Genomic DNA, 257798 nt, shown 5'->3' on the forward strand with positions numbered 1-257798 from the left:
AATGACATTAAAATGACCCAATGTCGAAACTATAAACTACTGGAGCTAACAGTGGAAGTATTTTGTCAAGTAAATGTCAAGTATTGCTGTTTGACTTTAAAATTTGAAATACTGCATGGTATGCTGGGATCCCTACAGAATACCAGGGTACCCTGGCACTCAGTTTGAGAACCATAGTGTGCTGCCTGAGTAGCTCTCAGTTGGTTAGAGCATCATCCTGATATGCAAGGTGGCAGGTTCCATTCCTAGTCAAGGCACATACAAGGAGCAACCAACAAATGCATAAATAAGTGAAACAACAAAATCAGTGTTTCTCTCTCCCTCCCTCTTTTTCTAAAATCAACAAACACATTCTCAGGCAAAGATTATAAAAAACAAAAAACCATGGCTATGATGATTTAAAAGTGAGTGATTCTCATTTTTTCCCTGAATGAGTACTCAAGATAATTTCTTCCAAAGTGCTACTACTGTAAGGTCCAATGTAACCCGACCCCTACCACCCTGAAGATGCCCCTAAAACTAAGCCCCACAGAAGATTCTTTTAAATGACCACAGCACTGCGTAGAGTCTCCACAGGCCTGTCCAGATTCTGACCTATTCCTACAGAGGACATCTTGGATAGATCTAAAACTCCCTTGGAAGAAGAGCAGTTAACTATTTCAAATGAAATAAATTAGAAATTATACTATTTAAAAAGTAGCCCATTAACTTAGAAATTGTCCTGCTATTAGGCAAACACCGGCAGACGCTATTAAATACTAAGAAAATAAAAGCCACAATACAATCATTGCACATTTATAAGAATTCTTGATGACTTTCCTACCCCTCTGTATTTCATATCTGATTTTCACATTCAGTTGTCAAAGAGATAAGATAGATTGAAATTATACAACACAACTCTACCTGGATTTGTGAGTATACTCAAATATTGTTTGTTGTAGAAATAGGCTGTTAACTATAGATGTAAATATTCCAACTAAGAACATAAGTTCTGATTAATATCCTGCTTAAAATGCAGTTAATAATAAGTATAATTGGATATTATATATCACGAGTAACAGTCTAGACTAGGCCATCAATAAATGTATAGAATATTTTTGATTATGACAAGGAAAAGTTAAATGCCAAAATCAAAGGAGAGAACAGAGTCGAGTAAAAGTTTTCCAAAGCATTTTATTCACCAGGCAGTCATACCCAAGATGCTAGAGGAAACGTCCGTGTCTGCTAAGTTCTTGTTGGCAGCAATGAGGGGGCAGAACTTTTTTACGCATTATTCTGTCCAGTCTCACAGTTGGAAGCAACCTTTGATTTGTCAGATGCTTCATAAGCTTGGATAATAAGCCTTAGGTGAGTGATTATTTTTTTGTCAGCTGTTTTCACGTTAAATCCCAACATCTTCATTATAGTTTCTCGAAAGTCGACACGCTACAAAGGGCCACCACAATAAACAAGACATGTCATTAGTTTTGGTCACCTACTTACTGTGTATAATGAAAGTGGGATGAGAAATTTAGTCTTATTAAACATTTATTTGTGAAATGTAACATTCTGTATTTAAATATTTTAAGCTAGAAACATGGTCTCTTCTATTACAAGAAATCTTCATTTACATTTTTCTTTTAAGATTTTTTTTCTTATTTTTACACTTTTATAAACTACACCTAATTTTATTGCTGCTTGTTTTTCATCTATAAGGTAATTTCTTTTTGAACTTCTGATTTGCTGTGTGATAATAGTAGTCTCCTAAATACATCTCTCTCCACCCATCATTCTAAAATCATAGTGATCAGCAAGGAAAGCAGATAAAAACATCCATAAATCATGCCTCAAACATAATACAAAATACCAGACTTCAGTATGCATGTAAGTGGAGAAATGAATACCCCATGCCAGCAGAGGTAGCCCCAGAGCGCATGCTGGAGTACGCAGCTGGTTTCCACTGGTGTCCCAGAAATGAATGGGACAATGCCTAAAGGGGGAGATACCACACTAAGAAAAAGCCTGAGACCTGGTGGATCAGAACACTGGCAAATGGGGAAGGAAAAGAAAGGGACGTAGAAGAAAATAGAAATGCAGTATCTCCTAAACTGTTCTGGTGATGAAAATATGCTCCCCAAAACACAGCCATGCAGAGCAGGGGAAACATGTTTGACATAACTCCTGATGTGAATTAAATATCAATTGGACAAAGATTTCCAAACACAGGGTAAAAAAACACACCTTTCTAAATGTAGTATTTCAGAATGGAAACAGACAAAAAAAAAAAGATGTCTAGGATGCCTCATGGATAAGGAAGATGTGATGATTCAACTCAGGAAAGAATAAGACAAAATCTCCTCAGAAATAAAGAGTAAACCACAGAGTGTCCAAAGGAGAAGAGATCTAACTAAAAACATAAGGGACACTGAGAAGAATAAAAACAATCAGGAATGTGAATATACAGAAGTTAAAAAAGAGAAAAAATGATATCATACTTGATTTTTTAAGACTCAAGATAATTGGTTAAAGTTACATATTTCTCCCTTGCTGGTGTGGCTCAGTGGATTGAGTGTCGGCCTGCAAACCAAAGGGTTGCTGGTTCCGTCCCCAGTCAGGGCACATGCCTGGGTTGCGGGCCAGGTCTCCAGCAGGAGGCGTGTGAGAGGCAACCACACATTGATGTATCTCTCTTTCTCCCTTCCCCTCCCTCTAAAAATAAATAAATATTTTTTTAATGTTACATATTTCTTAAGCAATTAATATATGGAGGTATGACATATAGTCCTACAACAGCCCCAAATTATCAGGCCTTTAAGAATTCTCCTAAAATACCTGCTTTATGAATATAGTGAAAAATCTAAGCAAGTTTAGAAGCACTAGTGACCCAGCCCCATACACATGGTTTCTCCTGAACTTCCATTCTGTCAAATCCCTGCCTTCCCTGTCTTTGGTTAGAGGACGTGTACACAAACCTAATCTAAACTAATCAGAGGGTGTGTACACAAACCTGTGCTAAATAAACATATATCTCATCTCTCATTGCTGTGAACCAAGGATAAGCACTCGATCTAAGCTGAGCTTTTACAGGCCCTTTCTTGGGATTCTCTCTCTCATCACAGAAACAATAACGGTAAAACACTGTGGTTTACAGTTAGAGAGACAAGCTGTCACACAGAGAGGTGCCAAGAAGAGCCGGTGAGAAAGGCCTTATAAGTACCCGTGTGCTCGACCTAGGGCTCAGGCGCATCCCTGCCCACCCAGAGCTCTGGTTGTTTAACTCCCTTTGACTCCGTAAGCCAATAAATTCCCTTTTGCCTAAATTGCAGTGTTTATCACTTCAACTTAAAGAATCTTGATATAGTAATGATAATGATAATAGTAATAAATGTTTAAAAACCTCCTGTGGTCGTCCTGATACGTCTTCAAGTGTGCTCTTTGCTGTGCAGAGCTCAGGAGTCACGGCATCCACCATCTGACGGGCCTTATCTTTGTCCCAGCTTGCCTCTTGCTTGGCCGAGTCCAGTGGAGTTTTCAAGTTACCTGTTTTCATAACTGCCTTCCCTCTCATTGCTTCAACTTTTATTAAAGATTGCCTGAGCTTCTGAAGTGTTTTGTCCTGTGAGGGTAGAAGGTTAAGGTTGGGAAAGAGAAAGATGACTGATTAGATCTCCTAATAACAGGCAGGCATGATGAATGACAACTCATGCTTCTATTCTTTTTTTTTTTTAAGGAGGTAGATACATGGAAAAGGAAGAAAATTCCAGTTTTTGAATTAAGAGGTCATTTCTCCACCACCATACTCATCAATAACCAACAGTCATCAGACACTTTTATAAACTAGGCACTTGGGTTTTACAGAGGTTTTACAAGTGTTCCGTGCCCTTGAAAGGTTTACAGTCTGTGCTGATTAAATTCAGAAACAGAGAAAATAAGTGGCTCTGTAGTAAGAGAAATATTGCTGATAAAAAAGTTGATTGAAAAGTATTTAGTGTACCTGTGGTTTAAGACAAAAAAATGTACGTCTGAAATACTACAACTGAAGCTTGAAATAGTGAAGGTCAAAGAGGAGCCCAGCAAAATGACTAAAACATTATAATATACTCTTACTCCGATAAGAGAAACAAGACTAAAACAAAAAATGAGGGATCTAGAAGTTACCTTTGAGGAGTGGCAAGGGGAATACCCGGGGACACCCATGGGATTGATAATAGTCTCTTTTTTAAGATTAATGGTAGATTTGCAGGCATCAAATTTTATTATTATATATGTTTTAATGGTATATATATTCTTTTGTATGTATGCACAATAATTTTAATGTTAATTTTTAAAAGTTCAATGAGAAACATGTAGCTAAAACAGTAACAAACCAAAGCTTAAGCAAATTTTTAAAAGCCTAACTTCCTTTACTTACTTTAAGGATATTTACTCTTGTTAGCTGGGTTTTCATATTTTTATTTGACAATTTCAAATCACTGAGCTGTTTCTGAAGTTCCTGAATTTCTCCCTCTAATCTTTGAGTGGTTGCAATCTGCAAATTCTGCTTAATATTCAATAATGTTTGTTGCTTGTTGTCTTTTTCTAGCTGTTTAAACATCTTGCCGTTCCCATCTATTATGGAATTCTTAGGCCTGGAGTTTTCCTTTGAAGAAATCAACAGTATTGAAATGAAGAAGTTGTGTTTTATGATGGTATTCTACATTAGCATACCAAATCTACTCTCGTCTGATAAATTGCAGACTTAACAATGCTTATGCAGGTAAAATACTTTTTCAACATAAATATGCAGCATTAAAATTACCTGGAAAATAAAATACGATGATCAAAGTGAGGGCTCAGTGCTAACAAGGTACAGTTAAGTAGACAATTTAATTAACACCAGGTGGTAGCACAGACTAACTTAACTGTTCTAGGAATGAAATGTAAAGAAATAACCCAATATTTAGATAAGGTTCATGCACCGAGATATTTACAATATTATTCATACCATGAAAAAATAAAAATAATGCAAACATCAAAAAAGATTAAATGACGTAATTTCCTATAGATTCCCTAGAAATCAAGTTTTCAAAAATTTCTACTAAGAGAAAATATTAATGATATAGTTAAATGGAAGAAGATGGAAAAAAAACTGTGTCTATAAGAATTATATTAAAATATACATGAACCCTGGCTGGTGTAGCTCAGTGGATTGAGCACGGGCTGGGAACCAAAGTGTCCCAGGTTCGATTCCCAGCCAGGGTACATGCCTGGGTTGCAGGCCATAAACCCCAGCAACCACATATTGATGTCTCTCTCTCTCTCCCTCCCTTCCCTCTCTAAAAATAAATCAAATCTAAAAAAAATTAAAAAATAAAATAAAAATAAAATATACATGGAAAATAATCAGAAGGAGATATACCTATATGTTAACATTATCTCAAAGTGGTAGAATTACTGGTAATTTAAATTGTATTCTTTCTACCCTTCTGTAATTTACAAAGTCACTACCAGAAAAAAAAAAGGGGGGTGTGAATTTTAAAAAGATACCATATATTTTCATTATATATACATAAAAAACTAGTAAAATGTATATTTTAAAAAACCATTGTTTTTACAGAAAGATAAAATAAATGCTCCAGGAAAGCCTCATTAAAGAGGAAAGAAAGTGAAAACATGATATAAGGAAGAAAAAACATACAGAATGCACAGATGTAGAAAATACATCAAAAATTCTAAAAGAATATTTTTTAACTCAGTGACAATTGAGAATCTAAAAGAAATACATTTTTCTTAAGAAACAATATAACAACATACAATCATGTCCAGAAAACCCAAGAACTCTAGTAAAGAAAACTTGGACTTAAGTGAATTCAGTAAGGTAGTAAATATTTAATAAAAATACAAGCATATCAAAGGCTTTCATCTATGTTAGTAAAAACTATTTCAAATAGAAATGGGAAAATACACTGTTCACAATGAGCAGAAAATTTATGAGAACTAGGAACAAACTTTTCAAGAAAGACATATGAGGGACTTAAAGGACACATATGAAGAACATATAAAATCCTATTGGAGGACATAAAATAATAGGTCATGTACCAAATTATCAAAAATTATCAGACTAAAATTATAAATATTTAAATTATAGATATCTAAAAAAGGGGTATACAAGTATATTAATAAATTCAATTTAAGCAGACATTTTGAAATAGAGAATCAAAAATATATTTTTAATTTGTCCAAAGTCATACCATTACAAAGTTGAGTAAAATGTAAACAGTACTTACAAACTATCACTTTGACAAGTATAAAATTTACATGGAATAGTTCACCAGATACAATGTAATTATTAACTTTATTTTTGTCCTGTTGTTCCTTTAAATGTATTGTGTGGGCATAATTCTTTGTTTGCCACTAAATGAAATTTCGGGCAAGGCCATGTGTTTCCTGATCACTTTTAGTTTTAACGTAAAAATTATAACCTAACTTTTATTCAAAGTTATGGCTAGTCAGGAGATTAGGAATGACATGAACAGATTAAGACATTATAAAGACAACCAAGTTGAAATACTGGATATGACAAAAATAGTAATTGAAATAAACAACACAGATGAGATAAATAGAGTGGATAAAAACTCAACAAATTGAGTTGGAGATCAGATTAAGAAACTCGGAGAAGGCAGCAGGAAAGGATAAAAATATATAAACTATTTTTTTAAAAAGCAAAGTGTATGCGGGTTCTCCAGAGAGGCAATACTAACAGGGAGGTGTGTATGCGTGCATGCATGACAGGGAGAAATTTGGCTGACAATTGTGAGGTCTGGCAAGTCCAAAATCCATAAGGCAGGCCCAGGGAACAGTTGATATTGTGGCTCAAACCCAAAGGTAGTTTGTAGGTAGAACCTCTCTCTTCCTCAGGGGTCCTCAGTCTTTTCAAAGCCTTCAGCTGATAGGAGGAAGCCCACCCACATTATGGAAGGTATATGCTTTACTCAAAGTCCTCTGGTGTAAATGTTAATCTGATCTAAAATGCAACATCTAGACTAGTGTTTGAACAAATATCTGGAAACCAAGCCTAGCCAACCTGACACACAAAATTAATCGTTACACAAAAAAATAAAGGATAGAATTAAAATCCAACCTTCAGATATTAGTCATAGAAGAAGTAAGTATAGAAAAGATGAATGGGTGAAAAAAGAAATCAAAAGGAAATAAATGGATGGGGAAAAACACTGAAATAAAGGATGAAATTGACAGGTGAAAGACTTAGATTAAAAACTTCATTAAGTGCCAAACAACAGAGATAAGAAAAAAACCCATACACCTAAGCACATTATAACCAAATTTAAGAACATCAAAGCAAACGAGAGAACTCAAATAGCTCCCTGAAAGACCATCTTGTGAATACATACATATATACATACATACATACAAGCTTCCTGAGAGAAAGAGTAGATCGTCTACAAAGGAGTAAGAATCACATTGATAGACATCACAACAATAACACAGGATCCAAGAAGATAGTTTTAAAGAATTTAATGAAGGAACTTTGAGCCTAGAAGTTTATTTACGTCCAGTCAAACTGTCATTAAAATATGAGGGTATAATAAAAATGTCATCATGCACATATGGCGCCTGACAAAGACCCAACTGTTAAAAACTCTTGTAGAAATGCTCAAATAAGGAGAAATGTCCAGGAGGATGCTTCAAAAGATATGCAACTGAGGGTAATCAAACACCTTGTTCAAGTTTAGTGGTTATCTAAAAATAATTAGAATCAAGTAAAAGAAAACAGAGAGGTATGTTCAAACAACCCAGAAATTTAAAATTTAGAGAATAACAATATAACTAGGGACTGAGGTGAGAGAGCAAACAGGAATGATGTTCTTGTAAATATTAGGTAAATAAGAGTGTTGTTCTTAACTAAAGAATGCCAGCATCACTGTGCTTGCTTCGGCAGCACATATACTAAAAAAAAAAACAACAAAACACCAGCATCAGAATAAAAACAGATTATATAACTTTAAAAGCAGCAGGAAAAAAATTAATCTGTATAAAAGAAACCTGGAAAATAGAGCCCCTCAAAAAACAGGAAAGTAAAGTATATGAAAATTATTAAGTAAGTTAACCAACAATGTCCTAATCATAATTGCAATTAATGTACATGCATTAAATTCATCAAATGGATACCCTCCAACTGTATTTTAAAAAAATACAACCAGCCCTGGCTGGCATAGATCAGTGGATTGAGTGCGGGCTGCGAACCAGTGTCGCAGGTTCGATTCCCAGTCAGGGTACATGCCTGGGTTGCAGGCCATGACCCCCAGCAACCCCACATTGATGTTTCTCTCTCTCTCTATCTCCCTCCTTTCCCTCTCTAAAAATAAATAAATAAAATCTTAAAAAAAAAATAGAACCATACACTGTGTTTTATCATAGAGAAAAAGAGAAAAATACAAAGATAAAAAGATATATCACATTTGGGCAAACATAAACCAAAATAAAATTGTGTTAGTAACCACAACTTCTGAAAATGGAGAATTTAAAGCAATATTTTATGAAGGAAAAAAATGTTTTATAGTGCTATAAAAAAAAAAGACAGCAAAGAGATCCCCATAAGTGCATATGCTCCAGTAGGCCATAAAGCAGAAATGGACAGAACTGTAGGGACTAATGGATGAATCAAAAATTATCCTTGGAGAATTAAGCATACTTTTTCCAGAATTAAGGAAACAGAAACAACCAGAGATACTGACAATCTGAACCATACGAATAACACACTTGGGCATTAGCTAACAATGGAAATGTATGCCCAAAAAACAGAGAACACATTTTTTTATGAGCACACCTGGAACAATTACAAAAGTATACAGATGCTGAATTATAATGTTGTATACCTGAAAATTATATAATGTTATTAACCAGTTTTACCCAACAAATTAATGTAAATATATATTTAATATATACATGATGCTGAGTACAATCAGATTTTTAATACAATACCACTTACACAAATTTAAAATATATGCACAAAAATCACATTTAAAAGAACATCCATCTATAAACAAAAAGACACACATTAAATACATAAAATTGATTTTCTTTGGGGTGGACATGGGGAAGAAACTAGCAGTAAAAGATGAATTCATCATTGGACTCTGTGGAGGACATTGTTGATACCACTTCATTAAGTGCTGGAAGTTTTTCAAACTGAGCATTCAATACATACTGAATAAGTGAGTGAATAAATGAATGAAATGAGAGACTAAATGAGCAAGTGAGTGAGTGAGATTACATTTTGGGCCATAGCAATTATAGAAATAATATAACATAGGCATGAGTATGATGAGCAATTCTGAGGATAAGTAGTGAAATCGAATAAAAATCTTCTGAAAATAAATTATATTGCATCCTAGCTATTTTCATGCCAGTTTTAGGACCGATTTCTTCCTTACAGGTTTAAAGAAGCAGAAGGTAATGGCCTATAAAATAATTACTGAGGGTATCACCCATGGCTCCTTCTAATATCCATCTCATCTAACTGACACAGTGCCTGAAATTCCACCTTCAGAGAGTCATTCCTTTGAGCTCATTTTCCTCTAACCCACCTTTCAAAAGTACATTAAGGAATACATTAATAAATGCCCTCCCAGTAACTATCAAATATGTATAAAATGAGAAATAGAAAATATGAAGTGAGGATAGGATTTTTGATTAAATCACAAGGGTTTTGAGCAAAATTTCCTCTCTTTCCCAATATTTAAAGCTTTAAACATTAACAGCTTTAAACATCAGATAATATAACAAAATATGATCATTTTCACTGTCAGACGCCTTATACTTCATGAATTCTTACTTTATTCCTGCCCAAGTCTAATCTCTCTTGAAAAAAGTCATTAATAGCAATTTTTCCTTCCAGACGTTTCAAGGGTCTTTTTTGTTCCCCGCACTTCTCTTCAGGTTGGGACGATTCTTCACGGTGATGATGCACCTGCTCCAGCTGCTTAGTGAGTATCTGAATTTCCTGCTGAAGGCCTTCGGTTCTCTGTAAAGGAAAAAATGAGATGGAACTCCCTGACGATCTATGATTTCTATTTCGTCTCCATACTGTGTAAGTTCTACTCTACTGGTACCATGGCAACATTAAATTACTAAATAGATGCTGGTTTCAAAAAATAGAAAGGTTTGATATATAAATACAGGACATTTTAGTTAGTACTGAGTAATAAAGTTATATAATGAATTTAAGAAAACAGTGTAAAAAATTTGGAACTCTACAATAAACCACTGTTTAGCAGGTTTTACTAACACATTGAATTTAAGCAATATCTATCTTCCTCTGAATTGTAGGGTAAAGAGTCGTGAAATTCTACTGAAGTGATTTGAACACAACAGAGAGATATAATTATTGAAACCTGCTTGTTCAATCTTTTGATAGACTTGACTAGTAAATTCAAATAAACAACTGATTTGACAACTTATTTACTGCGCCCACTAAACTGTTTGCTCATGAGGGAAACATTATCTTCACCCTCCCGCTATTCTTAAGCTAGCATCAATTGAACTTACACATAACTGTGCTAAGCGTTTATCATGTATTAACCCATTTCATTCTTACAGCCACTCTGAGATGGGAACTATGCTCCCCAACCCACTCCTGCCAAATTGTACAAAGGAGACTGAGGCAGAGAGTGGGTGAGTAAACCTCCAGTAGCACACAGCTGGCAATGGCAGAGCTGGGATTCATACAGGAGCTCAGTGCTTTTTGGTAATAATGGACATCCTCTTCTCTCTTATTATGGTAATAATACAATCAATATTGAAGTGTACAGCCACAGAGTTCACTGAATTGGCTAATATCACAGTCCACATCTTAAAAGAAACAAATTTAAAGGAGTGACTTGTCTGTTAACACACTTACAGACTTCCAGGACTGCTCATTGGCACCGATTTCCTGAATCCTCTCTTTCACGGCTTCCTCCGTGGCTGGGACGGGGGCAACGCTATCGCTCAGGAGAGTAGCCAACTGACCGAGGAATTTCTGAGAGTGGGATTGCGCAGTTTTAGCTTCCCAGCTGGACGAATATGGAGGTCTGTCTAAATTATGTTTTTGTTTTTCCGTATGGATCAAATCCTGTTGACATTTATCCCAAATTTTCTGCCCATCTTTTGGTCCCTCGGAGTGAAAAATGTTGTCGTCTCTCTCACAGTTCTTGACCAGGATAGCTTTACCTTTATCCTAAATATGCGAACACACATGTTAAACTTCCCATTTGGGATTCAGAATGGAAATACATATATCCTTTCTTTTGGAATAAAGACATAGCCATAATATAAAACTTCAGGAAAAGGCCCTCAAAAGAAAGTAGGAGTTATAGAGTCCTGAGACAGACAAGGTTGTACTCAAAAGAGCAAACTAGAACAACAAGAGGAATTCAAACGATGACATGGAGAAACTGTTTCGAGAACACAGGAAATTTAGCTTAAAGGAGCAGCTAACCAAACAGCCCCACTTTGTGAGGATACACTCTTTACAGAAAATTTTGAGCTGTAAAAGTATGTAATGTAAAAGTACGTAAAAGTATGAATGGAGTTATATCCCCAACCTTTCCCTTGTGCTCCTGTAGTCATCCTGCTTCCACTGCAAGTTGTCAGGGGAAAACCAGAAGTTAAGGCTGTGCCCCCACCCCAGCCACCCTCCGACAGGACGATTCTCCCTTCGTAAGTTCTAGCCTTCTTGCCACTGTCAACTCTGGGAGCTGAGTAAACAAGTTTAGTTCCTGGGCTTTTTGCCATGTGAAATTGGGAAATAGAAGGAGAACTAGAATTGTTGAAATAATGATGAGTTTGTCTCACTAAAAGACTGGAAAAAGAGGCAAAATAAAATAGCAATGGAAGAAAAGGTCAGAGCTGCATGGACTCTGGTTTGGGAGAGTTTTCAGAGATGTGGCAGATCAGTGAGTGCAGTGAAAGAAAATGGAAAGTGTTACCGTACATTACTGAGGTAGGCAATTAAAAATTGAAGTTATTTTAAAGTACTTTGAGAGCAGTTCTGATTTTTAATGGAACCCCTCACGTTAATGGATTTTGCTTTATATTCAGATTTTATAACAAATTATTATAGTCTAAGAATTTCAAAATAAGCTTTCACCAGTTCTTTGACAATTGCCAGTCTCCCATCATCCTCCAGCACTCTTCTAGAAGATCTTCCACTGACCCCGTGAACTGTTGTTTACAAGTGATCGGGCTCATCTCCTTCTGCTTAACCCGACCCTGTCACAGTTCTCTATTTCAGTGCCCAGCGTAGATGACCCGGCAATGTAGCTTTAAAATTACTTGCCTCTATTTCAATAATTTTCACCTATACCCCTCTCCATTGAATCCTTACACCCAGACCTAAAAACCCAGATTTTGTCAGGCACAGGAAGGAACCCATGCCAGATTTAAAACTTCAGTATTTTACTCTCTGACCGCCACTTCTCCCAGCTCCTCCCAGCTCCAGTCACTCTAACCTTTCCCTCAGAAGCCCAGAGACCTTCAGATCCTCCTCACACTTTCTCCCTCTGCCCCCTCAGAAAGCCTTCCAGTCAGCCCTGCTGCACTACCTCCTTTCACCCTCCTCAGCAAGAGGACCCGCAAAGCACTCAAAGTTGCCAATTATCTTCTGCAGTAAATGAAAACCCTGTTTCTTCCAAAAATAATCAGAATTTATTCTCACCTTTATCATGAAACTACCAGCGGTATCTTCTTGTCCTTTTGTATTCATATAAGGGGTGAGTTCATTAGCACCTGCTAATTTTTTCTCCAAAAGTTTTGTTTTTTGCTCTGCCTTTTCCTTTTCAACCAGATGTAATCTGTGTAAGGTAACAGTAGGTAACAATATCATGAAACCAATTCAATATTCAAACTTCAATTAAAAATACTGAAACAAATATTCCCTATTTAATATATACTGGGTTGGCCAAAAAGTTCATTTGTTGGTTTCCATAAGATGGTCCTAGTAGTGCTTTGCTGTCTTGAACTTCATTTGAAACAATTTTGGTAGATTGATTGGAACAGCTTTCACATCAGCATGTATTTAAAAAAACATCAAAATTGTTGATTTTTTTGTGTAGCCATTTTAATATTGAAGATGGAAGAAAATATGCAACATTTTCAGCATATTATGCTTTATTATTTCAAGGAAGGTAAAAATGCAACTCAAATGCAAAAAAGATTTGTGCAGTGTATGGAGAAGGTGCTGTGACTGACTGAATGTGTCAAAAGTGGTTTGTGAAGTTTCATGCTGAAGATTTCTCACTGGACGATGCTCTACGGTCAGGCAGACCAGCTGAAGTTGACAGTGATCAAATTGAAACGTTAATTGAGAACAATCAACATTATACCATGAAGGAGATAGCCAACATACTCAAAATATCCATATAATAAAGTTATTGATGAAAATGAAAAAATGTGTCCTTTATTTTATGGACAAAATGAAACTGGCTTTTTGGCCAACCCAATATTAAACATGTGTATCAAGTAAAAATGTAACTATTTCTAAGAAGAGACTAGAAATGGCAGATAAATGGAGAGAAAAACAACCCAATTTAAGCCCTGTAGTAGTTCCCCTGGGGGAGGTCAATTTGAATCCATCCTTTTCAAGGGGGAATCTGAGTGTATCTGACAGCCACTATTGGTAACAGCGTGATGACTGGGAGGTTCCACAAGCACTCCTACTTTAATAACACCTTAATGGGCTCTTCTACTGGGATTTGAAGAGGGGAAAGGAACTAGAAAGAATGACATAACAACGGAGAATAGCATGTGTGATAATTTTATTTATTATCAAATATACAAACAGCAAATTATTTGGTTCTTGTTTCGATTATCAATTGCTAGGTATTGGTAATATTTTCTACCCTGTAGCTAAGTTCCAGTTTCAGCCCATCTTCCATAATTTTTATGTCATTTTCTATCTAAGAATTACATCATACAGAATTAATGAATTTGAGTTAGGTCACCAGAAGTTATCTGAATTATATAAAGAAAATTTTTAATTCAAAAATTTATATTAGAGACATGTAGGACACACTCAACAGGTCTAACATACCTGTAATTGTAGGCCTAGAATGAGAACAGAGATAGAATGGGACAGAAATAATATTTGGAAAAAAATTTCCAAGAATTTTTCAAACCTGATGAAAGACATCAGTTGATAGATTCAATAAGTTCTTCAAATCCTAAGCAGGACAGATACAAAGAAAGCCACACCAAGACACATCATAGTCAAATTATTACCAATTAAAAGCAGTCAGAGAAGAAAACACATACTACCTTCAGAGATGCAACAATAATACTGATGACTGAGTTTTCAAAAGAAGCTATACAAGTCAGAAGATAAATGAATGACATCTTGGAGGGCTGAGAGTAAAAGTACTGATATGTCAGAATTCTATACACAATAAAAAAATACCCTTCAAAACAATGAGGATGAGATAAACATCATTTCCAAAGGGAAAAAAATGGAAAAGTTGTCAGAAGAACTGCACTATAAGAAACACTACAGGCAATTTCTCAGGATGAACAAAAATGATCCTTGGTGACTGTACAGAATTGTAGAAAAGAATGCAATGCACCAGAAAGGAAAAATAGAAATGTATACTGACAGTTAATAAAAATAATAACAATATCTTATGGGATTTATAAATATGAAAAGTTAAAATATAACAATAGTATGGGATACTATCAGACACTGCACAGGGGGTGGAGCTGGGAGGGGAAGAAATCCTACTCTCCTTCTTGCTGGTCTTTGATTTTAACTAATTTCTCAGGCTGAGTAGAGATTTGTTTCCTTACTTAGTTTCAAGCTCATATATATATATATTTAAGTGATTTGGGAAATGCAAGAAAAATTTCAACCTGCCAATATACATCTAACCAATGTAGAATAGAAACAGTCTACACCACTATTCCTGCTTATTTGAATGCAAGTGATTTTTATATTGTATGGGCTTCTTAATTACTAGTAGTATTATAAGAGGGAAAATTAATGACTTCATTTCTCCTCTTATCAACCAAGGGCTCACAATCAAATATCTCCTCTCTCTGTATACCAACTTAATAACCACGTGTGAAAGAATAACAAATTGTATAAAGGGCAAAACCACACAATCATCCCAATAGATGCAGAAAAAACAGTTTACAAAATCCAACACACTTTCAAGATAAAAACACTCAACAAACTAGAAATAGAAGGAAATTTCCTCAACCTGATAAAGGATCTTTACAAAAGACTCAAAACTACCATCATATTGTACTTACTGTACTTACTGGAGAAAGACTGAAAGTTTTCTCCCTAAGATCAAGAACAAAAGAAGGATGTCTGTTTCTTACCACTTCCATACAACATGGTACTGGAGGTTTGAGCTAAGGCAATTAGTCAAGAAAAATAAACTAAAGCATCAAGATTAGAAAGGAAGAAGTAAATCTTTTTGTGAATGAGATGACCTTGTATAAAGAAGTTCCTAAGGAATACACACACACACACACACACACACACAACTATTAGAGCTAACAAGTATAGCACAGCTACAGGACACAGGGTCAATATACAAAAATCAATTACATTTCTATTCACTAAAGTGAGTAATTTGAAGTAAAATTAAGGAAGCAGTTCCATTTCCAATGCATAAAAAAGAATAACATACTTATCATTAAATTTAACAAAAGAAAGGTAAGACATGTACACTGAGAACTATAAAATATTATTGAAATTAAAGAGAACCTAAATAGTAGAAAGATGACCTATGTTCACGGACTGAAAGACTTAGTATTAAGATGGTAATACTCCTCAAATTGATCTATAAGTTCAACAAATTCCTATCAAAATCCCAGTTGACTATTTTCGCAGAAATTGACAATTTTAAAATTCACACAGAAAAGCAGGGGGCCCACATAGCTGAAACAAATTTGAAAAATAGGAAAAAGTTGGAGGACTCACGCTTCAAAACTTACTACAAAGCTACAGTAATCAAGAGAGTATGGTACTGGCATAGGACAGACATATAGAGCAATGGAATAGAACTGAGAATCTAGAATTAAACCCACAGCCCTGGCTGGTGTGTTCAGTGGATTGAGTGCTGCCTGCGATCCAAAGGGTTGCCAGTTTGATTCCCAGTCATGGCACATGCCTGCATTTTGGGCCAGGACCCCAGTACAGAGCACATGAGAGGCAACCACACATTGATGTTTCTCTTCCTCTCTTTCTCCCTTTCCCCTCTCTCTAAAAATAAATAAATAAATAAAATCTTTAAAAAAATAAACCCACATATAGTCAATTGATTTATTTTGCAAGATTGTCAAGACAACTCAATGGAAGAAAAAATAGTCTTTTTAACAAGTAGGGCTGGCAGAGCTAAATTAGTCAAGATGGGCCAAAGACATAAATTTAAGCACTAAAACTGTACCTCTTAAAAGGAAACACGTGTAAATATTCACAACCCTAGATTAGGCAGTTGTTTCTTAGGTATGACATCAAAGACATGAGTGACAAAAAGAGATAAACTTAATCAAACTTTTAAAATTTTGTGCTTCAAAGGACACCATTAAGAAAATTGAGCCCTGGCTGGTGTGGCTCAATGGATTGAGTGCTGGCCTGTGAACCAAAGGGTTGCCAGTCTGATTCCCAGTCAGGGTATATGCCCGGGTTGTGGGCCAGGTCTCCAGTAGGGGGCATGTGAGAGGCAACCACACATTATTGTGTCTCTCCCTCTCTTTAAAAAAAAAATTTAAAAATCCACAGATGGGACAAAAATATGTGCAATTCATGTATCTGATAAGGTTATGGTATCCAGAATATACAAAGAACACTTACAACTCAATGATAAAAAACCAACAACAACAAAAAAACAATTTAAAAGTGGGTAAAGGCCTGCCTGGTGTGACTCAGTGGATTGAGTGCCAGCCTGAGAACCAAAGGGTTGCTGGGTTGGATTCCAAGTCAGGGCACATGCCTGGGTTGTGAACTGGGTCCCCAGTAAGGGGTGCTCAAGAAGCAACCACACATTGATGTTTCTCTCCCTCTCTTTCTCCCTCCCTTGACTTCTCTTAAAATAAATAAAATCTTTAAAAAAATAAAAATGGGTAAAAGATCTGAATAGATATTTCTACAAAGAAGATACACAAGTAGCCAATACACACATGAAAGGATGGTCAACATCTTTAGTCATACACATGCAAATTAAAAAGCACAATGAGATATGACTTCATATTCACTAGAATGGCTATAATGAAAAAGATTAATAATAAGATGGGTTGGTGAGAATATGGAGAAATTGAAATCTTCATACATTGCTGGTAGTAATTAAAAATGATGCAGCTGTCCAAGAAAACAGCCTGGAAGTAGCTTCAAAAAGTTAAATGTCCCTGGCTGGCATAGTTCAATGGATTGAGCATGGGCTGTGAACCAAAGTGTCGCAGGTTCGATTCCCAGTCAGGGTACATGCCTAGGTTGCAGGCCATAACCCCCAGCAACTGCACATTGATGTTTCTCTCTCTCTATCTCCCTCCCTTCCCTCTCTAAAAATAAATAAATAAAATCTTTAAAAATATATATTAAAAAAAGTTAAATGTAGAAATTACTTTATGATTCAGCAATCCTATTCCTAAGGCATATACCTAAGAGAAATGAAATACATAGTCATATAAAAACTCATACAAAGAATGTTCGTAGCAGCATTATCCATAAAGCACACCCTCCAAAAGGAAACAACCCAATGTCCTCAACTGATGAATGGATAAACAAAATGTGGTATATCCATATAATGGAATATTACTCAGCAATGAAAAGTACCAATTCAGGCTGCAACATGAATGGATCTTGAGAACATTGTGCTAAGTGAAAGAAGTTAGATACAGAACCATATATTATATAATTGAATTCATATGAGATACTCAGAAAAGGCAAGTCCATAGAGAAAAAATGTAGATTGGTGGTCGTCAGAGACTGGAGGGGGTGGAATAGGGAGTAACTGGAATGGGCATAGGGTTTATTTAGGATGTAATAAGAATGTTCTGGAATTAGATAATGGTGATGGTTGCACAACCTGTGAATATACTGAAAACTGATGAATTGTATACTTTAAGGGGGTGAGTTTTAATGGTATGTAAATACCTCAATAAAAATGCTTTTTAAAATATAATAATTTTGAGCCAGGCATTATGTGAAATTCTTCTATATTTAAATTCTCTGATCAACTAGGAACATGGACATCATTCACGACTTGTAAGTTAAAACAAACGACGCCTGAAAACAAACTAGAAAACTCCTGGCCCTCGGAGCCCAGCGCTGCCGCCTTGTCTTCCCTCTCGCGGCTCTGGCTGGATGCCAGCGTGGAGACAGTGCCGCACGCAGAACGCTTGCAAGGATGTCCTGCTGGCCGGTGCTCTGGCCGGGGCTTCTGGGAGCCGGGATCCTGTGCTTTGCTCTGAAGACTGTAGCAAAGAAGCTTGCTGAGGACCGCCTTCAGGCACAAAGTGACGAATGACTGCCTCCAGGTCTCAAGAAATTATTTTTCTCTAATCAAATAACTTTTAGATATTTTAAACCTTTCTAAAATTCTACAGGAATTGATGAGTTTTTATTCAAATAAGGAAACTCAGTGAAGGAGTAGACTTTTAAATAATAATGGCCTGGTTTGTTTGAAGTGCTTTTACACTTAAGAGAAACAAAATTCTTACCACCAAATATATCAAAATGCATCTTCTTCATAAGTAAATTACTATGTATCTATACCTGGAATATTATGTGTTTTATTCATTGGACGCTTACATTTTGGGAAGGAAAATATTTTTGTTCATTAAAAAATCAATTTTTTGTAATTTGTTTGTCCTAAGACTTTTACACAAAAAAATTTGTTCTTTTCTCATGAATTTATAATTTCTAAATAAAGATAAGCCAGTGTAAACTTGGGAGAAGAATAGGCTTTATTAATCAAATTATGTCTCGATTTTTCTCACTGATATTGTTTTATTTTGAACATTAAACATGGAAGCTCTTAGCAGACTTGTTTGAAAAGATTAATGTTGTGTTATGAAACAGATTTTATTTTTGTCTTCTTAAGCTCCTCTACTTTATACTTGTGGTTGTACTTTAAAAATTATTTTGTCTTTAAAAATATGTTCAACATATGACTGACTAACAATGATTAAAACAAAGTAACGTAGGGGAAAGAAAGAAAATTCCCCACCTCAGACGGTTTTCTAGTTCCATGATTCTTTCATTTAGATCCCAGTTGACTCTTTCGAGACTGTGAACATTGATGCTTTTCAAAGATTTAATTCTGGTTAGAGAAGCAATAAGCTCTTCTAGGTCCTTGATATCATTTTTCAGGGACATTATCTGGAACGACTGTTTCACATTATTTTCTTTATAACTTTCTAGTTCACTCTTCATCTCTTGCACGGAAGTTTCTTTTATTAAAAGTTTGTTTTGAAGATTTCTCAGCTAAGGAAAAAGGGAAAGTGTTACTTAAAATCATTTATAATTTTGGTTTTAGAAAATTCTTGATTTTAAATCATTATGGGTATTTAAGTTACACATTACCATACAATAAAACGAAAGCTTTCGAATCTAACAGTATATTCCAATGTTAAATATATATTAAAAATTATATCAGATTGACACATATGGCTTGGAATAAGTGACTTTATTCTCATCAACATTAAACTTGTTTAGGTCTCATTACAAGAGTCAATTATACCAACAACAAATTTTAGAATTCCTAGCAGAAAAGAAGTACTTGATGCTTTGGCCATAGCTGTTTTGTTTTATGGTGTGTGGCAAAAGAGGGTGCATGCACAGGGCCCTCTTCTAAAGAGCAAACTATGTTTGTATCACTTGGTTTCTGGACTTATTTGTGCTGATTTGAGATATAGGTAGAGGAGAGTCAGCAGAAAGAGTGAATTTTAAATTGATCATAAAGGAAATAAAGGAACTAAAACAAATAAAGGAAAGAAGAGCTCAGAAAGTTAGGAAGAGAAGCAAGAGTGATGGCTTGTGAAAGCGGAAGCAAAACAGGCGAGCCACCAAAGGCCACTGCTACAAGGAATTAAAAAGGATCGAAAGGGCAGAGGGCGCAGCTGCTGTGAGGTGATTTTATTATATTTAGGTAACATTTTTAAAACTCTGTTCTTCTATCTGATAAGTGAAGGGAATTCACTAGATTAAAAAACTGAGGTATTTTTAGTACTTCTCTCATGGCAGAATCTCAACAAATATTGAGTTGTAACTATTCCTATCAAATAGATCCCAACTTCTGGGAATCACGACAGTTGTGAAAACCCTGAAGCACTATCTTCATTATTTTAACCAGTTAAGTGAGGGGTTCTCTGAACTGCAGTGGTTACCATTCATCTAAGGTACCATAAAAATAATGAATGCCCCCTGGAGTTGTGCAATGTAGTTGTCCTATTCCCCTGTGCTATGACATAAGTGCTGTGTTTTAGTTAGTTTTTAGTTATCCTATTGTTAGGTTATTGCTAAGATAATACTTCGTAAAAAATACCTAAAGCAGCATAAGTCTCAGACTCACACAATATTGACTTCTAGATCTAGTTTAATTTTAACGACCAAACCTTGTCAACTAGTCTTCCACAGCACTTGCTGGTTCTATTTGTTACTCCCTCCATTTGAACAGTGATTTGCAAAATCTCAGATTTTAAGACACTGCTGTATTTTTTTATGCCAATAAACCCAAATTTTGAATAGTTTGGTTGGATTTGGATGTAATGAACCAGAAATACATTCAGGACTTAGCTAAATCTAGAAACCCCCAAAATGAGATATAACCTGTTGAAGAAAACTGTCAACAAAGGACATATCTAGAATAAACAATTCCAAACTCTCAGAAAACATGCAATTAGAACATGGGCAAAAGACTTTATCAGAAAGAATATATGGATGGCAAATAAGCACATAAAAATATGTTTACCGCCATCAGCCATTACGGATATGCAAATTAAAGCCACAATGACATATTATTACAAATGTATTAGCTATCTAAAATACAAAATAGTGCCCTGGCTGGTGTGGCTCAGTGGACTGAATGCAAGCCTGTGAACCAAAAGGTTGCTGGTTTGATTCCCAGTCAGGGCACATGCCTGGGTTGTGGGCCAGGTCCCCAGTGGGGTGCATGCAAAAGGCAACCACACACTGATGTTACTCTTCCTCTCTTTCTTCCTTCCATCCCCTCTGCCTAAAAGTAAATAAATAAAATATTTTTTAAAAATTAAAAAAAATAAAATACAAAATAGTGACACCACCAAATGCTGACAAGAATGAGGAGAAACTGAGTCACTCACACATTCCTGATAGGAATGTAAAATGGCACAGCCACTCTGGAAAATTCTTTAGCAGTTTCTTAAAAACTAAACATGCAATGACTTTCTGACCCAGCTATGGCACTTTCAGGGACTTATTCCAGAGAAATGAAAAGTTATGTTCACACAAAGACCTATACATGAATGCCCATAGAACCTTTATCTGTAATAGCCAAAAAACTGGAAGCAACCCAGATATTTGTCAACAGGTGAATGGTTAAACAAACTGTGGTACTTACATACCATGGACTCAGCAATAAAAAGAACCAAACTGTTAATACATGCAACAAATTGAATAAATCTCCAATAAATTATGCTGAGTGAAAAAGCCAATCCCAAAAGATTACATATATATGATTCTATTTATATAACATTTTAACAACAGCTTTATTGAGATATAATTCATAAAGTTACCCATTTAAACTACACAGTTGCATGGTTTTTAGTATATTCAAAGAGTTGTGTGGCCACATTGAACTGTTTTATTTTTCATTTTTAAAAATTGAGATATAATTCACGTACCATAAAATTTACCCTTCAAAGCATACAATTCAGTAGTTTTTAGTGTATTCACAGGTTGTGCAACCATCACTACGATCTAATTCCAGAACTTTTTCATTATCCCCCAAAGAACCCAACGCCCACTAGTACTTACTCCCCATCATCCCTCTCCCTCTCAGCCCCTGGCAACCACTCAGCTACTCTCTGTCTCCATGGATTTGCCTATTCTAGACATTTTAATGAACAAAATACAATATGTTGTTTTTGTAATTGGTTTATTTTTACTTAGCATAATGTTTTCTAGGTTCATTCATGTTGTAGCATGAATCACTACTTCATTCCTTTTTATGGCTGACTAAAATGCTACTATATAGACATACACATTTACTTAGTCACTCATTAGTTGATGGACATTTGAGTTGTTCCCACTTTTCGGCTCTATGAATAATGCTACTATGAATATTCATTTATATGTTTTTATGTGAATATACATTTCAATTTTCTTGTGTTAACTACCTAGGAGTGGGATTGTTGGGTCATATGGTAACACTATGTTTATTTTTTTGAGTATGCAACATTTTGAAATGACATTTTAGGATAGGAGGAGAGATTAGTGGTTGCCAGGCGTTAAGGGTGGGAAGGAAGTGGATGTGGATATACAATGGCAACAAGAGGATCTTACTGGTGTTGAAATTAACTGTTCAGTGTCTTGACTAATTGTTTAGAACATAACACATAAAGGAATACAAGCAACTGGGAAAAATCTGAATAAGATTGGTGGATTATATTCTGTCAATGTTAACATTCAGGCTGTTACATTATACTATAGTTTTGCAAAATTTGACTATTGGAAGAAACTGGGCAAAGTATATAATGGAGCTCTCATTTCTTTCTTTCTTTTTAAAGATTTTATTTATTTTTAGAGAGGGAAGGGAAGGAGAAAGAGAGAGAGAGAAACATCAATGTGCGGTTGCTGGGGGTCATGGCCGGCAACCCAGGCATGTACCCTGACTGGTAATTGAACCTGTGACACTTTGGTTCACAGCCCGAGCTCAATCCACTGAGCTATGCCAGCCAGGGCTAAGGATCTCTCATTTCTTAAAACCACACATGAATGTACAATGATCTGAATTAAAATTAATAATAACTGGTTCTGATAAATATTTTCCTTTAGCTGCAAAATTTATATTGCATGCATCCATCCCCTTCAGAGGTGCCTGTGCCTCCCAGGTTTCTGCTATATTTGCCTTATTACTATATTAAGAGAAGAAAAACATCTCACCTGCACAAACACAGTCATATTGCCCTCACAAAAGCTATCATGAAAATCAAATTTAGAAGTACTGGTAAAATACATTAAATTGATCTTAAATGTAAGACACCAGGCCTTTTTATACATATTATCAGTAATATTTTTTACAAGTTAACTCATTTATTATTACAGCAGCCCATCTAGCACTGTGCAAGATTTTTAGCTCAATATCATATTGCCTAAACTAGACAACACAATCACCAACTGAATAGTTTAATATTTATCCCTTCTATAGCTGGCTTTTCTTAGATATAGCTCTCCTGCACCTGTTTCTCCATTACTGGGAAGAAACATGTGATAATTATTTTTGTATATTCCACAAAGAGATAAAGTTAATTACAACAAAAAATGTTCCATCAGTGAAGAGAAAAACTGCCTTATCAAGACAACTGTGTTTCTGCAGGATTAAATAATAGGTTATTGGGAAAGAAAAAGATGGCTCATGCTGAAGGTATTGTGCTAAAGTCACTAGTCTTTATTTTTATCCTCACATTTTTTTCCCATTTTTTTTGGAGCGAGAGTAACGAAGAAAGGAAAACAGCAATGTTACAGAGAAACATCAATTGGTTGCTTCCCGTGTGCACAAAGACTAGGGATCAAACCTACACCTAAGTATGTGTCTTGACGGGGAATCAAACCCACAACCATCTGGTTATGGGACAACGCTCCAACCAACTGAGCCACACCTGCCAGGCCACTGATCTTAAAAAACAAACAAAAAACCCAACAAACCTTCAACACAAGGAAACCATGCAATAACTATCACTAATTTTTCTTAAATTCAGGGAACATCAATATGAACTAGAGAATACTTTCTAATATATGTAGTAGTTAAAACCAAATCAAAATGAGAACTTTGTAGAAATTTTTAGATACTTGTTTTTACAAATAGATTTAAATATTTATAATTACCAAATGATTTATGCACATATAGAGAATTGCTTTTAAAGGTACTTTAAGCCTTGGATGGTGTGGCTCAGTCAGTAGGAACATTGTCCTACAAAGACATTTAAATTTAACCTCTACCTACCTCTCTATGCTAAAAGAGGGAAAATATTAGCATAAACAAAACTGAAATTATACAAGGTCTGTCTGGAAAAAGTCCAGCCATTGATAATATAACAAGAATGGTTTGAGCAACATCAGTGTAACCTGGTAGCCAAGGAGAGTGGACTGGAATGCACATGTATGAACAATGACGACTTCACTGTACTAGTCAGTGGGGGTGGTAGACACCATTGAGTGAGCACATGTACTGTGTGGCCTTCACATTCAAAATGACTTAGCGAGGAGAGCAAAGAATCTGCATCAAATTTTGCAGTAAGCTTAAACATTCTTCTGTGGAAACCATTCAGGTGATTCAGAAGCCTTTTGAGAATGAAGCAATGAGTACAGCACAAATAAAAGTGTGGCACAAATGCTTCAAAGATGGTCGAGAATCTGTTGAAAGTGATCCATATTCTACAAGGCCTACAACAAGCACAACACCTGAGAGTGTTGAGCTCAACCCCCCACAGCCCGGATTTGGCACCCTGCAACTTCTGGCTTTTCCTGAAAGTAAAATAATCTTTGAAAGGGAAGAGATTTCAGACCATCAATGAGATTCAAGAAAATACAATGGGGCAGCTGATAGTGATGCAACATAGGATTTTGCAGTGTTTTAAACCGTGGAAGAGATGCTGGGAGCACTGTGTAAGGTCCCAGGGTGCCTACTTTGAAAGGGACTAAGGTATCATTGTCCTACGTACAATGTTTCTTGTATCTTGTACTTTATTCAATAAATGTCTCTATTTTTCAAGTACATGGCTGGATACTTTCTGAACAGATCTTGTATATTTACCCATATATCTATATCAATATTTATATCTGTTTAAATGAGACCTGGGATCAGGCTATCTATTGGTAGATGAGATAGCAGAAAAGAACTTTAATAAGGTCGTGGGCAGAAAAGAGGCCCCAAGGAATAAAGCCACTGTCACAGGTTGAGTTGTGTCTCTTCAAAATTCGTATGTTTAAGTCCTAAGCCCCTGAACCTCAGAAAGTGACCGGGTTTGAGGGTAGTGTCTTTAAAGAGGTAATTAAGTTAAGAAATCTTTAGGATGGGCCCTAATTCAACATGATGATGTTTTCATAAGAACAGGAAGTTTGGCAACAGACAGTTTCAGAGGGAAGACCATGTGAAGACACAAAAAATAAATGGGCATCTAACATGCCAAGAAAAGAGGGCTCAGAAGAAACCAACCTTTTCAACACACACGTGTACATGGTAATTATGTGAGGTGATGGAAGTATTAATTAATCCTACTGCAGCAATCATAATATATACATATATCAACTCATCACATTGTATACCTTAAGTTTATACAATGTTGTATGTCAATTATATGACAATAAAGTCAGAAAAAACATTTTTAAAAGAGAAGAAAGCAGCACTGGCTGGCATAGCTCAGTGGATTGAGCGCGGGCTGCGAACCAAAGTGTTGCAGGTTCAATTACCAGTCAGGGTACATGCCTGGGTTGCAGGTCATGACCCCCAGCAACCGCACATTGATGTTTCTCTCTTTCTCCCTCCCTTCCCTCTCTAAAAATAAATAAATAAAATCTTAAAAGAAAAATAATAAGAAGAAAGCAATCCTGTTGACTCGTCTTGGACATTCAACCTTCAGAACTGTGAGAAAATAAATTTCTGTTGTTTAAGCCACCCAGTCTGCTGTACTCTGTTATGTCAGCCCTAGGAAACTAATTCAGATATAACAGATAGCTCCTTATTCGGTGTGTTGGTCAGTGACCCACATGTAAACGTGCAGAAGATTTAATTAAAGGTACCCACAGAGGCAGCACAGACATAAGCGGCCATACCACAGCACCTTCAACACTGCCAGTGGTCTTCGGGCCTCCAACCACGTTTCCCTACAAAACTGTCTCTTGCAACAAATATCCTGAGGCACTTGGGCTCGACTAAAAAATTCTTACAAGCACTCTCTAGTTCATCACAGGGAATAAAAGTCAAAGCATTTCCTACAAATGTGGTTTCTTTCTTTTTCGTCTGTTGGTGTTACTCAGATATCGCATCGAGTATTCAATAAGATTAGTGGGTATTTGCCATTTGGTGCTATATTGAAAATGGGAACTCATACTTTCCATTAAAAATGCTTAATATATGTAACTTATTATTACATAAATTTTGAGTATGGCAATGAGCAATGGTCTAAAATCCTAGGATTGGGCTGTGGCTAGTGTAGCTCAGTGGATTGAGCGCAGACTATGGATCAAAAAGTCGCTGGTTTGATTCCCACTCAGGGCATATACCTGGGTTGCAGGCCAGGTTCCCAGTGGAGGCCAAGTGAGAGGCAAACCCATATTGATGTCTCTCTCTCTTTCTCCCTCCCTTCCCCTCTCTCTAAAAATAAAATACATAAAATCTTAAAAAAAAAAACACAAATAAAATCCTAGCATTTGGCAGTCAACTTAATAGCGCTTAACTATGTATGATCTTCAAAGGGATTTCTCTGGCAAAAGACAGATTCAGGTCTAAATGCTCCTCAGTAACAAGAGAATTCAATATTGAGAAAAAAGCAAAACTGAATTGAGATGATACTTGGAACCCTTTATCAGAATTCCCCCCCTACTTTTATAGAGGATAAACTTTCCCATAGTGTTTTATTTTACAGTAATCCATATACCTCAGCTAAAAGATTCTTGTTTTTCACCAATAAACCATCAAGGTCAGGATGGACTGGGTCAGCCACTCTTTTGTTGTACATAATTGGGTTCCTGGTGGAAACCACTTCAAGAGGTGGATCAAAACAAGCCTGCAAAGGGAAATGGCAGATAAACTAAACATGTACTCTGTAGGTCAAGCCCCACAATGTTCTAGCCCACACAAACACAAATAAGTAGCTCTAAATAGAATACAGCTTTAAAACATTCATTTTAAGGTGCTATCTTAACATAATAGGTCTCAGGAAAATAGCAAGTAATATGTTGACTTAAAAGGCTGTTTTACATCTTTTTAAAAGAATTCTTACTTGACAACTTATTTAAAACATGAGCCGTGAGTAAATGCAGCACATTTAAATAGACATTACTTCTCAGAGTACAGAAATCAGGAAGACAAACATAAAATATTTGGGGAAAATTTAATTTGCATATAATAAAACATTTATTAAAAGTTGAACTATTGGGAGGTCGTTGATGAAAGATTTACCACTAATTGCTTTATTTTTGGCTACAAAGTAATTCTTATATATTATTATCATCAAACAAAATTGATTTTTTACAAAACCTTATTTCAGCCCTGGCCAGTGTGGCTCAGTTGGCTGGAGTGTCATCCCATGAGCCAAAAGGTCGTGGGTTTGATTCCTGGTCAGGGTACATGCCTAGGTTGTGAATTCAGTCCCAGTCGGGGCATGTATGGTGAAGACAAAAAAAAACACCCCAATTTCAGTAAATCAAATTCAATTTGTTTCTTCCACACCTGAGGGTAAAATTAGGGGTGTTTACCTGTATTACAGTATCTCCCCCTATTGTCAAGAGGGTGTACAATATTCTACGTTGTAATTAGTATAACTTTTGTTAAGAACAAAATGTATATGATTCAAATGAAACAAATAAAAAGGATTAACCTAAATCTCTAAGCAGTGTATGAGTATATCACATGGTATTTAACAGACTAGAGAAAAAAATATTTTTCTACAGTTATCAGGTTTTAGAATGTTATGCCTACCAAGATAATAGTAACAAAGACTTGCACAAGAGAATACAAAATGACCATATAAATGTTTAAAGAAATAAAACAGAACTTTGAAAATATGAGTAAGTCAAAGGAGTAAGTTCATTTCTAATGAACATATTAGAATACCAAATAAGACTTCTAGAAACAGTAAGTGTAAACATTTTAATTTAAAAGTTGAATTGACACCTTAAAATCTAAAGAATAAGTGAATCTTAAAGGTAAGTATGAAGTCCTGGCAGGATACTCAGTTGGTTAGAGAAGCCTTGTCCCCATGTGCCAAGGTTGCAGGTTTGATCCCCAGGCAGGGTACATACAAGAAGTAAACCAATGAATGTATCAAGTGGAACGACAAATCAATGTTTCTCTCTCTCTCCTCCTTCCTCTAAAATCAGTAAATAAAAATTAAGAGATAAAGATAAATATGAAGAAATTATCAAGAAGACAACACTCGGAAAAAAATAAATGATGAATGTGAGAGAGCGTTGAAGACACAAAATAAGAAGTCTATCATATATTTAATTGGAGTCCAAGAAGGCTATGATTTAGACAATGGGGTGGAGGCAATATGTGAATAAAGAATGCCTGAGAACTGTGCAGAATTGTTAAAAGATACCAATATAAGTGGGCTAGCAAATCCCAAGAAGAGTAAAAAAAAAAAAGTATTATTTACCTACACACTCATAATGAAATTGCAGTTTAGATGTCTAAAAAGCAGATGATACAAAGGGCAGACAATTAAAAGACTGGCAATTTGACTGGTGAATGACTTCTCAACAGTAACACAGAAGCTAGAAAACAAGAGAATGATATCTATAAACATACTAAGAAAAACAGATCATATTTCATTGACTCTAAGACCACAAATTTTCATATCTCTGCAATTGGGGTACATCTAAAAGCTGATGCAACTTCATATTGTGGATAGTTTAGCTAGAAACTTTTAAATTTCATAATGGTGCATTAAAAAATAGTATTTCTTCAAATTAAGGAAATATGGTAACTGTCAACTATAACTTTATACTGAAATTATGGTTTTAGATTAAGAGTAGAATGAAGATATTATAGACAAACAAAAACTGAATTTACCACCAATGCGCCCTCATTTAAGAAAATTTTAGTCCTGGCTGGGTAGCTCAGTTGGTTAGATTGTTAAAAAAAATTAAAAAGGAAAAGAAAATTCTAAAGAATATATTTCTTATAGAAAGAAAATGGACTGACAAAGTCTGATATATTAGAAAGAATAGACAACAAAATTAATAGTAAATATGTGGGTATATTTAATTAAGCATTACTTAATTTTAAGAATCTGATTTATAGGGTTGAAAATAAGGGACAGAACCAATGCAGAATATAAACAAACAAACAAACATAAAATTGAGGGGAGAAAAGCAGTGTAAAGCACTATAAAATTTGCAGATTTCTCAGGAGTAACAAAGATTTCAGTTAAGTTAGTTTTTATGTTAAAATGATTGATATAACAACTAAATAGCTATATACCATGTAACTTCTAAGCTATTAGAAAAGGAAAAAATGGAATGAGAAAAATAAAACAAATACAACACAACAAACCAAAAACATAATCAGTTTTTAGCATGATGGGGTGGGGAAAGAAATAGAAAAGGAATGGGACAAATATAATATGATGGGAGAAATACATACAATAACCAGTAATGTCAATACATGCAAATGAATTAACCTTTCCAGTTAAAAGCAAGGATTATCACTATTATTTGAAAAAGAAAAAAACTGAACACAATATGGTACATTCATATAATAGAAATGGAAATAATGGAAAATACTACAAAATAATAGAAATTATTGAGTAATACCAACACAAATATCACTAAGCAAAAACCATCAAGTCATAAAAGAATAAAAACAGAATAGTTCAAATTCATATAGACTTTTTTGTATTATGATCTTTTTTCTATTCATATAAACTTGATGCATTATTATAGAACTATATGTGTGAAACTTAATTTTATTAACCAATATCACTCCAATAAATTTAATAAATAAAAAACACCTCTTTCCTTGATTCCTGCAAGAAATCTCTCTCCACCTAACTCTTAAAGTATATGATCTATACTTTTCTTTTGATTGTTATCTCTTTCATTATGTAATGAATCTTATCATTCCTACTTCATTAAAGGTACCTAAGAGCAGGATCTATTTCTGATGTATCTCTATCATCCTATACTAGGTGCAAAAACTACAGATTAAATAAAGAACCCAACAAGAAAAAAAATAAAAAAACTTCTTAATAAAAAGTTAACTTATATAGGTGATAGTACTGTTCTCCCAAACCTTATAAAAATACAATTAAAATGTATAAAGAGACTAAAGCAAAAATATAGACATATGACATAATTATTGTGATTTTTAGGTTTGTGCATTACCAGTCTTTTTTATGCACTCATAAGATTTATCAAGACTTTAAGTTAGAAAGATAAAGTCTGCTATGCTTCTCATAGTAGAAATGAATTTTTACCATATTAAACCCAAGAGATTTGGAAGCACAATTCCAAATCCAAGGCCAATTCCCAGAAGAAACCTGAATTGTCCACTACGAACGGCTTCCCTGCAGTTTGCGGTAGAATGTTCGCACATCAGAGACGCTGTTGCTAGGGGACTGCATCACAGAGGTCCGCAGGAAAAAAAAAAGGGGGCCTCTTCAAGTGATACAGTGAGACCTGTGGGTCTTTACTAAATGAAAACACAAAGTGGTTTCATTAAGCATTAGTGAACTTAAGAACTCTTAAGAAAGTGATCCCACTGAAAGTATACATTCTGGCAAATGTGAAACTCATATTTTGGGTCTGAAAGGCTAATATCCTATTTCAGGAAACTACTTTTATGGCAGAGAAAGTATGTCCCTATTATGCATTCCTAATACCAGAATCATTAGGATTATACTTCAAAAATCATCTAATCTAGTAGTTGTCAACTCTGCCCGCAGGTGTTGAATATATCAGAATCCAAAAAATACTGATATCCTGACCCTATCCCAAGTTCTGACTTAATTGGTGTACGATGGAGCCTAGGCATAAATATTTTTAAAAAACTACACAGGCGTGACTTTAGGGTTGAGAATTGTCCCATCTTTATCATTTATAGATGATACAAATGAGACAGGCAGATATTAAGTGACAGTCATAGGAATGAAAGAACCTAAACCAGAACAAGACAGGAATTTTCTTATACAGGATCCATTCTGGTAAAACAAAACAAAACAACACAACCCACACAAACCAGCAAACAAGTATTAAATAAAGGCATTTTAGATAGTGTTAAGTGCTGTGAAGACAATGTGACAATTACGAGGAGGCAACTTTTCGTAAGAATTTTGTAATAAATTGTGATAGGAATTTTGTAATAAATACGTGTATTAAAATCATCACGGTGTACACCTGCAACTTACATACACGTCAATAAGTCAGAAAGCTGGGGGTCGGGGGTCATTAAGAGACCCGAACAATTTATCTCTGAGTTGTATTGAATGACTGCAACCTAATTGGTAAAGCCCCGCCACTCGAAGAGCCAATGCTCACAAACACCCGCGCTGCCTGGGGTCCCCCAAGCCTGCTCCCCAGTCTCCTGTACTCCGCCCCCGCCCCCCCCCACTGCCACGCACACCCTACGGGGAGACCAGGTCCTCCCAGGCAGGTCCCTGGTCATCTAGTTTACGTTAGGTGTGGCCGACCGTGGGGCTCCCGCGCCCGCGAAACTTCTCCCGCGAAACCGCCCCTCCGCCTCCGCCTCTGCGCCGGATAGGCTGGAACAGAGACCCAACCCCTCTTAAGCGGGTTCCCCGCCCCACAACTAGGCGCGCTCTGAAACGACTTCTTCCGCCAGCCAGTCATTTTAGTCTACCACCGAGTTTAGTTTCACGCCGCATTCCAGTGCCCCCACCTCTCACGTCTTCTCACTTTAAAGAAAATACGTTCTTCCGGATTGCGCACGCGCATCCCTGTTCCGGGGTGGAGGGGGCGAGTGCGGTGGGGGCGCAGGCGCAGAAGCAAGCTCTCCGCAGGCTGTCTTGCTAACCACGTGGGTCGAGCTGTCCCGCGCAACAGTAAAGAGAGGCGAACCTCGATCTTGGCGGTATCCATCGTGGGCAGCGGACTAGTAAAGGTCATGGCACCGGCGGCAATCTTGAACGGGAAGGAGGTCTCCACGTAAGCACCTGTAGTTGTTAGTGCGTGTTGGGCTGAAGGCAAGGGCTCTGCGCAGGTTCTGCAGGTCGTCAATGGACATTTTTTTTGTTTGTTTTGAGGGAGGGAGACTTGTAGAGCAAAATCAGAACAGCCCCGTGGGTAGGGACGACATTGTCCAAAGCTCCTGACATCTGAAGACCTGTAGCCAAAGAAACGGGCTCTGGGCACAAGCTGCATTTGCTGGTGGCTGTGCCCGCTGTCTGCGGTGCTTCAGGGACATGATCTCTTACCAGGCCTGTGGTCCTAAAAGTGCAGCTGCTGAAGATTTTGCCAGAAGAGAGAGTCAGAACTCAGTTTACCTCCTTCCCTTGTAATTTGGAGGCGAAAAGACAGATGAGCTGGGTGACCGCGGGTCTCCTTTTCCCACTACACCAGAGTCATCATTTGCCAAGAAGGGCCCAATTCTCTCTTCAACTTAATGCTCCTCTAACAGCCATCTCCTTGACTTGGTCCCAGATTTACTTTCTAATTTGACAATATTTCATATTCCATTTGACCTCTGCCTGTTTTACTCCTACAGGAAATTTAAATGCCTAACTAGTGGATATGATTGCCAGACTTATTCCCAGGAAGTAACTCCCCTCTGCTTTTTATCTAGGAGGTGACTGGTGGGGAAAGGTGAGAGTAGAAGAGAAGAATGTACAGGGTGGGGCAAAAATATGTTTACACCTATTCCTATAAAAAGTAATACAATAAATAATAATACAGGAATAAGTGGTTGTGTACTTGCAACTGTAAACCTATTTTTGCTATACCCTTCTGCAGGTTGCTCTTGGGACCTTGAACCTCACCAGTTATTTTGTAACTGCTATAGTTGGCAACAGTAATTATCCTATGAACTCCTAATTTTGTAAGAGGTTTTTGAGTCATTGGTGGTGTAACCCACCTAGGGCAAAATAATTGTTTCCTGGAAGGAAAAGAAAGTGACATATAAATTAGATTGTGGTAACTCATTCACATTAGTGAGGAGGAACCTCAAGCTTTTATACTAGAACTCACAATACTTATATCTGATTGCTTTCCAACATGTAGTTTGTTGAATTACCTTGTTTTTGTTTGACCTTCACTTTGTGTTTGTTTATATTCAAACCTACTCACCTTACTAGTGTTTTCTTTTTTTAATTGTTGACACTATTACAACATGGCCCTCATTTTCCCCTCTCTTTGCCCTCCTCTACCCAACCCCTGCCCCCCTTCCCCAGCCTTCACCACGTTGTCCGTTTCCATGGGCTACATATATATGTTTTTGGCTAATCTCTTCTGAGTGGATAACAAAGCTTTGGTACCTTTATACTACATGACTGTGAGAAAACCTCACACCCTTTACAACAGCATGCATGGATAGACCTGGAAATTATTATGCTAAGTGAAATAAGCCAATCAGAGAAAGACAAATACCATATGATCTCACTTATATGTATAATCTAATGAGCAAAACTAGTGGCTTTTTCTTGATGAAAGCTTCCTTTTGGAAAGACTGGGTTGTGAAGAAATAATTTAGTTTTACTTCTTGGCAGCCTACTGAAAATAGGTGCATATGTTTCGATTGAGTGGAAGCAAGTTAAATATGTTTGTAAGCTCCATAAGGCAAATACCTGCATTGTTTTGTTTGCATCTATTTCTGTAAACAGCTATAACCCTTCTTTCAGTACATATTAGTTGTGGGGCTTAAAGCAAATTATATATCCATTCCTGTGCCCACATTTCCTCAAATGTAAAATAAAGTTATTATCTAGGCCATTGAGTTGTTTGGAGAATTAAATGAGTTATTAACCGAAGAGCATTTATAGTTGTTCCTGGCACATAAGTGTTTGATATGTATAAGCTGTATTAATGATTCAGTAATCACAGCTGACCCTTGAGCAATAAGTGTTTGAAATGTGCAGGTCTACTTATATAGAGAGAGTTTTTTCAATAAAGATATGGTCAGCTCTCTGTGTTCCCTGAGTTTTGCATCCCTGGACTCAACCAATTACAGATTGAAAACAGTATTTCCAATCTGCAGTTGGAGACTGCAGGTGCAGAGGGCTGACTGTGCTGTTCTAGGCCATTACATGTAAGGCACTTGAGCATCCTCGGATTTTGAAAGCCACATGGGGAGCGAGGGATCCTAGAACCAATTCCCCTTGGATACTGAGAGACTACTGTAGTTAGATTTGGGGGGAGTCAGAAGTTATACTTGTATATATGACAGTGTGGGAGGCAGTACCCCAAACCCTCCTGTCGTTCAAGGGCAACCATAGTTAATTTATATGTGGATAATTGATTTATTATCTTTGACAGTGATAACTGCCTTGAGATCTATTTCAATGGCTCTCAACATTAGCTGTACATTAAAAATCTCTTAACGGACCTGTTTTTTATTAATTCCTTTTATTTTGTTTTCAAAAACCTGTGTAACTAGCACCAGATAAGAAATAACATTGACACCCATCTCTCTCTCATCCAGTCCCCACCCCTTAAAGGTAATCACTATACCGACTTCTAGTGTCACCTGTTTTTGAACTTTATAGAAATGACATCACACAGTATACAGTCTTCTGTGGCAACATGGTGTTTCTGTGATGATTCCACATTGCATGTAGTTGTAGTCAGTTTACTCTCATGGCTGTATTGGGTTCTATATGAATGTGCTGCTACTCACCCATGACGTTTGGATTCCTAGTTTTTGTGATTATGAATAGTCTTGCTATGGGCATTCTTTTACATATCTCTTGGTTGAACATATAATGCACATGTTTCTGTTAGTTCCATATCTAAGAGTAGAATTGTGGAGTAATAGGACATACGTGTTATTAGCTTTAATAGAAATTGCGTCTTTTCCGTTGTAGTTTTACTAACTGGCACTCATTAGGAGCTTTTGAAAAGTATCAATGCTTGGTACCCACACCAGACTGATTTAATTGGAATTGCTAGCAATACCCCATTGGACTCAGTATTTTAAAAACCTTATGAAAGCTCATTCTATAACACTAATGCACCTTGAAGGTTGAGAATGACTTATATAAAGCCTTAACTCTAAGTCCAGTGCTCATCATTGAAGAACAGTATGGCAGTGATTTGGCCAAAGGTATTGAAAGCATTTTCTGGAGAAGACTGTTTCAGGTACTGGAAAGGTGTCTCCCAGCATGCTCGGAGTTAACGAACATAGCTAACCTTTTACCGAGCCCTGTGGTTGAGTGATCAGTTCCTCCTAACAGTTTATAAAGGAGCATTTAGACTAAGGCCTCTTTGTGCTTACAGAAGATTTTTCTTTAATATACTTATGAAATGGCTCTTTCAGAAACTGCCACAACTTGGCACCTCAACTTTCATGGAGAGCTTGACTTAGGGAGCCGGTTGTGCTTGCAGTTCCTCAGAGAGGGGGAGCTCTGCAGGGGGGAGACAGCCCACCTGGCTCATGGGGTAGTGCAGTCCCCAGCTCCTTGTGCTGAGGCTGCAGCAGGCAGCTGACTCTAGGGGAAGCCTAAACAGGAATGTGCTTTTTACACCTTGAGTAGGTTGGGCTACAGGTGGAGGCTGTGGGCAGGGTGTCCCCACCTTTCCTCTTTTGCCGGGCCAAGGATATTCTTTTCTTCCTTTTTTTTTTTTAGTTTAGGAGTATTTTATTTATTTTTTAATTGTATTTTTCCCATTGCCCTCTATACCTTCTCCAAGGATATTCTTGAGGACAGGTAAGGGAACTTCTTAAGTTGCAGCCAGGGATCCTGGAATCTGGGGAAGGGGTCCCTCATTTCCAAGTTTGCAGGTCAGCTTCCTGGCTTGCCACCAATCGTTGAGTCTTGGGGACAGATTTGCATGTATTCAAGTGCCCTAGGCAGTTTCTTCCCTGATACAGTGTTTGAATTGTAAAATTTCTTCCTTGAAGGGAGGAAAGGTAGGCGGGTCAGGAGTTCCACAGTCAGAGTTTCTCCAAAATCAGATCTACTCCCCATATCCCATCCTGCAATTAAGGAGTAGTTGAAGAAAGAAATGTGATGGTATTTGGCCATAGGTTACTAGGCTGGTTAATGGCAGAGGCTCAGCGAGGTCCGAGGTCTTCACAGGGTGCCTGGTGTTTACTTTGTTTTGGGCACTTACCACTTTGCCACAATTAAAGGACTTTCATAAACTGATCTTTTTCCTTTACAGCATTCTTCTCACTGCCTTGCTTCCCACTCTGCTAGAAGGCCATCCTTAACCTTTGTTTACTTGCATTGTGCTCCCTGGTAGCTAAGACTAGACAAAGTTCATCACTCTTGATTCCTTCTCTGAGAATATGAGAATGCTGGATCTAGTTGTCAGATTGTCCTCCTCTGGGAGAACTATCCCTGTTCCTCCCTAAAGCAGAGTTCCAAGGTTGCAGCCTGAATTGGATAATTAAGGGAGGTCTGAGAATCAGAGTCAAGTACAAGTGTGTGTCTTTTTTGGATGCTCACTTACTGAACAGGTATCTGTGTGCCTCCTGCATGCCAAGCACTCTTCAAAGCCATGAGACTGTACCAGTGAACAAAACATCCCACATCCATACCCTCATGTAGCTTGTATGCCAATGGGTAGAGATAGACAGTGAAAAAGGCAAAAGAGGCTGTGAGGGGGTGGGAAGTATGAAAGAGAAAACCAGAGTAGAGAAGAGGGACAGAGATTTCTGGGACGTTGGAGTTGCAGCTTTAAATATGGGAGCAAAGCTCATACTCATTGCAAATAAGCGATTTGCAGGCAAAGATTTGAAGGTCGGGTCATGAGCCTGTCAATGTAATGGGGAAGAGGATTCTTGACCTGAAACACAGCCTGTGCCATGAACTGTGACCTCATTAATTATTAAGCCACTGTTTTGGGGTCAACAGTGATGACCCCAAGTGATGACCAAACAGTGATGGCTCTGGGAAGCCGATTCTGAGTGGAGCAATTGAGTGAGGTGAATTGACACGGATGGTGAGAGCCCACCCTGGTTTAAGGGCGGCGTCTCTAGTGAGATTATGCAAAGGGGTGTACATCAGACAGTGTTAGAAAAACGACTCTGATTTGGTTTTTAAACTAGAAACTGCAGTGCTTACGAGTGTACTTTTCATAGTGAGGCCTCCTAAATTTTGTGTGATTTGTTTTACCTTCCCTTCTCTTTGCTACAATTGAGTCTGCCCTCTCCTCTCCGTTGATGGCATTTTTCTTCAGTCTTTTATCTGGAAGGACCAGCTGTAAAGAAACAGATGGTTTGCTGCGGGAAGGCCACTGAGAGAAGGTGCTCAGAGTTTTTGTGGGTTGAGCGGAGCAGGTTGGACCTGTTTGTGAGCTTCCTGTGGGTGGGATCCCCAGAGCCAGACACAGTGCTGCTCCCTCCTCCGTGGACCACTGGGTGACTTAGTTTAGCTTTTTGCGCCTTAGTTTCCTCACGTGTATGTTGGAGTAGCATGGCACCTAATTCATAAGGTTGTTAAAATTGAATGAGTTATTACTTGTAAAGCATTTAGCACAGCCCATGGCACGTAGAAGATTTTAATAAACAGGTGCTTGGAAAATACTTGTTGGATAAACGTGTGGTATTTGTGTTTATCGCAGGCTGTGTCTTTGGTAGCGGATTTATAATCTTGAACCTTAGAATTAGAATTCATCCTACTGATCAAAGATAAAAATGAACCCATGGCTATATGTTTTGCTGCAGGGCCAGAACTATTTTCATATAAAGAATTTGCTCATCACAGTGAAGGGCTACTGAGTGTTGCTAAGCTTTTTATTTTGTTCTATAGACGAAATACCTGTAGGCCTTTTTGTGCTTAAAAAGATTTGCCTGTGATGAGCTCCAAAGTGCAGGCCTTTCAGAAGTGACATGGAACCTTGGATGTCAAAGTTGGCTTCACTTGGGGAACCTGCACAGGAGAGCTGCTGGGAGTTCTTGAGAGGTGGGACCTTCTGCTAGGTCTTAAAGAGGCCGCCCAGCCAGGCTGTTGGGAGTGCTTTAGCTGGGGTGTGGCAGAGCCCAGAGCTGGGAGCCATCTACTGTGGCTGTAGCACCAGCCGAAATCCTAACTAAAAATATGGTCTGAGAATAAATGTCTTTGTCCATCAGGAGGGTAGGGATCAAGCAGTTTGGGATTTGGACGGTGGGCCTTTGAGCGGGGATGTGTGGTCCTCTATGTTATCCCCATTTGCATGAAGAATCCTCTGGAAGAAAGGAAGTCCGACTGGCCTGTCCTGGAGGAGCCTCTCTGGAGCGTAGGGAAAAGGCTCCCCTTTCCCCGGATTGACTCTGGGCCTTGTGTGGCCCTGAGCAGTATAGTCAGCCTTACTTTCCTCTTTCACCATGTGGGGATGATAGTAACAGTGTTGACCTCCTGATGTTGCCAAGAGGATTAATTGCGTATTAAGGTCTGTGAATGAGCCTGTGTGCTCCTGTGTTTAGGACTGTATCCTCTGACGTTGGATCCGTAGCACAAAAAGCCCTCAGCGCCCCTGCACTGTGCAGTTGCCCCCCTTTGGTAATTTCCCAAAAGGTAGCTCCCAGCGCTCCGTAAATCTTCGACCTTACAGGAGTGGGTGGTTAGCAGTCAGGATTCCTCAGCCACCCAGACCACACCTCCCTCCGCTGTGCAGTTAATGAAACTGTAGCCAGAAGTAAAGTGCCTTGAACAAGAATTACAAGGCTAGTTAGTGGTAGAGACTTGACACTGTAGTTTCCTTCCTCACAAGGACTTGTCGCTTGCTTGCTAAAGGTAATTTCAAAGTGTGATCCACTGAGTTTGGCTCTCCCTGTTAGGAGATGAATGAACCAACTGGAAAGTCATTTTCAAGGTTATAGTCCAGTTTTGACTGGTTGGGGTCAGGCCAAACCTTCCTGCTTTGTTAGCTCAGCGTTTTGTTTTGTTTTTTTCCTTGATGAAAAGTTCTTCCCCTCAACCTGAGCAGGTGAGGTACAGCCTTGGGTTTGCAGGTGCTGCATGAGTATCAGGAAATAGAGAACGTTTTTGTGAAGGTTTTTTTCAGAGCCTGCCATGAATTTATCTTCACTGCCTTGTATGACTTCACATGATAAGTGATCTTTCATTTGGATTTTGGTGCCGAAGTAATAGTTCCTACTTATTTAGTAAGCAGCCTTTTAGACCTAAGCCCCTTCTGCCCAAGATTTTCCTTTACTTGCTTCTAAAAGCAAGAAAGACCAGGCCTTTGTGAGGCTTTTCTCAGATGAGAGCTCTTGGCCTGCTCTTTCCTTCCAAGTGGAGATCCCCAGTCTTCCACATTCTTTCCCTTTCCCCTTGGGTGGTGATCCAGGGGCCTGCTTGGGGCTTGGGGCCATATGCTGCCCCGGTGGCCAAATCTGTGGTTAGGTGGTCCTGAAATGGCGAGGCTCATTCTGGTGTTGGGCCCTCACTGACAGGTGCTCATCCTTGAGAACACCTGTGTTTCATTTTCTTCCTGTCAGCTGAAGGGCATCAAATGATGGCCTAGAGGCCAAATCTAGTTATATGTTTTGTTGGGTTTACAGATTTGTTTTTTTAAATCCTTACCCGAGGACATTACCATTGATTTTAGAAAGAGAGGAAGGGGCAGAGAGAGAAAGAAGGAAATATCGATGTGAATGAGAAACATCCATCGGTTGCCTCCCGTACACACCCTGACCAGGGACCACTGGTCAAACTCACAACCTTTTTGTGTATGGGATGACGCCATAACCAACTGAGACACCCGGCCAGGACAATTATAATAATTAGTATTTTACATATTTTATACTTAAACTTAAGGAAAGTACTGATACTAGTTTTGATTATTCTGCATACTGATATAGTAGCTTTTGCTATTTTATTACATATCAGTGAAAGTAACCCATTTAACAGGAAAGTAATTTAGACTTTTAATTTGACTTTGCTGAATAGGGATGTGAAATACAGGTATTTCTTGGAACACCCGGTGATCTCAGTTGTTTTTACAAGAAACTGCATGTTAAGTTTTGCAGAAAATGTGAAATATTTTAATAGTATAAAAGCTATAATGAACAAATCAAATAAAACAACAAATGAACCAAATGAAAATAAAGCACATAAAATAAGACATTTCTATTGTACTGCATTGTTAAAATCTCGTGACAATAATCTCCACCTTGAGGGTGGAAAACAAGACATTTGTGTTCTTGTTGAAGGTGAACGTTCCTGGTTTTTCCCTGATTGCTTACCGAAGGCGTGCTCTGTGGACCTCGTGAGAATCACTGGGGATTACTCCAGGATTCAGTGTTTGTTCACTCAGGCAGAGCTTTATTTCCGTGTGGCTTTCTCAGCCATGCAGCTAGCCATCCTTTACTGCCTTCTTTTTCTACCTGTAGCTTCTGTTCAGATGTCCTTGTTAAGTTATATTTTAGGAATGCTTTTTTTTCTCTGTTACAAAACGTTCAGATTTTGAAAATGAGCCGTCATGTTAAACAGAATGAGTTGGAGTTTATAATAAGTTATATTTTAGGAATGCTTTTTTTTCTCTGTTACAAAACGTTCAGATTTTGAAAATGAGCCGTCATGTTAAACAGAATGAGTTGGAGTCCAGAATGTACTGGACTTTCAGGAATAATTGTGCAAGCCTTTGGGCAAAAGAGATTTGGGCGGCTGTCGAGGAGGGTTCGGGGTCCTCTGACTAGGACTCTTTGGAGGAGCTGTGATTCCACGCAGATGGGCACCTTTGACTTTGAGTAAGCAGGCTCTTTCCTAAACAGCTGTGTTTAGGAAATGCGAACTTGGAGAAAACAGATAATAATGGACTCTTGTCCATATAGATTCCAACACATACTGACAGGTTGAGATAAATGGTTCCCACTTTGACTTTTGCCCCATAGAAAAGATACCCCCCAACTTGTGTTTTATGGGCCAATAGCAGGGTTTCTCAACCTTGGGCACTTAATAACATTTGGGCTGGAATTCTTTGTTGTGAGGGGGTGTGTCCTGTGCATGGTAAGATACTGAGTTGCAGCCCTGCCATCTGGCCACTAGATGCCGGTAGTAACTTTGTTAAAACTGCATTGGTGTCTGTTCATATTGAATCCACTGTGACTATTTTACTGTCTGTCATGACCAGAGAAATTTTAATGATTTATTTGTCTTACTGCATTCATTGGCAGGCACTCTGATCCTGATGTCTCCTGCATTGAGCCCAAGATATGTTGTCTTCCCTTAGGTTTTAGAGAATGTTGATGGAGACGTGTGATTTCGGCACGTGCAGTTCTATTCAGGGCTCAGGGCTGTTTCTCCAAGTGCCTATTTCTGCCTCGCTTTGTCCCCAGAATCTTCACCAGGATGGTGTGTAGCTCATGGGCTGCAGATAGAAATGGGAGGCATCTGCAATTCAAGGGCATTTCTGTTAATTTAGGAGGTTTCACAATGATTAGGAAGTTCTTTTATTATAGCATTTGAGTTTTCTTACAGTAATGAACTATAAAAATTAAGGCACTTTCCACCATTTAATTTATCACAGCTCTGTGACCCCAACGTGAATGAAGACAGACGAGGGAATGCTAACTTTTCTCTCCATGGTCCTATTTTGTAGTTTCTTCAGCCATACCTGAGATTTGGCTTTCTTTATTCCAATTTTCATTTTAGGATTCTTCAGTTACTGGCCCACCCAGAAAATGACTTTTTTTTAAGGGACTTATGGAGACCTAATTAACAACTGTCTTGTGTGTATGTGGTTGTTTTGCGCACGCGCGTGTATGTGTGTGTGTGTGTGCGCGCGCACGTGGGTTCTCACCAGAGCTGAAAACTTTCCACTTGTTGCTTGAGAGTTCTGGGCTGTCTAGTTAGTTCTTGCTGATTGTGGTTTATGTGCATTTTTAAGTGCCTCATTGCTATTCTGGTCATGTCTCATAACAAGACCTAAATGTTAGCTTTTACATAAATCTTTCTAGTTGGAAGAATATCCCTACTAATGCAGCTTCGAAAACAATCCTGCTTCTTAGAAGGAGAAGTTTAAAGAAGTCAGTATAACTGATCTCAAGCTTTAACCTTTTTTAGAAAAAGAAATTGCAAACCGAGACCCATTTACATTTTTCCATACAAAATACAGAACATTTTGTTCTTTGATCTCCTCCTGGGCTGACACATTTTCCACCTATACCACCTTGTAGCACTGGGTTCCTGCAGCTTGCTACCTGCTGGGTATAAGTATTATTGTTAATTTTCCCTAGACTTTCTTCTTCAGTTCTCAAATGCTTATTCTAGAATTTGTGTAAGATTTGATAAATAAATGTATGTCTCAGCATGGATCCTGCTCTTTGCCTTAAAATATTTGTAGTCGTCAGTCTTTCCAGCTGCATTTCACAACCCCAACCCCTCAGAGTCATCTGTATGTAGCTCTGGCGTTTTCTCTGTGATTCAGGTTCATATGTCTAGAATCCAGCCGCTTCTTGCCAGCCCACATTGGTACCATAATCCACACTACCATCACCCAGGCCTGGATTTTTGCGATTGCTGTGACATCTGACTGGTGTCCCTGATTCTCACCTTTCCCTCTACCGTCTGCAGAATAGTTACTCACCAACCAGCATAACCCTTTAAAAATGTAAGTCTGATCATGTCAGCCCTGTTCAAAAGCTTCTAAAGGCTTCTCATCGCTTTCAGGTTCAGACAGTCTGCCTGACCTCATTCTCCTGCCCAGGGCTGTTCTTTCCACTAGTAATTGGGTTGGCCCTAGGAAAGCCACATGCCTGCTTAGAGCTTCTGTCTACAACTGCGAACGAGAAGAAGAACGTTTCTTTTCCCTTGCCCACCTCTCAGGGTTATTGAGAGGCTCACACGCGTTCATCTGTTTTCACTGTTGGTTCTTGTTATTGTGCTAAGAATGGTTGGGGTCTGTTTTGTTTTTCCCTCATGGATTTTGTTTGGGTCAGGGAGGGTTAAGGAGACCAGGTAGAAATCTTTGCCCAGCACTTTGTGTGAATATAATGGCTGGAGGAAGAAGAGAGTGGAGTTGGAAACTTGGTCCCTGGGAGGGGCTTTCTGCCACTACCCCGCCACCACACCTGATTGTCATGCAGGAGAACCAGTTAAAGCTGGAATTGCTGATGAAATTCAGCATCAGTAGAGTGAAAACCTGGCAGCTCCCACTATTTCTTGTTCTTTTGTGTCAAAGCAGAATTTTGTGGCCTCTGTTCAGGTCAAACCCCAGTAAAAGGACATCCAATGGTCTATTAAATCTTCTTTTGACCTCTATTATTGTATAGGATATTGACTTATAAAATAGTCACTGGCTAGAAATAAAATTTTGAAGTCTTAGTCTTTTTTTTAAAGATTTTATTTATTTAGGGAGGGGAAGGAAGGGAGAAAGAGAGAGAAACATCAGTGTGTGGTTGCTTCTCACATGGCCTGCCCTAGGGACCTGGCCTGCAACCCAGGCATATGCCCTGACTGGGAATCGAACCTGCAACCCTTTGGTTTGCAGCCCACGCTCAATCCACTGAGCTACGCCAGCCAGAGCTGAGGTCTTAGGCTTAGGTATGATTTCTTATATCATCCAACATTCTTAACATTTACTAGGCTAATCCAAATCATCTATTTCTTTTGACTCCTATTCCTTTTTATGCCAGTTTGTAAAGTGTGGTGAAGTGGAGAAGGGAGTAACCAAATGAATGAGTGAGGTCATGCTTGCAAGTGTCCATGTGTACAGTATTTGTATGTCAAGTGTGGTAAAGGTGAAGAAAGGCAAATGAAAAACTAATCCTTCGAAAGAGACAGATCCCGTTCGTGTTCGTGACTGAGTCATAACTGGGCAAGGACTATTCTGAATATTTATTTATGGATATAATTAGTAAACTTGATATCCTGTTGTATTGTTGAGAAATTATAATGATAAGTTGATTTATCATTGTTTTACAACAGCTTATACTTTTAACCTTGTGTTAAATTCTTTTGTAAGTTAGAATATAATTTGTAAATTTATAATGAATTTGGAGTGGGATTTATTATCATTCAGCCTTATGTGGATACCCTATGATTATCATACTAGGATAGGATGAGTGGGTGTGAGCTCAAGTTCCTTCCTGCAAAATGTTTTCTCATATTGCACTTGGAGAGTGGAAACGATCAAAAATGAGGATTAGCAGCCTCCTGGAAGTGTGGGGCCAAGTTTTCATTTGTTCACTGTATGACTTCAAATGCCATCAGCTAACAGGTTTTAAAGTAACTACCCCCATGCGCACTGGCCCAGACAGTGTCGGTGGGGGTTAGAAAAGGTCCTTGTCTGCCTGAAGCCTGTAACATGGACGGGCAATAGTACGTGTTATACCAGATAATGACTGTTCAGTGGAGGTGTTTTTAATTTAAGAGAAATATATCTAATAACCCACATCACTTTTTGTGCTTGAAACATTGTGTTGACCACAACCTTTCCATTTTCCCTAGGCAAATAAGGCAGCGACTGAAGAACCAGGTCACTGAGATAAAGGAGCGAGTACCTGGTTTCACACCAGGCCTGGCAATATTACAGGTATTATGATAGTGTATTTCCACTAATACCCGCCTTACCCATCCTCTCAGTAGCACTTAAGACAACAAGCAGTTCAGTCTCTTCCCATCATTTATTTATTTATTTATTTATTTATTTATTTATTTATTTATTTTGGTTTCTGTGAAACCTCACACCTTTGCAGTTTTTCCTTGCAGGTTCCTCTTCAGCTCAGCTTCTGAATGTTGGCTTATCCTGGTCCCTCTTCTATTCCCTGTGGGTGTTCTTCCCCTAGTCCAGTGCCTCTTGAAGTTTTTGTCTTAGGATCCATTCATGCTTTAAAAAATGTAAGGCCTTAAGGAGATATTGTTCATATGGATTTATCCATTGATATTTACTGCATTAGAAATTAAAACTAAGACACTTAAAAATATTTATACATGTAAAAGTGCCAGTAGTAAAATTGTTATGTTAACATAAGTAACACTTTTATGAGAAAATAACTTTTAGATAAGAAAATTGAATGAGAAGAGGGATGAAAGCAGCTGGATCCCCGTCTGCATCTGCACTCAGTCTCTTGCTGTGCGCTAGTGTGGTGTAATACATGGAGAAAATCTGGCCTCATACAGATGTATAGTTGTAAAAGGGAAGGCTTTTTAATTTTTTTTTCATTTATTGGTTTGAGAGAAAGAGAAACTTCCATTCATTGTTCCATTTATTGATGCATTCATTGGTCAATTCTTGTATGTGCCCTGAACAGGTATCAAACCCACAAACTTGGCTTATTGGGATGATACTCTTATCAACAGAGCTACCCAGCCAGGGCTTTTAAAAAGTCTTTCCAGCTCTGTTCTGTGTGACTCAGTTGGTTGGAGTGTTGTCCTGCAGTCATAGGGCCTTGGGTTCGATTCCCAGTCAGGGCATGTGTGGTCCCCAGTCCAGGTGTGTATGGAGACAGCCAGTTAGTGCGGTGCTTCTCTCTTGCACTGATGTTCCTCTCTCTCCTGTCTTCTCTCCCCTCCTCTCTTTAAAGAAGAAAAGAAAAAGAAAAAATGTCCTTGGGTAAGGATTAAAAAAATAGTCTTTCCAGATAATTGTGAATATTTTTTTGAATGCTACACCAGCACTCAATGTAAGTTTTTAAAGGTTAGTCGCAGTGTGGAATCTAAAACTGTATCTTTGAACTTTCATACTTTGTTGCCTCAGAATCTGTGTTGCAGTTTGAAAGGATATGTACCCACGCGTGGTTTTTTATGTCCTTCATTCCTCATTTGGAAAATAATGGTTCACTGAATTATGCAGATCTTCCAAATGTTAATATATTTTATGATGTGGTATAAAAAATCATAATCGTTAATATTACCAACATACTCTTCAAAAAAGACTTTAATTTTTGAGACGTGTTCAAGCACACAGGAGTGGATTAAAAATTCTGATTTTTGCTCGAAAACTCAAATTTTATTAGTGGCAATAAATACAGTTAGTTATTTTACTTGAAGAGCCGGCTAACTTTCCACTGTTGAGAAAATATTGCCAGATAGTCAAAGCTGAATAATATTGTTTGTCAGTTGTTCTTTCAAATAAAGATGGTGCTGCACACTTAAAAATGCAGCTAGCTCAGCTTGCAAGGCAAAAGAGCGCAACTGCTTTTTTCTGGTGACAGCCAGCATACTTTTGCATGCAGCGGAAGTGCTTCCCAGTTCCTTACACACAATGTTAAAAAGACACATACTCAGGGGTCGGGGTTTAATAACATGAGCGGTGTTCACTGCTTCACCCAGGGCTCTTCTAAGTGAAACCGTCATCTGTTTTTACTGAGCGTGTACGGCAGTGAAGGGTACCCTCGGGAGGAGTATGATTTGATACCATTGTCTTGATTCCTACCAAGTCACCAGCAGTCTCACTCATTCACTATTACTTTTATGGCCTAATATAAATGTGCATACAGTGAAAAAAGGCAAATGACATAGTATTATCATAAAAGGTTTGGCACTTACAGATCTAATTAAAGGGTCGTGATGTTCTCACAAGGCCATTGTCCTGGACCAGTGATTTTCAGCCTTTTTCACTGCGGTACATGTCAACCACTAAAATTCTGTAGCACCCCCAAAAATATATTTTTTACTGATCTGACAAAAAATAGGTGTAATTTTGATTCATTCACACTGGATGGCTATTTTGTTGGCTGTTGTCATTTTTTTATTTGACAATCTGAGGGAAAAGAGGTCACTGCCCCTAACTAATAGTCACGTGTTACGTGTTTTGAAAATTCTTGCAGCACACCGGTTGAAAATCGCAGCCCTAGGCAGTTTTATCTGGCCCCAAATGTCAGCCGTAGGCCAATAACTTATACACCCTGGATCTCCTCTGAGTTCTAGACTCTGGGTTTCTGGGACATCGCTTTATTTCCCTTCCTTTGCTAATCTTTTTTGCCTGTTTCTCATCCTTGTGAGGAATAGGGATCTCCTTGTTCCTTCTTCACCACACCCAAAACATCTGAAGGCCTCCGGGTGCAGCCCTTGGCCCACTTTTTCAGCTTACTCTTCTCTGAGTGAGCTCACTCAGTCTCACGGCTGCATGGAAGACTACATCCTGATTTAGACTTCTGTCCACATTTTCTCCCCTGAGTTCCAGACTCATCCAGGAGGAGGCCTTCAGTAAGTATCTGTAGCACGGACAAATGTACAAAGAATGTTTTGAAGGGTTGATCTAGATGACAGTAAACTGATTGCTTTCATTTGAAATTCCCTTCAGAAATACCCGTTTCCTCACTTCCCATTTCCCTCTGTATGTGCGTCTCCACTTATACCATTTAACCCCTTGCGAAGTTTCTGTCTTATGTTCATTAAGAATTTCAGAACGAATGGTACTTAAACATTTTCCCCCATTTCTGTAAATTATTTTGAGGCCTTGGCTGAGAAGAAAAACACAGAAGGCCTGTCATTCTGCCTGGTGTGTCCCTTCCTATGGTGGGTTTTCCTTTTTTTTCCCCTTTTTTTCTTTTTCTTTTTTTTTTTTTTTGCAAATCACTAAGAATCAAAGGTATGTGTTGTGGGTATACACTTGGTACACGTGGGGGACCAGTAATTTCTCAGCTTCTTCTTGTGAATTGTTTGTTGTAGAAAGTGAATGTCATAGACAAGAAATCTGAAACCTTTCCTTAGCAACACTGGGAATTTTTCCCCGTTTCAAAGATTGATTTCTAAACTTGTATTTTAAATGTATCGATTGCAAGTGTTTTTGTTTACATAAACGGTATTCTACAGCTTTGACCCCTATGTCCTTGCCAAAAGAACAGTAGTAGACTATATTTTATCTTGCGCTTTAGCACCAGAGTCAACATCTTTCTATGACACAAGGCTTACACACGCTGTGTTGTAGTTGTTGACCTTAAACAAATAGACGGCTAGGTATTTCTCCAGCAAAATGGGGTTATCCAGGAACAACAAACAGTTGTAACGCAGGACATGCAGTCTAATGGTGAACCACGTGCAAGTCCAGCGATACAGAGGAGAGAGGAAGCTCTTTTATGGACTCGGGAGGGGCTGTTGTAAAGGAAGAGTCCGTTGGAGGAAACTGGAAGTTCAGGGGGTAGTGACTTTTCATTGGCTGAGCTGTCACTGGACCAGGAGGAGTCTTTTCTCCTTCCTGCTGAGGCAGTGAAGCAGTGCCACGTCCGGTCCCGTGGCAGAGACACAGCACTCTCTTCCTGTTGGGGTCAGTGGTGTGCTTTGAGTGACAGGCAGGAGCGCCCTCTCTTCTAGCTTCCCAGCTCCATTTCAAATGAGGTTTCTGTTTATTTTCACACACCACATCCCTGCTGCCTTGGACCTCATGTTTTCCATCCTGTTGACCTGGCACCACCATCTTTCCACCTGAGGTCAGCTCTAGGATCTCTCCCTCTCCACACCTGCTCAGGGACTCTGCCTGTGAGCTCCTGGAATCTGTCCCCGCCTTCTGATTTGTGCTGCTCCCACCCCCTGGGGCCACTGCAGTCTCAGCTTACCGGTTTCTGGCTTCTGATCTGAATGCTTCTAGTCTGTCCTTTTAACTGTTACTGTCGCCCTCCCTCACCAAAATGCAAATCTGATCACCGTCCATCCAGCCTCACCCTTACAGAAGGAATGACAGTACTGCATATATAGTGTCTACTATAGTTCAAATGATTTGTATACATTTCTAGTTCTAATCTCTGTACTACCTGTACAGGTTGGGACCTCTTATCATCACAGTAACAGATGCACAAAGCTCTTGGGTAGCTTGTCCAAAGCCATGGTCAAGAAGGGACTGAGTCTGGCCTATAAACTCAGGTCTTTCTCTAAAAACCGTTCGCTTTTTGCCTTTGTTTTTCTAATTTCTTGGTGTTGCAGTCAAGGGTATTCGTGATCTGGCTGGGGAAATACTTAGCTAAAAGTTGGAATTTTTAAAAAACACAGTGGACTGTTAACTTCCCAAATAACTGAATATTTGAAAGAAATTAAGACTTTCCATTATAAGAGATAGAAATGAGGCTGTGTTTCCATTCCCTTAGCATATGAAATACTCTAATTATTAATAATATAATAACTAACATTTGCTCCCTGCCAGGAACTATTCAGAGTGCTTTGTGTGTGGTAACTCATTCAATTTTCACAAAGAAGCATGGACAAAACAATAAAAGGAACTAAGTCAACTGGCCTGAATATCTACAAAAGGCTCCTGATGCAGAAAGAATTAACGAATAGACCAATACCCACATTATTGTATGCTACAAAAGAGGGATCGATAAACTGTCCCATGTCCAAATGCTGCCCAGGTTTTAAAGGGTTAAAAAAGAAGCCAAATGTGTGGCAGTGTATGGCCTGAAAAATCTAAAATATATACCATCTGGCTCCTTACAGAAACAGTTTGCAGACTCCCGGTGCTAAAAAAAAAATTGTTCCTGGCCTGGCTGGTGTGGCTGTGGAATGAGCACTGGCCTGCTAACCAGAGAGTCTCCAGTTTGATTTCCAGTCAGGGCACATAACTGGGTTGCGGGCCAGGTCCCCAGTAGGGGGTGCACAAGAGGCAACCACACATTAATGTTTCTGTCTCTTTCTTTCTCCCTTCACCTCTGTCTAAAATAAATAAATAACTAAAATCTTTTAGAAAATTGTTCCTAACTTGTTCTGGGAAAGGACCTCTTTTGGATGATGTTATTCACCTCTTTCTAGAAAAATTCACATTCTGATAAAATGCTTAAGTGATTTTCTTGATAAAGTCTAATGGATTTAAGATGTGTTCTGGGAAACCAGCCTTCCACCCACCTACTTGACTGTCAGTCAAGAATCTGTTCTTCTACTAAACATTCTTTTTGCATCTAGTCTAGCAATGATTGTATAACCATTTTCCTCTGTAAAGTGCACATCCTGAGAGTGAGTCTTTGAATTGGCTCCTCAGAGGTCTTTTCCTTTGCATTGGGATAATGAAACTTTGACATATGCTCATAACTATAACTGTTAAGCTTTCTTTTTAAAACCGGTGAAAGTTTTGAAGTTTGGAAAAATTCTTCCCAAAACACGCAGACAGAAAACAGTTTCTATAAAGGAACAACAGCAAAAGACTTCAGACTTCTGTAACACTCAGTGCCAGCGACTACATCTCTGAAAGAAAATGTTGTCACTCCAAATTCAGCCAAGTGGGTCCTTTAAGTGCAAAGAAGCAGAAAAATATTTTCAGATACACAAAGACTCAGAAAAAAAATGCCTACATACCTTTCATGGAAAGTGACCTATTGTTGCATTTCAGCTACCCGAGAGATGAATGAAAATAAACTGTAGAAGAGAGAAATTGTAATTTTAAAAAGACTGGCAGTGAGTGATAAAACCATTTAAACTCAGAGTTAAATCTGAGTAACTAATTATAGTTATAAATAGGACTGTCTTTCCTACTTTGATCTCAAAGTCTCAGAGTGCCTTAAATCCAGTAACTGAATCAATGAATGTTGGATGCTAGGGCCAAAGAAGAAACATGGGGGGCACTAAAATTCTAGGAAAACCCCTGCAGGAAGCGACTAATGTGATGCACTTAGGTTCAAATAGTCCAATAAAAAAATTCCTTAATGGACTTGGACTTACCTCCCCAGAGATGAAATTCACATTAACATTGACAAAACTGAGATCTATATAAAGGATAGCCGAAGCTAAGAGTAAGGCCACCTTCCATGGGCCAAGCAGGAGCTCCCAGTAGTAGCATCAACATGACATGGACTGGAAATACTCTATACCAAGGCCAGCTTCTGTCTCTGCCATTGTCCTACTAAAAGGCACCAGGCATCAGTATCGAGGGACCAACCATTTTTCATTCTGCAGTTTTGGGAGAAGCCAAATTTGTGAGCATATCACCCTGAGTCTATTTCAGCCTTGGAAAGGACAGGTGTCAGCCACTGGAATGTGGAAAACCATTTGCAAAATAAACTTTTACAGATAAACGGTTACAGTGAAAAACTATGAATGTGTTCAAGATTAAGTAAATAGAGGGGACATGATGAGACGAGGCACAGGGTGATTCAAAGGATCGGGCTTCCGCTCTGTCCTGAGGGCAGCAGACTGCCCTTCGCCTTGCGTGGGTGTCTACTCTGTGTGAGCTGGAATGAGGGCCACCCTCGCTGGTTTCTCTTCTCTGTGTGGTGGTGCGCGCTTTCTGCTGCCCCTGGGAGTGGGGGAGAGAGGTCAGAAGGTGCCCTCTGGGTGTGCTTGTCCCAGCTCTGCTGTTTCTCCTGTGCTGTTTCTCTTGCCTGATGATGTTTCCTCAGGCCCGTGGATCTGGCACGCCAGCTCAGTGGCGAGCAGAATCTCCACGTGTTCCAGACAGGCCTGCGGCACCCTTGCCTGATTTCCAAGGCAGATACAGGCAGCCTCCTGCTTTTTCTTTTCTTTTGGCTTTTTCAGTGGGAACCAGGTGGGACTTGTTTGGGGAGGGATCCCTAATGCCACCTATGTGCGCACCTCCCTCCACTCTGCCCCGATGTTCTCCTTGTTCTCCTGTTAAAGTTCTCTGCCACGAGAATCTCATGATTAAACCTTTCTTTTATCAAAATAAAATTTTAGAAACTTTTCTGTACACCTTGCCTTTCCCTAATCGTCTGATTTGCATGTATTTATTATTCTAGGTTGGCGACAGAGATGATTCCAATCTTTATATAAATGTGAAGCTGAAGGCTGCAGAGGAGGTAAAGGCTAGAACAGCCGTGTTGTCCCCCTCCCCCCCGCCACCCCCCAGCTCCTGCCTGCTACCTCTCGCCCTTTGTGCCCTTCCCATAAAGACTTCTATCACCCTCATCGGACTTCAGTTTCGCAAGTCAGAACTGAGTGACTTAGAGCTTCGGCCTCTGGTTTACCCCTGACTGTCTTCTAATCAGTGATCTGTTTACTTCCCAAAGAGCAGGAATAGTGGACAGGAAATGGCTTGTGCAGTGATGACAGTTAACAAGTAGATGATGAGTGGGTCAGAATGGGACTAATTCTTCAGAATGTAGGGTGAAATGGTTACTAACACCACGTGGTTGGTTTTAGTCATAGCTGTGAAAGAAAGGGGCCCATGTCTCAAGTTCTCTTGCCAAACACCTGTTTTAAATGTTCATTTTTGCAGATTGGGATCAAAGCCACTCACATTAAGTTGCCAAGAACTGCCACAGAATCTGAGGTGAGCTTTTAGGAACTGAGTGTTAAGAGGGCAGCTGAAGGCTTCCCTCTCTGGTTTTTGGTTTAATGGGACTTGAGGGATTGATACATTCAGCATACAAAAGGCCTCCCAGTAATTGTTTCTTCACAGACTCTACCTGCAGAAAATCTCTGAAAACACCTACAGAGTAAATGGTGCCGCACTGGGGCGTGAGCATTTGCTACCCAGAGTGCAATGGCAGCATCATTTGTTTGCATGTCACCTGCAGTGTTTACTAAAAAGTGATCCTCGGCCTGTAGTTACATGCATGTTATAAACCTAGTGTGTGTGCCATTTAGATGATGAGAAAGCACAGGCAGAGTCAGCATCTGTGATTAAAGTCAGAACTGTGGTCCGTATAGGTAGGGGGGTTATCTGAAGGGGCAGGAGGGAGAAAGAGCTTTCTGAGGTCATGGAGACGTTCCCCGTATGCACTGGCCGACAGGGTAGCCGCTGGCCCCGTGTAGCCATTGAAGTGAAGTAAAATTTAAAATTCAGTTCCTTGGTTATATTGGCCATGTTTCAAGTATTCTGTAGCCACTATTGCTTTCTAAGTTGTAAGGTGTAGAGCATTTCTGTCATCACAGAAATCTCGATTTGGATGATGGTAACATGGGTATTACTGCTGAAGTCCTTATTTCTTTGATGGGTTTCTGATCAGACCCCTGAAGATGACATTCTGTGTTAAAAGAGAGTTGCTCTTGGGGTCCAGGGGAGGTGAGTTCTGAGAGGACGGCAGTTGAACTCTTGGAGGGAAATGGGACAGCTTCTCTTTGACTTGAAAAGTGTTTCTCTGTGGCATACAGACTGCATGTGGTATTGTTTTCAGGTGTTAAAGCACATCTCATCTTTGAATGAAGACTTCACCGTACATGGATTCATAGTGCAGCTGCCTTTAGATTCAGAAAATCCCATTAACACTGAAGCAGTGGTCAATGCTATTTCACCGGAGAAGGATGTGGACGGGTGAGTGTGGCTAGACTCTACATCACATGGCACGGTTCCAATGATAATTCACTGCTGTGTCCAGAACACACCACGTTTGCTGCTGAAGGATAAAGACACCTAATTTACCTCTACCTCCCCCTTCTTTGCCTTTACTGTTTTAGATTGACTAACATCAGCGCTGGAAAACTTGCTAGAGGTGACCTAAATGGCTGTTTCATCCCTTGTACACCTAAAGGATGCTTGGAACTCATCAAAGGGACAGGTAAAAACCAAAAACAAAAACAAAGCACCATTTCGTAGAGCCGGACCTTGACGTGTGGAGATACAGAGGAGCTACACTGTGGGCTCTGCATAGCTGAACTTGATTGGCAAAAGCGACCTTTCTGCCAGGGGCTTTATGTAAATGCTCACTGAATTTTCTCAACAAGCCTATGAAATAGTACTCTAATTGTCCAGAAGGCTCCAAACAATTGAGTAATTTGTCCAAGAGGCAGCAGAGCTCAAAGTTATTTGAGTTCGAAGCAAAATTTTGTGTGTGTGAAAGAATAGCCTATATGGTAGTAAGAACTGAGACCGTATGTAAGGGTGCAAAGTGAAAAGTCCCCCCCTCCCCAGTGGGCACCTAGAACTAACTACTGTGGAAACAGTAGATCTAGAACTAGACAGATGGCTGGAAACAGTCTCTTAGCAATTAATTGGCTGTATTATCTTATTACCTAGTCAGCATCTTGGTATTTTAATTTCATCACAAATGCTTTTAGCAGAGCTTTTTTTTTTTTAACAAGGAAGTTTGTCCTGTTTAGAGGAAGTGGATGAGAAGTTTCAAGTGGAAAATGTTGGCCATTGCAAAAGAAAATTTTCTGTGGTTGGCAAGAAAAGGTCAAGCTACAAGCCTTGGGACAGCTAGTCGTCCCTTAACTAAATTTATGTTCTACGGCATACTTAACAGTTTGTTGCTACTGGATAAAAACAAATCCCATGAGCCTCAGCAGCTGCAGGTTCCCATTTCCGTTTACTGATAGTGACACTGCCATTTGCGCTAATGCAGCTTCGAGTCCTTTGCTGAATTCTAAAAAGTGTAGTAAGGTACCTTTTAAACACTTCAGACTTTGAGGGCTTTGCTTCTAGATGTTTATGATGTTAACATTACACAGAAGCTTATTTTGGGGAGATAAAATTAATGGTTTGTAAGAGGCACACTTTAAGTACCAACTGCCTTACACAAGAGTCCACTTCAGCCACGGCTAGGAAGAGGGGCTCAGGCAGAGCCCTCGAGACTTTCTTTCGGCTTTTTTCCTAGTTCATTCTCATACTCCACTTGGTGGTCCCAAGCAGCTCCAGCCTTGTTCCGTCCTTGTGCCTCACGGTCGTGGGGTTGGGTCTCACTGGCCTGGATGAAATATGATCACTACTTGTCCACTATTGGGTGCGGACTGAAACCATCTCTGTTAAATAGAGTATGTCTGTCACAAAGAGGACGTTGGCGTAGTGCCACAAGAATGGATGCTGAGTAGGCAAAAAGAAAGCCTTCTACTGCAGTTAAAATTCCCCTGTATCACTTCCCAGCAAAAGACCCTATGGTCAGGCTCTAAGCCAAAAGAGAAATTTAGGTGAGGAACTTCATAAATAAGCTTAGCAGAGTTCGAAAGAATCACTGATAGTAACCTAATTCCCCCTGACTACCCCCACCCCATTCCAGGCCCCCTATTTGTTATAACTGCTTTTCCCATGTAATTTATTCTGATGTCTTCTTCCATATGGCTGTTTATTAGCTGTTATGTCAGGATTTCATTTTTTCTCTGAGTGTAGGTTTTCTTCCCACTCCTCTGTCGCTGACTCAATGGTTCTTGGCTTCAGCTGCTCTCAAAAACCCACAGCAAGAAGGACACATGTTCAAGCACCAATTTGTAGCTAAAACCCTAGAGCTGAGAATATTATTTCCCAAGAAAGAGTGTTTTTAGGAAGACTTGTTTTTGATGCTCAGAATATGTTTTTGTGCACTTGTTCTGAATTGCCCCACTTGGGTGGCATGCGAAGGAGGGCAGCCCCCCCCCCCCCCCCCCCCCCCCCCCCCCCCCAGTTTTCTGATGCATACTGGCTTTTCTCTCAGGGGTGCAGATTGCCGGGAGGCACGCTGTGGTGGTCGGGCGCAGCAAAATAGTCGGTGCCCCCATGCATGACCTGCTCCTGTGGAACCATGCCACAGTGACCACCTGCCACTCCAAGACTGCCAACCTGGATGAGGAGGTAGGGCATCCACAGTGGAGCGGAAGGTGATCTGTGTGTGTGCGTGCATGCACACCTGTGTGGTGGGTTCTCACTCGACGGGAATGGCTAACATTTAAGTGCCAGAAACTGCTAACGCCCTTTACCTCATTATCTCATTTAACCACTATAATAACTCTATGATTCCTGGTTCATTTCACAAGATGAAGAAACAAATTCACATAAAAAACTTGCCCAAGGTTATACAGATTTTGTTCTGACTATATTCTTCCTACACCAGTCCCCCATATGGTAGAGAGGGATTAGCAGAGTAAACACTGGGATTGACCCCTGGCCGCCAGATCCCAAATTGATAACAAGGGTGACCTCAGATAAAGGTGCTCCACAGGCGGATGTGGACAGAGGTCCTATGACATCTGTCACCGCTTGTTCTCGTACATACACGTCCCTGTTGACAGTGCAGTCTGTTAAATGTGGGGAGAGGGTGGAGAGAGGCCCAGCACCTTCTCTTGTAATCGTCCCCAGTCAGTGCCCTGCGGAAGGCAGTAGCTCCCATACTCTGTAGGAGAGGGAGCAGTCTCTGGATGTTTTGCCATTCAGGGACATCTCCCCAGGCCGTGGCTGCAAGGTTGCGCTCCTCCCTGTCCTGCAAGTTCTCATCAAGTTTCTGTTTGGTAAAACACCTTGTGAAAGGGGAGCTTTCGAACAGGAGTGAGCATAGCATATGAAGAGCTGTCAGTGAGTGGCCTGCAGAAAATAGCTGATGACAGTGCAGAGTTCATGCAGGGATGGGAGGGGTGTCCTTTCCACGTTTAGATTTTTCACATGTCACTGTTTAGTTTCTGAAGTCAGAACCCTGTTTCCATAGGTGAGTAAAGGTGACATCCTGGTGGTCGCAACTGGTCAGCCTGAGATGGTGAAAGGGGAGTGGATCAAACCCGGGGCAATCGTCATCGACTGTGGAATCAATTACGTCCCAGGTGGGTGTCGCTGGGCGAGGAAGGTGGTTTCTGGCGGAGGGCTGGGCAGAGGAGGATGCCTAGGTCATCCGCTGAAGCCTAAGTGAGAACCCTTGTCCTGTTGACAACGTGAGGTGCTCAGGTTCCCTGTGACTGGCCTGTCCGTGGGTGCTCGCAATTAGTAGGCGCCGTAGCCACCACTGCACTGTGCTGCTCCTGAAATGACATTGTCCAGGGAGAGGGCCGGAGAGGGGGCAAGAGAGAGGCCTCCCTGTGTCTTTAATGTACAGATTACCCCTTATTTTAACAAAGGATGGACGGGTTTTAAAATAAGTGTCATCTTTGCAAAGTGCTGTGAGACTTCAGGAGAGGGGGCTCATTCTGCCGAGAGTCCGCTGCAGGGCTTTACAGAGAGAGCGTTTGACGTGCTCTTTTTCTCAGCAGAGAGGATCACGCCAGCCTTAGAGCCATGTCCACAGCTGTCCTTGGCCTCCTCCCCCCTAATTCATGCCTCACTCCCATTTTCGTTTTTGATATCACCAGTCTGCCTTCCCACAGTCTGGAATCTTTTTTCCTTCCCAACTATTCCCTCTGTTGGGTTTATTTTTAAATATTAGGATTTTCCCTCTCTCCTGTGTCCTCAGTCAGTGTCACTATGGAGTGTCACTCCTTCAGCCAGATGGACTGCTGTGAATTCCTCCCAGGTCTGACCCCCACTCAGATGTAGCTGTCTGCCTTTGCCATATTCACCTTGACACGGGCCCATGACCTTCTCTCATGTTATTTGTCTCTTTCCTTCGCCCTGCACTAGTTTCAGCCACCTCTGCAGCCCTCTTTCTCACATGCAGTTTGCGAATGCCTGTCTTAAATTGTTGTAAGCAGACCACGTGCCTTCCCACACATGCCTCATTTGTCCTTTGCATCATGTATGACTGCATCTTTAGGGGAGCAGGCTGTTCTTTCTTCATGAAGTTTGCAGACACAAATTTGGAAGGACACTACGGGGAATACTAGTATACACATCTCATAGACTCGAGAAGAAACCATCTTTAATTGAAGGACTGTCTGTCTGCATCCGGCACCACCGCAGGCCTTGGGCTACACAAAATTTCATCCATTCAGCTGTGATCTTCACTTTCAACCACTTCCTCCCCACCTCCTCTCTGTCTGAAATGCTCCTTCTTCCTTTCAAACCTTGTCTAATTCCCCCTCAACGAGGGATGAGCTCTCCTTTTAAAAATCCTCTCCTTCCCTCCACCCCACCCCCCGCCGCCCCGAGTAACTTGGTGTTTCCTGTATCACGTGTATCTTCATGTGTGTCTCATACTTGGTGGCCTGTGCTCCCCTCCATTGTTCATCAGCCTCGGGGTGGCCGTCTCCACTGTGCCATGTCCGGTGTATGCTTTCCAACTGCTTGCGCTCATGTCTGTTCAGTTGTTGAAGGGAGTTACAGCAAGAAAAATCTTTTTTTCTCCCTTCCCATCTCAAGTTTGAAATACAGACACCGAGCTGCCAGGAATGCTAGTCACTGTCAAGCCTTCACTGTTTTTAACCTGCCTCCCACTCTCCCTACCGTGCTTTTAAGGCAGTAGCGCATAATTGAGCCCTCGTTTTTTCTGTAGTGTAATTATCTAATGGTGATTAAAAAGAAGTGCTCACCTACAACTCCTTACTTTTGAGTACTTGCAATATGACATTCAAGCTCATTCTGTTTAAAACCTTGTATCGTCTGTATATTTCACTTTGGGCATTTTTGGGGTGGGGGGGCAGATTTGAGGGAGATGAAGAGACACTTGGGTGGGGAACTTAAGTCTTACGGATAGGTATGAAATGTTGACTTAAATATGAAACTTACCATCCTGTTCCCATTTATTCCTCATGGAGATGGTAAAATGTGGTAAGATCAATGTACTATCTCCCTTTCTGGTCAGCTGTGTTTTTGCTGATCCTGGGCATGTGAGTGAATGAGTAACTGTTAGTAAGGTTGGATTTCGTTGTCCCCCGGACGGCAGAGTCACTGAGCTGTAGACCACGGGTGGCTGGAGGATCTAGGGCCTGTTCTCTGCCTCCTGAAGGACCGTGTTCCCACAGCTGGGCCACTGCTTGGCTCGTATTTTGGTTGTTTAAATCATTTGCATGGTCCACTCAGGGAAAACATTGTAAGTCACTTGCCAAAAAAGAATGAATTAAAGTGTGTACTTCTTTATTTTTATTTTTTTTCCAAAAAAGGAGTATTTTTAAGTTTCAAGTGCAGAGCAGAACGAATTGGCCAGAGAAGCATGTCAAAGTGTTCTTCCTGCTTGGTTTACTGAGATAATTTGAGAAGGGCTAGATTGACAGTAAATTTTATTTGGAGGGGTTATAAAAAAGGGACAGATTCCCCACCCTATCCCGGTGCAGTCTCAACTTATCCAGCACAGTGGCCTTTACAGCGGGCTCTGTTATCAGGGGTCCCCAAATTAAATGCGAAGGAGTCGAGTCTCAGCTAGATCCTCAGTTGAATTTTGCACCTATAATTCCCAATGAAAAAGGAATTCTAGGCCTAAGGTATTTAACCAAGATGTTTTTTGGTTACTAAAGCTGTACACTTACTTAGATTGGGAAGTGGCCACTTTTTCCACTGACCACATCATACTTTCCACGAGACACTGCACACCCATCGGAGAGCACTCCAGTCAGCCCGATGGCGTTCGGCGGAGCGGCGCTCTGAGCCCACCCAGGGCAGCACTTCTGTGCAGTCAGTTGCTGTGCCTCCCACCTGCTGAGAAACGTGGAGAAAGTGACTAACGTGAACACATAGAATGAGGTCCTGGGACATTTGGAGTTAACTTCAGCATTAGGCTATTAAAACCTGTACAAAAGGCAAACCCTTAACAGTATTTCCTTGGTGTTTTGAAATGACTTTAGTGGTTATGAGAGGAAATGTTCTGCCAGAGCTGCTGCTTTATAATATTCTAGAAACCTGAAAACTACCTGAGGGGTTTTTGTTTGTCAGCTCCTTGTAGTATGTGTAGAAACTATTGTTTACAGTAGGAAGAGAAACTTAAGTTTGGAGAATGACTTTTCAGTTTCAAGAATATGCACATGTTCTCACTTGGTTCTCAGCAAATGTGTGAAATAGGTAGTAGTAATCCATTGTTGCACCTTTAGAGTCCTGATCGGAAGAAGCTCACAGGGGCTGAGGACCAGCAGTTAGTGGAAGAGCTGATCCTCCAGCCTAGGCCTCTTAATTCTGGCCTTTTGGCTACAGTCAACCTTCAGTTAACATGGGCTGTAGGTTCTTAGAAACTGGTTTTTAAGTGAAACAATGTTTAATGAAACCAATTTTACTGCAGGCTAATTGATATAAGCAAGAATTAAGTTTTTGTGGCATATTTTTGGCCACACAAAAAAATCACCAAACTTCTAAATAAAGACTGAAACACTTTAAATATTAAACATCAAAATAAATATGAGCTATATGTACATTTAAGAAAGATAAATAAAAACGAGTGAGATCATTATTTTCCAACCCGCTTCTTCAAGTTCAGGGGCACGGGTGGCGGGAGCCTAGTCCTGCAGCTTGGGGTGCAAGTGGGGAACCAGCCCCGGCCAGGACCCCTTACATCACAGGGCACGTCACCCACACCCACACTCAGAGGGAGACGATTTAGACACACCAGTCCGCCTCACGTGCACGTCTTTCTTTGGGATGTGGGAGGAAACCGGAGCAAATCCACACAGACACTGGGAGAATGTGCAGACCCCCCCCCCACAAACAGTGGCCCCAACAAGGAATAAGGTTTTTTTTTTTCGTCCGTTATAAAAAAATGACATTCCATGAGATGATGTTATTTGGGGACCTGCTGTACTCTGATGCATCCTCTCTTGGTTGTGGAGATGTGATCTGAGAGGATGGTGAAATGGCTAAGGTCCGACGAGATCCTGCCTGAGAAGCCTTCGAGCTGCCAGGTCCGGCCTAGTCCCCCGGCCCCTCCCGGAAGTGCTCTGAAACCTAGTGGAGATGATTTTTGTGTGAGTGAGCAATGATGCATCACTGGGTTTTGTTCCCTTGAACAGCTATTCTTTGCTTGTAAGAATTGTAGTTATTCTTGTATCTTTTTTAGGGAAGTGTAATTATATTCTTTTCCTTTCACATACATTTAAGTAGCTGCTCCTCTTTGGAACTAGATGTTGAATTGTTCCTCCATCTCATGCATGGAGCTTACAAAATGCTGGCAGTTGCTGTAGAAACGGTATCTGGCAGCTGTGACATAGTTGAAGCTTTGTGCACCCAAAAAATTCCTTTGTAGGGCTCAGCAAATTAACATTTTAAAAGGAGCTCATTATAAATTGGGTAGTTGGCTTTAAGAGTAAAAGAGAGTTGGTATTTTGTTTGCCACCTGACAGACTACAAAAGGATTCTTCTGCTTTTGAAAAACCATTGAAATACCTTGTGAATTTTTGCAGGTAAGATAAGTTTATCCCTAGGAAATAGCGAACACCTGTCATCCCATAGCTTTTAAGTAAAGTAGGCACTTGAGCCAGATGGGACTACACACCCTAAACTTACTTAGTTTTTGGAACAAGGGGTTGTAGTTAATCACTTAATTTAGAAATAAACACCAGGATTACAATTCTGAGACTTTCTTCTGATTTGTCCCCCCGCCTTGACCAGATGACACTAAACCGAATGGGAAGAAGATTGTGGGCGATGTGGCATACAGCGAGGCAAAGGAGAGGGCGGCCTTCATCACTCCTGTTCCTGGAGGCGTTGGGCCCATGACCGTGGCCATGCTAATGCAGGTGCGTTTGACTAAAAGTTTCTTATTTGTTCTAGGAAATGGATAGAATCCAAGTTACTGCTTTTCTTCCCAAATAGAAATGTCATAAAACCTGCTCAGAAGCTAAGTAAGGATATGAATCTGTTGAAGAAAAAAAAGGTAGGGGAAGAAGAGAGAAATAGAGTCTGTCATATTAGCAGAGGAAAGTGGGGAAGGCACGATTCTCATTTAGTTTGGAATGTAACTTCAGGAAGAGAAGAGTGCAAGCACTTTTTGACCCACACTAGCTGACACGGGGAAAGGCAAGCAGCCCAGGGCGTTTTAGGTGCCTATCGATGCTTGCCTGGAATTGAAGCACATTCATAGGTGGACCACAAAGCTGTTCCTTTTGTGATTGAACTTGATTGACTGGGGATTCGTAATTGAGGTGGAGGTTAAAATAATCATCTGCATTCCATTTCTGTCATTTTGTTTAGAGCACAGTAGAGAGTGCAAAGCGTTTCCTGGAGAAATTTAAGCCAGGAAAGTGGCCGATTCAGTATACCAAGCTTAACCTCAAGACACCTGTTCCTAGGTAAAAATAAAATTTTACAGGTTTCCAACATTGTGGGTTGTTGGTTTGTAGCCATGGCGACACATACACCCCTTCTGAAAGTACTGTCGGTGGTTGGGGGTGGGGCATTACTAGGGTTGGATTAATTAATTCCATGAATAAAGATCGATTCACCTTTTCTATATTTCCTTTAAGTGACATTGACATATCGCGATCCCACAAGCCAAAGTCCATTGGTAACTTGGCTCAAGAAATTGGTCTGCTCTCTGAAGAGGTGGAACTGTACGGGGAAACAAAGGCCAAAGTTCTGCTGTCGGTGCTGAAACGCCTGAAGCTACAGCCCGATGGGAAATATGTGGTGGTGACTGGGTGTGTTTTTTATTCATTTGCCAATCAAATCTTAATATTAATCTTGATTATTATAAGCATTTGCACTTAGCATATATATGTGAAGGTTCCTTTACTTTGGTTTTAGCATTTTCACAGGTATTTTTATCTGCTTTGGTCTGTACAGCCACCCTGTGAGGTCAGAGCAGAATATAACCTTCAGAGATGAGAAAATTTTTCAAGTTAGTAGAAGAGTTGGGTCCTAAAACCTGGTCTTCGTGTGGAATTGCTATTTTTTTTTAAACCCCAAGTTCATTAATTCTTTTGCTCTATTGAGCATTCTATTTTTTAAAGATTTTATTTATCTATTTTTAGAGAGAGGGGAAGGAAGGGAGAAAGAGAGGGAGAGAAATGATGTGAGAGAGAAACATCAATCAGCTGCCTCTCGCGCATACCCCAACCAGGACCGAACTCAAACTCGCAACCTAGGCATGTGCCCTGAAGGGGAACTGAGCCAGTGACCTTTCTCTTTGCTGGATGACGTCCACCCAACCGAGTCACCAGTCATGGCAAGCATTCATTTTTATTGCTTGGCCTGACATACGTATAAAAGCTAGTTTTTCCAGACTAAATAGAGACATTTAAAGCATAGCAGTGTCTTTCAGTAGTCTACAAGATAAAGTATATATGCTCCTTACAGTGAGAAGTACAAAAGCACAGCAATGTTTTTTAATTTAAAGTTGGGAGGAAATTATAATTAAGACTCCAAAGATCCTTTTCAGGTCTTTTGTCTTATTCAAATTAAGAATCATTCTCTAGGATCTGTGAGGTCTGCCTTAGTGATTCACATCAGTTTAATTCCCCTGAATGTAATTTTGCCTCTTTTGCTTTCATCTGGAAGAATAACTCCCACTCCCCTGGGAGAAGGGAAGAGCACGACCACAATCGGGCTGGTGCAAGCCCTCGGAGCCCACCTCCATCAGAACGTCTTTGCGTGTGTGCGGCAGCCTTCCCAGGGCCCCACCTTTGGGATAAAAGGTATCAGTGGGACCGGACTTGGGTGGCCAGAATACACCTGCCTCTCCTTCAGGCTTCCCCGGGCTTTCTTGATGCATGAATGCTTATGGGGTCTTCAGCTTATTTAGGTGCTAGGAATGTCTTCCTCATACTCGCTGTCATGGTGCTTTTGGTGAAGGCTTTCCTCGAGTCACGTCAGCTCCTGCTGTCACTATTTGACACTGCACAGGAATTCCTCAGATGGGTACCCTGTAGGCAGAGGTACTTATGTATGACTAACAGCCAGCTGTCTCCGCAACAACAAAGGTAATCATAGCTACCAGTCATGGTGCTGACTTTCTAGAGACGCAGGCAAACCCTGCAGATACTGTGCCCTATGGGAATAATAAGGCCCCCCCTTGTTGAGTATGTGCCTTATGCCAAGTTTTGTGCTAAGCAGCTGATACATATTATTTCATTTTCTAAGATAAGATAGTATCCCCATTTTACAATAGCAGCAACTGGGACTTCAGAGACAGCTAGGTCAGAGGCACTGTTCTTAAGTCCCAGAGTGGGCCCCGTGTCTGGTGCAAGCTCTGGAGCAGCACCGTCAACGCAGGGTTTCACCTGGTGCGTAAAAATGCGAGGTCAGTCATTGAACTTCGCCTTCAGTGTTGGACAGCTGCAGTACTGCAGATGTTCTTTTAATTAAAATTATCTTTTATTAATTGTAATAGCTTCTTAGAGTTCGCTTTCTCATTTGCTTAGTGGTGGGGTATCCCATATTCTGCTTGTTCTGATGTTGACTATAAAAGTTAACTCAGGTACACCTTTGCCCTTCCGCCTGTCGTTTTGATCTGTTTAGTAAGTGTGCTTAGTTCTGCTTTTGAGCTTAAATCCCTTTCCATGTCAGAACGAACCTTTTTTCCTTGTTCTGCTTATTGAACCCAGTATTCTCCTTTTCTTCATGTCACAAATTGCCCCATTTTTCATTGCGTGGTCCCTGCCTCATCAAAAATAAAAAAATCCGTATCTCCAAAACCTGGATGTTTTTTTACTGGCTTTTGGTTAATAATCCAAATACGCCGGCAAAAATCTAGCAGTTAATCTTTTTTTCGAACCTGTGTCTCCTATTTAGGAAGAATCACAGTCCCTGCATTAGTGTTCGGTGTGTGTGTTCTAGCTATTGCTTTTTTTAAATGCCAGAGTAGTGCTTATGAGAGTGGGAAATCGAACGGGCTTGCCTTTATGTAACCGTCGTCTGGGTCTTTTCACAGATGTCAGGCACCAGGGGGACCTGTTTCCAAAGATAAAGAGTCGGTGTGTGCGTGCTCGTGGTTTGTCAGTTAGCTCGGATCTCAGCCAAGAGGCTACTCAGCACGAGAAAGATCCGGTGTTTTAGCCTGGTAGAAAAATAAAAAATAAAAACACTGACCAGATCTGTCCAAATAGATGTAAAAAGTAGATAAATAATATGCATAGCAGTTACAAAAATCGATTTGATTTCCTCTGTGGAGAAGCATGCCTAACTCGAGCCTCACCCTTGACCTGTCCTTTAGGTGGCGCTGCTGGTGGAGGCTACTCACAGGTCATTCCTATGGAAGAGGTAAAGTGTCCCAGGGTTTGGTTGAGTCAGACCCTTTATTATAATTTGTCCTCTGAGAAATTAATCTTTTTGTAGAGATCTTAATGGACAAATGACTCACTTTCCAACAGAAATGACACTTTTTTGGGAAAGGGAAAAACATCTTTTTTTTCTTAAGATTTTATTTGTTTATTTTTAGAGGGGAAGGGAGGGAGATAGAGAGAGAGAGAGAAACATCAATGTGCGGTTGCTGGGGGTTATGGCCTGCAACCCAGGCATGTACCCTGGCTGGGAATCGAACTTGGGACACTTTGGTTCCCAGTCCGCGCTCAATCCACTGAGCTACGCCAGCCAGGGCGGAAAAACATCTTAATTTGCAAAGTTTTAAGACAGCTTAGTTTCCTGATGAAAAGGACTTCAAAGTCTGGTTTTCAGGGGGGAATTAATAATTTTAAGCAAGCACTCAGGTGAAGCATGAGATTGGGAGAAACCAACATGGAGGAAATTCAGAGTAATAACTGTAGAAATGTGAGCAAAGTACAGACATAGGGTTGGGTTGCTCCACTGCACCCCTTGCTCGCTGTTTAAGGGACATCAGCGTGCCCTCAGTGACTCGGTGTTGCTGTTGATGCCAGCGGTGTAGTGTCTGTGGTTACTGGACTGTCACTTAGGGGAAACCACAACTTCGTCTGAAGACAGTAGTTTATGTTTCACGACCTGCCTGTGTGGGCCGTGTGTCCTCTAGCTGTGCCGCCATCGGCTGTCCGTTGGCTTTCACATAGGGATTGATCTGGCTGCAGTAGATTGAATGTGGGGAAGTTAGAGGACTGAGGTGTCTTCTGCTCTTTTGTAGTTTAATCTGCACCTCACAGGTGACATCCACGCCATCACTGCAGCTAATAACCTCGTGGCTGCCGCCATTGATGCCCGGATATTCCACGAACTGACCCAGACTGACCAGGTATGGCGCCAACACCCCATGAGCACTTTTGAAAGGGTTCAAGCACCTGAATTAATGTTGTTCCCTCGGATGCAGCTGGTGCAGGGAGCAAGGCAGAGGGTTTCCCTTCATTTAAAAGCCCTTCTGTTCCTTTTCTTCAAGGCTCTCTTTAATCGTTTGGTACCAGCAGTAAATGGGGTGAGAAAGTTCTCTGATATCCAGATCCGAAGGTTACGGGTAAGCTTTCCCCTCTTCTTTTTTGATACGGTGTGCAACTGAGTAATTGATAAGAGGTAAAAAAAAAAAAACTCTCCGTGGAGTAGCCTATTTTGGATAGTTACATCCAAACCATAGCCTTAAGGTCATAATACACATAACAAAGATTGGTGGTAGGGGTTATTTCTCATTTATATGTAAATTGTCACTGGTTAGTCTTGAAATAAACAAAGCACTGGCCACCTGCCCTCAGCTGCGAAGACTGCAGGGACTGCCGCTTCCTCCCGTGACGTTTGCATCTCTGCTCTTCCCAGCGCTGGCACCTTAAGCAGGAATGGTTACTTCTCTATTTAACCTGAGTTTCTACTAAAAATATATAGTCATTAAATGTGCACTATTCCAATCAGATAGCCAGAAATCTCACTCCTAGGTTCATTTGTCCTAGAGAAATATGAACTTGTGTTCATACAAAAACATGAAAGGTTTTAGAGGCTCTATTAACTGCATTCCTTGTGTGTATATCAACAACTGTTAGTCTCACTTTAGTTTTAGTTTTTACAACTTGATAATCTGATGCTGTAAGAATAATACAGGAATCCCCCCTTACCCAAATGCATTGTTTACAATCTGGTCTCCTTTACAATTCTGTCACTATTTATATATGTGCGTTATTTCTAGACTTGAGAAAAAGTAACTATTACACAATGTGATATTCCTTAGCTTCTTTTGTTTATACATCCCTCCCCCCAATCCTATGTATCAGGCAAGGCAACTATTACCCTATTTATAAAAGAGCTGTGTTCTCTGAGGCAGCAAAGTACCATGGGAAGAGCCAGCAACTTCTGATCTTGCCTTTGTTGATGGAACTTCCTGTCACATGTGAGGAGGCGCCGAACTAAATATTAAATAGTCCTTTAAAAAGCTTTAGGATTGGGAATCTGGGAATTTATTTAAGGCCACAGCACCCCTCACCAGGTTGCACCTAGATCCGCAGTCTCCTGTGTCCTGGGTCCCCAAGCATCTTCTGTTGCATGGTGTTACTGAAGTCTGCCTCCCGGCGCTCAGGCAAGAGTGGGTTGGCAACAGCAGATTCTCAGCCTAGTGACTCCCGTACACAATGTCCTATGCTAGGAATGTGAGGCTATTTGACAAGCCAGTGAGCTCCAGCCCTGAAAACACGTCTGAGGCTTTAAAACAAAGTCCCCGTAGCACAAGGACTGAACTGTGGAAGGAGGACGGCTTGCTGGAACCCACTCAGACCTACCAAGTGGTGGAAGGAGATTACATTTTATAAGCATTTTCCATTTCAGGGTGTGACCCATGTACACACTGTAAATAAAGGAAACTGCCAAGTTCCATGAAGGGGAAGAGACAACCCCTTTTTGTGCCTTTTGAAACAGTAAGAAGGCTGTAAAAGTGTAGTGCTACATAAAAAACATGTTCAAGTGAGATTTAATATTGATTTATGCTTATTTTTGTCCTTTCTAATATTTCATTTGAATTGGGCTTCTCAATTGTCTGATGGAAAAGGCTTTGCACCTTGTTTTTCCTTTCAGTAAGTTTGGGTTTGGTGAATTAGGTACAACATTTCTAGGCTTAGGGAAATGGGCCTAAACAGCTGTAGGGACAGATGTGTTGGTAATACCTTTGTACATGTGTAAGTAGGAAATAAAGGTTTCACGAAAGGGATCATAGTTTTTCCCTTCTGAATTAAACATGGTTTGTTTTCTATGGTGGGGGGGGCCCTTGCCGGAGATAGGGAATCAAAAATTTTTTTAAATTTATTATGCTTTTGTTTGTATTGTCTTGTTTTATATTCTAATTTTACTACCTCTTCAGAGACTAGGCATTGAAAAGACCGACCCTACCACACTGTCAGATGAAGAGATAAACAGATTTGCTAGACTGGATATTGATCCGGAATCCATAACCTGGCAGAGAGGTACCAGAGCCGCATACCTGTCCCCTTTATTTTGGCTGTACTGCGCTCCACGCCCTCTGTGAGAGTGGTTAAAATGTGGGGTCTGGAAGCTGTGTATTGCTATTTTCATGGTTAAGGCATGACCAGGATAGTGAGTTACTCATATTTCTGGCCACCTCCATCAGCCCTGTCCTTATTAGCTGTAATCAAACTACCTTTTGGTTGGGTTAATTGGGCATTTGCTGGCTATTCTGTGTTGATTGGAGTGAGGGTGGTTTCTCAGAAGCTCATGCATATGCCAAAAATAACATTTTGCAAGTTTTCTGTTTAATCAGTTTCTGATTCATGTTGCCCTTTATTCTCAGAACTCTTGTCTGGCATAAGTGACTTGATTTTTCTTGTAGCTCTCCAACTTGCCTACTCATTTTTGCCTCATTTTATTAAACTGTCCTGTAACAAAGCAGGTAGTCTTCAAGGTTTCTTGACAGTTGAGTGTGTGAGCTGCCTGGCTTCACTGCCATATGTTGCTTTTCTGTACACACAACCAGCCCAGCTCAGAGTTTTATTTCGTACCAGGTACATCCATCTACCCTGTGTCACTGCTGAGAAAGAATTTTCAGCGAGTCAGGCAGAATGCAACTAAGAGCTAGTTTATTGACTGTATTTGTGATTTTCATTGGCTCAGTAACTGTTGCTGACTAATGGCATTTTTAAGATGACTCTCTTAATATATAACACCATAATGATAATTCTCTCCCTTTGCTTCAGTGGTGTTAGGCAGATGGTATGATACTTTATGAGGAATAAACTAAAGATCTATTTTGAAAATTTAGTATCCCATTCACTTTTCCTTCACTTTAATATCTAATTTATGTTTTTTAAGAAAGCAAAAGCAGACTAAAGGAAAAATGGATCATACCCACTGACTGGCTGTTTTATACAGACAAATGAGGTATAAGGAACTTGATATATAGTTTTTGAAAAATAAGGGTAGACTTCAGCAGAACATTACATCCTTCACTTAATCGAGTGGAGTGTGTGAGCGTCTGCTAAACAAGACACCGCTTTGGGTGTTTCTTCATCTTCATGGAAAATAATTTGGCATGTTATCAAGTGCGTTAAGAATACCTCTCCTCTTTGATCCATTTAGAGTCTTACCAATGTGTTCATTTTGTGTTTTGTTATTCTTGGCACTTCATGCAAAAACAAAATTGGAAATACACTAACATGTCAACAATAATTAGTCCTGGGAGGCAGGAGGAAGATTAGTTGAGCTTTGCTGTGTTTCCAAGGGCATACAGTTGGATAAGTATTCTGCCTCTGGGATGGAAATGATTTCTTCTCAGTGTGCTGAAGGAAACAGCAGGTCTGTCTCCCAGCATGCTTTGGAAGGTGCTTGCCCTGCCCTGCGTTTCTCAGGACGGGGTAAGGTCAGTGAGTCATCCCGCAGAACGACAGCACAGACCCCTGCCTTTGACAAAGGGCATGCTGTTTTCCTGTGAGATCGAAGAAGTTGTAGATTTCTAGCTGTGTGAATTCTCCAGACAGAATAAAACCAAGCCAGTTCAAATGTCTTTCAAAATAATTCCTGTACATCTACGATATGTGAACATCATTTCTTAATTTGAACTCACAGCCTAGGTTTGCCATCAGTTTTGAAATCAGTTATTCATAGACGGACATTAAGTCAGACTTGCTGCCTTGAGAGTGGGCCGGTTCCTTTACCTTCATGGCCCTTTTACTAAACATTGTTCTGCCCTCTCCCTTCTGCTGTAGTGCTGGACACCAACGATCGATTCCTGAGGAAGATCACAATTGGACAGGCTCCAACAGAGAAAGGGCACACACGGACGGTAACTACTTGTTCCGTTTTAAATCCATTAGCTCAGATGAACCAAATCCTTGCTCCTTCTGTCCTCCTCCCTCCGCTCCCACCCGGCCGATCTGCCAGGTGTTGTTCTGCCTTCTGCCTTTTAAAATGGAAGTGCGTGGGCGTGTGGTATCGCGCACTCCTGACAGCTTTTGCAATAAATCCCATGTGTCACCTGTGTGCTTTTCCCTCGGCATTTTTTCCTGGAGGTGGAGAGCCCCAAGTGAATACCTTTGCACACGATAGAAATGCTTCTTTTCTGTGGCCTTTTTGTAGTATGACTCTTCAGTGTAAGAGCTTCCGTGGTGTTGCCCCGTATGTATGGGAACCTTCACTGCAGGATTACAAGCTGCTTTCACTAGGGTTGTTGGCCTCCTGGAATATTTATTTTTAAAATTGGACTACTCTAGGTCTTGGAATAGTTAATCACAAATTATTTTCACCAAGTTTATTGCGTACTACTGTTATTTTATCCATTTCACTTTTGCACTACACTGTTCTTGTGTAACGAAGCCTGCCCTGCTGTGTCTTTCTCCTTCCATCAGGCCCAGTTTGATATCTCTGTGGCCAGTGAAATCATGGCCGTCCTGGCTCTGACCAGTTCCCTGGAAGACATGAGAGAGAGACTGAGCAAAATGGTGGTGGCCTCCAGCAAGAGAGGGGAGCCCATCAGCACTGAAGATCTGGTGGGTGCCCGGCGCTGTGGGCCTGTGACACACCCGTGTCTGTTGTCCTAGGGTCTCTCAGCGGTTCCTGATCACAAAACTTATGCTGCAGTTTAATAAATGTAATATGATTTCGTTGCTGACAGGGTAATTATGAAATTCATAAAATGTACTTCATAGTGAGTGATAGGTAGTGTGCTCCACTAATAGACCACTGGTTTCTGATGGTTTAAACAACGTCTTCAACCTATGGATATTCCTGAAAGTGGGGACCTGACGTCAGTTTGCAGAGGACATCAGGAGTCTCGGTGAGGCCCTCAGTAGCTGAGCTTGAAGTCGCACCCTGGCCTGTCCCCAGGACCGGCCTCCCTGCACAGAGGCCTCTAGTCACGAGGCGTGTTGGCCACCACCTTATCCACACTGATAACCGCATTGGGAATAACTCATCAGCTAGTTATCTGATGGTCCCACTAGGCTAGTTCTCTACTTCTGATTTATTTCTGAACTGTCCACAATAACATGAGGTTTGAAATGAGATGACCTTATAGATTAGTTTTCTTATTATTTTATTTATTTATTTAAAGATTTTACTTTTATTTTCAGAGAGAAGAGAAGGGAGGGAGAAAGAGAGGGGGAGAAACATCATTCGCTTGCCTCTCTCACACCCCCAACTGGGGACCTGGCTGGCAACCCAGGCATGTGCCCTGACTGGGAATCAAACCAGCGACCTTTCAATTCACAGGCCGGCACTCAATCCACTGAGCCACACCAACAGGGCTAGATTAATTTTTAATGGTCTGTTTGTGTTGGTACACACCATAATGGTTGACCTGTGATTAAGTGAGCAGTATATCAGGTGAATTCAGAAAAGGGGGAAACATTAATATCCTGTTTGGACAGTTAATATGTGTAAAAACAAATTATTTTACATTTTCACACCCAAAGCAGAAACTTATTGAAATTGAATATAACTGGCCCTAGACCAGTGTGGCTCAGTTGGCTGGGCATCAGCCCTCAAAGCAGAGGGTTGCCAGTTTGATTCCTGTCAAGGGCATGTGCCTGGGTTGTAGGTTGGGTCCCCAGTCAGGGCACATGCAAGAGGCAACCAATCCATGTTTCTTTCTCATGTCAATGTTTCTCTCCCTTTCTCCCTCCCTTCCCCTTTCACTAAAAATAAATAAATAAAATCTTCCCAAAAAATCTAATATAACTGGGATCCATAGTTTTATTGTACTTTGTTACCAGTTTGTTCAGCTCTGGTTGCAGGGCTTTGGAAGGGGACCTGTATATAAGAGTTTGTATTGAATTCCTGGGTAAATGTTTAGTTTCTGCTTCGGGAAACACGTACTGAATTTGGTTTGTGGCCATTTCTGCACAGACACCAAATTTACAAATAATTTAGCACTCAAAGAAATAGCATTTTTGCACTATAAACCAGTCTAAAATGGATTGCCCTCATCCATGCATGTTCTCAAGAGTTACATGTTTTTTTCAAAAATTATGTGTGAATGTTGTTTTTATTCTAGCTGTTCTTTCTACTTAAAATAGCTGGTAACTTCAGAGTATATCCAGAAAAAATAAATAAATGAATAAATGCATGGTCTAGTTCAGATGAAAGTACTAATTGGTCCGAGATGGCTAAAAAAGGAAGATCTGAGGGTGTTGAAGTTTTGTTTTAAAAGGCTGGTTTTTTGCTGGTAGGAACCCACACTTCATGCCTTTGTCTTACAGGGGGTGAGTGGTGCACTGACCGTGCTCATGAAAGATGCAATCAAGCCCAACCTCATGCAGACATTAGAGGTGAGCCGAGTGGTTACTGTCTTTCTGGGTCAGTTTTCTGTGTTCACACTCTTTTGGGGGGAGTCAAGACCTTTTCTAGTTGCTCATCTCTCTGTTCTCATTCTTTCTCATAGTTGTAGTTAGGGCATTACTGTCATAAAAGAGGCAGCTTCATATTTACCCCTTTCAGATATCTTTCTCTTCTTTGTGTTTGAATTCCAACTGACAATGATCCCATTTTGAAGCAGGGTTGGCAGGCTCGCTCACGCTGCCTTGATTCCCACAGGGCACTCCAGTGTTTGTTCACGCTGGGCCGTTCGCTAATATCGCGCATGGGAATTCCTCCATCATTGCGGACCGGATTGCGCTCAAGCTTGTTGGCCCCGAAGGATTTGTAGGTGAGTGCTTTTGCACAGTCACTGAATAGATGGTATGTTTTTTAACATCAGAGGAACGGGGGTGGCATTTTTACAGTTGCTTTTTTTCTTACTTACAGTGACTGAAGCAGGATTCGGAGCCGACATCGGAATGGAAAAGTTTTTTAATATCAAATGCCGGTACTCTGGTCTCCGCCCTCACGTGGTGGTGCTCGTTGCCACTGTCAGAGCTCTCAAAATGCACGGAGGCGGCCCCACGGTGAGCGGCAAGAGTAGGAAGAGTCTGATCATCAGGAATGTTCTGGAGGCTAAAGGGAAGCTGGATGACATGTGCCCATTTCTTATTAAGTCACTGTTATTCTCAGGATTAATAGGGTGCCTTCGGCCAGGGATGTTCAGGAAGCCCTTGTGCTAGCTGCCTTTTCACGCATAGGCACTCCCAGCTCTCGGCATTTTAAGAGGGCTGAAATTAGCTTCGTGGCCTGCCTTGCTGAGGAAAACATCTGATAACATCTAAATCCCTCCAAGGACATGTGCTTGCTATACCCACAAAAAACTCCTTATGTTCAGACTGTTCTTGTAAAATCTCAGTCCCATTTTCCCTCTGAACAGTGACACTGGCAGCCAGCCAACCAAACCATTGAGTTGAGACAGGTCAGTCCCTTCTGGACAGGTGCGTGCTGGGTGGGACCACTGACACCCTGGAGTAGGAGGGAGGGACAGTGGTGGAGAAGCTCAGCACTGCCTGTGGGTACAGTTCAGACTGGTTATTTTCAACTCCAACCTGAACTTTGTGTTTTCCTGAATCCCTATTGGTTAGAAATTTCACTTGTTATACTGTTATCTTTGCACCTTTTCTTCAGTGCCTGCATGTGAAGACGTGGTGCCAATCAGCATTCTGAAATTACTTGAAAAAGTATTCAATTCCTACCCTGTAACTTGAGAAATCAGACCTCACTCACCTACAGAACAAAATCACTGTTTCTTAGTGTAGTGATCAGTATAGCAGTTCCCAAGTATTTTGGTCTCAGACCTCCTTTATGCTCTTAAAAATTACTGAGGGCCAGAAAGAACTTTTATTTAGGTGGGTTATATCTTTTGACATTTATTATGTTAGGAATTAAAACTGAATTGCATATTAACATAAATCACTTTTTTAAATGAAAAGTTACTATATATTTTTTAAAAGATTTTATTTATTTTTTTTAGAGAGGGAAGGGAGGGAGATAGAGAAAGAGAGAAAAACATCAATGTGCGGTTGCTGGGGGTCATGGCCTGCAACCCAGGCATGTACCCTGGCTGGGAATTGAACCTGCGACACTTTGGTTCGCAGCCCGCGCTCAATCCACTGAGCTACACTAGCCAGGGCGAAAAGTTACTATATTTTTCAAAACAAAATTTAGGCATTGTACATTTTTCAGATCTCTTCAGGATCTAGCTTAACTGCAGACTGCTGGGTTCTCATCTGCATTTGATCCCTTGTAGTAGGTGATGTCACATAATTTTTGGAGAAGTCCATTGTATACTCAATGAGAGAGTAAGAATGAAAAAGAATGTTAGAATTACTATGGAAACAGTCTTGACCTTGTGGGTCCCAGGAAAGGATTCGGTCCCCAGGCCTCGCTGTGAGAACCAGTGCCATAACACACCCTCAGCACACCTCTCCGGTCTTACTATTGTCCTGAGGTACCCAAAGCACTCCTAACCTGGACACGTACTCCCCTCAACGGTGCAGGAGGACTCCCTTTTCCTTCACGATCACCACTTCTCTCTTGCACCCCCTCACTCACTCTCACAACTTTGCACCTCCTTTTCCCTTGATCTCATGGTCTAAAAAGTAATGCCGGGCACTGAACCTGGGCAGCACCAAGAGGAGGTTATGCACACACATCTCTCTGCCAAGGAGTCAGACCTGCTGCTCCCATTACCTTGTGGAGCTACGTGTAAGGCCCAGAACGAGGTGGCTCAGGTCACCTCATGGCCACTTTTGGAGTGGAGCACCATAGTCTCTCTGAGGAATGGGAGCAGACCAAGCTGAAAAACCGAAGGCTTCTTAATCACTGTCCATTGCCCATAGTAGGGTTTCTGGCATCAGCACCTTCACCCCCATGCTCATGCCTGTGAGTGCCGCAGAGCCAAGCCACCAGGTCCCTCTGTAAGAGTGAACCTCACTGCTGAAGTATTTTTATCTTAAATACACTGTGATCGAGGCAGAGAATCCTGGTGGTGGTTCCCTGCTCTTTGTGGTGCGCATGCATCGCAGTTTGGCTGTGCCGAGGCGTGGGTTGGCTCGGCAGACCACCATGATCCTGTTGCAGAGCTTGCCACAGACTCCATTGGTGGACACGTCAAGGTGGCCTTTGCAGAGCTGACACAGATGCCTTTTTCCCTGTGCTCACCTTTACCTCCACCCCCCACTGCTGTGCACATCCCTCACCGAGGTCATTGCCCCTGCCCCCTGCCTTCATAGGTCTGTCCTTTCTCACCACAAAGGTCCCCACTCTCCCCAAAGCAGTCATTTTCATTCTATGCTACAGGATTATTCATACGCCCTAAATCCTTACGGCAGGAAACGACTTTTAGTGCTGTATATCCCCCAGGCATGCCACTTGCGGCCTTTAAACTGTGGCAGATGCCATTTTACGCTGGTATTTATTTGTAAATAGAAAATGTCTGACTTTGCTTCCTTTCCTTCCAGGTAACTGCTGGACTGCCTCTTCCCAAGGCTTACATAGAAGAGGTAACTTCAGTCATTTCTAATTGCTCGACCTAGAAAGTACCACATTCTGCATCAGCATATCTCAGCCCAGCTCATTTGGGGACAAGTGCGGGTATCCCTGTGACCCAGGGTTGCTTTGGGAACAGGATGCTAAAAGGCCTGCAGTGTGCTGAACACGGGAATTAGACAAAATAGGGAAGAAGTGCCTCATAAGACAGAATTGCCCCACATAGGGCATCAGTAAAACCATTGCCCTAGAGCAGTGGTGGTTTCTCAACTGGGAGCTGTTTTGCCCCCAGGGGACATTTGACATGACATTTTTGACCATTATAACTCATGGGGAATGCCACTGAAATTTAGTGGGTAAAGACCCGGATGCTGCTGAACACCCTGCAGTGCACAGGATAACCCCCCACCGCCACTACAAGCAGTTATTTGGCCCAAATGTTGGTAGCGCTGAGGTTGAGAAACCCTGCTCCAGACCAATGGAAGTTTCCTGGTCTTCCCTGTGTTAGCTGGTTGATTCCCAAATGCTATTCAAATCAGAAGCAAATATAGGGACCTTTTAAAAAAAATTTTAAAGTTGTTATTTAGAGAGAGAAGAAGGGAGGCAAAGAGACATCAGTTTGTTCCATTTACGCATTTGTTGGTTGATTCCTGTGCGTGCCCTGAATGGGGATTGAACCCGCATCTTTGGCGTATCGGGACCTTTTTTTGAAACGTCTTTTCCTCTGTAGGTTTAAATTCAGATTAAAGGGCCAAGATATAGTCAGCATCCTTATTATTTTTCTAAGCAAAGTTTTCATAAGCTGACTTGGTTTTTGGTATCAGGCAGGAGCTCAAAGAATTCTGAGCTTGAACCTTTTCATATTTATATTATTTACCATCAAAGAAACATCTCTAGAGTCAGTTTGGGGTGGTTATGAGAGAGGCCTTCAAATGAGATCATAAGGTCAGCTGCTGTCACTAATTCAATTTTCCTGCCTTTTTTCGGAATCTCCGAAATTGCCAAGCAATACAGAGTCACTGTTTAGGCCCCAAGTGAAGTATTTCAAAGCAGCTAGAAGAGAATCGTCCGTGCCTTGAGGCTGCCCACACTCTGAGTTATGATCTGCCTTTTATGGCCGTTTGTCTGATTCACGCGTAGGAGAGGAGTTCAGTTCTGGCCCTGCTGCCACCCCGCCGCCTTCCCTGCGTCTGATTAGAATGACTGCCTCTAACCGGCCCAGCTGGCAGCTTCATTTGAGAAATTCTAACTTATTTAAAACTGTTCTCAATCAGTCTTACCTATTAATTGGTTTTCATGTGACTAGAGGCAGAGAATTAGCAGTACTTTTAAGAATATCAGCTAAATCCTAATCTCAGTTTTCAGTTATCAAAGGAAAAACATATATCGTGTTTATAAGGATCTCAGATGTTTTCTACCTTTAACTTACCTAATTTTTTCTGCTGTTTCATGGAATCCACAAACCAAGAGCTACCACTACTCGGTTTCGCTCATGATCCAGTATATATAGTTTTATATACAACTATATTTTTATATTTTAAATATTTAATGTATTTTAAACTTATATTAGTTACACACCCTTTGTTTAAAATTTTATTCTTAATAGCACATGATTTGAGTCTTTTTAACAGTTTGGTGCCTATTTCTCAACATTTAAGAAAACCTTATGAATATATACATGTATTTTTGTATTTGTCCAAAAATGGAATTAGGTTCTCCTTAGCTTTGCTACTAAATACATCTTTGACAGGTTCCATGTAATACAGATTCTTTGCCTTTTCATAGCATCTGCAGGATACATATTTACTGAGCGTGTATATCACAGATCCTCTCTGGAAGCATGTCTGTGTTGTTTTCAGTTTTTCAGTGCTGCAAGCAATGTTGCATTAAACATATTTCAAAGTCTGTTTCCTTAATTTCTTCCTTTAAAGTATGTACTACTTGGTTCTTACAGATGGCATCCACCCTGTTTTCTGTTGTCCCCAGTCAAGGTTCATGGTCGAATTCATTAAAACCTTTGAAGCATCACTGATTACTTCATGGTTTCCGACAGTACCTATAGCAGCTGTGTAATGAATGCCAGGCACTGAGCTAGCCTCCGTCTTCTGATGGAAGGGTCTGTGCACCGCTGAGTTAGCTTGTACCATGGTATCGTATGAGTACATAAAATCTATAAACACAGGGATTACACCTATAATGTATTTAAGGCCATCTGATTCCCTTTAAACAGCAAGCATGCTGTGAAGATCTGGTGTGATGACAGCAAAGACGCCAGCTCTCATGTGCTCAGGACACAGGCACAGTCCACTCCAGTGTCATACATGGCGGGGCTGGCACGGGGTCGCAGGCTCCGCAGCGCACTCAGTGGTACGGAGGGCACAGGCGATCTGCTCCCTCTCATCTCAGCTCGTGCTGGCAGTGAGCGGCTCTGGCTTGAGGAGACAGGTCCCTTTTAAGAAGACCCTGGAACTGTTTTCAGCTGTGCTCTCTCCGACCTCACAGAGGGACCAACACTGGCACTATTGTTTTTACAGAACCTGGAGCTGGTTGAAAAAGGCTTCAGTAACTTGAAGAAACAAATTGAAAATGCCAGAATGTTTGGAGTTCCAGTAGTGGTGGCCGTGAATGCATTCAAGTAAGTGCCAAGTGTCAGAGTCCGGGGGGACTGTGGAAATGGGCAGAAAACATATCCTGCAGCTTTTAGCTTTATTTGAATTCAGTTACTCCTGTTGGTTGTAAGTCTGTGCTTGGGGGCCATTCGGGGAGCCTGCGACACGGTGGACACCACAGATGGCACAGGGGACTCGTCACCTCACCCGCTGAGGGTCCACCGTGAGGTTTGGCTCCTGTGGGTCCCCTTCCTCTCCACCAGGTGAAGTGGGTCACACACAGACCTGAAGTTATTTAAATGTTCCTTTTGGTCTGCAGTGGCCTTTTGAGCTGACAGGGCCAGAGCCCTACAAAGTTTCCTTATTTCCCTGGGCCTGGTGGGGTGTTGTCTTGACAAAGAGTCGAATGTATTGAGCTGGAACTGTTCCTGCAGGAGAGAACTTGCGTGGGTTGTTTACATACTGTAATGCTGATTTTGGTCTTGTTATAATGGCCCAACCACAGCAGAATGGGAAGCAAAATTGTTTAAAAAACAAGTATTTATTGATTCCCATGATGTGCCTGTAATGTTCTGAGTGCTTTGCATGTATTCATCTAAGCCTCGTGACATTCCAAGTGAAATAAGTGCTGTGATTATTCCCATTTTACCCATGTGGAAGTCCAGGCCAAAAGTCACCTTGCTCGTAAATTGTGGAGCTGGGACGCAAACCCAAGCAACGTTACTTGATTAGTGTCCATTTATCAGCAGGTAGTTCACATGGGTTTTAATGGCAAAAAAAAGAGAGACTCCGTCCTCTCCAGGCATTGTCTGTGCTTTAACATGAAGTTCTGCCTTTACAGGACAGATACAGAGACGGAGCTGGACCTCGTCAGCCACCTTGCCAAAGAACATGGGGCTTTTGATGCTGTGAAATGTACTCACTGGGCAGAAGGGGGCAAGGGCGCCCTAGCCCTGGCACAGGCTGTCCAGAGAGCAGCTCAAGCACCCAGCAGCTTCCGGCTCCTCTATGACCTCAAGGTGGGTTCTTTGCTGTATGCAAAAGAATGATGAAAGCACAGTGAGGTTTCTGCGCGGCGCCTCTATTGAGAGCCTGTGTTTAACAGCTTCAGCCCCGTGGGTCTGATTCCCACAAGGGTGAGTTATGTGACCACAGCCCGGGCCCTCAACTCCAGACGGCTTTCTTACCAACATGTGTTGCTGCCTACTTGCAGAGTCGGGGCCCAGACAAGAACACCCCAGGAGGTTGACTCACATCCTAACTCTTGGAGAAGCTCACAGTATAGTACCTTTGCTGGCAGGGGAAAGGGTCATTTATTGAACCAAGGGTGTAATTCACTACAGCTTTAACCCAAGGCACCACTCATATTAGGGCAAATCGGCAAGGGTCTACATCATGCTCAGATAAGCTTTCCAGCTGCTTCCCAGTAAGAGGGGGAGTAGTGTGCTCCTGAGCTCACTTCTTGGTACAGGGCTGCCTCCAGTTCAGAGAAGCCCTCAGGTGCAAAACCACGCACCCCAGTGGGTTTTAGCACCTTTTCCATCGCCGAGTAACCACATGATGCCTGGCCCTAGCAGAAGCCCTGCTTATTCTGCATACAATAAAGTATAAAGTTCAGAGAAAGGTGGTTTCAATTTCAGGGTCGTGTTTTGTTTTCATTTCTCTGTGTATTTCAGGATGTGATTGGGCATGAAGTAGTGTGCCCACAGCTGGGGACTTCTTTAGGAACATGGGTGGATGTGGTAGCTAATGCTGCTTGTATTCTCTAGGCTGGTTCTTGGCTTGGTTTTTAAAAGGTAATCATAGACTTTCAAAAGTAACCATAGAGAGGTAGAAGGAAGAAACCCTGTTACTCTTGACTTTTAACATGCTTTGGTTTCCCGTTGCCCCTCGCAGATATAACACTCTGACCGTTAGTTCACGCTTCCCCATTGATGCGGATGTTTTCCCTTGGAGCTTGAGTTTTACAGACTGGTTCGAAAATTTGTTTGCCAGTGATCTTTTAGGAAAGACCATGAACACAAATTTGCACACAGATGCAAAGCGATTATAGGTGCCCTCTCTAAGTCCCTACCCACAGTGCTTACTGTTAGGAACCCCAGGCCTTGCAGGTGAGCAAGAGACCTGGTCCGAGTGGGGTGATGGGGACTTCTCTACAAGCCATTTCTGCTTGGAGCTGTGCTCTGCTCTGACACTGCTCAGACAGGGGGCTGCCACTATTTGTCTTATTCAGCATCTTTTGGTCTTAAATCACCCTTCAACAAAGTACTTTTGCTTCAGAAGTTCAGAACATGCATGCCTTGGTACTTACAGAGCCCAATTATAAGGTGCATGGGAAAGTAATCTCTGGTGCATCCTTATAAGCCATAACTGAATAGTCACTTTATTCATATCCTTGATGCAAAGCCCTTTCCTAAATTATCACTGTTTAGTTCAAAAGGGAATTTTATTCTTACAGATAATTATTCCTTTCAAAAAACAAAACTCACCCAATGTATTCTCTCATTCTTAGTTGCTAGGGAGTATAGAGTCAGATACATTGTTTATTTTTAGGAATTTGCTCATCCAAGTTAGCTGTGAGCAGCTCCTTCCCCTTTCCTTCAGGCAGCTTTTCCCTGTGCCGTTTGCTGTGAACCCTGGGCTCCGCAGCACGGGGAAGCCAGGCCCCCGGAGGATGCACCCCGTGCAGCGGAGCGCCCCCCACCCCCCGGTGGACCTCTGGCCTCCGTCCACTGCACTATTTGCTTCAGGTGCCACAGAGGCCACGTCCCTTCACACCACTCCCACTACATGTTGATCATAGAAGTCACCAGATTGTTTTTTTTTTTCCTAATTAACAGCAATTAGCAATCAATATGTTGTGTTAAGGATAGCATCTGCCTCTTATGTACAAACCGGGAGTTGTGTGGATGGATATTGCTTGTCCTGTTTCACGACAGTATCCCAGGTCTGCTTCGATAGGAGACTGCTCTCCAGTCCTAGAACACTACTTTTCACTTAGGAAGGAATGATTATTCTTAGGTAATCAGCAGTATTGTTTGTGATGTATCTAGTGAGATCTTAAATACACACATAGTGACTTTACCTCTGTGGGACATTTTCCAGTTATAAAATCTGGGGCTTGGTATTAAAAGGAAATGTTTCTAACCCAATAAACCTCAAGCCATTTGCATATCTGTATATGTATATAAAACCATCTTCTGGGCCTTTTGGAGACCAAGTCCTAGTCAAAGTCTCGCACTCTCTTGCCTGCCTTTTAGCTTCCAGTTGAAGATAAAATCAGGATCATCGCACAGAAGATCTACGGGGCAGACGACATTGAGTTGCTCCCGGGAGCTCAGCACAAGGCGGAGGTCTACACAAAGCAGGTAGGTGTCCACTGGCTTTGTTCTTTCAGCTGTTGGTAAAGCAGGCCTTGGGGTCAGGAGTCCCAGTGTTCTCCCAGCCCAGCCGAGCACCCTCTGCTTTACTTCCCCTGGGCAGCAGCCTTTTCTCCTCTGAACTAGTGAGTTTGGAGTAGATGGTCCACTCCCAAGTTCTTTATCTCCGTGGGTGGTGTATCGGTGTGCGAAAAAGCCATGGGGAAACACGGAATGTCTCACTAAAGTATTGAGAGTCTGTCTTGGGTTGTATTGTCATGTCTGCTCCAAACCATCACTTTTAATTGGTTATATAGATGAAAATAAAACATTTACTTTTGGAATCGGTATAAGTATTCCCTTATTGAACAGATTCTTTTTCTTTTTTTAATCTACAGTAACTAAGTCAGAGGGCATGGGGGTGGGGAGGGGCTGTAAGGGGAGTGTGGATGTTTCAAACAAGTTGAAGATTGTACACCATCGTAATGCCCAGATGTTCTGTGTTGCAGTGTCAGCTTCTCATTTGTCCGCTTCTGTTCCCTTCTCTCCCCAGGGCTTTGGGAATCTGCCCATCTGCATGGCCAAAACACACCTGTCCTTGTCTCACAATCCAGAACAAAAAGGTGTGCCCACCGGCTTCGTCCTGCCCATCCGTGACATCCGTGCCAGTGTTGGGGCAGGTTTCCTGTATCCCCTGGTGGGAACGGTGAGTGAGTGCTGCAAGCAGAGAGGGGTGCTTCTCATGCTTAACTGAATGTGAAGGCATCAAGCAGATGTCAAATGAGCAGAGTTCATTGCTGAGGAGAAAGCTGGAGTTGGGCCTGTTAGGACTAACCTTCTTGCATGGACCATCTTGGTGTCAGTTCAAGGATGGCGCCATGATTGCTTGTACTGAAAAATGAAAAACAGTTCTTGCAGTGCAGCCTTGATTGAACCGAGAATGGGCCTAATCAATAGGCCGTGACAGTACTTGTGTAGAATCACAACTGACATTTACTGGGAATGTTTCACAGGTTAAGCTGGTCCTCCCAGCGGCCCTGTGAGATGGGGACAGAGGCTCTGAGCCTCCTGGGTCTCCTTGCTGAGCCTAGAGCTTATGCCTGAAATGCGGGCAATTCAGTTTCTGAGTAAAGAATTTCCCCCTTAAAATGTGAATGAACCTTGTAGGTGTGAAAGGTGAGGTTACTTATTTACACTTCAAGGTGAATTATCAAATGCCTTCTAATCTTGTGGATTTTATGCAGATTAAAGGAGGGAAATTGCAAAGAGGGAGGTAGAGGGAAAGCTTAAGGATATAACTACAGGTTGAACCTACTGGGTCCCAGGGTTAGCGCTGATCCTGTCCCCAAGTTTCCCCCTTCGTCCACTCGTATCCTTTATCTGCAGATTGTACTTACCTGCAGACAAGATTGGAATACTGAGCTAACTTAATTTGCAATGAAAAAGAAACCAGCAGATCTCCTTTTGGAGCTATATTATTCTTTTAACGTAGTAAGAACGCGGTAGGAGGTGGCATTGTGGAGTTGGAAGTTTGTAACATTAAAGCCAAATCCTGTTTTCACCTCTGCTGATGTTGGCCTTGGGCTCGTTCTTAAAGATGTGACCCATTTCCTCTCAGCTCTCAGTGTGGGGCCCCATTATCACTTACCCAGGGTGGTCAGACAAGTGCCTGCAGACCAGTGCTCCCTCAGCCTCTTCAGAGAGCAGGAGGTTTAGCTTTGTTACGATGCCCATCAGTCCTTGGGGTTTGTAGAAATTCCCGTTTAATGGGAACAATAAAGTGTTTACCAGCCCCTTGAATGTTGCAGAAACATCTTCTGGAGAAATTGTTAGCAGCTGCCAGCTGAAAGCAGTAGCTTCAGTCTGAATTGACACTTGTGACAGCATGTGCAGAGGGGTGCCTCGACCTGTGAAAGCCACACTGAAAGTGGTCAGGCCCGTAGTTGGGAGAGAAACACACCCTGCCCAGCTCGAGACTCTGTCCTCTAGAACAAACTCCTGCACTAGAAGCCAGCTCGAACCAAGACATTTTTGCACATAACCTAAATGGCTTAACAGTCACTGTTGTTGTTTTTTTAACCCTCACCTGATGAGGATATGTTTATTTTTTTAAATATTTTATTTATTTATTTTTAGAGAGGGGAAGGGAAGGAGAAAGAGAGGGAGAGAAACATCAATGTGTGGTTGCCTCTCACTCGCCCCCTACTAGGAGCCTGGCCTGCAACCCAGGCATGTGCCCTGACCGGTAATCAAACCAGCTACCTTTTGGTTTGCAGGCCAGTGCTCAATCCACTGAGCCACACCAGCCAGGGCAGGATATGTTTATTGATTTTTAGAGGACGGGAGAGAGGGTGTAGGGGCGGAGGTGGACATCAGTGTCAGAAAACATCAATCAGCTGCCTCCTGTATGCACCTCAACTGGGGATCGAGCCCGCAACCTAGGTATGTGCCCTGACCTGGGATTGAATGCACAACCTTTTGGTGTATGGGATGATGCTCCAGCCAGCTTAGCCACCTGGCCAGGAAAAACGGTCACTATTCTTTTCTTCACGTAAGAGAGAGGGGAAGGAGCGGGGGAGACATCAATGTGTGCTAGAAACACCGATCAGTTGCCTCTTGCTCGCCCCCAACCGTGTGCCTGGCCTGCAACCCAGGCATGCGCCCCAACAGGCTGTCAAACCAGTGACCTTTTGGTTCGCAGGATGACGCCCAGCCCACGGAGCCACACCAGTCAAGGCAGCAGCCACTATTCTTAACACCTCCTAATTGCAACTGCAGACTGAACAAGACTCAGGATATGAGTGTTTTATGTATTAATTCAAGGTGTGAGGGCTTTTTTCCAGAGTGTTATTTCATATGTGTGTGTACACATAATCTTTATATTATTTAAAAATTTTCTGATTATCAACATGACTAATGTTTTGGGGGGAATCCTCTTTGGATAAGAACATAAATATTGAGAATCCTAATGACTGTTTTGAGGACCGTCGTTAGCATCTTTTGCCAACGTGCTCATGCATGCATGTCCACATCACTGGACACGAGTCCTTGTCTTTGTACTGTCACCTTCAGGCTTTTTGCTAGCTCTGAGGACTCATCCTCTCCTTCCCCTCCTTTCTCCACACCCAGCAGTGGCTTATTTCCTACAGAATTTGAGAATAGAGGCTGGCGTCAGGTCCGTATAGTGTGGCACTCACTGGTCAGAAGATGTTTCATGTTACAAAAAGTAACTCATCCTTTTCTATGACACTTTTATAGTTAAGTTGTAGAAGTTCAGCTTACACTTTTTCTTGTCTGGATCTGATTTGGAACTTGTATGTATTCGTTATATAGGACATTGTTACAGATAAAATGTACTGAATTTTCACTCATAAACCTTAGGAATTCTTGTCTAAGTAGATACTTGTCAAAGCCAACTCTTTAGAAAAGAAGCAAGTGCAGATACAAGCCATAAGCACTACAGGTTCAGTTTTAGGAGCCCAGTTTGGACCAGTAAGAATAGTGATTGTAAAACCACCTACATTACGTAGGAAATGCCTTGGCCCAAGTTGAAGGACTAATTTCTGGTGTTGTGTTGCTGAAGCAGAAATGATGTATCTCTGCCAGACTAATTAAAACGATATTAAGCAGCAGACAAGCCCCGTGCCCCCATTCGTGCCCCCATTCACTCTTGTGAAATGAGGGCTGCGGAAGTGAGCACTGTCTCCTTAGCCTCCTCCTCGGCACCTGCTCCTTTTTGTTGCAAATGTCAGTGCGGAAGGTGACAGTGAAGCTTGGCATTTGATTTGCTGACGGATATGAGGGTTTCTCTTTGAGGTCATTACAGGAGCAGTGACTTTGTTTTTAATGTATCAGCAAGAGGAGTGCCATTTTAACAACTGTAAAATAATACTCTGTCTCTGTTTCTACCTGAGGGAAACATGGGGGAAAAAGGTCACTTTATTCTTAATGCTGTTTCCCATCTCCCAGATGAGCACAATGCCTGGACTCCCTACCCGGCCCTGTTTCTACGACATTGACTTGGACCCTAAAACCGAACAGGTGAATGGCCTCTTCTAAACAGGTGAGTTGTTTCTGGTGAGAGTTTTGCCTTTTTCTTTATGAAGCATATTTATGAATTATTGGACTCCAGCTAAAGTGACGCCGTTTCAGGCAGTGATGAAAGTTGGCAGTAACCAATGAATGAAGCATTTGTATTTCAACACATTTTTGGAGGAAGGGCACACGGCTCATCACAGGTTGGCAGTGAGGGGAGAGTGCCGCCGTCTCGGGAACTGAGGAGGGACCACAGCGGGAGTGAGGCCTCCCCGCTGGAGCCCAGGAGGCTCCGGGTCCCGCGTGATGGCACACGGGAGGACGGGAGCAGCTGAGGTCGGTGTACTCCGAATAGACCGTCTGCAGGTGGGAGTTCAGTGAACGTCCTAGAAAGTAGGGAAGAGGAGGAAACAGCCAGAATAGGAGTTCTTGGGTCTTACATGAAAGGCCCCAAGTGCTTGGCACAATGGCTGAGCCATTTCTAGACATACCCAGTTGAAATTTCAAAAACATCAATGATGAAAATCCTAAAGATCCTTCTCTAGAGAATTGCTTGTCTAAGAAGAAACAAGAATTAGACTGAATCAGCCTGTCTTATCAGCAATAAGAGCCTTTTTAGACAATGAAGGAATACCCTCCAAGTTCACAGGAAAGGACGACTCACCGCCTGTATTTACAGGCCGAACTTATCCAGGTGCTTTCAGACACATACGGGTTCCCCACCCCACATCTCTTCCTAGGAAGTGGGGGAGTGGTATACTCCAGCAAAATGGGGAATAAACCAAGAAAAGGGAAGACGTGGCTGCATGATTTCACTTGCATGTGGAATCTAATGAAGAAAGTAAACTAACAAAATAGATAGACTCATAGATGGAGAACAGACTGACAGCTGGCTGTCAGAGGGGAGGGTGTTTGTGGGGCTGGGTGGAAATGTTGAAGGATTAAGCAAAAACAAAGAAAAACAACTCAGACACAGACGACAGTGTGGTGGTTTCCAGAGGGAAGGAGGTCGGGGAGCAGACGAAGGGATGGGAAGAACACACGGTGGGGGAAGGAGACTGGACGCGGGTGGTGGACACACAGCGTGGTACACAGGTGATACGTTGTAGAACGGTACACCCGGAATCTGTAACACACAATTTTATTGACCAATGTCACCCCCATACATTGAATTTAAAAAATAATGAAGACGGGGACACAAAACAAGTCTCAATAAATTTAAGAAGACTGAAATCATATCAAACATCTTCTCTGACCACAATGCTATGAAACTGAAAGTCAATCACAAGAACACTGGAAAACACACCAAGACATGGAAGCTAAATAACATGTTACTTTAAAAAATAATAAACACTGAAAAAAGAAGCCATGGTTCCCAGGAACCCGGATCCTGATCTAGACAGTGATGGAGGGGCACCCTGACAGCTGCGGGTGACCTAGGGTCAGAAGTCCATGTGAAATAGGAGGAGGGAGGACTGAGAAAAACTAGAAAGAGCTAGAAAAGACAAGGGTATCAAAGGGTAACAGTGCCACACAAAAGCTCTCACGTTGTTGAAGAAAGTATAAAGGTCCAGGTGGCCGCAAACTGTAGTCATCGTCTAAGCAGCTGCAAGGATGGCTGCTCCCAGAAGCAACTCTGCTTACATAGGAGAGAGACCATGTGCTTGGTGCGGGGGCAGGACACGGTTCCTTAAAGAGGGCAGGTGTGATGCTGTAAAGGCCGTCCTGGCCCATGCCTGGCCTGGAACAGTAGTCACACTGCCATAACGTCAATGCCGTGCGTGTTTCCAAGTCTGTGGGGCAGCCCTGGGAGGGTTGTGGGGAAGGATGGAGATGTTAACAGCTTTGGCAACGCGAGAGGTTGACGGTGTGGCGTGGAAGGGAAGAGGAAACGTTTCAGCCAGTAGAGAAAACATTCCTGTTTCTTTTTCCTTTCAGGTTGTCCATCTTCCAGAACCTGATTTGAAAGTTAGGCCAGTATGTATTCAGCCTACTCTCAGGGGTGTCGGGAAGTCAAGAGAAATCAGCCTCCGCCCCGAAGATCTTCTGAAAGTAGTGGGAATTTCTCTGGAAGCCTCTCCTTTGGTCTTCATACCTATCATGTCTAAATTAACATAAATCATGCACATACCTATTTACTGAAATCTGACAGAATAAAAGAAAGTAATTTTGCCATCGTGGTGTATAAATATAAACTATAGCGTTAACAGGGTGCTGCAGTATCTCTGCCCTCCTGTGTGAGCCCGTTTGCCCAGCACATCCCTGGGACTAAGGAAGCGAGTCGCACTGTGTGCTCTGCGGTGCTGTTTTGTTCAAACGGGGAAACGGTGCACGCTTTGGAAGGCACACCAGGAGAAGCAGGGGATGCAGAGTGTACATTTTTACCATAGCCTTTCTAGTCTGTTTTTTTTTTTTAACCCTGGTAAAATATTGCTCAGACAGTGACATTTTCCTGAACTTCTTGGAATTTCCGTTTCCATCACAGCTTTATTTTACAGTCCTCAAGGAAGGCCGGGCATAGAGCGCTAACGGTAGGTTAGCCCTTTTTGCTCTATTGGTTCAGCAAATATTGAACTTTTCCATGTGCCTGGGCTCTGCTGTTCCCCACAGAATATTTTTTTGCTCCAGTAATCTTCCTTCTTGCCTTTTTGTCTTCTGTCTCTTCTCCCATTCCCCCCACCCCCAATTGTCTTCCTGCATTGGATCCTTCCAGTAGATGTTGCATCCTCACTGGTGCTGGCAGAGCCGTATTTCTCCTGGGGTCCTTGGTTGTCTTACTTTCAGTCCCCTCGGTTCACATCAGGGTTGTAACATGATGTGTTACAATACAAATAAACACTGGTGGGGGCATGCGGCAGTGGGGCTCTGAGTGCAGAGCCCCAGCTCCCCCGCGCGTTGTCTGTACTGCCTGGCCCAGCGCCCTCAGGTGGTGTCAGTTCCTGCTCCGAAGCATCATTCAGGCCCTGTCTGCACAGGGCTCTCTGTTTCTGATTTCCTTTTTTTTTTTTCCTATGTCCTATAAAACCTCATTTGGGATGGGACTTGCTGGGAATTCAGTTTGTAAACTGTCTGTTGTCAGACATGATGACTTAAAGATCATCTTAGCCCTAGTTGGCGAGGCTGGGTGGGTTGAGTGCCAGCCTGCAAACCAAAGGGTCGCTGGTTCAATCCCCAGTTGGAGCACATGCCTGGGTTGCAGGCCAGGTCCCCAGCAGGGGGTATGGAAGAGGCAACTGCACACTGATGTTTCCTCCCTCCCTTCCCCTCTCTCTAAAACAAACAAAATCTTTTTAAAGAAAGTTCATCTTAAAGTTTTTAAGCTTCCTCGTATCACCAAAAGCCATGTGATTTTAAATCCTTAATGTTGATAGGAATGATAAACATAATTTGTGAGAGAGGAAATTTATAAGCCAAAGATTATAAAAGCTCTAATGCAATAAATAATGCAAATGTTTTTACCAGGTATTGCTTGGAATGAGTGGACCATTACCAATGCAAGAAACTCCTAAGTAGCAGTACAGTATGTCTTTAGTAAAAATTCAAATGTTACAACTTGCTTTTTTCTTAAAGGTTTTAATTTATTTTTGGAGAGAGGGTAAGGGAAGGAGAAAGGGAGAGAAATGTCAGTGTGAGAAAGAAACATTGATTGGTTTCCTATCACACATGCCCCAACTGGGGACTGAACCTGCAACCCAGGCATGTGCCCTGACCAGGAATTGAACCAGTGACCTTTTGCTTTGGGAACAATGCTTAAGTAAACCACTCTAGTCAGGGCACAACTTGTTTTTTTCACTGGGCAATATATCTTAGAGATCTTACAGTACCAGCAGTTTGAGATTCATCTTGTTTCTTATGGCTGTGTAGTATTTAAACAGTCCTATCAACGAACACTTCCTTTGGGGGGTTTTGCTATTCTAAAGGATGTAGCAGTGAATAGTCCCATACCATATGTATCTTTGCTACTTGTGTCAAAGCATCTATAGGATAAATTCCTAGAGATTGAATTGCTCAAAGAACAACTTCTAGCTTTAAAGTGAGAGCTGACCTTTGGTTTGAAATGTATGGAGATAAATTATACTGGAACAAATCTGTAAATTAGGTTATATCTCCATTTTACAAAAAGGTAAACTTCAGAATTCCACTGCTGCTATCTGCCAGGTGAACTGACGGTCATCTGCCCCGAAAGGCTTTGCTCTTCGCCGTCATTCTGCCTCTCAGAGCTCTTCCTGGAAGACAGCCCCTGCCAGCCTGTGCGGAAATGGACGTGACCCATGGAAAGCTGTGCCCATTTCACGTCCCTTCTGAAGGACAGGATAATGAAAAGTGGAAGAAGCAGAGGGACGGAATACAGAGGCTAGGAAGGCTGCCAAGCAATTATTGGTGGCACAGGTTTGTGGAACTGGTTCTTTAATCCATGATAAAGAAGAGGTGTGATAAGCATAAAGAACAAAAAACAACTGCTGGCTAAGTGAAGACCTGCATTCAAAACCTACAGGAGAATTAGTGCTTGGGATACACATTAGTGTGTGTTGCCAGAGAAGGTCTAGTGCCTTGACCTGGGGGCTAAGGGTCCTTGCAGATCACTGACTTCCCTGTGCCCATTCTTACCCTTCCCTGGATTGCTAATGCCTTCCCTCCCCACGTTTGGACTATTGCTGACAAACAGATGGCACCTTCTCTGATCCGCACCTCGGAAGCCGTTGCCGTGCACTGAAGATGTGTATACACTCACTTTTAAGAGAGACAGCACTCGTGCTGTTCAGTGAAGTAAAACAAGAGCAGAATTACTGAGCAGAATGTCCTGGCTGGTGTGGCCCTGGAGGTGCCTAGGAGCAGATCCAACTGCCAGAGAACTGGAGCCACAGGTTCACTGAATGGTGTACCAAGGGAGAAGGGTGGAGACTTTTTCGCAGAAGATCTCTAAAATGTGCGAATTGTCACCAGAGAGTTGTAAACTATTTTGGGTAGCTATAGATCCAGGCTGTAGGTGGACAGGAACAGGATGGGAGAAATGCTATGATCAGTAGAGATCAGAGAAATGTGTAAGCTCCTTTATTGGCACACTGTACCAAGTGATGTGAACAAGATAAGCTGTAGGTAGGATAACTTCTCATCAGATTGCAGAGATATTTATAGCCTGTTTCTCTTTATATAATGAAAAGCTACCAGTGGAATAACAGACAATGATAAGGGTAATAGCTCCCTAACTGTCACTTATGTGAGTTCAGAGATGACAGATTTCTTTCCTGCATGAGGTACAGGATACATTTTTTAAAACTAAAACTAAAATACGGCATCAGATTCTAGTCATCTAAAGAAAAACCACGGCGTGGTATTTTATTTATAGTACCATATCCGTCAGTGTGTGTGTGTGTGTGTGTGTGTGTGTGTGTGTGTGGTAGAGGTCAGGGATGAGTTATTTAATAAACCTGAAGGAAATCTGCCCTTCAAATACAAAATTCACTTCTTTCCTCAAGTCATCCTTCAGTTCCCTTTCATTAATCTTTCTTCTTTTTTAAAAAAGCAAGTGGAGTGAGATCTACAAGTCATCAAGGTGACCTTTATTGTTTTAACCTGTCCCTCATTTCATTTCCAGCTGTTTTCTAGTAAGAGAGCTGGGCTACCCTGTCTCACCTTATTTTTCCCTGCAATTGTTGCAGACTCCCAGATCTAGTAGATTTGAGAAAACTTGCTTCTTAGTGGGTAAGAGCATCTCAGTTGCTTATGGGTGGTGTGGATTCCTTTAGGTTTGTTTAAAGTTCAAAACTGGAAATAAACAGGGTTAGCAACCCATCTGGGATATAAAAGACATTTCCAAAGACTGGTGTTACCTAAATGAACAAAGAAATTAAATTCTTGATTGCAACTAAGCTAAATGCATGTGGGTTTTCTTGTTTTATAGTTCTTGACTCTTTTATCTGTGAATTTAAGATCTTGACAACTTGGATTCAACTTTGCTGTTGTGTTCTAATAGTTCTTCCCTTAAAAATCTCAGTTAAAGCTATAGTATAGAATCTTATAAAGGGAAAAATATATTGCCGGAAAAAAACATCCAAAACTGGGTAGCTGAGATTTATGCTCCCAAAGGTCATGATCCTATGGGAAGGAGTTAAGTACAGCTGCTGTTCAGTCGTTCCTCCCCACACAGTAGTGGGTTCTTGGTCCGATGGTGTGCCTGGGAAGGGCAGGAGGAGGAGGCAGGACCTCGCAGCAGGGGTTCCCAGGAATGCCCTCCTAGGGAATCATCAAACCCAAAGCAAGTTGCCCTAAGCTCTTGCAGCAACACCTCCCATAGGTGTTAATGAAAATAATGTGTACAAATAAGTGTGTGTGCTTTTCACTACGGTTTGCAACTTGTTTAAAGATTCAGAAAATGTATGAAAATGCACAGCCTAGCCAGTCAGGCAGGAAGTAGATGCTGCCTGCGCCCTGTGTGCTCTGATCAGGACTGGAATTGTAAGGAAATCCTCTCCACACACCCTCCCCCTCCCTTCCCACCGCCGCACCCCACTCCGTTTGAGAGGGACAAGGTTAAAGCAGGCATCGGAATATCCTGAAGGGAAATATGGGTAACTTGTGAGCTACCTCAACTTACTCTTGGAAGAATGTAAGGTACACAGCACGGGTGGGGCTGGGTCCTGTGCTCTTCTGAGCTGATGCGCACGCAGGTCGCATCACCTCTACCTGCCCCCTAGAAAGGGGAGGCCAGGGTCTGGCGCCTGGGCCTCTGGTGGCCTGTTTGACAAGGAGCCATGACAACCTCCGCACACCCAGCCTCACTCCTGGGAAAGTTTTTTGTTGTTCCAATTCGTATATGTCATTTTATCTCCAAACAAATGAGGTGCCACGCTGCAGTTTTGAATCCTACTTTTAAAATATGGTATCGCTGTGCCTTTAAATAGGTTGGGGTGGGGGCGGGGTTATAATGGGAGTGCCTATAATTTAAAACAGGATTTTGCTTCCTCGCATCTCAGAAAATGGGCTCACCACCCAGGTTCCCTTCCCGTCTGCTGGCTCTCTTGGTGGCCCCCACGTCCTTGCCCGGATGTGGTGGCGCCCAGGCTAGGTGCTGCGAGGTCCGCTCGCACGTGGCTGGGTAGACTGCTGGCAGTAAACCAGGTGGACCTGCGGGTGCCCGCTCCTAACCCAACGCCCCCAGCCCGCAGCCCTGGCTCCGCCCCGGCTTGCTGCTCAGCGCGCATTGGTGCCGCTGGCTGTCAGTCCCTGCGCTCTGGGGAGGGGGCGCCGCCAGGCTGCGGTCCTTCTGCAGAGGGCTGCTCGCCTAGGGCGCGATCGTGGCTCCCCGGCTGCCTGGGCGCCGAGCCCCGCCAGCGCCCCCCTTCCCTACTGGGCAGCAAGGACCCCCAACCAAGGATCCCAGCACCCTCGGTAAGTGAAGGAGGGCGAGGTGGTTGCGGGAGAAGAGGGTGCGAACCAGTGTCTGGTCCACCGACTGCATGGCTGAGTAGGCAAGAGGTGCACCCTGGACCCCCAGAATCTGCGCCCCTCCGCACCCCAGAGGTGGCTGATACAAGAATCGGAAGGTCATTTGTCCGTAGGAATCTCCAGCCAGCGCAACCTTCATCAGCTCTGCCTACCTGCCCCCTTAGCCTTACAGCTCATCCTGGAAGCATGGATTGCAGTAGATCCCCGCCCCCCTCCTTCTTTGCCCTTTACTTGTGGGGAAATGTGATTTTGGGTCCCTGGCATTATAATTGTGCAGATAGCTTGATGCTGGGTTATCTTTTGCACGCCCCCGGCACTTTCCTTTTTGAGTAGTTTATCCTGCGCTCTAGCTCCTGCCATAAGGCGCATCCAGCCAGAATGCAAGACGCCTTCCTCCAGGAGGAAGCTTCGTGGTCCACGTCCGATGCTGGAGAGAACCACTGCTTTCCCCAGGAAGCGGCGGCTCTTGGCCTCGGTGCTTCTCCGCTCAGAGGGAAATGGGAAGGGGTATTTCCTACAGCGTCAGACTTGCAGTTCTATTAGTAAACGACAACAGGGACTTTATAATTCCTGAGGCGATAAAACTACACCTGCAGTTTAAGGACGAATCATTCGCAATCTAACATTCTGCAAAGTTTTAATGTTTATAGACTGCATGCTCCCCATTGCAGTTAGGTTTTTGATTGGGTTTTTATTTCTCATGTGTGACAAGTCATTCAAATAGGCTTTTCAAGCAGCTGTCCATATTAGTTTCTAATGATACATTCCTACACATGATCTGATTTCAATATTTCTGTCAGTTATACATCCTCTGGTTAATAAAAGTTTCCAGGAGCTGAGCACTGACAAGAGGTGAGAGGACTTAAAGAAAGGTCTAATCAGCTGTAATTCAAGTACTTATGGAAGCATTATGTGAGGAGGGACACTATAAAATGTTCATATTGTAGCTCCATTATTGTTACAGGATGACTTTGTCTTTCTGTCAGAGGCATGGAGTATGTAACACCCAATCTAAGGGAATACTTAGATCATAGAAAATCATAACTGATTTTCAGAATTCCAGTGTTGTACGTGGTTCATAGAATCAAGAACTACCCAAATAAACCTTCAACAGTGAAGGATTTACATAAAAACAGTCCAAGGAATGAGCCCTTTTGCTTATTTAAGACATTCATCCACTAAAGTTCATAGGATTTTTGTTAGAGGATCACCTCACATCTCTGTTCACTGGTACCATCATGCCATTTTGTGGATTAATTTTTAAATATGCCTTTCTAATATAACTAGTCAGTTTGCTGGTTGTACAGCTTACCATTTACATTTGGTTTTTAAACTAGCTCCAGAACCAAGAAAATACAATATAAGGAGTTTCAAAAGCTTAATTTTAAAATAGCAAGAACTCAGTCTAATCTTAATTCAATTATGAGTTGATGGGCTATATAAATGGTTAAATAACCATTAAACTTTTATCTTAATTTTGACTAGTGGATCTAGTACAGATTAACATCTTTAAACAATTCATTTTTCTGATGAAACTCTTTCAGAACATGGGCTTTGGAAACAATCTTGGGTTGAATCAGCTCTGCTACCTATCAGCTGTGTAATCTCCGGCCAGCTGCTTAACCGATCTAGGCCTGTTTCTTCATCTGTAGGCGGTGATACCACCGCCTGCTCCTTCTGTGATGTGGGGAGGATTACAGGCGAATGTGAAAGTGCTCAGCACTTCCTAATACACAAAAGTTGCTCAATAAATGTCAGCTATTACTATCTTTCACTCTTACTGATCTTCATTATGGAAACTGTTTGAAGAGCAAGTACTTAGAAAAAATGTAAACATACGACCAAATGTAAGAGTGGAAAATTACAAGTAATGTTAAATTTCCCCAGTGTATGTATGAAAAGTAGCACCTCCCTGAGGGAACTGCCATTTTTAGAACAGAAACCTTATGGCATAATGGAAAGAATGCTATAGAGTTGAAGTCTGCAGTTCTAACTCTGGCTATGGCCTTACCTAACTGTATGGTTTTCAACAGGCTATCTGCCCATTCTGGCGCTCCATTTCTTCATAAGACTGGACTTGACTCATCTCAAATATTCTCTAAGATACTCTGCAGCTTCAGAATTCTTTATTGTGTGTAATAAAAAAATCACACTAGCTTATCCCTACCCTTCATTGTTCATTGATTGACTGATTTTAGAGGGAGATGAAGGGAGGGAGAAAGAAACATTGATTTGTTGTTCCACTCACTTACACGTTAATTGGTTGATTCTTGTATGTGCTCTGACTGAGGATCAAACCTGCAACCTTAGTGTTGTTGCAGGATGAAATACTGGCCAAGACTATTTTTCACTGTTTTTTGTTACCTTGTACTTCAGTCATAAACAATTCATAAAGATAGCACAACCAAAGAATTGATAAAATTGTCAGATATGCAAAAATAATCCAAAATGAAGTTTTAACAAAGGAGGAGAGCAAAATATATTCACAGTGAAATCTTTTTGATGAGGCAAAAGTTAACTCCAATTTTTATTCTTCAGTCATTTTCAGCAAGTTTTCTTGTGGGAAACATACCTGGTAGAGTCATTTACATTCAACTGGAATCATTTCTATAGAAAACAGTAGGCTGACAGTGAAATAAAACACCACTCTCTTTTCTCTCATCAGGTTGATCTTTAAATAAAACAAGCCTCTCAAGTAAAGGGCTTTCATGAAGAAATTAAAGAGAGAAATTACAATTAATGGAGAAACGAGGCGACTGCATACTGAAGAAACCACCTCAAACACCTGTATGCAATAAAACGAGAGGAGTGAATACATCTAGAAGAAATTTTGCTGAGCAAAATATTTTTGCCCAGCTTTTTGTCCTAAACGGCTGCTAAAGAAGAGAGAATATCGTCTGCTGGTGAAGGAGTGTAATGTAAAAATGGAGACCCGAGCTTCTGAGATTCAAGTAGAAAGCAAGGAAGAGAAGCGATCAGAAGTTAGTCCTCAGGAGGAGAAGCAGGAGGGAAAATCATCAACACTTTGCTTCAAAAGAAGAAAGAAATCAGCCAGAGCGAGGAAGCCCAAAGCTAGCTCTGCAGCTGGTGATGTGGCAACAAAATGTCCTGCAGAAGCAGGAGCTCCTGATCAACCACAGCCCCCAGGGGGGACCTGGGCCTCAATCAAACGCCTTGTAACACGCAGGAAAAGGTCTGATTCTTCAAAGCAGCAGAAGCCCCGTGAGGCCAAAGTACAACCTGAAATCAATACTGAGGATGCTGCTCTTCCTAAAAAAAAGGCAAAATCCAGACTTAAGATTCCCTGCATAAAATTCTCAAAAGGGGAAAAAAGAAGTAATCATTCCAAAATTATAGAAGATGCAGACTGCAGCATCAAAGTTCAGGAAGAGGCTGAAAGATTGGATACAAAAGCTCCAACCCAATCAGATGACCAGGCAACAAAGACCCCGTTGACACAGGACGTATGTGGAGATGCCTCACAGAAAGGAGGTGATGAGGTCTGTGAATCCGAAGTGAGCAACAGCAGAACTTCTCCTGGAGAGGAGGTGATTTCGGTAGAACTTGGGTTAGATACAGGGCACTTGGCTATTCAAACAGGAACTCTGATCCCTGAAAAAGATACTGAAACGACTGAGGAAAAAGAAAGTATCCCGTCCCAGCAAACAAGCCCACCTGAAACTTCAGAAACAGAACATCAGCTACCGGTGGTTTCTGAGGCTCCCCCCTCACCTGCAATCCCAGAGCAACAAACTGTGGAAGAAGACAGAAACGGTACCCTAGAAAGTGGACCAAACTGGAAAGACCATGAAAGTGGAGAGATTGTAGCTGAAGAGATGGAGCCAAAAGATACTGAACTGAGCCAGGAATCAGATGTTAAAGAAATGGAGATCAGTGCAGAGAAACCCAAAACAGAAGAAAGTAAAAGAATGGAGCCAATTGCTATTATTATTACAGACACTGAAATTAGTGAATTTGATGTTAAGAAATCTAAAAATGTCCCTAAGCAATTCTTAATTTCAATTGAAAATGAGGAAGTAGGGGATTTTGCTGAGTGTGGTTTTGAGGGTAGAACTTCAGAACAATATGAAACACTCTTAATAGAAACCGCTTCTTCTCTTGTCAAGAACGCCATCCAGTTGTCTATAGAACAGCTGGTTAATGAAATGGCCTCCGATGACAATAAGATAAACAATCTTCTACAGTGACTCAATTTCCAAATCATGGGAGGGGGAAAAAAGGTTTAATGATGAATTGTTTTACATATCTGTGGCATTTCTTATTTAGTAACAAATGAGAGGTTTTCATCTCTGGAATTTAAAGGTGTAATCTCAGCCCAGAAGCGCTGAAGAATTAATCAAGTTTATAAAACCCTGCCTACCACTAAAATGCAGTCACTTTTGGATGGAGAAGGTCAGTACATTTGCAAGGCCAAGTGAGTTGCTAAATACAGGGAATTGCTAAAATGGCATGTGGGGATAGGGGTGCCTGAGGGAAGGAAGATGTGTTTACTGAGCACTTACAAAATGCCATAGTCTCTTAAATGTCCTTTGACGTCACAAAGCCTCGTTTCCTTTTGCTAATTCAACTCTGTGTATAGGTTAACACTGCATTCTGCTTTCAAAAACATTTGAGTTACAGTGCACATTTATGTTGTTTAAAGTGGTAAATAAGGTGAGCTTTTTGGTGTGAATGTGTGCAGAATATGTCTAGTTGAATTAAACATGAGTGGTTTTTTAGTCTTGCTCAAGGCCTTTTAAAAAAAAGCTGTTCACAAATGACTTCAAACGGGCAAATAATTACCAAGTGCAAAGCTGTAGGAACAGGGAGTACGTTTTTGTTCTCCATCTTCTGCCCCAAACAGACTTGTACAAATCCATTTCTGCATGGGACCATCTGATGAAAAGATAAAAACAAAACAACAGCAAAACAAGAAGAGTGGAATATTATTTTCCACCCAGGAGAAGGCCAACTTCCCAGGTAACAAGCTCTCACGGACAGCATGGATTCGTGTTGCAGGATTACTCCTTTGAAGTCCATACTCAGCAACTCTCCTTGGAGTGGGGAGAGTGGGTTTGGAGCCAGCCTGGCAGTAAAAGTCCTGGGGAATCATCATAATGTAGTAAAAATATTGAAATATTTGGTGACATTGAAATGATCTGGTAACATTCTTGGTCAAGAATGAACCAAGCGAATAGAAAGTAAAGTTACTGCTTAAGCACATTATTTTAAATGCCAGAGTTCTCTCATTGTGCCTATGTATTGAGAGACACCAGTAAAAAAATTTTACATGGATATTGAAATTTTTTCACCAGTTTTTTAATTCATTATAGCTAATCCCTTACCAACAACAACAAAACTTACAAGAAAGAGAAGGGCTTATTTGCATTTTATTTAATTATTTAAATCATTGATCTCATGAATGAATGCCATGGTTTTTTTTTTAAGTGATTCTATTTCAATCTTTTCTTGTGGCCACAGTACTGTAAATATACTTCCTTACCTCCCGGGAGGGGCTTCACACTGTGCAGTCCCATACTGTCTAAACTGAGTGACGGTGTTACTCTGAAAGCAGATAAATAATGAAGAGCTTTTACTGGAGTTGTGAAGTATTTGGTAAGAATATTGGTCCATTCTTAAAGAAAAGACTGTAACATTAGATGACTTGAAATGATCTGGTGACATCTTGAATTATTTATGGATTGCATATAGAAAGTATGTGCTAATTTGTCCTATAACATCTTGGTTTCTTTCTGGAAGTACATACTTGAGAGCTCTGGCAGAAAAATCTAATCTGACTCTGGAACTGAACAATGGATATTATCAGCAAGATTCTTTGCTGAAGTGCAAAAGTACTCCCCTACCTTCATGCTTATAAACTTGGGGGGGGGGCCCACCCAAATCCTTCAATTTGGCAAGATAAAAAGCAAATCTTTCAAAACACATGACCTCCCCTCCCCCAGTTTTTTTACTTGTATAACTTTAAACATTAAAAAAAAAAAAAGACTGCCGAGTCAGCCTCCCTAATAATAATCTTTTAAATTCACTACATGGTGCTAATGAACTTGGATAAGTACCAGCAAATATATATTTTAAAGTGAACAATTTTAAAAACCTGATTAAAGTTGGTGCATTTTACATTGTTTGAAGAACCCTGCCTTCATTTACTGAAGGCTCAAGCCAATATACTCACATTGTAAGTTTTTAATCTCATGAATGAGCAAAAAGTACAGCACTTACCAGTTATTGAAAATATGTTGAAAGGTTTAGGCATATTTATTTGGGAGTTTTAAAGACAGATACTAGGTTAATATGTGTAATTAATTTTTTTTTGTTAAGAAAGTAACATTTTATCTAGTCCTGTGTCTCTACATACACACCCACCACACACTGTGGTTTGATATATATTTTTGATTAGAATGTATGATACGTAGTGGATTGTTTTTGTGATGAGAATACTCTACTTGCATTCATTCTTAAGTGGTTTCTCCTCAATCTTTTCTACTAAAAGTATCTGGTGAATTAAGTAAGTAGGATTCTAGTTTGAAAAAAGAATCCAGACATTAATTGGTTTCAATCTGATTAGGTATATCTTCCATGTGGATTAAATCCTACTACAGTGAATTCTATAATGACCCAAATTGTTTTGTTTTTATAGAAATAACTAAGAATCGGACAACTTACAAATGACTCTTAAGATTTTTTATTATAATGGAACTTTAAACAATTTGATTTTATATGTAAGACATTAAATGAATATAAATAGGTTCTTATTGAATTCACAACCCTTTGACAATATTAAATTGATCATTTAGAAGGCAATTGAATAATGGAACATTAATTTTCATTTAAATTTGCTGTGGTGTAAACATTGCGTTTAGTAAAAATTAATTAGTGGGGAATCAGTTTCTCTTCGAACCCAGAAGTTTACAAGGCTGGTTGGTTTATCAGACATTTGGTCAGTTTTTCAGCATATTGTCTTCCCCTTTTGAGAATCAAGTATTATTCACTTTGCTTTATTCACTCAACCCAGAGAATATGAAAATCCTCCTCTATTTTATGTAACATTATTCACTTAACATTTTCTCAAAGTACTTTATAGGATATAAAAATAGTACCTGGTAACATTTAGGCAAAAGTAGCAGAAACAAAAGAACTTTCAAACAGAAGTTATGCCACCTCCTCCACTTCAAACAATACGATAATAAGCATGTGGCACAAATGGAGCTCTTCAGAAAGATCTGTCTGCATAATTTTCTTTCAAGGTAATCTATTTGACAATACAAAATCTGTGATGATCTTAATTGGACTACTATTCAATGGAGTCTTAGGAACTCTGATTTATGGCCAAGAGATGGTGTTTCTTTGTAAGTACGCGTGAGCAGCCTTCCTGCTGAAGGCTTTTACAGATAAGGGTCATAAGATGGCATGCAATCCTGAGTTAGCTTCATAAATGTATAACTTCAAGTTGCCTTATTTTTTTATAATTAAGAGCTATTTTTTTCAGGATTGGTAATGGAATTTTAAAAATAATTGTTAAGCTTTCAAACCCCATTGTTTGAAAAGATCCTTTTAATGTCAACTTGATTCAATTAGGTAAAGTCTTTCTAATTTCATCTGACACTTAATACATCAGGGGTTGACTTTTCTGACCGTCATTTAAGGTTTAGAATTTGTTAGGTTCAAATTCTGGTGATGTTTAATTGTATAACATGAAGTTTCTTATTTTACAGAATTCAAACTTTCAATGTATAGTACATTTTGTGGTACACTTTTGAAAAGAATTTTTGTTATGATCCCTATTTAGTTATAAACACTTAACAGAAGGAAGCTACATAAAATTTAGATGTTCTGATTAAATTCAGTTTGATTCAACATGTGTTGGGTGTAACATATGCCAAACACTCTGATACGGGGGACAGGCTCCCTGCCCTCCGAGATCTCAACCAAGGGAGTGGCACCGCCGGGCCCCGGGACAGGGGTGAAGGCAGAGAGAGCCATGGGTAATGTGGCATCGCAAGCGCTATGAAGGGGACAATAAGGAAAAAACAGTTTTATCTGGTATGGGGAGGTGGTCATACAAATACAGTTGCAGTCCGAAAGCATTCAGTTTCTAAATAGTTAAATGGTATATTCTTTCTGGTTTGTGAAGAAAAACAGCCTGCATACTGTTATATATATTTATAGTAGTTCTTTGTGCAGTGTTAAGTGGATGAGCTGTTATGAAAAGTAAAAATTCCATTTTGTATTTCTATGTCACTGTGGGTCAGATGCTAATAATATTCAAGACAAACTCTAGAAAAAAGGCTTCAACCTGAACAGATGTATTGACTATTAATACAGACTTAATGTGATACTGGCTCATGTTTATTTTATTTATCCAAATCTTTTCATAGAAATGTGGTACATTACTTTCATTTCTTAAAACTGTAAAGACCACACTGATGAACTACTGAGGCAACACCACAGAAGAGTTCTCCTCTGCTGACTGGGTGTGCGGCCAACTTCACCGCATCGGGCCGAAAAGAGCCCACTTTCAGCAAAGAGAAACAAACACCTAGACCTTGAACTCCACTTCACTGAACTAATTCCATGTAAAGGGTGATTCTGCCTTTGATGCCTTCTATGAACTGGACAGAAGTGCACTTGTTTCCATGATCTCTCGCTATTCTCATTGTTTCTACAGTGTATTAAACTATACATTATTAATAATCTTTATGGTTTTCTAAATAACCAAGCAACCTTGATGTGAAAACGCTTAAATTATTCAGGTGATGCCTGCTAAAGCTGAGTGTTTCCAAAGTTCTGTTTATTAAGACACTGACTTTATTCCCCTCATGTTGATGGCCCAGTTCTTTCTTCAATTCAGCACAGCCCAGTGATGATAATTGGACTCTATGAAGTAGTGTTCTTTTGAGTCACTGGACCAATTTGAAGTTGATAGAGTCTTAAAAGTGCTAAAACTAAACCTCACTCCAAAGCAAAATGTTTTATTAATGTACAAACACTGTACATAAGGTATTTAATATTTCACATTTAGTAGACTTTTTAATTGAATCACTTCTTTCTAGTATAAAGGATGCAATACCTTTTACTAGAGGTAAAACTTGTCCTTGCAGGCGATTCTAATTTCCTTTTAGATCTACCTCTAATGCTGGAGTCTGGAGCCCCCAGCCCCTTTGTGGGTTTCCACTCCTTTTTCTCCCTGAAAGTTTGAGACCTCCAGGGGGTAAGATCCCGAGCTTCGGAAACAGAGTGACTATAGGCGTGTTTGTATAGGAGCCCACGACACAACCAAGAAAACCCTGAGCAAAGCTGGGCTCGGCACCATGAACAAGTAAGGAAACCTAAGTGAGGGGAGGATGGTGCTGTGGCCCCAAGCCTGGAAACCGCCAAACTTAGCATTGTCTCTGTAAACCCCAAGCTATCCTATCAGCAACAGTGTCAGTGTCCAGTAGTTTCTGTACATTTGCAAGGCAAGATACATTTCTCCATGACTCGTCAGGTGGCTAGGCTCAACTAGGACTTTTGGTCTTGGTCTTTCTGGCAGGAGCTAAACCTGTCATGTACTTTTCACAGCTATACTTGCAGCCATAAGCCTCAGGCCTTCCACTTCTGCACTCCTCGGAGATGGGAGCACAGGTTGACATAAAAGCAGATGCAGCCATTTGTACACTTGTGCTCAAAACTTTTATTCCCAAATCTCTACTTTGACATCTGTACCTTTAGGTCACAGGAAGCCTGGTCAGTATGGCTACAGGTGGGTCTCTGGACCACATCTGTGGTCCATTACAGTCATAACACAGCTACAGGCAATGCATGATCAAATCAAATATCCTCATGTATGAATTACAATGAGGATGTTTCATTTGCAGCATAAAAACAGTCAGAATATTCTGTTTACACAGGTCATCCAAAACCAGAGGATTTTCATCCTCCAGGTCAGAATGCTCGGACGAGTCCTGGCACTGTATAAGTCTGTGGTACAGCATACAACATGCCATGTGATCGGTCACTGCTTAATTTAGGGGAAAAAAATCAACCTGTTCTTCTGATCTTTTATTGAGATATACCACTAACAGTTTTATCAATAATTTCGTGGGTTTCAGAGTGAAATTGCTTAGGATTATTTTCAGTTTTATGGACTTACTCTATACTCTCAATGTCTGGCCAATGTGCTTTTTTCTGACCTGGAAGATTGAATTGTGAATGATAATCAACATGACTCATTAAGCTCTATGGCCGTTCCACATTTATCTGGGTGGTCTTTTTTTCTCCACTTAAGATATAATTTACACACATATAAAATCTACCCCTTTTAGTGCAGAGGTCTAAATTTTGACAAATACTGTGTACACAGTTGTGTCACCTAGAGAGTATTTTTTATTGATTTCATTGTTCTTTATACACCTATGTGTTTTGGCTTAATATAATTGCCTGGATACATCAGTGAAAACTGCTACTTCCTGCAGAAATTCAAAATAAGGGCTTCTTAAACCCAACACTTAAACCAGGATAAGGAAAGGCAGGGATGCTGTGCACAGCTCTGCAAATTCTGCACCACCCAACTCCAGGAGAGGCATTCGTTTCATAGTGGTGCCCCCTAGCGTTTATTGTGCATAATAGGCTTGGCCATACGTGGTAGCTCTGAACACAACCATCAATTTTGAGAGATCTGCAAAAACTGTAGTGTTAACACTGACACAGGAGATGTCAAAAAAAAGTCCTCCATTTATATACCCTTCCTCCCACACTTTAAAATATTGTGATAGTCCTGGCTGGTGTGACTCAGTGGGTTGAGCCCCTGCCTGCACACTGAAGGGTTGACAGTTCAATTCCTGATCAGGGCACACACCTGAGTTGCCGGCCAGGTCCCTGGGTCGGGGGCATGTGGAAGGCAACTGATCCATGTTTCTCTTGCACATCGATGTTTCTCTCCCTTGCTGTCTCCCTCCTTTCTCCTCTAAAAAATAAAATCTTTAAAAAACATATTGTGATAAAGAGAGAGGACAGGAGCCCTGACTGCTATGGCTCAGCTGGTTGGACGTCATCCTGCAAAGGGAAAGGTCACTGATTCCTGGTCAGGGCACATGCCTGGATTGCGGTTTGGCCTCCAGCCAGAGTGTGTGGGAGAGGCAACTGATTGATGTTTCTCACCCTATATTTCTCCCTCCCTTCTCCTCTCTAAAAATTAAATTAAAATCTTTTTTAAAAGAGGACAAGAACAACTGTGCTCACAGCACCACACTTTGCACATGCAAAAAAGGCCAGCATGAGAGATGTGAATTGGTCCAGTAAAGACTGTTGAGACTCACTCCACTGGAACCTTTGGCCAGCATTTTGAAACCTTTCCCCTTACCTTTGCAAGTTTTATATCCTTTTTCTAAAGAACTACCATATATTATTTAAATTTTCCTCCCTACAAGGCACTTACTACCCCTTACCCAAACAAAAAATTATTAATACTTTCCCTAGATGTGGTTTGGACTAAGCACCATATTGCTTCCGCTACAGAAAAATGTGGCAGAGCTAAATTCACAAGATCTTGTTCCCTGCTTGGTCCACAAAGACCTTGCATGGACCTTCCTGAAGCTCAGTAACAACATCACCGGACCAGGGCTGACAGCTACAGCTGGCAAAGGATGCCTCCTTCGCAGGTTCCCTTCCTGCAGAAGCCACTCCCCCAGTCCCGGGAGAGCGGGGACCAGTTCAGCTGTGCAGAGAACCCCTCCCTGAGCACTGCTATTCCTTCAGATTTCTGACATGAAAGGACACATTTTTAATAGCTTAAGGGAAGGTACTTTATTTCCATTATTTTGATACAATATCACCAAGTTGTTTCATTAAAAAGTTTCAACATTGTATAAATGCTGGAAGAGAATTTATCTGAAAGGAAGTGGGCTCATTCTCCAAGTTGGCTAACCAGCTGTAAACTAAATTTAAGGTAAGTATTTGGTGATTAGGTACAAAGTCCTAGGATGACAATAATATTGAGGGTAGAAATGATGTGGATGGACAAGAGAGGGCAGAGTATATTCACTCAAAATTGGAAGGCCAGGAGAATTGGAAGCAAAAGAACTCTATTAAAGAACATTTCACCTTACTCAGAGATTGGAACTGATTGAAAGGAAGTGAGGGAAGAAAGGAATAAAGAATACCTGTGTAGAAAGTCAGTTGCTGAACTGTAGCTGAAAAAGTAAGTTCCATAAAATATACAGGTTATTAAAATAACTCACAGGTTATGGGTGTGAAGAAACAAGAGGTAATCTTTCAGCTGGAACCACCATCTTCCATTAATTCGCCAAAAAGACTAACACAAAGGGAAAGAGAGGCACCTGCTCTATGTTCTTCACGCCTTTTAGAAAACATGGTTCCTTTGGCCTTATACATGAGGATCTACAAGCAAGATGATACTGTAGACATCCAGGGAATGGGCGCTGCTCAAAAAGGAATGCCCACAAATGTTACCAGGGCTAAACTGCAAGAGTCTACAGTGTCACCCAGCATGTGGTGGACATTGCTGTAAACAAACAAGTTAAGGGCAAGATTCTTGACAAGAGAATTAATGTACATACTGAACATATTAAGCACTCAAAGACCTGAGAGAGCTTCCCGAAACAAGTGAAAGAAAATGATCAGAAAAAGAAGGAGGCCACAGAGAAAGGCACCTGGGTTCAAGTGAAGCACCAGCCCGCTCCACCCGGAAAAGCGCACTGTGGGAACCAATGGAAGGGAGCCTGAGCTGCTGGATCCTGTGAGTTCCCTGTGAGTTCACGGTGTGACAAGTGTAAAAAAATAAAAATTAAAAAAGATCTCTCTACCGGAAGAAGGGAGAGGAGGAGGAAAGAGAAAGAGGAGGAGGAAGAGGAAGGAGGAAGAAGGTGGAAAGAAGGAAGGAGAAAGAAGGAGGAAGGAAGGAGAAGGAAGAAGTTGAAGAAAGGAGAAGGGAGGAAGGAGAAAAGGAGGATGAAGAAGGGAGAAGGCAGTAGGAAGATGAGGAAGAGAAGGAAAAAGAGGAGAAGAAAGAGGAAGACAGAAAGAAAAGAAAAGAAAGAAAAGAGAAGAGAAGAGAAGAAAGAAAAGAAAAAAAGGAAAGAAGAGAAAAGAAAGCAAGCTAAGAAACAAGGGAGTATTTATTTACCTGAATGTCCCCGGATTTCTTTCTTGATCAGGTACAGCACTGAAAACTGAGTCTGATGCCTGATTAGAAAAGGAAATGTGATTGGGACTAGAATTCCAAGGTCTAACTGTTAAAGGCTCACAAGAATCCCCAGAAATGCTCAATATAACAGTCACAATAAATGTGGTATTTTTTAAAAGGTATCTGCTGCATCTCAATCAAAGAGGAGTGTCAAGATATTGTAGCATCTAAGATATCATGGAATTCTAGGAAAACCCTCATTAGTCTGATTCTACAAAGTACAGCAAGATCCAGATGTAGCTGAGTGCTAAATAAATAGTGAGTGAAACAGCGATGCCAAATTTGAACCTAAGGTAAAATAGATTCTTAAAAAGTACATTAGTGCCACCTTTTGGCCAGATTAAAAATTTACACAAATTACAACCTACAATCATACTTTAATTTCACAGAGACCTTGTTAGAGACACAACTGTTTAATGCAAACATTACATGAATACATCTAAAACTGTCCTGCCCTGGCCCATGTGGCTCAGTTGGTTGGAGTGTCATCCTGTACCCCAAAAGATTGGGGCTTTGATTCTTGGTCAGGGTATATACCTAGTGTGGATTCTATCCCCAGTTGGGGCACATATGGGAGGCAATCAATTGATGTTTCTCTTTCTAAAATCAACATATTTTTTAAAGCTGTCTTGTTTCTTAATACATGCTTGATTTTTTTTAAACATATTATTTATTTATTTCTAGAGAGGGAAGGGAGGGAGATAGAGAGAGAGAGAGAAACATCAATGTGCGGTTGCTGGAGGTCATGGCCTGCAACCCAGGCATGTGCCCTGACTGGGAATTGAACCTGCGACACTTTGGTTCGCAGCCTGCGCTCAATCCACTGAGCTATGCCAGCCAGGCATCCTTGATTTTTTAATAGTCACACTTTAAAAAATGTTTTTTTAAAAAAACATATTTTATTTATTTATTTTTAGAGAGGGAAGGGAGGGAGGGGGGAGAGAGAGAGAGAAAGAGAGAAACATCAATGTGCGGTTGCTGGGGGTCATGGCCTGCAACCCAGGAATGTACCCTGGCTGGGAATCGAACCTGGGACACTTTGGTTCCCAGCCCGTGCTCAATCCACTGAGCTACGCCAGCCAGGTCTAAAAAATGTTTTAAAGGCTGAGATAAAGAATAATATTTACAAACAGAATTTAATTCTGATCTAATAAGTCTCATATGCAGTAAGAACTGTATTAACTTCAAAGATGAATGAGACAGAAATCCCAGAATTTCTCTTGGCAACCATCACAAAACTTATTTTAAGCTTTTAGACCAGGATTAGTCAGCCGTAGCACTACTGACATTTTGGGCCAGGCAACTCTTTGTTGTGGGGGCTTATCCTCTGCTTTGTGAGATGTTTATCAGCAAACTTGGCCTCTACCCACAAGATGCCAGTAGCAACCTTGCCCCCACCCCCACCCAGTCTGACAACCAAAAACATCTCCACACTGCCAGATGTCCCCACGGTGAGGGGGACCACCCTTGTGGTGGTTAAGATTTGTGTTAACTTGACCATGGAGTATACACATGCATGCACATTCACTCACTCGCATCCTGTCAGGTTGTCTCTGGAGAACCCTAACACATCCTGGTTGAGAAACACTGTTGCAGATTATGTTACCAGTGGAGAAACAGCAGGGAATAGGGGAGGGGAAAAAAGAAGCAAAGCAAGAAACTTCTGGGAAATGACTAGATACTACCTTTCTTTCCAGAGATAGTAGTTGGACTGTGGCTGATAAGAACTGGGCTCGCTAGTACAATGCACATCCGGCATGTTTCCTGGCACAGCGATTACTTACCTCGACACTAGGAAGGCATCTGGCACACACTAATGTAAAGTAAGAACACATTCTATAAGCTGAGCTAATAAAATGCTTATGGTCAAATTGCATTAATTTATTTGTCATGATAAAATACATGAAATCCACTATTTTCATTGCATACAAAACTCTAAAAGAATGTTTCTGAAGCAAATTCACAGTACATTAGGTGAAAGAGTTTAACCATACAATATATTATTGATTTCAGTCTCCTATATTTTGCTGTGTGTTACTCGTAGTTTGAAAATTTCTTCAGTGGGCCTTTTATATTGTACAAGTTTTTGAAATCCAAGTTTCTTTGAAAGTATTTTAAGTCAATATGTAATCTAATCTGACTAAATGATTTTATTTGGCACAAAAGAGAAGAGTTGATGATAGTTTGTGTCTATTGCACAGGAGCAACATCTACTAAGTCATCAAGTGCAGCAAGGATACATACAGAAGCACAAGGGATTCTTCAAGGTCTTGAAGACAAAAGTCACAGTGTGTGATTCCTTGTATTTAAGACGTCCAGGTTTGAGGCTGTGTAATGGCACCAGTTTTCAAAACATCCAACCACACAAGCACAGAATTACAGCAGCGAGTAATCATTTACAGATTTCACTCTAGGAATTTACAAATTAATTATAATAAAATTCCATAGAGATACATTTAGTTTAAAACATACAAAGTCACAGATACATTATGAAAACTTCTCATTTGGCCTATTCTTACCTCAATCACTACAGAAAGTCAATATTTATCAACGATATGAGGTACAACATCAAGAACGTGCCTGTGCAAATAAACATTACACATTTTTTCAGGTTCTTTTTCCATGATTAATATGTATTTCCTTCAGTTTTAAATGAAGCCTTTCCATTACTACTTAAACAGAACATAATTAATTACTATGTTATAATCCCCACTCCATTTCTTTTCCCCATCTACTTTTTAGATGACCTACATCAAAGAAATAAAAACATTTCTACCATTGCTTTTCTTCCTTTTCCTAGGTGTAAATAATATGTTTGGAAGAACTTTCAGTAAAGCTGAAATTGGCAAGGTTTTATTCCCCAAAATGCAAAAGAACTAATGGTGAAGTCTAAAGAAAAAGTCTAATGATTAAACTATAGTAGAATGAGACTTCTGTCAACACAGTTTTTCCTAGAGTATTTGTAAAAAATAAGAATTTTATCAATTAATCATTGAGTATTAAATAGTATATGACTGCTTCTGGGTTGGAATACTGAAGTTAATAGATTTAGCTATAGAATACATATAGTTTTCTTTATATGATTGATTCTTATCAATAACATTAAAAGCTTAACACAGTTTTAATACAAATCCTCACAACACCCCTGTGAGGTAGGGATTGCTTATACCCACTTTATAGATGGGAAATCAGAAAATCAGAGCAAGAAATAATAATCTCAAGAGATAAGTACAGATCAGGACATTTTGGTTTTCTTATAAGGCAGACTGAACTTACCAGATACTGATATGCTAATAAAGACAAACACTGAAATCGTCTGTTTTTCTCCAGGCAACAACTATGTAGAGGATCCGCAAAGAAGGGCAAGTTCCAAGCTAATCCAAGGGGCAAATGTCTGTGTAGTATTTGCCTGATACACTAATTAAGGTGCATATAGCACTTCCAGTTTTTAGAGTTTGGTAATAATTATTCAAGCCATTCTGTATGGCTAAGGTAATTAGCTCCATTTTAAAAGCAGATGATTAGTCAAAACTAAAGAGTTAAGCTGAAAGAACATTTTTTATACAGAGTAGATTTAGTAAAAAATCATGTCTTAAAAAAATATACTTAGGGCACAGTGTTAGTCATCACAGTTATTTTTCAAATATGCCTGCTGAATGAATGGAAAAAAATAAAATAGGTCAGTCCCTAACACCACTATTCACTGGTCTCCAGAACCCAGCTTTGGGGATTTTTTTATACTGATATAAAACGGAGTTAACATTTTGCCACTTCCTAAAACAGAGAGAATATCATGAAGACTAAGGAAAGAACATTTGTTTTGAATTCCTAATATTAAAAACAAGACTAAAAGTACAGTTAACCACTATTTTATGTACACCCAACAAATGCAGATATATTTCTGCTTTAAATTAACGTTATCAGTCATGGCCAATTAACCACAGGCAAACTCCTACCATTTACCCAGACCTGGCCCCGGACCCCTGCCCTACCCCACAACTCTTATGGACCCGTAATCACACCCTTTAGCTACAAACTTCTTGTGTCAAGCACCAAAGACTGAGCAAGGAGTAAAGAATAGAGAAAAGTCAGAAAAATTAAGAGACATGATAAAAATGAGAAAAGTAAAATTTTACTTGAAGATGGCTGGGGCACATATCTTGAAAAGCCTAAAATACATGAAAATAAAGGTTACTATTTGCACTCATCCTATGAGATGAGATATTTGAGGGCAGTATCAGTTAGAATAATTGCTTAAATGGTTTAAGATTAGATGAAATTCTGACCCCAAAGAGCAACACATTTATTTTAACCATTCCCAATACAATCAATCCTACAGCGATTGCTAGAGTTTGCTCTCAGCTCGTATCAATCTTGACCCCAGGAGGCTTTACTCACTTGTCTAAGGTGGAAACGCCACTGCTTTAGACAGTGAATGCCCAATGGTTTTCTTCCTCCAACCCTCAAGAAACACTGACCACTTCATAATTCAGCTAACCTCGATCTACCCTCTGCACCCTTAGAATGAGCTGATCGCTCTTTGAGCTCCCTCCTCACTGAGCTCTCATGTTGTCAGAGAACTCTGAAGTTGTCAGGAAATGTCCTCAGAGTGTGCAGTCATGAAGGAGCTGAAAGCATTTTTCCAAGCCATGCAAACCAAATTCATCCTAGTTATTAAAATGTCTGTGAGGCTTAGTATTTAACAGACGGCATGCAAAAAAGATGAGGCTGTTTTGAAGCCTCTCTTTTGTTATTCTTGACTATCTAGTATTAGATACTTAAACATTTCAGAAACAATTTAGACCTATCCTTTGTGATGAGGTTTGATCAGCTCTTTCCCAGCTGCATAAAGCAGGAGAATATACCACTGAGTGCATCAATTTTAATTCTTCTGGGGTTTTAGTTTTATAAGTTCCACCACTATAAAAGGGAGTTAAAAGTTTATGCATAGAGTAAAATCTATCATAGATTTCAAACAGAGTTCTAGGACATTGACTCTATCTACTCCACTTGTTTTATGACCAAAAAAAGTGAAAACTGTCACTGAAAAATTGTTTTTACACATGATTGTTAGAAGATTAATTTTAACTTAGGCAGCCTAGAAATCCTCTGACACTGAGGGTATAAAGATAATCATGTATTTTAACATTTTCCCTTTTAAACCCATGTAACCTTCCGGTCATAAAAGGAAAAAAGAACCTGAAATTGTTCTTAAGATGTCTAGAAAACACATTAGGTTAAGGTGACAGCACTGGGGGGTCCAGTCACTGCAGATCCGTCCGAATCTCTGTGTCCCTGTGTCCCTGTGTGCTCACCTGTGTGCACGTATCTTCAGGTTACTCTCTTTAGGATTGTTTATGTCTGACTCCTCTCCTTTTCTCTCTTTGTAACTAAAATATGTTTTATTAAAAATGAGGTATGCTCACAATGTCAAAAGATAAATAAATGCTATGTAAGATGTTGCAGAGCTAAACATAATTTTAAAACTACTCGTGATTTGGTACAGCTATGTTTAAAACAAATCTTAATATATTATAATACAGTTATGCATTAAAATAACTACTAATTTCCTATGTGGCAGAAAATGTTTACATAATTCTCATACAAGCTTATTCCTGCAAAACATCAGTCAAAAGTGATAGTCTAAAATATTCTTTAAAAAATAGTTCATTTACTTCCTATTAATTTGATTTTACTGATTCTACAACCTGGATTAACTTAAAAATTCTATAAACAACTATCAACTCTAAAGTCCCATATTATTACATTGATTTCTGATTTCTAAGTTCTGAATTAATTTATGAAAAGTTCACAGCCCTAACTGAAGTTTATTTTAATAGCTATGAATTAATATCTCACAATAAGGAGACCTAATAAATACAATGTTAAAACTATGGATAAATGGTAAAGGAAAGAAGTCAGTAGAACTTGAGGAGGAGAATAATTTATGAGTAAAAAAATATGAATTTGTCAGAATGGATATGAAAATTCTGAAGGAGAAACTGCTACTCAACCAGGATAGTGTCCACGTTTTCTTGTGTGAGCTCTGAATCTAAGGCACAAGACGAGTCTAACTGCTCCTGTGACAGGCGGGAACTTTTCAGGGGGACATCCGACCAGCCATCACAACACGGCTGGAATCTCTGGGCTAACACATTTCCAAACCTTTGGCATCGGTTATGTCTGAAAGATTTACCTTTGTGTGAATACATGTGTTCCAGCAATTGGCTCTTTCGGAGAAATTTATGACCACAGATGGTACAGCTGATTTTTCTTTTCCTTGAAAAAGAAAAATTACAGTTTAATTCTACTGGCTCTGTGTCTTTGGAGATCAAAGACACCTGACTGATCTGCAGAGGCTCTGTGGTCCCACGGTTTGCGTGGTCAGGCTGTTGCTCATTCTCCTTGACGATGAAGGAGCTGAGCCTGCGGCATTCAAGAGTGCCGCTGTTTTCATTAAGTGGATGCACTTCACCAAGGTCATTACTTTCCAGAATGGAAGCAGGGACACCAAATGGCAGGGATCCAGACACATGGGTATGGAGATGTTGCCTTAGGTTACCACGGGAATCAAAACGTTCTCCACAGTAATGGCATAAGTGAATTTTGATACTACTTTCGGTGAAAGCTGGGCCTGTCATCTCTGACGAGGATGAGGAATGGCTCTGGGGGATCACAGATTCTGGGTCACATCTTTCCTGCTTGATGGACACAGGGGGCTTCTGGTGTTCCTCCAAGGCCTTGGTGGCAGGATGGGCCCTCTGCTGGTCAGCAGTGCCATCATCCAGCCCAATAGCAAGAGAAAGTTGTAACTGTGGGTGTTCACCCTGGACAGCAGCTCTGTTTCCACTGTTACTGGAAGGAGCTTCTTTGACCTCCAGCCCTTGCTTGACAGCTGCTTTGTGGGTTGTTGAGATTTGAATGCCATACAAATTTGAGGACTGCACAGTCTCTGGTGAGAACACTTGATTCATTTCAGTTGCAATGTGAGAAAGGTAGTCAGCGTGAAGAAATCGAATCCCTTCCTCCAAACGGCTGTGATCCACAATCTGTTTGGGTCCTTTCCCCGTGTACATGATGTGCAACAAATAGCTGAATATGTCAGGTTGGATGTCAGTTGGTTGTATTTTTATGCACTCACTGTTAAAAACAAAAAATAGACCCACACAAAATGAAACAACCTAGTTGGCCTTTTAGTTAACAGTATATAGTCTCAGGCTAAAGCAAAATTTTTCTAAGAAGTTCAAACGTAGCAATCTGCCTTGATGAAACAAAGTAACAAAAACTTAAACTTTCACTGTATACCAGTTTTATGGCTCAGCAACAAGTCTTCATGTATCCAATCTACATCTAAAGTTAGGAAACAGATATTCTCATTTGTTCAACAGTTATGTAGTGATTCCTAAGTGATATTAGCTGCCAGAGAGTAGAAAAATCATGAATAAAATAGGTATCCCGTTCTTATGGAACATAACAACCTACTAAGTATACAGCCAAAAGAACCAAACCAGAGACTCAAACAAATACCCATATACCAATTTCAGTACAGCATTCTTCATATTAGCCAAAAGGGAGGAACAACCCCAGTGTCCATCAACAGATGGACAGATAAACACGACACAGCATATACACACAGTGGAATATTATTCAGTCACAAAACAGAATGAAGTTCTGATACATGCTATCATATGAATGAACCTTGAAAACAGTATGCTAAGTGAAATAAACCAGACACAAGAGGGCAAGCTGTGTATGCCACTTATAAAAAATAACAAAACAAACAAGAGAGCAAAACAGAACCAGAGACACTGAAGTAAGAACAAACTGAGAGTAACCAGAGGGGGGTGGGGAGGGAAATAACAGTGGAAAGAAGGGGAAGGGTCATCAGAAATGTGTATAAAGGGCCCACAGACAAAGCCAAAGTAGGGTAGGATTGAGGTGAGGGTGGGTGGGGCAGGGACAAGTAGTGGTGGGAAAATAGAAACAACTATATTTGAATATTAATGAAAATGATTTTAAAAAGAGAAATATATAGAATAGACAAACTCATAAAGATAGAAAGTAGTTTAGAGGTTACTGGGAGTTTGTTGGAGCGGCGGTGGTGGTGGTGGTGAGGAGTTATTACTTAATAGGTACGGTTTCTGGGTGATGAAAAGTTTTAGAAATAAATAGTGGTGATGGCTGTACAACAGTGTGAATGTAATTAATGCCAATTAATTGTACAATTAAAAGTGGTTAAAATGACAAATTTTATATTATGTATATTTTATCACAATAAACATATTAAAATTTAAAAGTGTGTATTGAAATTGGTAATATTTAGAATTTAAATTACGTTAACCTTATTTTGTCTTCCAAACTATATTAACATATCTACTGTTCAAATCACAAATGAATATGGGGATGATGTTGAAAAGCTTTAAAATAAGTCCCAAGCCCATTTTTTTATGTATGAATCTAGATATCAGATAATAGATGGAAATGACCGTGTAACAAGAAATCAGGAAACGCCCCTGAACATTTAGGAGAAAGACAATCTGAAGGAAGCACTGGACGTCAGGGAACAATGAAATCAGCCAGCAGACGCCCCTGCAGCAGAAGTCTGTGTGAATGCACCAGAAAGCACTGAGGGTCAGTATGCAGACAACCTGTTTCTTGAGTCCTGTTATCTTGGGATTCTCTCTTGGGCTTCACTCTTAGCTCTGATCCACCTACTTCCATGGTCTGTGGCAGGTGTTTTTTATATCAGCACAGAGTTCTGTTAACTAAGGATTTTCAGTTGCTCAACAGATACGACATGGCAGGTTGCCACCTTTGTATTTCCTGGATTTAGCATGGTGCCAGTCCACAACAGGCACTGAACCAATTCGTGGCTCTCAGACAAGACTGATGTGAAGGCAGTGTTTCTAGTTTCTACATTGACACAGGTCAGAGAGAAAACTCTGACATGGCAGAAAAGGCTTTCCATGACCTGTCCCCCACTCTGTTCTCTCCACTTTGTGCCATACATTCCAATCATTCTGATCTAGCCTGGTTCATATCTGCATGTTTTCATGCATGTTTTCCTCTACCTTCAGTGAACTTTCTTGCATTACTCTTCAACATCTGAAAAACAACTCCTGATCCTTCAAGATCCAGGACCTCTGTAATACCTGTTCCAACCTTCTCAAAATAAGGCTGCTGACACTTCACTTTACCTTGTGCAATACTTATCACACTAATTATTATTTTTTAAAAGATTTTTATTTATTTAGTTTTAGAGAGGGGAGAAGGGAAGGAGAAAGAGAGGGAGAGAAATATCAATGTGTGGTTGCCTCTCATGTGCCCCATACTGGGGACCTGGCCCACAGCCCAGGCATGCGCCCTGACTGGGAATCGAACTGGCGACCCTTTGGTTTGCAGCCTGCACTCAATCCACTGAGCTACACCAGCCAAGGCTAATCACACTAATTATTAATAATGGCAGCTAACGGCACAAAGCTGCTGTTCTAAGCATTTGAATATTATTAATCCATTTAATCTTCTCAATACCATGGGTAGGTATACTATTCTAATGTTTTACAGAGAGGGAAACTGGGGCACAGAGAGATCAATTGCACTGCAATTATTTTCTTTACTTGCATTATCTCTCTATTAGACTACAAATTTCTTGAGGGCAGGGAGTATAACTTATCTGTTATTGGGGTCTAACACAGTGCCTGATATGTAAGTGTCAACCAATAGTTGAGCCCTGGCTGGTATGACTCAGTGGATTGAGTGTTGGCCTTATGAACACAAGTATCGCCAGTTTGATTCCCCATCAGCGCACATGCCTGGGTGCAGGCCAGGTCTCCAGTACAGGAATGCGAGAGGCAACCACACATTGTTTCTCTCCATCTCTTTCTCCCTTCTTTCCCCTCTCTCTAAAAATAAATAAATAAAATCTTTTTAAAAATAGTTGAATGAATGATGTTAAAAGTGTATAATTAAGGCTGGAATCCTAAGTATTTCATGTAAGGTCCTTTAAAAAAACATAGTATTCTATCACTTTCAACCTAGGATGGATTGAAGCTATTCTTTACCAAGAGCTCAGAATCTGAATACCACTTCCCAGCCCTCCCCCTACATACCTACCATGCTGGGTTAACATACATTCAAAAACTTTTTGAAAAAATATTTGAAACAAATGACCTTTCAACTGTAATATGAAATATAAGGTGGGTAGAATTATGACACTGAAACCTTGCTATGAAAGTATTCTGGAATAGAAATCAATAACTTAGTGATCAAGAGCATAGAACTTTAAGAGCCCAGGTCTACTTTTGAGTCTAACTTATTAGCTGTATAATCCTGGATAGGCAAGTGATGGAATAACTGAGCCTCCATTTCCTTTTCTCTAAAATAGTATGGACAATAGAATTTACATCAGATAAATACTTAGTGTTCAGGTATGAGATAAGCCTTCAATAAATTTGAACTATTACTGTTTTATCCTTATGGATCCTTCACAATGCATATAATTACTAATAATTAAATATATACACTACGATTTTTTTCTTAAGGTGACTCCATAACAAAGAATTTTTCCAAATGATGTTATAATACAGTTTAGATAAACCATAATATTAAAACTCTTCTGATTTACAAAAGCACATCCTTACCTTGTTTGATGAATAAATATCATCTTAAAGTAGTTAGAAAAAGCAGCAAGCACTGCTCTGTGGGCTTTGAAGTAAACATCTCCGATAGCAACTGTGCAGTCACACAGAAAACCAAATTCCCGTTGCATGTTCAGCTGCTGCAGAAGGACAAGGCTATGGCTAGCTGTGTCCATTGTGGCTCTGAATAAAAGGAAAAATAAAGATTTTTTCTTTTTACAAAATTGGCTACAGTTCACACAAACCTCCAGAGTACAAAAAGACCTAAATTTAAATTAAGTTATTCAACAATTTTTTAAAATTTTATTTTTAATTTTTTATATTCAGTATTACTTTGTATTAATTTCAGGTGTACAACATAGGGATTGACAATTTTCTATACTGTTAATTTCACCCCAAACCTAGTTGCAAACCTTAAAACTACCTAATATGACAATCAATACCAACTCTGCTGAAACCATACATATTTATGGCTTTTTTCCCATCTGGTAAGAACATAGCTTGGTATGAGTGACACAGCAGCAAGAGGATGGCCTGTCCTCTTTTTTTAAACCCATGCAACCACACTATTTTTAGTCCTCAGTTTCTTCACTGGAGAAATGGGAATGAGATATTGATCCTTGCCTCAGAGCTAAGTAAGTTAGGTGAAAAGCACCTTGTAATTTTTAAAAAATATTTTTAAAAGATTTTATTTATTTATACTTAGAGAGAGGGGAAGGGGAGGAGAGGGAGAGAAATATCAGTGTGTGGTTGCCCCTCACCCCCGCCCCCCCCCCCCCCCCCCCCCCCACTGGGGACCTGGTCCACAACCCAGGCATGTGCCCTGACCGGGTATCGAACTGGTGACCATTCAGTTTGCAGCCTGCACTCAATCCACTGAGCTATACCAGACAGGGCAAAAAGCACCTTGTAATTGAAATGGCTGTTCAGATGCTAGCTATAAATGTTAATAACATAACAGTGTGTCCTGGCTGGGCTAGAGATGTCACTGCTCCTTAGTGATCCTGTGTGCTTAGGGGATGCTGGCCTCCTACCATACAATGTTTGGGAAATTTACCAGTCACAGTAGGGTCAGGAGCCCCTAAACCAGACATCAAGCCACATCCCCTGATTTACATGGGGCCTGGGAGCCACATGGCAAAGAGCCTAAACCCTGATCTAAACTGGGTTCAGAGACATAACGAATGTGGAGGGTCTTGAAGGAAGTAGAATGCAGGACAGGTGCACTGGCCTCAGGGGGAAAAATCATGCAGGAGGAAGAACATGCAAAAGAATTCTGGCAGAGAAGTCTAGTGTGAGTACAAGGACATTCAAGAGTGCTGTGGTTTCCGAGAGCTGGGAGGCTGTGCTTCACCACCTTCTCCACCCCAACTGTGCAGACTGCAGAGAACCCTGGTGTTTCAGCACAGAGTGTATCTCTGCGGGGTGGGAGAACCTCTTCTTAAAAAGTAGATCCTAAAAAGAGAATGAAGTGTCCTTATTTGCCAGAGAGACCAAGGGGTAAGGAAGGCAGTGATTAGAGTGTGGGGTTAGCAGGCTGGACACTGGCAGTAGCTTTGGCAGCAGACAGCTGAGTGATTGATAATAAAATAAAAATAGCTAACACCGTATAGAGCTTCCTATTGTCAAGCAATTTTCACTCATTTAATTTGCAGTACAACCCCATGAGAAAGGGAGTACTCAGTGAATCTTACAAATGAAGAAACTGCATCAGCACAGAGTTAATTTACTCAAGGTCACCCTGCTAGTAAGTGGCAGAGCAGGGATTCAGACTCAGGCACTAGATTCCGGTACTCAAATGACTCCTCCCTCTCCCTCCCGGGGAACATGACACACAAACTGAAGGAGCCAGGGGAACAGTCTGGATTACACATCACGGCGTTCCAGGAAACCTCAGGAATACTTGGAGTAAAATGTTTGCTTCTAGGAGGGAAACTAGGAAGCAGAGATTTAGGATGGGGGGAGTTGTACTGTTTAAACTTGAAAAAGCCCTCTTATGGAAGTTTTATTTTATAAATACATACCTACATGTATTCCTTTTCCCCTCATTTTTAAAAATTATATTTCTGAAAGGTACAGGGAACCATGTAACAAACACCCACCCACCCCTGAGCACAGAAAGTGAACACTATACACAGGGTAGAGACCCCTGGCATCTCCCCCTCATCCGGTGCCTCCAAAGGTGACAGCCATCTTGAGTTTGGTGTTTATGGCTCTCCCACTTATTGTCACAACATGACAGCATATGTAGATATTCCTTAAGAAGGTATGGTACTGTTTTGCACGTTTTCAAGTTTTGTATAAATAGAAATATACTTTAGGAATCCCGCAACTTGCTTCATTTTACATTCATTACTTTTAAAAATTCTACTTACTCAAAAATAATTTTCCCCAATTAAAAAAACAAAAACAAAACTCTTACCCTGTACTTTCTCACTTTAAAAGCCTTTAAGTAGCCCTGGCTGGCGTAGCTCAGTGGATTGAGCACGGGCTGTGAACCAAAGCATTGCAGGTTCGATTCCCAGTCAGGGCACATGCCTGGGTTGCAGGCCATGTGAGAGGCAACCATGTATTGATGTTCTCTCTCTCTCTTTCTCCCTCCCTTCCCTTCTCTAAAAATAAATAAATTTAAAAAATTTAAAAAATAAAAGCCTTTAAGTAGCAATGAAATGAGAAATAACAAGATAACAAAACCTACAGAGACTTGAGCCAAACTCTAAGAATATAAACAAGATCCAATTGTGGATATTGTTCCAAAAGTGATTACTTATTGTATTGACCACATTTCTCTGATTCTAAAACACCCAATTTATGGGGAGACTAAAAAAAAAACAAACAAAATAAACTCTATATTGGAGATTTCAGTATGTGAAAAATGTGCCTTAAAATCAGTTAAAATGGATCAAATTGAAGCGCTTTAAACTAGCCTTACAAATTGTTTCCCAAAAACCCCCTCAGATCATAAATATTTTCACCTATTCTTTGTGTGTGTGTGTGTGTGTGTGTGTGTGTGGGGCACATTAATATAATGGACTACTGACCACATGGAAATGAAAATGGCACACTAAAAAGCTAACCATACACTTAAAAAATCTTGTGGTTAACGGTCTATGAGTAATGGTTAAACTTACTTATTGAAAAACTACGTATTGAAGAGAAAAATTAATAACAAAACATATCTGAAAGTATGTATTACACAAAACATGAGTACAGAAAAAAATTACACAGATGCTGCAATCAAGATTATAGGCTAACAGGGGAGATAAAACAGTAATTACAACATGAAGTGACAAGTGCCACAGAGCAGTTTGGAGAACATGTTATGTGAGGGGGAGATAAATAACAGGTGACCCAGTGGGAAATAAGCCTTTGAACTGGATTTACATGAATCCATGTGAACATAGCATTGCAGGGAGAAAAAAACAGAATGAGCCAAAGGACAGGGAGTGACGTAAATATACAGATAATGGAGGAATTCAGTTTGGCACAGAAAAAACAAGAGTAACGAGATGGGGTTAGCTCACAAAGGGTGCTGAACGTAAAACTAAAAGGTACTCCAGTGGTGTTTGAAATGGAGAACTATATGAGGATGTTTTCTGTGGAGGAGAACAATGTAGTAGTTAAGCTCAACCTCTGGAATCAGACACCTTGGGTTAAAATTCCAGCTCTGCCACTTAGCTGTGTGGTCTTCTCAAGACACAACACTCTGGGCTTCTGTTTCACTTATAAAATATGGGTAATTTAAGTATCTGCCTCACAGGTTGTTATATAGATTTGGTAAGATGATGCATATAAGTGCTTAGAAATAGTGGGTACATAGTAGGGGTTCAATAAATAGCAATCATCATCATCACCATGATTAGGCCTCTGAGTCAAATGGTCAGTCTAGTAGCAATATGTAAAAAAAGATCAGCAAGGGAAAGGCATGGAGAAATAAAGACCAGCAAGAAGCCTACTACAATATCCAAGTAATGGTACAAATGAAGGAAGAGATATAAGACATACCAGATGAAGAACTGACCTGACTTGGCAGGCAGACTGGAGGTGGTCAGCCACAGAGAAGACCAAGTCAAAGATGAGTCTCAGTATTCCAGCTTGATTAACTGGAAGTACTTGTTCACCCCTTCAGGTCATATTTGCATGGTGTCATGTGCTAGGTGTTGATATTTAAAAAAAGCAGGGTCTCAGAATGCCGAAGAGACATAGAAACTGGATTGATAAGAGACAATTTTCACTTTGGACACATTGAGTTCAAGGTGTTCACTCTAGGACATCTGAGTTTAGTGTTTAGTGATCAATGACGGGAAAACATGCTAATCTGGGGCACTAGAGACAGCAGGGCTGGAGAGGGAGGGGAGGTCCTCTGAAACGATAAGGCTGTTATCACCAGGAGTGAATGAGACTATTGAGTAAAGTAATGGAAGCTAAGAATAAACCCTTGAACAACACAAAAAAGATGCAGCAAGAGGGACAGGAGAAATAAGAAAATGTACTGTCATTGAGTGAAGATAAAGGTGAAGGAAACATGAGAACCTTGGCAAGAGGAGGTGTCAATGGTGGAAAATGCTGCAAGGAAACACGTGGATGAGGCCCATTACAACACCCCCAAGTGTGTGACCAAGAGATTTCTGGTGACCTCTAAAAAGTCTGGGAAAACAGTAAGAGCAAAGTATCCGACTGCAAGGGGGATGTTAGACAGCAGCTGTAAGGGGTAGGTACAAACAGGACAGGACAGTGAAGACGCTGCTGATTGAACATGGCTTTCAGGCTAAAGAGTGGTGGAACCTCCAGAGACCAGAAGGAATGCAATCAGAAATATAAGGATAGCAGCTAGCTAGGGAAAAGAGATTTCTTTTTCTGACAATGGAAAGGAAATGGATGACTCAAGGACAGAGAATTCAAAAGTATTCTTTTAGATGGCATTGACTTACAAATTAGCAGTCAGCCGCTATGTAGAGGGAAGAGGTGAGTTTAGGCCTTGAAAGAAACCTTGCGCAATAATCATCCCTGATGCTAACATAGAACATTGAAGATTACAGAGAGAACTTTCACATATACTTCTTTCTGCTTTAGATAATTTCTCTTCATCCATCTTCAAGTTCACAGACTTCATCATTTCTAATCTATTAAACCTACTCAGTGAATTTTTTTTAATTGCAGGTAGTGTATTTTCAGGTCAAATTTTTCATCTTATTCTTTGTTAAGTTTCTATTTCTCTGCTGAGGTTTTCTACTTGTTCACACATTACCACTTTATTTTGCGTTACATCCATGGGCACAGTTGTAGCTGCTTTAAACCTTCTCTGCCAAATCCACCTCTAGGTTTTCTTGGTGTCCATTAACTAGGGTGGTAATTTCCTGTTTTTCCATGTGTAGTCATTTTGGATAACATCCTAGACTTTCTGATTACTAAAGATTTTAGATTCTGTAATATTTTTCCAAGGAGTACTGATGTTTTTGCAGCCAATTAACTAGGCTGCACTTAAACTCCAAGTTCTGCCTCCCTATGTATGGTTCCGATTTTTCAGTGTTAGATGTGCTGTTTGAAGGCTATTCAACACATGTATAAAAATAAGGACGGGGTTGGCAAGGGATTTGAGCTGGGTTTTATATGCAGTAGTTAGCTCTTTCACTCATCCTTTCTAGGATTTTCCTGCTCACTTTGCAGCTTGTGTGGTCACTCTTAACTGTCCTCTTTTCTTCAGGCAAGATTATAGGTTATGATCTCAGCTTTAGTCATCCCCTCAAGTCACCAACTGGGACCTTCTCTCAGGATAACAGCCACAAAAGTAAAAACTTATCCACTGCTGCTCCCTTCTTCCAAGTACAGACTGCATTCGTTTCTGCCAGCATTTTGTCACTTGTGAATGACATCTGGTAGTTTCTGAAACCTTTTCTTTTTTAAAGTTTATAGTTTTTATCTCAATACAACTATAAATTTTTATTGTATAAATCTCCTCTTACTAGGAACCATTCAGCCATTACCTTCTATCAGCAGTTCTAAAAAGTTCTGGTCTCAAAATCCATTTACACTATAAAGGTATTACTGACTGGGAACAGCTGTTGTTTATGTGGGTTATGTCTATCAACAGTTGCCATGTGAGAAATTAAAAGTGAGAAATTTTTTTAAATTTTATTTAAAACAATAAACCCATTACATATTAACATATTTTTTCTAAATATGTATTTTTAAGTTAAAAAATTTTATTTATATCCTAGAAAAAGGGAGAGAGTAAAGAGAGAGAGATCGATTTGTTGTTTCACTTATTTATTCACTCATTATTTGATTCTTGTATGTGCCCTCACTGGGGCTCAGGACTCACAACGCTGGTGTTTCAGGTTCACGCTGTAACCAGCTGAGCCACCTATTCAGCCAGGGCACAACATGCATTTTTTTAAAGTGTTAAGGGTAGCATTGTTTTACATTTCGCAATCCTCTTTAACACCTGGCTTTAAAAAATACAGCTGGGTTTTTTCCCCTATGCTTCTGCATTCGATCCGTTGCCACGTGTTTTGGGTTCATGTGTATTAAGAGAATTTGGCCTTGCAAAAGAGAGATCCTTGTAGACACCCAGAAAGGGTTTCAGGAGGGGTCCTTGGACCACACTTTGAGAAATCTGCCCTATATTTTTTTATGCTATGCACTAACTAAAGTAGTCCCATTTAGTGGTAGAGGAAACATGGACTCAGAGAAGGCAGGAAAGGTACCCCAAATCACACAACTAGCTATTAGATGACATTGGTAGTACTTCAAGTGTGACTATAAACTCACTGCCATTTCTTCAAAATCCCCACCTAGAACTTTCAACATACATATTGATGGCAGATTTTACAAATATATTGAATGAAATAAGGGGATACATCTTCCAAGTTTCTGAAATGAAACAAATTCAGATCTTTTTTTAATAAAAGCAACTTATATATGTAACAGGTTCATTCCAACTTGTTTGCATAATAATAGACCATTGATGTTTGAAGGTAACACAACCAGATTTTACCTCAGGTCAATAGAGCCAATCCAACAGAGCTACTGAGAACATTTTCTAACACAACCTACTTTGCAAATTATTAGCTAGGCTGTTTGTGTAACTTTTGCTCATCACTTCTTTGATCATCAATTTTATTTCTAGTATGGGGAACAACCAGTTTCTCATACACACAGAAAGATGTTAGAAGTTACATTTGAGAATTTTGGTGTAAATTTTAAGATGTGAGAGAGGTTGCAGAAAAAATAATTTATTATACTTACAAATATTGGAGGCAAAAATGTAAGAGTGGTAAATCCTAAAATGCTTTATCTGTTATTCAAGTGGTATTTATTTATATTACAATAGAGTTAGCACTGATATTTAAGAGACACTACAAAAACCTTTTTTATTGACTAGATTGCAGTAACTCTGGATTAGCTCAAAATAAGTACACTAGAACAGCTTTATACCAGTATCTATGTTTGTTTAAGTCGAAGTTAGCTTGATATTCAACATCTTTGGTTTTGTTTTTTTAAACCTTTTGTATTAGTTAGACTGGACTCTCAGACCCATGGTAGCCAGAACGATGTCCTGGAATAAATAGCTTTTCATTCTCTCAGGCTGTAAGAATCTTTAATAAAGAAAAGATCAAAAGGAGTTAAGACATCTGTTTCTGTGGAAAACAAATAGTCTTAGATATCTTCTCCGTGGTTCCTACCACTGCGACTTTATTATTAAATATCAGGACAAGGAGACAGGGAAATTGGCAGAGGAATGTGTACAGCTTCTTTGAGATACTCACTCATGGCTATAAACACAAAGGTAAAAGCTGATATATTCAAATTGCCACGTGATAAAAGATTTTATACTATGATTTTAACTTCTTAATGGTACATTCACATGATTGTGAGGGTGTAACCTAGATAAAGATTGTTTGCAGAAATAATTTTATCCTGGAATAGTAGCTCCTACTTAGCTGACTGTATGATAACATTTTCCATGTAGAGTTGGACTGAAGCCTGAGTCCTCCAGATTAACCCTAACGCAATTGCTGGGGTGAGACACAGATCATTTCTGAAAAAGCTCTGCAGGTGATCTAGTAAGATACGTTAGTTAAGAACCACTGCCTTATTATAAGAGGGGACAAAAAACTCTAGAAAATACTTTCACACTCTAAAATTATAGAGAAAAAGGAAAACTTCACAAGTGCTCAAAATGTGGGAATTATACCAATTGCAGGAAGTAAGCGAAAATCAACAATTATAATGCTCATTAAAGCTTTAAACTAAAAAAACCAGCCAGATTAAGAAACAAAAGTGCTCCCAAGCTAGTAGGATGGGCACTGGGGACAGAAGAGGAACACATTATTTTCAGACTTCTTTTTAAAAGTATTTATGAAAAAAAGATATTTACTCTCTTTTTACCATTACACCTATCTTCATAATATCTGAAAATGATGTGTAAATTCCAAATCTGAAAATACTGGTCAAGGTAAAATCTGCAGTAATTCTAGGCATCTGCTTATAAAAATCACTGAGAATATTACAGAAGAGGGTAAGAAGCAGACGTGGTAAATGATACAGGAAGAGCAGTTATGCTCTAGAAACCTTTAACGGAACTGGGAAACGTTAGTTTGGGGCCCTGCCTGTTGGCAGACACAGCCGGCCTACCCTGCATCTCTAACCCCCACCTAACCAACATGTGGGACGTCTGATAAAGCCACAGGCAAACAAAAAAACGCTAACACCGCTCAGTGCAAATTGCTCCTGGACCTTAAAAAAAATCAGAACCTGTGAAGGAAAGATTCTTCTTAGTCTTCTAAAAATAATAATAATAATTAAAAAAGACTTCATTTCTGAAAGAAAAAATAAGGTACTAAAAGGACAGGAGAAAGTTGGAAAATGACGGTGCTAGTACAGATCTAGAACACAGTACAAGCAAGAATGATTGTAACTTCTGCATATAGGTAAACCATACTTCCTCTGCCACAGAATGTTCCACTGACATGTTATCCACATGGACTAATGAAACCCTTTGCTTAAATGTGTCTAGAATTTTTCAGAAAGAACAAGTCATCGTATATTGATTTGTAACCAGGGAAGAAATGAATTAGAAAAACTCCAAAAATAACTAGTAACACCACAAACATTTTTTTCCTAAAGATTAAAAAAAATTCCTGCTAGCAAAGGGTAAGCGGAAGTATTAATAAATTCAATCAATGATCCTGAAATTGATGTTTGATTCAAATACTTTATTTCCTCTTCCTCCACTCTTGCTAAGCAAATTCAAGCAGCAATGATAGCTTCTCTAGAGAGAATTGTTATCAATAGCTACTATTACAATGACTAAGTACTATGTGCAAAGCCTTGTGTTAAGTGCTCTATGCACAGTATCTCTTTTAACCCTCACCATGACTATGTGTTCGTTTCTTTCCACTTTACAGATGAGGAGAAACCTAGGCTCAGGACACACAACCAGCAAACGGTATTAAGTGGGGAATCAAACGTTAGGTCTGACTCCATAGCCTGTGCTTGTAACTACAAACTGAAGTGGTATTTTTCTTAGCATTCTTTTATCAAAAGACTGAAGTTCACATGCACTTTGGAATAAATATGCAGAAAGGGAGCACAGGAAGTGGTGCAGAAGTACTTTATAATTTATCAAGATAAGAGCACCTGCACTGCTTTTTTAAGACCAGAAAAAAACCCCTCCAATAATATAAAACCCCCAACTCTTTTCTGGTCCTGTTATTACTAAAATGGACAAGTATTTCTTTAACAAGATGGTCAAGCAGCACCTACAGACCACAGTACATAAATCACTTTGGTTTAGTGGTGGGGAGGGCATTATGCAACACTTCCCAGCACAGCACTCACCAGGATATTTTACCGCCAAGACACTTAGGCCCCTCCTCCCCAGCTAGACAGCCTGGCTCCTTCATATTCCCCTCAGGAGATAGGGTGGAAGCACACAGCTCCACTTTCTAAGGCACAGAGGGCAGCTGAAAGTCCTGCTCAACCTCTCTGGGCAACCACAGGCGCCAATAAATCAGCCACAGGCAATTTCTCTCATCCCCCTTCCCGGCTTGAAGTGGTAGTGAGATACAGCGCAAAAAAGCACAGACTAGCCTTGGGAGATAAGTGATCTAGGCTTGAATTTCACAGCAAATGGCTGCATCATTGAAGCCATGTGAATCTCTGAGCCTATTTCCTTGACTGTTTGTGATAATGGAGACAATACTACCTCCTTTTGGTAAATATTTGAAATTCATCTATGGAAACAGCTAGCCACTGCAGTTACTTTATAAACAGCAACCAAACCTGAGCTGAATCCATCTTCATTACCTCCAAATATTGGTGAGATATTCAGGGTAGGGCTGGGCAAAAACGGTGTAGCAAGTCATGTGAAGTCCCTCCCTCCTTGCTGGCTGACCATTCAGGTGACTTTTCACTACTTCCTGATAACCTCCTATCTATTGGTACTAATCTATTCCATGTCCTATCCCATCATTGTTTTGTTTCCTATCAAAGAGCTGATGTCTGATAATGGATTAACAGTTTACTCTTAATTAAAACATGTCCACATTACTAAAGAGGACTTTGATGCCTTAACTTTCAGGAAACAATGCTGCAGACGTTGGTTATTCTTGCAAAGAAGAGGGCTAACGGGGGGGTGGGGTGGGAAGGGAGGTGCAGGAGAGGGCAGTTTTTGAGCTCCAAAGTACATCTTAGCCATTCTATTTCACCTAGAAATAGTGCCAACCCCATTTCTTAAAATACCAAAGCCATCACACACTGGCCAAGCCTGATTTCTAAATAATCTGGATCAAGACTATAATCACCTCTGGCAAATAGCCTCTACAGTGCATAGGTTAAATGGGCACTGCTGCACTCCTGGTGTGGTAGAGAGTACAACCACTAAGGTGTCCAGAGCTGATGAGTCCAATTACTCAAGAGGTGCAGGACTCAATCAAGCTACACACTTGGCTCTTTAGGTCTGGTGTCCTCATCTGTAAAACAAGAGGGATGAACTGGCTTTCCTGTAAGGGCCTTTTCAGCTTTAAAACGTGTGACTACAAAGCGTACTTTTACATCCTTGACAAAATCCTGTGCACAGCTTTACCAAAAAGACTTGATTGTCAAGAGAAGAAATGTCAAATTGAATCCCTTGAGGGAAACCAGGCATTACTTCATGAAACATGTTAGCTGCTCTCAAGTTCATGCAGCTCAAGAACAGCTTGTTTGCTCCACATGAGTGCTAGCTAGGGAAGGAAGTGATAGATGAGGCAAGCTTTAAAAAGAAAAACTGGCCCTGGCTGGGTAGCTCAGTTGGTTGGAGTATCTTCTGGAAGTTTCGGGTTCCATCCTGAGTCAGGGCACTGCAAGAAGCAACCAGTGAATGCATAAATAAATAACAAAATTAATGTTTCTCTCTCTCTCCCTCTCTCTCTAAAAAAGTAAAATTACAAAAAGAAAACTGGATATGCTTAGAATGAGATTCATATACGCTGAAAAAAGAGAAATGAATTATGGGACCAGGGGGGTACTCCCTGCTCTAAAAACAAGGTAATCACAAATGACGGTGGAAGAGAGAGGGAGGACATTGGCCTCTGCGGGCTGCACTTGGAAACCCACCCACTCACTAAAGGGTCGGCTCGGCAGTCTGCGGAACGTCGCACGCTAGTCGCACGCCAGTCGCGGCTGCCCGCGCGGAGTCGCAGCCCCGCCTGCAGCAGGCGTCCTTTCGCGCGGTCCTAGCTTGCTTGAGGCCCCGATAACTGCCTTGTGCGGACAGCTAAGGGCGGCTAAGGGCATCCTCGGCCCAGCGCTCACTCGCGGTTACCATTTTCCTCCTCGCCCTGATTGACATGTCAAACAGACCAAAAATACCCCTCTCCCCTGCTACTTGCATCTGTTCCACGACCGGTGCAGCTGCAGGCCGCCGCCACCCCAGGCGGCTCCCGGCGGGAGGGACTGAGCCTGGAGCAGCCCACAAGGGCCGGGCTGCGTCGCTTACCCAGACGCCGCTGCGGCGGCCAGCCGGCTCCCCCGTGCGGGAGGGGCGGCTCCCGCGCCGCAAGCGTCACGCGGCGGCGCCAGCTCACGCACCCCGCAGTCCATTCTCGCGCGGCTTCCCGCGCCGGCCGCCCCGTGGTGAGCCCACGTGACCTCGCACCCGGTAGCCGGGAAAGAGGGGCGCAGGGGCCAGAGTGTGCGTGCGTGCTTACGTGCAAGTCCGCCCACCCTCTCAAGTGGCCAGGATGGGTTGGCTAGCGCTCGGCCGCCTCCGCCACAGTCCCCCAGTCGTGACTCTGTAGGCGGAAGCGTGGAGATGAGCCTGGGCGTTACATGCTCCCCACACGTAACCGCGTGACTTGGGGACTTTCCCCAGAATGTGCAAAAGCATGGGCACCCCTTCAGTTCGGGAATGGGGGTGGGGAAGGATGCGCCCGCGTGTTCAAAGGGAGAGATGAGGGCGCGGGGCCAGGGAAACTAAGCCACGGGAGCCTAGCGGGGTGGGGCATGGCGGGGGAAGTGACTCAAGGCCAGAAGCCGACGGGCCCGTGGAGGGCAGGGTGAGGGAAGCGTGAGGAATGGGCGACGCTGAACTCATTGGCCACGTCCAGGGTTGGACGAGGCTGCCGGTGCCCTCAGAACGCCTGGGGCATACCGCGAAGGAGGGCCGAGCTGCTGGGTTCTCCCGGGCAGGGGTCTGACATCGGGACAGTGTGGGAAAGCAGCATCTAGCCCTTGGGGAGTCGGAAGGAGCCCAGTCCCCTCCAGCTGTGCAAACGAGAGGAGGAGGTCCCAAGCCTACCCTTGGGAGAGGGGCAAGAGGGGTGGTCAAGCCGCCGCCGCGCCGGCCCCCGCGGTGCGGGTTGCGCCAGTCTCCTCAGAGCCCGACGCAGAAACTTGTAACAAACAGGCGACCGCGGGTGCCCCTAGCAGCCAGCGGCGGAGTGGGTGGGCGGGCGAGAGGGAGGGGAAGGCTGGCGGACGCCGCAGCGAACTGGTGGGCAGACCCGGAGTCGCCGCGTAAGCGGGGCCGGCTCAGTGCGGTGCGGCAGGCGCGGCTGTGCGGCAGCGGAAGTCCTTTGTTGCAGCACAGTCCCTGGCAGAGCCAGAACCTCTCCGCGCTGCCCAGCCCGAGCGCCGCGCTTCGCCGCCACTGCAGCTCGCAGCCCCTTCGCCTCCGCCCGCCTTTCCCGTGGCTGATTTGCCTTAAACTCCCTAAAATCTCCGCAACCTCGGTTCCCGCTGCGGCCGGTGAGTATTTGCCAGTTGTGGGACTATTTGCGCAACTTTGGCCCGCGCCCGAGGGCGCCGGGCCTCGGGGCCTGGCGGAGTGCGGGGTCGGAACGGCGCCGACCCGTGCGGGGAGCCGGAGCGCAGCGGACACGCTGCGAGGACCCGAAGACTGGCCGCTACCCCGCCGCCTGCTCGATCCCGCCGCCAGCCGGCGCGTCTGGTCCGCGACGTGCGGCCTCTCTGGGTCGGAGGAGAAGCCCCCGCGGAGAGTAGTTCCCACATCATTTACCTTCTTTTCCCTTTCTTTTTCTACCTTTATTTTTTTTGAAGGGGGGGCTGGGAGGGGAGGTGTAGACGGAAGGCGGGAGGACCCGGTTGATTGACGTGCCCAGAGCCCGCTTCTCTCAACTTACAGCTGCGGCTCCTCGGCGGGTGGGAGGGGGGAAGTGTCCCGGAGCCCGAGGCCGCAGACTTGGGCGCGCTCCGAGGGAGGAGGCGTAAGAGCCGTGCAAATTCTTGCCACGCTCTTTCCCACCCCCTCTTGCCGGCACACAAGCTTTTTGTTCGGTAGAAAGTGGTAGGTCTCGGGTTTGGGAATTTTCTGTGGAAAAGATAGCTTTCCTGGGAAAAAGTGTTTTCGCTTCCAGTGGTGGGCGCTTGCTAGAAGTTATGTTAGTGTTCGGCAAAAGTGTTGGATGTAGCTCGGGAGTCGTTACCACTAAAATATGTAGGCTTGGGTCTGAGCTCAGTCTCCTTCCCACTCCCCCGTTCTGTCTAACCAACGCGTCTACACGATTTGAAAGGCTGACATGACATTTTCCAGATTAGGAGCGTCAGGGAGATGTTGGTGAAAGTCCTTGACGTTTTCTGGAGACAGTAGAGCATTGGTATGTGTGTAATGAGACTTCTAAATCAGCGTGGTTAGGCACGCGCAGATTCTCCCCTGGCCTAAGTGTATTTCCATACAGTATCACGGCAGGAAAATTATTTCAGGAAGAATTTTCCCTTTGACCCTCGAACCCAAGGAGGTCCCACTTTTTTTTTTTTTAGGAGACTTAGAATCGGTTTCTTGAGTTGAAGTTTAAGCCATTCTGGAACAGAGTTGATGAAGGATGCAGTTCTTATAATTTCAAAGCAGTCATTGCCTTCTCCTTTGAAACTGAAATTAGATCTGTGAAACTTTGTCAGTGCAAATGGATATGATGAGAATTGGGATACAAAAAAAGATGAAGGAGGACTGGCCATCAGAACCTCAAAACTTTCCTTTTGAATCACTTGCTGGATAGCTGATGAAGTCTCAATAACTGAAATAGCTTTGGGAACCAGACGGTGGCTTCATCATGTCAAACAGAGAAAGTTGAAACATGCAGATGAAGTGCTTTTCCGAAGATTAATAAAGGCAATCTGCAGTAGAGCCTTCAAATAACATCTTATATTCATTTGAAAACAGTTTCTCTATTATGACCAAATTTCCATCTTATAGAATAACTCAAGTTGAGCCATATGTCTTGAAGCCTTTCTATTCTTCCCACTCCAATATAGTAGCCTCTTTTGGGGTGGAGGTGTGGGGGAGCTTGTAAGAGAAAAGAGAAACCATGTCTAACCAGGACCTTAGCAGAAGCATGAACACAGTCTCAGCCTCTTCCTCTTGACCTTGTGTTTTGATTTTGCTTTAACACCTAAATTTTTGTACTTTAGCACCATTTCCCATTCTAATGTGCAGGAGAAAAGAAACACCTGCCTTCAGGCCTCTCCTCCTCCATCCAGGAAAAATCGCTAAGCTTTTGCTATTAACCTTCTGTCCAAAAGGGAGGGAAACCATTTGGGAGGAAATACATAAAATTTACCATAGATTTTTGTTTTTAAGCTACAATATGTTGTCTTCCCCTCAAATCGAGGTATACTTGAAAAACAATTGCTTGAGAGGTCACTTGGGTCTCTATAGGATGTTTTCTCCTGATATTTTCCTCTTGTGCTAATATCTCTTACCATAAAATATTTAAATTACTTTGTTATTTATTGTTATAGACTTTTTTAAAAGGTTTTATTTATTTTTTATAGAGGGGATGGAGAAAAACATGGAAGTTAGAGAAACATCGACTGGTTGCCTCTCGCACTCCCCCAACTGGGGAGCTGGCGCGCCTGCAACCCAGGCATGTGCGCTGACTGGGAGTCAAACCAGTGAGTGACCTTTCTGTTCTCAGGCGGAGCTCAGATCATTTAGCCATACTAGCCAGGGCAATTCTTATATTCTTAAGTGAACCAAATTAAAAGTGATTCATGCGCCTTTTTTCTCAAAGTGGAAATGCTTTATTATAAAGTCCATGCTCTTTGTAAGAATTCAACCTACATAAAATATAAAAATGAAAGTTGCTCTGACTCCCACTCCCCAGAGATAATCACTGGTAGCAGTCAGTTCCTTGTGTAAAATGAGAGAAGGCAAGATTTGATCGTTAGGGGTGCTGTTGTGTAAGCCTCGCTCTGCCTGGAGATGGCCTGTCAGATTCATGGGCTCGTGTTCTCTGTTCACCACTCAGGTTGGTGAGCATTGACCAGGTAGAGGAAAGGGAAATGTTTTACATTGGACTGATTTGGAATTCTGGGATTAAGTAACGAATGTGAGAGATTAAATATAACAGGGCTGCTATTTTAGGTGTGTCCTAATGAAGTACTGTACCTTGGTGGGCTAGTGCTAGTTCTCACGCTATTTTAATGTTGATGTCCAGCCTTTCATGGGTTGATTTATACCAGCCAAACTCACTGAAATCAAATAAAACCCTCAAATGATAGAGAGTGTCATAATTCATAGTTGGAAAGAAGTGGGTATCCTTGCCATGAAGACCACTGTCACGATATCCCTGTGCTGATGTGGGAGGAGGGGTTCCTGTATCCAGAGGTAGTATGCCAGTCAAGGAGAGGAAATTAGAGGGATTAATGACTGTGGTTTTCAGATGTGCCGGGAAGGAGATAGTACATATTTAAGATAGTTTTGTAACTATGTATTGTGACTGTGTGGTAACTACAAGTGATCTTATTGAAAATACAGAATCACTTATTATTTAGCCTGGTACATTCATGAAGGATGAGCTGTGAAGTAGTTTGATGTTCTGAAAACAAAGCCCCGCAATAGTACATAGATGTTTAGTCACAACATTGGTTATTTGAGGATGTTGGGGACATGGATGTTTTTTACACTCCTCTGCTTTGAGTTTAAAATGATTTTCAAAATCAAATTGAAAAATTAAAGAATTAAATCACCAACCAGATTTTCTGTTCGTTTTCTGAGATGTATGTAATTCTTTTTAGAGGACAATGAAGAGCTCTATCCTCCATTAAATTTTTAATACTAGGGAAGGGCTTGCCCTCATGGGCAGTGGGAGTCAGCAGATGGAAGAGGAGGTGGGGAAGGGGCAGGCATTCTGCTTGCCATATGGGGCAGTATGAGAATGGAGTGATTCTGGGAGGCCTACAATGTTCATTCCAAAGGGACACTTGAGTTAATTGTCATTGCTAGAGTGTTGTCTGGTTTATAAAAATAAGCTTAGGGGTCTGAATCAAAAGAGAGTTTGAGTCTTATCTTCTAATTATAATATGAGCATTTGATATCAACTACTGGACCTGTTTCCTCATTTAAAAATGAGGTTAAGCCCTGGCTAGTGTAAGTCAGTGGAATGAGCGTGGGCTGTGAACGAAATAGTTGCCAGTTCGATTCCCAGTCAAGGCATATGCCTGGGTTGTGGGCCAGGTCCCCAGTGGGGGTCACATGAGGCAATCACACATTGATGTTTCTCTTCCTCTCTTTTTCCTGCCCTTCCCCTCTCTCTAAAAATAAATAAAACCCTAAAAGAATAAATAAATAATGGGGTTAATAAAACTACCTACCTCAGGGTGGTTATGAGAATCAGTTGTATACTGTATGGGAAATTGCTTTGTAAGTTTTTGGTCACTACAGGGTAGGGCAGAAGTAGCTTTGCAGTTGTTCATATGGGAAAATAATACAATAATTAATAAGTAATACTACAAGCCCTAGCCAGGTAGAGCAGTTGGTTAGAGCATCATCCCAATATGCCACAGTTGTGGATTCGATCACTGGTCAGGGCACACAAAAGAAGCAGCCAACCAATGAATGCATAAGTAGTGGAACAACAAATCAATGTTTGTCTCTCTCTCAAATTAAAAAAAAAAAAGCCCTGGCTGGTGTGGTTCAGTGGATTGGGTGCCAGCCTGTGAACCAAAGGGTCAATGATTCAATTCCCAGTCAGGGCACATGCCTGGGTTGTGGGCCAGGTCCCCCAGTAGGGGGTGTGCCCAAGAGTCAGCCACACATTGATCTTTCCCTTTCTTTCGCTCTCACTTCCTCTCTCTAAAAATAGTAAAATCTTTTTTAAAAAAGATAGTATAAATAAATAGTACAAGAATAAACTCCCATGTTTCACATACAATTATAAACCTACTTTCCCCCCACCCTTTGTGTAAAAGTTGCCATGATTGAAATAATGCAAAAAAAAAAAACTTCAACATTTATTTATTCAAAAACTGATCAAACATAAACCAAATATCAGCCAACTATTAAAGAGATTCAGGGATAGAGTGATGACTAAGACAGTGCTCTGATCTCAAGGAGCTTACAGCAAAGCAGGGAAGCCACATAATTATAATCCCTTGCCATGAGTGTGGCGATAGATATAGCATCCCACATTGGATGATACATTATTTGTCACCCTGTAGTGGTAGGTACAGGCTGCTTTAGAAGCACAGAAGAAGGGCATCTGCCTCACCCTGGGATCAGAAAAAACTTCCTGAAGAGAATGAACTGGATGTGGAAAAAGTTCTAAGCAAAGGGAACAGTGTGTATGAAATCATGAAGACATTGTGGTGTTAGGTGCTTTAGGATGAGGGGGATCTTAATTCTTAAACAGATTTAAGGCTTTAAAGTGTAATTAAGCGTCTTAGAATGAGCATACTTTTTGTGATACTCTGTTGGTTTCATTTCATTGACTTAGATAAAAATGTGAAGTTTTCAGGGTTTTGATTAGAATTAATCATTTTAAAAATCAGAGCTGTAAAATTCGAAACAATACAATAAAAAATATGTGCATGTCTGCTGAAAGAAGGAAATGGGTAGGACTTCCCACTATCACTGAGCTGCTTTACCAGTTATTCATTCAGCTTTCACTGAATACATGTTCATGCCGAGAAACACAACCTAAATCCTTGCCTTCAAGTTGCTCATAATCTAGAGGGGAGACGAACACATAGAAAATTGTGGTAGCTGATTCTTATTCATCACTTTTAACTCTGTGACAGACACTGCCTTACAGTAAGTCTAAAGATTACCATCCCCATTCTCAGATGAGAATTGAGGCACAAGTTGGTGAAGCAGCTGCTTAGGGCCACACCTAACAAGTGGTAGAGTCAGAATTTGAACCCAGGCTTTGATACCCACTTTACGTTGCTGCTCTGATGATTAAAATAAGTGTGATAAGTACAAAATGAGATAATACAGAGTAATACCAAAACCTAAAAGAGTGGGAGAGAGGTGTTACAGAAGGCTTTCTGTAGGAAGTGATAAACTGATCATTAAATGACATATGGGAGATTCAGACAGAACTAATCAGCATGACTAAAAATGGAGGTAAAAAAATATATGAAGAAATGGGGAGGGCTGGGGAGAGAAGCAGTTTTATATTTGTCTTTTATGCTTGAACATGAAGTTTGAAGCAGGAAGTAGCCAAATAAGACTAAACGGGTGGGCGCAGAGAGATTTGTATGCCTTGCTAAGGAGTTTGTGCTTTTTAGCCTAAGGGTATGTGAAGGGAACTGTAGAGGGTTTGAGCAAAAGAATGATAGGGTCTGGTTTTCTTCTTGAGTCCTCTGAACATGAGAGACCAGTTAAGGAGCCTGTTGTAATAACTCAGAAGTGATGATAGAGGCCTTAGGAGTTCAGGGAAGGTAGGGATGGAATAGAGACAGATCCGAGAAGTATTTAATGAGAAAAATTGGCAAGACTTAATTAAGAGGAAGGAGTCCCAGATGACTTCCAAGTAGCCTGGGTGATTAGTGCATCGTGGTGCCAGCTAAGATAGAGAGTACTGGTAGAGGAGCAGTTTTAGGTGGGTTCCAAAGTCACAGAATGAGTACTTGGGAATAGATAGTTCCACAAAGTGAGCTTTAAGAATACGAATGCCACATGCAGAAAGGGACTTTTAGTGAAGCTGCTTTTTGCTGAGAAGCTTACTTACTGTTCACATAATGCCCTCTGGTGGTCAGAAGATGCCATGTTGTTTCTTTAGAATGAACAGATCAAAACTATCTGATTTAATCCTATAAAAACTTGGATTAAACACTTTTCTTCCTCCACTCCTAGAGGGAGAGAGAGAGATATTCCAGAAGCCTCCATGTTTCCTTTGCTTTCTGTGTGGATTAATTAATTTTCTAGATCCATAATGCAGCTGAACTACAGAAACATCTCACAAGTAGTGGGGTGCCCTGGGCTGAAGCAAAAGACTAAGGTAATTTGTTGCTTATCTGCAATTAAAATAGATGAAACAAAGTGCAGGAATTAAAACTTTATCTTACTCATAGAACACTTTCCTGTGCCCTCTCAGAAAATTATTTATGTAGATTCAGTTTCAATGAGTTTTTGTCTTAATTTTATAACCCATTAACAGATTGAAATGGTGGCAGCAAGTTTCGCACACCTCTTAGAAGTGACAGCTGTGACTCTATACACATGGAGACAGAAAAAATAGTGACCCAACAAACCACACTCTCCAAAAGCATAGCAATCTCAGGCCATTATGTAGTTGCAAACAACCCTTGAAAATTTGAATAGTTCCTGTATTTCAATAAAACATAATTGATGCAGAGGAGAAAACAGGCAGCCAAGTGTGCTGTACTTGGGAGCTGCAGTTAGAATAGTAGGAAGAGCACTAGGCCAGGATTAAGGAGTCCAAGGTCCTGTCCTGCCAGCCACCAAAACTAGACATGACTTGAAAATGTATCACTCAACCTCTTAGCACCTCAGTTTGTTTTCTCACCCATAAAGCAGCAAGTCGAAGTTCTGAGCTCTTCATAAAATTCTATGAACTATGTCCACAATGATGACATCAATATTTAAGAAAATTGTATTTGAAAAGAAAAAAAAATTTTGTCATCTCTAATTTATACAAGAGTCCTATGAGAAGTATGATTATCTGTATTTTATAGATGAGAAAAGTAGGCTTAGAAAGGAAAGATACTTAGTGGTAGAGCTGGTATTCATATCCATTGGTGTCTGCTTCCTGGGCTCTTAGTTAATACTTTCACTTGACAAGCATGCATTAAGAGCCAGCCATGTGGGAAGAGTGTGATAGGCACAGGGAACAAACACAAAGGCCATTGAGCCTCGTTCATCCCTGTCCTTGAGAGTTCAGTTAGGCACTGCTGTACAGTACCTCTGTTAGTGCTAATGATATAAATAATACGACAGCACATTAGGGTTTTTAAAGATTTTAGCATGTGAGCATAGAACTCAACCACCATTTATAGCATTGTTTCTATGGAAATATGTGTTTTGACATCCAAATAACTAACTTAAAATAAACTTTTAGAACATAACTCAATTAAAATTTCAGAACTTCCTATATTGCCTGGGCTGGGTATCTCAGTTGGTTAGAACATCCTCCTGATACCCCAAGGTTGCAGGTTGAATCCTGGTCAGGGCACATATGAGAATCAACCAATGACTGCATGAATGAGTGGAACAACAAATCAATGTTTTTCTCTTTCTCTCCCTTTCTCTAAAATCAATCAATAATTTTTTTTACAAATAGAACTTCCTGTATGTACAGTCTAATAACCAGTCATTTTTCTAAAGTTGACAATACCTGTCATTTAGGTACTTTGAAGTAAAACCTTTTATCTTTGGGAGCCTCTACAACTGATTCTCCCTGGAAATTTCTAGGGGAAAACCTAAAGAATTTAATTAAAATTTAGAAATGTGATTGTGTACCCTGGAAAATGGTATTCTAGGAGAGAATTTTACTGAGGTGACTTTATTTTTATAGGTGGCAAAATTGTTAAGGCCATTATCTCAGGCTGAAGAGTCATATTGTATGTGTTCTAAACTCACGAAGTCCTCTGTAGCTTTAGGAAGGTTATATAACGTTGTATGCCTATTCTCTTATTTGAAAAATGGGTCTTAAAACATCACCTCCTACCTCCTTTGTAGGGTTTGTTATAAGGATTAAATGATACAATTTTATACATATTTACTGCATGCATACTGTATATAATACATATATGATATGCACACACATTTCCTTAGACTAGAGCCTGGTACATCATCAAGAATAAGGCCAGTAAAACAAACCTGCCTTCCCTCCTCTTACATTTTCAAGCTTTGTTTGTGCTGCTCTGTACTTCTCCCCAATTATTCACATATACACATACAGATTGCTGAAATGCCTTTTCCTTTGGTTTCTTTTTTCTTTTTTTTTAAGTATATTTTATTGATTATGCTATTACAGTTGTCCCACTTTTTTTCTTCCCTTTATCCCCCTCCACCCTGCACCTCTCTTTCTCTTGTTCTTTATTCTACTCATTCACCAAGCCTTCACTGAAATTCTACATCCTTCCCCAAACCTACTTTTCTAGTATAATTCATGCCTTTTTCTTTTGAAACTCTTGCTGAACTTCTGTTCAATATAGTTTACTACTTAATTATTCTCAGATTGTTTCATGGTTTAAAATTTAATCCCTATATATAATTAGCTCTATTGTATGCCATCCTTCTTCACCCTCTACTTCAATGTTCTATGCAGCATAAGTAATAATGTAGCTGTTCAATACGTTCTGATACTCTGAATTATAAACATGAGAGAATCCTTTCATTACATTTCATGTTCCTTAAAAAGCTAATCTGTAGCTCTCAAATCCATGTACATACATTCAATAAGAAATACATACAAGGAAATGAATACACACACACATATATTTAAAGGTCCAGAGGTAATTTTTTTAGTAGTCCAGAGACCAGCATGCTCATTGAGTGTGATGCTAGGCTCTGCCATAGACTCACTGAGGCTGTGCAAATTGTCCTCAGGGGCCTTTGTAATGCAAGTCTGACACACATTAGAAAGTGATTATTTGCCTTATAGACAGGTAAATAGTTTAAGTTACTTCTTCATCCACTTTATTTTTTTTTAAGATTTTATTTATTCATTCCTAGAGACAGGTGAAGGGAAGGAGAAAGAGAGGGAGAGAAACATCAATGTGTAGTTGCCTCTCTCGCACCTGCTACTGTGGACCCAGCCTGCAATCCAGGCATGTGCTCTGACTGGGAATTGAACTGGCGACTCCTTAGTTCACAGGCCGGCAAGCCACACCAGCCAGGGCAGTTCATCCACTTTATATGCTTATTTATAGACCCTTAAATTATCATTTGATTAAGGGTAGGTCAAAAGGGCATCCAGCAAAACTTTTTTTCCAATTTAAGAGATTTAGCAATGAAGGAAAAGTATTTTTGAAATCTTACTATGTCAGTGAGAATTTACTGAAATAGCTTACACAATATAATTTAGAGACCATGTCTACTGGATAGGACTAGGTGCAAATATACGGATAAAATCATATTATAGATAGAGTTCAGATGGAGGTAGTCACAAGTACAAGAGCACCTGGCCAATAAGCCCTGTGTTAAGGACTCATGCACCGTCCTTGTATTCTTTGAGAAGGGCACATGCACTGCCTAGTACAAAGTAATGTGTAACTACTGTACGGTGGCTAGTTTCCATCTGAGTGGTCCTAGTACCTACTTTACCAGTTAACTATACCTTTGATACATTATTCAGCAGCCACAGATCTTTGCTCTTCTATGAAATAAGAATTTGGACTAGATTAGATCTCTTTATGTTATAAAAGTCTATGAATATCTAAATTGCGTAGTGTGCTTGGTGACTGTTTTTAAATTTGAGATGAGGTGGTAAACTTTTTCAAACTAAATTTTTTAAAAATCCAGTATAAAATTTTTATATCACCTAACTCCTTATCCTTCCTGGAGAGCTGTATGCACACTGGGTATCCTGTCCTTAGGCGATCTCTTTGGCTTTAGATTTCACTTGAAGTTTCTGCTCTTAGTCCCATACCCTTGGCTTCTGGCTGTAATAAATTTGTTCTACTAGTGATGAAGCTAGTGACACAAACAAAAGCAGTCACCAATTTCAGTTATAAAAACAAGAACAATTGAAATATAATAATCCTTTTCAAAACTATAAGCTTTACTGTAACAAAGCTTATTAAGTTTTTTTGGTAGCATTATTAAGGATATCAAAACCTTGAAAAGAACAAACTTCTTTGGGAATTTGAGTGAAATTTATCATTTAATTAATAAAGTTTTAAAGCAAAAATCATTCTCAAGAGATAACAAGCTAAAAGTCTCAAAGCAATTTAGACCCCTCATCCTGAACTCCCTCCAATTCCCCTTCTTTTTTGGTGTTAAGCGTTCTTAAAGCTTTTCTGAATGAGGTGTAACATGGACAGAGTTTCTGGTACTAATATGTGAATGATTGCTTTTAAAAGTCAATCTACCTAAAATTGTTTTTACTCAGAACTTGGACATTTGCATAATGACATTGATGAAACTACGGTTCTAGGTTAGCCTCAAAGCCGTAGTATTAGCATTAATTTTAGACTCAGTACTTGTTCAGCTTCCGCCTCTATGAGAGGGAGATTGAAATAGACATATGGAGGCAGTGAGATTCATACTCAGGCCTGTCTGACCCAGACCCCTCATTCTTTCCACCACAGCACAATGCCTTCTTCCACAGAGTAGGCACTTTACTGAGAGAACATGTTGAATGAAGTCACTAATGTAGAAAAAGTAAAAATTCTTGTGCATTATGTATCCTTGCGATTATAGAATACCCATGCTGTTGCCGACTCTCAGTACTTTATAGTGTCTGGGACACCCAAATATTCAGTAAATATTTGTTGAATTAATAAGTGTGTATTAAAGTGCTATCGATGCCCTTGTTTTAGTATTTTGTTTGTGTTAACACAGAATGTATGCATTTTCACTAATTTGATTGCAACTATAGCTACAGATGTGCCTGTTACACTTGGTCTTCTGTGTAGTCGCATTAATTTTGGTTACTGACCATAAAACTGCTTTTCATTTAAATTCGAAGGGCCCTTGGGACCTTTAAGCGCTTCCTGTCATTATTTTAAGCACAGGATATTTAAAACCTGAAAGTTTTTACAGATTAACTGCTGACTTTTGTGCTGCTGGGCTTCTGTTTCAAAGGAAACTAAAGCCTATCGAGTCAAACTTAACTCCTGATAGTCAACATAAGCATCACAGACACACAGTTGCCACGATAACTTCCATTAATTATTATATGCCAAGCACTGCACATTGTATACATTGCTTCTATGAATCCTCATGTTCGATATATTATTTGAGTAATTATGATCTCCACCTCGACAGTTCAAGAAACTTGGGGTCAATGAGAATAAACAAGTACCCAAGGCAGCAAATTCTAGATTGGAACTCAGATCTGTCCCATCTAAAGCCTGTGCTCTTCTCACTGTACCATACTGTCTTCAACAATATTTGTCCTTGCTTCCACACAGTGCATTCATTATCCTTTGGATGAGTTTGTTTCATTTTTAAGTAACTCTTATTACTAGAAAACATTTTTTAAGATAATAGACATCCCTCTGCCTCTTCCTCTTGGATTTATTATTCATTAAAAGTCTCTCTGAATCCTACAAAAATGCCTGGAGACCTAGAAATTTCATCCTACATAAAATTGGCTTGGGGTGAAACTTTTCTCATTTTCTTCTACAGTTTTCATTCATATAGTTTTTAAAGATTGCATGACAGTGAATTTTAGGATGTGGATTCATCTTGGTTCACTAACAGTTCCCTTATAACCAGGCATTTCAAATGATAAATAACACATTGATGAAAATCTATGTACACAGATTGCTCTTTACATTTAGGTACATACTGAACATGATCCCTCATAGTCTGGCATAGATATCTGAGTCACAAAATGTTGAAATATTGTACCTACTTGAAATACCCGATCTAGCTTATAGAAAAGGCACAGTGGTTGCAGTTTCAAGAAGGCAGTACTTATTATAAACCACCTTCATTTCAACAATAGTTTCGTATTCAGCAGCTCTATCTGTAGGCAGGAAAAAGGAGGCAGGATGACTCTTTAGGTAGTAGGGAAAAGGGAAGGAGTATGTAATCCACCTGATTTGTGACAGATTAAAAAGCAAGTGAAGTAAATAAACTTAGAGGCCGTCTTAATTATTAAAAGGATTGAAGGGTTTGGAAACTGAAGAGTGAACATTTTATTTCTGTGAACAGCTTGTTAAATGTTCTTTTTATGTTCAAATTGCGTAGGAACTTGTTTTTTGGTAGAAAACATTCTGAAGTTTTATGTATACAGATTTAAAATTGAGACTGAAATTGGATCTTATTTTAGCTGTGTAATATGATAGATAAGCACTTCTAGTGCTTTTAATATTTTCTTTTCCTGTCTTTTTTATCCAAAGTCAACTTCTCTATGTTAAAAATATTTATAGTCGCCCTGGCTGGTGTGGCTCAGTGGATTGAATGCTGGCCCGTGAACCAAAGGGTCACCGGTTTGGTTCCCAGTCTAGGAAACATGCCTGGGTTGCGGGCCAGGTCCCCAGTAGGGAGGGGGCATGCAAGAGGCAGCCACACATTGATGTTTCTTTCCCTCCCTTTCTCTCTCCCTTCCCCCCTCTAAAATGAATAAATAAAATTTTTAAAAAATAAAAATACTTATAATGTCTACCATATGTTGTTAAGTAAAAAAAAAAAACTAGTTGCAGAAAGTAATGTATTATGATACCATTTAGATTTAAAAAACAAATACACAGCAAAAGCAAAACTATGTGCCTGGCATATAGTAGGTACTCAATATTTGCTGACTTTGTATGTATCCATAGAAACTGATCTGAAGATATATAATCCAGAGTGTTTGAAGAGGTAATGCAGCCTAAGGTGTGTTTTTATTCTTTGTATTTTTACGTTTTAATTTTTTGCAGTGAATATGTGTTACTTTTGTTAACTTTTTTAAAAACAACCCAAAAATTAAGAAAAATGTATAATCTATGGAGAAACATCTTCTTCCCAAATAGATCCAATTCTTTATACACTAAAGTATATATTGAGCAATAAAAGACAGCTATATTCTGACTCTACAGAATTATTCTCCTATATAAGGAAAAAGAAAGCAGTGATCAAACCTATTTCCTTGGTGTCATTTCCATTTAATTTAATAAAAATAAATTTAAAAATAAAAATGTTCTAAGGAAATTTTCAAACATACAAAAATAGAATTATACTTGTCTCCCAGCTTCAATAGTTATCGGCACATGGCCAATCTTGTATCATCTGTAGCCCCACACCCAAACCACTGTATTATTTTTAGGCATATTTTAGATACATCATTTCATCTGTAAACATATCAGTATGTATATCTAAAAGGTCAGCAGTATTTTTTTTTTAACAAAATGGAAATGTCCTTATCACATTTAAAAATGAGCAATAATTCCTGCCCTGGCTGGTGTGGTTCAGTGGATTGAGTGCTAGCCTGATAACCAAAGGCTCGCTGGTTTGATTCCCAGTCAGGGCACATGCCTAGGTTGTTGTCCAGGCCAGATCTCCAGTAGGGGGCATGTGAGAGGCAACCACACATTGATGTCCCTTTCTTCCTTCCCCTCTGCCTAAAATAAATAAAATCTTAAAAAATAAAAAAATAGCCCTGGTGGGTGTAGCTCAGTGGACTGAGCGTGGGCTGCCAACCAAAGGGTCACCAGTTCAATTCCCAGTAAGGGCACATGCCTGGGTTGTGGGCCAGGTCCCCATTAGGGGACATGCGAGAGGCAACCACACATTGATGTTTCTCCCTCTCTTTCTTCTTCCCCTCTCTCTAAAGATAAATGAATAAAGTCTTTTAAAAAAATAAAAATTACAATGAGCAATAATTCCTTTTATCCATCATCTAAGAGGTTTTTAATATTCAAGTTGCAATTTTATTTACTTTCATTATTTATATACTTTAAGTATTTTTAAGCTTGCATCTTTTTTCCTTTCAAATTTAATATACATTTTTCCACATAGAGTTGTAATGAAACCAAAATGATGATTTTTTTTGCTTGTGATACTTTTGCTTGTATTTCTTAAAATCAAAATGAGTAGTTTGAGTAAATGGCTGGGTATCTTCGAATTTAAAAAATGATTCAGGTGTATATTACTGACTTTTCTACCTTGGAATGGAAGACTATTCAGACCTTGATTGCAATAGCAAAGTCACAAATTGTGATCAAAATTATTTTTTTGTTGAAGTGCTTTTCTGACATCTTGTCTGACTGTAATATTTTTGTTTTACATAGGTCTCTAATCCATAGAAGATGGCAAAGCCCAGCCACAGCAGCTACGTCCTTCAGCAGCTAAACAACCAAAGGGAGTGGGGCTTTCTCTGTGACTGTTGTATTGCGATTGATGACATTTACTTTCAAGCACACAAAGCTGTGCTAGCTGCTTGTAGCTCCTATTTTAGAATGTTTTTCATGAACCATCAGCATAGTACTGCGCAACTGAATCTCAGCAATATGAAAATTAGTGCTGAGTGTTTTGATCTCATTTTGCAATTTATGTATTTAGGGAAAATTATGACAGCTCCCTCCAGTTTTGAGCAGTTTAAAGTGGCAATGAATTACCTACAGCTGTACAACGTTCCCGACTGCTTAGAAGACATACAGGATGCAGATTGTTCTAGTTCAAAATGTTCATCTTCTGCTTCTAGCAAACAGAACAGCAAAATGATATTTGGGGTAAGAATGTATGAAGATACTGTGGCTAGAAATGGCAGTGAATCCAATAGGTGGTGTGCAGAGCCAAGTTCAACAGTAAATACACCACATAACAGAGAGCCTGATGAAGAGTCTTTACAATTGGGTAATTTTCCTGAACCACTATTTGATGTATGTAAAAAAAGCTCTGTGTCCAAATTATCTACTCCAAAAGAACGTGTGTCACGACGCTTTGGACGAAGTTTTACCTGTGATAGTTGTGGATTTGGCTTTAGCTGTGAAAAATTATTAGATGAGCATGTGCTAACCTGTACTAACAGACATTCATACCAAAACACGAGATCCTACCACAGAATAGTAGACGTTAGAGATGGAAAAGATGGTAGTATCAAGGCTGAATTTGGTGAAAAGGATTCTTCTAAGACGTTTTCTGCACAGACAGAAAAATACAGAGGAGACACAAGCCAGGCTGCTGATGATTCAACTTCAACCACTGGAAGCAGAAAGAGTAGCACAGTGGAGTCTGAACTAGCCAGTGAAGAAAAAAGCAGAGCTGCTGAGAGGAAAAGAATCATTATCAAGATGGAGCCAGAAGACATTCCTACAGATGAACTGAAAGACTTCAACATTATTAAAGTTACTGATAAAGATTGCAATGAATCCACTGACAATGATGAGTTAGAAGATGAACCTGAAGAGCCATTTTATAGATATTATGTCGAAGAAGATGTGAGTATTAAAAAGAGTGGTAGGAAAACTCTAAAACCTCGGATGTCAATAAATGCTGACGAAAGAGGTGGTTTAGAAAATATGAGGCCTCCTAACAACAGTAGTCCAGTACAAGAAGATACTGAAAATGCATCTTGTGAGCTGTGTGGACTCACAATAACCGAGGAGGACTTGTCATCTCATTACTTAGCCAAACACATCGAAAATATCTGTGCATGTGGTAAATGTGGACAAATACTTGTGAAGGGCAGACAGCTCCAGGAACATGCTCAGAGATGTGGAGAACCCCAAGATCTGACAATGAATGGGTTAGGAAATACTGAGGAGAAAATGGACATGGAAGAGAATCCTGATGAGCAGTCTGAAATAAGAGATATGTTTGTTGAAATGTTGGATGATTTTAGGGACAATCATTTCCAGATAAACAGTATCCAAAAAAAGCAGTTATTTAAACATTCTGCCTGCCCTTTTCGGTGTCCTAATTGTGGCCAGCGTTTTGAAACTGAAAATCTAGTGGTTGAACATATGTCTAGCTGCCTAGACCAAGATATGTTTAAGAGTGCCATCATGGAAGAAAATGAAAGAGATCACAGACGAAAGCATTTCTGTAATCTCTGTGGAAAAGGATTTTATCAGCGATGTCACCTAAGAGAACACTATACTGTTCATACGAAGGAAAAACAGTTTGTGTGCCAGACATGTGGAAAGCAGTTTTTAAGAGAACGTCAGTTGCGACTGCACAATGATATGCACAAAGGCATGGCCAGGTATGTCTGTTCCATTTGTGATCAAGGCAACTTCAGAAAACATGACCATGTACGGCATATGATTTCTCATTTATCTGCTGGTGAGACTATATGCCAGGTCTGCTTTCAGATATTCCCAAATAATGAACAGTTGGAACAGCACATGGATGTTCACCTGTACACATGTGGAATATGTGGAGCAAAATTTAATTTGAGGAAAGATATGAGATCACATTATAATGCCAAGCATTTGAAAAGAACATAAGTCATTTTCTACTGTACTAATGTTTAGTTGATAGCAGGCAAAACACCAAAGCAAAGGATATGAGCTATTTAGAAATTGATTTTCTAAGATGAATTGTTGGAAAAATTCAAGGCCCTTTTACTTTAAATATTTTTGTCTAGGATCTTAAGTATCTATATTTTAGGTGTTATTAAATGTTTATCACTTTTGTTTTAATAGAATTCTTTGTTTTTAGTTTGTTTTAGCTATGATTAAAATTACTTTTAAATGTAGACTACAAGTGGTTGTTACCCCTTTAATGACTATTAAACTTTAGTTTCGTATCAATAAGGTGATGACTTCACTATTTCTATTTTTTGTCAAGGTTATTCTGTGAAATTTTAAACCCAACATTATTGGCCATTTCTGTTTAAATTTAAAAAAAAATTTAAGCTTATTAGTTATTTGAAGCTATCCCATTCACTTTTAGCTTTTTTTTTTTCCTTTTGGCAAGTTAAACAGTGATTTAGCCACTGTTTATTCTTCCTTCTTATCAGTGAAATTCATATTCTTATTAGGCAGGTTAGGTGCACTGAATCTAACCTTGAAAGTTGACATGGGCTCAAACTTGGCCTAAAAAGATGGATGGACCTAAGGAAATTCCTATAAATGAGTATTTTCCTATAACTGATAAAATATTATCATTTAATAATCACATTTAAAACTTATATTAAGTGTAAAACCCAATGACTTTACCCCATTTGAGAAATTCATGGGGACAAGTCGTTTTGTTTTGTGATATTAAATTTAACTATGATAGTTAATTAAAAAGACATATCTTGTATTCATTTAAAATAATTTAAAATATTTTGATTTCTAAAGTGTGTTAGTTTATCAATTATTTTTGTTTATATAAATAGATTTTAATAGTTCTCTAGGAATATGACATCTAAAGGATAATGATTTTTTACCTTTAAAATTACATACTTTTGGAACTTTGAGATTTGAGAAAGCTGCCATGTATATTGATAAAGCTAATAAAATAAAGAAACCAATTACAAATCTGGTTGTTCTATAAAAGTAGAGTGTGCAAAAAAATGTCTTGTGTTTTATACTATTTAAGATTTGAAGGAAATGTATTGTGGCAAATTGGAGTTTATCACCATGCTTTATTATTTTTTCTGTAAAGGACTACAAAATTTGAGGACTATAATATAATCACAGAGCATATAAATGGAAATAGTTTATCATTTTTTTAGTTAAAGTAGTATTGCTGTTAGTTGTTGCTGACACAGGGTCTACATGAATTACATGTGAATCAAAACACTGGCAAACTGACCCGCCAATAAACACAACTATTGAATAGAATGCCTTTCAATGTGAATTACTTGCATTGTAATACCCTTCTCATAATGAAAGGGATTTTAAATAACTCCCATATTTAAAAGTATAATTTTGTGATTATGAACAGCATTACTCTTTTTTACATCAGATTTTTAAGATATGCAAGTTATATTTTTTGTATACAACCTGAGTAAAAGAACAAATTGCCGAGAGAATTGAGAGATCACTGACTAGCACAGATTTAGTTGACAAAGAAGTATTAGAGCACAGTGTGAGCTCAGAGATTTGTGGGGAGACCTTGAGGTGTTAAGAACAGGAATAGTACAGGAGCTGTGCAGTATTAAAATAATGGGAAGTTAAGATGAGGGAAATACATAAAAAAATAAATGATTTTTTAAAAAAGCCACACAGCAGAAAAAGTGATTCATGTTAGTCTTAGCTACAGTAGTTTAGCAAGTAATTAAATTTGAAATTCAACTTATAATAATGAAATATGCTACATACATTACTGATAGGAACCTGATAGAAGTTCTGTAACAAACCCAGAGACCATCAGAGAGGTAAGATAAACCAAGTTTCCAAATTACATAGTATCATAGTAAACATAATTTTCTTTGGGGCTACTGTTTTTTACATGACCCTCATCAAAATGTATTGCAGTGGCTTTCCCACCATTAAAAACAGGGTTCTTTCTAAATACTGCCACCACTACCAATCCATTTCCCAGAGGATTGTCTCTATTCCATTAGGAAAGGGGACTTAATTTAGTGTTTCGACATGGACTAATAGCCAACCATTAGCAAGCAAATATATAAACATTAAACATAATCTCTAATTTTACATAACTGAGATGTTTATAGTTTCACAAAGCCACACCTCAATGATCTTGTTTTCTCCTAGTCTCATGTTACACAGGACACACACCTTTTGTTTTGGAACTAGCTACAGGCCAGCATTGGCTTCTTTAAATGTAATGTGCAGTTTTCCCAGTTAAGACAGAGTTCATTTAAAGGCTACTTGCCTTTTAAAATCAGGAAGAATGAAAAATATCCAACACTTCTGTCCAGCCTAGCTTCTTCATTTATTTTTCCCTCTCCTGGGCCGGAGTTACAGCTCTGTAGCTTGCTATTGTATTGCTTCGCACCTTCCAGTGCTGTGAAGACAGGGAATCAAAGTTATGGAAGCTTGTGTGCTCCTCCTGCCTTTATAATTTGATCAGTCTCCAAATTTTAAAATGAAAGGAAAATCTAGGTAGATATGTGTGCAGTCTTGTTCCTCTTTCTGTCTTGAAACAGTCTTGCTTAAAAGGTCTTTTGTTCTCTAGCAAGAAATTCTGGAGGAAGTGGAATCAGTGCCTCACAAGCTTGCTGTGAATTACAGTGCAGCTCAGATGTTTATAATTCTTTAGTAAACAGGACTGGGAATCTCAGAGATTAGTAAAGGACAATCAAGTAGCAGTAGACGAGAACTCAGTCTCATACTTATTTGGAGAAATGCCTTATCACATAAGTAAAATGGTACATGGTTAATGTTTAATGTGTAAAGTTTGAGTGCAGACAAAAATTAGAAGGATTACAAGGGCTACTTACAAAAATAAAAGAATTAAAATAAGGAGTTTGCTAGGGCACTCCAAGTACCAATATAAAAGGAAACTAATAGACTGACCTGAAAAATCATTTAAGTAACAGTTGAGAGCAAAAATATGAACAAGATATAAAAGCTGAATAAAAAAACTTGAAATTTTTTGAGATGAGTAAAGATTGAAGTAATACGATAGGTTTAAATACTTTGATTAAAGTAATTCAATTAGAGCTATAGAATGCCTAATGAAACATTTACTATGAACATACCAAGGATATGCCCAAATATTTGATATATCAACTTTTATATTCTGAAAAAGTGGGAAGAGAGGCTGGTGGTGGTTGGCAACCTTTTCCTCAGTTAAAACAATACTTGTTTCTCTGAATCACTTGTTAAGGAACTTCCATATTTAACAGATCTCCAGAAAATCCCTCAAAGAACCAGTGTAATGGCTGTATTGAACAAAACTTGTGATCATTGTTAAAAACTTAATCAGTATCAACCAAAAGAAAAATAACTCAAATCTGTATGTGTACACATAGTGAGAATAAAGAAATTTGGTCTTTTTTATTAATTTAAAATGAGTTTTATGAGTTAAAATTCTTTTTTTTCCATTAATTTACTTTGATCAGATCCTCATCTTTCCTCATCACCCCCACCTCCTGTGTAACAAGTGCTTCACAGTGGTAAATGCTATTGCTCTGCAGGCACCCTAGCATTACCAAGGCCTAGGATTCCAGGGTCCTGAAAAGCTCTGTGGGAACATATGCTAATGGAATGTCTCCCGTCTCCTTAATATCTGAGGTGCAGTGAATGGAGGGGTACCAGGATGAATGCCAGGGAGCTGAAAAAGAAAGTTATATTTGGTATTAAGAAGTTGAAGCTGCAGACCAGATTGGGAAACCCATGATCCATCCATCTTAGGACTCTCACTAGCAATCCTTGCATCCATTTAGTTAGCACTCTTTCTACTCTGCTCTATGATTTACATATGTAATTTTAATTAATCCTCACAGCCTTATGAGGTAAGTATCATTGTGATTTTCCAGATGGGGACTGAGGTTCAGAGAGACTATTTTTTCCCAAAACCACACAGAAACGTAATACTAGAATTGGAATTTGAACCTAGACCTATCTGATTTCTACATTCCTGTATTTAACCACTAAGCTACATACTCCACCTACCAAGAAATAAAGGAAGGGCCTTTTCAGCCTAGGAACACATGTGGTAAAGCTTCTAGAGACTGTACTTCTTGTTCATCACCTGTCATCTGCGGTGCCTGGTAAGGTAGCTGGTAATAGTGGGGAAAATATATCAGTCGAAAACAAAACTGTTTATTGGAACGGGTCATTCAGAATGATGTTTTGGAAATAAAGACTAAATACTGACATGTTTTCATTTTGCTTTATTTAACCTTAAGACATTTAGTAATGTCAGCAATTTTGGGGCCCATGGTAGTTTCTCAATTAAAAATTTATTTGAATTCAACTTTCATATTTCTACATCTGTGAACACCTCTCCCTCTCTTTCCCTTATTCCTGACCTTTATGTTTTACTCTCTCCCACCAGTCCTCATTTCCTTTTATTGGTTTTCAGACTGATGAATAACAAATCATTTGAAAATACTCCCGAGAAAAATCAGAACCTTAGAATAACCAGTTTCCTCTTTCTGCCTTCACAGATAAGGTGGATAAAGAATTTTGACTTCTTTGTAAAAAACAAAATGAAATCCCTAATTACCATATTGTGATTGATTTGATTAAAGTTTCTAGAGCAATCTAAAAACAAAAGTTCATTTTTCGAGCCATTTGTAATTCAATTTACAAAAACAACAAAACATCCTATGGCTTTCTAGTGTAAACTTAAAAAGTCTTACTCGTGCCCTGACTTGTGTGGCTCAGTGGGTTGGGTATTGTCCCACAATCTGAAAGGTTGCCAGTTTGGGGTTGTGGGCCAGGTCCACAGTCCGGGGTGATGGAGAAGCAACGCACAGATGTCTCACACATTGTTGTTTCTTTCCCTCTTTCTCTTCCCCTCTCTCCAAAAGTAAGTAAATAAAATCTTTAAAAAAGAAAGAAAATCTTCAAAAAGTCCTACTTGTAAAAGAAATGAGATAATTGCCATATACAACAGCTGTATATCTACCCTAACCTACCAGGAAACTTGAAACAAATGAACATTTAATGGTTTAAGTGAAGGCTTCCTCCCAGCTAAATCTAATTTTAACTTGATGCATCTATTGTCTGATTTCTATGGCCTTTTCAATAGATTTTACTAATATGTTAAATCTTTTAATAATCTGTTATCTGCCAAATTTTATTAATTTAGAAGAATGGGTTAATGTCTATATAATGATTTAGGTGGCCCCTTTTTATGGCCTGTCAAACTCAAGTACATATTAGTCAGTACATGAGGAGAGTCTCATACTCAAGTCAGATGAAATTTAGCTACTTAAAAAATTATGCTTGCAAGAGGTAAAAAATGCAGATTTAGAAAGTTGGTAAATATAAATGACAACAGCAGCTTGTAAATTCATGCTAATTTCAAACCAATTTAATACCACCTGCATATTTATATGTCATACTTGACTTTAGTATTAAGAGGTTTAAATCCTATTTAAGTTGTTCCTTTATTATATTCAGGAGAACCAAGTCATTGAGATTCATTAATGATAGCTGTTCGACCTTTCTATCAAAATCCACTGTAGATCACTAGGGGGCAGGACACCATTATAGTTTCTCATTATCTTGCTGACAAATGAAGATGGTTATAAAGATTGTAACTCAGTACTTGGCTCTGAATTTAATGTATCAGTGTACTAATTGTCATGATAAGACATCACAGGAAACTAGGATCAAAGGATGACCTCCCAAAAAGCAAAAGACATGATTTTATTTGAGTCAGGGATATTTTATATGAGAAAATTTATTTTGTCCTCTGTCCTTACCTATTTGAGAAAGGAATAGAGTTACCTAGATAGCCTATGAATTCCCTAGTTAAACTTTTAAAAGTTACTATGTTTTTTAGTCTACTTAAAGCAATTGCTTATACCAGTTAGAATCAGCAGAGCTTATTTTTAGATGAGAGAAATAATTCTAAGCATACAGATTATGGAAGCTATTTCTTCTTTCAAATGCTTATGTGTTCCTTGATTGTAGGGTGGGGTGGGGGATATTTTAAGAGACAATCTTTTTTAAAAAATTAAGGTGAAGCGTTGCTACCAAAAAATTCTACCCAGAATCACAGGGGCAGGTTAGGAGAGCATGAATTTAGGAATTTGAAGGAAAACTCTATGTGTGTATTTTATTTTCATTTACAGAGTGTATACAGTAGTTTCTATTTGAAGAAAACCACTCGGTGTTTGACTTTTAAATTTGTTGGATATGTAACATCTTTGAACCAGATTTGCCATTAATAAAGTACATTGTAAAATTTTCTTTGAATGAAAACACTTAAGTGTTTCTTCCTTCCCTACTTTTGTCTGCCTGGCTGATCTATTTTTTTTATGTTACATATTTATATGCCCTATCCATTCTAGTTTAGATCATGCAAGAGGGGAAAAAAGTGCCCCTATAGTTGAAGAATTATTTGAATAATAACACCTTATATTTAAAGGATATAATGAGTTACATTGGGGAAGAAAGTAAGTAAGTTGAAGTTCTAGGAACTATGCTTCTGTTTCCACTCTTGTTCTATTAATAATGTGCTGGCCTGATGCCAAAAGCCATGAAATTCTGACCTAAGACGTATGTTGTATCTTGTAGAGCAGTTAATTTGTAATATTATTTTTCTTGAGTTTTGTCTTTTTCTGTGTGGCAGTGGTGAAATAGGGCCTTCTAAACCTCTGGAGAAGTGAGATCTGAATTTGGAGAGGACATGGGGAAGAATCAGTCTTCAACAGATAATCTTTAAGTCCAGACCCAGGAATATCAGATCTGAAGTGACACCATCTTTTCTGTCTTCCTGACAAACCTCATCAGACCCAAAAGTTCCAGTTGCAAGCATCCAAGAAAATTCAGTGAACATCACTTTGAAATCAATTTGTTGTGACAAAATTGATTCATGGTGACTCTCCTAGTATTTGTGGAAAATCTGCTAAAGAAAAGTAGAACATTCATAAGACATCAGTGGGAAAAGCTACACTAAAATGAAACTATATGCTAATTATTTTCAAGAGTCCCTTTTAAAAGGCTTGTTAGGCTACTATAAATAGAGATAATCACATAAATGTGTAAACAATTTTAAACAATCTGAATCAGAGTTTATATATTATGAAATGCATTTAGACAATTTAAAAAGTTATACAATAAAATCTGTGTAGAGCATAAATAAAAAATGGGTACAGAAACAGACTAATATTTTAACAAGATAATCTAGTTACTCACTGTAATGTAAAATTTGCTCTTCTTTATATATGTTACAAACTTGATTATTAATGTTAATGAAGTTCCCTTTTAAGTCTGGTAATGTGAAGGAAAAACAGAAGCAGTATTACTTTGTCAATAGTGGTAGATCTTCACAAATCACAGACAACCAAAAAGAGTATATTTTAAGACACATTATTTTCTTTTGAACTTAGCAATATAACCTAATAGGACAGAATGAGTTTCTGTTAAACATTTATTCTCAGGATTAATGTTTCTCAGTTTTTAAATTTCAAGATAAAATTCTACTAAGTATTGAAGAAAACAATGGTTAACATATTTTTAAAGCCCTTTCATAGGGGAATGAAATGTTTGGTGAAAATTTAACCTGGCTACAAATAACTTGATATATATGCTCATAGCACATTTCTTAACTATATGAATTCTTGTAGCCATATTTCCATGTTGTGAGTATACTTGTAGTTTTACTTTTGATTAACTGTGTACCTAATTCATTATTATTATTGTTATTTGTATTGTTTATTGTGCAATATCAAGATGTCGTATTTTCAGAATTGTTTGTTTTTATGCCATTCAAATATTTTAATGTGTTGCACAAAGAGCTCTTAGACTATACATAATAGCATATCCAAAAATTGAGTAATTTAAAATCTCTAGCTATAGAATAGAATAACTTGAATATCCTTTCTAATAATTTGATTAACAAAAGTCAGAGAAAGTTGTTCTGACTGGTGTGGCTCTGTGGGTTAGGCATCATCCTGCAAACTGAAAGGTCACTGGTTTGATTCCCTGTCAGGGCATGTGACTGGTTGCAGGCCAGATCCCCTGTTGGGGGTGTGCGAGAAGCAACGGATCGATGTTTCTCTCGCACATACAGGTTTCTCTCCCTCTTGCCCTCCCTTCTCCTCTAAAAATAAATATATATATTTTTTAAATCAGAGAAAGTTAATTACAATGATAGTGGGTGAGAAGGGAAAAGAAATCCACTAGAGATTTCAAATTCATATGAATTCAACTGCTTTAAAATAAAACAAGTTTAGAAAACTAAAGTGTTAGTTCCTAAAAAAAGTCAAAACTAAAATTAATCTCTTGGGAGCATGAGGAAACCTAAAGAAATACAGATTTCTAGCAAATAAGAAACATATAGGAATATTACCAATAATTAAAGGTGCCAGATCAATATAGTAAAGACTCAATAATTTTAATTGGTGGAATTAGATTCACAAAAGAGATTAAATTTTGACTGTACTAAAATACAAATGTAATGAAGAATAAATTATATAAATGTCTTCTATAATGTGATTGTTTTCTGTACATTAATATAAAATGGAGTTTACTGGGTCACATAGAGAACTTTTGTTACATTTTTAATCCATTGCTTTTACCTAATAAAATTTCCTCCTCTATATTCAGAAGTTAAACTGTCTGTATATTACTTTTATTTATACTTTATTTTTCAACCTGGATCTTTAAAAAAAATTATGTCTGAAAAGTTATCAATTCCTTCCATTCTCTGGTACCAAAATAATAAAGTATCTGATACAGCTAATTATAAGCTGTATCCTGAGCAGCTTCAGAAATACACAAAGAGAATTAACTGAAATTATTATTGCCAAATCCTGTTTTCTTTTAATATACAATTACTGGAAAACTATTATTTCATGGCAAACACAGATGGCAACAAATTAGTTTTCTTTATAATATAAAAAGAAACTATAAAGATCCACTGACACAGTATTTAGCTCTTTCAAAGGGTTGGTTGGTTCATTTCTCAAAATAACAATTTATTCATAGAAATAACTTCCTAACCAGTATAATTCATTTTCTTTTCAGTTTAAGACCCTAGTAATTTTAAGTGATCGGCAATGAGTATTCATTTCAGATTGGTTCCAAAATATGATTGCCATAATTTCACTTGGTTTAATTTCACTTAATAAGTGTTAACAGTAATGGCATATTGAGTCTCACTCTTCCTGTATGCAAGACAACAGCCTTACTACTTTCAGATTATTTTAGACTATTCCACAGGAGTGTATCCTCCTAGTTAGCACTCTCCAAAACTGAGTAGATACAATTGTCTGCTGTGGTCACAAATTTACTTTTCTTCTGGAAAAGCCTCTCTTCCAGGTTTGGGTTCTGAGAACCTTCCAGGCCAGGCATGGTAGAGTCCCCCTAGTCTATAGTTTAATGGTAAATTTTAAAGGCAGTTTTCCAAGGCTCAAAGAAGCAAATGGTGGCATTTTTCCCATATTGACAGGTGACTGGATAAATATTTTGGGACAGGGTACTTCCAAAGAATTATAAAATGGAAGTATTTACAGAGGTCTTAAACATAATAACTACTTTGACTCCAGCTTGCTCATAGGTCTTCAAATTATAGGCTGCTACGTACTCCACCTTCTCTTCCGGCCAACAATACCTCCTCAAAACAATCCGTGAAACTTTATGAAGGCTGCACCTAGGTAGTGATTGAGAGGATTCCAGAAAATACATAATTTTTTCCCCTAGTAATTTGGGAAAAATTTATTCTTGCTCAGTCAGTCTCCTTCGGGCAGGGTTGACTATCAACGCATACAGTTTTAGACCTCATTTTATTCATCAGAGTATCTCTAGTACAAGTATTTTCAGATGTGAATTTGTTTCCATTTCGATATGTGCAGTGTTAGTACAGAAATATAAGAGATAAGCAGAGAATCTTACTCTTCTACAGGAAAAAAAATTAAGTTTTTCAGTATTTTTGGTTAAATAATGTGCCTCAGGTCACTTTTGATAAACACTAAGCTAGTGAATCACTACTATGTTCCAGGTACTCTTCTGGGTGTTGGGGATTAATTAGAGAGGGTTTGGCATATGTTAAAGCTCTTGGTTTTTCCAGACTGTGTGGGACCTCAATCTTTAAAAATATTTTGAAACACCTAGTATTTATAATCTTCCAAACAGATTTTCTTATGTTGAAAATCAATAGTAATTTCTATGTAAGTAGTAGGATTAGTGAACCTTGTTTCAAGTGAATATTAATGGTCAAGTTTTAAAACTCAATTGTAAAATTATATATATGTAAGGACATTTAGAAAAATTATTGTTAATCCATCTACAGATAACCAATTTTGATGTGACATACATAAGATTATCCTACAGATAGAGTAAGAAGTTACAAAAGTCTTGTATCTTATTTTCTAATTAATTATATCAATAATGTTTTTCTGTCAGTAAAATTCTTGTAAACAATTTTTATGGCTACATAATTCATCATATGGGTGTACTATAATTGATGTAATCATTTCCTTATTATCAGAGATGTAATTTCGTTTTTCATGTTATTATCACAAATAATACTACCTGCATGTTCTATTATTTCCTTGGGATGAAGCCCACAGGGTAATGCTAAATGAAGGATATGGACATATTTAAGGTAAAGAAAAATATTGTCACATTATCTTCCAGAAAGATTGTATTAATTTACATTTCCACTAGTAGAATTTACCTGTTTTGCTGTACCATTGCTGGCATTGACGAATATTATTTGACTATAAATTTGCTAATTTGATCATTTAATGGGCTATATTTTTTATTAACTGAGCCGCAATCATAAAAAATAAGATTAAAAAATAAAAAAATCAATATAGATATGGAACAATGTAAAAATTCCAAGAATGCTCAGTGTATAATAATGTTCTAGGACTGCAAAAGTTTATTTCATATGAAATCAAAGTGAAAATATGGTGTTTTTGGGGGGAAAAGCTCAGGAGGTTGTCTACAGTATGAAACGTCAATTTACTAGGTGAAAAGTTAGAGCAGAAAAAATATATATGTATCTATAATAAAAATGCAGATACATTGCTACTGTGGTTTCAAAGCTGTGTTAAAGGTTAATGTGGTAGTTAGATTACAAGAGAAGTTTGTAATAACTGAATAACTGTACATAGAGACAATACATAAGTTACAAAGAACCTCTCCCTTCTGAAGTTCCAATTTTAGTGTTTGTGTATAAGAACTGGCATGTTTGGTTTTTGCAGTCTTGCTTTGCTTGAGGTAAATGTGTAAGGGCTGTCTCAATACAAAAGATCTGACGACTGTTTTTTACAGTTTTGCTTTCAGTTGTTGCTGGGACCCTTTGACTTATCATATTATCAGTTCTACAAAGAATTTGGATTGTTCTCCAGCCCTCTAATTCCCTCCCCCATGCCTTTTTAAAAAATTACATAAAAGACATCAATTTGCTAGAATAAAATCAAGACCTATGTACTCACAATTTAAGGCAGTGTCAATAGAAAACTTTTGATTTTATCTTTGTTTTCCCAATATTTTCTTTAAAAGGTTTCCCAGTTCAATTTTTTTTCTTTAATTTCTTGCATGGAAAATGAAATGGGAATTGTGGTTAAAAGTAGTACTATTTAATAAGATCAACAAATTAATAGCATATGTGTTTTTAAAGATTGGAAATTATTTACACAACTAGATAAAAGAAACGTGTTCACTGACAGACTTTATAGAGTTCTAGCAACATTACTTCTTGGTCGCATTACTTATGTGTTTCTCAGACAAAATCTTTGCCCAGTGCACTGTCTCACACAAATTTGATATGGGCTATCCATTACTACCTTCTTTCAAAGGATGGTTCCCCTCTCCCATAGCCCCAAGGGGAAAAAAAATATCATGGTGCATAAGGCTCTGAAATGTATCCTGTCCACCCGAAGACTCTATTTCTTGTTTGTACCCCTGCCCTTGTACTTACATTAATTTGTACAGACATTGTAGTTGTCCCAGGACACTGCTCTCCTCTTAGCCCAAACTACAACAACGCACACAAATGCTCTCCTCCCCTCTTTGCTGGCAATTTCAGTGCCTGGCTCAGGCATGTCACCTCCTCCAGGAAGCCCTCACCAATACACTTTTCCCTGTCTGGATGTGTCGCCTCTTTGTGTTCCCATAGCGCTTCTCTCGAATTATGTTTACCTCTTTATTAGACTCGACCTCATAAAGAAAGACTATTTCATTTGTTTTCCTACTCTCACATAGTAGGTAACCGACCAAGCTTACTGAATTAATGTCTACAGCTTAACATGCCCCCCCCCCCCCCCCCGCCCCAGTGTGAAATGTTAGCCCAGCGATTTTGTAACAGTTTTCCTTCAGGAGCCCATTTATAGGAGTCTGCTTCTAATCTCATCACCTGGTGCCAAACGGTAATTCCAAACCTATTCTCACATTCCTCTTATAAAATGAATTGTTCTCTTTTTCACTTACCTTCTCTGAGGGTCTATGCCTCTAATGAAGCTTCAGCAAAGCTAGAGGAAATAAGCTCATTCTGTTGTGCTCAGTCATAAACATGACTCAGGTCACAAACCAGGTCGCGTGTGCGTACGCTGAGAATCGGGCTGGGAAGGGAGACTGGGGTATTTTATGGTGCTTCAACATGAGGGTTTGATTATAGGTTTTCCTGGGAATAACTCAAAGCGGCGGATAAAGCCCTTGAAACCCAAAATAAGGAAAGCAGTAGAGAGAACAGGGGGACGAAATCAGAATGCATCAAGTGGTAGGACAAGCAGGAAAAATGGAAAGTGAGGTACGGAAAGTTTAACCGCTGGGAAGACTAGTTGCAGCCACTCCCCAGTCTCCCATTGCGCAGGACTCCCGCGAGCAGCGCCGAAAAAAAAGTCGGCCTCTCCGGGCTTTCTCTCCCGCTCCCTGCTCGGCTCCCGTCCCCGCCGTCCCCGCCCCCCCGCCATCCGTCAGGCAGTTTAAATCGAGCGCTCACACCCACTGAGATGCTGCGAAGTGCGCAAAGTAAAATTCCGTAAGGCTGACAGCCGGATCCTGGAACTTCAGTGTCATTTTATTTTTGTCCGAGGCTTAAGGGGAGCCGCCCTCACGCGATATTATGCCAAAGTTAAAAAAGCAGGTTCTGGCCCTATTTCCTCGGTGCAGTCAACTCAGTGCATTGGCCTCCCCCGGCGTGCTAGGTTAGTAGGTACCCTTGGCACTGTACTGCACACTTAAGACCTAGGAACTCAAGAGGCAATCTCTATTTCCCCGCTCGCCTTCAGTGCTGGGCCATCGCCCCCACCGCGCCCGGGCCCTAGCCGTTCCTTCTCCACCCACTTGGGAGTCCGAGCTGCTCATTGGCTGCGTGTCCTGCCAATCCAATAGATGTCGGCGAATCTAGCCTTATGGAAGGCGAAGATGAAAAGAAAGCGCGTATACCTGGAGGGCGTCGGGGAGTGCACGTGCCTTTAACGCCCCCCAGCTGCAGGCGTGTAGTGTGGAGCAGCAGACCCCGCGGCTACGAGACGTGGGCGGGGATATTTACATAACGGCTGCCCCTCGCTTCCTCACGCGGGCGGGGGTCCCGCCCCTCACCCAACTCAAAAATCTATTGGGCCTCGGGCGGGTCACTCTGACAAAAAGCTGGTCTTGGCGGGCGGTCCTGAGAGCGGATTGGCTCTGGGAGTTTCCACAAGTTGGCAGGGAGGTGGCTATAAGAGCGAGGAGCCAAGCCCAGAGGAGCGGGAGACACAGTTTGCGCTCGTGGTATCAGGTGCAAGGCAGCCGTTAGTTGACTCCGCGGATTTTCTGTCCCTGGTGTTCTTGCCTAACGTCGCTTGCCTATCTTTCAGTCAGGATGTCTGCCCGCGGCCCGGCTATTGGCATTGACCTGGGCACTACTTACTCGTGCGTGGGGGTCTTCCAACATGGCAAAGTGGAGATCATCGCCAACGACCAGGGCAACCGCACCACCCCCAGCTACGTGGCCTTCACCGACACCGAGCGCCTCATTGGCGATGCCGCCAAGAACCAGGTGGCTATGAACCCCACCAACACCATCTTCGACGCCAAGAGGCTGATCGGACGTAAGTTCGAGGACGCTACAGTGCAGTCGGACATGAAACACTGGCCGTTCCGGGTGGTGAGCGAGGGAGGGAAGCCCAAAGTGCAGGTGGAATACAAGGGAGAGATCAAGACCTTCTTCCCAGAGGAGATCTCCTCCATGGTCCTCACTAAGATGAAGGAGATCGCCGAAGCCTACCTGGGGGGCAAGGTGCAGAGCGCAGTCATCACCGTCCCGGCCTATTTCAACGACTCGCAGCGCCAGGCCACCAAGGACGCGGGCACCATCACGGGCCTCAACGTGCTCCGCATCATCAATGAGCCCACGGCGGCGGCCATAGCCTACGGCCTGGACAAGAAGGGCAGCGCGGGCGGCGAGAAGAACGTGCTCATCTTTGACCTGGGCGGCGGCACCTTCGACGTGTCCATCCTGACCATTGAGGATGGCATCTTCGAGGTGAAGTCCACGGCCGGCGACACTCACCTGGGCGGCGAGGACTTTGATAACCGTATGGTGAGCCATCTGGCTGAGGAGTTCAAACGCAAGCACAAGAAGGACATTGCGCCCAACAAGCGCGCAGTGCGGCGGCTTCGCACCGCCTGCGAGCGCGCCAAGCGCACCCTGAGCTCCTCCACACAGGCTAGCATAGAGATCGACTCGCTCTACGAAGGTGTGGACTTCTACACGTCAATCACCCGCGCCCGCTTCGAGGAGCTCAACGCTGACCTGTTCCGCGGGACCCTGGAGCCGGTGGAGAAGGCGCTGCGCGACGCCAAGCTGGACAAGGGCCAGATCCAGGAGATCGTGCTGGTTGGTGGCTCCACCCGCATCCCCAAGATCCAGAAGCTGCTGCAGGATTTCTTCAACGGCAAAGAGCTCAACAAAAGCATCAACCCCGACGAGGCGGTGGCCTACGGAGCAGCGGTGCAGGCGGCCATCCTCATCGGAGACAAGTCAGAGAACGTGCAGGATCTGCTGCTACTCGACGTGACCCCGTTGTCGCTGGGCATCGAGACGGCTGGCGGCGTTATGACCCCACTCATCAAGAGGAACACCACGATCCCCACCAAGCAGACGCAGACCTTCACCACCTACTCAGACAACCAGAGCAGCGTGCTGGTCCAGGTGTACGAGGGCGAACGGGCCATGACCAAGGACAATAACCTGTTGGGCAAGTTCGACCTGACCGGGATTCCCCCGGCACCCCGCGGGGTCCCCCAGATTGAGGTCACCTTCGACATCGACGCCAATGGCATCCTCAACGTCACCGCCGCCGACAAGAGCACCGGTAAAGAAAACAAAATCACTATCACCAACGACAAGGGTCGTCTGAGCAAGGACGACATTGACCGGATGGTGCAAGAAGCGGAGAGGTACAAATCGGAAGATGAAGCCAATCGCGACCGTGTCGCCGCCAAAAACGCCGTAGAGTCCTATACCTACAACATCAAGCAGACGGTGGAAGACGAGAAGCTGCGGGGCAAGATTAGCGAACAGGACAAAAACAAGATCCTCGACAAGTGTCAGGAGGTGATCAACTGGCTCGACCGAAACCAGATGGCGGAGAAAGATGAATTTGAACACAAGCAGAAAGAGCTGGAAAGAGTGTGCAATCCCATCATCAGCAAACTTTACCAAGGCGGCCCTGGCGGCGGCGGCGGCGGAACCGGAGCCTCCGGGGGACCCACCATCGAGGAAGTGGACTAAGCTTGCACTCCAGTCAGCGTAAACCTCTTTTCCTTTCTTTATTATTTTTTAAACTTAATCTTCTTGTATTTTTTCCCATTATCATATAGTCCCCTTATATCCCCCTTCCCTCTTCTTTATTTTTTCCTTTTGTTTTTGTTTCTTTGAAATGTCCTCGTGCCAAGTAGAGATCTATTGTTGGAAGTCTTTAGCCCGGTGTATACATATGAAAGGAAAGGAGCAACAACTTAGTTTAATTATAAAAGGTTAGTTCTAAAGTTTGACTTTTAAAAACATTATTTGAGATTTCTTTTAAATGCATTTTGCATGTTTGCTGACTTGAGCAATTTTGGTTAGCTTAGTTTTAGATGGGAAACCTTAAGTTTGTGCACATGTTCTATGGAAGCTTGGTAACGATATATAGAAGCTTGAATTGTTTAGTTTTAGGTGCTAAGGAGGAAAGTCAACATTGCAATAAAGTCAAGAATAGGCATTCTTTTTGCACACAATTGCATAAATACAAATTTAAAGTAAAGCTGGAATTGATTTCAAAATTGCTGTCTTGGAGTTTTCAATTTTCTTTCTGTACTGTTTTATCCATGTTAATCTTTAACTAAGATATTAGTATGAGGTGAAGTTTATCTAATTCAATTTTGTCTAATTCTCAGATGAGGTTCTCAGATGCTTTGAATTACCAACAGCTTAATTGGAGAAGATCTGGGTAAACTTTTCCCCCTCTTTAAACACAGAAACCAGATTGGGATCTTCCAGTGTACCCAAACTCCTAAGGCTTGGCCTTAAGTGTTCAAGTGAAAATCCACCTGCATATTCAATTAAAATACAAACTGTATTTGGGGGTTAAATGTAAAATGATTCTTTAAACTAAAAAAAGCTGGGGCATGAGTTGTCTTCTGAGAATAGCCCAAAGTAGTATGAAACAAATTGCTTTCTGTGACATACAGGTGCCTGAAACAAGAGCCAGTAGGTAAACTTTATAGCCACTTAATATTAAGAGTCCAAATTTAGTCAAACTTGTTTTAACTTTCTAGTAAAACAGCTCAACATCTGAGCTTATTCCACAAGGATGTGTTTCCAGCAGGTACAATTTCTAGGTGGATAGGAGATTTGTAGATGTTTTTCCCCCCTGATTTAAGAATCAATGATTTTGTAATACCTTCCTTAAATCACTAGAATAGATTTCTTTTTTAAAGGCAAGCTGCAACATAGTTCTGTATTTTGTTAATATACAGCTTGTCCATTTTCCTATATATCTGATTTGAGATTGGTATAGATAGGAATATTGCAACCCTTTGGAATAAAGGACTTTAAAGGATAAAGTCCACTATCCTGGGCTTTAAAATCCACATCCTTGGGAGAAGGAGGGTCATGTTTATTTTTTAGTGGAATTACACTTATGCTTTATTTTGATTTATTCTCTTTAGGGGAAACTTGGGAGAAATTCCGTAAAGCTGATTGGAAAATGCATAGTTAACCTAATGTTTTCACCACTTATATACATTTTGATATCTCTTTCCAAATAATGTGGATTTGCTTCACGTTGTTCATAAGATAACAGTGAATTATAGAAACTACATTTGTAATTTAGTAGTGGACCCTTCTTTATTATGCAGAGAAAATAAAAAGTAGGGAACAAATTAGCCTAAAATTGGGCTTTGGTAATGACCCTCACACAAGAAATGACTCTTAAGTACATATGCATTTCCTTTCCCCCCACCACAGCAGGTCTTATTTGGGTGAGGGATGAAGATAAAAAAAAGCAATTGTGAAGTTGCTTCAAAATAAACTTTTAAAAATTACACTGAAAAGCAGAAGATAACGGGGTTTTCAGTGCTGGTGCTGCGCTGGTGGCAAATTTTCAGCAAGGAGGTATAATGGTGTTTTATTGACTACAGATAATATCACATAAATATTTGACAAAACTACCTTGTTATTAAGAAAACAGGTCATTAATAGCCTTAGAGTGACTTTGAGCATTAATTTTTACCAAGATAATACCCATGCTATTAAGCTTCTATTAGATCTTTATTTGTTGAAAGTGTTTATCCCTTGCTCTAACTTCAGGATGTAATGGAGTCTTTCTGTAAGTGCAATCTGGTATTAGTATGACTCATTTTAGACCTCACTTTAAAAGATACTAGCTTCTAAAGTATCAGAAAAATGACCAGAGGTAGTCTCTTTGATCCTGTGGCCAGGCCTCTGGTAACTGGCTATAACACCAATTTCAATCTATGCAAACACTTATTTTCTATTATTTTGAAAAGTAATTTGTAAAACTTCTAGCCTTCTTGAGTGTTTTTTATTTAATTCTGTCTTCTCAAATTTATCTAGATTTGAATGTTATTAAGATAAAGCTACCAAAGCAGCCATTCAGTGTTTCCAGGGGTCAGTTGAAACTAGTAACCCAATAACTCCTGGGAACTCCTTAGCAAATGTTAGATCAGCTATAGTCAAATGACAATGGAAAAAGTACTTGATGTTAGGACAAGACTAAATTACAGTTTAAGAATTAATTAAGCATCACTTGAACTTTAAAGTAGTGAGTTATGTTAGAGACTAGTGGTCATTTATGACTAAAGCAAATGCAATACATGTAGAATAAAAAAGTACATTTCTCAGAAGAGGCACTTAAATTCTTCTTACCTGAATGTCTAATTAACATAGTTGTCCTGTTTGGAGACAGTAAATCTAGATATCTGTTAAAATAACACATAATAGATTGTTTACAGTTTTTGAGATGTGTGGTGTTTCAAAACAAGCTCACTCTAAATTTTTTATAGTATTACTTTGATATGTATAATGTAAATGCATTAAAATGTATGTATTAGGAGATATTAATGTTATATATTTAAACAACATATATAATAGGATATTTACTGAATCATCTAATCAGTATGTCAGGGAGACTAAATGAGAATTTCTTTATCCTATACATAATCTTAAGTAGGACTACAACTTGGTTATTTCGATAAAATGAAAAGATTTCCTTTTATGAAGTTCAAACACTAGCCCATGATAAGGTCTTCACCTACTTTAAATGGAACGTAGTTTATAAAAGTTGTGTTGTGAGGCATTTTCCTCTTCCTTGAACACTGTAATTAAAGTTTTAAAGAACCTCAAATCCATATATTACAAGACAATTGTTAAAATATATATTAAAATATATTTCACATGCATATTGAAATATATTTATATATTTTATAGAAAGAATTTTACATATTTCATAAAATACATACATTAAAGGACGGGAATATTCAATCGCTTCTGTATATTTAATTTATAAATAAGTATCAGAAAACTGTTTTGAAGGACTATCCTTAAGCATTAAAATTAGATACAGAATTTCATTCCTTGAAGAAAAAGTAAGGATCTTTGGGAAAAGAGACCAGTATTTATTTTTTATATAGCTCTTGGAATGGATATATGCATTTCTGAAACTTAATAGGGTGATATTTGTTGTAGAAATGTCTTTCTTTTATCGATAGAACAAATCAAGAAGCCATAGGCTCTTTTGTCCACCACTTCCAGAATAGATTATTAGGTTGTTTGTGAATTCAAGATTACGGAAATAAGTAACCAAAAATAAAGTTGCTAATTCAAATACTGTCATTGCCACATCCTTACATGTTAATTTTTTAAAGGTAAAATTATAACACTGTGAAAACCTGTCCATTATGAATTTTTCATAATATTGAGGCAGGATAGTAAGAAGCTAGGGAAATTCCTTGGCAAGTAGAATGGAGAAGCTGAGACAGGTGGCTGAACCAACTGGCCAGGCAACTTATAGCCAGTTGCAGAAGTCAGCTCCCTGGCGATAACATCTAGGCCTCAGTTGTATTTCAGCTCCAGGCCCAGAAAAGAGGCAAAACCAGGTGGGTGACACCAGGACCAGCTGCAATGACTAATGACTCCTGCCCTGGCACTGACCAATCAGTAGAGACTGTGACCCTGAAAGGGCACACCTGGAAAACTAATGAATATTCTGCTGAAACCCTCCCCTGAAAGCCTTAAAATTCCTGCCAGCAAGAGAGAGAGAAAACCCCCAAGACAAAGGACCCAGCCTGTTCTCTCCCTCTGGGGAACATGCCTACACCTTTCCTCTTCCCTTCTTCTTCCCCAGTGGGCATGCATCTCCCAAACTTTAGGGATCCCCATGAGACTTGCAGTGGGCAGTGGCAGCTCGTTCTGTCCCAGGCTAACCTCCCGAATCTGTCTCCAGTACCTACTTTTCTCTGACTTCTCAGTGAGCTAAAGCAGCCCCACCAGGGCTCATTTTTTCCTGTGACATTTTTAGAGAGCCAAAGCAGCCAGCCTAGGTCTCTCCTGTTGCGTGTTCTATACTAAGCCCTTTCTTGTTTCACTGACCTCAGCTTCAATAAACCTGCTCTCAATCACCTGGACTCCTGTGGTGAAATCTCTCCTGCATAAAGTCAAGAACCCACACACTATTGGCTAGCCCTAGGCAGACCTGCTCAGGACCAGGTCCCCTGACCAGTAACAGTATAAGCATGCATTGTAATTAAGTTAATGTTTTACGGCTAAAATCTAAGACCAGAAACTCGGTTCTATATTATATGCTCTTAGTTATATGACCTTGAAATGTTTCTTTTAATTAGCAAAAAAAAAAAAAAAAAAAAAAACCCACCCAACAAAACCTTTCCCTCACAGGACACTTGGAATTATTAAATATTTAGATAGTACCTTTACCCCTCCTTTACAATATCATATTTTTTTCTAAAAGGAAGATTATTTCCATTTTAGGTTGTGAATTTCTAATCTTATAAAAAACACCTATTTGGTGCAAAATGTAACCTAAGAAATGAGTGGGTCAATTTTACAATAATGATTTAGAGCAATAAAACAATCTTTTCTTCCTTCTTTTCATCAGGACTTGGTAATATGGAAGTATAAGATGGTTGTTCTGAATTAGGAGGGTTTCTTTAAATACTATTGCCTCTAGCACCTGTGAAATAACTTGTCATGTAACATTTATGTAGGTCATTATTTGGGGTTCTCAACTCTTATTTTTCACCTTAGTTTTATACATTAGACAGCCTGAAGTTAGACTATGGTGAGGTGTAAAAGATCTTTGTTGTTCTTCACTCATTGGGGTAAACTGGTGGTTGACTGAAGTGTGGTCTTCCTAATAATGGTTGTCAGGTGAATAGATTCCAGGTTTTTTCTGGAGCTTTAGCTTATTATTTCACCCTGTCCACCCCACCTCAGGTTATATACACTGTTTGGTGAAAAACTCTTGGTGAATGGAATAGTCTTACTCCTTTTCAAATGAGTCATCTCATTAGCCACCCTTGTGGCCACAGCCTCAAAGCAGCACTGCCAGTATATGGGTAGGTGGGTTTTTATGTATCCTGAGCTAACATGAACAGCTACCAGCAATGAACAAAAGTGAATGGAATGTAAATCTAAGTGATTATAATTTTATATCAGTGTAACCAGTGATTATCTTATCAAGTAGTGAGACAGAGAGAGTGGAGATAGTAGGAATGTCTATTGCCCCAGTATTAAAGTTTATGGGAGTATATAATCACCAACTGTTTACTAAGCATCTCATGCTAAGTAAGCTGTGGGGATAAAACAAAAGAATATACGAGACATTCTCAATCACGTGTCACCTAGCATGCTTATATCAGCACTGGAAGGAAAGAACTACAATCTCTGTATCAACGCAGTTGCGAGAAGAAATTACAACATGATTTGAAAAGTGAGAAGAGTAAATGTAAAAATATCCATTGAATACCCATTGACACAAAGCAGTTTCTTTGCTTTAAGCAACTACTTTTGAGTCTTTATAAAAGGTGGTGGTTTATACACATTACTCCTTAAAAATCCTCTTAACCCCTGATTTTCTAGTTATGCAGAACAAAGATTTGAGAAGCTTATTTCCAAGCTTCCTCGCCTACTCCTCCCTGCCCCAATCAACTTAGTCCCACCTGGAACAAAGAGCACTTCCCTGTGGAAGTGAACCTAATTATTCCAATTAAACAAAAAACTATAGTGAAGGAGTCCATGGAATACACCCCCTGACTCCCACCCGCACCCCCACCCCTGGGCAGCTTTGCTTTGGATACTCCAGTTAGCCACCACAGCAAAGGCTGTCGCTAGGTGGCCGTTAGAACGCCGATGCCCAAGGCCCCAGGATCCAGGTCCGCTGCCCGCCAGCAGGGTCTGCCGGGCGTCCCCTAGCCCGGGCGCAGTTTCAGGGCGCGACCCGCCGGTTGCCTAGGCGACGCTGTGAGGCCCAGTGTGTGAGACCATGAATAAGGTGCGGGGAGGTTATCTGAGGAGGAGGCGTTTGGCAGCGCAGGGGGCTACCTGGCAGGATGTAAGTGCAGCTGGGGTCGCCCTAAGCCAGGCGGCGGGTGGGAGGCCGCCCTGCCGCCCCGACCCGGCCCGCGGCGCCGCGGCACCCGGGGCCCCTCTGCGCTCCTGCCCCGCTGAGACGCCGCCTGGGCCCCGGGTGAGCGGACTCACAGAGACGCGGGCTCAGTGCGTACGAAAACAAAAACTGTGGAATTGTATTCGGCACAGGCCAGAAAGGATTCTGGCTCCCTGCGCAGATACTTAGGTATTTATGGAAGTCCCATCTCACCAGCCCAGAAATAAAGAGCTCTTCTGCGTGGGAAGCAGTCCAGCTCCGGGACGGATCCGGAGAGGCAAGGCGGGTGGGTCGGTAGCAAAGAACCGGGGAGCGGGGTGGAGCGGAGTGGGGCGAGGGGCGGGGGGTACAGTTTGCTAACTGTTCTTTGCTAACTTCCTCGGAAGGGTGGTCAGTGTTAGAGCAGGCTTCTATCATGAGTGTCTCTACTATTAGATCGAGGCTGTCCGGGGCATTGTTTATTGTGGTTTGAGCCCCAATCAATCGGTCATTTGTTACTATGGGCTTTGGGACAGTGCAGGCTAAGTTTTGTACTTTCCCTTCCTTCCCTTCTGAAACTACACCTAAAAAACAGCAAAAAGGAGAAAATCCCGGCTTCAAACTAAAAAAAGAACTCCCTTTAACAGTCTATATCTTTATGGAATAAAAAGCAACTAGTGGGAAGTACTGTTAAATGTTTATTAAGACTTGTGGATTGTAAATTGAACTTTTAATTATTTTTGCTGCAATTGTTTTATTTTACAGCAGTCAGGATTACGATTAGGCATGTGGTACTGGAAAGATGAAACCAAAACTCTTGAATTCAGAAGGTACATTTTAATAAAACTTTATTATAGCATTTATAAAAAATACATGTGCTTGTGGTAAAAAAATAATAAAGCAATACAAAGGGTCTAGAGAATAAAATAAATATCCACTCAAATCCCACCAGTGTTAAGCCCCTCAATGGCAGGAACTATGTTATTCATCTTCCTGACCCTGGAGCCATCTGATGAACTTCGTAAATAGACATTCACCAAATGTTTATTGTTCAGTAAACCAACGAGATTTCAAGCAGAGAAAGACTAGAGGCAGGGAAACAATGAGAAGGTCAGTTGTAGGAGGATTACAAATAGTTATACAGGTTTTTAAAAAAAAAAACAGGACCAAGTCCGTGTTGGTAGCAATGGAGAGAAGGGTACAGGATTAAGAGACACTTAAAAGATTGGATGGACAGGATATTTGGATAGAATTGATAGAATGTGGTGCCTGGGTGTGAAGTAGGTGTTTAAATTGACCCCCAGGTATGTGGCTTGGATGGCTGGGATTGCCCTTCACCCATGTACAGAGTAAAAAAGGCAAAGCTGGTGATGTGTTTAAGGACGTTATGCCATGTCCACATGGATTATCTTTTAGACGGCTGGACAGATGGGGCTAGAGGCCAGGAAAGGAGTTGGCTAAGCAGATGTAACTTACAGTTACATTGTATTTAATGCAAATTAAATATCAATAATTTAAAGGCTAAACACTACATTCGAGTCATAATCAAAAGTATATTTTATAGAGTATCTATTTCAGGATTTGAGTAATCTGTCATTTCCAAAGCAGTGATTGTTCAGTTTTGTTCTCAGATATGTCAGAGAAAATTCTGTTGAGTAGCTCCTGAAACATCACACTCATCAGGTGTGAGATAGACAGTGAGAAGGAAAGACAGCAAGATACCTTTGGGATTAGACAGACAAAATACATTTTAAAGCACAAGAACATATGGAAATAAACTTTTAAGTGTCAACATATTTTTAATCTTCACATATATTTAAAGGCCATCACAATCCTCTCTTTTATGATGAAAATTGGACCGTATTTTTTACTTACTGACCTTCTTTGTAAATTTACTTAATTTGTAGAATTTTTCAAACTAATCTTCAATACTAATCTAATAAGGACCCACCACAAGTGGCACTGTTTCCTATATGAGCAAACAAACAAATCCACAGATATCAATTTTACCCTGATTTTCTTATTCATAAAATATTCATATTCATAGACTAATAATTTGGTTCACTACCAAATTATTCTTTGAAAATATCTTGATTGCTTTCCACTAATTTTGGAGAATATACATGGGATGATTGAGGTAAAAGGTAAAGTATATGGCATAATGTTGAACAAAAAAAGGCCAGACACAAAAATGTAAATACTGGAGGCTGAGACACACAAACCTTCAAGGCAAAAGAAAATTTCCTAAGAAGAGGGATTGGAATGGAGAGTGGTCAGCAATGTTAGATGCTGGAGAGAGCTCAGGTTGGGGTAAATACTAAAAAGGAGTCTTTCTTTGGATTTAACAAGTTAGGGATTGCTAAGGACCTAGGGGAGCAACAGTTTCAGGGGTGCAGTAGGGGTGCTAATCAGATAAGGGGAGAAATTGGATGAGGAGAAAATCTGAGATAAAGATGAGAAACTAGCAAAATAGAGTACTCCTACAACTAAATTTACCAGTGAAAAGGGAAAGAAAGAGATGGTAATCTTTAGGTGGCCCAGTACTAAGGAAAGGAGATTTTTGGTGGTTCTATATTAGGAAAACTGTTTGTTTGGGGAGAAAGAAGACATGGAAGAGAAAAGAAGGAAGGTAGGAATAGGACCAACGTCCCAGGTTAGCTTGGAAAAGACAGAAGCAGTTTTTCCACTGGGCATGATGGGAAGGAGGTAATACAATGGGACAGCATGGGAATTTGAAAGTGCAGGGAGGGATATCTATGCTGCTCTCCTTACTGAAAATGAACAATAGGAAGGAGAATCTTGGGTAGCGCCATTGCTGACCCTAACTCTTCTCCTGAGATTGCTGCTCCCCTTGGGACTCATTCACCAGTAACTGCTACCACTGCTGCAGTGGGCTGGGCTAGGGCAGAGGAAAACCACATCCACCCAAGTACCCTGACCCAGTACCCAAATGGGACCGTTGCCTGAAGTCAAGAAGATAGGGATGGCTTCCCAGGGGAGGTAATAGCCAAGCCAAGACCTGAGGAGGAGGAGTTGACAAGGCAAAGAGAGATTTGGTTGGGAAGGAGGGGAGTGCATTCTCAGAAGGAGCAGCACGTGCAAAAGCCCAGTCTTGAGAGGGCATGGGACATGTTTAGGACTGCAGGTAGCCGAGCAGGCTGGGTATAGAGTTCCAAGTGTTGAGAGACAAAGTAGACCAGGGCAGGATAATGAAAAGCCTTGCTTACAATGAAGAGGAAGTTGACATTTATTCAGAGGGTTCAGAGGAACCATCAAAAGCTTTTAAGCAGGGAAGTAACCTGTGATTAGAATCGCATCTTAGGAAAATGACTGTGCCTGCAGCATAGAAAATAGCTTGGCAGAAGACAAGACTGGAGGCAGAGAGATTAATTAAGAAGCAATTGCAGAAATTTAGTTGCTAGATGGTGGTGGCTAAAATTAATGTGGTGGCAGAGGGAAGAGGAGAGTAGACAAGTGATTACTGGACTGTGAGGGCTCAAGAGTGATAGAGAAGTCAAGGATGGCACATTTACTGCCTTGGACACCTGAGTGGGTGATGGCACCCCTTTGCTGAGGTGGGGGACATAGGAATAGTGAATACAAGTGAAAGGGGAATGAGTTCGGTTTCGGACATACTGAATTTGAGGTGTCTATAGAGTGTGCAAGCAAAGGTGGCCAACAGGCAGATATATGAGTTTCTGTGTGCAGAAAAATCTAAGCCTTACGTTGGAACTAGTTGAGTAGATGAAACTACTCAGAGGAAGTGAGGAGAGTAACTAAATGGAACCTTGAAATATAGGCCCTCTTTTAGGGAACGTAATTGGGAGGAGGGGCTTTAGGAGACTAAAAGAACAGCCAGAAACAGGGAGAAAAATTTGGAGTTTCACGAATCCAGATAATTGCTTTGCAAAGTAACAGCTTGATCTCAGGGGCATTCACATTCTGTCTGAAATCTCTGCCTTGATTTCAGTCTCCTTCTACATGGGGTAGGCCACTTTTTACACCTGCCAGCCAGCAGGAGTTTGCAGGCTTCTAGGTATTCTCAAGTTGACATCAAGAAAAGACAATCCCTTTCCTCTCTCCCACCTTGCATTTCCTGGCATCTTTCCTAGATGAATGACTCCGGATATCTTACCCTTCAGAGAAGACCTAGCACCCTATTAACAGGCAGATCTTGCCTTACCTTTTCAGATTATACTCTGAGGGAGATAACTATCAGGATACAATAGGATACCCATAACCTCCATGAAAGAAACGGACACACAGTAACGGACAGGAAAAAATGGTCTTTATTTCTTAATAGGCAGGCAAGAAGGAAGAGACAGTGAAGAGTGGTTTGCAGGGAGACCTGGGTTCAGATCCTAGCTCTCCTGATTGCTAGGTGGTTATCATTTGTCAAGTTAGTCTTGCTGATATCAGCTCTCTCACCTATAAAATGGCATAATAATGCCTCATGAGGAATAAATGACAGTGTTGCATAATTTGTCAGCATGCATGCCCATTTCATATTTGTTAAGGAGGGAATACCTTTATTCTCAGGCCACATCTAGGTTGGCGCATGAGGCGTGCCTCTCTCTGACACAGTGTCAGCAGTCCTGTCCATTCTTGTTTCAAGTGCCCCTCCTCCCAGCAGCCTGTATCTTTGCCAAGGTCATTGGCTCCCCTGAGGACATACATAGGAAACTACACCTCCAAAAGCCCCGCTTTTCTCTTGCTTTTTCATTGTGGCCCAAGAGAAGACTACTAACTAACCACTGAAGAGCTGTAGCTTGTGTGGAAGCCAAGAGTGGTCTACATTTTAGTGGTGAGTTCTACAGGAAAAATATGATTTTTTTTCTCATTTATTTCAGGGCAAAGGGAAACAACGTGATTATGTTGTAATATTAAGAAAACACATTAACCAAATGCAGTCTGTGAAAGGACCAGATTCTGAATGGGTTGTCAGATTGAGGGGGAGGCTGTGGAGGCTGTAGGAGGGCACAGAACTAGCTTAGACTACGGTTGGCGGCCAATCAGAGGTGCAGTTCACAGGACAGTTTTCAGTTATTACTACTGATGTTTTTAATGACTCCAGCTAAGTGTACCGAGAGTGTAGGCTACGGCAGGGCACTCACAAAAAACCCCATCTCACCAGAGGGTTAAAGAATGACTTTGGTCAAGGGAAAAGCCACTCGGACAAGTGTGAAGTAGGAAAGGCCTGTCCAGAGGGTAGTGAATAAGGACTAGAGGTTTAGCAGTAAATGACAGACTATTGACTAAGGACAGGCACTGCCTGCCACAGATTTCAAACCATGAGACATGGGTCACTTCTCTAAGCCTTTGTTCTCCACCAGTAAAGTGACAACCATGCACTACCATGACAACCATGGCAACCGTGATCTTTTAGATGTCCTCTAACCCCAAGGTTTGATTTTGTGATTCTAAGTTCATTTGACTTGGTTCATAGACCTGATCTACATGATAGTCCCAAATAAATTCTTTCAAATTTCTTATTTTAGGGTACTCTAGCCTCGAGTTATCTCAGGTAAACTAATAAGGCAAGAAAGTTTGAATTATAGGCATGGGACTGAGAAGAGGGTACTCCATACATCAAAAAATTCTTCCAAATGTACGAGCTTTGCTTCTTGTGAAGTTACTACAATGTTTTCAGATTAAATCATTTTGTGTAGGATGGCATTCTGGAGGCTGCTGATATGGAGAGGCTGAATATAAAATCTGAAATTTTAGTCCTTTTCCAGATGATTATTCCATATGTAAATGCACAAGTGGAGTAATGCTGTGTCTCAAATTCTCTTCAAGCTCCTCTCGTAATGTGTCCCAGTCCTGAGATTACATAAGCTATGGTCATGATATGATTCCTTTTCCCTAGGAAAAGGTGAAGTTCCTCATTCTCTCATTTCTATTACAGTTTTACACCTGCGATAGAACTCAAGGAAAAAGCAAGGAAAGGCAAAGCAGTTCACTTTGCTGAAATTGATGGTGGAGCTGCAGACAGGTATCTTAACTTTCCAGCCATGTTAGCACTCCTCAGCAGAATGGGTTAAGCCCTTACAAACTTGAAGAAAATATCATTCCCATTCTCCTAGGTTGAAGTGCAAATACCCATCAAGTAAAGAACATACACTATTTCATAATTATGGTGGGAGTTACAATTGTCCCTAGAAATGTGTTCCTGTTATAATTTGCTTATTAGCAAATTTTTAGCTTTTTATACTTTTTTTACCTGAAAATAGTATCTATACTGTAAATAGATGATTTAAATAATCTACTTTGGATGGAATTAGTTTTTATACTTTATGTCAGGTGGTGTGCATCCCTCGTACTCATAGTATGGTACATATAATGTTTAATAAAACATATTCTGAAATGATCCCACCTTAAACAAAACCCAAGACTGAGACTTAGGCTCTTATGACTTTGTAGTAAGAGCCTCATCTACCTCAGGATAGATTAAATACAATTAAAACCTTTCAAAGCACTACCAGAGACTGTTATATTCTAAAACAGGCTGACAGATAAAAGATTTGCCTCAAGAGATGCTAAGTCACTTCAAGCCTTAGAGAAACGAGGCCAGCAGGGCAACGTTACACTGCAGGATGCCAAATGTGAGTAGCCGCTCCCTCCTCCTGCATCTTACCTGGTGAGAGTCTCCGAGGAGCCCTGTGTGCCTCTGTCAATTGTCCATCTTCTTTTTCAGTTGTGGCTTTGCTTTTGCTACAAGAGACTGAGATGCAGCGGGTCTGTTCATTTACAACATTTATGAAGTACGTGATGCTTGTGAGACATTTGAGATCTTTTATTCTCTATTTTGAAGTAATTCTGTCTGATAAATGATGACAAATCTGATTTTTGGAGAAAGGCCCTGGGCCTGGTTCTGTGCAAGCTGTCCTCTCAGTGACCCAGGCCAAAAGAGAGGAAGCCAGAAGTCACAGGAGGCCATACTCAGATCCCAGGACAAGGGGTTTGGAGAGCATATTGTCAGAGTTCCATAAAGGCTGAACTCTATTGATATAATCGTTCAGAGGTGTACTCATTTACTAAAGGTCAGTAGCCTCCATGAGCTGTGTTTGGCAACCCCACAAGTACTAGGTGTGTCGCTCTGGGTGAGCTTCAGGGTTCCTCAGATACAAAATCTAAGTAATAGTGTCTCACAGCTGTTAATGGACGCTGTTTCACGTGGTACCTACACTCGTGAGTGCTCAATGAGAGTTGGGTCCCCAAGGCCTTTGGCAGCCCTCCCCAGTTCCCTCAACACCCAGTGGAGCCTGCTTTGGCAAACACCTGACATTCTCTGTCTGAAGCTTTACTCTGCGGCAGGAGCACACTCAACTTGACTACAGGGCAAGCAAGGAGCTCCAGGGCAGCGGTCCTCAACCTTTTTGGCACCAGGGACCAGTTTGGTGGAAGACAATTTTTCCACGGACCATGGGGTAGAGTGGGAAATGGCTTCATATAGCCTGCCACCAGATTCGGTTTAATCAACACTTGCCACTCACTGATAAAGTTTTGATATGAGTCTGCAAGCAATTGGTTTGTTTTGGTCTCTGTGCAGTCAAACCTGTCTGCCAGTGATAATCTGTACTTGCAGCCACTCCCCAGCACTAGCATCACTATCTCAGCTCCACCTCAGATCATCAAGCATTAGATTAAGGAGTGTGCAGCCTAGATCTCACATATGCTCAGGTCACTGTTCGGTTGGCACTCCTGCAAAAATCAAGTGCCACAGCTGATCTAACAGGAGGCAGAGCTCACACTGTAATGTGAGTTACAGGGAGCAAGTATGAATATGAATGAAGTTTTACTTGCCTGCCACTCATCTCCTGCTGTGGTGTGACCAGGTTCCTAACAGGCCACGGGCTGGTACCAGATAATGGTCCAGGACCAGGGGGTTGAGGATTCCTCCTTTAGGGGATCAGTGCCCCAGAAGCAGCCTTTAGTCTGTGATGTGCCAGAGAGCGAGCTGGTAGATGAATATCCCAACCTCTATCTGTGAGGATAACTTTGAGAGGTTTTCTGCCCTGTCTCCCAGAGTCCCTGACAGGAATGGACTGCATTTGTCCACAGTGATAATGAACTTGTCATCCTCTTCGTTGGCTTCCTTCTCTTTTCTGTCTCACGTCCCCAGTCTCCTACTGATGTTTCCTGAGATCTCTTTCCAAATACTTTTGGATCTTTGTCTCAGGGCCAGTTCCTGGGAAAACTCAACCTAAGACAGGTGGTTATTAATATCCTGAAAAAAAATATGCAGTGCTCATCTTTATCCTGCCCTCAATGTACAGTTAAGGAAAGAATGCCAGACTAAGAATTTCTATGTGAGTTTATAAAGGAAGCAGGGAAAGTCTTGTAAGAATATGTGGAAAGAAAACAATGACTTCTAGTATAAAAACAAATGAGAAAGGATTGTAAATCAGTGCACTTTTTTTGGAAAGTAAGACTTATAAAACTTTAATATAAATATATACTATGTCCTAGCAATTTCATGTAGGAAGTTACTCAGAAATATGATTATAATAATAATTACTGCAACAATGTCTGTAATGTTTTTTTTAAAAGATCTGAATATTGACCTGGCTGGTGTAGCTCAGTGGATTGAGTGCGGGCTGCCAACCAGGCATTGCAGGTTCGATTCCCAGTCAGGGCACATGCCTAGGTTACAGGCCATGGCCCACAGCAACCGCACATTGATGTTTTTTTCTCTCTCTCTTTCTCTCTCCCTTCCCTCTCTAAAAAATAAATAAATAAAATCTTAAAAAAAAAAGATCTGAATATCCATCAGTAGAAGACTAGCCACATAAGTTTTGAGGCATAAAATATTTCAGCTGTTTCAAAGAGTGAGGACAATCTATCCATAGTATTTTGAGGTCCTTGCTACACAGATATAGGAGACAAAAACAAATTGTAAAGATTTGTATATACAACATTATCCTGTTTGTTACCAAAATTAAGGTGTATTCCTTGGTATGTATGTGTGTTGGTGTGTGGGGGGTACCTTGTATGTATGTGATTGTCTATGCTTTAGAAAGTTTAAGAAGGATTAATAACAAACTGGTAACCGTGGTTACCACTAGGGAATAGGATGGTGACAGAGGGGTGAGAGGAGAAAATTTTTTTACTTGCTACATTTGTGTACATTTTTTTAAACAATGGAAGAATATCACTTGTATAATAAAACATTTTTATCCTCTCTCAAGGACATGCTTATTGATTTTAGAGAGAGGGGAAGAGAGGGAGGGAGGGAGGACGGGAGAGAGAGAGAGAGAGAGAGAGGCCGCAGAGACAGAGGGACATCAATTGGTTGCGCCCCAGCTGCGGATGGATCCCACAACCTAGGTATGTGCCCTGACTGGGAATCAAACCCGAGACCTTTCAGTTCACAGGGCGATCTTCCAACCAACTGAGACATATGGGCCAGGGCCAAAACTTTTTAAAATTTAAAACTATCTGATAAGCAGAACTAATCAATTTCAGTTATCAATGATCAAAATGATAATTTAATGTCTGACCTTCCAGAAAGTTTTGTTTACAAAAATCAGATTTCTTACATCTTAAACAGTATAGTAATAGAATTCTAAATGGGAAATTAGTTGTGTGATAGGCATGATGCCATGTTTCTACTTATTATGCTGTGTGTTCTTACATATTTTTATGAGAAACTTATGTTTGAGATATATGTTAATTCCTGTTTTTTCCATCTCCCTATAGGAATAAGAACCTTGACAATTTCCTCATGGCATTATTGTACTATTTATCTCATTTCTTGGAAAAAATCTCACTGGAAAAGAAGCCCAAGACCTGTATGGTGTAAGTAGGATTTTGTAATGTCTTTAGAGTTTCATCACTACCAGTATTAAAACCAACTTTTGTCTAGGGTGAAGAGGTGATGGAAAATTTTAAGTATTTGTAGTAAACTAAAACATTTTACTTGGGAGAAGTTCACCAGTTTTTAAAGCCCACTGAATAATTCAGGTGGATATTTGGGTAACAAAATATTGCAAATAATATAGACAAACACTGCCTAATAGAAATATGATAGCCACATATTGTAATTAAAAACTTTCTAGTAGCCTTATTTTTAAAAGGTAAACAAATACAAGTGAAATTAATTTTATTTTATTTAACCGAATGACCCAAGTCAACATTAGGTAGTTATTGATGAAATACTTCACTACTTTTTTGTAATAAGCCTTCGAAATTTGGTACATATTTTATACTTAGAACATATCTCAACTTCTACTAGCCACCATGAGTGTTCAGTAGCCATGTGTAGCTCATGGCTACCATAGTGAACAGTTCAGATATAGATATTATTTGTATGCTTTTTCTTGCTAATGGGTTTGTAAGCATCTGATTAAAAAACTAAGACTTAGTCCTGGTCAGGTGGCTCTGCTTGTTGGAGCATTGTTGCGTACACCAAAAGGTTGCGGGTTGGCACATGTCTAGGTCACAGGTTCGATCCTCGGTCAGGGCATGTACAGGAGGCAACCAATGGATGTTTCTCTCTCACATTGATGTTTCTCTCTCTCACTCTCTTCCTTTCTTTCTCCCTAAAATCAAAACATATCCTCGGTTGAGGATTAAAAATGTTTTTTAAAACCTAAGAATTAGCTCTGGCTGGCGTGGCTCAGCAGATTGAGCACCGGCCTGCAAACCAAAAGGTCACTGGTTCAATTCCCAGTCAGGGCACATGGCTAGGTTGTGGGCTGGGTCCCTGGTGGGGGGTGTATGAGAGGCAATCGCACATTGGTGTTTTTCTCGCTCTCTCTCTCCCTCTCTTTCCCTGTCTCCAAAAATAAATAAATAAAATCTTTTAAAAAACCCTAAGAATTAAAAAAAATTAATAGATTTAACCAAAATAATATTCCATAGCACAGGAAAAAACCCCACAACATTTCTTAGGCTACATATGAAGAACGTAACTGCTTTAGACAGAGGTGGCCCAGAGCTCCACACCCGGGGCGAGAATCTGGAACTGAGTCTAGAGCGGAACAATGCCTCTCAGGCTTGGTGACCTTTGAAAAGCCATGGAACTTTCCAAGTGCCCGGGCTGCCCTCTCCAGCACATGTGGAACCAGCCCAATGATTTAGCTGTTAGGAATGCTGGTAGAGTCATTAATCTGTTGCTGCAGAATGTTTTCATTCAGCAAAACATTCCTTGTATACAGCCAAGCAGCTTGATTTTATGGACAGATAAAGGTATGGACAGCAGTTTTGTGAAGAACTGAATAAATAATTCAAACTCCGCTGCTCCGGTAACGCCACCGTGATATGCATCCTCTGTGTTATTTCAGGGCTACATTTCACAGCAGGGCACCCAGAGATCGTCAAGTGTTTCTGTGAGAGCAAGCAGAAGGGCTCGAGCCAACTGTGGGCTCAGGAGGTCCGAGGGTCTTACTGTTCCCAAAAAGGGACTTGTTAGACTTTGCCGACACATTGGCTTATGTTTTGTGTTTTCTCTCCTAGTTCTGAGAATTATTGTTAATATAGCAGAGAGATTTGTTTCATGTCTTAGTTTATAGGAATAGAAAACAAAAGAAAGGTTTCTTAGTTATATTAAAAACCCACAAAAACTTGTTAGAACACAGTGGTGTAAGGCAGGCTTTCACAGAAGGAATTGGTCATAGAATGATAAATAGAAAAACATGCCTGCTCTCTCTTGGGCACACGGTGCCTTCCCCACACCTTCTGTCCTCAGATGTGTATTCTTGCTTTTTCCGAAGCTCCAAGGGTTCCCACACACTTGCAACCAGGGTAGCAGTGTGCCCCAGGCTAATCCTCTGAACCCGTCTCCGTCTCTGAGGGCTCTTCTTTTGCCTCTGTAAATTGTTTCCTGAGTCCGTGCAGCCCAGCCGGCTCACTTCTTCTGCCTCTGTGACTTTGTTTCTTAAGGGCCAAGGCAGCCTTGCCTGGGCTCAACTCTTCCCCACATTTCCAAAGGGCCACGGCAGCTCTGCCTAGACGCTCTCCTATTGCTACCATCTTGCCTCTTCTATTTTAAGCTTTTCCTTTGTTTCACTGTCCCCAGCTTTAATAAAAGCCCTTTCAAAATAAAACAACAACAACAAAACACAAGATGTAAAGTATCGATTCTATGGTGTGATTCTAAAAAGTTATGGTAACTTTATTTTCAGGCTTCTAGTAGTCTGTTGGTTTATTTATTGTAATAGAAATAAATATAGATTGCATTGAGATATGTGGACATAAATAACTTTAAGGAAAAAAATTGATTTCAGTCAAACTAGGGAGTATGACATAGGGATAACAATAGCACCTACTTCACAGAGTAATAATGCATGTTATCTTAACCCAGTGCTTGGCACTTGGGAGGAAAGCCTATAAACCATGAGAGAGGAGCAGAAAGCGATACAGGAGGACAGCAAAGATACAGTTTGAGGGGTTTAGGTGATTAAAACCCTTAATTGCAGAAGAAGAAAGAAGCCCTATCCTCATTTTATAGATGAAGAAGCTAAGCCTCAAGAAGTTAAATAATGGGCTGGCGATTACATACCTGTAATTGATGGAGCTGACATTAAACCCCAGGTCTGTCTAACTCGAAAGCCTGTGCCTGAACCACTGTACACTGTGCCCACTGCCTGCTACCAATCAGCTGTGCTCCTTTTCCACAGTTCAATCATTCATGGTTAGGAGGTACTGTGTATAGATGTTGCTGTGAACAAAGCCGTGTCCATCTCTATATCCCTGCTGTTGTTGTTTGTTAAGTTTCCATCATGAGGACTCTGACGTAACTAGTGTCAGCCAGCACCAAAGCCCCAGTTAATGTTAGCTGTGTCCTGTAAACTTACACAATGTAGTCATAAATATTCCTGTCAGTGAACTGTCAAAATGGCATAGCAACTCAGGTGAATATCAGACTAGGTGTTGTCATCAATTCTAAGCCAGTCTCCATCACAGACCACCAAGAGATACGGTTCCTGGTTTGCACTGCACTCTTTCCTCTTTGTCTCGTCAGTCACATTAGTGGGTCAGCTGTACCGTAAACTACCTGCTGTGATAACTGTGGCGGCAGAGGTTAGGATGCTGACTCACACCACTGTTTGCCTGTCCGCTGCAGGCTTACCCTTTGTAAGTAACTTGCCCTGCAATAAATTCTATTATTATTAATGGACTTGCCTCGTTTGTTTTTCAGTCTTTTTTCCCTTTTTTATTGTATTTTTTCCCATAACCATGTATCTTCCTTATATCCCCTTCCCTTCCCCCCACATCACTTTTCAGCTTTAAGATACCCCTGTGGTTCAGTGGTCACTGTACTTTCCTTCCACCTTCAGACATATAGTTTCTGAACAAAGGCACAATTATGTATGCAGTTTTTTAAAATATATATAGTTTTAAACATTATGTCATAAGTGTTTTTGTTATTACAGTCTTCATAATTATAATTTTCAGTGATGACATAACATTCCATCAAGCTCATGTATGTTATTGACTTACTGACTTCCCTATTAAGAAACAGTGTGTGTAGTGGTTAAGGGTATATAGACTTCGGCAAATGGCTTACATGTCACAGGGAGTCATATGTTAGGTTAAACAGTACCTGGCTATGTTACTACTGCCTGTAGGACTACTCACTTCACCCCTCTATTTTATATATTTGGGGAGTTTCTAGTTTTTCCAATAGACAGAAGACTAATAAGCCCTGCCTGGTGTGGCTCAGTGGATTGAGTGCCGGCGTGGGAACCAAAGATTCATGATTGTATTGAATATCGTCATGCATTAGATGTTCCCCTAATTTTGGGATGATTTTTAAAAAGAATATATTTCAGGAGAGATTACTGGATTAAAGTTTATGATCAATTGTATGATAGTTAAAATAATTACTAGGGGTTTTCCCCCCAGAGGATTATGCCTGGGCTTGTTTTAGAATGTTCTACCCCAACCTGAACCAGAGTCTTTGAGGGGAAGTGGCATTGAGAATCTGCACTTTTAGCAAGTAACCCCAGGCGATTCTTACATATTTTAAAACTTAACCGTTGGCCTAAAAGTCTCAAGGTGTTTCTTGATTGCTGTTGTTTGGTTTGGTTTGTATATAACAAAAGAAGAATATTAGTTGCTGGCAGCTACGGCAAAGCAGGGGTGGATGGTGAGGGAGGGGTCTTCTGAAGGAAACAGGAGGCAGGTGCAGGGGTGGCCACTGTGGGGCTTGTGGGGATGTGTGTTATATGAAATGTGGGCATTTAAAGTTGAAACCCAATTAATCTCTTCCAGAAACTCATTTTATTTCAGCCACTCACAAGCCTTCTCATCACATGTGATCATGTTTTGTGCTTTGAACTATCTGTGTTATTCTCACCCCCACCCCTCCTCCCAGCATATCCTCATGTGGTCAATCTACTGCCTAAAGTCAGAGGGGGCAATAATTTGTCCCTGTTGTCCATAGTGCATTTTGTTTGGTTTAAACCTTTCTGAAAATTAAGTAAAGGAAAAAAGCTAGTGACATGTACCTTTTCAATAGCAGTTATTGGAATGTATTCTGGGCAATACTGTTTCCTTTTATGCTGCAGAAACTTCTAAAATTAGGCTTCAGACATGTTGTAACCTAACAGACTGTCTTTTAAAGTTCATTTGCAATTCAGTTGGCCCTGGGTGTGTTCTCATCGAGAGGTTGTTGTAATGGGTGCCGTAGTTTCAGAGTAGTGGTCCACAGATGCCTGCTTAGCAGACACAGAGGCAAACACTGAGCCCCACCCCCTTGGTAGGAACATGAGGAACCCAGGGGAAGCTGAGGTGGGAGTCTCCATGGCTGTTTGAGCAAAACAGCAGGGAATTGGGCTGTCAGCTGCTGCAGAAATCAAGATCGGTAATAAATTAGGACTTTCTGTCTATAAAACTAAGGGTACATGGCATAAAGTATAAAGAATCCATTAAAAAGTGAACATTCTCCATAAACTTGAGATGCCGAGGACGATGATGAAAATCAAAGGTGTTTGAAGACCTTTGCCACAGCTTGCATAAAATGAAAGGATGAGTCAGATGTGTTGCATTTCTCTCACAATAGTTTATACTTCTGACTTTTTATTAATCACTATATGTATTTGCCAAAATTAATCCAATTATTGTCTTTCTTTTCAGGGGCCTTGTAGAGAAAAAAGAGATGGAATTGGTTTTAAGTAAGTTAGAAGCGGCACAGAAATACTTGGCACATAAGTACTGTGTCCTTGTCCTGGGCGTGGGGATGCCCGATAAGCATCACATGTGCTGCGGAAAGTAAGTGCACACTTAGAATTTCATTCCATCTTCACTTGTGTGTACACCCACGTCCTTAAGACTGGTAAATTTGGCTTTTGGTGCCCTTGAGAAAGGTTCCTTTCTGGTTGTGCAGAATAGCTGGGCTCAGCATAGGCTCTGTCCCAAACACACGTGGTGTCTCTTCTGAGAGAGCCAAGTGAGCATGGGGAGAATCCCAGAATCTCAGCTGATATTTTAACAACCCTCTACTGCTTGGGATTCAATGTCTTTTCTCTCAGCATGTATCAGCTTAATGGAATCTCGCTCTCAACCAGGAAGGCTTCCTGCTGCCAGGCGAGGGCCACTTGGCTGCCTCGTGAGGGAGGCAAGTGATGGGTCAGTGTTGACGGGTGCGTTGGGTGTGTCTCCTGCCCTTTCGCTTCTTGTCTTCCAGCAGCAATAGCTGTGGGTACAAGCTAGTGAAGTGGGGGGTTATGAGATGACCCTGCTTGTGGGAAGGTAATTTCTACCTAAGATGACAGTTTATACACCACGGTATTTGAAATTTGAAAGCATCCATCACAGGGAAGTTTGGAGTCACATTAGGGAAAGTGCCCATCCTTAACCCAGAATCTCCTTCTCCAAGTAGTTTCACCGCAGGCTCAAGATCCACACACTGGCATGGCCAGAACTGCTTTTTTTTTTTTTTTTTAATTTTTTAACTTGATAGGAAAAGAACCCAATACATGATTTCTCTGTCTCCACATTTTCAAAATACGGATGTTTGTATACAGATACTTTCTTATGTTCTACATTTTCTATGTACCTTTTCCTATTATTCTGCTTACATTATTTCACCTACCACTTTGAATAGCAACTGTGGTTGTTCTGTGTGTATTATACCAGTCTGCTCAGACGTTCCTTTTGTATACATTTGTGTGGTTTTCATTTTTCTGCATTGAATATCCTTATATAAATTACTTTGTTCATTTGGGCTATTTTCTTATAGCTCATTACCCAGAATATTTACCTAGCAGGCAGGAGAAATTTTATAGCTCTTGTTACATATTGCCAGATTGCTCTCCAAAAAGGTGAAAACATTCCATATCACCATCAGCAATAAGCATACCTGGTTTTATTAGTTTAATGTTTTTGATAGCTTAAAGGTATATAAAAAGCTTAAAGGTGCCCTGGCTGGTGTAGCTCAGTGGATTGAGCATGGGGCTGCAAACCAAAGGGTCACCAGTTCGATTCCCAGTCAGGGCACATGCCTAGGTTGTGGGCCAGGTCCCTGGTGGGGGGTGGGTGTGGAGGGCAGTCACACATTGATGCTTTTCTCCCTCCTTCCCCTCTCTCTAAAAATAAATAAGTAAAAAATTTAAAAAGAGAAAAGCTTAAATGTGTTTTCTTTGACTTTGAATATCTTTTAGAGTATGGAGTCTGTGCTTTTTTTTTCTGTGTAAAGTAATGTATTGCCTGTTTCACATCTAGTTTTAACCATTTATCAAGTGGAAACTGGGAATTTGTATAATATATGTTTTATATGGCAAGGATTGGTCATTTGTTTTCTAGTTCCTTTTGATATTTATCTTTTTACACATAATGAAATGCTATAAATTTTTTATTTATTTGAACATTTCTACCTTGTTTCTGATGCTGGTAGTCATAGTTCTTGCATTCCTAGGTTCATTGTTCATTCCTGGGTTAAAATCCTTACCTTTCTTTCTTAGTTTTTAAAAATAGGTTTTAAAGAAAATGTTAAAGTCCTTAATTCACTTGAAATTTATTATAGCTTATAAGATCAGATGAGCTATGAATCTAAGATATTTTTTTCTTTACTAGTATCCAACTTTTCGATAATATTTATTAGTGATTTTTTCCCCACCGTAACTTTCTTGTTCATTAAATGTTGACTTTTTGTAATATTTTAACCCATTTGGGGAAGTTCCTATGTAATCGTATTGATCAGTTTTTCTGTTTTACACACAGAACTGTATAGCTTACATTTGCTTTGCTTTATTCAATGACATCACTGAGTGCCTGCTCTGTGGTGGTTTTGGTGCTAAGGGCTGGGCAGGGTACAAAGATGATAGTCTCTGCCATCAGAGAGCGTACAGTCTAACAGGGGAATCATCAGGCAAGAAAACTGGCAACTGGGAATAGGTGCGATACAAGTGCAGATAGAGGTTGGGCACCAGAGCAGAAGCGAGGAGGGGTGGACCTCCGGGGACTCAACTGTGGAGCACAGGCCGTGAGCCAGACTGGGAAGGGGTGACCTAACAGCTGAAAACAAGGGCTCACCCCTGTTGCCTTCAGAACCCTTGTGTGTGGCAGTCTTGCTGGTTTGAGATAAATTTTACTTTAATCAGGTTCTGAGATATCTACCAAGAACCTTTCATTGTGTATTATATTAAAACCTATACATTAGTTTAGGACAGTGATTTTCAACCTTTTTCATTTCATGGCACTCAGAAACTAATTGCTAAAATTCCACAACACACCAAAAAAACAATATTTTTTGCTGACCTGACAAAAAAAGGTACAAAAAATAGTAATTGCCTATGCTTTTTGCTTCAAAGTGATTTTTTAAAAAGTTAGGTGCCTATACTAGAAATATAAGGACTTCTAGTACCAAGAATTAACCAATCAGACACCATTTTATTATTCCACAGGACTGATAAGATGCATTTGTATTATATGACCCATATCTTTATGGTTCAAGACAGGGCATTCACACTGGAGGGCTATTGTTTCATTGTCTGTTGTCAGTTTTTCATTTGACAATCTCAGGGAAAAGAGGTCAGTGCCCCTGACTAAGTAGTCAGGTATCACTCGTCTAAAAAACTTTCACAGTATACCGGTGTGTTATGGCATACCAGTTGAAAATTGCTGGCTTAGGAAATAGTGACATCTTTTCATAGTACATCCTCTTAAAGAGCTGTAAGATGTATTTTTCATTTATTTATATCATTTTTAATTTTTCCCACTGAAGTTTTACATAATAATCTTCAAAGAAATACATGCATCCTAAGTTAGATTGGCACTCATGTATTTAATTTTTTATACCAATGTGAAGTTTTTGTTTATTTATTTATTTTTTAATTATACAAGTACTTCACAGACATATCCTGAGGGCAAAAAGTTCAAACAATAGTTTTTACGTATATATAATTATAGTTAGTATATAGAGTTCAAAATAAAAGTTTCCTGCTCACTCTACCTTCCTCCGATCTCATTTCACTCCCCAGAAATAAACACTGGTGCCTCTGGTTTGGTGTATGTCCTCCTAGCTTTCTATGCAATTATCAGCATGTGCACTTAGCTTGTTGCTACTGTTAATATACATGGGAGAATGCCATACGTGTCATTCTGAAATGGGGCATTTTCACTTACAAGCCTTGGATATCTTTGAATATCAGTACACATAGGTCTACTGTGTTCTTTTAAAGAAAATGGTTCTTGACTATCCAGGATCATGCATATTATGAATTTATTATAATTAACTGATTATTCATCCCCCTGTGGATGCATGTTTGGTAATATATTTTTGGTGATAAATGCATCTCCAGCAACATTCATTCTTTATTGTACTATGTCAGTTCCGCTCTTTAGAATTTTTGCTGCTATGTTCAGTTATTTTACAGAGCTGGCAAATTTAGCTCTATCTTCCAGGGTGGTAGCCATGCAAACATGCCACTCAGATCTGCTGCTGTGGGGAGCACAATTGACCAGCGGCCCCAGCTGCTGCACCCTGAATCCACACCAGGTGTGTGCCGAGGCCACACTTCCCATGGACTGACTGTCTCCAGCCAGTGTCTGCATGTGGTAGGGACACCAAAGCAGGCCCGTTCCTTCCAGACACAGGGCTTCTCGGGTGAATGACTGGCTTGAAGACTTTCCTTTGGCCTGGTCAGAACTTTCAGAGAGCCGCACTGCAGTGTGAGACTCTCCCCATTCACCCCCTTTCTGCCTCTCCGCTCCCTGGGACAGGGTGCAGACCTGCATCCCAGCCTGGCAGCTCTCCCTGCCTTCTTCGCTCTCCTCAGTTTCTGTCACAGTTTCCTTCTTCGATAACTCTCTCGTACGTCTCGTCCCATCTTGGCATTTCTTCTCAGAGGACCTGAGTGACCACACCCAACCTTGCCGTCTTCATTTCATTGTGTATCTTTTAAAACTACAGCCAGTCCTCACTCTTTGTGCACTCAGCATTCTACAACCTGTTGTTTCTTACAATGGTGCTCCTAGATTAGTGTTTTTCAAACTACAGATCACAACACGAGTGGATCTTGAAATCAACTTAGTAGGTCGTGAAGAGAAGAATTTAAAAATCAGGACACATTATATAACATGGGTAGGTATTGTTTAAGATTTGTTTCAGTGTGTGTGTGTGTGTGTGTGTGTGTGTGTACTTGGGTCTCAACATTCAAAAATGTCTTGCTATAGGTGACAGTAAAAAAAGTTTGGAAACCATTGCCTTAAAGTATCCTTTTTATACCACATTTTTATGTTTTATCAAGTTTTTCAAGTCATTACATAATGAAATTTCCTGTTAGCTAATGGTTCTATTTAGGCAGCTGTGTTAATTTGTAGGACCATTTGAATATATTATTGTATTGTCCCTTCATTTTAGGTAAAAAGTGGATAATGGGGCAATCTAATATCTAATAGTCTGTTCATTCAAACCTAGAAACCATGAGCAACTGTGGAGAATTTTCAGCCACTTCAGATGCGAATGGGGAATTAAGTAGGCCAAATGTGGCTTCGCTGCAAAGGGCAGGAATGTGTCAAATTATGGAATTATTTCATTTAGTACCTCTAATGGTGAGGAGTAGAAGTGACTGCAATAGAGTTATTTGAAATTGGGGATTGAGATTTCAGCATCAAAAAATATTCCTGTGGTCCCAATAGAAGCTTTACCAAGTCCCCGGAGCAACTATAATGCTCTGCTCAGAGACAAACGACACACTCACGAGGGGCAGGGACTGTCTCCAGAGTTGGCACCTGCACACTTTTTGAGGCATGGACAACGGACACGGTGCTGTCTGGCTGACCCAGGGCGGGTGGCTCCCACTGGCAGAGAAGCTGACACCATGCACCCAGTCACCAGTGCCATGGCCACCAAACTCTGACATCAACTGACCAAAAGGCATCTTGCCGCCCCAGTGTGTGCTGGTTGGCTTCTCATCCATTCTTTCATTGTGCAGAAAGCACTCTGTACTTGAAATCATGTGCTCTTGTTGCAAAACATTGTTGTGATGCCAGTCCAAGCTGAGGATCATGGAGTTAATTGGCTTTTACGTGCTTGTTTACCCACCAGTCATTTTGGCTTGAAGTAACAAACAGAAATGAGCTGTGCTCCTCTTCCCACAACAAATTTGTTCTCTGGTTGGGACCACTTGGCAAAGGTGGCTGCACGATGAATTCTCAGGATCACCAGAGTCGACTTCTAGGTACCATCTTTCTGACTCCAGACGCAGGCATTGCGGTCTGCCCGGCAAGTGAGGATGCGGTCACTCTTAGGAGCCCAGTGATGTGTCCATAGTACTACTCCTCGAGTTCATGAGCTTTCACCCACTGGCTCCCGTTCTTACAGGTGTGGACTTTGTTATTATTGGGGCTAAGGGCAATCTGAGTACATCCCTGTACCATTCCTGTACCAGGCCTGACAGGTGACTGGCTCTAGTAAAATTTGGTGCAGGTATACTTTAGTCTTAGTGTTTTCAGAGGATAGAAAGTTGATTCTCTAGTGGATAGATAAGAAAACCCTAAGAATCTTCTTACAGCAGATGATGAAACGGACTCAGGGGGCAAACTCCCCAGGGTCATCCAGCCCAGTGGTGGTGCCGGATTAGAATTTGGGCAGTTCGAAGGGGCTCGGGGCGGTGCGGGCGGCCAGGGTGGAGAATTCATGGACTCTGGTTAGTTGCGACAAACAGGCTATAGCTCAAAAAATAATTTAATTGCCTATATTTAATGTTTAATCTTTAAAAGAACATATGCATTACAAACTAATTTGGGAATAAAAATATAGTTATAATTAGAGATTTTATCATATCTTTTCGTTCCTTGTATATAGAACCTCCACGTAAGTTATTGTACTTTTGACAGTACATTTTTATTACAGTGTAATTTTCATTCAAACTTTTAAAGAAACTGATTTTGTTTGTAAGTGATTGCCTCAGTTTAGTGCTAGCTCATTTCCAGGAGATTCTGGTCTTTCTGTCTCATCGTACACACCATCACCTGCTCTTCTCCTGCCTGTGGAAGGCAGTTGGAGGAGAATCAGTCTAGAGTTTACTACCCACCTTTCACACAAGGAACTTCCTGCAGGTCAGAAGCTGAACAAAGGATGTCGAAGAAAACAGATCATAGCATGTTTTTGCCAATGAAAGTTGTTAACTGGCCATGTGTTATGTCCTTGAATGGAGTTTATATTGTTTTTTGGTTGTTTTTATCCACAAAATGAGGACAATGTTTATTTTAACAAATCTTTATTTCACTGATTAACTGATTTGAACTTTCTCCCAATGTGAATAGGCTGATATTCTTGTGAGAACATTTTCATATTTTCTGACTTTAACTGATTTTAACATATCTTTATTTCACTTTCTCCCAATGTGAATAAGCTGATATTCTTGTGAGAATGTTTTCATGAGTATTTTCTGACTTTTCCTTTCTTAAATGTACACACTTAATATTGGACTAGAATACCTTGTGCTATTTATCTCTGGAGTTAAAGATTTCAGTAGAACCAGCAATTTGGGGGCTGCTAATGCAGTGCTTTCACGCTTCCTGAGAGGTAGGAGGACATGTCTTTCCCTTCTAAATATATCTGCGAAATCCTGATGCCACAAAAGCTTTGGCAAAATTTTGATGCACACATTCAGTACGAGCTTTCCATATTTTCCAGGATGGATAAGGAAAAAACTCTTCATTGCACATGCCATGGAATTAGACTTGTTCTTTGGCTATTGCCCTTTTTGGCTCCACCCCCGCCTCTGTGTTAGGCTTTATACCCTACTTCTGGGCCCTTAATGCAGCCGGCACCTGATGGGTGACCATAGAGGCTGGAGGTGCGAGTGAGGATGGGGAGGAAGGGCTCCTTAAAGCTCAGGTGTGTAAATCGTCCTTAATACCCATGCCCCCAGCCTCACCCCAGTTACAGGCACCAAGGCCTCTTTCTCCTTCCCCCAAACATATTCCTTTGAAATTTCTCTTCCCTGATAAAAAGCAGGTCTTAACATTCATTTCAACCGGATTTCACCTAAAGCAGCAGGGGGCAAGTGGAACACAACATTTTCTCCTCTCCAGTCCAGAGCAATGGACCTGGCCGTAGGCTTGGCATCCCTTCAAGAATGACTGATAATATTTTGGTGGTTTGGATACAATCATTACTACATTCTGTACTTAATTATTGCAGTGTGCACTATATCAACTGTCTTTGGTCTTTAAGAGAGAAAGAAGTCCCAGTTTTATGGTGGCTTGAGGAGAAGGGGAGGAGGTTCATGAAAGAAAAATAAAGGAAGAAAGTGTGTGTTTCCCAGGCAATTAGTCTGTCATTTCAAAATTTTTGTGAGATAGTGCTGGTTTGGGTTGTGCCAACATAATACTGCTCTACGCCTCCTAGAACTTGGTATTCCAAAAACAAAGCTTGGCTGGTTTCCGCTTCAGCTTGGCAGGTCTGCACAGTCTCTGGTTTCGTCTGGCAGGGTCTGTGGAAGGATGGAAATACCACATAAGCACTCCTGTCAGACGGAGGCTTCAGGCGGCACGGAAGGATGCTGAAGCTTGTCCCTAAAAGTTTCTGCTCTGTTGTTTAATATTTTTAACTACTCTGAAAAATATTCTACAGAAAAAGCTTGTTTCCCTTGCATTCTGGTTGTGAGGACCAATGTAGACCTTCTAACGGGCCTGAGTTTTAGTACAGACTCTACCCCTAGTTAAATATGGGTCTTTGGACTTGAGTCTCAACTTCAGTGTCCTCAACTATAGGCTGTGTATGTCACAGAAATAGTATGAGAGCTCAGTATTATAATATATATAAAGGGCTTAGTATAGTACTTAGCACATAGTTCACACTTAGTAAATGTTCAGTGTAATTAACCATTGTCTTAATTTTTTATTGAGACTCCCATGGGAGGAAACCAGTGTGTAAATGAAGAGACTGTAGGAAGGAGGGACCCACCTCAGTAAAAGCCCAACCATCTCTGCAGTGGTTCCCCAAAGTGGAGATCCAGTCTGGGCTCATACAGATCATGAAGGTCCTGGGCTGAAGGTCCAGAGGGGTTTGGGTCATCTTCACCAGACCACAGGCATTCACGAGGGTGCTGGAGAGCCAGCTACCAGGGCCAGTTCTGGGTCAGTTACTCCAAAGAAGGCCCAAGCAAAAGCAAAGGCAAACCCAGAATCAACTCTGGAGCACATTGGCCCCCATGACTGATCACATGACTGCAAGCGCACAGCCCCCTCTGTCAATTCTCAAGTCTTCCCCAGGCCGTGCCTACTTTCCTAAGTCTGGGAATCAGAATCAGGCCAAGTTCATTAAGGGTGCCCACGCCAGCACATTATCCTTAACATTAAATTTGTGTGGCAAGGACTCATGGACAGATGCCTGCCTTGAAGAGATAAGGCTCAGCTTACATACCTTGTTAAGAAGGAAGAGCACACTACTCTCCCTGGTCTATTGATTACATGGCATAGATGATATTTGCAGTCGTGATGACATATTTCTGTTTCTTTTTGTATCAGCAGCCATTACCATTAAGATTTTTTCTTTTTTTTTCATTTTAGACTTACCCTCTAGTTGCTTTATTTCCATACCTACTAACTAACACCTTGGGTTGCCTCTTCATCTTTCCACTGTCCCCATCTCCCCAATACTCACATCACCAGCAGCATTTGAAAGAATATATTTCTTGACTGGCTCGTTTATCCTGAATTTATATTGGTTAACTTTTGATGGGACACTCTAGGGGTTTTGATCTGGGTAACCTAAGAAGTTGGAGAAAAAGATACTAGAACTCATTATCACTGTACTTTGATAGCATTTATGTGCCTAAATAGTCTTGGGGGCCACAGGTAACGATCCTGCCGAGTGACCTTTTGAAGATAAGGGTTTTGCCTAGATCACTTCCCTATGAACTTCCCTCTTAACCTATAGTTGTGATTTGTTACATTGCAGGGAGAAGATATCAGATACACAAAAGGACTGGAAATTCTTTGAGGTGAGTCACTTATGTTTTGGGGCTTTTCTCTTTGATACAAAACATGAAGTATAGCAACAACTAATAACCATTTGTCAGGTGCTTATCTGTAGCTAATCTCTTTTCTGAAAAGGATGCTAAGGCACTATACACCATGCCTTAAATTTTTTCTCGGATTTTCCTCCTGCAAAGGTGAGTACATGTATAATTTTCCACCACTGTTAGGAATGTTGAGAAATTGGACCATCTGGGTTTATATCTACTTAGCTGTGTTATACAGAGAGGTGGGAGTTTTCCCTATCATAGCTGTGGGTGTGATTCTTGGCTGTTTTCCATTGTAGTCCTTTTATACTTTCTGTACCTCCGTGGCTTGGATTGTCTTCCGCCGTCAACACTTCATAGAGATTGAGGAAGAAATAGGGAGGCTCTTTCGTACCAACATGTTCAATATTCCTCGAAGGAAGCGTGAGGATGAAGAATTGGGAAGGGAAAAGAAATGCATGACTTTTGTACAATTCAGGTATGACCTTCTGACTTTCCTAAGCTCAAGGCCATTTCTAGAAAACAAGGTGATGGGACCTAAATGTCACCTTTCCCCTCATAGGAGAATGATGGCAAAACGCCCAGCAATTAAAACAGCCATTAACATGCGCTCTCCGGTCATGTCTACTCTGCTGCCGTCTCGCAGAGAAAAAGCTCAGAATATCCTTGAGAAAAAGTATCAAGCAGGCACCCAATTCCCAGCTGAGATGCAAAAGGATATGGAAAATCTAGACTCTGTGCCCATGCCAATGTAAGTGGCCCAAGGAGAGAGAAAAGGGAGCCCTGAGTGTCATCTCCTAGGTTTTGTCGGAGGGATGGGGCTCAGACACCATTCCTGTCCCAGAACGCTGAACAAAGAGGAAAGCAGCATCTTTCCACACAGCCCCTCCTCCTTCCCACGTGCTTCCTTTCCAGAGCAGCAACTGGCTCACCCATCTAGACTAGAAAAGATTGCTAAATGTTAAGATGGAATTCAAAGAGCTCTAATTTGGATGAGTAAGTAACACACTTTGAAAGGCGGAGGGTTTTTTCTAATAGAAGAGTCATCTTTGGGAAATGTAGAAGGCCCCATACAAAATCTGTCTTTGGGTGGCATTTTTTGACCCATATTTAAGACCAGAGTAGTCATTCAGGGAAACAGGGAATGCTTAAAAAAAGAAAAATAAAAGCTATGCACACACACACACACACACACACACCCACAGCCATACACCTTAGTCTTTGGCTTCACTGCTTCAGTTATACCAATAATTCTTTTCACAGAGTTGGCATCTTGGGGGAGCCTCGGTGTCTGTTCAACCCCTATACTCTTCTCCCCCTCGAACCAGAAGAAAACATGAAATCGTCTGTGCGACAGTCTTTTCTGATGGAAAGAAATCACGCGAGGCTTCAGGACACACTGCGCTTAGAAACGAGAACACGGTCCTCCTCCCAAGCAACATTGCCTGAATAATCTGGTACATTCCATTTCTGTAATTAAATCCCTATAATTAAATTACTTGGGCTTAATCACTTCATATCAGACTAATATTTGTTTTTATTAATTTTTTTAATTGTTGAAATTATTGTGTTAAAAGTTCAACAACAGACTATTAAAGAAATCCAGAAAGCTCTTGGAAAGTCCATTTTCCTATATTTAGTAGTTGCCTTGTCATTTGTTTTCTTCTTTGGCTTCCATGGGACTATTTCGAGTAACACGTTAGGACACAGCCAGAGCTCTAATGGACTAGTGAGAAACATTCTGTGTATTCATTTCTCAGTTCCTTTTTGCTTTATGAGAAACTGTCTTTGGTATGTTTGAAAACAAAATTTTACACAAAGGCAAATTAAATATTTTAACATTAAATCTCTTTGGCATTTCTTATTGGCATTAAGATATAAAGTATATCTGACCCATTTAAAAGCCTTGGAACTTTTTAATTGATTTTTATTTATTCATTTAACAACAAATATGCACTAAGGCCCTGCTCCATCCAAAGCCTTGTTTTGGGTCATGTAAGGGAAGGAAGATCATCAAGACAGAGACCATAACCCCTCAGGTCTAGGTATAGAAGAGGTAAGTGAGATACATACCTGCTCACAAAACAAGATGGAATATGATAGAGGCCATAAAAGAGGTTGACACTGACTGCCCCGAGAAGACAGAGCAGAAGAGCAATCACGTCTGGAGGGAGCGGCAGTCTTCCAATTTGAATTTGGTGTTGCAAGGACTGGGTGGCACTAAAGGGGGACTTCCAGTCAGAGGAAGGACATGTGAAAAGGAAGAAATTGAGCCCTGGCTGGTGTAGCTCAGTGGATTGAGCATGGGCTGCGAACCAGGCATCACAGGTTCGATTCCCAGTCAGGGCACATACCTAGGTTGCAGGCCATGGCCCCCAGCAACCGCACATTGATGTCTCTCTCTGTCCCTCTGTCTCTCTGTCTCTCTCTCTCCCCCTTCCCTCTCTAAAATAAATTTTAAAAATCTTAAAAAAAAAGGAAGAGATGGAAAAGTGTGTCCTGTGACCGAGGAATGGCCGGAGCATGGTGTATGTGAAGGGGTGCAAAAAAAAAACAGGCTGGCAGGTTCAGCTGAATGTCCAGCTAGGGAGTAAGTGGGACGTGACTTGTAGGCAGTGAGGTTAGGAATCGCTAACGAAACCAGCTCACCGGGCAGAATACAGAGTGGTTGACTATACAATATTATCATTTAAAACAGGGTGTCAGACTCATTTTCACTGGGGGCCACGTCAGCCTCATGGTTGCCTTCAAAGGGCCGAATGTAATTTTAGGACTTTATAAAGGTAACTACTCCTTAACTAGGGCTAGGAGCTCGGCGCTGCCGCCGGGTAGAAACAAGGTGGAGGGTCAGATTCAGCCTGTGGGCCTTGTGTTTGCCACTTGTGGTTTAAAAAGACCTGTAAGAGTTTAGCCAACTAAAATAACTGGACTAAATTTACCTTTCTGTGGCCATCAGGTATTCTCAAACTTCATAATCCTTCTTTTAGAATTTAGTTAAAAATTCATTCATTCCACAGAAAAAACAACAACAACTGGATACCTTTCCCAGATTTAGTATGAAAAGCAGAGGAACACCAGCTCCAGCCTATTGGTAATGTGGGACAGCTTCTGTTAAACCTACTCTGTCTTCACTCTCTCGTCCTTTATTATTCAGGTTAGCTCCTGTTATTTCTGTTAAAACTGCAAGGTTTTTTTTTTTAATCAAAATCCTAGATTATAAGCTAACACTGGCTGGACTTTTTATATATGTAGAGAATTTGGTTATAATGCACTCTGTCATAACAAATTTTTATCTAGAGTGTGTTGATATGGTTTCATTTTTTTGGTTTTTGATATTTTAAAAATATAGCCTAGGAATTGTAAGACTTTCACAACTCTCTTTACTAGGGCACGAGGCTGTCGCTGACTCCTTCCTGAACTGTGGGGCTTTGGTGTGCTTCGTTGGCTAATTCCTTCATTCGTTTCTCCATTTTGTTTTTCATTCTACAGTCACTATACCCCCACTCTGTGCTATGCACCATGATTGGTGCTGGGAGTTCAGTGTGGAAATAATACAGCCAGCTCTGACTTGGAACTGACATTACTCGGATAGTGAACTAATTGCCATTGTGATGAGTGTAACAAAAGAGAAGAGAATGCTGTGAGAGTGGATAAGCAAAGGCTTGCTCATACACGGGGGATTGTCAGGGGAAGGGAAGGTCATCCCTGAGGAAGTGACATTGATATCTGAGACTCAAAGACACATAGCAATTAAAAGAGGTGGGAAGTGAGTAGGGAAATGTTCCTGACTTTATTAGCTATCTATTGCTACATAATAAATCACCCTAAAACATAGTGGCTTGAAACAGTAACATTTATTATCTCCCAGTTTCTGGGGATCAGGCATCTGGGTACAGCTTAGCCGAATTCACTGACTCACCACCTCCCAGAAGGTTTCAAAATGTCCACTAGGGCTGATGTCGTCTAAAGGCTCAAATGGGGTTGATCTGCTTCCAATGTGACCCAAGTCATTGTGGACAGGAGTAAGTTCCTTGCAGGCTGTTGGACTGAGGCCTCAGCTCTTCATTAGCTATTAGCCTGAGCCCTGCCCCCACCAAGTTCCTTGCCATGTGGGCCTCTTCATAAGAAGCTTACAACATGTGAATTGGCTTCATGAGAGTGAAGGAATAAGGGAGGAAGAGAGAGTGCAAGCAACACAGAACTTACAATCATTTACAGCCTAATATTAGAACTGATGTCATCACTTTTGCTCTATCTATTTACTAGAAGCAAGTCACAATGTCTAGTATACCTCCAGGGGAGGGGATGACACAAGGCTGAGAATGCCAGGAAGTGAGGGTCATTGGGGTCTCCTTAAAAGTCAGCCTGCCACACTGGCAGAGGAAAAATGTGAAAATCTTGAGGCTGGAAGCAAAAGTCTTTCAAGTTGCCAAGATAAGGCTTCGGTGGGTGTAGAGAGGAAGGACAGAAGGATGAGATGTAGCTGGGGAATAGGTGAGAGCCCTGTCACAGAAGGTTTATAAATGTAATAAGGGTACACATAAGATCCATGTGGCTTGTTGCAATTTGATTATGCAGTTCGTGCCTTGCACAAAGGCATCAGCCAAGGTCATGGATAGGTGTGAAGTCCAAATGCATATTTTGGTGGTTCTAGGTCTTTCCAGAGGGAGTCCCTATTTGTAATTTACAAATCAGCAGCCTCACATAGGTACCCTTTGATGGTTTTTAAGCAGCTGCATCATCAAAGCTTACCAGGAGTGTTTTTTAATTTAAAATATTCAGCAATTGAAATAATAAAAAAGACAGGCTAGAGGGTGGAGAAAATATTTGCATAGCATATCTGATAGAGAACTGGTATGCAAAGTATAGAAAGAACTCTTAAAACTCAATAATAAGAAAACAAACAATCCAATGAAAACATAGTCAAAAGCTATGAAGACACCTTACCAAAGAAGATACACGTATAACAAATAAGTATTTGAGGAGAAGCTTAACGTTATTTGTAATTAGGGAATGCAAATTTTAAAAGCATGAGATACCACTACATAGTCATTAGAAAGGCTATGAAAAACAAACCCGACAATACCAAGTTTTGGTGAGGCCGCTGAGCAACAAGAACTCCTTTCATTACTGGTGGGAATCAAAATGATGCAACCACCCTAGAGGACAGTTTGGAAGTTTCTTAATTTATGTTTCTTACTTTTCTTAAAATTAATGTGAGGATCTAATGGACCCAGATAGCCAAAACAATCTTGGAGGACTAACACATTCTGATTTCAAAACTTACAACAAAGCTTCAGGATTCAAGACTGTGTGGTACTGGTATAAGAGTAGACATTTATGGCCCTGGTTGGTGTGGCTCAGTGGATTGAGTGCCAGCCTGTGAACCAAATGGTCACCGGTTTGATTCCGCATCAGGGTTCATGCCTGGGTTGTGGGCCAGATCCCCAGTGGGGGCTGCACCAGAGGCAACCACATATTGATGTTCCTCTTCCTATCTTTCTCCCTCCCGTCCCCTCTTTCTAAAACAAATAAATAAAATCTTAAAAAAATATATAAACATTTATGTCAACAGAATAGAATCGATAGTTCAGAAATAAGCCAGGACATTCAATGAAGGAAAGAACAGCATTTTCAACCAATGATGCTGGAACAACTGGATATTTCCATGCAAAAAGTGAAGTTGGATTCCTACCTTATACCATACATAAAATTTAACTCAAAATGGATCATAGCCCTAAATGTAAGAGCTATGACTAGAAAACTGTTAGAAGAAAATGTAGGAGTAAATCTTTGCAGTCTTGGATTAGGCAGTGGTTCCTTAATTATGAATGACACCAAAAACACAAGGAAAAATGGATAAATGGGATTTCATCGAAGTTAATAATTTTTGTGCTTCAAAGGATGTTTATCAAAAAAAAAGGAGGATGATGGTTGTACAACTTTGTGAATATACCAAAATAAATTGAATTATACACTTTAATGGTAAATTGTATGGCATGTGTATTATATATCAATAAAGTTGTTGTAAAGAAGTGAAAACAATTTGCAAATCATATATGTGGAAGGGATCTAGTCTTCAGAATGAATGCTATAGTGAACTCTTAAATCTCCACAATAAAAAATAAATAAGCCAATTTTAAGATGGGCAAAGAATTTGAAATAGATATTACTCTGACGAAGGCAGATGAATATCTAATCAGCACATGAAAACATCATTAATAATTAGGGAAATACAAATGAAAACCACAATGAAATACCACTTCACACCCACTAGGATGGCTATGAGCAAAAGACAAGAACAAGTGTTGATGAAGATGTGGAGAAATCAGAACCTTCAAAATGTTGCTGGTGGTAATGTAAAATGATGCAACCACTTTGGAAAACTGTCGGTTCCTCAAAAAGTTAAGCATAGATTTACCATATGACCTAGCAGTTTCCACTCCTAGATATACGAGGACTGTCTGTCCAGGAGGTATCCAGCCATATAATATGAAAAAATACATTTATTGAAGAAGATACAAGATATAAGAAGCATTGTACATAGGATAATGATGCCTCAGTCCCCTCCAAAGTGAGCACCTTGGGACCTCACACAGTTCTCCCAATTGCCATCAGCTGCCCTATCGTATTTTCCTGAATCTCATCAACAGTCTGAAATCTCCTCCCTTTCAAAGGTGATTTTAGTTTTGGAAAAAGCCAGAAGTTGCAGGGCACCAGATCTGCACTGTAGGGGGTGCTGAGTCACCTGGGTGATTTGATGTATTGCCAAAAAACTCTGCAGAAGACATGGACATAGCAGGCATGTTGTCATGGCAAAGCTTCTAATCACTAGTCTCTCATAACTGCGGCCTTCTGAATCATCCTAATAGTTTCTGCAGAGGAATGCTCCAGTTTAACACAAAATTTGATGCAGATTCATTGCTCTACTCGCTCATTTTGAACTGTGATGGCCACACAATACCCTTGCTCATTCAATGGCATCTACTTCCCCCACTCATTAGTACAGCAGAGTCGTCATTGTTCACGCAGCTCATTCCAGTCCACCTTCCTTGGCTGCCAGGTTATGTCAATGTTGTGCAAACTCTTCTTGTTATATTAACAATGGCTGGACTTTTTCCAGACAGACCTCGTATTCCCAAGAGAATTGAAAACATATATTTCCATGAAAACTTGTGCACAGATATTCATAGAGGCATTATTATAATAGCTCAAAGGTAGAACAACCCAAATGTCCAACAATTGATGAGTGGATAAACAGAATGTGGTATATCCATGCACAGGATATTGTGCAGCCATTAAAAGGAATGATGTATTAACTCATGTGCAAGGTGAATGAAACTTGAAAACATCATGCCAAAGGAAAGAAACCAGACACAAAAGGACATATTTTATGGTTTCAGTTATATGAAATGTTCAGAGTAGGGAAATTCATAGAGACGATGCAGATTAGTGGTTCAGAGGCTGAGGGGAGGATAGACTGGGAGTGACTGCCAACAGGTACGGGGTGTCTTACAGGGGAGATAAAAATATCCTGGAATTAGACAGCACTAATGGTTACACAACTTTGTCAATAGACCATCACTGAACTGTACCCTTGAAGAGAGTGAATTCTGTGGTATGTGAATTACATCTCAACTAAAAAAAAAACAAGGGAAGCCTGAGAAACTGCTGCATGACAACAAAATGTAATGTAGTATCCTGAAACAGGGAAAAGACAAAAAGAGGAAACCTAAGGAGATCCTAATAAAGTATGGATTGTAGTTAATGTATGAATTTTGGTTCCTTTATTGTGGCAAATATACATACTTACATAAGATGTTAATAATAGGTGAAACTGGCTGTAGGTGTACAGGAATTCCCTACACTATCTTTGCAATTTTTCTTTAAATCTAAAACTGTTCTAAAAAAAGTTGATGTTTTAAAAAAATGTCAGCAAATGCTGATGTAGCACCTAATATGTGGACATGGATACGGACAACATGCCGTCCTTTACTCAAGTTGCAATCCAGGCAAAAGGGGAAGGAGAAGGTAAGTACGTGTCAGAAAGGAGACTAGATGTCCGAAATTAAGAAAAACAATGTAATATGGCTTAAAGGAGAGAGCCTGTCCGGTCAGGGGTTGAGAGGTGGGCACAGAGATGGCGGTGTACTGGGGGATGTTTCTGCTTCTTGGGGCCCTCACAGGGTGCAGACCTAAAAATGGGGTGGTGAGAAAGCCTGTGTGGTTGAGCTGGACTGTAGGGTTCATCAGGGAAGTAGTGAGGGCTTCACCTTCACACAGGAAAGATGGGGGTCTTACTGCTTCACCTCTTGCTGGTGGCTGCAGAACTCTCTTCTCTTTGGTTTTTGTTCAAGGCTGCCTAGTGCACGGTCCTGTAACAGTTGAAACATTGCTCCCTTGTAGCATTTGGCCTGCCCAGCAATGGCATGGCAGCGTCTCCTTCTTTACATCTGTGCTGAGCTTCATTTCCATCACAGAGACAAGTCATTCTACTTTGCACTTGGCATATGGTAGTCTGATCTCTCAGTTCATTTTTTATACCAAGAAAGAAAAAAATAAATTTTATTCCTCTAGGCCATTTCTATTCAGCCCTCCTCTCTCTGAACAAGTTTTAGGTTGCAGAGAGCAAACAATTTTAGGGGACTAAGAGCACACGGTGAACTGTCCTCCTGTTTCTGGCAGTGGGTTCATAAAGTTCTCTGTCTTGAAGTTTGAGCCCATGCTGGGGGCTTTCTTTTTGGGAGGGGGGTGCCTGCCTGAGGCAGTCTAGGTGGGCCATGCCAAGGGGCTGCGTGTCCAAAACCTCTTCCTTTGCACCTTGGCGTCCCTCTTCCTTCTTGAATGGAAGGATTTATTCTCACTTCCTTTCGTTCTCCTAATCCAGTGGCCTAAGCAGAGCAAAAGGAGGGTGCCCTGGGGCTGAGGGCCTCAGCCCTCACCCTGAGAAGTCAGGACACCCTGAAACCTGGCACAGGAGTGGCCACCCAAACCTAGGACTTTTGTGCAGGAGTCACCTCCCCTGCCCCCACTGGCCAGTGTCAGAGCATTGGAGCTACATAGAATAGGTCATAAGTCTATCCGTGGTTCTCCTGATCAACCTGTACTTCTCTTAGAAATAATTTTTAATGACATCATCCCCTCGATTTACACAAGTAATCCTTGTTCGTTGTAAAAAAAAAAATCTTAGAAAACTACAAAGAGAGAAGTGCAAAGAAAAAAATGCTTGACCTCGCCACCAAGATAACTTATCGTTGTTAATGTTCCGTGAATCTCCTTTCCATCATTTGTGTGCATATTCGTATAAACAAAAGTGGGGTCATGTGCTTGCAACCTGCCCTTCACATACTAATACATCGTGAACATCCTCCTATGTCAACCAGTACTCATCTGAAACATGATTTTAACTGTCCTGTGGTATTCTATGGTATCAATAGGTCACAATGTCCTTGCCCAATCTCGACTTTCTTGTAACACACATATTGTCACTCAAACTACAGGCCATTTTCTTAGGATAAAACCCTGCAAGTGCTATTGCTGTGTCAGAGAGCACATTCATTCTCAAGAGCTTGTTATTGCCAAATTTCCTCCCCGAAGGCTACCTCCAAAGCCCACGACCTCCATCTGTGTGTGAGAATGCTCACTTCCTCCCCTGGGTGTTATAATTTCTTGGAATCTTTGCCAATTCTTGATAGTGAAAATGGAATTATATGTTTGTTCTAATTTATACTTCCAATGAACAGAAAGGATGAATACTTCTTTATACTGGTCATTTGTGTTCTTTTGTAAATAGTAACTTATTCATATCTTTTGCTTATTTTTCTATTAATGGAGTTTATATTTATCTTTCCTTTATTGCTTTGCCATTCTTTGAAGAAATTGCAAAGGTTTCCATGAGAAAAGCAGGTTACAGAAAAGTTGGATGTGAGTCCCCCTGTGTGTAAGAAATGCACATGTGGACAGTAAGTCTGGAAGGAAATAACTAAATTATTAACAATGATTTTTTCTGAGAATTAGAATTATGGGTGGTTTTTAGAACTTTTTTTGCTTATATATATGTTTTATTTTTTAAATATACATATTTTTTAAAGTGTCCCCTGATTTCTTGCACGGTGGTGACCTCCAGCACTCACCCCCATCCAGCAGTATCCAGGGCCCTCCATGCCCGTGAACAAAAGATATGAACAGGTAATTGGACACAAAAGGAGAAACACAAATAGCCAATATGAAGAGGCATTCATTCTTACTACTAGCTGGAAGTATAAATTAAAACATGCAATTCCCTTTGTACCTACAGGACTGGCAAGGATTCCAAGACATGACAATGTCGAATGTTGGCAAGGGGGTGAGGAGGCAGGCGTTCTCATACACTGATGGAGCGTGCAGTCGGTGTGAGTCTCCCAGAAAATGATTTGGCAGTAACACATGGCCTTCTGAATGTGTATCTCATGTATTCATCTAGGGCTGGTTCAGATACCTGTCTCTTTGATGTCGATCTGTAATGTTGTTATCCATTATTGATCTAAGACTTCTTGAGGGTGGACCTATGTCATTTCATCCAGCCCTGCGACCGGCCAGACATTTCAAGAAGTGCTTTTGAGGATGATTATGTTAGTGATAAATAATGTATAATCTTGACTTCTCAAGCAGCCATCCGTCATTTATTGATTAGCCTACTTCCTGCTCAGCACCTTTCTGAAGGTCTATAATGGACTCAAGAAGTATAAGGTAGCATTCCTGCCCTCAGAGCTGAACTCCGAAGTCAGGACAGAGTTCGCTCACAGAGTGAGGGAGCGTGCAGGTCAGACTGTATTGTGACGTGGAGTCCCAGGGTTCAGCTGTCAGCTAGCTCAGGATTATCCAGGCAGAAGAGATGAAGTCCCCAGACAGGAGGAGCTCCCACCTCATTTCCGCTGGTTACTCCTTCCTCCTCCTGCAGCAATGCCCTGATGAATGCTCTTCCCTCGCAGCACAGCAGGGGCATCTGAATTTGTCTCTTCCCCCACCGCCCCCAGCAGGCAGTGATTTCTCTATCAAAGTGTACCAGAGAAAAACAAAAAACAAAGTGTACCTTAGGGCAACCCACATAGTTGATGAGGAAATTTTCTCTATGGAGAAATATGCCAGGTAATAAATGTAGGAGGAATAATAGAATTGGAATAATAGAGTTTGAATATGACCATCTTGCAAACCCTTAATGGAGTAGAAGGGTCTAGGTATTGCTTATTGGTGCCAGTGAGAGCCACCTAATATGATAATGTGCCCCATGATGGACATATATGCCAATGATGTGATCTTGGAAAGAACAAAACCCAAATCAGATTGAGATTTCTAAATCTAGCATTGGATTTATAGGAAATTCACAGGAGGAGGAACATGTTAAATAATACCACAGGGATTCAGTCAGAAATATAAAAATGGGGAGAACTCTACAGAAAAAAAAAATTACCCTATTCTTCAAAAAATAAGGGCAAGGAGAGAGAGAAGGGAAACCTTCAGGTTAACAAAGAAACTTAAAAGACCCCTCAATCAAATGCAATGTTTGGACTTGCTTGGCTTCTAATGTGAACTAAACCAATTATGTTATACACGTATATTTGACCCTTGAACAGCAAGTGTCACTGTATAGGGGCACTGACACCTGTGCAGTTGAAAATCCCTGTATAATTAAGTCAGCCCTCTGCATCCACAGTCCTGACCGTGGATTGAAAATAATACCATTTTGATCTGAGATTGATTGAATTCACTAATGCAAAACCTGAGGATACAGAAAGCCCCTGTATATTTATTAAGAAAAATATATGTATATGTGGACTCACACCGTTCAAACCCATCTTGTTCAGGGTCAACTATACACACACACACATATTACAAAGTCTGTCCAAGAAGGATCCAGCCATGTAATATGTAAAATAGAGACATTTATTGCAGAGGATACAAGATACAAGGAACACTGTATGTATGACAATGTCTCAGTCTTCTTCAAAGTATGCACCTTGGGACCTCACGTATTCTCCCAATCGCCATCCGCTGCCGTCCTGTTTTCCTGAATCTCATTGATAGTCTGAAATCTCTTCCCTTTCAACGGTGATTTTAGTTTGGGAAAAGCCAGAAGTCTCAGGGTGCCAAATCTGGCTGTAGGGAGCTAAGTCACCTGGGGGTGATTGATGTTTGCCAAAAAACTCGCAGAAGACATGATACATAAGAGGGTACATTGTCTGTGTATGAAGCTGCCAACCACCAGTTGCCCATAGCTGCAGCATTCTGAATCATCTGGATAGTTCTGCGGAGGAATGTTCCAGGTTAATGCAAACGTTGATGCATGTTTGTTGCTTTACTTGCTCAGTCATTTTTGAATGCAAGTGACCACACAGTACACATGCTCAATCAGCAGCATCCACACCCCCACTGACTAGTACAGTGAAGTCACCATTGTTCACACAGCTCATTCCGTCCACTTCCTGGCTGCCAGGTTACATCGATGTTGCCCAAACCATTCTCATTGTATTAACAATGGCTGTACTTTTTTCAGACAGACCTTGTATATACCACATATACGTATATATATCAGGAACATTTATTACCAAGGCATTATGGTAATGTGTTAGGTATAATAATGTTATTGTTTTTGTACCCCCATCCCTTTAGAGGCACGAACTTAAATAGTTACAAAAATAGGGGGAAAAGCAATGCAATGGAAAGGAAGATGAGAAAAAATGAGTAGGGTATCAACTCTCCATAAAACCAGGGTATGGTTGCAGAGTTGACAGGTGAGTATTATACCCTCTTCTCTAACCCTTTTACTTTGCAACAAGCACAGACCAAAGCAGCATGAGAATGTTGAACCAGCAAGACATACCCGCAGAGAGAGAAAACAATCACGAAATGCAGTGAACCCACTACATGCTCAGACGACTGGAATGAACTTCAGCCCGTGCCAGCAGCAGGGCAATCAGCCTCAGGTGCATTTGGCAGTTAATTTGCAGCACAATTCCTCTGTCAGGGGAGTGCGTTCTTTTGTGTGGCCTCTCAGAGCCCACTGACTATGGATAGTGTACTGGTTCCTACCCACCACTGTTGCTTAATTTGGGATATAATTATCTCCTCTCCCTTCACATGCCCTTTCCCTTCACACAGATTCCTTACCTGTGCTGATTACCACACGCTGATGCAGACCTACAAGGCACAGAACAAGCATTTGCTTGAGCACTCAAGAGTCTGTGTGACTGCACACAGGAATGAAGCGAGGAGGAGCCCTGAATGCCATCACAAGACTCACACTGTAACATGTACCCACTGAAGAACAATTGGGTGAATTTCCAGAACTAGAAAAAAGTTTTTCCCATTAGTTCTCACAGAAACCAGGAAGAGGGTGGTTATAGTTGCTGGCTTTTCAAGTCAGGACCCCTAGGTACAGAGCTATTTTTACCAGCTAGAATTATCTGTCTGTCTGTCTGTCTGTCTTAATCATTGGTTTATTGATTCAAATGAATATTTACTATGCACCTGCTGCACTGAGTCCCGAGAACACCCCATGACACGGTGACCAGGAGAGTGCTCTTCCATGTGGCTGGAGTCCCTCCTGGCAGACGGTGGGATGAGAGGGAATTAAGAGGGACCAGACAGTTTGTGCTTTGCAGGTTGTGGCAAAATGTTGAGATTTTGTTATCTAATTGTGATGGGAATTGGACAGAGGGTTTTAAGCTGACATGACCTAATGTATGTTTGAAAGGATTACTCTGGCTACTCTGTGGAAAATGGGCTGGTGGTGGGGATGGGTGGGAGAGAGTGGAGGCTGGGAGATCAGTTAGAGATGACAGGGTGGCCCTGGAGAAGGAAGATGGTGAGCTGGACTAGAGATGGATTCTGGATAAGGTTAGAGTTGACAGAATCTTCTGATAGATTGGATGTTGGGGATGAGAAAAGGGAATGCAAGGATAAATCTAAAATTGTTGGCCTAAGCAACTGGTGTTCAGTGTTTCCACAGGAAGAGTGGATGAGGAACAGGCTGAGGGAGAAAATCTTGAGCTCTGTTTTGGACTGTTAAGTGAGATGCCAATTAGTCACCCAAGTATGGATTAGTCAGCCTTTGGATATACAGGATGGACATACAAAAGTAGTTTATAGTTGTTCATACAGAAAATAATGCAATAATAAATAAATAACAATACAAGAATACATTCTGTGTTTTGTGTATTCACAATTATAACCTACTTTTGCCCCACTCTGTATAGATCTGGGGCTCCTGGGTGAGATCAGAGGTGGAAATAACAGATGTGGAGGTAACTGGCTATGGGACTGATAAGATTACTAAGGAGACAGTGAAGCTCAAGAAGAAAAAGGACTAGCTATAGGGCCCTCTACATGTTGAAGGGGCAGAGGGAGGAGCCAGCAAAATGCAGGAAATCTCTTATGTGCTCCAACAATGCACTCACCTGCAGAATGTGCCACCAGATTGTGAGGTAGAGGAAAACCCAAGAGTGTGAGATGTCATGGAAGACAAGAGAAGAAGTGTGATGTTGAAGCAGGGAGTGGCAGCTGCATAGAAATGCTGCAGAGAGAACTAGCAAGGTGACAACAGAGAGGTGACCATCGATTTGGGAACGTGGAGGTCAACTGTGCCTACTCAGAGGTGTGGCTCCCCTTGAAATAGGCTGAGCAGAGAAAGACAGCTGAGAAAATGAATACCAAGACGATGGCAATGCAAAATTTGCCTGAAAGTGGGGCAGAAATGTTGCACCTGGGAGGTGATGTAGGGGTCAAGAAGATAGAGTTGACAGGTTGGCTTGTTTCGTTTTGGGCTGCTTAGAGACAGGAGATAACAGAATAGAGTTTGTGTTACAGATGATCTAGTAGGGCACGCATCTGGTAGTGAGTGAATAGTGGTGAGGTGAGTAGGACCAGAAGCCCAGGTTGGGGGTTGCCCTTAATGGGAAAAGGCATCTGCAGCTACAGGAGGGAAAACAGAGGGTATGACACTGGCACTCTCTCTCCTGAGTGCCATCATTTTTTTATGTTCTCTTTGATATTCTTGAGTCTCTTACATACCCTGTGCATCACTGAGCCAGACCAAGTCTCTGAATTTTCAACAGAAGAATTCCAGATAGCAAAAAGTGTTAGCCCAAACAAGTTCATTTCCTAGTGATGGGACTCTTCAGACACCGCACAGGAAGGACATAGTTGTGCTGGGAAGTGTCTCTGGTTTCCCTGAAGCCGCATTTCTTGGGTGGCCGTCTGCTCCACTTATGTATAAATCCAGCTGTGAAAGTTGTATTGTTTTTTTCTCCGAGGATCCCTCAACCAGTCATGGATCATCAAGCATTAAAACTAATAGCACCAAATCTCTGAGCTGCTTCACCTCTGTAGAACTTATCTGTGCCCTGTGGGTTACATTTTGAGGTGAAGTTACTTCTCTTTAGAATCAACTGCTACAGGAAATACCGTCTCTCCTAAAAATTACTACAATGACTGTAATCACAGAGCAAGAATATATAACCTATCATGGTTTCCTCTTTCTCTTTTGCTGCAAGGAGGCACAGAAATACACTTAATGCTCCATTTGTAAGAAACTTGGAGCTTTGGTCTCTTAGATTTTTGTTTCTATTTTTACAGCTTTGCATTTTTTATACTTTTCCTTTTGTTTGTTCTTTTTAAATTAAACCTTTTATTTTGAAGTAATGGCAGATTCCCTTGCAGTGGTAAGAAAGAACTCAGAGGGATCCTGCGAACCCCTCACCCATTTCCTCCAGTGGTTGACATCACAGCACAACCTCACGGCCAGGAACATCAGTGTCGTCCCTTCGGTCCAGTGGACACACAGGACATTCCATTGCCGCCGGAATCCCTCGTGCTGCACGTCTATGGCCACACACTTCCCTCCTGCCCACCCTCTCCTTAGTCCCTGGCAACCGCTGATCTGTTCTTCATTCCTATATTTTATCACTTCAAGAATGTTGGAATTATAGAGTATGTAACTTTTCAGGATTGGCTTTTTTTCAGTCAAATCATTTTCTGGAAATTCATCCAGACTGTTGCATGAGTCGGTAACTTGTTCCTTTCAGCGGTCCAGTAGCACCCACAACGTGCATGGAAGACACTTGGTTTAATTCATCCTTTGAAGGATATCTGGGTTGTTTCCAGTTTGGGGCTATTACAATAAGCTGTTACGAACATTCATGTACAGGTTTTTGTGTGAACATAAGTTTTTCCTTTCTCCGAGTTTATACCTTTTATAGCGAATTGGTATTAGGTCTTTTTCTGTGAGTAGATGGTTTATATAATCCCTAAGTAAACAACGACCATCGACTTTCTTTGTATCGTGATGATTACAAGCATGCTATAATCCTCCATCCTCACAGCTCACCAGTCTCCAGCTCCTCTCGTGGTCTGGGAAAAGGGTGGAAGACACCTGGAAAGTGCACCATTTATTTGCAGAGCAGGAAGGGCCTGGATTCTGATATATGTTCTCAACTCCTTTACTTTTTTATATGGCTCTTGTGAAAACCACTACCACTTTTAGAATATAGTTTATATTTTTTCTTCTCTCCAGAATCCTGGTCTATTTGAACCCTGTTCAGTTTCAGTTGCTTGCCCAGGAAAGGCTCAGAGATGTGGTTGGGCATTCCTTCTTGCGTGTGCAACAGGCGATTAAAACAGAATTCCCACGAGGACGGAAGCACAGTTGACTTCTGGACCCACTTCATGTTCAAATGTTCGGGCTGTAACACTTAACATTCAGACAATCACTTCATGAAAACTTGTTTTTATATAAACCTCTGCTAAAGAGTGCTCAGTTCAGAGAAAGAGATAGAATGAATCCACCATGAACTCAAACCACGTGTTTTCCTGTTTGAAGCAGCAGCAAAACTGCCAGTGGAGGCATGGAGGATGAGAAGCGTGTGCGACGGTTTCATTTTGAGGTTCTAAAGTGACACATACAGGTAAGTACAGCTCTCACGCTCTTCTGCCTGTAGTGGGGTGTAATATCTAACAATCACATTTTATGTGCGTGTGTATTTCATTCAGCATCTGCTCACTCAATGCCAGGGACTGGGATGGGGGGCTGTAAGTTGGGAGACTATAGATGCCGTTCCTGTGCCCAACGGGCTCAGAGACCAGTGGGAGAGGCAGGTGGATGCCTCAGGAGTCGAGAGACAATGCAATTCGTGCTATCCCAAAGTCTGCTTAGGGCAGTGGTGTCAGCAGCGCCTCCAGTGACCCAGGGCGCGACGGCAGGGGTCTCACGGGGACTGGGTCAGTGGTGTGGCCTTGCCTATGGTTAAGGCTAATTGTCCATTTCTCCCTGTATTCTTATCTACTTCCTAAGCCTTCCTGGTGATTCTACCCATATACTCTCAGTAAATTCTCTTTCTGCTTAAATCAGTCAGTGTTTATTAATAGGCCTCTAGTGTCAGGTTCTTCGCAAATGTTCTAGAATTGTTTGATGCGTGTAACTGCAGAGCTAATCCTCAATACTTGGTTGTGAAAATGTTGAAATACTTGAAATACATCTTGTCAGTTGGTAAATAGACACTGTCCCTAGCCCCTGAGACCCCAGCCTCCTGGTCCCTCCCTCAGACCTGCCCCACCGTAGTCTGTCATCTTGAAGGGTCAGGCACAGATGCTCTCATATGACAGGTACATTCTTTCTGATTGACAGGTGCCTCTGGTGATGCATCTAAACATAGACAGTGTGCGTATATAAGTGGAGGTAAGTATATTAAATATCTATATATTGATGACAACTTTATCGCAAATGGGAACTTACTACGTGTTCTGTATGACTCATGTGAGATCCTCCCTGTCCCTAATCCTCCTGTATTAGACATGTAGATTCACTTCCCCCCTCCAACACGCTGCTTGGTGTTCCATTACATGGATTTAACCATAAAAAATGTCACCGATTCAGGGAGTTTTTGAAAAATAGAGCTACCCTGCCCCCATGCCTCAACACCACCTACAGGAGGAGGACTCAGGAAGTCTAGGGAGAGGCTGACCATGTGAATTTTCCAGACTCTCCAGGTGGCTCTGATGACTGGCCAGGTCTGGAATTTATTGGCATAAGCAATGCATGGGTTCATCCTACAAATACAAGAGCAAGGAAAAAGTCATGAAACTCCTATGTTTTAAAAAAGGCCCATCTTCTCTTTTCTAAGACACCAGATATAAAATAAACAACACAAGAATTGTGTTTAAGAACTTCCAATACTTCAGTTATACTTGCCCTGGCTTGCTACCAGATTGCAAGTTTTCTCTGTTTAGCAATAACTAAAAGGAATGCGAGTCTAGAAGCAAGATGAGAGGCTGAGCCCTCTCAGTAAGTTCCAGATGTCCAGGCCAAGTTTTTGCTTCCAAAGAACATTGCTGTTTCTCCTATATTTAGAATAAATTCGAATTTGGTTGTCCTCCAGGAACTGAGCAGTGGCCAAACATCAGTATTTCTTTAGATTTGGAAATGAATCCTTTTTTTATCCTCACCCGAGGACATGCTTATTCATTTTAGACAGAGGGGAAGGAAGGGAGAGAGAGAGGAAGAGAAACATCGAAGTGAGAGAGAAACATCCATTAGTTGCCTCTTGCATGCACCCCGACTGGGGACTGAACCCGCAACCCAGGAATGTGCCCTACTGGGATTGAACCCACGACCTTTTGGTTTACAGACGACACTCCAAGCAACTGCGCCACTGGCCAGAAATGGAAATGAATCTTGATTGTTTCTTCATAAATGTGCATGAAACTCAGATAATCCACTGCAGTTCTGGGAAAGGATTAAAATGAGAACTCAGTTTACCACTTCTAGCCTATTAGGAAGCCAGAAAACTATATTTACAGGTAAAGAGGTTTATATAAATCATCTCCCTAGTAACCCACATGATAGAGTTGAGAATAAGCATCTTATGTTTGGAGGATGATACCAAATTAGGTGGAGTTGCTAAGAGCCCAAACAGTGAGAACTGAACTCAATGTGACCCTTTTAATTTGGCCGTGGCAATTTTTTAAAAAATGATCCATACCACAAACACAAGATGAGAAATGACTCACTAGAGCTATAGTGCAAAAAAAAATGGTATGAGGCCCAGACTGAGCAGCTCTGCTGCAGCCCAAAATCAGTGAGCCACAGAGAAATGACTGGGAAAACAAAGGAACACGATGCTGGAATATTAATGACGAAAAGATAAGCACCTTCCCGAGTGCTTCCCCCACATATGGCCTCGGTCTGCCCTTCCCTGGAGAGCGCTCCTGTCCAGCTTGGGCCTTCATAATTTCAGGGTCTCCATCTGAGAAAATAAAGTGTGCTCTGAAAAGTGTGGATGACTTATGAGATGGGGTGGGGTGTGTCTGGGAGAAATTTTTAACTAACTGGAAGTATTTAAACTACAGAAAGAAGCCTCTGAAACAACTTAAAAACTGTCTTCAAATATTCATGGTGTGATTATAAAAAGTGCTAAGTATCTTTTTTTCTCTTGCACAGAGGGCACAACTGGAAACCAAGAGGTACGTAATAGTAAGTCAGATGACGCTGATTTAAGGGTGTGTTTGCCTGAGGCAGACACGTGCACTGGGCACCTTAGCGTGTAGGGCCTGGAGTACGGAGCATGCACCCTGAAGCCAGATGGCCACAGTTTGGGTCCCAGCTCCACCACTTACCTTCAGCTGGTTCCATTTCCCCCATAAAAGAAGTGGGAAGTCAGCAGCTTCTGCCTCATGAGGTCAAGGGGAGGATAGCATGAGATGATGTGTGGAAGGCCCAGAGAAAGGTGTGATTATTGGCTGATCCCTAAGATGGTAAGACTTCTAGGATGGACTCTTGGGGGGATCCTTGAACCCTTCCTACACATTTAAAAGACTCTCACACTTACGGTTTAAATTTGTAGTTCTACCATAAGTCAGCTCTGTCAATAACACGTGATGTCTATGCTAAACATCTCACACAACATTTTAATCCTAATTTCAAAGTTGCCTCATCCTATCACATTCTTATTCATAGACTTAACAGCTCTCGTGCACCCAGCTGTGGCTGCCCTGCACACGGTACATACATGCAGTCACATGAACTGTGAGCCTGGGTGTGGCTCAGGAGAATATTGGCTTGTTGGCCTTTTGATAGCAGAGAGATATTATCAATAATTTTCATAACATACCATGGAATAGATTCACTCCTGAATTTTGCGTTAGTGAGCCAGTTTCATTCAAATAAATTCCATTCAGTTCAGCTTATGGTTATTGAGCATCTTAGTTATGCCCTTAGAAAGACAAATAACTCCTGTCCCCTTTAGAGATCTCAAGGTCTAATAAAAAAAAAGAAACAAAAATGGTTCATTTTACCACCACGTGGTAGATGGAACATTTCAGGTGCAAATTGCCGTGGATGCATAGAGCCTGATTGATGGTTTTGCCCGGAATCACTAAAAGCTCACAGAAGCCCCAGTGCCTAAATCACCCTTGAAGAAAGTGGAGAAGGCAAAGCATTTCTTGAGCAGAAGCTGGGAGTCGGGAGTGACAGCTGCTGCTGGGTCCAGGACTGGCACTCAGGATGGTGGAGTGGGGAGCATGGTGACCTGGGGAAGAGGAGGCACATGTGGGACAGGGGCTATTGATTCTAGAAGCTGATAGCATTGAGTGACTCTCCCTGGCTCTGCTAGAGCCCTGTTCCACCTGGGTGTCCATTGTGAACAATCGTGGGAATGGACTAGGCGGTCTCTCCCAGCTCCTCTCCTGCCTTCTGTGCCAGGAAGAGAGTGATGTAAGTTATAGGGACTCCATCTTCCCCACAGTGGAAAAAAAATCCACACTTTATAATTGTGGTCTTAGGGAAGTAATGCACCTCCTTATGTATCAGGAAGGGCTGAGCAAACACTAGGCTTAGAGTCAGTTCTAGGCCTGGGTTCAATTCCAGCTCTGCCACTTATTAGCTACGTTACTCTGGGTAGGCTGCTCATTGGGCACTCAAGTTTTCTGCCCGATGCTTAATATGGCCAGTTCAGGAGATCCTGGTAGGATGAAAATGAGAGATTGCATTCAAAGCAGCTAGCTTCAAGTAGTTGCTCCAATGATGTTCGAGGGATTTTTGTTATTGTTACAATTACTATTTTGCCTGCAAAATATTGGCATAGAACTATGACTCAGTATTTGAGGCAACAAGAACCAGAGGCCGTAGGCTTAATACTGCACCTCTGCCTTAACGAAATACTTCAAAAGCACCGCTGACAACTAACTTACTAAGAATCCTGGGCTCTGTGTGTGTGTGTTCATCTCTCTATTTTTAACATTCTTAACATTTTCTAAATAGTAAAACAGTAAACACTGGAGCAAGATGTTCTGTCTGTGATAAATGGGGTAGAAAGAACTCTTTCCTACAACCCTGTTTCTAGGGACTCGGGCAATATCCACCTAAAGCACAGAAGTATGTGCGAAGTAGATACTCATCCCAGCTTGTTTTTTGTGTTCCAAAATTGTGGAAGTATAAAATCCTCTAGCAGTAATGTGGGAAAGTTCAAGGAATCCCCCCACCCCAAACGTTGCTATGACGTTTTTCACGACAGAACGATAAGGGAAGGCAGTAAGAAGGGAGGAGAAGGGTGGCCGGGCAGGAGGACGCAGGTATCCCCCTGCAGATTCAGGCCAAACGGAGGTCAAGGAATCTCTTTTAATCTTTCTTTAGGTAAGCATGACTTTTTTCTCGCTGATGTTTCCTAAATAACAAGTGGAATTCTGTTCTAAATCAGCCCATCCTCAGGTTACAAGGAAGGCGGGCCACTGACCAGCCACTCCCTGCCCAGCAGGCTCAGGATCCCGAGGGGACAAAGCTGCAGGTATTTTCCTGGACACTCGCGATAGACATTGAAATTGGCCCCAGCACCAGTAACGGGAAGTGTTTATTTCAGGGCAGAGCTGGGGAGAGGCAGCTGAATGGGGAGTGTTCAGTGTTTTCCTATGGTACAAGGTCAATGCTTTTTTTAAAGCAACCAACAGATCATCCTTTGTCCATTCTAGCTGAGTGACACCCGAGGCCCCAGGAGAAATAGTTGGTGCCCGTCACGAGACGCCGCACCCTCATCACATGCTGCGTCAGTCTCTAAAAGGAGCCCTGATGAGCTGGTCCTGCGGCCCTGCCCCTGACCTCTTGCCAGCCGCTCTCCTTTCACCCACTTCTCTTCTTCGTGCCTGGTTTCACCGATGCCGAATAAAAATCTCATTGATTCATTCAGCATTGGGGATCACAGAGCTGGACAAGCTGGTTTTCCTTTGCAGCACCTTCAGAGAAGGGTTTGGTAAATAAATGAACCAGGTAAGACGTTGTTAGAGGAAGGGGGTGGAGGTTGGAATTTAACCCAATTTGATAATGGTATCAAAAAAAACTTTAAGTAGGTTAATGGGGTAGTCCCTGGTGGTAGATAGATTTTATTTTGGCCCATCTCCAACTGAGAAAGATTATTCATTTAAATAAAAAAAAGGAAGGAAGGAACAGGATGAGTTTAAGTTCATTTAAACAGCACTGATTTATTAGCAATGCCTGCTCTAGGCTCAGAAAGGAAGACCCAGAGAGGCAGTGACAGGCCGGGGATTTACCTCCTTCATGGTGCTCAGGTCTCTTTTAGAATCAGAGCTTTGTAGAAAGCAAACAAATAAAATGAAAAAAGAAAACAGTTGTTATGTTCTAGACTTTTTCTTCATTTGGTTCTCATTGTGTTCTGACAACTAGCAATGATCATCCCACTTTTACAAATGGGAAAATTGAATCCTGAAGAGACTAAGTTGACAAGGGCCACACTTCTGGTCAGCAGCAGGGCCTGGTTTCAAATGCAGGCTTGGCTGACGGCAAAGTCCATGCTCTTTAAGTTAAAATAGAAAAGACCTCTAGTTGACAGTCTATTAAAAGAATCCACACATTAAAAGGTTTCAGTACGTATGAGAACACTTCTAATTTAAAAAGTTTGCCCTGGCCAGTGTGGCTTACTTGGTTGGAGCATCATCCTATAAACTGTAAGGTCATGGGTTCAATTCCCCTAGTCAGGGGCACATGCTAGGTTGTGGGTTTGGCCCCTGGTTGGGGTGCATGTGATGTTTCTCTCTCACATCTGTGTTTTTCTCCCTCCCTCTCTCCCTTCCTTCCCTTCTCTCAAAGATCAATAAGTATGTCTTCTAGTGAGGAAGAAAATTTAAGTGGGGGTAAAGTGGAATAATAAAAAAATACTAAATTAATTCAAAAAAAGACAGGAAAAGAGAAAAAAGGAACAAAGATGTGACCGATGGAAACAACTAGCAAGATGGTAGATTTCAATCCAATATATCGATGCTTACATTAAATTTAATAAGTCTAAACTGCTCCTGGTAAAAGGCAGAGATTATCAGATTGAATAAAAAAGCTAAACACACCTATCAAAAAAACACTTTAAATATAAGAACACAGGTAGATTAAAAGTAAAAGGATGGAGCCCTGGCTGCTGTGTCTCAGATGGTTGGGTGTCACCCATAAACTGAAAAGTTGCTGGTTCAATTCTTGGTCAGGGCACATGCCTGGGTTGTGGGTTCATCCCCAGTAAGGGTGAGTATGAGCGGCAGCTCATCGATGTTTCTCTCGCACATCAATATTTCTCCCCCTCTGTTTCTTCCTCCTTTCCCTGCTCTCTAAAAATAAATAAATAAACTATTTTAAAATCAAGGAATAAAAAAGTTTGAAAAACACCACATGGGTCAAAGTAGAGATCGCAAGGGAAATTAGAAAATATTTTGAATTAGCTGAAATAGTCTAAAATGCTGATGTTTTACACAGCCGAATTGGCCTGAATTAGTGTGGTTTGTTTGCAGGTTATAAGGCAATATGCCATTGGGTCAGTGACATTAAAATACATGAGCACCCTGACCAGTGCGCCTGAGGTGGGTTGGCGTCGTTCTGCAGGGTAAGGAACCACTAGTTCAACTCCCAGTCGGGGCACACGCCTGGGTTGTGGGCCTGGTCCCCGGTTGGGGCGAGAGCGAGAGGCAACTGATCCGTGTTTCTCTCTCACACCCATGTTTCTCTCCCTCTCTTTCTCCCTCCCTTTCCCTTTCTTTAAAAATAAATAAATAAAATGTAAAAATAAAAATGAAATAAAGGAGCAAGAACACTGTGCTCTTATCAGTCTCTGAAATGAAGAGCAGAAGGGGAGCGTTTTCCTCTGATCCTCTCTTCTCCCTGCAGCCCTGGCCCTGCCCGGGTTCCCAATCACGAAGTGAATACCTACACACAGGGGGTTTCACTCCAGACACCGTACTAGGGTTGAGTGTTTCCGGGGGAGCACCTAGCCCGAGATGCAGTCACTGTGCAGTGGGGATGAAAACGGGAGCCTACAGAAAGTAACCTCACGGGGTACTCTGATCACAAATTCCTAACTGGCAGTTGCAGGTGGGTAATCACACCCCAGGCCTAGAACTTCGTTAGTGAAAGGCCTATCTTTGCCTTAAGCAGCTCTGTCCATTGTTTCTGTGCATCTAGCTTCACACACCTTTGACCGCCTCTTTACAGGCCTCTCCTGGAAACCACTCTCAAGTGAGCATGTAATCTTTTCTTTTAAAGTTTTATTTATTTATTTTCAGAGAAAGGGGAAGGGAGGAGAAAGAGAAGGAGAGAAACACTGATGTGCCAGAGAAACATCAGTCAGTTGCCTCTCACACGTCCTCAGCTAGGGTTCTGGCCCCATTCGAATCAAACCTCAAACCAGTGACATTTCAGTTCACAGGCCGGCACTCAATCTGCCGAGCCACACCGGCCAGGCTGAGAGCATGTAATCCTGTTAACTCTCCTGTAATCCAGTCCCTGGCTCGCTTTCTTCCACCTTCGAGTAACCTTCCCACGTTCCCTCCTTAATTCCAAATGCATAAAAGCTGCAAACTGCCATTCTAGGAAGCATTTTTCTCAGTCTGTTGAGATCAGACTTGTGCTTCCAGGCATATCCTCTCTTTGGCTCAAATAAATTTTTATGGAAGTTTTCTATAGATTTGGGTGTCACGTTGATAGCAGTGAAGCAAGAGCTGGGAGGCTCTCTCTTCAATGAGCAGGAGTCAGCTGCCTTACTGGCTCCAGGTTTAAAAACTTTCAAATAAGAACACCAACCATGGTCTGGCTCTGTTGCAAACTTCTGAAGAAAGCCAGAGGACTACAATCAATTCATTCCACCCCCGTGGGTGAGACAGCTGGAATGGGCCTTAGAAAAGAGGAAAATCCAAGCCAAGGTATGGGGATGTATAGATGACATATTATTACTAGTAATCACAACACTTACATACTGCTTATTCTGTCCCAGGCATTAGCTCTTTAAACCTTATAGCAACCCCGTAAGGTAGGTCCATTCTGCAGAGAAGAGACTGAGGCACAGCAAGTTAAACACAAGTAAATTATTCAGGGTCCCACAACCAGCAAATACAGAGCTGGGATTCTGTCCAGGCTGTCTGCTCTGGCAACTGAATGCCTCTAAGTCTAAAGGCTTCATGTTGAAGTGCATGGTCCCAATCAGTCCCCACAAGGACCCCTGAGGGAGTCCTTATAACCAAATGTGGAAATGGACGCTGGAGGCATGCCAGTGCCTGGACAGAGACACTAACAGACCCGGAGACGTTAAATGACTTACCCATGGTCATTAGGCTGCTGATGAAAGATCTTAACCTAGGGCTCAGGCCTTCTAATCCCCAGGCCGGTGCCCTTTGCTCCACACAATACTGCTTCCTCACCTAGTGTCCCGAGAAAATCCCGCATGATTTTTATGTTTTTACATTCTGGTGTTTACACTTTCCAAAGCACCAGTCTGACCAGCTGTAGATGCAGGTGTGGATACAATGAAGAGCAGAGGTAGTATTGCTGGGGCACGGCTCCAAGAGCTGCGTGGTGATAAGGAGAGGAAAGGGACTGGGAATTACTGGGCTCTGTGGGGCCAAGGATATGGATCCAGTCAGGGAAGCTCAGTCACACAGATGAGCTGTGTGGCTTTAAGCAAGTTACTTAACCTCTCTCAGCCTCTATTGTCTTGTCTTAAAAAATGGGATAATAGGCCCTGGCTGGTGTAGCTCAGTGGATTGAGCGCGGGCTGGGAACCAAAGTGTCCCAGGTTCGATTCCCAGCCAGGGTACATTCCTGGGTTGCAGGCCATAACCCCCAGCAACCGCCCATTAATGTTTCTCTCTCTTCTTCCCTCCCTCCCTTCCCTCTCTAAAAATAAATAAATAAAAAATAAAATCTTTAAAAAAAATGGGATAATAATACTAACAACCTCACGGAGTCACTGTAAATATTAAATGTTAGGGATAATGCACATAAAGCACGTAATGCAGTGCCTGCCTGGCACACAGGGAGGGCCAAGGCACTGCTGGCACGCATTTTCTAAGTGCTGCTTCTCAAGTCCGCCTAGGGAGTAATTACTTGAGTGTACACTCCTGGAACTATAACCTCAGGATGAAAACAGAAACCAAGTCCTTCTCTTTCTTTCTTTCCCGCCTTGAGAATGGTGGCTTCTAGCCTGTGGCTCCCTCAGGTGCTCACCAGCCTGGGAGTTGGAGACACTTGCCTGTCAGGGCCTGTCCCACAGTTCAGCTCAGAGCTTCTCTTTGTTTTTAGCACACACCTAGCATTTAGGAAGTTCCTCCTTGGATCCAGAGAGGGTATGTCTAACCAAGCATTTTTTTCCAAAGTTCAGAAATGGGAGGATTCCATCAGAATGGTTTGTAGAACACACACACACACACACACACACACACACACACACACACATTTAGCAGAGAGGACAAGGGGCCTGAAAAAAGGAGATTGCTTTTGCTTTCTAGTCTTACATATTCAGCCTCTTCTGTAGAGGGTCAGGGCCCTGGACACCCTGCTCCATGGGGTGTAGAACACCGGGAAGGACCCTTGTTCTGAGGACACTGCCAAAGCGGTTGTCTCCCACCCTAAGACCCAAAATGACGGGGTCCACAGCTGCTTCCTCCTGGGTGCCTCCCCCTCTCACAGCTCCGATACGTGAAGCCACCCAATGACCATTCGACTTGGTGGGCAAAGGGAAAGGAGCCGTGTCTTGATGCCAGCACCAAGAGAGAGGGCAGGGACCGGGATCCGAACCTCTCACAGGGCTCAGAAATCCTTGGAGGCCCCGTGAAGTCCTTGGGAAAGATAGCATAATGGGCGAAACCATTCGCCGGTCCAGATTAGAGCCTGGGCCTCCTCACCCTCTTCCTGCCTCTGGTGCCTATGCATCTAGGAGATCCATTTTCTCCTAGACGGGTTCTGCTACCAGAGCATGTCCCATGGCTGGCTTTGGTTCATAAAGAACTAGCTGCTCTGGCTGAAACCTTGCCCATCTTGCTCAAATGGTCTTCCTAGTGGCTCATTTTGTTTCCAAACCATGCTCTTTGGCCTTAATCTAACTTCCCCGCTCTAAGAAGAGAGCTGAAAAAACTTGGCACCACTGTGTCTTATAGACCTGCCACCCACCACAGGAAATGGATGTGGCACTGAGAAACCAGGCTGGCCCTGCCCACAGCACATAATTACTGGGTTTGCTACTATTGGGATGGTCCAAGCCAGTGCCAAGTCTCTTGTACTTGTAGGAGCCAGGACATAACCCCCTATCCTTTCTGCCAAAACAAACCCAGGGAGCCTTTATTCTACGCGCTGATTTCTTTGATGAGGTTTTCCAGGGGCTGATGGATGACTGTTCTCTCACCTTAGCCTCTAATTCTGCCCACACTTGCTTCCATCTCTTGTGGTTTCTGAGCTATGAATGGAAGTGTACTTGGATGTTTTATCATTGCTTTGGAACACAGGCCTAGAAAAGCACCGTGCTCCCTGTAATTTCCACCCCTTTGTGTTCAGCCTCAGTTTTTGCTGAAACAGCACATGCGGCAAAGAATAGGCAGGGTATGGGCCCCTCCCTAACGTTCCAGCTGCCTCCCTGCCTTATCAGGAGTGAAATCAAATGAGGAAGCAAGTTTCTGTCTTGAATCAGCCATTAGTCAGCAAGGAAGTACAAACTCACCGCACGCCACACCTGTCCAGACACCGGGGGTGAGGGACGTTCCCGGGGTGGAGCATGCTCTCCGCCTGCAGGGAGCTGGCCTTGTGGACGGGGCACTCACACATGTTCCCCACACAGACCCGTGTGGCCAGCAACGAACAGGTGCGGCTCTCAACCCAGGAGAAGACACGAGGGCAACACACGACGGAAGCTGTTGTGCATACAGTGACCGTTCTACCAACTTGGGGCAGCTGGAGGCCACTTTGGACTAGAGGGCTTGGGGACAGTGACCTAGAAGAGGAGCTATTTGAACTGAATAAAATCAAGGAGGAGCTATTTAGGTGGGAGGGGAGTGAAGAAGATAAAGGTGCTCTATACTGTGTAAAAATAAGAGTGAGCCCAGCACTTGTAGGGACCCATGTTGTGGTCCCCCTTTTCCTCTGAGCTTCTTCCAGACTTTTTCCTTCAACTGCTTTAACCAAGTAAGAGAATCCTGTTAGGCTGTAGGCCTACCCCTAAATCAAGAGATGATCAGGACCCCTGGAGGTGAAGCCCCTAAATCCCAGCTCCCTCATGCCCACCCCAAGCCACCTAATACACCAATATATATAGTCAGTGAAGTAAAAATTACTAATTACAGAAGCTGAAGGGGGAGGAGAGGGGATTAGAATGAGGAAAATATCACAAGGTGCCCAAGGCTAGCGGGGGTGGAAGGTGAGAGGGTAGGGAGACCCCAGGAAAAGCAAGTGAAGAAGGCTGAAGGTCAGTGTCCAGACCCTTGTGTCAAGTGAGGAGGCCAGACAGCCAGACACCCTGTAGATGTGGGCAGAGGCTGCTGGAAGGAAAGAGCCCAGGGCTGACCTGACCCATGCTCTGGATACTGTATGGAGTCTTCATCACCCAATTCCAAGATTTTAGTAGAGGTAAGAGACTCTACCATTTTCCCTCCCTTCTACAAATGGAAGTGTACTTGGATTTATCTTCAAAATCTGTTCAAGGAGGGAAAATATCAGGAAAGACTCACAGGCTGAGCCCTGTGACCTTGGGCTCCTGGTTGATCTCAGAGCCTCTGCAGGATCTCCCTGCACTTGACCTGGGGTGTTCTAGTCACTGCCAACTGGACACAGCTCGTGCCTCAAATCCTGGCTTCTGCACACTGCACGGCCCTGGAGTATTGTCTCTCCTTGATCCCTGTGCTAACGACAGCCCAGGCAAGGCAGGAGTGTCCTAGGCATGCCCAGGCTCTTCCCCTGGTCAGAACCAGGGAGGAGGTAGAGGCAGGGTGGGGGGGAGGAGAAGGAGGAGAAGGAGGAGGAGGAGGCAGCTTAGCATGTGGGAACAGTGAACAGATGAGAGGCTGCCAGGAGGGAACTGTGCCTGAGACCGGGGCCCTGGGGCTGCCCACCTGCCTGGGAGCTGGGAGTATTTGGGTTCCAGTGTGAAAGGAGCTTTTTACTGATACCCATTCATCAGGATTGTAACGCTAAGAGCGTGTCTTTGCTCTTCACCACTATCTTCCTAGCCAGAGGCATGGGTATGGCACTGCCAGGAGGAGGCCCATGAAGGTTTTGTCAGTGGAAGGAGAACACAAGCTCCAGAGGGCAGGAGGTTCCGCTGTTTTACTCACTGCTGTATCCTCTGTGCTTGCCACACAGTAGGCACGCTCAATAAACAAATTAGTATTTGTTTATTACTGAATTAATTAAGCATTTAAAATTACCTTATCACTCCCCACTTCTTGGTGGAAAGATGGGAAGGAACGGCTCCAGGCACATCAGGCAGCCACTCACCTTGATCCCGATGATAAGGCTACAGCAGAACTCACATCCTCCAGCTTTCGGGTTTGGCCTTGAGGGATCAATTCAGGGGAGGAGGGGCCTGCCTCAGGACAGAGGGAAGGACACTTCTGCCTCTCAGGGGCCTTTCAGTCGAACCTCAGTTCACTGAAGCTGGGGGTGGAAGATGGAAAGAATGGGAGGAGCTCCAGGCACTGAAGTGTGAGGCCCACACTCTCTGGAAAGGTTGATGGAGGTTTGGCGCCCCGCGTGAGACATTTCTGAATGATTTTTCAAACTGCTGGGTCTTAGCTCCTATATGTGTGTATTTTAAAACTATTTTAATAGTAATATATGCATTTTGTCAAATACTTGGGAAAATACTAAACCAGTACAAAAAAGGAAACTATGGCCCATAATCCTCCACCCCTGTGAAACTTTCCCAGGCATATATATAAACTTAATATTTTTGAAATAAAATTAGTATTTTATTTTTTAAAAATTACCTGATCAAGGCTAGAAGCTTTTATAAAAGTTGCAATCTGGAGAAAGCCAGAGCAAAAATTTTGCAGAGCCTGAATTCACGATCCATCCATCCATTTATCTAGCACCTACTTACTCATTGCCAGGCACAGTGATGGATGTTTGAGATACAGAAATGAATAAAATACAATCTCTGTCTTCAAGAGAGTCACAGGAGATTTAACAAATTAAAGGCCAAAACGCATCACTCCAGCTGCGCGTAATCAGAGAGGAAGTCTCGGGAAGGGGGTGAAAGCATGGTGCTGGTGTCAGAGAGAGTGTCTTATCATTTTCTCTCAGTTTAAATGTCTGTATCTGTCACTACAGTGCTTCTAGTCACTATAGAGGTTGTTGGGAGGATGAAATGAGCTACAGCACAAGTTTCACTCAGCACAGGGCGTGTGGTAACAGCTCAGGGGTCCCAAAGGGAGAGCAATAGTCCCACATGGAAGGAGGGGCACAGGCTAAGTCTCCCAGGATGAGTGCATGTTGGCCAAGTGAGCAGAGAGGAGGGCTGGGTTAGATGGGGTAATGATGAGAATGACACACGTCCTTCTAGGTCGAGCCAATAAACGGGCCTCAGGAGGACACTGAGAGAGTGTTTAATGTAGGGGCTGCCTTGACCACACACCACATGTCACCACACTCAACCCCTGGAAGATCCTGCTCTTCTCTATGGGATCCCTGCAGTATCGTCTATGTGTTTAGGGCCCTCCACGGTACTGCGCTGACCCCCAGCACATCCAGTGCTTCAGCTGCATCCCCAAGCACTCAGAAGATACCCTCACAGTCCAGTTGGGGGTGGCCACTTATGAGTGGTCAGTCTGCATGAAAGAAGGGCCTAAGACCACCCAGCTGCCTTGGTGCCAGGTTCTGTTCTAAGTATACTACCTGTATTAACTGGTTTCACCCTGCCAACAAGCCAATGAAGTAGGTGCTTCATTTGCCCCATTTTATAATTGGAAAAACGGGCATAGAGAGGTTAAGTAGTTCACCTGATGTCAGACAGCTGGGGAGTGGGGGAGGCAGGCCCGGGCCAGAGTGGGAGCTCGTAGGCACCAGTCTGTGTTAGAAGCACCGTGAGGGGTAGACAATCATAGTCTCTGCAGCTTACATAGGAGTAAACGCCAGGTAAGTTTGCTTTGTTGGGGATGTTGGAGACCTACAAACAGCAAACCTTTTCACCTCTAGGGTCCTGGAGATGGAAAATCTGAAGACTGGATGCTTCCCAGAAAAACACGTGGTGGCAAAGGTAATTCTGGGCATTTGCGGGTCCTCTGAATCCTATCCACAGACCCATTACAGGCCTGTGAACTTGAAGTTAATGGTCTGCGATTTCCACTTTGGCTTGGGTGTAGGACAGGGGCAGGAGGTGGGTGTGCTGGAGGGGGCCCAGCAGCGGGCAGGTTCTGAGTCAGAAACAGGTTCAGCCGAGCCAGGGCGAGAGCAGCGCAAGGCACCCAGCCGAGAGCTTCAGCATGAAAACACTCCTTCAAACTCTGAATCATCCCTTGCTGTTTCTTTACATAATTTTGCAAGAAAAGAAGGCTTTACTTGGAATGATTTGCCAACGTATTATAAATCAAGAGACATACAAAACAGACTTAAAAGGCTACAGAAACTTACAGTGACCCAGGAGCTATAAAAATAAATAATTTCCAATGTTCCCACACAAGGCATGTAAACTCAACTTCAGAGAAGAGAATAAATGAAATCAACTCACTTTTTCAAGAGGTTACAAATCTAGCTAATGTAATGCACAGCTGTTTTCTTCTTTAAAAATCAAACCAAGGTAAAACAAACAGGATTAAAAAGTAAAAAACTTTGGAAAATCCCCCGATGAGCAGTACCGTATTTTTGTGCGCATTATACACGGGATTATTGTACCCATTATTATACCCATGGTATGTACTCATTATACCCATGTATAATGTGTGTCCTTATTTTTCCCTCAAAAATTTGGGCAAAAAGTGCACCTTAGACATGGCAAAATATGGTAACATCTACGTCTCTCCCCACCTTGAGTCCCAGACTCTAAAAGAAAATACTGTTGCCCTGACTAGTGTGTTCATGGGTGGGGCATTTCCCCCCTAAACCAAAAGGTCGCCAGTTCGATTCCCAGTCAGGGCACATGCCTGGGTTGCCAGCCAGGTTCCCGGTTGGGGTGTGTGAGAGGCAACTGATCCATGTCTCTCACATCGATGTTTCTCTCCCTCTCTTTCTCCCTCCCTTCCCCTCTCTCTAAAAATAAATAAGTAAAACTGAACAAGAAAAGAAAATACTGTTAGCTGTTATTGCTCCTGCCCTGGAAGCTACCTCATCTCTAAATAACATCCCGGACTTATGCTGTTTTGCTGCCCCAGCAAGCATTTAGACTACGTCACCACCCCTGCAACACCCCCTCCCATGTCTTTACCATTAAACTACTGTTTTCCCCTCCATTGCATGGGTTAACATTGTCACGTTGAAAAACATACACATAAGTCTTTTATGTCTCACTCATTCAACTTTTGACATTGTCTCATTTTTCTCCTTTACAGATGAGAAAATGGAGACTCGGAAAGCTCCTCACCTGCCCAAGACCACACAGAGAGATGATGAGGGGCGGAGCTGGGTACAAGCCCAGGTCAGCCCCCAGGCCTGGCTATCAGTGCTGTGGTCCCGGAAACACTTTTGTCTGGCACCTGTCACTGAAGTGGGGTCACCTGCTATTTTTACACCTGTCACTGTGCAAAGAGTGCAGTCTGTCCAAGGACTCGGCTCCGTGGCTGCTGAAATACCATATTAGCTAGTGGAGGAGGAGTGTTTTCAGAGTAGATTGCAGTGCTGAGATCGGTCCTGGGGGTCTGGGGCCCTTTCGAGTTTCCTCATTGTCTTCTGCAGGGAAGCAGGGCTAGAAGAGCTAGCTAGTTCAGGGCGTTTTAGAATGACAGGGATTGTGAAGGCAGCCTGTTCAGCACTGTTATTCAGTATCGGCTAATGAGAGCTAACATATTGAGGTCAGTAGCTATTTGTTTAGGGTCCTGCCCCAAGTCTGGGAACACATGGTGGCCTCCTTGGTGTCACTCTTATTGGGTGTCTCCCTCTTCTGTGGAAGACTGAATTTGTCCTCCTTTTTCCTTGATGATTTAAATTCCAAATCAGACATGGGCACACCTAGTAATAGTTGCTTCTCAAGCCTTTTCAGTTGATATAATACTCTGTCAGAACAAACAGCCCAAGCCTCATGTCAGCACATAACGGTGTGTCGGTAAATGCCCAGCAACTGGTTCTCCTTGGGGCAGGGGTGGGGTGCTGATGTGTAGCTTTTGCCAGTTTCCATGCAGTAAATATTCCTACTGGAGTCAGCTACCAGCTGACATCACCGATCATGGAATTGGGAAGAGAAGCAATTACTTATAAAGTATTTCCACTGTACAGCTGCAATATATATAATTTCAAAAGCACAGACAACAGTGAAATAATTAGGAAGTGGTAATTTTTGAGTATTCATTACTTTTAAAAATATTTAGTTGATGGGATCATAAGTTTTTACTATTTAATGTTTAATAATGGCTGTGTTTAACAACTGGTTCACAAAATTCCTGAAAATTCAACAGCCAGCTCTTGTGAATGTATAAAAATCAGCTCGAGCATGCCACTGCCCCCTTGCACAACTTAGGGATATTTCCAGACTAGTGGGGTCCGTTTGCTCACGTGCATCACAGCCCAACAACACAGGAACAGGAGCTTGCAGCGAGAAAGTAAGGGTTTATTTTTAGGAGGTGGCCCAGGCCCAGAGACGGGATAGCTAACACTCAAAGACCTGGCTCCCCGCTGGCTTCCGGGGGTGGGTTATCTAAAGAAAAAATCATTAATCATGGTGACTAAGGGAGTCAGGGTCATGGTCAGGGTCACAGTCTCTGCTGATTGGCCAGTGCTGGGGTAGGGGTGGCTAGCTGATCAGTGCATCTGGTCCCAGTGTCAGCCACGGTGTCACTTCGTCACTTTGTGTCGTCTCACTGCTTTTCTGAGCCTGGAGCTGAAACACAGCTGAGGCCTGGGTGTTATACTGGGTTTGACCAAAACTCTGCTCTGGGGTCAGCAGACCCGAGGCTTTGTTTCCAGGATTATTTGATGCTGCTCAGAACCTCACTGACCTGAGAGCTTAGCAATTAAGACAGGGGTCCTACAAGAGAGGTGACAGGTGCAGCAGGGTGCTGGATACGGCCAGTTTGATCGGAAATGAAAGAAAGGAGAAAAGATCATATTAAAGAAATGAAATTTCTGCAAGGCTACAGGCCCTGCTTCCTTGACTAAAACAAGGAGTGAGGGGGCTGGGATCTAATACAACACTATAGCTTCATGAGGGACCAGCGAAGCAGTAAACAGTCTCCAGGGGGATGGGCTGTGGTCACACCGAGAGCAGGCCGGGGTGGGCCGTGTTCTGGGAGATCGGAGCAGAGCCAGGCTGAAACTTTGCTCTTTACTCTCAGATGTGCAAAATAGGGCAACGTTCTTCGTGACTGTTTTTTTTTTTTAAATCTTCCTCTAAGGCCTCTCTTTTCTCTGATTGGGGCAGAGGACTTCTATTTGTCTATGAAAAGTAACTCCAGAAAACTCCATCTTTGATTTCGAACAGTCTCCTTCAGGTTCCCTCAGCCCCTCTTGAATAAAGATCTTTCGGATTTCTCCCCATGCACCTCGAGTCTTCAGCAGAGATGGTGTGTTAGTTTGCTGGAGCTGCTGTGACAAAGTACCACAAGCTGAGCTGCTTAAACAACAGATATTTATTGCCTCTGTTCTGGAGGCTGGTAGTCCAAGGTCAAGGTGTCAACAGAGTTAGTTCCTTCTGGGGACGGAGAGGGAATGATCTGTTCCAGCCTTGCTCCTTTGGCTGGTAGAAGGTCATCTTCTCCCTGTGTCTCTTCAGATGGCATTCTCCCTGTGTGCATCTGTCTCCAATTTCCCCCTTTTCGTTAGGATATATGTCACATGGACTAGGGGTTCACCCCGTTCTAGTACGACCTCATTTTAACTAATTATACCCACAGCAATTTATTTCCAAATAAGGTCACATTCAGAGATAATGGGGATGTAATATTGCGTTTGATAATAAAAAATAATGTGGGTCTTTGTCTTATTTCTGGCACATAGTTCCTAAAACCCTTAGAATTTCCTGAGTGATAACAGCTATGAAGGTGTTTTATGTTATGCTAATGAGGTGACTTTTGGGCCCCACCTAAGGATAGGGGCTAGTTGCCAGTAGAGGCAATCATGTGATAAGAGGGTTGGAACTTTCTGTCCATCCCACTAACCCCCCCAGCTCTGGGGAGGAGAGAGGAGCGAGAGGCTGAATCAATCACCAATGGTCAATGATTTGATCAATCACACCTATGTCATGAAGCCCCCGTGAAAACCCAGAAGACCGGGTTCAGAGAGCTTCCTGGCTGGTGGCCTTCGGGGACAGGGGTGCTCTCAGAGAGGCATGGAAGCTCCGTGCCCTTTCCCCATGCCTGGGCCCGTGCATCTCTTCCCTCTGCTGGAAGTTGTTCTGAGTTATATCTTCTTATAATCAACGGCTGATCTAGTGAACACAATGTTTCTCTGGGTTCTGTGAGCTGCTCTAGCGAATTAACGGAGCCTGAGACGGAGGTGCTGGGCCTGCAGGTCTACAGCAGGCGGGGCGGGAGCACGGGTGGCAGCCCGGGTTTGTAGGTGGCATTGGAAGCGGAGGGGAGCAGTTCTGCAGGACTGATCCCCTAACCGGGGGAATCTGACACTATCTCTGGGTAGACTGTGTCAGAATTGAGTTACAATGGAGGACACCCAGCTGCTGTCAGAGAATTGCTTGGTGGTGTGTTAAAAACCTCTCTCCTCACACTGAAAATGGGGGCAGAACTCTTATAAAGGGGTTTTCAACATGAATTCTGGGAGGACACAGTCCAGCCCACAATAAATAGTGTGCAGTGGGGGAGCACGTGTCTTCCTGGGGTGGAGAGTCTGAGAACCCTGCTCCTCAGCCTTTGCTGGGAGCGCTGGTTGGTCTGGTTTCCGAGCGTCCAGTGTGTGCCACATGCTCACCCAGGTGACACTGGTCTCTTTCGGCTCCTGCATTGGTAGTGTCTCTGGCCATTTGGTTCTCACATCTTATGGTCTCTCCTTTTCCCTCAACTCGGTGTGGTCTCCTGGTTCTTGGTACTTACTCAAGCCCCTTGGAGGACTGGGACCCTTGGTGGCTGCCCTCCCAGGATTGTGAGTCTGCCCTGTAGCCCGCCTATCTGGACATTGTCTTCATCCTGGGCGGCCTGAGTTGGATGTGGACCTTCCCCAAGGTGCCTGAGGAAGGAAGGAATAGCCTCACTGCTCTGGGAGTCTCCCAGGCTTACCCAACAGGCTTTCGAGCTCAAGTGGGGAGTGGAACAGGATTCCCAGCTATTTGCCTCGCTTCCTTTTCTCTCCCCGACTTTTCTAGGCTGGAAGTGCAATACACTGTTTCTCTAGATGAAGGGTACTTGTTGTCTCTCCCTGTGACTTGTAGTGAAAGTTCACATAGAGAACTCTAAGCAATACTTTTTATTTTATTTTATTTTTTCCCTTTTTAAAATTTTATTGTTGTAAGCAATACTTTTGATAGTTAAAGGGAGCTTTTGGAATTTAGGAGGAAAAGTCTCCCCTAAAATAAAGTGTGGCTTTCAAAATCTATGGTCTCGATTTTTGGATCATTCATTCTTAGCAATAAAAAAAATTTGTACATACATACATACTTGATATGCATGTATGCATGTATCATATATACTCTATATAGGTCCTAGAATTATATGCATTTAATATTGTACTAATGTAGTACATGATTTATAAAACATACATACAAAAGTAGACATTTAAAAGATAAGATAAAAATGAAAATAGAAGTGTTAGTATTTTTTTCTTGTTCTCTGGAATCACACTGCACCTTGGAGGCCACTGTTCACTATTGTTGTCTTGAAAGAGATCAGAAAAAACAAGGGCCCTGGCCAGTGCAGCTGGTTGCAGTGTCATCCCAAAGACCGAAAATCTGGGGGACCTATCCCCAGTCAGGGCACATATCTAGTTTTCACGTTTGATCCCCAGTTGAGGCACCTATGAGAAGGCAACCAAGTTGATGTTTCTCACCTCTCTCTCTCCCTCTCTCTCTCTCCCTCCTCTCTCTCTCTCTCTCTCTCTCAGCAATGAAGAAATGTCCTCAGGTGAGGATTAAAAATAAAAAAAATTAACACAATGGTTTGGCAGCTGAAGCTGAGCAATGCCCTGGTTGCTCTCACTGGATTCTTCCTTTCCCTGAAGCATGGAAACCTGTCAGATGGGTGGAGAGCCGCAGACCATCATGATTCAAGTGGAAAGAAAGACACACCAGTTTAATATACATTCAAAGTACGTGGGAACTCTGCCGAGGGCTGGCCCTGATCTTCAAGTCCTGAGGGCAGAAACAAGCTGCCCCTCTGTTGTGCACCACCTTCCTTTTGTCATCACTTGAAGACAGAGGGGTTAGTATTGTCACCTACCCTCCCTGGGGCTACAGGACAGCTAAGGTGCCTGTCAGCAGGAGAAGACTGTGGGCACTGGACCTGTATGTATACGTCGGGATGGGAGCCATCAGGAGATGGATGTGAACCAAGGTGAGAAATACTAAGTTATAGGGGACTGTTCTGCATGGCGTGGGGAACGTAGCCCAGCCTCTGATTCAGAAAACTGACCGGGGAATGAGATTGGCACACAGGACCCACACCCACAGATAGGTTTTCCCCTGGGGAATGAGGCCTGCATTGTAGCTAGGCTTCTATGAGGCTTGCTTTTGCTAAAACTCCCTCACCTTGGATTGAGGCAGCAAATGTTTATTGCATATCTCTAAAGTACTGTATTTTTGGACTGAAAGATGCACTCCCCCCCACCAAATTTGGGAGGAATAATAGTTGTTAATGTTGCTGTTGAGTTCTGTTTGTAATTTACATTGATGAAATATTATGTTATTTATGTTATTAAATATTTTACCACATTTTTTGCTTCAAAAATTTTTTTCCTATTTTCCTCTTCTAAAACCTAGGTGCTTCTTATGGTCCAAAAGATATGGTAACTTCCTAAAAGCTGTGCTAAACCTCCCAAGTGTGGAGTGTAACCTGTTCAACCACTTTTCCTCTTGATCTGCAACATCCTTCTCTTTGAAGTAATTAACAACATCCTCTCCTTTGTTATCTGTAAAAGGTAATCACCTACAGCAAAACTGTGTGTAGTAAATGAGGACCATCCTCCATGTAATGTACCCAGAAAAGCAATAAAAGCTTGTGCAGGCAGGGGTCGGGGGCCCTCTGTCTCACTTAGAGAGTGGCCATGCCGTCCCTTTTTCTACACAGGACTTCTGTAGTCCGTGTGAATTTGTATCTGGCAGCCACAACACATGGACCCTCCGGGCCGGGGTCCGCATCACTAAGTTCTATGTGTGGGGAATAAAAAAGGATGCGGAATCCGACTCAGGGCTCAGCTGTGATGACTCTGTGTCCCAGAGGCTGGCCCCATCCTTTTTTTGAATAGCGTATCAAATTTCGAGGAAGTCCCCTAGTCAGAATGCCAGTCCTGATTGTAGGGACAGAAACAGAAACTCCTTCTAAGTCTAGCATTTCTCACATGGGCACATTTGAGAACCCAGGAGGTCGGGGAAATAGATAATAGGAGTGCTGTCTTGCTTTTCAACAAGGACCTGGGCAAATGTTATGGGGACTCGTGGAGATTCACGGTAGCTGGTCACTTCCTCACGGTTTGTGATGTTGGTTTACTCTGGTGTAACAGCAGTGTGATCAGTTAAAAGGCAGGAAGTTCTTGAATCTGGCCTGAATTCTGGTTTGAATCCTGGCTAGTGTCTCTAAGTTTGGTGACTTCAGGCAAGTTAACTTTTCGGGGCTTCACATGATGTATACAAAGTGTCTAGCATACCACATGGCACACAGTAAGAACGTAACAATCCTGATAAAAGTTAGCCCATACAGGGAAAGGCTAGACTTATTAAAAATGTCCCCCTGATTTCCTAGCATCTCCTGCTGACCTGGTGCCTGTCCTTCCAATCAAAACTCTGAGGCATTAAAGTGGCCTGTTATTTTAAAACAAAATTTCTGGGGCTCTTTAGCTTTCTGATTAATTTTAAAATTAATTTAGTTTGAACATATAAAAGTGTTTAACACTGTCATTAGGAAAATGACCAAAGCGTTTCTTACCATGTTCATCTGTACTGCCACATCACCCACGTCCCTGAAGCTGCCCCTCTCCACGTCCACAGTGTTAGCCTCAATGCCCCAGTTTGGTGTCCCTCCCGCAACAGGTACAGTTTTAGCAAAAGACTCTTGAAAACCTGACCATTTTAAAAATCAGAAGTGTATCTGCAATACTGAGACTTCAAGCTGCATGCCAGATGGTAGGAAGAAATATTTACATGAAGTCTGTGAGTGAGAGGGAAGACATTTCTCACTGTTGCTTGTAGTTGAACTTGCAGTTGCCGCCTGTTGGACGTGCAGGCACAGACCCCGCAAAGGCTCTGTCAGGGCTGATGGTCTTCCTCACAGCAAACAGCCGTCACCTTCGGGGACTCCTTTGGGTGCCAGGGTTTTCTCCGCCAGCCAGCCTCCCTCACAGCCTCCTCCAGGAAATGTGCTTGGCTCTTCCAGGAGGGTGACAGCTGGAAATGACGGCCCAATGGCTGGACTGGTGCACCAGTTTCGCAGAGCTGGCAGCAAACTGGCAGGTAAGTGATGGGATGCTAGGACAAGTGGGTGAAGTTGAGGACTGGAAAGACTCTTCTTCCCTGTGTGTTTCTGGAAGAACAGATCCATCACAGAGAGGGGGTGTGGTGTGGGTAGCAGAGGACAGCTGGTGACCAGAGGAGAAGAGAGGTACCTCCTTTTCCTTGTACTACTTCGACAAAAGCCTACCCTGCTTATTTTTAGTAAAATGTTTCAAAAAGAAAACGTAGGAAAAGGCACATTTTTTTAAATTTTAAAGTATGACACAAGCAAATGGTATGATCTTTCTGCGCCCACAAATTTGTCTTCAGGTCTCCTCCAGGGCTCTCCGTGCACACACCGTGGTGGACTCTGCTGGTGTGGGAAACACTGCCACCTGCTGGGCCTTTTGAGAATGTTAGTAGACCCTGTCTGGCAAACCCTGTCCCAAACTGTCCCTGGGCCCTCAAAGTCAGCACTTCAGCCACCGGGAGCTGGCTTTTCCAGTGGTTCTAGGGAGGAATTACTCAACTGACCAGAATATAGAGAAAATCAGTTAGACCTTTTTTCTTTAACCTTTAAGAGACTGTATTAAATTAAAATTCCAATACTTGCTTCCTAAAATGATCTACAGATGTATTTTGCCCTACAGATATAGTACCTCCATGACCAAATAGCATTGGATTAGATTAGAAAAGTTATCCTTTTTCCTAGCTTTACCCTTACCAGCTCTGGCACATGGGGGAGCCTCAATTTGATAGTTAACTGTCCCATAGTTTTGTTATAAGGATTTAAAACTCTGACATAACCCTGGCTGGTGTGGCTCAGTTGGTTGGAGCATTGTCCTGAAACCAAAGGGTTGCAGGTTCAATCCCCCAGTGTGGGCACATACAATTCCTGAACCAGGTGTGTACAGGAGGCGATCAATGATGTTTCTCTCTCACACTGGTGTTTTTCTCTCCCTTCTTCTTCTTCTTCTTCTTCTTCTTCTTTTTATTCTTCTTCTTCTTCCCTCTCTGTCTCTCTCTCTCTCTCCCCAATGAAAAAAAAGTCCTTGGGTGAGGATAAAAAAATAAAACTAAGTAATAATAAAAAGTAAAAACCTGGCACATAGTAGGTATTCAATAAATAATGACTCTTACTATTCTTAATTTGGTTCTAAAATTCTATGAAATTTAGAAAAGTGGTAACTTATTAACCCAATACTTTTGTCAGAGAGTATATTTTAGATAAACTTTATTTTCTGTGGCTGATGTCCAGCCCTAAATGAAACATAGATCAGGGGACTATTGTCCCAGGCCTACCCACTCTGTTATTCCAACCTGGCTTCCCTGAAAAAACAAAACAAAATGCTCCCCAACACACACACACACACACACACACACACACGGAATTCTGACCAGAATGTGCCCAGAAGAACTACAGCCAACACAGTGAAGGAGGGCAAAGACCATGAAGAATTTCTTCTGGGGTCCTTGGACTCTGCTTTGCCCTTTGCACTCCCGTCTCCTATTTCTGGCCTTAGGATTTTAATTTAAGTCACTACTTAAAACTCAGTGTGGTTCAGCAGCACATGGGGGCAGGGGTGGACTTGGAAATACATTGAAGCAAAGCAAACAAAACAAGAAATAGAAACACCATCCAGGGAAGAAGCCCTGAGATGGTGGGTCAGGGTGGGGAGTGGGAAAGGGGCTGTGAGAGGTGAGAAGAGCTTCTGTTAGGAAACACTTAGTTAAACACCTGTTAAGAAAACAAGAGAGAAGATTAGGAAAGAGAAGTAAGACTAAAGTTTCTAGAGGTGAAAAAGGACCCCTTTGTGGCCCTCCTTCCACGAAGCCTTCCCACTCTGTGCTTGACTTGGGCTGGGGGTATGCAGCATAACCAGATGTGGCTCCTTTGCAGGGAAACTCACAGGCCTATGGCTGCTCCTTGGAGGTTCAAAGCCTCAAAGGATTGAACCTGAGCCTCAGACCTTGGCAGACTTAATCAAACCCCATCCTGGCCTGTGTGAGAATGGGACGATGCTCTATTCACATTCACGTTTCTCCTTTGTTTGCAGAAGCACAATCTGTGTGAAATACACAACCTGTGCAGTGGAAATGTGCATGCGTTTCCAGGTGTTGTCTGGGGGACACATTGTGTTTGGCAGCATCCTAACTTTAGAATCCATTGACCTAATAAAATTATGCTCTGTATAAAATATAAAACAAAAGTGCACTGGATCACTACAAAAGCAGTTAACTGTATCTTTGTTCAAGATTGACAGACTAAACCCTCAAATTCAACCAATCAGGACTCAACAATACCCAACACCAGCCATCAGAGTTCAGTGACTTAATTGTTGTGCCATTTTAAAAGCAAATTTGATGAACTGAGATAGTAAATCATTCATGTCTAGTAATCAAGCATGAGATTACAACATTATAAGAGCAAAAACTTTGAATCAGGCCAATCAAAAGATAAAGAAGCTTTATGTGAGACTTCAGCCTCAGGCAGTTATAAAAATGAGGGGAGGGATGGGGACTATGGTCTGTAAGTTCATTCAGAGGTCGGTGGTGTGTGCTTCGTTTCTGTGCTCACCTAAAACCGTGGGAACAGGAGCGTGACTGGGGTGACCTGTGTGTCCACGGTGGCGCAGGATTCTGCCATGTGACTTCAAGGCAATATTTTGCATGTGGTTTATGATCAATTTGGGGTCTTACGATTATCCTCAGTAATAGAGTGTAACTATTAATGCAATCTTTTTCCAACTAGAGCATTCTGAATGACTCCTCAAGTAATAAATTAGCTGAATACCCTCTTAAGATTTAAAAAGCTTTAGAATTCTTTGTAGTGCAGTGAAGTGACAGAAGTATAACGTAGATGTTAAATCTCAATGTAGAGTACGGAATAATCTGCATGTTGCCTAAAACTCCTTTCCTTTTCTTCTGGAACACTTAGATAAACTCAGTTTCCCAGACTCCCTTGCATTTAGGTGTGGCCGTATGCCTGAGTTCTGACCAATGAACTATGAGTGGGAAAGACCAAAATAGTTAAGATACAGGTCCATATCACTGGGTACAAGGTCAGTATACAAAAATCAAATGTATTTCTTTATACTACAACAAACAATTTGAAAGTAAAATTTCAAAAAACAAACAGTGCCAGTATCAGTAATACCAAAAAGCATTGCCTAGGAATAAAACATAACAAAAGGTGTACAAAAAACTGTAAAACATTATTAGGAGAAATTAAAGAGTGAAGGAAAAAAGAGGAGTTATATACCATATTCATGGATTGGAAGAATATTTTAAAGCGTTAACCCCCTAATTGTATCCATAGATTCAATTCAATCCCCCCCAAAATCCCCACAGACTTAAAGACATGAGTGTAAAATTGACAAGCAAATTCTGAATGCAAAGTGCCAAGAAGAGCAAAAACAATTTTGAGTAATGGCAAAGTTAGAAGATGTAAATTATTGATTTTTAAGCTACCATAATTAAAAATATGTGGTATCAGGGAATGGGTAGACAAATACACCAAAATAATAAAATCGCGTTCTCAAACAGACCCACGAGTATGTGATCACCTCACCTGCAGCAAAGGTGTATTGCAGGACAGCAGGAAAAGGATGGTCTTTTCAGTAGATGGTGCTCACCCATGAAGTATTCAAATGGAAAAATCTTGACACCTACATCACACCAAACACAGAAATCACAGCAAAATCATAGGCCTAAATGTGCAAGGTAAAACAATAAAGCTTCCAAAACATAACAAAAATAACACAGACTATCTTCATGATTTTGGAATAAAGACTTTAACAGAAAGCACTACCCCATAATAGAAAAGATTGATTTTCCATATTTTATTAAAATGTAAAACTTTTGCCCTGACCGGGTGGCTCAGTTAGTTAGGCATGGTTCCCCAAAGTGAAAGGTCCGCAGTTCACTTCTGGGTCAGTGCACATGCCTGGATCTGGTCACGGGTCAGGGCGTGTTCCAGAGGCAGCCAATCAATGCTTTTCCCTCACATCGGTGTCCCTCTCCCTCCCTTCCCCTCTCTCTAAAAAATAAATAAATAAAATCTTCTTTTAAAAGTTATTAAATATTTAACTTGTTTCTTTTTAATTTTTAAGAGTTTTATTTATTGATTTTAGACAGAGATGAAAAGAGAGGGAGGGGAGAGAGAGAGAGACTGATTTGTTGTCCCACTTAATCACTCATTGGTTGATTCTTGCATGTGCCCTGACCAGGGATCAAACCCACAACCTCAGTGCATCAGAACAATGTGCTAAACAACTAAGCTACCTGTCCAGGGCTAAAACTATTTTTATAAAATAGCACCATGAAGAGCGTGAAAGGCAAGCCACAGAGTATGCAAATATAATTGCAATGCATATAACTGACAAAAAAATTTAGATCCAGAATAAGAAAAAGATTGCCCAAAAGAAAAGTAGGCCAAAGACCTGAATGGGAAATTCTCAAAAGAGAATAGTCAGGGGGTCCAATGAGCTTTTAAAAAGGTGCTCAGTAATGTTAATCATTAGGAAAATGAAAATTCAAACCACAATGCGATGCCACTGCATTCACATCAACTAGCTAGATGAGCAAAGTAGATGACCAAGTGTCGGCAGGGATACGGAGCAACTAGAACTCTCATGCAATGCTGAAGTGTGTATAAATCTGAATATCCACTTTGGAAAACTATTTGACAACATCTACCAAAGTTTTGCATATGCTTGCTCTGTGACCCAGCAATTCTGTTAGGTGACATACCCAACAGAAATGTGTACGTATCTGCGCCAAAGGACACGTTCATAACAGCTTTGTTAATAGTAGTGCAAAACTGGAAACAACCCAAATGCCCATCAGCAGTAGAATGGATAAATTGTGGTGTATTCAGGCCCTGGAACGTTATGCAGCAATGAAAGAAAATAAATTGCTTCAAGCCACAATATGCACACATCTCACAGACATGATGTGGTACAAAAGAAGTGGGTGTGCCTTCCCCAGGCTCTCTTTCTTCCTCTGCTGACTAAATAATGAGAACCCTAAGGACTAGAAGAGGGGGGAGCTGTAAAATAGAGCCTGGCGAACAATGATATTGTGAATACTCACTAGGCCAGAAACACCCACTTTGTATTGTGACACAGAAATAACTCTTTGTGATAAGTCACTGAGAATTTGGCATTAGTCTTTTTCAGCAGCCAGCAGTACTGATGTACAGGGCAATGCACAATTAAGTGATAACAGGTGGTATCATCACAAAGTGCCGGAGGAGTTCATGAGAAGGAGCGGCCACCAGGAGCTGGTGCTGTCAGGAAAGACCGCTTCAGGTCTGCAGGAGCTGGAATCAAATGCCTGGTGGAGCCCGGACTGGTGTGGTTCAGTGGATTGGGTGCTGGCCTGTGAACTGAAAGATTGCTGGTTTGATTCTCAGTCAGGGCACAAGCCTGGGTTTTGAGCCAGATCCCCAGTTGGGGGTGTGTGAGAGGCAAGAGATTGATGTATCTCTCGCACATCGATGTTTCTCCACCACTCTTTCTCCTCCCTTCTTCTCTCTCTAAAAGAAAATAAAATCCTTTTTTTAAAAAAAAGCCTGGTGAGTCTAGAGGTGAGATGAGGGGAGAAATCTTGACAGGTAAGGGCAGAGGCAGGGGCAGATGCTGTCTGAAGACGGATGGAGAGCAGCCGTGCCTGCAGGTGGAACACAGGACAGGGCCAGCCTCTGCGGGTGCCCCTGTCATCTGCTGAAGGATCTTGGAAGATAAGGGTCAATTCTTTCCTCATGGATCTGCAGCCCACAATTTGAAATGTCGCATGTGCTCCGCCTCCACATTCAGGACAGTTTCAACGGAAATGTAATTTTTTTCTTTTAACAACATACTCCACTGTCTCCTCTCTGTTTCATAATTATCTACATTGAAGAGAATTTATGGAGCCTGATGAATAGCTTAACATTTTTTTCTTTGAACTTCCAGATGTTCTGACTGGATTCCAGCTTCTAGTTGACATTCCCAGCCCTTCACCAGAGCTGCCTGGTAATTTTCTAATCCTCCCAGGGACGTTCCTACTTCCTGCTGAGAAACAAGAAAACAACAGAGCTTCCCAAAGGGTGGTATGCTTCAGCCTTGAGGCTGGGATCTCCATTTTAGGAAAGTGTTTACAAGGGTATAAAGCTCTGAAAGGAAATGGGACTGTGAGTATCCTGAAAATCCCCAAAAGGAATAGAAAAGCTCACTGTAAGGATTTGCTGCGTTCTTCAGTGGTATGGGGCTGTGTAGGAAGTACATTTTGATTACAAAATATATCAAAATGAAAGTGTATGAAACAGATCTGAGAAAAAGACAGGCAAAAGCAGCCCTGACGGGTGCAGCTCAATGGGTTGGGCGTGGTTCTGCAAATGGTGACTGGTTCGATTCCCCGACAGGGCACAGGCCCAGGGTGTGGGCCAGGTCCCTAGCTGAGGGCTTGCAAGAGGCCACTGATTGATGTTTCTCTAGCACATCAATCTTTCTCTCCTACTCTTTCTCCCTCCCTTTCTCTCTCCCTAAAAGTAAATACATAAAATCTTTTTTAAAAGGCAAACAAACATAAAGGAAATGAGGGAGAAAAGGAGAGAGGTCAAAGGCAAATACTTCTTTACTTGCAAAAAGATCTTTTCAGCCCTGGCTGGTGTAGCTCAGTGGATTGAGTGTGGGCTGTGAACCAGGCATCACAGGTTTGATTCCCAGTAAGGGCACATGCCTGGGTTGTAGGCCATAACCCCCAGCAACCTCCCTCTCTCTCTCTCTCTCCCCCCTCCCCCCTTCCCACTCTAAAAATAGATAAATAAAACCTTTAAAAAAGATCTTTTCAGTGCACTTACATTTTTTAATACAAAAATACTCAAACATACAAAAAATAGTGTAATGAACTATCAGGTACCTTCCATTCAACTTCAACAATTATCAACATTTTGTCAATCTTTTTGCCTATCTGCCATTATTATTATTGTTATTATTATTTTGCTCTAGAGGTGAGATGAGCAAATTGCACCCTATGGGCTAAATTGAACTTGCCTCCTTCTTTTGTACAGTTTTACTGGAACACAGCCACACCCATTCATTTATAATATTATCTACACCTGGTTCCACCTCACAGCAAAGCTAGTAGTTGCGACTAAAGTTTTATGGTCTAGGAAGCCTAAAATATTTGCTATCTTGCCTTTTCCAGAAAAATTCACCAGTCTCTACACTGGAGTATTTTAAAGCAAATACTGGATATCATATAATTTCATCTTTAGATGCTTCATTATGAATCTCTAACAGACAAGAGCTTTATTAAAGCCATGTTCATAGTAGAATTATTATAGCTAACAAAATTAATAACTTCTTATTTCATCTACTACCTAATCTGTGTTTAAAATTTCTCTAGTATCTAAAAAGGAAGTCTTGTTGCAGTTGGCTTTCTCATATCATGATCTAAATAAGGTTCACACGTTGCATTTGGCTAATACGTCTTTCAAGTGTCTCTTAATCCACTGATCCATTGTCATTTCTCCCTCACCCCTGTCTCCACCAACAATGCCTTCTTTTGATGACATTTACTTGTTGAAGAAACAAGATCATTTGTCCTGTAGAATCCCCACATTCTGGATAGGGCTGGTTGCGACCTCACTGTATTATTTAACATGACCACAGTGCGTTTTTGTGTCTGGGCCACATGAGAGTGACATGAGGAACTTCGAGCTGCCTCCCACGGGAGGCATGTGGAGAGATGTGGATGAGCAATCGGTCTAATTGGACCCAGCACTGCCACTCAGGAATGTGTGGGACTGTCGATTAGAGCTACCTGTAAGGCTCTTGTAAGTCAGACCCAGGAAGGAATCAAAGCTTCTTAACACTGTTGAAGCTTATGTTGCACCAGGTGGTGAGAATAAAATCATGTTAATATGAGGACCGCCAGTCGAGTGATAAAAGTAAGAAAGAGTGATATACCATTTTTAAAAATTAGAAGTACAAAGCAAATCAAAGCAACTCTACCTACTGGACAAGGACCCGGGCCTTTTCAGGGATCCACAGTGAGCCCCAGGATGTGTGCCCACGGGGAGGAGGCTGGGATGGGAGAGGCCGCAGACGCAGAAGAGGAAAGACTGAGCAGCAGACAAGTGGGTAGTGCACTGACCCTTGATGGCGGGTCGCCCTGCACTGGAGAGAAACACTAGCTCAGCCCTCTACCAACCAAATAAACCAACCGGAAGGGACTCTTTCCTTAAAAGGGACTAGCCTGTATGTGGTTGCCAAGAAAAGCCAATGCTTTTTGGAATCATTCGCTAGTTTTTTGGTGGGGGAGATTGGTGAGCAGATCGGTCATTGCTCTAGCTGGCAAGGAGACTGAACTGGAATGGGACCCCCCACTCTGCGGCCACCCGGTCCTTCTGGAGTCACACAGGCTCAGCAGGCGGGCCTTCACCAGCAGAAGAGGCCTCCAGGGGCAGGGGCAGCCTTTCCTGGGGGAGGGGAAGCCTTTCCTGGGGGAGGCATTAGGACACTGGACCAGGGGGTGCTGGAACGGCAGCTGCCTGGAGAGCGGGGAGTTTGGACTCCAAAGACAGAAGCTGCAAGAGAAGGCAACCCGACAGGATAACACACTTCTGAAGGCCTAGGTCTGCAACTGTTACACATTGAATTGAATCACCCCCTCAGCAAAGATGCATCGGAGTCCTAACCCCCAGTCCCTCCGAATAGGACCTGGTTTGCAGACAGGGCCTTACAGGGGTAACCAAGTTAATATAGGGTCCCTGGGAAGTGCCCTAATCCAGTATGACTCGCATCCTTATAGAATGGAAATTTGAGACATGTACAGTGGGAGAACACCATGCCAAAATTGTAGTTCTATTCCCACAGGCCAAGCAACTAGGAGAAAAGCCTGAAAGTAATATAATTTTGAATGTTAACTGTAACTGAAAAAATCTTAAAGAGTTTAATGAGATAATACTTTAAAGAGCTTACTTCGCCTGGTGCCTGGCATTAGCAAGCCCTCTGAAAACTCTAGCTATTTTCATTGCCTGCTTGTGTTTCAAGGGGACACACAGCTTTCATTGTACGACACGCTGTCTTCGTGACCGCTACCCTACCAGATTCTCTCCTGGTTGCTCTGCTTTGAGAATATGTCACCGTCGTCATGGGCATTGTTTGTTGTCTTTGGGACTAGCCACTGGCCAGAGTTATTTTCCTTGGCCTGATTTCAGATTCCCAAGTTCAAGCATAGAAGTCTGAAGCAAAGCCCCAGGACTGAGCCCTGGCTTCACCGTCCAGCCTTCCGTTCCCGTGGCAGCAGCGTGCTGGGGCGAGCCTCTATCTCTTCCTGAACCGCCTGGGGCTTGATTGAGTTTCCTCTCGGCCTCCGGTTGGCTTGACTCTGCATCCGGAGGTGGCCCATCTAAACCTCCTCATTTCAGAAGATTTGGAAACCTGCCAGTGACTCCTGGCCAGCGTCTCCCTCAAAGCTGGCCATCAGTGTCCCTTAAACGTGGGCAGTACAGATTGGAGGTGCTGGTGGGAGGCCAGGCCCCTGACGCCCAGGTGTGTAGCTACTGGGAAGGAAAGTGGCATCTCTCCAGGCTAGACATTCGAGGGCGTAGTCTGGGCCCTACTCCGCCTCAGCACCTAAAGCGCCTGTTCAGGAAATCACTGCGGGCGGGCGTATCCCTAGGTTAGGTAGGGTGTGTTCATTTTTCACAGATTTGATAGCAAAGCCTTCATTACAATTTAAATCTTCACCCTTTTTAGAGACCTTATCCGTCTTGGTCTTTCAAGTATAGAATTATTTAGATTAAAAACTGATGAGCCCTGACCAGGTAGCTCAGTTGGTTAGAGCATCATCTTTAAAAAAAAATTTTTTTATTGCTGTTCAAGTACAGTTTTCTGCCTTTCCCCCCCACCCCTCCCTACCACCTCAGCCCTCCTCTCCTCCCTGCCCTGTTTCCACTTCCAAAGGTTTTATTTATTTATTTTTAGACAGAGGGAAAGGGAAGGAGAAAGAGAGGGAGAGAAACATCAATGTGTGGTGCCTTTCACATACCCCGTACTGGGGACCTGGCCCTCAACCCAGGCATGCGCCCTGACTAGAAATCAAACTGGCAACCCTTTGGTTTACAGGCCTGCACTCAATCCACTGAGCTATACCAGCCAGGGCCTAGAGCATCATCCTGATACACCAAGGTCATGGCTTTGATCCCTAGTCAGGGCACATACAAGAACCAGCCAATGAGTACGTGAATAAGTGGAACAACAAATCAATGTCTTTCTCTCTCTCTCTCTCCCTTCCACTCTCTCTAAAATGAACACATAAATAAATAAAAATTTGAATTAACTCTCAAAGCAAAATTATGCAATCATTTTTTTATTTCCAGATTTCTATTGTTTAGGACTTCAGACCAAACACAGTGAGAGCGCTGGGGCTTCAGATGGCAGAGGTTGGTGAGGTGTGAGGTTGGAGGTTGGAGTCACTCAAAGGCTCCTTCAATCACACGTCTGGGATTAACACTGGCCTCTGGCTGAGGGCTTCCCTGGGGCTATCGGTGGGAACATCCACACGTGGCTTCTGCATGTGGCCTGGGCTTCCCTAACACATGGTGGCTTCTTTCCAAAGGCAATTACCTAAAGAAAAAGAGAGAGCAGGGCGAAGGTTGTACTGCCTTTTATCACCTAGTGTATTAGTCAGAATTCTTGAGAGAAACAGAACCAATAGGAAATACACACACACACACACAGATTTATTTTTAGGAATTAGCTCATGAGACTATGGACACAGAAACTTCTATATGAATGTTCATAGCAGCATTAGTCATAAGAGCAAAAAAGTGGAAACGACCCAAGTGCCCATCAACTCACACATGCGTGAGTAAGCTGCGGTGTGTCCACACACTGGAGTGTCATTCAGCAATAAGAAAGAATGAGGTACTGACACCTGCTATCACGTGGAGGAACCTTGGAAACGTCGTGCTGAGTAAAATAAGCCAGATACAAAATGGCAAACATTGTCTGATTTCAGGTACATGAAATGTTCAGAACAGGCAACTCCGTGTAAAGACAGAGAGTAGATTAGTGGTTGCTAGAGGTGGCGGTGGGGGTGGGTGGGGTGGCGGAGTTGGTGATGGAGAGTGACTGCCAATCTTTTTGTCACAATGGAAATGCTTTGGAATTAGACGGTGCTGATGGTTGCATCACATAGGATTATACTTTAAACCATGGAACTGTAAACTGGTGAATTTTGTTATGTGAATTATATCTCAGTTTTTAAAAATACTGCCTTAGTCATACACACACACACACACACACACACACGCACACATATGTAGTGAAGTATTCATCCCTGAAAAAGATGCCAATCCAGAGGACTCTGGGTCAACTCTAAGCCTTTCTGGACTTTCCTGCTCGCTATCGTTGCTGAGAAAGTTGGCTTCTGAAGATTGAGCTGTTGGCACTCTGGGTGAGAAAAGGGCGTGGCTGTGACTTATCTGGGACTGCGCCTTGGCTGTCAGCACTCTTGCTGGATATGGTCAATGGCCAATATTTTTATTATCTTCAAGAGAGGGTGTTGGAGAGGGAGGCTTCTGCCCTTATTACTTGAAACTGATTTCTGAGATGTGTTAGATGAACAAAAATGTCCTAGATATCAAGGCCAGATATGTCATCTTAATCATATGGGGACAAGGGCAGGCAGCAAATACTTAAGTTGGAATTTTGATGTGTTTTATTGTGGGCTTTGGAAGTTTACACAAGAAGTGAAAAAAACTAGCTGGTGCCATCTGGGGCCATGGTTAAGAGCTGTCACAAATTCCTGCATGGCTGGTGTGGCTCAGTGGATTGAGTGCCAGCCTGCAAACTGAAAGGTCTCTAGTTCGATTCCCAGTCAGGGCACATGCCTGGATTTCAGGCCAGCTCCCCAGTGGGGGGTGCTCGAGAGGCAATCAATAGATGTATCTCTCACACATTGATGTTTCTCTCCTTTACTTTCTCCCTCCTTTCCACTCTCTCTAAAAGTAAGTAAATAAAATCTAAAAAACAAAACAAAAAAAGAGCTGTCACAAATTCAGAGAAAAGTGCTGTGTTTGTAGTTCAACCCCTGGTGGAATGAGTGCAGGGAGGGACGACAGACTCTTGTGTAAGCACCTGTATCAGGACCCTTTCAGGGGGTTTTGTTTGTTTATTTCATTTTATTTTGCTTTGTTTTGTTTTGTTAGATGTACTTTATATGGTCAAATGACACTTTACATTTTGTTCCATTACCACAATGAAGACTTGAAAGATTTCTACCATCTGATTCTGAAATTTACAATCCAACGAGCAACACTTACATTATAACAAGTGTGGCATATTTTCCATGCACCCCCTAGTACGAGCTAGGGTTGCATTTCTCTCCTATAGTTTCATTGTCCCCACCCCTCCGCCACTTTGGGAGAATGTCTCAATGACTTCATATATTTTCAGGGTTTGGTCTTGCAGACGAACCCTGAATGAGAAGGGGAGGACTGACCCTTTACCAGGTTATCTTTTCTTATCGAGAAGCAAAGAGATGCTGAGAAAACCCAATTAAAAGGGGAGGAACCATTTTTGCAGGAGACAGGGTCACACCCAGGGCTGCACTGCCTCTTTGCCCTCGCCATCAGGCCCTCACGTGTGGAGGTGCAGACAGACCCGCAGTTACGTGCATTTGTTTAAGGCTCCTCGTCCATTAAAAAGTGAAGAAATCCCCCCTTCCCCACACAAAACACAGGGGCAGAGAACTGTGGTATGTTCTAAATGTTTACATTTGACAGGGTAACACTTTCACCACAGAAAAATGGAGCAAAGGTAGTTGTGCTTTGGCATGATAATCCCAGGACACATTTTAAATATAGGACAGGAGCTGCTCCCTCCGAGGGCAGTGAGGGAGCACGATGTAGAGTTCTACCCTGAATGTCACCTTCTTTCAGTTCTGTCTTCTGGAGAGAACGTCGGACTCCAGAGTGCGGGGCCCTCCGTGAACTGTGAGCCCTGAGCCCAGTGTCCCTCGGCAACGCGCCCCCCCCCCCCCCCCCCCCCGCCGAAGCTGACGCCCAGCCCCCGGGGGCTGTTTCTTTTCACTTGGGTCAGAGAGAAACAGCAGCAGAGACTCAAAAGCTGTGTTTTTGTGCTGAAGCCGGTTCTTATTAAGACCTTTGTTTACAGTCAATAAACATTTGGCTCTGAAGACCTCAGTATTCTTTCTGGCCAATCGCATGTACCAGTTTGCTGCTGCCCTGCAGGACCTGGGTGTTTTCGTGGATTTTATTTTTGTTTCATTGTAGTAAAAAACAATACTTATTAGAAGGACAAAGTCAGTAATCATTCACCCTCCAACTGCACTCCACCAGGGTGTCAAGCAGGGCCACACTTGCCCTCTGGGGCGAGCTCACTGGGCTGGTTCCTGTGGAGGGCGCTGGGGAGGCCTCCGCCCGCTCGGGGCCCTCATCCATCTGGTCTGCAGTCACCTCCAACCCAGGTGGCCCCTGCCTTGGTGACTCGGCACTGGCACTGCGAGCCCAGGGATTCACTAGAGCGCACTTTGAGAAATTTGGGAAAGGAAGGCTTGGCATCATCAAACACCTTTAAATGAGCGAGGCGACACATGGCAGTCGGGGAACATTGTGGAACATCACGCTCCAGGTATTAAACTAGGCACGTCTCATAGCATCATCTCATTTCATCTTCACCACAACCCAGTGGGGGCAGTACTGTTCTTATGCCCATCTCACAGAGGAAGAACCAAGCGGAGAAGGAATGGGTAGGTAATTTGCCCAAAGTTGCACAGTCAATGAGCATCACAGCTAGGGTGTAAAGACTGGTCCATCTGGTTCCAGAGATCAGGATTTCAGGAGCCCTAATTCTGGGTGTGTAGAGAGCTTTCCTTTTCTAAACCAGCTTCACTTTCCACAGGGCCTTTGAGTGAACAGAAAGTCACCTTCACATTCCGCAGGGCAGTGAAAACAGGATCCCACAGCGTGGCTGTGAATGCAAACAACAGGGACACCAGGGGCAGGAGGGGTACCCCAGGTTGCTCCTGGAAACATTGTGAGCAGGTGGCAGGGGGCGGGTCTATGCCTCCTGAGCAGGTCACCCAAGGTTTCCCTGTGGCCTCCTGAAGGTTGGAGTCTGGCCGAGACAAACAGAGACTCGGGGATCTTGGAGCAGGAAAGAAAACTTGAAGATTTTTCACCCTCACATGTTACAGGCAGGGAAACGGAGGTCCGAGAGAGGAAGTCAAGCACACCCTGTCTTGCAAGTGCAGCCTGGGTCTGCTGGCTCCCACGCCGTTTGGAAAGTGGGCCACTTTCTAAATTAGGACCCCGAGGCCCTGAGAGGTGATGAAATTGACCGTGAACAGGGACCCATCCTCGACTCCCATGGGGTCTGCTACCTGCTGAGGCGGCAGTGGACTGTGGGTGGCAGGCATGCTGCAAGCCCGTGTAGGGTGAGTGAATCATGTGCATCTGTGCTCCCCAAACTTGCCTGACCGTGAGAAGTGTCTGGGGGCACATGTTACACACGAGCACTCCGGTCTGACTGCGGGGCCTGCCCTGGAAATGCTGTTCTCACTGCTGGTCCAAAAACCCCAACCCGTTATCCCCACCTTTCCATGAACGAAAGGCTGTTTTGTTTTGTTTTTTAGATGTGTTCCTTGCAGGCCTGAACTTGCCCAGATTTTGAGCCTTCTTTACTGCCTTTCTGCCTTTATTCTCGGTGGTACAGACTGAGTCCTCTAGGGGGCAGAAATGAGCCACTTGTTCTTTTCCAGGACAGGCTTCAGACTTCTCCAGAACTTGAAGGAGAAAACATCCAGAGGTGGTTGGAAAGAAAGCAGATCTTACACACACATGCTTTTCTCACTGGATTGAAGTGTGATCTAGCATCTTCTAAGAGCCAGAATACTGGTGGGGACTCGGGCCCCACACACAAACAGACCCAAGTTCATGGATCTAATTTGCAACGTGGTGACTGTAGTGCCCAGTACTCTATTGTATATTGAAATTTGCTTAGAAAGTAGATCTTGGGTACTCTCACCACACACACACACAATGGTAACTATGTGAGGTGATGGATGTATTCATTAACCTTATTGTGGTAATCATTTCACAATATATGTCTACCAAATTATCGTGTTGTATACCTTAAATTTTCACAGTGTTATTTGTCGATTATGTCTCAAGAAATCTAGGGTGGGGAACAAAAGAAAACAGACCCGAGTTCACATCCCGAGTCAGTCATCCACTGTTTGTGTGGCTCCAGCAGGCTCATTAAAGCCATCAAGCCTGAGCTTCCTGTTCTGAAAATGGGAATAATAATGATACCAGCTTAACACGGTTGTTGTGAACCTCGTGTCATAATCGCTAAAAAATGTTTGCTGTTATTATTACCTTGACTCCTACCGCTGCTCTCTGAACAGCTCACGGTGATTACATCTGTGGGGAAGGCGCACTTGACTTTCTTCAGGGGCAAAGGCTCCCTAAAAAGGCCGTAGGCCCACCCTCTTCCAGGCTCAGTCCTGGCACGACATTTCACATCCTGGAGACCAACAATATGAACAACACAGAGGCCACACTGGATGGAAGGAAACGTGTTGGCTTCCGCAAAAACATCAAACTGACTTCCTCCAAGGTCGACCCTGGCTGCCGGGAGACTCTCCGCACGGGAAAGGTGGCTGAATCTCCCGGCTCTGTCCCCCAAGACTCACCTTCCCCTGGAGATTTCTCCCTAATCTCACTGGCACACCTTTGGAGGGCCTGGGCTTGATTTTATCGAGGGTGTCAGTAAGTTCCTTTACCCTGAGACTTGGGGATTCTCTTCTTTTTAGCTTCCTCTGTAGTAGCTTGAGATTTCAGGAGTCTTAGATCCTAGTTAAAAAGAATAACAATAATTACAGCAGTGAGAGAGGCCTGTAAGCCAGGACAAGTAGAATGGGGAAACTGAGACAGATGGCTGAACAAACTGGCCAAGAAATTTATAGCCAGGTGCAGAAGGTCACCTTCCTGGAGATAACATCTAGGCCTCAGGAGTATTTCAGCTCCAGGCCCAGAAAAGCAGCAAAAGCAGGTGGGTGACTCCAGGACCAGCTGCAATGACTAAGGACCCCTGCCTTGTCACTGCCCAATCAGTAGAGACCATGATCCTGAAAGGGTACACCTGGAAAACTGATGAACATTCTGCTGAAACCCTCCCCTAAAATTCCTTCCAGCGAGAGGGAGAACACCCTGGAGGCAAAGGCTGCAGCTGCCCTCTCCCCTCGGGGCTCATGCCCCAGCCTATCCCTTCCTCTCTCCTTCCCCCACGGGCATGCATCTCCTAAACCTAAGGGGTCCCACGTGCCTGGCGGCCAGGGTGGCAACAGGCAGTGGCAGCTCATCCCACTTAGATCCCAAGGCCCCCTTTTCTCTGACTTCCCAGTGAGCTAAAGCAGCCCAGCCTAATCTCTCCTGTTGCTTCTTCTCAGCTAAGCCCTTCCTTGTTTCACTGTCCCCAGCTTTAATAAACACTCTGGATCACCTGGACTCCTGTGAGAAAGCTTTCCGCCACGGAGAAGTGAAGAACCCATGTACTACCTGCGGGCCCTACACAGACTCACTCAGGGCCAGGTCCCCTGTCCAGTAACATCAAAAAACTACCATTTTTTGAGCCCCTCTCCTGTGCCAAGTACATATGGATTCTCTCATTCCATCTCCACTATAACCCAGGGGTTAGTTCCTAGGCTCACCTTTGTTTTACAGATGGGGAAACTGAGGCACTGGGAAGTGGTACCTTGCTCAAAGCCTCATGGGTAGTCGGCGAAGGAGCTTAGGACTAGAATCTGGCAGTCAGATCCAGAGCTGACTTTCAAACTTTTCGGCTGTGAAAGGGGTGGAGTAAACACACTGCCTTCCCACCCCTCCTTGCCCTCGGAGCCGTGATTAAGCCTGAAGTCTTTGATAATACCAGTTTCATCAAAAAGAGTGACTACAGGCTCCTTCTGGCTGGCCCCTGAGTCAGGTCAAGATGTCAGTGACAGGAGAAAAGAGGCGTCATGCAGGGACAGAGCTAGCCTCCCACAGTCTGGCACTTAACTCCATTTCCCACATGCTTCCGCCCTCCTCTCCCACAGCGAGTCCCCTCCCTGCCTGAGGCACAGGGAGATACTCAGTTCCCTGATCCTTTGCAAAGGCTCGTGGCAGATGCAGAGGGGCGTGTAGCTCCTTTGCAGTGCAGTCCGCTTGCTGCTGTCGGCACGGGTGGGAAGAGAGACCCCTCTGAGTTCCTCCCTTGTCAGGCGCTTTGAGCCCTGCCCCTGAGCACAAAGGCTGTTCCCTCTTGTCTTACCTTTTCACCCCCTTATTTCTTCACCATTGTGGAGTCAACACTCGCCAGGGCATGTAAAGACACCGTCCCTGCCCTGCAGACTCAGAATCTGTCGCCATCACAGGGAGGCGAGAAGGAAATTGCAGTGTCGAGGCTTCTGGCTTGTTCCTCACTGACAGGGAAAAACCCCAACTGTCAACAAACCCCAACCCAATCCACCCGATGATGCTGGGAGGCTGCTGGGCAGCATCTGTGGCAAATCATATCACAAGGCAGCCCGGGCACAGAAACCGAGGTGCCAAAGGACAAAGGACGAGGAGAGGAGAAAGCCTGAGCAGAGGGATGCTTGAAGCTTCAAGGGGATGAGGCCAGGGTGCATGCATTCCCCAGGTTCCCAGGCTGCTGGGGCAGGCAGGGCTGGAAGGTGAGGAGGGCGGAAGGGAATTGTGGGTGGGGAGGGATGTGAAGAGAGGGCTTCTGTGTCCCAAGAGGCAAAAAGAAACAGCTTTGAAAGAAAAGCAAATGTTTCAGAGAACCAACGGGATTAGGATGTTAAATATCCAGACCTGAGGGCCCTGGGGAAGCTTGCACTGGGGCGCCTGTCGTCACACAAGGGGTCCGGCAGTGGGGTGGGGAGGCTGCCCATCTGGATTTGTCCATATAAAGCCATTTGCAGAGAAGGCAGAGTGGAAGGAGAGGAGGAAGCTGAGGTCATTAAAGGAGATATGTTTTAAAGTTAAGCACAGAAGGCTGCACCCTCTGTGATTCCATTTACACAATGTTCTGAAAAAGGCAAAACTACTGAGAAAGAAATCAGATCAGTGGTGGCCAGCAACTGCAAAGGGCTACGAGGGGATTTTTTGGAGTGACGGGCCTGTTCTGTATTTTAATTAAGGTGGTGATTACAAAACTGTCAAAACTCATTGAAATGTACACTTTAAAAGGGTGAATTTAATGCTCTTGTTTCTCTTCAGATCATATAAATCTTTCACCTTTTTTAAAAGGGTGAATTTTACTGCATATAAACTATGCCTCATTAACCTGACTTAAAAATTAGTTGGCAAAGGTGTCAAAAAGTACATATCACAACTCAGCTGTGTAAAAAAAGAGGAAAATGCAGTCTCTCTCTCTCTCTCTCTTTTTTTTTTTTTTTGGCTTGGTATTTTTCTTTGCTTGTTTTCAGCCTCTTTATTTTTAGAAGCAATATAAACTGCTTCACAATTCTCATTCCCATGAATGTTAAGAGGAAGGATTTAAACATGCCAATTAAAGGAAAACCAGTGTCCTCTACTTTAAAATAGTTTTATTAAAGCAATTTAGCCTCTTTGGGATAAATATTCAAGTCCAATTCTTGTCTGGGCTATTACCTGCTCTCTGGCTATGCCCCCTCCTGCCCCTCCTTCTTGCTCTCCCCCCACCTCGTGATTACCTCCAGGGCAATGGCAGGGGGTGATGGGTCTGGGTGCTGGACCCATTGCTGTCCTCTGGTCCTCAGCGGCCTCTGCGGAAATGTTCTCCCCCGCCTGATCTGCTGGCGTCGTGGTTGAAGTTCTCTTGGCTGCTGGAGCCTGTTGGCTCCCCTGGCTCGTTGGTTCTGTCTCGGCCCTGCTGGTTCTGCAGCTGCAAACACACGCCTGTTTGCTGTCTCCATCCATTTTCCCTTTTCTAAGGCAGGTCCACAGGCTCTGAACTCTCAGCGTCCTTCTGCCTTCCCTAGTGGCTCTAGGAACTTCCAGCTTTTTTCCTGGGCCACACTCAAGCCAAGGGGAATTGGGGTGGGGCAGGGAGAGGGGCAGGGAACTTCTAAAGTCCCTCTGCAGGCTAAACATAGCAGGCAGTCCGCTCTACTTTGCTGCAGCTGCCCCCTATCCCCAGCCTCCTGGCCCTGCACACACACACACACACACACACACACACACACACACACACACTGTGTGGTGACTGCCCCAGGGCTCCAGGTGAGGAGTGGGGCACTGATCTTGTTTGTTTCCAGCATGTTCTCAACCGGAGTGGCAGTCTCCTGCTGTTCTCCACGCCACCATCAAGGTGGGACGTGGGTGGGAGAGCACTGGCCTGGGCCTCCCAGCCCCTCCCTCTCGCCCTCCAGATACCAGAAGGGTTTGTACTTCCTCTTTCTGTGTTTCAGAGACTTCCTTTCTGTTATGTCCGCCTTCGTCCCTGCCCTATGGGTTTCCTTCTAGATGGTATCTTTCTCCTTCCCTAGACGGACAATGAGTCCGAGGTGCATGCAGTGAGAGAAGACAGCTCACTGAGAAGGGAAACACTTCAGAAACACTGTTTCAAAAACAGTATCTGCTTTACTGTTGGATTTTAGGCACAAGGCAGTCATTTCCAAGGGAGTGTTTTTGCTGACATATTAACGGACTGTCTTTAAAATGATACAAGTTTTCTTAAAATGGTGGAATTCCCACCCACTCTGATACACAGCACACACTTCATTATCTTCCCCAAGGTCACCTCATTATCTCCCCCAGCTCTTCTTCCTGTGTTTCTCATCTCCCCAGATGCCCCAGTCAGAAACGGAGACTTCTTCCAGAGCCCTTCTTTTACGTCCAGCCTGTCTTTGTACGTTCTTCTTCCTTGAACTGAAAGAATTCTTGTCTCTGTCCCCTGTTCCTCCCCCACTGCTGCTGCCTTAGTTCAAGTCCTTGTACTTCTCACCTGGGCCGTTGGAATGGTTTTCTGATCAGTCTGTCTACCCATGCACTTGGTACTCGCTTTTGTCTATCATCTTCCCTGCCACTGACGTGATCTTTCCAAACACATATCGTGCTGTGTTATCCCTCCACTTACGTAGGGTCCCCGTGCCTCTATGACATGGCCCCTGACCATTTCTCAAGACTCACCTCCTTCTCCTGTGTACACAGTCTCTGCCCCAGCCATGTCAGATGACGTGCAGGGGACTGGCTGTGTTGTGCTGGTCCCCACCTCTGTGCCTTTGCACATTCTGTTCCCTGTGGCTGGAATATCCCTCCTCACCTTCTTATGTAACATTCAGCTCAAAGATTTCCTTCTCCTTGAAGCCTTACTTGTCCCCACAAGCAAGAACTCTACGCTCAAGTCATTGCGGTACCAACTTGTCTCTCTTAGGACACTTGCCACACAGAATTATATTACAGCGCCAGGCTGTGAGCCCCTGCGGACCAGTGAGACAGCCAAAGTAATCTCTGTTTCCCCAGCATGTAGCCCAGTGCCTGGCCCAAGCCAGTTGAATGAATGAATGATGATGAACATCAGCCCTGGAGTGGGAAGAGAGCTTAAAGGTCATTAGGTCATTGGGTTCAATGTTTGCATTTCCAGAACAGTCTCCGAGAAGTCACTAGGTTGACCTCCCACATCTTAGACCTGGTCCTGTGACTCCAGGTTCAGAGCTCTTTCTACCACTCTGCAGGGCCTCTAGACCAGGGGAGTGGAGCGGCGGGGACCAGGCTGCGGGCAGGGCTCGGTGAGAAGACACCAGAGGCAAACTTAATTCAGGGCCTGGTATAACTTATTCTCAAGCAGGAAAATGGGTCAACCCCACAAAGGGTTTTTGTAAAACCCTCTCACCTGTGCAATTGGAGAGATGTACACAATGTCAGCACGAGCAGCTGGCACCTGAGGTTACAATAACAATGCTGCGGAAGAAATTTAAATAGAAGGCTTGTTTGTTCACTGCTGATTTGTTTGAGACCCAACCAATTTATGTAGCCTGATTATGCTACCGACATCACAGGGATTTTATTGCATTATATCTTTAGAAACAAAATTTGTATTTTATGAGTTTTAGATAGCAGCTGTCCTTACTAAGCCCTCATCTTGTTTCCTCCAGGAGACTCAGTGTGGGGTGCTGGGGGAGCATGGGCTTTGGGGTCCCAGGCCCAGATTGGATCTTGAGTCTGTGGCTTACTGGCAGTGTGCCTCAGGATAAGCCACTTAACTGCTCTGTGTGTCACTTTTACATTTGTAAAGAGAGGTCCTGCCAGTGTATCTCATGGTTGTCACAGGGGTGAACAGAGGCACCAGGGAAGCAGCCAGCAGAGTGGGTAAAGGCTGGCTCTGGAGCCAGAGCTTTGGGTTGGACTTCCTGTTCCACCCCCTGCAAGAGGTGTGACCTCAGACCTATTACTTATCTTCTCTGTGACTGTTTTCCTCTCTATCTGAGCACTGCTAGCATCCACGCGGTACTTGGACAGAGCCTGGCACGTAGGAGGCACCACCTCAGTGTAAACTAGTGAAGCACTGAGCATAGAGCCAGACGCTCGCTCGTCCCCCTCCCAGAGGGAGCCCCGTCTGCGCATCTGCGTGGTGGATGCTCTTCAGCTCACGTGTATCAGTTCATGGTGAATGAACCAAGCCCTCCCTTTCCTCTGTTGAGCCAACGACAAGTAAATGCTATCTGTTGGTCACTGGAGTCACCACATGTTGACCTCCAGCTCCTAACTGTATATAGCTCCTGATCTCCTCCCACTTCCGTGCTTTGCATGTCAGGAACAACGAGTGCAAGCTCAGACTTGGGCCACGGCCTGGCCCCTCTGCTCCTAGGTCCAGGGCAGTGCGGTCTCCTACCTGGCTTGACTCAGGTGCTTTGTTCAGTATTGCGGCCTGGGACCTGGCGACCGAAACCTCCCTGAGGCCTGTTTGGACCTGTTGTTCCCTGGATTTATTAGTCTCAGCTCACTTGCTAGACTCTCAGTGCTACCTGCCAACTCCAGTTACCTTCTCCATTCGGGCCCATCCCCAGGTTCTGGGAGGAGAGCCCCGCCCCAGCCCCCAGTCGCATTCCTGGAGCTGGTGGAATGAAGCAGCAGCAGCAGGCAGGGCAGGGGCCAGATCCCGCACTGAGAAGAGGAGGAGCCTGAATCCTGCCGCTGCTGAGAAGTTAAAAACAGTGATGGCAAAGGTCTGCAGCTCCTGCTCCTGTGTTTCTTAGAAACCACTCTGCCCTGTGACAGTTCTGGGCCCAGGATCCCAGAGACTGAGGAGACCTGAGACTCCTCTAGGCCCACTCTTGCCTCAGGTACCCAGGACAGGTGGCCCTCCTGGCCCCGAGTGAGTGAAGTCCTCTGTCCAGAATGCTCACTGACTTTCCACCCTGCTCAGGCCATCAGTGAGCCCCTCCACGGGCTGGAAAAGCAACTCCCGGAACTCAGACCAGTGCTCCCAGTCCCACCTGTGGGTACTGGGCACTTTGAGCTGTTATCCTGCCTACTCGGCTCCTCCCCGCACCCCCGCACCCTTCTCCAGGCTACACACCTCATGGTTCCTGACAGAACACGATTTACGGGCTCCTCCCCTTCTGCCCATGATCGCTGGATTTCTTTCATATCCACAGAAAAGCAACAATAACCATAACAATGAGGACAGCAAATATTTAAGAATCTATTGTGTGGTGGGCATCTCACCAGGTGTGGTAGGGGCAGGGGCTCACCTGTATCACACCTGGTCTCTGTCCTTGGGGAGTTGATCATGGAGATGAGAGGGAGACAGCTTACCCTCATGTGTGCAGGCTGATGATGTGGCCACTGGCCATATGCATAAGTATGGAAAGTTTAACAGTGCCCTGACTGGTGTGGCTTAGTTGGTTGGGCATAGTCCAGCAAAGCAAAAGGGGTTACAGGTTCAATTCCCAGCCAGGGCACATGCCTACGTTGTGGGTTCAGTCCCCAGTTGGGGCTCGTAAGAGAAGCAATCAATCAATGTTTCTTCCCCTCCCTTGTCCTCTCTCTCTCTAAAAAAAAAAAACAAAAACAAAAGAAGAAGTTTAATAGTTAGGGGATGATAGCTAAAGGATACAAAGTTTCTTTTGGAGGTGATGAAAATGTTCTAAAAATTATTATAGTGAAGGTTGCATATAGTCTGTGACTATACTAAAAACCACTGAATTGTACCCTTTAATGGGTGAATTGTATGGTGTGTGGCTTACATCTCAATAAAACTGTTAAAAGTTTAACAGTTGCCCCGACTGGCGAGGCTCAGTTGGTTGGGTGTTGTCCCACAAAGTGAAAGGTCGGTCACCAGTTCCATACTCGGTTGGGGTACCTGCCTGGGTTGCAGACTGGTCCCCGGTTGGGGTGTGTGAATGAGGCAACCAATCACTGTTTCTGTCCAATCTTTCTCCCATCATTCCCCTCTCTCTAAAAACAAATTTAAGAACTCTTTTTTAGGCTGGTGTGGCTCAGTGGATTGAGCACTGGCCTGCAAACCAGGAGGTCGACAGTTCGATTCCCAGTAGAGGTAGGAGCCTAGATTGTGCACTGGGTTCACAGTTGGGGGTGCGCGAGAGGCAAACACACATTGATGTTTCCCTCCCTCTCTTTCTCCCTCCTTTCTCCTCTATCTAAAAAGAAATAAAATTAAAAAATCTTTTTATTGTATTTTTTCCAATACTATTTATCCTCCTATACCCCCCTCACCCCCCATAATCACCACACTGTGCTGTTCATGTCCATGGGTCCTTTTCTCGTTTGCTCCATCCCTCCATCCCCTACCACCTCCCCCGCCCCAGAGCTCTCAGCCTGCTCTCTATGAGTCTGTCCCTATTTTGCTTGTTAGTTGTTTGTTCATTAGATTCCACATATGAGTGAAGTCATGTGGTATTTGTCTTTCCCTGACTGGCTTATTTCACTTAGCACAATGTTCTCCATGTCCATCCATGGTGTTGCAAAGAGTAAAATTTTCCTTCTTTTTTTACAGCCAAGTAATATTCCATTGTGTAAATATCCCATAGTTATTTTATACACTCATCGACTGATGGACACTTGGGCTGCTTCCATATCTTGGTGATTATATGTAATGCTGCAAGGAACATAGGGGTGCTTATGTTCTTTTGAATTAGTGTTTTGGGTTCCTTCAGATAAGTTCCAGAAGTGCAATCACTAGGTCATAAGGCAGATCCATTTTTTATTTTTTGAGGTATCTCCATAGTGCTTTCCACAGTGGCTGCACCAGTCTGCATTCCCACCAGTAGTGCATGTGGGTTCCCTTTTCTCTACATTCTCACGAGCACTCGTTTGTTGGTTTATTGTTGATGGCCATTCTGACTGGTGTGAGATGGTATCTCATTGTGGTTTTAATTTGTATCTCTCTGATTATTAGTGACGTAGAGCATGTTTTCATATGTCTATTGGCTGTTTGTATGTCCTCTTTGGAGCAGTGTCTGTTCAGGTCCTTTGTACATTTTTTTTATTGGATTGTTTGGGTTTGTGTGTGTGTTTTTTAGTTTTGTAAGTTCTTTATAAATTTTGAATACTTAACCCCTTATCGGATGTATCGATGAATATGTTCTCCCACTCTGTGGGCTGTCTTTTTATTTTGTCAATGGTTTCCTTTGTTGTGCAAAAACTTTTGGGTTTGATGTAGTCCCATTTGTTTATTTATTTATTTTTGTTTCCCTTGCCTGAGGAGATATATCCAAAAAAATATTGCTGTTAGCAATGTCTGAGATTTTATTGTCTATGTTTTCTTCTAGGGTTTTTACGGTTTAGGATCTAACATTTAAGTCTTTAATCCATTTTGAATTTATTCTTGTGTGTGGTATAAGATGGTGGTCTAGTTTCATTTTTCTGCACATATCTGTCCAATTCCCCAATACCATTTATTGAATAAACTATCTTTTTTAAAGATTTTATTTATTTATTTTTTAGAGAGAGGGGAAGGGAGGGAGAAAGAGAGGGAGAGAAACATCAATGTGTGGTTGCCCCTCAGGTTCCCCCAACTGCAGACCTGGTCTGCAACCAAGGTATATGCCCTGACTGGGAACTGAAGCTGCAACCTTTTGGTTTGCAGGCTGGTGCTCAATCCGCTG

The 257798-nt window shown here is 41.7% G+C and overlaps 8 protein-coding genes, 1 non-coding gene and 1 pseudogene across 19 annotated transcripts; 5 read left to right on the forward strand and 5 right to left on the reverse strand.

Annotated features, from left to right (window-relative positions):
• Nucleotides 1-1027: 1027 nt before the first annotated feature.
• Nucleotides 1028-4848, reverse strand: LOC118497195 (coiled-coil domain-containing protein 170-like). Its single transcript, XM_036010938.1, has 3 exons — nucleotides 4391-4848; nucleotides 3377-3595; nucleotides 1028-1425 (listed from the first exon to the last, which is right to left on the reverse strand). The coding sequence occupies exons 1-3, from the start codon at nucleotides 4571-4573 to the stop codon at nucleotides 1264-1266; spliced, it is 564 nt and encodes a 187-aa protein (XP_035866831.1). The 5' UTR covers nucleotides 4574-4848; the 3' UTR covers nucleotides 1028-1263.
• Nucleotides 4849-8923: 4075 nt separating this feature from the next.
• Nucleotides 8924-27317, reverse strand: LOC114492158 (coiled-coil domain-containing protein 170-like). The gene is made up of 5 exons (XM_028506340.2): nucleotides 26815-27317; nucleotides 19188-19444; nucleotides 12677-12812; nucleotides 10880-11197; nucleotides 8924-10003 (listed from the first exon to the last, which is right to left on the reverse strand). The coding sequence occupies exons 1-5, from the start codon at nucleotides 26893-26895 to the stop codon at nucleotides 9794-9796; spliced, it is 1002 nt and encodes a 333-aa protein (XP_028362141.2). The 5' UTR covers nucleotides 26896-27317; the 3' UTR covers nucleotides 8924-9793.
• Nucleotides 27318-31745: 4428 nt separating this feature from the next.
• MTHFD1 (methylenetetrahydrofolate dehydrogenase, cyclohydrolase and formyltetrahydrofolate synthetase 1) lies at nucleotides 31746-88005 on the forward strand. Of its 2 annotated transcripts, XM_028505543.2 has the most exons (28): nucleotides 31746-32044; nucleotides 44428-44512; nucleotides 51600-51659; nucleotides 52079-52132; nucleotides 52980-53116; nucleotides 53260-53360; nucleotides 55209-55345; nucleotides 56193-56304; nucleotides 60941-61068; nucleotides 61523-61620; nucleotides 61795-61968; nucleotides 62828-62964; nucleotides 64482-64528; nucleotides 65361-65468; nucleotides 65610-65684; nucleotides 67503-67605; nucleotides 69361-69437; nucleotides 70000-70140; nucleotides 71851-71919; nucleotides 72185-72296; nucleotides 72395-72534; nucleotides 74974-75015; nucleotides 77536-77636; nucleotides 78452-78629; nucleotides 80871-80978; nucleotides 81523-81675; nucleotides 84939-85032; nucleotides 86943-88005. In XM_028505543.2, exons 1-27 carry the CDS (start codon nucleotides 32004-32006, stop codon nucleotides 85026-85028), a joined length of 2808 nt encoding a protein of 935 aa, XP_028361344.1. In that variant the 5' UTR covers nucleotides 31746-32003; the 3' UTR covers nucleotides 85029-85032; nucleotides 86943-88005. The 2 variants fall into 2 exon arrangements, with proteins under 2 accessions (XP_028361344.1, XP_028361345.1); XM_028505544.2 differs by lacking the exon at nucleotides 44428-44512 and having other exon boundaries at nucleotides 31747-32044.
• Nucleotides 88006-91945: 3940 nt separating this feature from the next.
• Nucleotides 91946-100802, forward strand: AKAP5 (A-kinase anchoring protein 5). The gene is made up of 2 exons (XM_028505551.2): nucleotides 91946-92393; nucleotides 95116-100802. Exon 2 carries the CDS (start codon nucleotides 95375-95377, stop codon nucleotides 96656-96658), a length of 1284 nt encoding a protein of 427 aa, XP_028361352.1. The 5' UTR covers nucleotides 91946-92393; nucleotides 95116-95374; the 3' UTR covers nucleotides 96659-100802.
• Nucleotides 100803-107511: 6709 nt separating this feature from the next.
• ZBTB25 (zinc finger and BTB domain containing 25) lies at nucleotides 107512-129160 on the reverse strand. 6 transcript variants are annotated; one of them, XM_036010969.1, is made up of 4 exons: nucleotides 128272-128359; nucleotides 127097-127633; nucleotides 116292-116471; nucleotides 107512-112791 (listed from the first exon to the last, which is right to left on the reverse strand). In XM_036010969.1, exons 3-4 carry the CDS (start codon nucleotides 116462-116464, stop codon nucleotides 111657-111659), a joined length of 1308 nt encoding a protein of 435 aa, XP_035866862.1. In that variant the 5' UTR covers nucleotides 116465-116471; nucleotides 127097-127633; nucleotides 128272-128359; the 3' UTR covers nucleotides 107512-111656. The 6 variants fall into 6 exon arrangements, with proteins under 6 accessions (XP_035866862.1, XP_035866870.1, XP_035866872.1 ...); XM_036010977.1 differs by having other exon boundaries at nucleotides 127097-127264; nucleotides 128272-128348; XM_036010979.1 differs by lacking the exons at nucleotides 127097-127633; nucleotides 128272-128359 and adding an exon at nucleotides 129073-129160.
• An 80-nt stretch (nucleotides 129161-129240) lies between these two features.
• ZBTB1 (zinc finger and BTB domain containing 1) lies at nucleotides 129241-153315 on the forward strand. Of its 3 annotated transcripts, none has more exons than XM_028505547.2 (3): nucleotides 129241-129521; nucleotides 143922-145837; nucleotides 152785-153315. In XM_028505547.2, exons 2-3 carry the CDS (start codon nucleotides 143940-143942, stop codon nucleotides 152819-152821), a joined length of 1935 nt encoding a protein of 644 aa, XP_028361348.1. In that variant the 5' UTR covers nucleotides 129241-129521; nucleotides 143922-143939; the 3' UTR covers nucleotides 152822-153315. The 3 variants fall into 3 exon arrangements, with proteins under 3 accessions (XP_028361348.1, XP_035866846.1, XP_028361346.1); XM_036010953.1 differs by lacking the exon at nucleotides 152785-153315 and adding an exon at nucleotides 142473-142527 and having other exon boundaries at nucleotides 143922-150290; XM_028505545.2 differs by lacking the exon at nucleotides 152785-153315 and having other exon boundaries at nucleotides 143922-150290.
• Nucleotides 153316-155203: 1888 nt separating this feature from the next.
• Nucleotides 155204-155267, reverse strand: LOC114493742. The gene has a single exon (XR_003684341.1). It is a non-coding gene; the product is annotated as a small nucleolar RNA SNORD2 (small nucleolar RNA).
• A 4534-nt stretch (nucleotides 155268-159801) lies between these two features.
• HSPA2 (heat shock protein family A (Hsp70) member 2) lies at nucleotides 159802-163459 on the forward strand. Its single transcript, XM_028506000.2, has one exon. It carries the CDS (start codon nucleotides 159970-159972, stop codon nucleotides 161881-161883), a length of 1914 nt encoding a protein of 637 aa, XP_028361801.1. The 5' UTR covers nucleotides 159802-159969; the 3' UTR covers nucleotides 161884-163459.
• A 4495-nt stretch (nucleotides 163460-167954) lies between these two features.
• Nucleotides 167955-194527, forward strand: PPP1R36 (protein phosphatase 1 regulatory subunit 36). Of its 3 annotated transcripts, none has more exons than XM_028507645.2 (11): nucleotides 167955-168163; nucleotides 169022-169086; nucleotides 174165-174251; nucleotides 174764-174861; nucleotides 174954-175020; nucleotides 177959-178057; nucleotides 183341-183475; nucleotides 192618-192660; nucleotides 192981-193159; nucleotides 193244-193432; nucleotides 193945-194527. In XM_028507645.2, exons 1-11 carry the CDS (start codon nucleotides 168155-168157, stop codon nucleotides 194132-194134), a joined length of 1161 nt encoding a protein of 386 aa, XP_028363446.1. In that variant the 5' UTR covers nucleotides 167955-168154; the 3' UTR covers nucleotides 194135-194527. The 3 variants fall into 3 exon arrangements, with proteins under 3 accessions (XP_028363446.1, XP_028363445.1, XP_035866890.1); XM_028507644.2 differs by having other exon boundaries at nucleotides 168043-168223; XM_036010997.1 differs by lacking the exon at nucleotides 167955-168163 and adding an exon at nucleotides 168245-168466.
• LOC114491489 lies at nucleotides 188051-189354 on the reverse strand (annotated as a pseudogene).
• Nucleotides 194528-257798: the final 63271 nt, after the last annotated feature.

This window comes from Phyllostomus discolor, chromosome 1 (assembly GCF_004126475.2).
Source record: "Phyllostomus discolor isolate MPI-MPIP mPhyDis1 chromosome 1, mPhyDis1.pri.v3, whole genome shotgun sequence".
NCBI lineage: Eukaryota > Metazoa > Chordata > Mammalia > Chiroptera > Phyllostomidae > Phyllostomus > Phyllostomus discolor.

Excerpts from the sequence above, each read along its gene's own strand:
- AKAP5 (XM_028505551.2), top strand. The coding sequence starts at position 95,375 with ATGGAGACCCGAGCTTCTGAGATTCAAGTAGAAAGCAAGGAAGAGAAG.
- LOC114492158 (XM_028506340.2), bottom strand. The coding sequence starts at position 26,895 with ATGTACAACAAAAGAGTGGCTGACCCAGTCCATCCTGACCTTGATGGT. Across the intron at positions 12,813-19,187 it reads GAACTAGAAAACCGTCTGAG|ATTACATCTGGTTGAAAAGG; the intron begins GTGGGGAATTTT and ends TACCTTACACAG. Across the intron at positions 10,004-10,879 it reads ATGAGCAGTCCTGGAAGTCT|AGAACCGAAGGCCTTCAGCA; the intron begins GTAAGTGTGTTA and ends TTTCCTTTACAG.
- LOC118497195 (XM_036010938.1), bottom strand. The coding sequence starts at position 4,573 with ATGTTTAAACAGCTAGAAAAAGACAACAAGCAACAAACATTATTGAAT. Across the intron at positions 3,596-4,390 it reads CAAGAGTAAATATCCTTAAA|GACAAAACACTTCAGAAGCT; the intron begins GTAAGTAAAGGA and ends CTACCCTCACAG. Across the intron at positions 1,426-3,376 it reads TATCAGGACGACCACAGGAG|CGTGTCGACTTTCGAGAAAC; the intron begins GTTTTTAAACAT and ends GGCCCTTTGTAG.
- MTHFD1 (XM_028505543.2), top strand. The coding sequence starts at position 32,004 with ATGGCACCGGCGGCAATCTTGAACGGGAAGGAGGTCTCCAC. Across the intron at positions 64,529-65,360 it reads AGGTCATTCCTATGGAAGAG|TTTAATCTGCACCTCACAGG; the intron begins GTAAAGTGTCCC and ends GCTCTTTTGTAG. Across the intron at positions 71,920-72,184 it reads ACCTCATGCAGACATTAGAG|GGCACTCCAGTGTTTGTTCA; the intron begins GTGAGCCGAGTG and ends TGATTCCCACAG.
- ZBTB1 (XM_036010953.1), top strand. The coding sequence starts at position 143,940 with ATGGCAAAGCCCAGCCACAGCAGCTACGTCCTTCAGCAGCTAAACAAC.
- HSPA2 (XM_028506000.2), top strand. The coding sequence starts at position 159,970 with ATGTCTGCCCGCGGCCCGGCTATTGGCATTGACCTGGGCACTACTTAC.
- PPP1R36 (XM_028507644.2), top strand. The coding sequence starts at position 168,155 with ATGAATAAGGTGCGGGGAGGTTATCTGAGGAGGAGGCGTTTGGCAGCG. Across the intron at positions 175,021-177,958 it reads TCATTTACAACATTTATGAA|GAATAAGAACCTTGACAATT; the intron begins GTACGTGATGCT and ends ATCTCCCTATAG. Across the intron at positions 183,476-192,617 it reads CATCACATGTGCTGCGGAAA|GGAGAAGATATCAGATACAC; the intron begins GTAAGTGCACAC and ends GTTACATTGCAG.
- ZBTB25 (XM_028505549.2), bottom strand. The coding sequence starts at position 128,375 with ATGGACTGCGGGGTGCGTGAGCTGGCGCCGCCGCGTGACGCTTGCGGC. Across the intron at positions 116,472-128,271 it reads GCCGCCGCAGCGGCGTCTGG|AGCCACAATGGACACAGCTA; the intron begins GTAAGCGACGCA and ends CCTTTTATTCAG. Across the intron at positions 112,792-116,291 it reads ATATTTATTCATCAAACAAG|TGAGTGCATAAAAATACAAC; the intron begins GTAAGGATGTGC and ends TGTTTTTAACAG.